The sequence below is a fragment of the Fusarium venenatum genome (genome assembly GCF_020744135.1).
Source record: "Fusarium venenatum strain MPI-CAGE-CH-0201 chromosome Unknown EDB82scaffold_4, whole genome shotgun sequence".
Classification (NCBI taxonomy): Eukaryota; Fungi; Ascomycota; class Sordariomycetes; order Hypocreales; family Nectriaceae; genus Fusarium; species Fusarium venenatum.
The window spans coordinates 3,029,773-3,263,968 of NW_027072132.1; the positions used below are offsets into that span (position 1 = coordinate 3,029,773).

Below are 234,196 nucleotides of genomic sequence, written 5' to 3' on the forward strand. Positions count from 1 at the left end.
CTAGTAGTAGTAAGACAGGGCACGATGCAACGCAACGCAACGCTCCAGGTTAGAGCCTAGACCACCAAGCCACCATCAGTCAAAGACAATGCAGACAAGGACGAGGCAATGAAAAAAAGGAACATTTCTGAAGGGCAAAAATAACGGTTTTTCTGAAAGCCATGTGGTCCTTACTTTCAAATGTCTCTGAAAAACGTGTCTGCATTGGAAACACGAAACGGCAGAGGCAAGGGATGATGCTGCAAGTGCGAGTTGATATGATAGGTCGAATTGGTAAGTTTCTCATCTCGCTTGTCCAGAGAAGCTAGAGACTCGAATCAGCGACGTCAGGTAGCATCAGCATAACATGCGGCTCGCTGCAGGACCAGACATGTCAACCCCAGACTTTAACGTGAGAATTGCACATTGTAACAGGAACAGTCAGATTGAAAGACAGAACGAGCAGCCGAGGTCTGGCTTGGACTTGGCTTCGGGGTCTTTTGCCTGCCGCCGGAGCGAAAAGTATGGGATATTACGCTATGGGCATAACACGGTAAGCCATGTCAGGGGTTGGAACTACAAATCTATCAGCATGCAACCTTGACAGCCGTTATCAGAATGTCACTGATAGAATCAATGAGCGAGTGCCTGCCGTGGGGCCGCCGTTGAGTTGAGATGAGCCTTGTGGATGACATGCAATCAGACAGACGCCTTTGGACTTTTGCTCCGTTCCGTGTCTCTCTTTCACGATCACTAACCCAAACACTTGAAACCTGTTCTGGACGATTCTCATGACTCAGCCCTTGCCCTTGCTTGAGAGTAAAAGAGCCCATGTCATCATCAGCAGACACAGTCAGCCTGAGGAGCCACGCGCAAAAGAAAGGAGCATATCGCTTCCAGAAAACCGGGAATCAATCAATCAAGATGAAAAACTTTTCATTAATACCCAAGTAATGAGGAAATAATCTTGATTTCGGTCAGGTAACCAACAAGAAGCTCTTTTTGGCCCATGCGACCAATCCTCGAATGACACGGCACTTGAGGGCGCGCGTTATGAACCAATTAAAAGAGCATGCACACGCACACCCCCCTATAAATTGTAACTTTCAGCGGGAAGAGCGGGCGGGTTTTTAGTCCGACTCGGACCTGAGCGACTGCTAAATAAATCAAGGTCCAAGGGTGATCAAAAGTCAATCAAGGACAGGGACAAGGCAAGAAGAGGTCACGTTTGAGAAGTAGTCTAGTAGACAGTGAAAAAAGAACAAGAAAAAAGAATAAGATCCACCTCTTACAGTCACAGTCAGAGTCAGAGACTAACAATAAATTAGTCACCTCAAACAAGTGATTGACAGGCACGCGTCAATATGCGAAACGTGCTGATGAATGACTTGATCAGACCCAAAACAAGTCCCTTTGATACAGGTCATGAAGATCCGATCGGTAATAAATACAATTTAATTTTATCCACAATTATGAAGCAGGAGTCGTTGTGTCAACCATTATAACAGTTATGATATAAATCGGGAAAAAATTAAAACAACAAAGGGGCCCTCATTGATGAGACAAGAGTGACGCAATTGTTCCTGGATATACAATCACGATGGTGTAACTGACGATTGGAGAGAGAGAGAGAAAAAAAACTTTCTCAAGTCTCCAGTAAAACTCTCCACTCCAGTGGAATTTCATCTCATTGCACAACCCAATCTCACGATGGCATCAGCTCACGAGGAGGTCCGGGCTGAGCCTCAAGTCCAAGGACAAAGCACGATAGGTCCAAGCAAAAGGGGAACAGAGAAGAAGAAAAAAGTTCAAGTAATGTCGTCATGCAAGCAATCGGTCGATCTGGTCATCCTAATCCCCCAATTCCAGTGGAGATGAAGCTTGGCATTCTCGGGCAAAGACGCCTTCATATTTTGGGACAAGCCTTGTCTAGCGACAGTAGCCAGCAAAAAAAGGGACGGAACTGTGGGAAAAAGCAATCAGTCAACCAACCATGAATGATACCATAACTAATAAGAGGAGACACGAAAGCGGGAATCCAGTAGTCAGTTACAAAGACTATGAAAACACCAATAAAAGCTCCTTCTCGATTTAAGGCCTTGGACTTTGGAGGCTACTGCAGTCTGTCTCTTCGTGGTGTGCCATTAGACAGCAACCTGCCGCTCTAACCTTGGAAAGGCAAGGTAGCGAGCGATAGGGTATTGCAGATCATGCCCAACTTGGCAGAAGTCTCTGTCCAAGATATTCCTGTCATCCCGGTCCCCTATCCTATCTGTCAGGGAACCCTGATGCCTTATTAAGTGCAGGCAACTCTGGGGATATCTCTTGGCATAGCCCGATGGATGCCAACAAAAGGCTAGCAATACCCGTAGAAAGGATCAGATGTCCTGCCAGGCTTCAGAGACACGGGACAGGGGGGAAGAAGTTAGACTCAGGAGACTTGAAAAATTTTGGACAAGATGTTGGAAAAATTAATCAATCTAAGGTTCAATCTCAGTTGCTGTCAGATCATGGTGGTTATTCAACGAATGAGATGGCTCACCTGGCCTTTCTTTATGTTACCCTTGGTGCACGAGGCCACGCCATCAATCGCAGTCATACCACACCACCAACACACCACCACCCTGAAGAATCGGGTCTTATCGCACAATTCCAGGATGCGGCTGGCTGTTTTGAGCCTGCACTGCAAGTCTGTTGGTTGCCTCTTCTAAAGCCCGCAATATTGACATGCATGAGAGATTTCGGAGTAGCACCCGACCAGACCCTTTTCCATGGTTGATGCTGCAAGGCACAGATTGTACGTAGAGTAGTACTTGATTCCTCGGCACAAATACTGTAACAGGAACCGACTCAAGCCGACGCCGTATTATCGGCAGATGAATGATAACAAAAATGCTTCAAGCTGTCGGGATAACCTTATCCAGGCGATGAATGAATAGTAATCTTGTGTATATTGGGTCTTTTAAACAACCGACATTGCCCTAGCCTTCTGTCCAAGCTCTCTCTCTTGGACCCTTACCCTTGACCTTGACGATGCGCTGCCGCCGTCTGCGGCGGTGCGGTGCGGTACGGTTGCTCTCGCGTCATCCTAGGCGAGCGATCTGTAAAGTTAGTCGTTTCTTTTTCGTAGATCGAGAATTGTAGCGCTGTATCAGTCACTTGCCCGACAACCTTAGCGTTGAGACCAGTGGAATTGTTCTTCCACTTGATGAATCCCATTGAGGGGACATTTATCTGCTGCAGTCTTCTTTTTAGTTAGTTAGCCGGGCTGGACCACGATCCTATCTTTACTCGACAAAGTCCATCATCAGGCTAGGCACGGACTTTGTTCTTGTCCGTCTTGCTCTTCAAGATGGGGGCTGGCAGGCTGACAAGCTAAGCTAGAAGCTTCTTGGCCAAGCTGGTCAGCCTGATCAGAGGGTGAGGTGATCAGTGATCCCACCAGTAGTGGCAGATCACGCCCAATCCTGAGATGTTTCCCTCAGGTGAAGCGCATTAATCCTTGTAGTAGTTCGAACACCCTCAGCTGAGATGGTTCGTCTCCTATTCCGGTGATGCGCTGCATTTTTCGACTTGACGATGTGACTCTGCATGTCTTGGTTCGAAATGGTTGGACCGAAGGCGTAGTTGAGGCTGCGCATCCTTTTCATTTTTGGAAAGAGAATAAACGCCACAGAGACTCGACTTGGAAAGACATTGCTGACATGTTCGTGCGGTAATCTCGTTTGGGAATTATTGAGCTATAGACCAGGGTTACCTGTGGACGAATCGATTATCAGTAATACATCCTTTTGGATATTGGCTTACACGAGATGGGCTGGTAGATCCGTGTGACATTGGCAGCAGCAGTCTTAGTACTACAAGTTGTCCTGTACCGAAGATAACTCTGCTGCTGCACAGACTAACCAGCAAAAATTGCCAGGAAAGAATCGGGATCGCCTTGGACTTGTTCATTGTTCATACTCCCGTCCCATACACGATCCAAGATCTGAACCCTTCAGCGCCGAAATCTTTTCGAGTTAGTGGAGAGAGCTCCCCAGCTCCCGCGTGGCCAGTGCATCAAGCCCTGTCCCCTGTAAATATAATCAACAATAACAAGTTAGCGTAAGTTTTTAGGCCTGCTGTCATGTGTGTGTAAGCAGAGACTACGTCAAGGCCGACGACGACGATGATAAAAAAAAAAAAAACTCCCACGATAAACGTATAACGATTCTCGGCGTTGACGATGAACCAGGGGAAAATCCTCATCGGTCTAGACTCCCAGATTTCGACTTACAGCGAAAATAGAGTTCAGGTCCTGGCAGGGGGATTGCGCGAGCGGCTTCAACCGCAGCCGTAGAAAGGACCATGCTTCCTATCTCGTCACTTTGTCCGACGAGCTAAACCAAGGTAACGATGGGAAATCGTGGGGGGAAAACTTTTGGGACCCTCTCTTCTCGGTTGTCTATCTTATCAATAATACAGGCACATTTTAGTTAATATGCGCTATATCTTTTGCTGATGATAGTGTTTGCGGGCGTTGGATCTCCATCTGGAGAAGCCGTCATGACTGATGTAACCCGAGCTATCTTTTAATCAATGAATCAATTAACTACGTGGGGAAGTATCACGACTGACTAATAACCAACTTAGTTCCATCCAACCGTCGCGATACAAGTGGAATTAAAGTGATAAATGACTCCGTCTCTGACCCTGACTCTCAAACTTCACCTTGATTCATTGATTCATTAATTCATGCCTGATCGTCAACGCGCTGGAGACAAGACGCGTTGTAAGATCAGCACTTGACTGTTGTGTGAGGTTGTGATTCGATCATGAATTGCCGTTGGACTCCTCATAGAACGCAATGCATATGGATTAGACTTTCGGGTGCAAAGACCCAAATTGTTAATTGTTATGGGCATCAATAACGCAAACAAAGAAAAGAAAAAACCTCATGGATCAATTGGTAGAAAAACCTTAGTTTGAGGGGAATAACTTTTGAGGCCCTATAACCATGGAAGAGCCGAATGAAACCCCGTCTGAGTGCCGCGATATGCCGAGCAAAAACCTGATGATTGGCAAATCCCAACTAATATGCCCACTGTCTGCCATGAGATTGGTTATCCTGGATAAATTGCGTTTCATTGCGTCTTCAGTCTCAGTTATCAGCATCATCGGACTACCTAGGGTTGATGTTGCTCAGTGGGGATTCTACTGTCTGCCCCGAGACATGACAAGATAAGACGTGATAAACTGACAAGAAGTAGATATTTCTGAGAGTGCGGGAATATCACCGAACTGATTATGCATGCTCGCTAGTATCGTGACAAGGTCCTGAATGGCCCATTCCACAAGAATCCGGGGAAGTACGTGGTATCAGAAACTCGTCAAGCCTAGCATGGGACAGGAATTACTGCAATAAGCGACCATTTTCTTCAACAGCGCCTGCCTATGCACCCCAGAGCGAAACAGAGAGTATTAACCCGCTGCATTATACTAGGAGTATGGTATCAGAGGGCGTGCTAGTTGCACACGATGCGACCTTGTTGTTTTCAAAAAGAGGTTGGAATATGTGGTCAGGCGGCAGTATCAGGACCGGGGACGCAGTTGGATGGAGGTTGCAGATCAAGAACAACAAGTGATTCGCTCTGAAAAGCCCCCCGTCCCTTGTCCGTCTCCGCCCCCAGACGCAGTCCTGATCAAAAAAGGAATGGTTTTGTAGAGCTGCGCAGCGACAGCGTCCAAAGGGGATCAGCACTGCATTTTGCTGTTTTACTGCCTCCGTAGGTAGTTTTAGTTACTAACTATTAGTTGATGATGATCACGATACAGGCGCGACCACTTTTTCATTTCAAATCAATCCTCCGACTGACATGACAGGATAGCGCAATTCCCCGGTGAGAACCTGGGGTAAATAAAGAGATGTTCAATGCGCAACCAGCTAGTTTGACTCGTAAAAGGCCCGTTCATGTCATCGACGCTTCAATTGACACAAGCACTAGTTACTTCAGGAGATGAGACGTGATAGAAAGAGGGGTCATGATGGACGATGTTCCAAAGTAAAGAGTCTAGAGATTAGTAGTACTTGGTTGTAAGCGGGGTTTGCTTCAAGAGAACCGAGTATCTGGCTGGTCTCTCTGTTCAATAGGCACTGCTGCTGTGTGATCTTCCCATATCTCCTACTCTACTCGGCTCTGAGTGACATTCAAATGGAGGCGATTCCTGTACTATGGGTGAGACAATGAGCTGCGCTGCACGATAACCGCTCGGGCAATTTATGTAAAGGAGAAAGGAAGAAGAAAAGAAAGTAAGCCTCGATGAGATCAATATGCGTCAAAATGTGGCTTGTGGCGACGAGATGAAGAATTTGATCTTGTTTCTATTGCAGAATCTATAACAATCCAAATCCAGGGTCCAGGCATGTTCCTGAAGGATGGTTGATCTCCCACTGGTGATCTGTGTTTGGGTTGGGGTTGGTTCCAAACACTAACACCACCATCAAGTGAAAAAGTAAACTAAACTATTGCTTGGTGGCGAACATACCTAAGCATATGCACGGATTGTGATTGTGGTTGAGATGTTTTTGGGTCTGGGTCTACTGTAACCCAACAGTTGGACGGTGTTGGTTTAGTTCAGTATTAGAGACTTTGTGGTTTCATCAACGGTCGCCTCCTCAAGGTAGTGTACCTCTTGAGTTAATTTAGTTTATGTGAAGGCGAAAAGTAAAACAGAACTTTGTGAGAAGTGAGTAAAAAGTGAAGGATTGTGGTGAGGAGCTTGATGGCCATTGGCTTGTTGGCTATCAAGGTGTGATGGGCCTAGCGCATCCTTTTGATAGTGGCAGAGCGGCAGTCGAAACTGGTTATTGCTGCAGATAATACTGTGCAGTAGAGTATCCATAAACCCGGTAGAGGGGCATTGTATGGTTTGATACAGTAGTTGGATGAGCACATTATCTGGGCTGGACAGAACAGACATGTAATCCGGCAACACAGTTGCGAAAGATGGCGTCACTTGCTGTCGCGATGAGCGTTTCGAGCGTCTCACAAACTTCGATTGCGCGTCTGCTTCGGCAAAGTCTAGCCCTATGGCTATAGCTATGGAGTCAATAGACAGCTAGAGTCAGGAGCCAGGTGGTTACTGTTGTGCCATGCTGAAGGAGGTTGTGTTCTTGATGATACTGAGCGGTAAAAGATATCAGATACTTTTGGTTCAATAGACACAGAATTATGATGGTACTGCCCTCAATTTGATACAATGCCCAGGAAGCGAGATTGTCGTCATTATGAAGACAAAGATACAGTATGTACAATGCTGTTATCAACAGCCGAGTCTGTTTCTTAATTTGGTCCCTTGAGATTATCTATGCCATTTGTGCAACTGCGTGTACAATCGGATACAACTGCTTTATGATAACTCAAAAGAATTCTCCTATTTCCGGCAGTATATCGGAGAGCAACTACTCCGTATCTGTTGGAGGGTATGTTGATCCCGAACCCTGAGCCTCCTGAACCTGACCTGACTGACCTGAACGGAGCATTAAACTGAAGCACGTTGTTGAAATCAATGGTTATTTTGCGTGCTCAAAGTGGAGAACAAAAGTGAAGCAGCCAAAGTTGAAATAAAGGTGGAGAGTAATGGAGATGGAGACGGACGGCAGACAAGGATGTGGGGAAGGAGGCATTACTAGGCGCTATGCCTTGGAAAGACTAGAGCTGTGAAGCACTAAGCTCATTGCGTTCCTCTTGCGGGCGCACATTGAATCTATATTTCTGCCTCAGGCTACAACAATACCAGCCCGTCCGTCCCATTCCTGTGGGCTAAGCAGTGGATGGAAACCAAACCAAACCAACCGTCAAGCAAATTGCGCTACGCCGCAGCGTTGAGTTACAGCTGTTACAGCAGTATCCTGCAGCTCAGCGCAAATGCAACTTGCATTACAGAGGGCGAAAGCACAAAGACTCGCCTGTAACCTGTAACACCCCTCCATAGGACTCGATGCAATCTCACAATGGATCAATTGACCATTCAACGAGCGGGGACATCCATCACCGGGTCAAGAAGGAACCTTAATAGAATGTCAGCAATAAATTCCCATAAGACGAGCACAATTTACGATGCCAAATCTTGAATGGCCTCACCTCACACCACGGAGACCCGATGAGATGCACGCATCCTCTGATCTTTGTGGGGAGGGGGCACTTGGGCACTCCGAAATCTCGAGTAAGCGGGCAGAACCGTGCAGAATTGCACGGTAGCTAACGGAAAACCAGAGGCTACCTGAACGAACTGAACGACCAACAGCCCATTGCCCACCTCCGGTGTCGCTACCCTCTGCCCAGCCAGCGAAAAATCTCGGCTGATGCCTTTGCGGTGGGATGCGGGACCCTCTCAAGGTCCCCATCTCATTACCCATCTGAGTCACCTCATCGAGCTTGCGATATAGGTGATTGTTCTCGTGGACTATGGACATGAACCGGCCGTAATGCAATCATTGAAAAATTTTCGGCTATCCGTCGCAATCTCGTACAGTAATAGCGTTGGCCAGGATGGGACAGAGGAAAAGAATAAAACACGGCTTGGCTTGGTCAGGGCTCAGGCGCAGCACAGTCCAGTTCAGTCAGCCAAGTAGTAAAAGAACTGCAGTGCAGTACCAGCCAGCAAAAATCACACGCCTGTGTCTGGTGTTTGAATGTCTTGGTTGGGTCCTTTGTCGTGGAGGCTTGTCTTGTCCTCCTCTGCCCTGCAACAGACTCCCAGTTTAGGTACGTACGGCGGTCCCTGAAGAGCAGTGAAAGCTCACTGAGATGCAAACTCCACTTGCCAATGCTCATCCTGGCCTGGCACTCCCTCCACCTCCTCCAACACTCCCTATGTCTGGGAGGTGTGAGACGCCCTGGCGTGGTGTGCACACCACACACCCAGTTGAAACAAGCACAACCCACGCCCGGCGGGCGTCCCATCACTGAGCGATGTGGACCAATTTTTCTCAGCATGAAGCAGTACGTACCGGCCTAACCTCTGTCTGCAGGGCATTAAGAGCGGCAAGGCGCCCCCACCAAAGTCCAACACTCCACTGATACGTACTCTTTTCTGGTGGAGAAGAGGTGTGCCTTGGTACCCTCCTCCACGAATTCCTAGCAAGAGTACCTCTAGCGCATCCTGGTCGTGCAACTGATCATCGACCAAGGCTGTGCCTGGGCCACTGACCAAGAATATACATAACCCTCCCCCTCGAACCTCTCAACTCAGATCTCCTTCACCATTATCTCGACTCTCTCACTTGCGATCCTTTAATTGCTCTCTCTACTATACCAAACTATTGCAATACTTCACTCGATAATACTTGAACACAAAGGATTACAAGTCAACACCTTCTTGGGTTAACCCCTTCAACACTACCTTCTACTACACTCATACAACCACACATCACCGCAGCCATGGACTTCGATTCTTGGGCTCACTCTTTCTGCCTTGCCTGCGACAAGCAAGTGCAATCGTCTTCTGATGCCTACTGCTCCGAGTCTTGCAGACTGGCCGACTTCGAGAAGACATCAACAACAACTTCTCAAGCCAGCTCACCCGGCCTCACTTCTCCTTCCTGCCAATGGTCATCGAAATCCTCTAGCTCGGGCTTCTACCTCTCCCCCGCCTACGATTTCTCCAACGCAAAGCCATACGGATCAAGGCACATGAGCCAACCCACCTTCAAGCCCTACGGCACTGAGTCGACTGCCAACCACCGATCCCTCACCCCCTCCAGCTCCCACAGCAGCCTGTGCTCCATGCAGAGCACCTCAACAACAGGAGAGCAAAGCCAACTGTCTGACAAGGCGAGGAAGGAACTCCGAGCGTACGCTGTGTCTTTCGACAACGTGAGGACTCAGCGACGACGATCCTACTAAGCACTCCACTACTACTCAACTATAACCACGACATCATACATACGAAATAACACCTAAAACATATTACCACGCAACTCATTCAACACACACAACTTATTCAACAACTCAAACATCATTGCATCAACACAACGCCTCAACTCAACCCACACCTCAACGCCTTCACATTTCCTTATCTTGTCGAAGAATCTATTGTACCAAAGAAGGGCATTATACCGGAGCACTGCATTAAAAAAAAGTTTGTTTTAACATGGATCCATGACGATTTCTTTTCATCATGTCAACCATCCTTTTACGGGTGGGGATCATCTGGGGCGGTTCTTTTGTCCATCGGGGTTCATGGATATGAACCCCAAGCAAGAAGGGATATCTTGTACCAAATACAGGGCGGATTGATATCACATGAAGTTTCGGAGCATGGATTACGGGAGCACGGGAGGTTTTCATGATACCGGGATACGACGGCTGGGGACATTTGGGTCAGGCGTACAGGACCGACCAGGCAAGAAGCCGGTCGATGGATTATTCTATTGGGAGGTATAACTTGAGCTTTTGACTACGGGGCAACTGGGCATCGACAGGAACTGCGGGAAGACTGCACTACACTGCACAGCATAGCACATGATTGGATACCATAGCATACTATAGCCAAAGAGATCTTTTTTCCCACCCTCCAAACAAAGCAAGCCAAGTTTTCTTTCTGAAATGTGAAATCTGCATAAATTCTAGGTGTTTCTATTCAGTCTTTTCATTCTGTCTGAGCTGTCACCGTCCCTTGTCACCTATTGTCTCAAAGGGCATAACCTACTACCATTGGGCATCCTTGAGCCTTCTTACATACCAAGTGGGTTTGTTTGCTTTTTCTCGGGGGATTTCCAACCAAGCGGACAGTCACCGCCAGGCCGCTCGACTGGGATAGGCAGGCCAAAAATGTGCATCGACATTTTTTGTCTCTTCCATTTTTCGGATCCACGTATACATACATATGCATCTCACTCTCTCAACGCTTAACTAGTTAACAGGGAGACCCTAAGCAGACAGCAGGAAAATCACAGCGAGGCTCTTTTTTGCATGATTTCGAGCTAAACTGATGTGCTTCAGGACCGGCAAGGATTAAAAGCTCTACAGTTCACAACTTGAGAGTTCCGGACCGGTCTTTAACAGGGGTGGGACATTTTAATACACAGAACTGGATTGAGAATATGACAGGATAGGATGAATTACGACTTGCCTGTCAAAGGAAAATGCCCTTTCAGCTCCGTTCCCCAGACTTGAAGCTTGGCCAAGAAGGCTAGACTACTTGCTGTGAGCCATACCTGTAGTGATCAGCTCCGATCTCCGGCGCCTACCAGCTCAAGTTCAGACCCAGCAGGATGGATAGGCACGACGCTTCCTGACAAGTAGAATGGAGACATTTATTGACTAACTGACTAATAAAATACATTGACTAATTGACTAATAAAATAAAACTTGAAACAAGTTATAAAAGTGACTTTTTTGGTAATAAAGTATCCTCGTGATTCAATTCAATCTTGTTTCTTGGCTTTACCCCTTGCCGATAACGGGGGAGCTTCTTTTTTTACTTTTGTCTAAACCGAGATTCGCAACTTTGTGCTGTAATCGTATAACTCCTTGTGTGTGTGTGTGTATGTACTTGTGTCTGTGTCTGTGTCATACGGGTCTTAAAAATGCCAGTCAAACAGAGACTATGTTAGACAGACGTCGTTGAAGTTGGTACCCGAAACGTGTGCTGTCTATCTGTCATTCATCCAAGTTTATGTTTTTATGCTTCCACCGCCTTTACACAGCAAGAAAGAAAGAGTCACCTACGTAGTGTGGTATGTTGTACCCGATAGTATCCATCTCTTGCCATGGTATACCGAAGGCATTGACAATGTTGTAAGCCCAGTTAGTCGGCGTCAAACTCTATGTGTATCCGCTTGTTGGCTGGTGGCATGTGCTGTGTTTAGTGGTTTAGGCCTTCGTTAACTTTTGCCCCCTTCGTGTGCACCCCTTGATAGGGATAAGGCAGTAATATTGGATGGTAGTCTACTGAGTGCAAAAGCTTCTTCCCATCAGAGTCAATGGAGCATGCAAAGTAGGGATTGTGGTCCCCTTTCACGCCCCGCTGCCCCCTCTGTGGATGTAAATAATCGAAATTTCCATCAATGCACAGACGACGTGACAAAGATATTCGGGCATCGCCTATACAGAGTGGAGGTGGAAAGCCCCAGTGCCATTTTTGTCAGTGTCATCTGAATGATCGAGTTATTTCTTCCATGTTCCGTAACATAACTGTATCCGTAACCGCAAACAAGATTTTTCTTTAGCCTCACCCGAAAACCTAGTAGTTAAAAAAGGTACAGGGACCCATCTAGCGACGGGGTTGGTCAATGGGATTGGTCTCTTGTGTCTGAACGTCATGCGGGCCGTAACTTTGTAGTCCATGTTGAGGCGATCGTCTGGGTACTAGTACTAACAAAGGTGGATTGTCCGTGTGTGCCAGCGCATCTGCTTGGTTCTTGTTTTCATGTTATCATAGGCGATGCTCAACTGAATTGGTTGATCTGAGCTAACAAAATGGTTTCGCACGTGTCTCATGGAAAAATTTCAAGAGTGGATTTTTGGTGGATGAGAGAGAGAGCTTGGCTTTTGGCGATTATCAGATCAGGGGACCTTGAAATTCTTTCCAGGGGTCTTTTCTTTCTTTCTTTGCATTGACGAGTGGAACTTTTCATCTCTGTTGTTGGGCTATTCCAAGGTTTTGAGATGGTGATGGAGTAGATGGGCGTGTAAAGGACCCAACCAGATACTGGACAAGGGCATCTCTCATCTTTCTCTCTCCTCCAACCAAAGGAGAGATGGCGCATAGCTCAGAGTAAAAGGTTCAATGTCGGGAAAAGTACGTACCTACGGGATTGTCGACCGAGATCGACATCATTCCCATCGGCAGGGCCCGGCCATCGTGAGTTTTAGACGTGGAGTTTTCTAAACGTATGTACATAACTTATGTAGGGAGACCAGCACAGTTTTTTCTCCTTCTTGGAAAAAATAATTAATATTACTACATTATGAAATCATGGCCAGATCTCCATCTATGTTCTCCGGGTGATCGATCGTACGCTAGACCAAAAAAAAAAATCGATGAGATACACATACACGTACATATGATAATCTGCCCATTTCTACCTCTGATATCCGAAACTGAGCGAGTATCCGTACTGTACTGCAATATTACTCCGTTTAAAACATGGGACGATGTTGAGATGGGCTGTTTTCCATCTTCATCGGCAGATGGATCCTCTCCGTTCCGCCTCGCCTCGCTTCCACCGGCAGTGAAACCCCAAGATTCCGGTTCTTCATTTTTGCATTTGCATTTTGCTTTGCATTGTTTTGCATCAGGATCAAGTACATTACAAGAGCAAAAGTGGGTTTGTAGCTTGTTTCGGGACTATGGGGTTATGTTATGCTTCAGCAGCAAATGCGTAGAGGGATGTTCCTGGATAAGGCTGCTTCGTTTGGCTTACGAATTCACTCTTACTTCAATCGATCGATCGTCTTTTTTTTTAGTTGATGTTTCACTAAATGAATCTTCTTTTGTCTTCTTTTCTCTCGTCCTTGTTTTAAGTTGTTATGTATATTGTAGTCTAGTATATCCATTACCAACCTACGTGGCATCCTCTTTATCTCTATCATACCATACCAAACCCTGCAATTGTCTTGTCCCTGGATAAGCAGATGAAAAAGGGGAAAGAAAACTTGTTCTAATTGATCGGCGGGGACGGCCCGGATGTTGCGTTACGTCGTGAATGGAATGATTGTGCTTCCGGAAACTCACCTTGAACTTCGTCGCTTCCATTTAATAGCATGGACCGCTGGGTGACGTCGGCGTTTTCCACGACCCATGTTATTATTACCGCTTACTTATGATTCTTGCCTTGGCCTGGTTCAAGGAACAAGTTTGGAACTTCCCTGATCCTGGACAGAAGGAGAGTCGAATTGAGTTGATTTGAGTTTGAACTCAGTTTCGGCCTGACCCGCTGCGAATATCCATCCTTGTGTAAACCTGGTTAATGAATTGTGCATTGTGAATTGAATACAGGGTTACAATTATCCATGGTGGCTTTTTGTCGTATCAACAAGGCACGGCATTTACACTCACTGTAACATATCATCAATGAACAATGTCTAGTAATTGCTTTTCTTTCCCAACAACTACTTAACCAATTGGATCAAAGAGAAGAAAAGGATCCCCACTGCCGGGTGTCAGTTCGGTAATTGGATTCTGAGGCTCTTACATGTCTTGACTCAAGAGGCTGGCTAAACTTGTCCAATCAATCTTGAATGTGCTGGAAACAAAACAATGACCAGACATTTCATTGCTATTCTCGATGTAATCATTCCAAAGGACCACTTTTTCCTCTATCGGTGTATCACCAGAAAGAAAAAGTTTTCCCTCTCTTATTTTCTGCTAATTAAAATGTCTTCCGGTTCCTGTTGTGTTACTCGAGAGAGGGATGTAGGACAAAGGAAAGGCAGCGCGGTTGTGATACTTGGACATCCATTCATCCATGCGAGTGCTGTGGAACGTAGTACGAGCACATAGGCCTCTGGCCAAAAGAGGATATTACACACATGTAGGTACATACATGCGGACAGATGGTAAGATTCATCAGCCAGCCTCTCTATCTCTTACAATGGGGGGAGTTGTCAACTCGACGACTTGGATCGAGTACACAGGCACCCATGAATTATCCCTTATATGCCGCACATTGCTGCGGCATATACGCAATACTGCAATGCACTGTAAGCATGATATCCATACTCAGCAATTGATGGGTCGGATCCTGTCCCTGTGGTGTGGTTACACCACGTGGAATCCTACCCTCCACAACCAACTGCGGCTCAAAGGCCGAATGGACCTCTCTGATATTGACTGATACAACCGCATTCAACCAGATTGACGCCTTGATATTGTTGTTCTTAATGCTGATTTGATCGTCATCTTTTACTTCGATAGGCTCTCGCTTTGACACATACAAAGGCCGTTTCAGAAGGGCGGATCGCCCGTTTATGCCGAGCAGGCAACAAGTTCCCTCGTATCTATCTACAGTACTATACCTATTTTCTGCCTACATGCATCGCCGGCTATTGATTCTGCCTTTGCACTGCATAGTAACGGAAGATACGGCTATTATGGGTTAATCCGTCTGACACAATTCTCATTCGTATTGACAATAATAGCCGTTTTTTACTTCTTTTACCAAAACTGATTGCCTCACTGATGATGACAATGATGTGTTGTCTTGCCTCTTCACGCCATGCAAATGGCGCTCCAATCAATCCCTAAATTCCAAAAGAATGGAATTTCTGACACCATTACGGTTATCTCGCCTACAGGAGGCAATACAAGACTTTTCCCTATGAGGCACCCTCTTCCAAAGGGGTGTAACCCATTTACAAGAGCGCCCTTTGGGGGTCAAAGTCAGCCATGTCTCTTGGGACAAATGTTCCACTGCGTTCGCGACTTCAAGCCATGAATTCCAATTGATGTTTGCTCTATCCAATTCGCTAGCGTGTGTAGTGTTGAAGTTAGTGTCTTGTCGTCCATAGAGCTGGGACGTGATAACCAGCCCAGCACGTCAGCCCAGAAATACTTGTCTCGCCAGAGTTCTTCTACGTAGAAAGAGCCCCGAAACATGGGCAAGCCTCAAACTAGCCGGTCCATCCGAGGGTGTTGGTTCTTTATTGACTTGGATTGGTGGAAGTATTAGGCATTGCACAAGATTCAATGGCGATACGCCTTGTGTTGGTAGATCACGTTGCACTTGGGGACTCAGGAACCTAACTTGGTGTATCTTGAGACCTGGTATCTCGAGAATGAGCATGAACATGGTTATAGGCAATTTACGATGCGTATCTCTCTGTCTCTCCCTGTAGAAGAAAAAAATATTGAACGTACATGTGGCTGGCTTAAAACACACCTGGAATGAGTTAAAGCCATAGAATGACTTCTTATCTTTGTTCTCATCTCAGTCAATCATCGAGATCCTGGAGCTTCGAGAAACTTTGTGGAACAACGATCGTTTATTAGGCTAGGGAGGCTGGAGGCTGAATGAAGGTATGTTTGTTGCCAACGCAAGGAATTTGTTACCCTGTTATCTCCGCCTCATCGCTGATAATTTATTTTTATTTTCATTTTTATTTTTATTTTGTTTTTGAATGTCTTGTCTCTCGGACCTATACCCGCTTCTTTCTTTGTCTTGGGAGTTTCGAAGTTGTGTAACGCGAGTATCTCAGCACCAGCAACCGGGGGAGGCAGCCGGTAACAACAAGGGAGCTCAAGGCGATCGGGTGTGTTTCTGATTTCCTTTTTGTTTCTCTGCATATGAGTAAAGATCACCAACGAAAGATATCTCATACCGCATGAAGGGCTGACTGGATCTCGGAAGCACCTACTGAGAGAAGAACTGTCGGCTCAACTGAGACAGGTTCATAGTCTCTCCGTCATCGGTCATTGTGGTCAAGAGCCGGGCTGTCACTAAACCAAGACATTAGAGTAGACTTGACTAACTAAAGAGCTTTCCCCAGCTCCTGTTCCCCGCGTCGGACCGGTCGACCCCGATTTTGCGGAGCCATTTACATGATATCCACGGATGAAGACGGCATCATCAAATGACTGTTACTCTTTGTGTCGCAAAGAGGCAAATTGAGGCGTCTATTCGATGGTGTCTCTGTCTAGATCCAGACCCAACGGCCTCATTTTCTATTAGTTTCATTGATTCATTCACATCCCGGGTGGTGGATAGCTTCATACGAAAACTCCCTCCCAGGATTGGGTATAGAGTCTATGTTCCTGGCGAGAGGAGGCTTTGGCTTTTCCCTAAGACTCACTAGTAAGGTCCTTAATTCTTCACAATGTCGACATGGTAGGGTCACATCCGCATCCAGCGCGAGCCAAACAGACTTTGGCCTTTCCCTCTTGGAATAACGATGAGGGACCGGTTATCGCGGGGAGGGCTTCGTAAGCTCAAACCTTGAACCGATCAACCACTCACTGTCCTTGAAGGCTCTCCAGTAGTGGGAGGCAAAAAGGCCAACAAAGGTAGAGCCGAGAAGGAGGTCATTCAAAGAGAGAAACCCAAACCCAAACCAGACGGTTCCTCCGGTTCTCCTCACCAGCACAGTCTTTCTCCCTGGAACCAAAATTTCTCTAGTAAGACGTTGGTAGCGATCTTCATAAAGCTTGGCTCCTTGAGTGAAAAAGAGTGGACGCTTGCAGGATCTGGGGAGGGATGGGGGATCTAGAGTTTGCACTACTGTTCGATATCCCGAGGAGAGATCTTGCCCTTGCCCTTGTTCTCACACTCTCGTTGTTTGCTTTTCTGTGCCCTGCCTAGAATGAAAATTTTCTCTCTCTCCAGGGATGGCCGAAATTACTCCTAGTGTGATGTGACATGAGTGTCTAGACAATGAAACTATCGAGGCTGATGATATCCGTGTGAGGGATCTATTGGTGTAGGTCTGTCTGCATTTGGTACTCAGAGATATCAACCCCTGTACGAAAATTCTTTTCAGCCCGCAAGTTGGGGTTTTGACAGCGACAGTTTTAGCGAGTTTATTATTAATGTCCCGTCAGTTTGGTACGTACCCGTATTTTATCAGCTCAGCTTACATTGCTCTTCTCAGTAAAGATTGACAAAAAGCAAACGTAATTACATGGAATTATGGTAATTATCCCGTCATTGAAATGCATGTCTGAATGCATTTTGTCTGTCGGCATCCAGTGAAATGAACTCTTGTTCTCTTGTGCAGGATCTCTATGACCTTGATATGGCAGGGGGGTTACAGTAAGGCTGTCAGCCTGTTAGTGAGATTCTATTCGGGTATCGGTATTACATTTCAGGGTTCAGTTCAGTTCAGGCACAGCCAAGATGCTTTGTGCGTGTACATACACACCATTCAGGGATATATCTTTGTTTGTTTTCAGGTTAAAACTGCCTAACGTGTACACGAATCAACCCAACAGTGAATGGCAGTCATACCTGACTCTTTTTGATGCATTTATCTTTAGGTAATAGACTGATCATATTGCCACTCTATCTTTTTTGAGCCAATTTGTTGTAGTTTCTGCGCTTGTGCGGCGTAGTCTTTGTGTTTTTTGTGTTATCGTCAAATTCTGCTTTCGCCTATCTTTGTTTCTAAGCTGGCTGATATCTCAGCTTATTCTGTTAGTGAACAGATCAGTTGACCTAACAGAGCATCCACCTACCATCTCTACGGGTTCAAGTTCGTAGGGGACCAAACCAAACCCTTGCTAGAGTAAACAGAGATACCCATCAGACGGCAGTAGCCTGCAAGCTAGATTTTTTGGTCAAACGGTTTGGTTCCCCGACTGGAACCCCATATATAAAAGTCGGTCCGTCAAGTTGTTTTGCTGGGGTTTCAAGGGCCGTTGGATGGCATATGCACTTTAAAAAGAATTGGATACACCGGGCTCGAAATCTCTCTTCCGATTGGGTTACCGGCCTCCGGGAGGGATCTACCCGCTCTCAACGGACCGCCGGACTGGTCGCCGAAGTGCTGTCCTGTCTTTGCTGTCATGGCTCATCCTTGCCCTTGCCCTGTGCTTGTGCTTGTCCATGCCCAGGCGGCAGAGTTTTCTTCTCTTTGCCTGCCCACTGGCGAAACTAACTAATGCCAAATGTGCTGTAAGACCGGTCTGTCGTACAACACACCAAGTTCCCTACCAGAAAGGACCGTGCTTCTTTTTACTCAATTGGGGTTGATACATCCATTTCTTTTCCTCCGGGGGTGCGGGCGAGACCGTGAGATGGAGATGAAATGTTGCTTGAAACTGGCCCGGTCTGATCCGGTTGGAGCAGTTCAGTCTCTTTGAACGTGGATATCTACACACACTAACCAGGACTCTCCGTCTGTATAAGCCGACTTTGCACCTCATACGAAAGAGGACCCCTAACAGTGGACCGCAAGATGGCGCCGGCTTCACTGTCCTTTTCTAAAGATAGCTTCGCAAAGAGCCTCTGTCTAGGTGCCAGTGTTGGATGCTCAAATTTGCGTATCACTCGTAGCGTCCCAGTCAGTGGGGAGTGGGAGAAATAAAGGTAGCATTTCTTTTAGGTTATATGTCACGAGCACTTGAAGTATTAAGAGGTGGAGTGTTAGCGAGTCCAATGTATAGAGTCAGTTGAGTATCTAGAGACATCAGAAAGGATAACCTCAAACCTTGAGGGCATATAGACAGATGACATACACATCTGATTCAATATTGCGTGAGCTTTGACTCCGTTTCTTGTGCTTTCAGCAACAAAGTTGCCCTAGTAACTGCAGAAATATACCAAAAATGTCCCCATGAATCAGAACGATAATCATCCCAAGTCTATCTTGATGTCCACTGACTGAAAGTCGCAGTCCTCTCAAACTAAACTTCTATTATATGATTGTTGGAAAGAACTGACAGCCCTGATTCTTATTATACAAAATATAATCGAGTGTCTTTAACCTTAATATCTGTAGCTGATACCCATACAGTTGTTCCTCAGATACAGATGGCACAGCTCTTTAACTTATTCTTCCCTTTCACAAAGTTGACTTCTGGGGGAGGCGCTCATGGCCTCGCAAGGCACATCAAAGAACAATTATTTCTTGGCAATACACCCTTATATAAACATCATCTTGCTCAGCTTCACTCGGTAATCAGGGGACACTTGTTAATCATGATAAGTCAAACACGTTGTCGGAAGGAGCACGGTATGATCTTCTTCTTGTTACGTTCATAAATCAGCATTACAACAGTGCCTCGATTACCCGTTCAAGACCCAGATCAAGGTATACGTCATTGTGCGAGAACACAATCCTAAACCAGCCCGGCTTCTCTGAACCAAACGCCTTTCCAGATGCCAGGAAGACCTTCTTTTCCATCATCTTGCTCATGATAAGATCCGTAATGTCATCGGTTTCTAACCCAGGATGTCTTTCCATGTAATACTTGCCCAGATCAACCCACAGGAAAAAGGCAGCATTTACACCTGGAGCGTAGTCGATCTGGTTCTTGCGGGCCCACGAGACAACACGGATGTACTGAGCTGATAGCCTCCTTTGGTTCTCAGCAATATATGACTCGACAAAGGTATCATCTTCCAATATATTGACTGTGACATGGTCCGAGATGGATGACACAGAGCTGTAAAGTCCAACTGCTACTATAGAAGCGTGCAGAGACATGTTGGCTTGAGACACAATCGTGCCTACTCGGATACCGTTGGCGCCAAAGTCTTTGGACATGCCCCAGAGAACATGCACACGATCAGCATCGATAATGTCTGCGGTATCAATTGAAAGAGCAGATTCGAAGGGAATAGATGGAGGGTGTTGACCAATGGTGTTGGTCCAGACAGACAGTGCATAGATCTCATCGCTGATAAAGTGCAGTTTGTACTTCTGGCACAACTTCATAAATGCGACAAGAACACTGCGAGAGTAGCAACGTCCCAGGGGGTTATGTGGGTGACTGATGACCAGACCTGCAACTCTGGTCCCCTGAGTTTGAGCTTCAAGTATGACTTTCTCATACTCGGCTATTGCGTCCTCGCTGAGGGGATCAACTTCGCCAAATGCAACTGGGAGAAGTTTTGCTCCGAAACGGGCTGTAAGATCCGGAACAAAGGTGCCATAGTAGGGTCGCCCAAGAAGAATCCCATCTCCAGGGTTCGCAACAGCCCACGATAAATGCTCGATAGCAGCACTGCATCCATTGGTCATGGTGATGTGCGCCGGCTCAATAGTTTTGAACGGCTTGAGATGCCTGTTCAAGAACCGCGAGACAGTCTTTTTGACTTGCTTCGTACCCGTTGTTCCGTCTCCATAAGTGAACGCCGGATTCGACAAGGCCAAGTTGTCGTGGATGTGCTTCCGGAGAACATCGTGCATGAGGGTATTCTCCGCAACGCCCAAACTCACAATACCATCGGGATTGGTCTCTTGGTCGAAGAGGTTGGGTATGACCTCCCAGAGATCCATACCCTTAATGGCCTCCTCTGCTTCATAGGCGCGGTTTGAAAGAGACATTGGTATTAGTTGTTGTTGACGTGAGGATATGTGTGGTATGTAGTGCAAGTGAGTCAAGAGGGAATATACCTGACTTCTGTCAATCGGGTCCCGAGATAGATGGCTACCGGTCGCCGATAGCCGCTTATTCCTTTTATAATGTTGCAACAGTTCTGATTTCTCGTGTTGCATAAAATCGAGATACAAAATTGAGAGCTGAGAATTGTATAATTTCTAATTGATACGTGGATATTGTCTTATTGTTTACGACAATGCTAGCGAAAGTCAGATTTGAATTGTGCTTTGCTTTACTCAGACAGATGACGACAAGAATGGGTTTGTGGGTATGATAGCGACTAATAGTGATGGAATTCAGTTCAACTCAGAAATTTGCAAATGAGAAAATAAAGTGTACGCTTTCTAGTAGCACACTTATCGTGGCCCGGTGCTTGAAGTGTGAAAACTTGAGGGTGGGACATATGATGAGGTCTCGACAGGGGCTCGGTTTCTTCGGAGTTCAAGCTGGGCGAAAGAGATGACATCTATTCATGATGTAGACCTAGAATATCACTCAAGAACTTGATATGTCTGATGTGTTTAATCACCAATTCCTAGAAACCAACCCCTTTCGTGATATCATCACTCTTTGCACAAGAGTCACCTTGCCATACGTACACAACAACATGAGCCATAACAAATAATTCCTTCTATTTCACAGATTCTTGTATTAACGCTTGTAGTCGTAATTGTCTATATCCTCTTTCTCTATTTCAATGTCACAAGCTCCTCGGCGCTAGTGGGATGAATAGCAACGCAGCTATCAAAATCGGCCTTTGTGGCGCCCATCTTGACAGCGACACCAAAGCCCTGTAGCATCTCACCACTGCCAATTCCCATAATGTGTAGGCCAACAACCTTCTCCTCGGGGCCAGTTGTAATAAGCTTGTAGCTGGTAGGGCCCTTCTGCTCGGGATCCATCATGGCGTAGTACATGGCTGTGAAGCTTGTTTTGTAGACCTTGATGTTATCCTTGCCGTACTTCTCGATAGCCTGGGGCTCTGTCAAGCCGATGCTGCCGACCTCGGGATGGGAAAATACAACGGAGGGGATGTTGTTGTAGTCGAGCTTGAGGGTGGAAAACTCAGGGCCACCGAACAGACGGTGCGCGAGACGGCGTCCGGCAGCAATGGCAACGGGTGTCAACTCAACTTCTCCGGTAACGTCACCGAGAGCGTAAATGCTGTCGACATCGGTGTTTTGGTATTCATCGACAATAATGTGTCCTGTCTTGGCAAGCTTAACTCCAGCCTCCTCCAGACCAATACCCTTGGTCTCAGGGGTTCGGCCGATAGCCCAGATCAGGTTGTCAACATCGCTAACAACGCTCTCGTTGCCTTGGTCGTCCTTGTATGTAACGGTAAGCTTGCCGTTGGAGTCCTTCTCAATCTTGCTAGCTTGCGAACGCTTGTGCAGCTTAACGCCGAGTCTCTCATACTCCTTGGTAACTGCCTCCTGAATCATGGGGTCGAAGTTGCGGAGGAAGGTGTCGTGACGGATGAAGAGGTGAGTCTCCGTGCCAAGGGCGTTGAACATGCCAGCGAACTCGACAGCAATGTAACCAGCACCGACAATGGCGACCTTCTTGGGCTGTGTGGAAATGTCGAAGAAACCATCACTGTTGGTACCGTACTCGGAACCGGGAATCTCGGGAGGAATGGTGGGCTTGCCTCCAACAGCGACAAGGATCTTCTTGGCGTTGATCAGAACTTTGGAGTTGTCGTCGAGTGTAACCTCGGCCTGGTTTTTAGAGGTGAGGCGAGCCCAACCGTGTACGTAATCGACCTTGTCGTTGTTGAGGTTTCGTTCGTAGATGCCGTTCAGGCGCTTGATATAAGCGTCACGCTTGGTCTTGAAGGTGGACCAGTCGAAGGGAGCTGTCTCCTCAACAGAGAAGCCATAGGCCTTGGAATCGTGGATGGCCTCGGCAAGGGCGGCAGCGTTGTAAGTAACCTTCTTTGGCACACAACTAAACGAGATGTTAGTTTTATGGTTTAGTATAAGCTTTCATGGGGTACTTACCCAACATTAACACAAGTTCCACCAAGTCGCTTGTTCTCGACAATAGTAGCCTTGACACCAAACTTGTTGCTGGCCATGCGCGCAGAGGCAAGTCCTCCACTACCACCGCCAATGACGAGGTAATCGGTCTCCTTGGTAACGGGAGCCATATTGCGCGCGGATGTAGACAGGTGTCTGGTAATTGAAGCTATTCGCAGCGGGGTTGTTCTCGAAGACGAAGACAGTGTTGATGAGCGTAGAGAGTGGGCGAGAGCTTGCATGGACAAAGGCTGCACCGAGGCTTGACCTTTATGAATTGGTACAAAGGGAGTGAAAGAGAGGGGAATGACGTCTTTTAAATGGACGACGAGAAGATACAATATGCGATGGGACAGCAAAAGCACGAAAGGTAGGTGTGGTTGTGGCGGGGTTATTGTGGTAGAGAGTAGAAGCGGATTGGACAGAATTGATTTGATATGAGAGAATTGGTTATTAAGATGATTATCGGAGAACTGAGTAAGCAAACCGATCTGAAGTTTGGGCTTGGATTGGTCGATTTCAATGACGAACTGTAGAAACAAGGGAACGATTTGAAATCCACTTGCAGTTTGATGATGATTTTTTGATTTGATTTGATCTACGGGGTCTAGAGAGTTCCACTTAGACTTTTACTTCCATCCGTTCCCGTTAGCGGCAAATATAGAGGCAAGCTTGGGGGGGTTACAGCACCGGGGACCTTGTTAAAGAGTCCCTTTGAGGGTGCCAAGTTTCAAATCAGATAAACAAAATGTGGAATCATATTTCTGGAATTATAATTCCTCATCTTTGTTTATATGTGGTGGCGAGTATATATTGTTAAAGTACCTGACACAATAACAAGCCAGTACTGTTGCACTCTGTTCAGCCGAGGTTGATGACAAAGGGAAGAAGTATCTGGAAATTGCAACTCTGTATTGTGTAAGCAGAGATGGTTCCTGGTATTACATGTAGGTACATATGTACAGCCACATATATTTATGTAGAATATTGAAACTCTGTACTATGATTAGAGTATTTTCCATCAAGATGACTGCAGACGATGTATTCCTTGGACACCATGCAGCCCACGCATATGCATGCACACGCAGCTATAGCGACACACTGCAGGTTTCAGTAACCTCGGGCCAACGCAAGTCTGTACATGAGCTAATTTGAAACATAGAATAAATCATGGCCATACAGTGTATGTATGGTATTTATGATGAGGGTACCATTCATGTAGATGTAGTCAACTTGTCCGTTAATCCATTCATCTATGCACACGTCATATAAGATGGTCAATAAATATATTTATATGTAAACCACCAGGTAAAATAGACCACCACCATCTTTATAATAATATATTAAACTTTATTGTTTCTTTTGGAAACATCTTTTCGAGGTATGACGTTCAGTGGGTGGAGCTTCGCTTCTGTAGCTAGATATTGACAGCTTCCACAAGCTCCATGGCTTAAACCCTTACGTAGACTGTGAGACTCGCTTCAGTGCGTCTTTAGCGGATAAAGATAATTGCTTCTGTCAAGGTTCCCCCCTATCCCCTGTAGCTCTCAACGTCTTCTGATTGGTTTCCATGTCCCCTGTCGTCATCTCTCATTTGCTCCAGAGGCCCATGGCAGCACCGACCAACCCCCCCATAATCGCCCAAACGCCAGACCCAGACCCAGACTGGACCCAGGCCAGGCTGACGATCCAATCCAATCCAATCTCATCTCCATCTTGAAAGCACCAGAATTCAACCTCCTCAACAACGGTATCCGTTCTACTACGCCCGTTATATCGAGCTTTATCATCGATCGCATCTATCGACTGTATAATCGATAGCTGTGGTCCATATCTATCGCTAAACCGACAAGCATCAACTCAAACATCTCCTGGCGCTATCGCAACCCGTCGTCCGTCTCTCCCATCCTGAGCTCGTTGTAGCTTGCATACGTGATAATGGCGGCTGATGAAGGTATCTGGCACTCGCATGGCATCTCGACTTGTGACACGCAAGCTAACTCATCATCAGCGCCAAACTTGAACCTTTCTCCTGATGAGAAACGGACCTATGGTCAACTCTTCCGACAAGCCGATTCCGAGAGTGTTGGTGTTGTGGTTGGCGAAATTGCTGTTAGGTTCTTCCACAAAACAGGCCTCGACTCCCGTATTCTTGGCGAAGTACGTCTACCATCACATCTTTCAACCATCAACTTCGGCTTGCTTACACTTCATAGATATGGCAAATTGCCGATAAGGAGAATCGAGGCTTCTTGACACCAGCTGGCTTCGGTATCGCTCTACGACTCATCGGACACGCACAAGCTAGTCGCGAGCCTACACCCGAGATTGCCCTTCAACAAGCTCCTCTTCCTCGATTCGATGGCATCGCACCTCAACCCACTAGCGGCATTCCTCCGCCTCCGCCTGTCCCCGTCAGCTCGCCGCCTCCTCCCGCTGCTCTTCAAGCCCAAAGCACTGGCGGCCCGATCCGTATCCCACCCCTGACTCCCGAAAAGGTCACACAATATACCGGTCTATTCGAACGACAGCCTCTTCAGAACGGCCAGCTCCCCGGTGATCAGGCTCGAGGTATTTTCGAGAAGTCTGGTCTGCCTAACGAAGCACTGGGTAGAATATGGCAACTTGCCGATACTGAGCAGCGAGGAGCTCTTATCTTGACAGAATTTATCATCGCCATGCACCTGCTTACCTCTATGAAGACCGGAGCTCTACGATCTCTCCCTAATGTCCTTCCTCCTGGTCTTTACGAGGCTGCCTCGCGCCGTGGTCCCGTTCCACGCCAATCTTCGACTGGTCCTGGCATATCTGCTATTCCTCGACAACTCAGCGGGACGGCACAAGTTCGCACAAACAGCCCTCTTGGCCGGCCTCCTATGTCCCCTCAACAGAGTGGTGCTAGTGACTGGGCTGTGACCCCTGCTGATAAGGCTCGATTCGATCAGATCTATGCCGACCTCGACAAGGGTAACAAGGGCTACATTACAGGAGAAGAGGCTGTCTCCTTTTTCAGCCAGTCCAACCTACCTGAAGACTCTTTGGCTCAGATCTGGGATCTTGCCGACACCAACTCACAGGGCCAGCTTTCACGCGAGCAGTTTGCAGTTGCTATGTACCTGATCAGGCAGCAGAGGACTGGTCGTTCAGTTCCTCTACCTACTACCCTGCCCGCCAACCTGATCCCTCCCAGCCTTCGTAGCCAGGTTCGCCCGCATACTGCTACATCCGCATTCGATCCTCCTCCCGCGCCTGTGATACAAGCTCCCCCTCAGCCAAAGTCTGCCCTCGATGATTTGTTCGGCCTTGATTCGGGCAGCTCGACCCCTGCCCCTCCACCTCCTGCTCAGGCTCCTATGTCAACAGGAGGTTCTAATGCTAATGATCCCTTTGCTGGCGGATCTTCCTTCACACCCACCTCTCCTGTGAAGCCAGCTTTGACAGGAACTAGTGGCTCAAACTTTAAGCCATTTGTCCCATCATCTTCCTTCGGCAGGGGGTTGACCCAACACCCTACTGGTGGCTCGACCGGCTCGGGCCAGAAGCTTTCCACACCATCTGCGTCCGAAGATTTGTTGTCAGACAACGACGAGGCTAGTAAGAACATCTCAGAAGAGACCACTGAGCTCGCGAACCTTTCAAACCAGATTTCTTCCCTGTCTAAGCAAACCCAGGACGTTCAGGCCAAGAGGACTACAACCCAGAACGAGCTTAACCAGGCCACGTCTCAGAAGCAAAACTTTGAGCAGCGCCTCGCTCAGTTGCGCTCACTCTATGAGAAGGAGGCGCAAGATACCCGTGCCCTCGAGGAGCAGCTCAGCAACGCTCGAAAGGAGACCTCCAAGCTTCAAGCTGAATGCATGACACTTGAAGGCACTTACCGAGATACCCAAGCCCAACATCAGCAAACACTTCAAGCTCTCCAGGCAGACAAGCAGGAGAACACAAATCTCAGGGAGCGAATCCGTGTAGTTAACGGAGAGATTGCACAGCTCAAGCCTCAGATTGAGAAGCTCAAGTCCGAGGCTCGCCAACAAAAGGGACTGGTTGCCATCAACAAGAAGCAGCTGTCTACGACAGAGGGTGAACGTGACAAGCTCAAGACGGAGGCGGAAGACCTCACCAAGAGCATTGATGACCTGCGTCAAGCAAACACCGGCTCGCCAGCTTCGGTATCCGCCCAAATTGCAAGCCCAGCTGCTTCTGTTTCCAGCGCTAACAACCCCTTCTTCCGCCGAACTGCAAGCACCGATATTATGGGTGCATTTGCTTCTCCCCCTCCCACCAAAAATGCCTCTGACAAGTCTTTCGACGACCTCTTCGGACCCGCATTCCCACCTAGTTCTTCGGCCACACCTCCCCCTGCTGCTCAATCCGGGTTCTTCAAGCCCCAGCACACTGGTGCCTCGAACGCTAGTGCAGGCTCATACAACACTCCTCCTGTCCAGGGTTCTCCTGTCATGAGCCGTCAAGCGACCCTTGCTGCCGATCCTCCCGCTCCTCCAGAGTCGAGACAAATCAGCTCTAGTTTCCTGCCCTTCCCTGACCACACTGAGTCTCTCTCGTCCTCTCGCCAAGTGTCTCCTCCCGCTTCGCGTCTTGATGATCCTCTTCACGGTTCTATCACACCTGTTCCTGGTGACTTTAAGTCGTCGGACAGCGTCGGCAGCGTCCCTGGTGCTTTCCCTGGCGAGGACCTAGCTGAAAGCAAGGATACGCTGTCTACCCCAAATGACGCTCCTCGTGAGGCTGCCAAGGACGATGAGTCGAAGCCTGCTGACTCTGCCGATCCTTTCGGCGGTAACGATGAGGCCAAGGCCAAGGCTGACTTTGAGAACGCTTTCGCCGCCTTTACGACTGCTAAGACCCAAAGCAAGCCGTCTCCTGAGGCGAACAAGTCGTCGGCTTTCGATTCTGAGTTCCCTCCCATCTCAGAGCTTGAGCGTGACGAGGAGGAAGACTCGGACTCCAGCAGCGACAACGGAGGCTTCGATGATAACTTCACACCGGCCTCGCCTCCTGCTAAGCCTGCAACTGAAGGCTCGCCTGAATTGACACACGCAGCCCCTGCCAGCACTTCCCCACAGCCCGCTCAGGAGGCAAACTCTCCCGAAGAACCTAAGGCTGCTAGGTAAGTGCCAACCAATCTGCTTTCGGAATCAGAAACAATAGCTAATAGAAACCAGCGCCGAGCAACCCTCATCGCCCGCCACCATCACTGAGACCAACGCACAAAAGTCATCTGTCGACGACATCTTTGGCGCAGCTGCCACTGGAACTGCCCCTGCATCGCAACAAGCAGCCCCATCCAACCCTCCTCAGGCCAAGGGCGGGTTTGAAGATCTGGACAGTGACTTTGAAGGCTTAGAGGATGCTAAGGAGGGCTCCGCCGACGAGGATTTTGCCAACATCTCTCGCTCTGGATTGGATGACTTCAACCCTGTCTTCGACAGCAGCCCACCTGGAAGCCAGGCCAAGACTGAGTCTACCGCTTTCGGCAACGAGAGCTTTGACTTTGTTTCTGCCAGCTCAACTGGGCCTACTCAGCCAGCCGCTGGGGCTCAGCAGCAAAAGGCTCCTGAGGCTCACGACTGGGATGCTATCTTCTCCGGTATGGACTCGCCCAGCGCTGCTGCTGCGCAACCTGCTCCTGCCGAGAAACCAGAGGGTGCCGAGCCTCATCCTGGTCAGCAGGCTTTGAACCGCACTTTTTCAACCGAGTCTGAGCACGATGACCCAATTCTCAAGAGTCTTACTGGAATGGGTTACAAGCGCTCCGAAGCTCTCGAGGCTCTCGAAAAATATGACTATGACCTTGACAAGGTAAGCCTTGGTAGTGGGAATCCCTGTTATAAATATGACTAACACATCTCAGGCTGCGAACTACCTGGCTAGTCGCTCATAATGAATATGCAACTACCATGTTGTATCCTATATCCTCGCATAAAGGGTGGGATTAATGCTATGCCGCATACTTGGTTTCCTTAGTACTTTCTTCTTGTCCCCATCATCATGGTTCTTTTGTTGAATAGCTTCCCCGGCAGCGAATTTTCCTTATACGTTTTATCCCATTGGAGATGGTGTTGTTTCATTATCTGCCCACACATTGTAGTATCATGAAGATTGCTTGTTTGTTTGAGTCATTGATTGGAGCATGTTTTGGGTTCCTCTTGTGCGTCACATGCTTTGAGTCTGCAGCTGTAGAGATATACTGTTTCGTGTTGTGTTGTCGACTTAATGCTCAGGACAGAGTGAGCACAAACGAGTCGCAACAGTGAGGCTATATAAACAAGTTTAAATATCATTGTCGCTAAGTGGGCATGAAATAATGCCTATCATACAGATTTCCCGCAATGCCCTTCCTCTTTTCTTGTGCAAACCTAAATCATGACTCGTCCAATTGTTACTTGACTCTACTCATGATGGTCTCCGGTCCACGTTCGATATCGATATTGGCAGCCTCCTTCTTGACCGCTGCTATCATGGACCTCTCGAAATCATCTCTCGACCTTAATACAACCTCGACCCATTGAACGCTCAGATCCCAGTAAGCCGTCTTGAAGGTTACGTAAGCGTCAACGATGGCATCACGGTCTGCCGATAGTAGGCGCAGGAAGTGCTCTGTGACACGCCAGGTTTCCTTGATGGATGCACCGACATCGGGTGATGGCAGAGTGCTAAAGCACTCAAATGCAGTAGAGATGTCGTTGAACAGCTTGTCCTGGAAGGGGTCGGTGCGACGGAACTTTGCGCCCTTGTTTCGCACGGCGGATAAGTACCGAACAAGCAGCTCCTCAGCAAAGATCTCAATAAAGATGTCCACAAGGGAGTGGTGCAGTACCTGGCGATAGTCGTTGACGTACTCTTCAAATGTCACCACCATCTGTTTCATAGCATTACTTGTGTACCAGCGGGGTGTGAAGAAGTCAGGCATGACTGTGCCGAAGTCGACAGTGAAGACGAGCTGTGCGAAGCGGGTGATACACCACGTACTGAAGTCGACGTAGCCGTCACGCAACATATTGACCTCAGAATCGATACGTTCGAGGTATGCAGGCGAGACATGCTGCTCAACCAGACGACGGAAACTGGAGAGATAAGCCAGGCGACCCTCGTCTTCGTTGTCGTCGATAGATGCAATCTGGTCGTTGGCCGTAGCCACAAGCCAATCTTGAAGAGCCTGGAAACCTTCCAGCTCAGGAATTTTACCCTCTTCATAGGGAATAGCCTCGTCTTCAAGCATAGCCTGCCACGACTGTTGCCGAGTGCGCAAGCGAGCAAACATTGCGTCAATGACGCCTTCAACGACATCGGCACGTTGTGAATTGGCAGCGGCATCTACTTGCTCGCGCAACATACGCCATAGAGCGACAAAGTTCTTGGTTCGGAAATAGCCATACTCATCCTGATCCAAGTTGGAGCCCTCCACGTTGCGTTCTGCCAGATCGCGCTTCTCCTGCGCAAATATTCGATCGATCCATTCGTCGAGGAACTTGATGATAAGTTCACGGAAGTCACGTACGAGCTCTGCTTCACGATTATCGATGACTTGTGGTATGAGCTCTTCTTGCTTGAGCCCAATCTTTGCCATCTTCCGGTAGTACTTCTCTGGGAAGCCCACAATCTCTAGCGTGTGCGCTGATGATGCCTCGTTGCCATCTACCATGCCAACCAGGAAGTCATGCATAAGCTGGTGGTAGACACCTGCGTATGTCTTTACAATATTCCACTTCTTGGGCATAAGATGCGACATTCCGACCTTGACGACATTCAGATCGTTAAAGTACCACTTCATAATCTTGTCAAGCTTGCTCGGGTCGTCGAGAAACTCCTCCTTTGCTCCCTCGAATTGCTGCTCGGCGCTGAGTCGAATGGCTTGTATAAACTTGTCTTTGTAGCCGCGGACCTTCTTCGCACCGTCTGTAATACTCTGGAACCGTGTAGCCATCTCCTTGTGATCCTTCAGAGCTTCCTGCAGTGCCAGCACCCTTTGGTCGCTCGTTTCCTCAGCTTCCATCACCACCGCGAATCGCACCACGAGTCCGTTGTTATCCTGCACAACGAGGTTGATGAGATTCAAAGCAATAATACCGACATGCTCGTCGAACCAGTCGATCGTATCGTCCAATCGCGCAAAGTAGTCGACTAATGTCGGCTCGAGACTGTCGTCGTCTGCCCGTTGTATTTGCTCCATGGCATCGTCGCGAATGTTTCTTAGTTGGGTGAGCTCGTAGTGGCACGGCAGTAGGTTGGGCATGTTGTCGTTATCTTCGTCGTCCTCCCTTAGCATAACCTCGACACGCGATATGCGATCGTTAAACGTCTCCAGGTTGCGACGCATCGTCTCGACGGCGCCGAAGTTGCGGTGTGCTTGTGACACCAGATTGATGCTTGCAAAGTCCTTTATCATGTTCTGTGACTCGGAGCACAGCTTATCGATCTTGATCATTTCCTCCTTGATCATCTGGACTGTCTTTTGGCCGTCGTTGAGACCTGTCATGCCCGATTGGGTTGTCTCGAGCTGCTCTCGCAGACCACTGCGAAGCTGTCCATCTACTGCGCCCTTTTTTCGTGAGAATTCTAGCTTGAGCGCAGGTATCTTGTCCAAATCGTCGGGATGCCGCAGCAGCTCTGAGAGCTTGGGCGCAGGTGTATCGTCCATTGTTGCGGCGTCGGCGTCGAGGGAGGGTACGGCGCCCAATCAAACCATAATGCGTGGAACTGCTGCTGTAGGTTCGTGGCCGAAGTTTGGAATCGTCAGGCGATAGCGAGGTTGGAGTTGAAGCGAGCGTCGATGTGTCTGTACAGTAAGGAGAGTGGGATGTCTAATGTCGTGGGGAGCTATCACTGTCCTTCACCTAGATTAATAGGGTCGACATTCCATCGTGTGGCTGACAGCTAAGCACAGCCACTATCTTAGAGGAAGCCCAGCAAAATGTTGCAGTAGAAACAAACATACACCCATAACTCAACAGAAGAATGTATGTTGGGCATCGCAATGCGAATTTTAATTACAAGTAGAACTTTGAGTTCAACGGTATATCGAAGGCACATTTTACTCTATCAGGGCCCAGCAAGATAGTAGGAATTAGTTTTATTGTAATCTCAGACTTATAACTAAAGTCCGATCGTATGTACCCAAGCAATTATTTATGAGACTCTGGATTTTAGTGCTTTCTAGACACCTTCAAATGCTCCACGTTCTTCTAACATCATTCACTGTCGCTTCCTGAGCTACTCGTATCATCGCTGTCGTCGTCGTTGTCCTCCCCAAGACTCTGCTCAGCAATAACATCACCTGCCTCAAGGCCAACGGCGTTATCATCCGACTGGTCCCCTTCTTCATCGCTGTTAACCTCCCCTTCCTCTATATCCCCGTTTTTGCCCTTATTTTTTCTCTTGTTCGGCTTCATAGGACCTTTCTTGCCGAAAGGGTTTTTTCTCTTGTTGCTGGCTTCTAAAACAGTATCCTTAGGTCCTAGTGTAAAGTTTGAGGGGAGCCTTTGATCACGATCGAGTACCCATATCGTCGGAAATTCGAGGATGCGTGTGTTCTTGAGAATCTCGCGGAGACAATCTTCCGGGTCAAGCTTCGTGACGACGGGTTTGTCTGAAGGTGAGCTGTGGTTGACCAGGAGGTACTGAAATTGCCGTTTTTGAGCCTCGTCCTTTTCCGATGGCCACATGCCTGGCTCTGTGTCGTGATGGTTCATCCAAGTCTGTGAGAATGGGTCCTGAAGTGCAAACGAGCCAGATGACCATGTCGAATTCGTCGAATCCTGCAATTGCCCGTCTAGGCCCGTCCGTGGGATTTTCTTGTATTGTTTTCCTTTCGCCGACTGCTGCTCCTCCAAGAACGTATGGTAGGCTTGATATAGTGGCATGTCATCCATAACCTTAGACAAAGCCCTTATTTTCTCCGCCTCAGTATTTGTCGCATCCTCAAAAGTCATCCACTCCACCTGCCAATTGACCCTCATCGTCCGCCTGTTAAGTGTCGTATGATTCGCTCGTTGTCTGGCCATGCCCGTAGGCGCACACATGATAGTGATGTTGAGCTTCTTCAGTCGCGCAGCCAAGTATCGCTCAAAGGATCGACCTTTGGCCTCATGCAAAACTCTGGTGACTAGAACTTTGCGCTTGCGTCCATCTCGCCCAGGTTTCCATTTGACCTCTTGAATCGTCATGGGGCGCAATTCTTCTTCTTGTACGATCTTGCGCTCTTCTACAAGAACCTTTTCGGCGCGTTCGACGGAAAGCTCGATCCCATGGAGGAAATTGTAGTCGTGGTCGACACCGGCGGGTGTGCGAAGCTTCGAGGGGGCAACATAGGCTGTCGCATCGCGTTCGCCAGAGCATTCAGACCAGGCTTTGTGTTTTTTTATACATCCGAGTGAACAGGTTCGAGCGCCACATCGTGGACACTTGTATTTTGGTACTGATATATGGCAAATGCCACATAGAGATGTGAGGAGGGGGTCAGACATGACGAGGGAGAATGGATATGCGATGAAGGAATTGATTAAAAGAAAGAATGATGCGCCGCGATTGAATGTGATGCAGCTGGAAACTTTTTTATGGGCCTACATGCTTATCTTATCATGGGCAGTCGTACTTGGTAACAAGAGTCTTAAAACTTTGTTTTTGTCCAAATTTGTTTAGAATAACCTTGAGGTTATAGGCAGTTTATGCATTAGAATACCATAAGTTGGATGCGATATCTCTTAAGATAGCCGTCTATAATGGGTTGTTGCAATGATTAAATGAATTTCAATTCTCGTCTAAATGGTGACTTAGTCGCAAACATGAAGCTGTTGTTGCGCAAGTGTTTCACACCAAAAGCTTCCTGCAAGAGGAAATAGGACCATCAGGTAATATCACATTTGTGTTAAAGGTGACGTAGAAGTTAAGTATTATACGTTGTTAAAAGGGATTTCCAAGGCGATGAAGCAAATGCTGGCTTTACGCCGTAGGGTGCTTGTGTTAGGTTGTAGGGTAAGTTGTTTACTAAAGAAATTGGTCCGCTGAGCTGGTTCGATATAGTTAGTGTCTAAAAGAACGGCTGAGATATGTTGGTGGACGGTAAACGCATTGGCTGAAAAGTCAACCAGTTGACACATCACATGCGAAACACATATATAGGGAGAGCTCGTCACATATAAATTACATAGGTCATTCATTTAACGTTAAAATGTGTTTCATTGTTGTGACGACCGTTAGACCAAGTAACGGAGCGTCGCAGTAGATAAACACCGCTTCTCAGAAGAATACTCTAACAAAATGGAATAATGGCCGTCAAGCCCAGGTATATGAGCGAAAGCTGCTCATCAGATGAGACAGTAAATGGTTGTAATAGAAAAGTTGAAAAGGAGACATTAAACGCCGTGGCCCGCAGGTTTTGATCCAAGCATACCGCCAAATACAACGCAATTAAATAGGATATCAGATATTGATAGATAACGCGGAAAGATTGCCCAGTTATCATCTAACACATTCAGCGTGTACCGCCAAGAGCACTGATCCTGGCGCCCGATGGCCTGTGCATCAGGGACTGTTGGTGCTGGAGCTGATGCTTAGATACGACAGATGTCTCGTGTGAGACTGTCCCGTTGTCGGATCGATTCTCCTCGAAGTCCTCTTCGTCATCCTCGACAATCTTTGTGGGGATCTCGTCTCGGAGGCTATACTGCTGCGACGATCGCTCGGGAGTAGTAGCTGTAGAGGCAAAGGACATTGCTGTGCTGCTCCTGTTGGGGATGAGATCCGGGGTGGGAGGGATACTGGACGCCCTCCCGGACCGCGGCGCCAGGAGGGATTCGTCCCCGGTCTCGGAAGTGGCGGCGGAGTGGCCGTCATCGCTCTGGATGGTAGAGTGCCTCGAATTCCTTCTACTAGAACTCCCTAGTTCGGCATCATGTGCCAGCTGCAGGCCCTCGACAGCAGCCTGGCATTGCTCAGCAATGTTGCGCACAATGTGTGCAATGGCATCGGTCTTGTCCTTAAGGTGGCGGTCAGCCACATCGTTGAAGCTCGCTGAAGAATATCGCTTGCTTCGGCTACTAGAGGAAGTAGTAGGGCTGGGGCTGGGTGTGAGACGGCTGGGCTCGCTGGACTGAGTGCCCTCCTCAGTCTCATCGTAACCCTCCTCGATCTCCTGAGCCAGGTCATCAGGCTTGGTGAGAGACTGGATGAGATGCTCCATGTGGTGGCTTTGGCCGCCAATGAGACTGCGAAGGTGAAGAACGACTCTTCGGGCCTCGTCACGCTGGCGCATGATGGTCACGTTGGTGTGCTGAAGCTGAGAGAGCTCCTTCTTGTTTCTCTTACGCTCGCGCTCAAGCTCCTCAGCAATCTCCTGCTGAAGGACAAGGGCCTCGAGAGCGTCGTCACGCTGCTTCTCAGTGCCAGTAAGACGAACAGAGAGGCGGGCGTTGTCATCCTTCTGCTGATCAATGAGACCAGCAAGACGGCGGTTCTCCCTCTTGTGTGTGTCGATCTTGACCTTGAGATCTTGTGTCTCTTTGGTAAGGGTCTCAGCGAAGGCCTGGAACTTGAGGAATTGCTGCTTCCAACTCTCAAGCTCCTCCACAAGGTAGTTGTTGCGCTTGTTAACCTTGCTGAGCTCGGTGTCCATGCGGCCTTTGAGATTGATGAAGTCCTGCCAGGCCTCAAGAGCATCGCGCGAGTACTGGTTCCTCTCACGAACAAGCTCGTTGAGGTGTCGCATAGATACCTTGGTCATGAGGGGCTTCTTGACGGATCCACCAAAGACAGCCTTAATGCCAGTGTTGCGTCCAAGCTTCTCACAAACGTGATCCATGACAGCCATAACGGCGTCCTGGTTCCACCACTCAGGGTCCTGGATAGACTCGACCTCTCCGCGCATCACAATAATTTGGCCAGCAGGGACAAGCTTGCCACCACCGTAGGCAGATCGGAGATGCTGAGGAACTCCAGAGGGGGTTACGTCACCGTTCAAAGCTTGAGTGAGTCGGGTAACGAACTTGTTACGCTGACCGGGACTCAGAGCAGTAGGAGGGCTAGATGTGAGAACAAAGTTGCGATCAAGGTCGACGACCAGAGCATCGGTGGGTGCTGTGAAGAGAGAGCGGCACTCGACGGTGATACCCAGGATGTAAGGACCAGGCTCCTGGACCAACTCCTTGGCATGACGAGCGTGAACAACGGGGACGTAAAGACCACTCCATTCATAAACTCGGACGCAGTATCGAACAGTCTCGGCAGCCATGGTGAGCATAGCAGGGTAGTGGCTGACAAAGATGATTCGACGCGTAGGAGAGATGGCTGCTTCGATGACGCCGACAATGTTGGGAATTGATAAACAGTTGAACAGAGGCCACATGGCGAAGTTTTGGAATCCAGTGGGCGAAGATGGGAACTGGTAGCAGAGAGCATAGTCCTTCATGTCGATGCGGACCAAATCGTTCAGGCGAGGAGCAGGGAAGCTAAGAATGCGGGAAACCTCCTCGGCGTGGAACAGGTTGGTAGCCTTGTTCCAGTGAATCCACATACCTCGAAGATAATCTCCCAAAAGATTATACAGAGGATAGCGGGAGAGGAACGACAAGCAGTAAGGAATCCAGTAGGTCTCATCAGGGTTGTCGTAGTAGTCGCTCTCAGTTCTCTTGCGGAGCTCACGAATTGTCTCGGCCCTCTTCTCATCTGCTCGCGACCAAACTCGCAGACATATACCGTACAGAGTGTGAGAGGAATCCTGCTGGAGAACAAAGGAATGGTGAACACAGTGAGGCTGGCTGCGGCCTGTGCAAATCTCAACATCATGGGGGAAACAAGCCTAATCGCCAGTTAGCTGGACGAATTCAATCAATTGAAGAAGCAAAAGATACGCACCCTCATGGCAGAGTGAAGCGCTCGAGCGATCTCGTTGTCTTGCTCAAGGCGAGGGCTGCTGCCCAAAATCTCGGGCAACCAAAACTGACCAACGGCACCCTTCATGTGGCCAATCTTTCCTTGGGCCGGAGTAGGAGCCTTGACCCATTGCGAAGGTTCGCGGCCAACACCGCAGACCATATACGCATGGGTCAAAGTTTTTGGTGTTCGCTGCTGGGGCTTCATGTTGAGGGTTGAAGGAATAGGTTGCGTAATGCGCGAATGCAGCGAAGAAGTTCGACTAGGGATCAGCAGGTTTTGGTCTGGGCCCTGATCGCGGGTGCTGGGCCTGCCATCGCGGTCGCTAGTCCGGGGACGGGTAAAGGAGGAATGGGTATTGAGCGAAGGAGGCATAATGGCGGTGGTAAAGCGAATCGGTCCCTCGTATCTTTCGTCAAATTGGGTATCAGAATAATAGTCGTCGTCGAATTGATTAGAGATATAATAGAGCTGTTGCTGTATCCGCAACTGCTGTCCGTCTTGTTTATTGTCGAGTTGGCGTTAACTGACTAGCAGGCTATTGATCAGTCCTCGATGTTCGCGTCGATGCCCGTTTAACTTGAGGGGCTCCGCTCCGCGCTCAAGTCTTCATTCAAAGGCTCGAGTCAACCGGGCTTTGATAGGAAAAGCAAGGAAGAAGGAGAGAGGAAAAGAATAAAACTCTAGAAACGAGAGGGAGATGGGTCAAATGTATAAAGTAAAGGGAGAAGAGGCAAGAGAAACAACTGAACGGGGGTGTACTGTTAGGAGGCAGGTAGGGGTGGGCGTGTGGAGAGCTCCATCCATTCATGGATCCATGGATGCAGCAGGAGCAACACCTAACAAGCGAAACAAGATACGACACCAGTTGAGGAAAGAATGGTCATAAAGGTACCTGTACTTTTTGGTGGTCTACGCTTCTCAATTCAGTGGGAGCTCCCGTTGTCCGTTGGAGACTAACGGTACCGGTACCTATTAACTTGATACTAAAGCAGGGACGGACGGCATGAATGGCCCTGAAAAAAGGTCGACGCAAGGCCTCTAAGCGGGCGAAAATATGAGACAGAGAGCGGCTGGTAGGCTAGGACGTGGGCTTTGACCCTTGTCGGAGGCGACCAGACTCTCAACTGATCACTGACATTGGCTGTTTATGATCGTTATGCGGTGCAAGCAGTGTGTGATGTGATTCATTAATGTGTAACTTGTATGTATGTTTCTGTGAGTGACTGCAAGCATCAAACCGCCAAGGCGTTTACTAACAACGGACAATGACAATCTTGATTGCGAACAAAAACTCTTTGGCTGTGACCAAGAGAAGAGAAGCAGACAAGTCCCGTCAGCTTTCGGCTTGGGTCAAGGATGTAGGTACTGTACCTACATTAGGGGCAAGATGAGGAGCAACATAAGCCAATCCCCATTCACCCATTGAGGGGCCGAGATGCTGGGGCTGTCAGGGGGAGAACCACAAGATGCAAGGTGCTAGCTGGACCTGCACGCCTTCTGCAGGGGCCCTTGAACCTACTCCTAGGCCTGGTTTGGGGGCTTCCAAATGGTTCCGGGTACATGGGGGAAGGGGATGGTTTTTCTTTGCATTCTCAGCGCTTGAAGCGATGGACCATGACAGGAAGAACAAAACGGCCTAGACCACATTACAACACGGCAACCACAAAGAAGCCTGAAGGCATGATAGTTGGTCTTGGCTGGTCAATATCTTTGTACCTGTACCTGTGGCTGTACCTGTAATATTAGTCCGGCTCTTTTCTATCCCGAAGCTATAGAGTACCGACCTCCATGACAATAGACTAATAGACCTGCAGTATTAGAGCGTTGAGAGTATGCAGTCTGACGACAACTCTTGCTGATTTATTTGCTTTGTTCTCGTTCAGGCTTCTTGACGTGTCACAACTAACGTCTTGAGAGGTCTCATATTCTCAACTAAAACTGACTCACGACAGAAGGAGAAACAGCATTCAACAAAGCCCAGCCGCCCCCTTTCCCCATTATTCTCTTTATTTCTTTCTTTTGTGAGAGTGAGAAAAAAGGATTGAAATATTTAGGGAAACATAATACATGCATAACCTCGCCAAGTAGTGGGTACTCGATATAATACTATCCGGGCATATAACTACCAGTCTCCGATACAAGGGAACGTTCTTGTAATTGTGCACGTACGTACATGTGGTCCCACTATCTCTTCTCTTGTTGCGGTGTCCCATGGTTCTGGGCAGGAGTCTGATGTTCCTCTGGCAATTTAGACGATGTCACCAGATGATGACAATGTTTAAGCTGTCAGTTTCCATAGTAAAGTCTTGATGATAAGTGGGGAGAAGTCCAATTGAAAATCTGTTACCTATGGATACATCTCCTGTCAGGAACATGCAACCCGTTGTCTGTTTCTTTAGATACTGATCTCATTCCTCCAAGGTAAAGTCTGTGCATCACCATCACTGCAAGATGACAAACCTCAATTCCTGCTGCGGCTTTAAAGCTCCGTCTAGGTCTCAACTCTCTGTCATTTTGTGTCTAGATATTTCCATAGCGCGTGTCCCACTGCTGCCACCAAAGATGATCAACCCCCCACTCAGTAAAGTGAATCCCAGCCTAAAAAAGACAACAGAACCAATAATAAGCAAGGGATGTGAGTTCTTGACCCCCTACCTGGGAAATTGTCTTTGTTCATTGTTCATGTTGAATGGATTTTGGGTTTTAAGTGGCTCTTTTCTTGCTGCAGTGTCTAAAGCTACTGTCTACATGTCTCTCACGGATCAAGATAAAGGGAGAGAAAGCAAAGCAAAACGTCTTCTAGATGAGCAAGAGAACCGCCACAATGAATGGATCTACCGTGTAAGGAGAAGAAGATGCGCGCACAATGTGTTCACATAAAGTCCTCGGGTTACCTTGTGGCTGGCTTTGTTGTATACACCGAGCGGACGAATTATGGAAATCATGGACAAGACACCAACATCTCAGCCTCGTACAGGTACCTCTAAACAATCTGTCGTAATTGCTTATTATGCCAACTCTATCTCACTAGTCTAACTAGTCTGACCAGTCTAATCAGCCATAGTTTTCCTGCCCATTCACTATAATGTCAATCTTACAGTTGTTCCGAAGCTTGACCTCCTCTGTCCAACATATGGGAGGCTTCAACAGGCGATGTGACCAGGCGCGGAAACGATCGACAGGGATAAACCCAGGCCTAGAAACGAAACAGGAAATCTATGCGGCCGCCGTTGGCATCATTTGGTGAGCCATTGTAGGTGAGCCACGGTAGTGTAAACGAGGTCAACCCAAGGCAATAAGTGAAGTTGTTAAGAACAGAGTCCCCGATAATCGGTAGGGATAACTTTTGATAGTAATTTTTCAGCATCACGCCAAGTGAGTATGCGATGCCAGTCACTTTTTAGTCTATCCCCTGCTCGTGCTTCTCGCTTCTGTACGGCTTACCTGAGGATGCATGCATATTCATCGAAGCACGGATAATTATGTATGTAAGTTAGTAGGTTAGTAACAAAGTTCCACCTGTAGAGGTGCATTTGTCCGCGCACGGGCACGCAAAGACAAACGCTCAACGAATGAAGCGATATAGACAGGTGGCGAGCAATTGATGATCTGCTTTCTAAAATATAGTTTCTCCAATAAATAAAAAGATCATCGAATGCTGCAGATTTGTTTCAGATAGAGAAGTGGCAAGTGGTGGTTCCTTTGAACTGAGTCTTATGCAATGCAATGACAGGAGTCAGAAGATAGACAAGGGTCGGATACGAAGCGAGCCGTCAGTTTTGGAGACAACTGTTGGATGTATATTGATATGCACCTACAATAATAACAGACTTGTTAATGCTATCGCCACTGGTTCATGAAGATAAACGTTGAACATTAACTAACACCCCTGTTGATTTGAGCTGAAAGCTGCATATAGACTATGTATGTAATAACACCAGAATTATACCCTTGGCAACGGTCTATCGCATGCATTGCTTTCACCTGTTTGTTTTGTGGTATTGGTGATGGATATCACGTTCCTCATCTTCTAATCATAGTATGTATCGGTACTGACACTATTATCTCGCTAAAGAGCAGTACGTAATTACCGTTCCTCGTCAGCAACTACCAAACTACCGGGCGACCATGGACTATTGCTAGACTAGGACTAGGACCCACACTCTACTCTTTTTAATACGCTATCGAGTCCGCCGAGCGTTTCAAGTGTCCCCCAGATGGCCTCATTCACGAACCAACAACAAGCAATGTCTTTACATACCTAAAAGCTCTAAAACCCAATTCTTCATCCAACTAATTATGGATAATTCGCTCAAAATCTCTTTCTCCAGTCTAATACTGTCGATCTCTATGACTACCGGCTGAATATATCCTTTATACGCCTCTGGGCTCAAGTAAAAGGGCGCTCAGGCAATATTGCACTTTGTTATGGGCTTAATATTACCTATCATCTCGTATTGTAGTCACCTGTGTATTCTCATTCTTACTGATCATTTGAAGGCAACAACCCTTGGCTAACCAACGAGCTTTGCTTCTTTTCTTCTTTTCAAGGTGGGATTAACCAACGGTCTACGCCAAGTCTGGTCCTTTGCCCCGGACCCTGTTCTCCTATCCCGTCCTCCTGATCCCCGTTTAATTAAAGCACCATGTTCATATTCTTATCAACCATTACCCATTTCTCTCCCTCTCTCCAAATCCCTCACTCGTTATGACGATTATATCCATTCATTCCCTTTGATGCACTTACCCACGTGGACTCTAAACCTCTAATAGTATCTTGATCCCGGCCTGCCAAAGCTACACGTACGCCATGATGCTGGTTGATAGTTTCTCCGTGGCTTGACCCCTAGTCGAGACGAGAGAGATTGTTAATGGGGCGCGCCGCTCGGTCTCGTCTTGTCATCAGCTAAATAGCACTTACTTGCCGATCCTCCTCTCGCTACCGACTCGAGGAAAATTCAACATCTCACGTTTTAGGGCGCTGAATGTCTTGGCCTTTGTGGACATTCGGACTTGAGCGTGAGACCTAATTATAAGTCTCAGATATCCATTCCGCAATATTTTTCCCCTGTCGGTTACACTGCAAGAAGCCTTGTTTGCTTTCCGTATTAGAGAATACAATGCATATAGAATGCCTGTGTAAACATTTTTGTCTTGGCTTGACTTTATGTACATGTACAAAACACAAGCCATGTTTTATCGCCTGTGCCTCTCATGTGCTTTGCAAACAAATTACAGTGCTCACACAATACGCCGCATGTGTTTGACTCGCCGCATCGAGCTGCAGTCAAGTTCCGTTGTTTCCGAGCATGAGACAAAACAAGGATATTAAATGTGATATTGTTCCATCCAGGAATGTCACTCCAGGGAAACTGCCTAAATGGTATTGCAAACATGCAGTGCAACCAACTAAGTTCGTGACTCGTGACTCTTTCCTATCAACATGCCAAACCATCAGACTACCCGCAATATAAACAAAATGGTATCATTCTTCGCCAAAACTCGCATACATTGACTCGCCAAGCACGAGAACGACGCCATGTAGACTTCGCCAGCTGTTTCACAGGTCACCTGGTCAAGCCCATGAGGTCCAAGAGTTCCTGTACAGATTCCTGCGTGCTGTGTGCTGCAGTGAGCGTTCGAGTGGCCAATTCAATGCCCTCCAAGTCATTTCTTGTTCTTGACGGAAGTATGGTTCTCCTCATATCCGGGCTTACCCGTGTATCCCGATGACCTGCTGCAGGGCTGCAGCCGTATGCCGAGTCTCCGAGTTCAAAGTCGCCATCAACCCAAGTCAGTGAGACCTGCTTGCCGCGGAAGGTTGACAAGATATTATCAAGATCTCGCCGCCCCTCAGAGTTGTTCAACAGGCAAGCTATCAGCAGTATCGTCTGGCCTTGATCTGCCGACTTTAACACCTGCTCTATATAAACTGGCCGCAGTTCCCGTTCGATCACACCGGAGCTGGCTGGATTGGTCATGATGTAACTGTCGACTATCTGGGTTTTGCTGTCGACAAGTTGTGGCTCAAGGGCCCCAAGAACGGCGGCCTTTGTTGAAGCCGAGGCTCCATTGAGGATCACCACCTTGCCCTTGGGCGTGGGAAATAGGCTCCTAGATAGCCGGATGTCGTTACAGGTTTCGGCGATCATGATGTATCGTTGTCGGGTTTATAGTCTTAGTAATAGGGTAGTTGGAGAAGAGCGCTGGTAGAGGATGTGTAACTCTAGAGTTTAAAGATATTATGAGTAGTTGATCAAGTCGAAAACTTAGGCACCGCAGAATAGCAGGCTTCTTCTTATTTATATATTCTCGAGAGAAAGCTTCGTCTACGAGGCGGTAAATAACCTTTTGGTTGATGTCCGTAATCTCTATGTCCGACTGTGATTTCGAAAACTTATACGATAAACTCGTATGGACTTGAAACTCTTTAGGGAAATACAGAGCGGGTTAAATACATCGTCAAAACTAATTTATGCACTGAACGTGCTTCGTACTTTGTTATCATACCAGATTTTTGGTGACCCCTGGATGAATATCCGCAGCTCTGTACCGGTATCGTCACATTGGAACTCGGAGAGAAATACAGTTTAAAACGATAGAATGACATCTATTTATAAATATATAGGAATGACCTCGGTAAAGGAAATAATCATGGAGTGAAGCCATTGAGACTCTTCTTCTTCCCATTTCATTAAGTCATTTTGTTGTACATGCATGAAATAACAACATTGGCGCGCGAGTGAATACAAGACTGTTTCAGAAAAGGACACCAGTCTGACAATTTATAACAGAGGATCAATTTATAACGGGTAATTTGGTCTGTCAAAGTTGAAATTTTAACTTCAGAGGTCGGGTGATTTGCTGAGATTTGTCGACACGAGGTGTATTTCAGAACTTCATCTTTCACCCATTCAACACATCTCATCTACTTTGAGGCCTCCTAGTATTTCAAAAAAGGGCTTTTGATCCCATGATCTATCCAAAGTTTATTCAATGTCCTGTATGCGCGTGTTATCGTCGAGTTCCCACTATCAGCCCAACATGTATACTATCACTATAGCCTACCCTGTCGCAAGTCAGGTACTCCTAAGATTGACTCAACAGCTCTTGATCATATGCCTCGCATTGCTCTCATGAGATCCAGAGCATAGTAACTTTTCGGAAAAGGTTTTGCGATGTCTAGAGGAGATATCACATTGTAGAGCTTCCTATCAGCACAAGGCTGCGTTCAGTAAAGCCATGATGGGAAGGTCCCGGTCATATAGAACACGACATGTGCATACTCCTGGGGACTTTCATCATTATTAATAAGTATAATACAATCCAGGCCATTAGATCATCCTGGATACTGCTGTGCCTAGGATACTATCGTTGAGGTTACCTCCCTTTAATAAGATTTCAAGTGAATCGCCAGACATGTATCATCTTCGGAAAGGGGTTTCGACATACGAGGAACTTCATTACTCAAGTACACAAGCTTACACGAGCTAAGAAGATGCCTGCCTATATTTCACACTTGGCATTTGGCCTTTCACTTTAAAACCTCTCAATTACGGTTTGTTGATACCAATCAAATACCGAGTTGCATAAAAGAAAAATCTATTAGCTCATTTTAAGTCTTCCAAAGTCAACGTTCCTCCAACAATACTACTCCTTTCCACTACAGGCATATCCTTCACATGTAGATTTTGAGGGCACACCTGCCCCAACCATGACATGCTTTGGTCGGCCACCCGTATCACCCATCCACCTCTTACAATAGAGGACAACATGATGCCCTCCTAGCGCGCTGATGAAGTGTTCGAAAAGAACAAGGCGTAAAGCTGGGTTCCGCACTGATGCATCTTGCAAGCAAGGCTATATCTGGGATACAGGCCAGGAGAGGCGCACGATGTGACGGCGAGAGTGACAGGTCTATACACGCTATTCGGACTCTCCTGGCATCTAGAACTCCGGAAAGCAATAAGGAAAGAGAAATACGACGAGAAACACCGTGTTTTTAAAACAATCCCATAATTAAAAAGAAACAAGGAGGGTATAAATGTGCTTGCTGACTACAGCCATCAAACTAATGACGCCATAGTCGTGTGAGCGAGATGTTTACTGGTTAATCTTCTCGTTGATGGCATTGGTGGTGTCGGCCTTCTTCTGGTGCAAGAAAGAGCTCAACCAAGAGAGAGTTTCGTTGCTAACGACGAGAACGGTGGTGACGGCGGCCTTTCCATGGGCGACGAGACCTCCCTGCTCAACCTTCTTGATCTCGGAGTTGTAGACCTGGAAGACGTGGTCCTTGCCCTCAAGACCCTTCTGGAGAGGAAACATGATGAGAGCGCGGGTATCTTGGTAGAGCTCGTCGGTGGGCTTTTTGACAGCAGGAAACTTCTCGTCGATGCGATCGAGGGTCTTGTCGCCTAGGCTGTCGACCTTCTGGACATAAGGTGAGACATATTGGTAGCCTTTGGAGAAGTAGGGAACGACGGGAGCAGCAAAGGTTTGGTAGGCGGCGTCACTAAGTCTGATGGAGCGCTGGCCGAGTTCGTTGGACTTGAAGGTGTGGACGCCGTCGCTGATAAAAGGATAGTTGAGGAGATGCTACAATAGTGTTAGTTTGAATTGCAGAAAGGTGCCACTGGCTTTACGTACCTGGATGAAAGCAGAGTACTGAGCGGGGCTCACGTCGCCGTTGACTTGGTGAGACATGGTGATGTTTGCAGCCGGTATAAGTCGAAGGGGTGACAAGAGGTTGTTATAAGGTTCGAGATGAGGTCAAATTGGAGGGACAATCGAACAGCGCAAGGCAGGTAAGCTTGAAATCGAGTTAGAAGCCGGATTATATAAGAGAGTAGAGCTTTGGGTAGGTAGATAAGGTGGTTTAAGGTGGAAGAAGTTTGGCCAGGAGGGGAAGCAGGATGGTAGCAATTGAAGGGGACCTGCAGAGACTAAAAAGCAGCCGTCTGGAAAGAGATGAAGAGGAGGAGATAGCTGAGAGAAGGATTTAGGAAGCTTATGAAGAAGGGTGTACGTCTTGTGGATGCATCTGAGGTCAGAGGAGAGGAGGGGAGGAGTATGGAATTGAGTGTTGGTTGGTGGGACGCCACAGCAAGAATGTTAGTTTGGCACTTACCTAGAGGTTTGGTGATGGTCTAGAGTCAGGCACTCGGAAGAAGAAGAAGAGGAACAAGATGGAAAGGGTTCCGTCTAGTACTTAATAAATGCGCTGATGGGTAGATACTACCTACCCAGGCAAGTAGGGGGTTAACAAGGCCGGAAAGTAACCCACCCTCACGAAAACGTCAAGGTCCAATTGTTGTAGCTTTTTTTTCGCCATCGCAAGCAGTTGGAGATGATGTCCAGGTTTGCATGTGCTAAAGCAAACATGTGCTTGTACTAGACCAGGTATCTCTTAGAGCTATTTTGGGTGAGTGGAGTACTTGACGTAGCTTTGATGGTTTGTACTTTAGCAATCTGTGGCTGATTCCATGCCTTGAATCATTTGTTTCTCACGAGTCTCCCTTTTTGATCGGAAGAGACAAGAGATAGCCAGATAGAGGGAAGGAGGCTATCATCTTAGACATTTACAGTAAATGACATCTCAGCCTCGAGTTCAACTGATATTCTCGTTATCTCTCGTGATAATTGCTCATCAGCTCCAATGTCAGTCACTCTGTCTGTACCTGGTAGTGGGGTCTTCTGTGACACCACCAGAGCTCAACATAATGGGTCGACTCAGCCGCATGCCCTGGATCTCAAGTGCTCATTCCTCGTTTCACTTTTCTCTGTGATTAATTGAGAAGGTACGCATTTGGTTGTTACTCGCGTAGGTTGTCCCCGCCATGCAACATAATAAATGCAGGTGCAGGTCGAAGTAGAAGTGGTTTACATGTGAAAGTGGCTCCCACCTTCCCCTTCACCTGCCCTCCCCCCACATTCACTTTCTTACCCACACTAGCAATAACGCTTCCCTTTTTTCAAACATCAAATCAAGATCCTCAATTCGAATTCAAGCTCCTCAACAAATTATCTCGCCAAGTTACTTTGTTGCTGACATCTATGACAATCATCACACCAGCATCGACGCCATGCATTCTTGGCGTTGATCATGAATGAGACGAAAAGCAACTTCAATTGGCAAAAGGAAAGCTGTGTCGCTTTGGGTATCCCGAGAACATGAGATCCATCTGATCCACAATCACATACATACAAGCTTATCAGTATCGCTAACAAGCTCCATTGGCACATGAAGATGAAGAATTCGACGGAGTTAAGAAGTCGGAAATTCCATAGAGTACTGTGCGTTACGGATACCACACAATGCAATGCAATGTACAAGCAGATAATATAATTCCCTCGTCATGATGCGTTTATATACGAAGCCTATCCAAATCCGCGTCCTCTCGCATGCGTATACAAGCGCCCGGTCGCCGGCTGTAATCCCCGACTGAGGCTTATCTCGAAGTCTATTAAGCTACAACACAGCAGTCTGGGTAGTAATAGCAACCAGCTCGGAACTGAAATCCCTGATCCGCATCATCAGTTTCAACCAAACACTATCAGCTCATTGCCACTAAACCTTGGTTGTCGCAGAGTAACAATCCGCACACACGAGGGGCACATATGTTACACAGTTGGTGCGGCCGCTCTGCGAAGCGTTTGTGTTTAAGCAAACCCAAAGGCATTGATAAGAGAACAACCGTCCTGTTATCCAACACGGCTGATGCTGTTCAACCTGCCGCGGCTCAGTCCGATATCAGACACGAGCTTAACGGATGGCCTCGGAAGCCAAGCTAAAATAATCGAGGTTGTTTCCAGAAAAGCGGCTCTGTCCCAGCACGGTCGAGTCCCATGGCCACGAACTTGATTCCTCTTTCGACCATGCTTCACTCGCCGCATCACGTTAATAGAATCGCTTTTATTACCTTATCGACCGATCAGCTGGCTCAGAGCCCCAAGGATCCCCTGCTCGATGCCCGAACCGAACCCCCCTGCTACGTGGCATGCACTTCTTATTCCCTGTCACTGAAGTCCTCCCACGGCCCACTCGCAGCCACTTTCACATGTCAGAGGTTCAGCATTGGGTTTATCCGTATGTACGGTCTGTGAAATCGTCAATGATTAGACACGAGAACCCCCTTCAAAGTCTCAAGTCAACCAAACGAGCCGCCCATGTAACCCTGATCGACCTTGTCTCCAGCGTCTTATTGCGCATACTGGACAATGTAAAAAAACACAGGATATTGCCATCTTCTAGTTGCACCGATCTACTGCGCCAGCATTCCTCTCTCGACCACGGAGACTTTTGGCAGCTGTTGTTCAACGGCACGTGGTAGCTGTTGGAGAATTGCGCCATATCGAAATTCTGCAACGCCTTTTGTTGGCTTATCTGCAGTGAGAACCCTCCAGCTACTTCACGTCTTTTCGGCATATCGCGATAACTTGCAGTATACGCCCTCTGTTAGGTCTATTATTTCGCAACTTGGTGGACGACACATATCCAAAACCTCGATATGTGAGGGTATTGAACCCCTAAAATCACATGTTTGAGGTTGATTGATCTTCCTGTCGCTATTCCCGTCGTGATAATGGCAGCTGAACCTGGCAGGACATCTTTTGACTTGTCGGGAGATGTGGGTCTCGTCTGCACATCTCAAGCTAACGTTAGCTGACAGCCCTACATAACTATATGCTGTTCCCTTCCTTGTTGATATCTTTTAGAACCAGTCACCTTGGTTGCTCTGGGATCCAAAGCCTGGTGGCTGTGGATATACTCGAGGCCCTCCCCCCACTTCTGCCGTCTTTACCGCAATGCCGGTTCATGGCCCTCACTGAGTGTGCCGGGCATCTTCGCGACAAAGCTTTGCGAGCGTCTGGAAACACTTCAGCCTTCGCCCAAGAACGTGCAGATCCTCAAAGTTCCTGCGCTCCTTGTCAGCTTGCCAACTCATTCGTCCCATCTAGAGTTGATGGCAATCTATCAAATCAAAACGATTCTTCTTAGTTGAGAGTATTGTAAAGGAAGATCTTGTTTATTATCGAGGTGACTTGGCGGCTGACAACAACCTCGTCAACCGATAAGTTCGTATAGTACAGCGCTGACATGACGTATCAGACCGCACAATACGCACAGATGGAGTTGACCGCCGCGTTCTTATATGAAGATCTTCTAGTGTCTCAGTTGAACGCACACAGTCGTCATATCTATATCGACATTCAGTTGAAGAAGGACGTGCCCTACACATCAAATATGTCGGCTTCTCGATCAAAGCCCAATTGGGCGCGCATCGCTTTAGCCGGCAACCTGTGGCTGGCTGTACTCCTGTCAGGTGCGAAAATTATGGATTATTGAGCTGCACGCTGTGATAGATCACTATAATACTTCCATATCAGTGGTTACCGCATATTCAGTGCATCACATGTACCACCATTAAATATTGAATGTACGTCACCAAATGTTCTTGGAATGAACAGATATATTCGTTGCTGTGTCTCACTCCAACCACATATCTCAACTCTTTTTCTGTATATTTCTCTCCATTTGTGCGCTGTGAAGGGCCAGTTCGTGTTGCCTTTGGATACTGTATCATTGTCATATCGATACCATGAAGTCCTGCAGCCTTGCCGCATTGGCGTTCGTTATCAGTCCTTCTTTCTGTTTCAATAAGGACAAAAATATCCATCTTCAATGGTCACTATGTGACCGGGACGCAGAAGCCGTCCTAGAAAAGCTAGGCGAGGAAGTTCGTGAGCCTTACAAACAAAATCCGATCACCTACTTCGATACGATGCCGCCAACACACGCGCAGCAAGGCGTGATGTTTCGCACAAAAGTCAACAAAGGTGACCCTTTTTCTGTCATTAAGGTTCGCTTTGATGAGAAGCCCGCACGCCCGCCTCCTAACGCAGATTGTGTTTGGGATCGATATGGAGACTATATCCCTTATACGTGTGGGGCGCGGTATCTGTTGAGTGACAAAACGAAGGAAGTATGGAGTGAAGACCAAGTTCGCTTTGCAGAGAAGTACGACGACATTGACTGGGATGGTCTTGTTCCTTATGGGCCTTTCCCCGATGGTAAATGGAAGTTGAAGATCTTAGGACACAAAGCCAAGCTTGATGATGTGGTGGCTGGAAAATTGCACCTCATGGAGATTGAGCTGTCCACCCCCAAGATTGGATCTGAGGAAGTTTACGACAAGGTTACCGCGTACCTTGAAGATCACGGAGTTCTGCTCTGTGATCCCCAGCAATCGAAGACGGTGCGGCTGTTCCGTGACCGGGGACTTATTGATGACGGGGTGAGCGAAGAACTGTAAGGGCCTATGCCTGCGCTTCGCTCTTGAGATGGGACATGGTATACACGATACCCGGATTTTGTTGAGCGGCTGGAATGCATTAATGTTTCCCAATCATGTTTTCTGTGCTCGATTATCTCTGCATCGCGCGGGGTGCATCGACAACCTCGATTTACGTATACAGGAGTCTTCTTATGATTGCGCATAACAATGGCCTTTGCATCATTTAGGACATGTGGTCGAGTATGGCGGTTAACTAGTCTACTATTTTCAATTCATTGTGTATCCGGGGACTCTGTCGAGTTCCTGTGAAGCTCATTTTCACACTTGATCACTATACAACCAGCCGAACTCGTAATCATCACTGTTAAAACATGATTCTCTCTTAAGTCTAAGTTTATCACAAGTTATGTAACCATCCTGGATTTCTGAAAATGTCTATGAAATTTTCCACAAGACTTCCAAAATGGTGTAGGTTGAGGGTATTGTATAGCCATGGCTCCCAATAAATAAACCATTTAAGAAGGACTAGTAAACTCGCAAAAGTGGCTCTTATCTCGATTCCCCACGGTGAAATACGGCCAGAACTACGGAGATGATCTACAACTGTTCGTACTGCTGGTGTAATACTGCCGAGGTCACTGATCTTTTTCATTTTTATTAGGATTGATGGTGTAGAGCCAGACGCAGAACTGTTTCCACAGCTAGTAACGAGTATTGGAAGTTTCAGAACAATCGTTTAAGACAACATCAGTATACCAATTCGTCGACGCACGCGTGGTGTTTTCGGTGTCTGATCGAGTCGTCACTTGAGAGTACGTGTAGAATTGCTTAGACTGTGTGAAGTGATCGTGATACAAGAGTAGCAAATGGCGATCACTCACTGCTATACATGATTTTATCCCCATCTACGGCAGCGCTATTTAATTGAGTTAAAACGAGGTTTGAACGACTGTTCTCACTGAGAAGCAAATGTCTTTCGTGTTTGGATAGCCACTGACTTTCTCTGCGAGGTGATTGCTGATGGAAACCTTATGACAAAACAGTAGCAACTGCCAGGTACTGCTCAACCCAACCATCTAATGTTAACGAGAGAGGCGAGAAGCAACATATTGTAGGGAGGTACACATTTACTACTTGGGCGCATTTGCCAACAGCAATTAGAATTCAGGAACTGGCCACTCATTATTCAATGTAATGTTGAGGGCAACGAGGAACCGCAAAGTCCATTAGGGACAACGTAAAGTTCACCTCCCAAACGTTAGTCTTGTATCCAGAACCTCCGGTCTAGAGTTGTAGCCCTGACTCCCACTCCGTTCAAGTACTCCCAGGTTTGTTGAGCCTGACCTGAAATGCATGAACAGACTCTCTAATATTGCTACTTGCGTTCTAAGTAATCACCTCCCCCAAGTATGTAAAAAAGCAAATTCATGATGAAATATCGTCAGTTTCGGAACTGTATCATGATTGTGAAACCAAACCGCCACTGTGGTTGAACCAGTTCATAACCACTGGAGAGAATAGAGTTCCAAAGAACTCAACGAGAAAGCCCAAAGTCTCAATAAATACATACTTTTGCCCCTGATCTTACATTGACCACCATCTCAAAGTTACATAAACCTACGTTTGAGCATACGCGATTACAGAGAGGCCTTACCTGTGGGAATCCAAAGAACATCAACTAAAACACTAGAACCCGGATGGGTATCATAACAACATATACGAAAACAGTTTTGCTTTACGTCTCTTTCAGCCACCTTCATCTCTGTTGAGCATACAGTCTCAACATAAGAGTCTTTATTGCTATGAATCGACTATAGTACTACCCAGATCAAGGTGCCGGATGCGGTTGCTGGAAAGTGGTCTTCAAAACTGAAGTTACACATATGCAAACCAGCGATCGCCTCAACCAACTTAGTCGGTATACACTTGTGAAGAAAGAACAAGTAATCAGTTTGTTTGAAGAAACGACGCCTCCACGTTTCACACTTGAGTCAAGAAAATTGAAAAGGCACATTGTTGTGAAGAAGATTATCTATTACTAATTCTCAATGAATGTGAGAAGTAAAGTCCACCCCCGAAGTCAGGCCGTAGGCCGGGTATCACCACCATCCCAGAACCCATGTAACCATCAAAGACGACACAGGCCTTGTGTGACAGCAGCACGAGCATGCCGTCTCCCGTCGTTGTCTCCCATGTCATACCACCGCCTCGCCTCACAAACAACATCAAAGATCCCATCCGTTCTCTAACATTTCTTGTCGTGTCCATTAAAGGAGAGATAAGCCGTATCCGTCATTAAAGCCTCGAAAAAACCTGACCTGTCATGTCCATTCACCTCGTTTCCATTTCTCCATAATGTGAAGATTCTTCCGCAAACCGACTCCTTGCACCGAGGAAATATGCTAAGGGTCCCAAAAGATCGAGGTACAGGCGTGAATTATGTAACAAACATGTGCAACGTAAAAGCATTAAACATCAAAATCCGGTCCATCCTTCATTTAAAGGAGGAGCATAGCGATACCAGCAGCTGCGATGACGCCAATAGGGGCACCGGTCATCTGAGCGACGGCCTATAAACAGTTAGTAAATATTCAGAGGGTACGTATTTCTATGTCAACTTACAGCGTTGTCAGCTTCAGTAGAGGTGGCGCTGGCCGCGGCATCAGTGCCGGTAGCAGTGTCAGAGCCCTCGGTGACGGTGGAGGCGTCAGTAACAGTCTCCGACACGGATCCGGACTCGGACTCGGACTCAGTACCGGTGGTAACGGTAGTGAGAGTTCGGACGACCTCGGTGCCATCGGTGGTGAAAGTGGTGACCTCAGCAGAGTCGGCAGAGTCAGTAGAAGCAGTCTCGGTGACGAGAGTTCGGACGACCTCGGTGCCGTCGGTGGTGAAGGTAGTGACCTCAGCGGACTCAGTCCCGTCAGAGGCAGAGGCAGAGGCAGAGGCAGAGTCAGAGGCAGAGGCAGTCTCGACAGGCTCGATGATGGTGGATCCACCAGAGGTGTAGGTAGTCAGGGCAACACCACCGAGGATCTCCTTGATGGTGCTGGTAACCTCATCACCCGCAGAGTTGGTGAAAACACTAGTGTAGGTGCTGACGGAGAGGTCGTCCTCGTTGCCGCCAGTGGCAGTACCGCTGATGGTGGAGACGGCGGAAGTGATGGTTGTGTCACTCTCAACGAGGGTGCTGAGGACAGTTCGAACGGCACCGGTGCCAGTAGCAGAGGCCGAAACGGAGCCAGCACTACCAGTAGTAATCTGGACACCAGCTTGGCGGCAGAGGGCAAGACCGTAGGCGATAACAGCAGCGGCCTGCTCGTCGTTGCAGATAGCAGCGGAGCAGTCACGGAGACCGTAGATGAAGTCCTGGTTGGTGCAAAGGCAGCTAACGTCACCAGCATCACATCCAAGCTCCTGGGACTTGGCAGCGCTGATCATGTTGCTGGCACAAGTTTGCTGTGGCGAGTTAGCGATGGTTTATTAGGCATTTGAGATCTTTACTTACACCACACTGAGGGAGGTCGCCGGAGCTCTGGGCAGCGGCGGCAGCAACCAGGCCGAAAACGGTGAGGAGAGAAGACTTCATCTTGACGATTTTGATTGATTGGATCGGAGTCTGAGCAGTGAGTTAGTCAAGAACTGAGGCGGTCTTTGTAGCGACAGAAAGAAGGCGAAGGTAACGAAGGTGGGTTTGCAAGCGAAGCAGGCGAGTAGGGGAGCGAGAGGAAGATGGGTAACGAATCACTGCCAGCAAGGGCGGCGACCCTGTGAATAAATGAAGTGCGAGCCCAGGAGGCCTGCGCCTAAGGCACGCGAGTGATGTTTGCGTGAGACACAAGGAGACGTGTATCACTCGAGGTATGGAAGAGCCGAGAGCAACGTGTGTAGCCCTGGGCGGCTCGCAATATGGTTTCCAGTGCTTACGTTCCGGTGCCGAATTACACAAACGCAGAGTTGGAATGAAGGAATCTTGCAGGCAACCAAAGAAGGTGCCAGCAAAACGGGAAGAAGAGGATATCTGGAACAGAAATCAAGTGATAGTGACTTACAGTAATATGTGACAACGAAGGCGATCGATCTCGTGTGAGAGTGAGACGAAGTGAGACTGGCCTAGAGTTTCTGGGGAGAGGATGTGTGAGGTGTTGGAATGAAGAATCTTGACTGATATTGACCTGGAACGAGAGGGAGAAGTTGTTGCTTTAATAAGGGCAGGCAAGAGTGGAAAGTGGGAGGTGGGAGGTGGAAACCAGAATCTTGATCTTGGCGTGACGGTTGTTTACGTTAAGCTGGCAGGTGCGAGCTGTGCTGCGTTGGGGGTATCCGTAAGGCAAGAGCGATTACAAGGCAGGCAAGCTTAGCTCCCCTGCCTAAAAAATACGGTTCCCAACTTGGCATTGGCGGTCTGGCAGGGAAAGCACGGCACGATTTGGCCTGGCCAACCTCCCTGGGGTTCTGTCTACGTCTACGTCCATCTTGCATTGAGAGGAAACTTCCATCACAAATTGAAGCGTAAATCTGCAAAGTACGTACCTAACCTAGCTGGTTGGCTTGGAGCGACCCAACGCGCGGGAGGGGCCCACGCTAACAGGACCCTAGTAACCGGAGCTGGAGGTCCACTTCACTGGGTACCTACAGCACCGCTAAACTAGACTGCCCGGACCGCCAAAGACACGGACGGAGGCCCCCTGGTAGGTTATGATGCTATCTGAAGGGTGCTCATGACAGAAGGACATTGTGATGAGCCAAGTCAATTACAATTGTTTTTCTTTTTTGATCCAGGCCTCCGCTATGGAAATTGAGTCAATGCGAGCAACTCATGTTCAGATTCAGACGTCAATGCAGTCTTGAGGTACACGATGAGGTCAGACCATTGGATGCAATGGGCTGCACAGCACAGTACAGAGTGTGTACATACTTGGTTTACCCTTGTCAACGATACTTGACCACGTCAGTGAAGTTGGTGTAAGTCCTTGCGGCGGTCTCCTAGTTAAGGTGCTTACAGACTCTGGAACTTTGCGTGGGTCCTTTGCTCCGCCAACAAAGTATCGATATCCTAAGCGAATGCAATATGCTTGATGCGATTGAAAAAGCTTTCAGTATTAGATTACACACATTATCAAGGAGCAGCCGAAGAAGCAACAAGGAAAAGAAGAAGAAGAAAAGCCCCAATAGGTGGGTGATTGCTGCGACCTACTGACTTGGGTACCTGCTGGGGAGCAGACGGGCTGCCACGCTAGATCGCCAACCACCCGCATCGGCACCCACTTCATGGCGCACAGAGCTTTGGGATACCTCGCAAAACACGATTGACAAAGTAGGTAATATTCGCATGTAGTCTACCTGTTCAACCCGAAACTCGATGTCCTCGTTTGGTCTAACCTATTTGCTAATGTGCTAGTGCACCTGAATAACCCAAACTTAAGTGTTCTTTGCACGCTGTACAGGCTACCTAGCCAAAGCTTCGTGTCGCGCACAGTTGAGTCGGTCCTACCACTAGCAAGAGGCAAAGACAGAGCTGGAGCTGACGAGCCACGAAAAAACTGGATATTATCTCTGGTCTATGACGGAAGTCTCTGTGTACACCTTCCCAGAGAGACGGTAGAGAACGATCTAATACATCAAAGCAGGCAAGAAAGACCTCGTATGCCGAGCCGGAATCACGGCCTCAAACAGACCAGAATTGTGAGCAGGCATGAAGGAAAGAAGCGGGCATGACGATTGCCAATCTGGGGTGCTTGCCTGACTTCTGTGCTGCGCCTATCAAAAGTCATGTTGTGTTGTGTTCCTGTCACGGAAATTGTGATCTCTACCAAGCAATCACAGTTTCGTTGCCCTGGACTTTGATCCCCAGCATCACAAGTACTTGGCGGCTAGCCCATAATACGTGTGATATCGTGTATTCTGTACGAAGTACCCAATCCTCAAAATCTTAGTGAGGTCAATCGTCGTTAGGCCAGTGGTGCTACGGCTGACTCCGATTCGTCAATTACCCCTGCGCCAGTCTATCCTTGGCAATCACCCAAAAACAAGTTCAAATCAACTTGCTGCACTAGCCCTCTCGATCCCCTGGCAACCGGGAGGCGGAATCATGTTCTTCTTTTTTCCTGGGGAACTTTTTCTCGATTGAGATGGGATGGGTTAGAGATATGGTGATGCTAGTGATGAAAGGGTGCGTACATGTCTCAGGAACAGATAACACAGACATGTTCAATTTGTGCCCAATATTATTATGTCCGATTGTCATTTGTCAGTATCCGTACAATCATGCCGAATATCCCAGTTTTCATTTCGCATTATTATCTTGTATCAGGTTTTCGCTCAACTTCCACAGAATCCATCCATCGCATTTGCCAGAGGAAAATGCTCTCATTCTTGATCTTTTGGAGGCCAACCCCACTCGAGCCGAGTCACTCACTCTATCGTTCCACTTACACTGTACCCATAAACATCCATCCAATATCCATTTCAACGTTCAATCGAGCTCTGTTATGCTCTGTTCCCTGTTCAGCTGGCTCTGATGAACTGTGCCCAGACTGGCCACGCAGCGGGCCAAGCCACTCAAGCCACAAATCGAGAGCCAAACAGACCAGGGGACCTGCCAAAATATGGGCCTTTGATGTCATGGACCGCATCATCATCGGTTTTTTCCCTCTCTCGCGTGTGGTCCAAGCTCAACCTCTCTAGCTTCTATCACGGTGAGGGACCTTGTCGAGCTGGACCGGCCTGGCCTGGACCTTGTAGTGTCAAGCCTGGACCATAGTTCAGGATCCATCCATCCTAACGTCACTCACCACCCTCAGGCCTCCCCAGTTTCATTTTCATCTCTATGCAATGCAAAGTAATACAACGTTTCCGTCCCGTCATCATGACAATCCTGCCAACTGGCAGTTTTGTCGTTTCATGTTTCTTTTCCGATCGTGTGATAAACATGATCTATCCACGATCTCCATCATGGTTGATTGTTGATCTTACATGGAGATGTTTGTGTCGAAAAAGACAGCAAACACTATCTGTAATGGAGCCCGGAACGTCGCTCCGATCATAGCATTTCGTAGCTGAGACATCTTGCTCGTTCCAGCCACCATCTGACTTGCAGGTCGCACATCGTGGCTGATTCTCCCTTTTTTTTTTTTTTTTTTTTTGTCGCAATGTCCAGTTCGCCAACCCTCCCTTTCAATACCAAGTAATTTGTAGTCTAATTGCGAGGCTGGTGCATACTCTGAAACCGAATAGTTCATCAGGTGTTGGTTTCATTCGTGTACTACCAAATGAGTAACAAAGCAAACAGTAGTTTGCACCCTTGCACTCTAGGGTGGCCATGTTTTTGCCCTTACTTCGATCGTCCTCTTGACTTTCTCTCTTTTTTGTTCAAATTCAAATACAATAAAATAGGGTTCCGTAAGATGTGAGATTTTCTGGATTGGTATATGATCGTTAGCATTGACTTTGGTGGCTGACCATTGATCACCACGTTGAACCGGGCGGGCCGGTGAAAGTGCTATCACTGAGGAGTAAAAAACTCAACCGTGAAGCAAGGAAGGCAGAATTAGTAGATCAGTTTAGGCCACTTTGGGCAAGCTCTTGGACGGCCTGTTTTCCTGCTCTGCAGAATCCAGAGCTTAACTTGTCTGCTACATGCGATGGTACTTCGGTCAAATATTTCTCAGGCTGTACCAAATACTGCATTTGATAACAATACCTCAGTTCTACATCGTGTGCACATCGATACCTTTGCAAGAAAAAGGGCATGGCAAAATAACAATTATTCAAAGCAATGCACAAGCATCAGCGTAAACTATCTATAGCAATTGCCACGACTAGAGTGAGCCGCCAGGGTCTCAAGTATCAAAAACCTAATAACGTACTCCATAACAAGCATGTCCAACAGGATCATTGCCACCCAACATAACTATACATGACCAAACATCAAATTCTAAGCCACATTACCTTTCCTCGCTGTATCGTATCATGTCCCCCAAAACATTCAACTCATCCATTGTCGTAAATACACATGCAAAGTACATTATGTGCCTAACCACTGCACATGATGCAGGACTCGGGATCTTCAATGCTACATTGCAAGACAGCCTCTGAGTAGATATCGCGTTCGCGATCCTCGTTGTCCTCACCCTGGTCTTCAGACTGAGTGTTCTTCTTCATTCCAAGCTCTTCCTCCTGGACCTTTTCAGCAGGCTCAGTGGGAAGGGCTTTGGGGCTGTCACCCTCGGCGACGTCAGCCTTGATGACGGGGGCACGACCAGGAATAGATGTGCTGCCATTCACGCCGTTGGCGGAATTACCGTTTAACCCACCGTCCTGGGAGCCGGTCCTGTTGCCATTGATGCCACTCTGACCCATAGCAGCAGGTGAGGACATCGAATAGCTTGACCCAGCAGGAGGAGCGCGCTTCCCTAGGGGCTTAATCGAAGCAGCGCTGGTGTCGGCAATCTTGAGAGCTTCCTGATCGACAGTGAACTGGATAGGAGCCGCAGCAGCCTGTGTACGGAGGTAGTACATGCCGGTCTTGAGTCCGAGCTTCCAGCCAGCGAAGTGCATGCTGGTGATCTTACCCATGGTAGGGTCCTTCATGTGAATGTTGAGAGACTGAGACTGATCAATGAAGGCACCACGGTCCGCAGCCATTTGCACAACCTGTCGCTGAGAAATCTCCCACACAGTCTTGTACAGAGCCTTGACATCGGCAGGGATGTTGGGGATGTTCTGGACAGAACCGTTATCAGCAATGATACGGTTCTTCATAGCATCGGACCAGAGACCCAAGTCGACAAGATCCTTCAGAAGCCAGGGATTGACAACCTGGAATTCGCCAGCAAGGACTCGGCGTTGGTAGATGTTGGAGGTGTAGGGTTCGAAGCACTCGTTGTTGCCAAGAATCTGCGACGTGCTGGCAGTAGGCATAGGAGCAACGAGTAGACTGTTGCGGATACCGTGCGTCTTTACATCCTCCCGTAGGGATTCCCAGTCCCAAAGGTCAGAGGGCTTGACATTCCACATGTCAAACTGGAGAATACCCTCAGAGGCAGGAGAGCCCTTGAAGGTGGAGTAGGGGCCCTCCTCCTTGGCGAGCTGCACAGAGGTGGTAAGGGCAGCGTGGTAGATTGTCTCAAAGATTTGCTTGTTCAGCTCACGAGCCTCAGGAGACTCAAAGGGCATGCGAAGTGCAAGGAAAGCATCAGCAAGACCTTGAACACCAAGGCCAATGGGTCGGTGACGCATGTTGCTGTTGCGAGCCTCTTGCACAGGGTAGTGGTTTACGTCGATGATCTTGTTCAAGTTGCGGACAACGACTTGAGTAACATCGTGGAGCTTCTTGAAGTCGTAGCAAGCATCTTCATAGTTAATGAAAGAAGGCAGAGACAAGGACGCAAGATTGCAAACAGCGACTTCATCAGGGGCGCAGTACTCAATGATCTCAGTGCACAGGTTGGAGCTTCGGATGGTACCAAGGTTCTTTTGGTTGCTCTTGCGGTTGCAGTGATCCTTGTAGAGCATGAAGGGGTTTCCGGTTTCTGTCTGGGCCTCGAGAATGGCGTACCAAAGCTTCTGAGCCTTGATAGACTTGCGACCCTTACCCTCTCTCTCGTACTTCTCGTACAGAGCCTCAAACTCGTCACCGTAACAGTCAGCAAGACCAGGGCACTCGTTGGGGCACATAAGAGTCCATTCGCCGTTCTTCTCGACACGCTTCATAAAAAGATCAGGAATCCAGAGAGCCAGGAACAGGTCACGAGCTCGGACCTCCTCCTTACCGTGGTTCTTTCGGAGATCAAGGAACTCAAAGACGTCGGCGTGCCAGGGCTCAAGGTAGATAGCGAATGCACCAGGTCGTTTGTTGCCACCCTGGTCGACATAACGAGCAGTGTTGTTGAATACACGCAGCATGGGAACAACGCCGTTGGAAGTACCGTTGGTACCGGCAATGTAAGAGCCAGTGGCACGGATTCGGTGAACGTTCAAGCCGATACCACCAGCCATCTTGGAAATCATGGCACAAGTCTTGAGGGTGTCGTAGATACCGTCAATGCTATCCTCCTTCATATCAACAAGGAAGCATGAGGACAGCTGAGGCTGAGGGGTACCAGCGTTGAAAAGTGTGGGGGAAGCATGAGTGAAGAACTTGCTGGACATGAAGTTGTATGTCTCCAAGACACGCTCGATATCATCACCCCAGATGCCAACAGCAACACGCATGATCATGTGCTGAGGACGCTCAGCAATTTTGCCATCAATATTCAATAGATAGGACCTAAAGCAGTCAGTATTAGACACTGAAAACCGTGAAAAAACGCCATTGTACTAACCTTTGCAATGTTTTGAAACCGAAGAAGTTATATTGGCTTGAATCGGGTTAGCTGATGTTGTAACGGTCATGATGCATATGCCAACAACTTACAAGTCTCGGTCGTAAACAATAGCGCTATCTAGCTCTTCCTTGTGTCTCATAACACACTCATAAGTCTCCTTAGAGATCATGGGCGATGCACGGCCGTTCTTGGGGTTGACCCAGTGGTAGAGGTCGCTCACAACAGCGGACCATTGCTTCTTGGTTTGCTTGTGAAGGTTGGAGACGGCAATACGGGCAGCGAGGATGGCGTAGTCAGGGTGTGTAACAGTCATGTACGCAGCAGTTTCTGCAGCCTGTGGAAACCTGGTTAGTTGAGGTTGTAACGGTTATGATGCATAAGCCACTTACAAGATCGTCCAATTGAATAGTTGTGACACCGCCGTAAACACCGGAAATGACCTTCTGGGTGATAGCAACGGGGTCAACGTGGTTCATGTCGAGACCGTAACACAGTCTTGAGACACGAGCAGTGATCTTATCAAACTGAACACGCTCTTGGCGGCCATCTAAGATGAATGTTAGCTATTGAGAGTCTTCGTATGGTCACCATGAGCCCTTGCGTGGCCAGATCATACATACCTCTCTTTCTGACAAACATGATAGCGGTGGGAGAAAAAGGCGGGGAGGTCGGTGTGAGATTGGTGTAGGTTCTGTTCCTGCAGATTGAAGCAGTTAAAGAACTGAAGAGCGTCCGGAAGGGTTGACGCTTTGTTGAAAGGAAACGTGAGAATTATTACAAGAGTTTCGGGTGTGTTTGATTTGTGGTTGTTGAGGAGATGAGAAATTCGAATTTGGGTGGATGATGGAGGTGGTTTTAAGGAGAGCGCGTAAAACAGACGCGACGCCAAGTTCTTAGCGCGTAAAACAGCGACAGGGACGTAACAACCCATTAACAAAGACCCCGCCTGAAACCTAAGGCAACGCCCCATTTGAGGTAGACAAAGACTTTTCAAAACTGTAATTTACGTGAAAACAATGGGTTGATTAGTCTCAATGGACATCCTGAGCACTTCTTAACTGTGATATAATATAATTCTATGCATTTTTAACCTCTAAAGTGCCATTGTTCTTCCTTCCCTTTCCGATATCGCTTTTCATGTCTTCCGTGTGATTTTGCGTTGCCAGAGCATTGGTGGGGTTTCAGAGGGGTCAATCGACGGCGCGAAGTCACGTGAAGCCACTCCAAATTATTAATTGCATGTTGGCTCTGTAAGCAAGCGGTGAAATTACCTACAACTAACTGAGCTTGGACACCAGGTTGACTGGAGGATGTGACCTTGCGTAGACTCTACAACCAATCAACGACGCAAAGCGAAATTACCTGCCTTGTTGGCTACGCTCTGGTCTAAAAAAAGGCATCTAGAAATTACAGTTGCAAGGCAACAAGATACTCAGTGACTCACTATTGAGTCGACAAAAGATACTCAAAGTCAATGACATCGAGGCGTCTTTTGAATTGTTTTCAGTCTTCAGTCACCAGTGGTTTCAGGACTTCAAGTCCCAGAACCCAAGCCTTCGACTTTCGCAGAATGGCTTCATCTACAGCAACTCAACCTGTTAATGGCTCTAGCTACGAACCCAGATACATTGATGTATGTTAAATTCCAATTGTCTCTACTATATCCGGCCCCACTGGTTTCATACTTTTGATATCAGATCCCGTTAACACATGTTTGACTAGTAGATTGGCATCAATCTTACCGACCCCATCTTTCGAGGAAAATACCATGGCAAAGAGAGACATCCCGATGATCTCGATGCCATTATTGGAAGAGCCCGTGAAGTTGGCTGTACAAAACTCATAGTGACTGGCTCGGATCTGGCCAACTCCCGAGATGCCCTTACCCTTGCCAAAGATTATCGTAAGTTTTTGTCCCCTGTTTATCAATCAGATCAGATAATCAGACTAAATCTCGTCAACAGCCGGGACCATCTTTGGGACTGCAGGCATCCATCCCTGCAGCAGTGCCGTCTTCAGCGAAGCGGGCCCTTCTCACGAGTCTGAGCACACAACGCCATGCGACCCTGATCCTTCAGCTCCGGTCTCGGAAGAGCACCCTCCTTGTTCAACAAAGACCGAGAAGCTCATTGCAGATCTCACGTCTCTTATTACAGAGGCCCAGGCCTCAGGCCAGAAGAGCCTTGTTGCTATGGGCGAGTTCGGTCTGGACTATGACCGTCTGCACTATTGTTCCAAGACTATCCAGCTTCACTCATTTGCTGCTCAACTCAAGGTCGCTGCTTCGATATCTCCCCAGCTCCCGCTATTCTTGCATTCTCGAGCCGCTCATGAGGACTTTGTCCGGCTCTTGAAGGAGGCATTTGGCGAAAAGCTGGAGAAGTTGGAGAAGGGCGGCGTGGTGCATAGTTTCACTGGTACAGCCGAGGAGATGCGCGAGCTGATGGAATTGGGATTGCACATTGGTATCAACGGGTGTAGCTTCAAGACTGCCGAGAACTGCGCTGTCGTTAAGGAGGTTCACCTCGACCGTCTCATGATCGAGACTGATGGACCCTGGTGCGAAGTTCGACCAAGTCACGAGGGTTACAAATACCTGATCGAGAAGAAGAAAGACACCCTCGTACCTGAGAACGAGCAGAACGGAACTGCTGCTGCTGAACCTGCGCAGAAACCTCAAAAGCAGTCCAAGAAGAACCAGAAGAAAGAGCCCGAGGTGCCAGAAAGATACAAGATCGTGAAGAAGGAGAAGTGGGAAGAGGGGGCCATGGTCAAGGGACGCAACGAGCCTTGTAACATTGAACGAGTCGCCAAGATTATTGCAGGAATTAAGGAGGTCAGTATTGAGGAGGTTTGCGAAGCTGCGTGGAAAAACACAGTAAAGGTCTTTGGACTCGAGGAGAACTAGAAACGTTTTGACATGTTGATTCGTCATGGGGGTATCAAATAGAGAAGAAAGACATAGACTATGCACCATATAGATCCAACACCTTTTCATATGCCAGAGCCTTTGTACCCGCGTATTCTTCCATGCCTCACAAGTCCTGTTGTCACACCCTCCTCACCCGTCATCCACCCGGGCATCTGTTCTCCATCGATTATCCCAGCCTCGACAAGTTGCCGTACGCCAGCCCAAACGTGAGTTCCTGAGAACGTAATTTTGACAGTGGGCGTCCATTGTTGAGATGGGGTTGCATCGTTTCTGTTGTCCTCTTCTGTTGTAGCATTTGCCTCCTGAATGACTGCGGTAATCTTGCTCTTCCGTCGATTTTTGCTGCCATGTTCTGTGTTGCCCTGCTCGTTCTCTTCGCCTCCTGGTTCGCTTAAGTCCACACTTGTAGAAGGAAATGGATCTTGTATGACTATGTCAACCTTTTCCACTCCCTTTCCATCCGTGACAATAGCCGAATCACCGAATCGAGCTTTTGCAGTAAGCCTTGCCTTTTTTGATGCCTGTTGTGATTGGGTCAATGGCGCTCCACGTTTGAGGTTGTTGAACGACGATTCTCGAGATAATGGCGGACTTGGGAGAACGGTGTCTAATGGCGACACTTTTGTTGATTCGCTAGAATAGATGCTCCAGCCACCTCCCGCAGCGTTTGTGCGACCAGGTCCATTCTTTTCTAATAAGACCTCCAGGTTCTTGCTGGAAAGATTGCCTGCTTTGAGGGTGTATCGTTCACGAGGACGTGAGAGGGCCTTGGGGACTCCATCGACGATCAAGCTTTGCAGACTCTTCAGATCGCCTGAAGCAACAGAACCAGTGGCTTGGGATTTGGTAATATAAAGTGAAGGCGATCCGTCTGGAAAAGCGATGTACACAGTTCTCGACGAGTCGAAGTTAGTCGCAGTGCCAGCAGCGTCTCGGCCTGACAGGGCAAAGTCGGTATTATAGGGCGAGTCAACGACAAATATCCGCAAGAGCAAGACAGGTATATCTTTTGGTCTGTGAAAGTGATAATGCGCCTTGACGTCCGGTAACACATGAGTTTGAAGGTTTTGTAGGAATGTTGAGGGGTGAAATCGTGGAATTCTCAGATTCTCTTGATCAACCTTGAGCATTTGGTCTTCGCCAGCGGCTTGAGATAGCTGTTTCAAGGGCAGAATCGAATATGCTGTCCATCTTTGAGATATTGGGTTCTGTTCGAAATAGGCCATATCTGCCATGGCCAATTGATATAGCGTCAGACCAATCCTCCAGTCACCTTCGACAATTCTGCTAACGACATCTCTTTTTGACCCTTTTTGGTGTTGCATGTCAATGTAAAGTTGCTGCAAATCGTCAACTGATTGACAGGGAGGATAAATGTCATCGCTTTCTTCCTCATCTTCCTCATTCTTCCTTTCGATATAGGGTACGGCATTGGGTAGACTCTCATCGTCGAGCCAGTCTAATGCCAAGGAGATAAGTGACTCTCGTGATAGTCGGTTGAGGCTCTTGATAACAGCAGGATTGGAAGCATGGACTCGTAATGAGGATGGTAACCTGGCTGTTGTTGGGATTGAGAAGCGGGCCATTGTTTTGTTGTTTGTTTTGTTTTATAGCAACTTAGTCACAAAGACTGGAGTTGGAAATCCAAAATGGGGCATACACAAGGCTAAACCACAAATCTTTTTTCCTGGTTGGTGTTGAGTTGGACCAGGGTAGTTTACTGATCTCTTAGAATAGAAAACCCGATAACATATGCTTATAGATTCACTCATGAGACGCGATACATTCACTTTAGAGTCGCGTTTCTTACCAGACCAACAAGGAATAGCAGCCAACATGCACGGGCCATGACCAAGTCTTGTCGAACGGATTGTCTCTCTGTTACCGCTCACGTGACTGAGAGCACATGATAGGTCATGTGATTGAGCTTTTTGGAGCAGGTCCAAATCAGGTCGCGATTATGGCAAAGGACATCGTCCCTCAAAACCATATTGTTTCATCTTCCGTTTTTCTTCGGGATAACAATCTCACCAAGAAAAAAGGAGTTGAAGCTGAAGCTCGGTTTTTAATGTGTGGACTCGGAGGTGAGTATGGACGGATTCGGAGATGCGATTGCACTCAACTGATTGGTTGGGAGTTTTCAATGCCTCATTGCTCTTGTCAAAGACCAGATAAGACGGTTCCACCACTCAAGGGACAGCATCTCCACTGTTAGTCTGATGAACGTTACCGTTAGATTCGAACGTGACTTCGACCTGACGGAGGCAAATTATTGACGACACCGCGGTCCGCCCTAGGAATTGATTTTCTGCAACGGTTCAGGGCTCTCTTTGCATTGGTTTTGTAGGACCTTAGAAGCCCCCGCGTCAGCCATGAGCAGGGGCTATGACGTTCTGCCTTGGCTTGCACTGCAGATCTAGTCCGGCAGATTTCAAGGGCTCGGTAGCCACCAAAATGGACTGTGAGAGCGAAGCAATTTCGTGAGGTATCGTCGATGATATCAATAGATCCGAAGTAAGGCAGATTATCACTCAGATCCTCGAAAATATGTGTCATGAATTCCCTTTAGTGATCTGGGGCCGTAGGCGAGCGGGTTGTTTTTCAAACCGGGGACACTTTCTTTGTCGGAGTTTGTGCGGTGGCTCCACCTGTGACGGGGAGTTCACGGAAGATATACGGGTGAAAGCTCAAGGGTTCCGGATGGAGACAATTTTGGAGTTCGGTTTAATAGCTTCAGAGACTATTAACCAACAAATGGCCAATGGTTTTTCCTTGGATCATCTTAATCAGGCGCGTAAGAGAAACAAGTCCGTTTGGCCACTTGAGAATCCATAAATATTCAGCTGTGCCGCACGGTAGCCAGTGCCAGCCGTGGGTGAGTCCCATGAAGCTGGGCCTATTTTATGCACGACGACGGAAAGAACATGTCTTAGTTGATCCTGGACATGGTCGAGACGAAAATGTGATTAATTGTCGACCATGTACATATATGAGTGGGGGTCAAGTCCAATAGTCCAAGGTCTACTCTGTACGATGGCCACAGATCGGCTTTTCAGAGCTGCTGATCTTATGAGTGACTCTTGAATTTCAACGAGAGAGAGAGAGATCTCGAAGTCCAACCTGGTGAGAAACAAAACCTTTTATCTATAGAGTGTTATTGGCGAAACCCATTTGTGCGCGGATTTCTTACACCGATTTTTCGGCCCAGCGCAAGAAGCTAGACTTAGCGAAAATCAAAGACACAGTCTTATAACGATGGGGTTAGTTCTGAGTCCCATGGCATGGCTCAGGATGCGGAATTGAACGAACTCCCCGACGCTGTCCGAATACGCCTTTACAGGGAAGGGTTCAGGTGGTTGTGTGACCATTGCCCACGTTCCGTGGCGTCCTACCAAGTTTCAATTTCCCTTCCTGAACGAATGAAGCACGCTGTCTGATGTGCAACTCCAAATTAAGAGGCATGTGCAAGTGGGGGGTTTTGAGGCTCTTTATCCGCCATGCCTTGCCGCATGAGAAATCATCACCGATTGAAACGGATTGACCCACGTTGGCTGGCAATCCTAGACTCCGGCAGAATAATCACTCATAGGAATGGTAAAGGACACTTGGTGAGTAATGGAGACGAAGAAGCTACCCATGAAATAAGAGATATCCACATCCGCCCGATATGCAGGGGGCGGGGAGTTGGAATTTTAACCACACAACTCAACACACAGAGAGTGAGTGGTCTTGGTGATGTATAAATCGCTGTCAAACTGGAAGACTTGGTTGCATGATATCTTTAGTCTGCAAAGCAAATCACATCCCTCTTAGCATAGCACATAAAATCAGCGGCCTTTTGCTCCCCCGGCCAGCTGCTTACGGCGCCTGTTTGAATGGCTGATTGTGGTAAAAACAGCACAACGCAGGGTCTTGCTGTAACTCTAGTGGTCATTAACGTGGGGCGGGTGGGTGTCATGGTTTGACGCGAGGGACTTGGAAGTCAATGACGGTTCAAGTTCCGGCTGATATTTTGAATTATTCAGCAAAATGCCAGCCCATATGCAGGTCATCCTGCTCCGAGTCGGGAGCTTGGTAAGCAGAATTTTATGGTCTTGTTGTACATCACAAACCTCTATTAAGTTACGAAAGAGGGAATACAGCGAGACATGCGAGCAGACCAGTAAATTAAAATGAATACGAACAAAGAACATCAACAAACATAACCACAGGATCATGTTGATATTACCATTGCGACATTCACGGCTATTTGCTCTCCTCCCCATTCGCGGAGATGCCCCCATGTTCTAGGCCACCATCGTCGAAAAGGTTGGGTCTCGTTACAACTAAGCCTTCCCAGGGAGGGTCCTTCTTATCCAGTGACTGTGCTCAGTTCACTACCCACTAACCCACCGCCCACGGACTCCCCAAACATCAACCCACTCCACTAAACCATCTGCGTAGTGGCTTCGGCGTCAATCGGCCTTGCAAAGTTGCACCCACTTTCAGAAAACCAACTTGACTTGCCTTGACCCCAGCGCACTTCTTTCTTTCCTCCACTTCCTTCCCCAAACCTCCAGAATCGACCTCGGAATAGACTCATTGTCCATATCTACTCTGGGATACGACCACGAACGCTCGAATTTTCTACCGAATACGCGGCTATCGACCTGTGACTGATTGTTAGTATTGAGTCATCTTCAGCCGTTGGCAAATTTGTCTACACAGACCCCGCCCATAGCTGAGCCGTTTCCGGACTCGACGTTGAAACATCAACCGACCATCGATTGACTAAAGACACGGAAAAGGAGCAGTTACTGCTTTGGAAATCAATTGAAGGAGGAGTCATTTGTTTCGTTTTAATACGTCAAAATGTCAAACTTCAACGGCCGCCGCGGCCCCAACGTGTCGCAGTATCTCCGTGACCTCAACGCCGTCAACCGTCAGGAGAATGCTCACGATGAGCCTTTCCATATGGAGGAGGACCTCGCCCTCTTTACCAACACTCAATTCTTTGATTTTGAGACTGGTCAGAACACCGACTACCAGGCCCATCCTGTCAAGGTCGACATGGAGGCTTCCCAAAGCACTTCTCCTTCGGATGGAATGACCCCGGCTCCCTCTGTCGTGGGTGATATCGCTACTGGCAACTTTGATTTCATGCAGGGTGAGTTCTCGACTTTTCTGTGTTACGACACTTTCCACCTCAAAATGATGCCGAACTTTGGATCGAGAAGACGTCGCATTTGAGTGAGAGGGATCTGCATCAAAACAGAGAATCAGTGCCATTGCGTTTTACCGCAGAAGACAGAGGTTTTCCCGAACCTTCCTTCTTCTGGGCTATTACGAGTGGCCGAAACTTGACATTGAAGCAGCACTACTATCGCTTATACTGCTCTCTTCACTCCACCATACCATACGCATGGCCACAGTCCAAGCGGATAGCCAGGACCCTTGCGTGAAGGCAACGAAGAGCGTCTTACCGCTATACCAGCATTCAACTCTACTTACCCCACCCTTCTTTGGGACCTTTGTCCTAAGCTGTGTGCCTGCATAGCGCCCTTGGATCATTGGGACAAGTTGTCCCTCTATGCAGGTCTGCGTGAGTGTGGCAGAGGCCTAGGGTCTTAAGCTGGACACTAGTGGCCATATGGACGATGGTGACTATGGCGCAATATCTCGTGATTTGCCGATACTAATCACGACATCGCCATCCCTGCACCTCACTACCACTTCCCAAGTTGGGATAGCCTCTTCCCCAGACCTCAAGTGTCTCTGCAAGACAATGACTACTCGTCAACTCCACAAGCCTATTATCTCTTCCTTTACTTCAGTCATGATACTTGACTCTTCTCGACATCAACTGACCATACCATGGCAGGCGACTTCAGCTTCCCCGACTTCACAGGTCCTTATCCATCAACCCCCATGACCGCCTTTGCCGATGGCGCTCAGAACTTTGCTCCTCTGCAGCCTAGTGCCCCTACCAACTACCAGTCTGTGACACAGCAGCAGCAAGCTCCCCAATTTACTCAGCCAACTGCTCCTCAGCCTTCGCTCGAGAAGCGCAACTCTGAGAGTTCCGGCAGTTCCGGACGCGGATCCCTCAACTTCGAAGAAGCCTCTCGCCATGCTGCTGAAGAGGACAAGCGAAGACGCAACACTGCCGCCAGCGCTCGCTTCCGCATCAAGAAGAAGCAGCGTGAGCAAGCCCTCGAGAAGTCTGCCAAGGAGATGTCCGAAAAGGTGTCTGTCTTGGAGAGCAAGGTGTCACAGCTTGAGACCGAGAACAAGTGGCTTAAGAACCTCTTGGTTGATAAGAACGAGGGCAACGATGAGATCATTGCTCTATGGAAGGAGTTCGCCGCATCCAAGAACACCAACAAGCCCGAGTCAAAAGCCAAGTCCTCCGTTAAGGATGAGACAAGGTGATCCAACGAAACTAAGAAAGTGAAGCAAAATCTTGGGACGACCTTTAATGAAGAAGGCCGGACGGCGTTTCTTCTGGCTCGGTTTGCATCTAGTGGGGGCTACGTGGCGTTATTTCTGATCTTTTCAACAATATCTGGGGGTATAAGGAGCATGATGATGATACATTGGGTATGGCTATCAAGGCTGCCCGGCACGGCACATACACAACATTAAAAATTCACGGGGTATAGCGAGGGAGTGAGAGATGGGTATAAATATACGATTGCCTAAAGCAATTGATAGAGACCAGTCCCTGGGTTCGGACGACACGACAGACTGGGTGGAGGTTTTTGTTTTACTTGTCATGATATCAACGGGCATACGATAAATCGTTTCCGTAACTAGTTTCTTATTCCATGTTCAACACTCTTTGGTCCGAAGAAACCACGCTTTTTTGAAAAGCTAGTGTTTATTGAGTTAATAATAGAACTCTTCTCACATCCAAACCTGCTACTCGCTTTCACTCATGTCGTGACCATATGTACGTCTTTCGCTTTCTCGTCTCATTTGCCAAAATTGCCATTGTGAACATTTATCTCACTCTCATTTCTGCCCCTCCTCTGCTGCCTTTTTTGCTTTAAGAACATCCATCCGCTCCTTGTTCCTCTTTCCCAACAACCTCAAGGTCTGCGCCTTTTCATGCTCCGTCATGCCCGCCCAGTTTCCAATCCTACCCATGGTCCCATCTCTGTTGACCACGAGGGGCCCCATGGAGTCGAGTGCGACAGACTCTCCAACACGTAGCTCCGTCACGCCATCCCCCCTGCTGTTAGAGGCGGCGGTGTCTGAGCCTGGGGCTGGTAGTGGGAGGGGGTTCTTGTTGCCATTGGTCTCTGCCTGCGCAGGCTGCTGCTGATCGTCCTTGGACATTGTGCTAGAAAAGCGAAAGGCTGATGGTGTGTGGCGGTGGTAGTTGTTTAGACGTGTGATGATAAAGCGCGGGAACCGCTTAAGCATAATGTGGTTTGGCTTGTGTTGTATATGCCTTCACTCAGTGAATTGAGTGAATGTGTGTTTTGCAGATACCAGCTGAGATATAAAGGCTCTCACTGGGAATTGTCTCGAGTTTGTTGGATTGTTTATGAGGTTCAATTATATCAAGAAAGTGAGAGGTTGTAAGTGTTTATACAGTGGAGCGCTGGATGGGATTTGTTAAGAGCATGATAGAAAAAAATGGAAGCTGATGGTGCAGTTGTGAGGCTAGCCACTAAGAATGGATCCCTGCGTGTGTTCTAGAACTAGCCGCGATACTCACTAACCGCATGAACATGGAAACTGCTGCATCAACTGATGATTCTGATATGTTCCAAGTCATGACGGTACTTACTGATGTACTAATTGTGAAAACCGTCTCAGTACGTTGTCAACTTGTGCGAAACCGGTGAGAGAATAACTAGCTCTCATTCCTAATTCCAGCCTTCAAAATATTTAAAGCATGGCCCAGCTACACAGGTCTTGGGGTTAGAAACATAATACCACTCGCCTAAGAGATAAAATATTATTTTAGGCAGTGCTTTTATGGCATGTTATTTTCGCTCTTAGGTTATTTATTTGCTGTATACTAAGCCTAGACCTTAAGTTTTCTGCCATCCCACAGGTGCCTGCCTAGCCAGACTCAAAATTCCACGATGCATCTACTATTGTGCTCTATGCCGCTGAGCTCCTCTCTTTCACTTACCATCACCCCCATCACAGGTCATACGAGGTGTTGAACCAAATATACGGATCGTGCATACACGTTCAGTTTGGTATGTCAACTTCAATTTAATGATCGACCGCCACTAACTTTGTCTCTTACCTTAGACTGGCGAAACCCATACTCCCAAGGAACTTGCAGAGAATGCCGCGTTTGTCACACCCGCTTGCGATCGAGATCCCCGCAATGGCTGTGACTCTCGCCTCCTATCTTTGATGTCTTGATGTTGCTGCTTCCACTCCTCTCCTGGCCGAGTCTTCGCGGGGTAGGCATGCTGACTGGCTCGAGAATCTCGACCCTACTCATATCATGCTTGTTGCTCGTCATATCGCCGAGCAAGAGCCTGTTTCCCTTGTTTCGGTCCACTACGTCGGTCAAAGACCAGTTGGCCGGGATGAAGAGGAAGACTTGAATGATGAAGACGAATGGGATGATATCTCCCAGTGGAACTCGATGACAATGACGAAGGCATTGAAGAATACTCAGGAAAGGACGATGATGCCGACTTGATTTGGTTCCGGACCAACATGTCCAGTTGTGCAGGAGGCTCTGTGCCTGGAGTTGACAATATTCAACAGCTTGGTTCCATCTTCCCAGGGAGAAAAGGGAGATGACTCGGCAGTTCCGATCGCTCCTTTCCAAGATACTGATGATCTATTAGATCACATTTTCTCGCACACAAAAAGTATTAGAGAAGGAAGACCTCCAGCCCAAGGACCTTTTAGACCTCCCTGAGGTCCCGTTTAACTTACAACACCGATTGGTATACCTCGACGTAGCGACTCGATTGCCGCAGGGCCAGATTAAGTTTGGGTCATCAAAGTTAACCCTTCGGGCAAAGCGCGTTAAGGTGCTTGCAAAGAATGCAGATCCATCATTATCTGGCGACATTCGAGAGTACATTGGCTCGTCTATATCAAAGGAAGGGGTCGGAACTGCCTTGCCCAACATGAGGCAGCAGCAATGAGCCCCGAGTCTGAGGGTTCCCACTATAACTTCATTAAGCAAGCCAATGTGATTCCAAATTTCCGGGTGATAGGAATTTGGGACAACCCTTGGCTGGCTGGCGGCAACCCACAAGACACACTGTGATCAAGTCCTCTATTATGTGAGAGCCTAATTATCACATATCGAGATATGCACAGCGGGAACACAGAGTCAAGAGACGTACCGCACCGCTATCGGTCAAGTGCGCCTTTTGAAATTGACCACATGTTAAGAGAAGGTTTCCAACTGCCACAGCTGGGACAATCTGGGTTCAACTGAGCCTGGCCACTGGTCCAGGGCTGTCCTGGATCAACGATCCACGCAACCTGGTGTGCAAATGAAGATTGTGGAAAGTCGACAAAAGGTGCTGTACCTGGAGCAGTTAAGTCTCGATTTCTTGTACCCCTGCATCGCGACGATCCTCTGGGTCTTCGGTTTTGTATGCCTTGTGTTGGACACTACGAGAAAGAAGGGGATCTTCCTACGTGACAAGGAACTCCTAACGGGCGACTGCATGAAACCCGGCACTCATCAGTAAACAAAAAGTGGTTTGCTGATGGAAACCCACGCAAGTGCTATAATTGCGAGGTACCTATTCCTAAGAATGCATTCCTATATGGCTTTGCCAGTGGGTAGTAGAGAAACTGGCCTCCTAAGTCTTAAAGTATAAAAATAAGTGGTCTAAAAACTATTGTCTAAGGAGCATAAACTGACCTACTGTTTTCGTCTCTTATGCTTTAAGCGGTCAATTTTTCTGATACTAAGGCTTTGCTGAGGGGATCTACTGTTTCCGCTGTGATTAGTACTGATGTTCTAACTTTAAGGAGTGAAACGGGGCTACTGCACAATGATGAAGAGGAATGGACCGAATGCTCTGTATGTCAGTTGCAGTGCGGGTCTCATCACGACAAATGGGACTTCAAAATCCTTTGCTATGATTACAATCAAGCCCGCTGATGTCACAATCCTCGAGGGACGATGGGCACTGTGGAATCAGATACACTGGGCTCGCTGCAGTAACCCAAGCTGCCAGAGCAAGCTTCCTGCAAACACAGGATTTTGAAGGTTTGTTGAAGATACGAAGCAGAATGTCTGGCATTGTCTCGTCTGTGACTGGGCGTGGGCACTATTCGGACCAGTTGGAACTAGCATGGTGAATTCTTGACCATTAGCAGTGGAAAGGATGCAGTTGTTGCGATCGAGATCCTATACGTTGCAGGGCCTGCTACAATTTCTATAGCAGGCACAATGATCCCGCCGGAACTTGAGAGATGCGGGAATCCAAATTGCAATATGGACAGCACCAACTACATGGGCCAGTGAAACTTCTTCGCAGACTTCCGTACCTGCAGAAACCCGAATTGCAACAATGACCACAGTAACTACACAGGCTGTTGGTTGTATGACCCGGAACACAAGGGCGACGAGGACTATGTCCGTTGTCAACCTTGCTATGATTATCTAAGAAACCACGACAATGAAGAAGGAATTCCTGGTCCTCCTAAACCAACAACTAGAAGCTGCAAGAACTCTCATTACGGGGCAGACAACACTAACTACGAACGCTGCTGGAGCTTCCTCCCAGGCTATCGAGGTGACGAAGATTACTTGCATTATGATTCTTGTATAAGGTACTGGAAGGCTCGCGCAGGTGGGTCGCATCATAAGTGCTGATTTAGTGGTTTATGAAAGTATTAGATCAGCTTTAGTGAGTTTAGAGTATATAGTCTAAGAGCGTGCTAATATTTTCGTCTGGTTTGAAGTGTCTATTCTCTTTGTGACACGCCAGATAGGTATCCTTGAAAAGTTATTGTGGTTGTTAACGGTAGATACACGATCGCGCGAGAAGTGCTAAACAAGAATAATATAGATCCCTTGATCTATAAAGAGGTATTTACTTTAATTTTAGGTTGTGATCCTCTCACTCGACTTATTGGTCTAAACCATACATCTTCAACGCATGACGGTCGTGATTCTACATAAGAGACCCCACACACCTCCAACTGTTCTGTGCTTACAACCTTCGCCAGCTTTCAGTTATCGTTTAGTTAAGCTTACGGTGCCTATGTTGTGTTAGCCCTGTATCCTAGAGAAATCCGCAGAACTCGCCAACACTTACTTCTGAACAACGCGCTCAATGGCGTCCATTCCCATCTTGAGGACATCCATGCGAGGACCGTATGAAAGTCTCACAAAGTGATGGCAAGGGGAGTCGAAAAGATCACGGCGACGCGAAGGGTTGAGATCAAAGAAGATACCAGGCACCACAATGACCTTCTCCTCCAGACAGGCCTGGAAGAAGTTGAGACCGTCGGCGATGGTTTCGGGGAGACCCTCGAGGTTGAGCCAACTGCATGCTGATTAGCGGAGGTCTATCGAGTCCTTGACATGGGGTATTGCTTACAGATAGAAGGTCGAGTCGGGCACATACTTGATGATGAAACCCATCTCGCGAAGACGTCGGACGACGTAATCACGCTTGTCCTGTGAAATTGTTAGCAATGTCAATCCTCATAGGTCACGACTTTCCAAGACGTACCCGGAAGTGAGATTGGAGGTGAATCATTTCATTCTGAACGAGGCTTGGCTCGAGCATAGGAATAGCGGCTTCCTGGAAAGGATGAGAAGCTCCACCGTCGAGGTAAGAACCACATGAGCCAATGCTATTACCGTGTTAGTTGTGCTTGTCCGCAAAAGTCAAAACACCAAAACCCGGTTTAGGGCGAAATTTCAAAGAATCGGGTCACAACTCACGCATTAATGTACTCTAAATGAATATTGTTAGCTTCTTTTCCATTGTCTTGCTTGTTTTGTGGTGGATTTGTGCTTACCCTTGGGTCCCAAGATCCAGGCGATTCTCCATCCTGGCAAACGGAAGCGCTTAGTGAGACCATCGATAATCAGAACGTCATCTTCGTCCACGTCATCAACGTTCTCGGCTGCTGAGATAGTGGTGCCATCGCAGTTAGAAGTGTAGTTATACCCAGAGTAGAACTCGTCTGAGATGAAGGTTGCCCTCTCTCGGCAGAGGTCCTGGATTTCGGCCAACTCGGGATTTTGGATAACCCGACCAGTGGGATTACGAGGGTTTGAGGTGAGGATAACGGAAGTGCCGCGAGCAATTTCCTCGGCAATCTTGTCAGGATGAATGTGGTAGCCGTCCTCCTCAGATAGGGGCACGGGAATAGCGGCGAACTGGGAAATTTATCAGCACCCAACCATTAACAGATATAGCGGTTTTCACTCGTTTAAAAACTCACGTTCTTGAAGAGACTCAGCATTTCATTGTAGGCCGTGTAGTCTGGCAAGAAGAAAGACAGGTATGAGTTACCCAGGACGGCAGCGATACGGATCAGACCGGCACGACCACCAGGGACAATAGCAACGTTCTCCCAAGTATACTGGCTGTCCTTTCCCTGTCGGTGGGCCTCGTTGTAGAGCTTGGCAACAGCCTCTCTCAGGGGCTTGATACCAGCTGTAGGGCCGTACTCACGGCCAGCCATGGAGATGTTGATGGTCTCGGGTCGGGGGAAGCAACCCTCGATATCGTCCTCTACCTCGGGGGCACCCTGGCCAAGGTTGGCCCATGAATCGGGGTTCTCAAGGTAGCCATACTCGGAGGCTCGCTCTGTACACCAGATAACACCAGTGGATGATCGGCTGGCATCGAGGCCAGCATGGGGCATGTGGCCTTCATGAGCGCTTCGGAACTGACGATGAACCTTGGATTGGAATTCTGTATTGGTCTGATTAGCATTCTGCTATTGCAATTACGATTATGAAGCTGTGTTGCGATCTTGGTTTTGACAATGACGTTGTGGGGAACTGCAGCCAAGCTCCATGGACAGCTCCAGGTAAGGCGGGTTTGGAGGGGTAACTAAGGTCAGGGGACTGTACATAGGTGGACATGGAGGGGCAACCATGAACGACAGGGATCGAAGAGGGGAAAAGCCAGCCCAGAAAAGCAATGCACAGCAATGCAACGCCCCATTGGTGCCGGTAGTCAAAAGGCGGGACGGTGAGGGGAGGTGAGAAAACGGTGAGGAGAGTAGGAAGGTAGATGAGGGTTTTGGCTGGTGTGGGAGTGACAGAACGCGAAGTTCATGAAGCTGGTGCACAGTCTTTGCAGAGAGCTGAGATGCAGCTCAAAGCGAGGTCTCAGAGTTCCAAGACACACCAAAGCCGTCATGAGACAGCGTCAGGCAAAGGAAAGACATAAACACATACCGTTGGTCGAAGGCTCGGTGGTACTGAAACGGCGGGCAAGCATCTTGGGCTTGGGTTCGCCAGTATGGCGGTTGATAGAGAACTTGCGTCCACTAAACGACATGGTGGGCGGTAGTAGGATGGCGCTTCGATATAGGATAGAAGTATCTGCGCAGAGGTTTAAGGAGTATTTGGTTTTATGGCCTCAAACCAAATGATGATGATGATGAGTAGGAGTAGAGTAGGAGTTCTTCGTTGGTTGCAAGGTCCCCGCTAGATTTTGGGGGTACGTTCTTAGTCAATGGAGCTCTAGCTTAGTGAGGTCCAGTCATGCAAGTCAAATCGCAGTAGTAGTCGCGACAGTGGGAGATGGAACGAGAAAAAGAATCGGTGAGGTAAAGAAGAAAGAAGGGACGGGAGAAAAAATCAAGGTGGATGAATTTACGGGGTGATTGCATATATTTTAAGTGCAAAGCTACCTACGACATGATGGATCAAATCGGTCACCAAAAGAATTAGGGTGGGACCAGGTTTGCTCAGGCTGGAATTTCCAGGGACTGTACTCCCTACCAGAATGCCTTGTATGTCTGTGTATCACCAACAAGGAGAAGAAACGGTAGAAACGAAAGCCATTCAGCATCGAGCATGGTCTGTGAGTTAGCATTGACCTGACCTGAGAGGTAAAGGAGGAATGCGATTGGATTGAGCTGACTATCTCCTGGAAGGATGTGTGCATCATGCATTGGACATTGACGGAAAACGGCATCTTTTTTGGAGCAACCATTTGACAGGAATAATGATCGTCTTGCGTAATGAGGCGAGTGGCTCTGAATCGCTTCAAAAGCCTCGATCAACAGCTCCAGCTCACACCGAATGTTACAGACACCAACGTTCCCGCTATGACAATGCAATGCTAATCCTGGGGTAAAAAAGAAATGGCCCCCCTTTCCCCTTGGGCAAATGCTGATACGACTTGTCAGATTTGTTTTGGAGTCGAGACGCTTCTCTTACAAATACCAGATACAGTTACAGTATATCTTCAGGCGTACCAGCTTCGTCCAATCATTCATCTGCCCTAAATGTTTTGTTTTTTTTGCTTTCTGTATCAGAGTTTCTGAATCTGACGAGGCACCCTGAATTCATCTTTGACTTTATAGTGACAACTTTATAATCTGCTGTATTCTTTGAATCAAATATTTGAATATTTCAACTTCAAACTCGCTCATTGTACCCAATATCGACCCGATCAGACTGACTTGTCCCGAACAGGACCCGCATTGTAGAATCGCATAATGACGATCCTTAAGATATCGTTACCTAAAACCTCCAACACTGCCAAGTTCGTTTCTCCCCTTACCCACAGCGCCTCCATCCACCCAACCCATCCGGACCGATCTTTACCTAGACTCGCCGTCAAATATCAAGTATCACACCCGTGGCCGTCAAACTATTGATACCCTTCACCGAGTGAAATGTCGCGCATCTCTAGAAAAGGAAGCTCGGTATGAACCCGAAACTGAAATACCTTAGAATCTCGCTAGAACACCCTGAAAAGAACTGTCTTGACATGATATCGGTCAGGGAACACGTCCGGTTGGCCCCGATCTCAAGGGTCTTTGGTTAAAGAGGCTGGCGAATCATGAGACATACACGTTACTTGGACTCTGTGTGGGACGTTTTGTATACGGCGAGGCTTGAGAATGGACTCCTATGCTCACCGTGCTTAACTCAACTACGCCGCGGAACGGGACGGCATCGCCATTGCATAGACAGGTGCACGGAAGCTGTTTGCGTTATTCGCGCAATATCCTAGTACAGTATCTATACAAGCAATTCAAAGCATTGCAGCATTAACTTGAGAGACGACTTACACGCCAGGGATAGTTGCTCTTGGTCTCAGAGCGACGCAGTAGAAATACAGGGTAGCATCAACTCAAATAGTTTCACGTTGTCTCATTCGCAACCCAAAAACGCGTAATAGTTAGTATGAAGAAAGATTCCCGAGATAACATGAATTTTCATTTTAGACACGATTCTTATATGCTAGCTAATCATTTCGTAAAAGAGACCAGCCCAAACGCTCCCAATTTTGATTTTTCAAACAGAAACAAGCAAATTTCCCACTTTAACGCCACAATGACAAAAACATATATCCAAATTTTCGTTTAGCCCCTCATGGACTTTCCAATCTCACTCTGCCAGTCCTCAGCTCGTTCAAAACCGTTGGAGTGTGTCTGGTAGTCAAACAGAGCCTTTGCAACGTCCTCCTTGGAAGTAAGGACAAAGGGACCGTACTGGATAACAGGTTGATCCAAGGGAGTACCAGCAATGATAGCTACTCGAGCGGATTTGGTAGCACCGGCGTCAACCTCAAAGTGAACAACATCACCTTGAGGCTCAAAAACAATGTTGTGGTACTGCTCAACAACGCGCTTCTGGTCATCGTTGCCAACAATAACCTGTCCCTCAAGAGTATAGGCAAAGGCGTTCCAGTTAGGGGGTAGAGGCTGGGTGACCTTGCCACCGGGCTGGATCTCAATGTCGAGGAACCAGACGGGTGTATAGGCGAGATCCTTAACTGAATCGATACCGTGGCTCTGACCAGAAATGACCTTTATGGTGACCTTGTCGTCGTCAACCTTGGCAATGGGGATCTCTGAGCTCTTGAGATCGCGGTAACGAGGCTCACAGGCCTTGAGCTCCTTGGGGAGATCGACCCAGAGTTGAAGACCGATATTGGCGCTGCCGTCGGCATTTTGCTGGGGCATCTCTGCATGCACGATACCTGGAGAAAATGTTAGTAAATCTGAAATTTGATACGAGAATGAGAAGAGTGAAAGTACATACCTTTTCCGGCAGTCATGAACTGAAGATCTCCAGCGGAGAGGGTGCCTCGGTTACCAGCAAAATCCTCATGGTCCATACCACCCTCGAGAAGGTAAGTAATGGTCTCTTGACCACGATGAGGGTGATCAGGGAATCCAGCGCCGGGCTTGACAGAGAAGTGATCAAGCATCAGGAAAGGAGAAAAGTTGCGCAGCTGAGGAGTACCAATTGATCGACGAACGCGAGCACCAGCACCCTCGGATTGCTCAACAGCAAGGAAGACCTTGCGAATAGCTCGATGAGCAGACATTTCGGTAGCGTAAAGGTGATGGGTGTCCTTTTGTTGGTCGGTAATCTTGTCGCTGTAGATATAAGATAGAGGCGTAAGAGTCTTTAACACTTCGAAAGTAGATGTAGCTGTGTCTTTGAAACGAGTTTGAAATAAGGCAATGGCAGCTAAAGCGATGAATGCTGAGATGAAGATGCTTCGGAAAAGTGTCATGACAAGAGAGGATGGATGGGGAGGGGGATTTATATACTAGGATGATCAAGAGTAGGATGAGAAAATGATTTTACAAGCAACGACAAATCAGTAGAAATAGATGGAATATTAAGTTGAGCCATTGGGTCAGATCTGGAGGATTGTGGAGGTATTGGCGATGTTTAGTAAATGTTACATCAGCAGCTAGATTGAGGTTTTACCGCTTATAGCCACTATAAGTTGAGGGATTGCGATGGTTTGCTAACGCTGACCAAGGTGATGGTGTGTCCAATAAGTGGGGGTAATTACTAAAGGCTTATCATGATACGCCATCTGCTGAGTGAGTATCCGTATTTCCGATTAGCCTCCATAACCTCCTTCTAGACGACCCAGCAGATGATAATATATTTGGTCTTGAACTTTTGAGATATGAATGAACAGCCAGACTAATTGGAATCCGACTTGGCAATGTCATCTCTCACCTTGTTGCGGCTAACTATCCTGATACCTTGAGGAAGAATATTCCCGCTTTCATAGAAGAGGGGAAAGATTACAACTAACGCAGTTCATGCAGGTCAAACTATAAGAGGTCGAGACACCTTAAAACTCTTGGTGTATAAGAAACCCCGGAAGATGAGGCTCTGTTCCTCTCGCTGCCAGGCACATTGTAAGGCTGGGAGGGGCTCCATAGATTATCGTCCTACCTGCGGTTGCCTTTTTGATGGGTTTAAATACTTGCACTTTATGTTAGCTTGTGACTTGTGTCTCGTAGTTGCGCAAGTTATTGAAATAGATGCACTATTTCTTTAAACAGTTACAATTATCAATGGAAGCTCAATCTGTAAACACAAAAAGGATGCGGCTGTCCCTACTATACTCAATACACTTGACAGCAATGCCGAGATTGAAGGACACAAGGCCATCACAAGGTTGATTGATAAGGATACTGTGCCATTTACACGAGGTAGTGGGTGCACGCATATATGCAAGCTGCGGCGATGGCTGACAGAAAAACACTCAATGACAAGATGCTGCTGCTTGGCCTTGTGATTTCTGTCTAGGCGTCATGTCAGGAGCCGTCCGCACAGGGGGTATTTATGATTTGAGGGTGTACCACTATTGGTATCGATCGTCTGTCTGAAACCAACAGACTGAGAAAAAAAAGCAAAGAAACCAAAGGATCAAACAAGACAATGCATGGGGAACCAGCAAGAGAGGTCCCAAGGGAATGGTAGCGACTACAAAGCGGTAACGTATAGTGTTTGCCATTGGTCATGTCACATGAATTCTCATTTCAAGGCTGTGCTGGCGGCGATGACAGGGGCTGAGTCGTGGCACTAATGCACGCCATTTAACTGCTGTCAAACAAGACCTAACTAAGAAAGCCTTGTAGGACGCCTAAAAATTACTGTCAGGCGAACCACGCCGCCTGCGGAGTAACTAGTAACTGCGCCTTTCGTACAACAACACCATTAGAGAGAAACGCAAACATCCAACATGGAATCTTCGCCAACGTTATTTGGCCACAAGACGCGAATAGCGAAACTTCTGCGATATGCCTTGTATGCCTAGCGATTTTAGATAGATAGGTATATAGAGACCATCAACAATGTTAAACATCACTAGAAATCATCATCCAATCTATCAGTAAACAAGTTTACTTCACAAAGTAATAACAAACACCAGTAACAAAGAGCTTATACACAATCAACCGGCCCGACTTTACTAAAATTTGTCACTGCCACAAGCCAAACAAAGAGAGTTAATCAGCCACACTTACTCTCCTTCCAAACTCAACTTTCCAACAAAACTCACATAAAATAAAAGAGACCACTCCTCTCCCAATGCCGCACGCAACTTCCTCCTCGCCCAGAATGTTCAACCGCATCAAAGATAAATTCTCCATAAAGAAGCCATCAACAGACATGAAGAGCGAAATCGATATGGGTAACTCAAACACAACCCCCAGGCACGGTTACACCAATCCCTTCCTCGATACCCGTAAGTCACACCCCTAAGCTTCTTCTTTGACCTTACGACTAACACCTCTTACAGCTGACGAGGCACCTCCTGCCTATGAGCCAACTATCAAGTCTTCCAACCTCGATATTCCTCGTCGAGTTGCTTCTCCGGCACCCAGCCTCTCCAGCGTAACAAGTGCAGAGGATAAATATGCTTTCCTTTCAACCTTTGATACCATATTTATCATTGATGACTCCGGTTCCATGGCTGGCCGATCATGGAGAGAAGTCCGCGAAGCACTCAGCTCAATCGCACCAATCTGCACATCGCACGACCCTGACGGTATCGACGTTTACTTCCTGAACCACCGGTCATCCGCCGTTGGATCTGGCACGCAAGCCCCTGGAGGATACTACAACATCCGTGACGCCAGGCAAGTCGAGCACCTCTTCAAATCTGTCCGGCCATGCGGTTCTACACCCACTGGAGCTCGTCTGCACGGTATTCTCAAGCCTTATGTCTCGCACATCGCTCGTCGCGCTGAGAACATCGACTCGACCAAGCCGGTCAACATCATCATGATCACCGACGGCTGTCCTACTGATGACCCAGAAAGCATCATCGTGCACCACGCCAGGAAGCTCGACCAGATCGAGGCACCTCCTCACCAGGTTGGAATCCAGTTCTTCCAGGTCGGAAACGAGCTTGGCGCTACAAAGGCTCTCCGCGAGCTGGACGACGACCTTGCTGGGCAGGGTATTCGTGATATGGTTGATACAGCCACATGGAACTCTACTAATTTGAACCACAACCAGTCGTTATCTGCAGAGGGTATTCTCAAGGTTGTTCTTGGTGCGGTTGTGCGACGTCTTGATCGCCGGGCTACTCGTGGCTCTCCTCAAGGCCGCGGTTACTAAGGCTTCTATTTGTAGCGACACGGCTCTTTAGCATATGAACCGTGGCTTCTTTCTTTTGTATGTATTACTACGGGGTGGTATGTTGTCTTTACTTGATACCAGGGGAGTTTCTGGAACTTATAAGTTTAGACTAGATGGTGATCCAGGTCAACAGTACTGGAAACATACTCTCACGAGATTTAAATCACAGGCTTCACTGCCATTTTAGTGTACCAAAAAAAAAAATCAATTATTATTACATGTAATGACTCATCTTGACGTCTCTCTTGGATATCTTCGCCTCTCTCTCCTGCTGAAGGCAGTCCGTATCCCAGGACGTTTCCCACGACTTGTCGTAAACCCCCATAGTAGTAGTGTTCCATGAAGACTGACTTCTTCCTCAAGTGCCAAGAACACCCTTGTACTGTTTTTCCTAGTTTCCCCAGAACGGAAAAGAAAACGAAAACGCAAAGAAACAAACCCATATGCGGGGGATAGATCATCGTTCAATCTCCAGAAGGGAAATGTGATTGCATATGGTGTATCCTTTTCCATGAATGAAAACCCAATCGCCGTTGTGCATGCAGAAAATTCGGCATGTATAAAGAAAACAAATACCCGTAGTATCAAGTAACAAAACGCCTAACCGCCTGATTGATCTGGGCGGCTATATCTGAGATGTGTTGACTGGAGGAGATGGTCCTTCTCTGGGTGTCAATGCGTTGTCGCAACGTGAATTCGTGGTCAAAATTAGAATGACATAATGGCACATGTTGATTTGGTACCATACTCGTCATAGTCTCGCTGCCTTTTAGAAGAACTAGATTTTGTCTCTCTTCATACGTTATCCCAATGAATTAACGGCAGCGAGGACAACTGTTGCGATGTATTTATCGCATGCAGACGACATCAGCTACACAGACTGAGTGTGCAGAGATGTTTGAGCCAGTGTCGTTGCGGCAAGTTACAACAGGGGTGGTGACAAGAGCGACACGCCAATGCTCAGCCTGTAGATCCTGGGGATCAAAGTCGGGCCAGATTGGCAGCATGCACTGGGAAGAGTAGCGGCTTCCAATCTCGGGAAAGCGGAAGTCAAAGGTCAGTCGGCTGCTGAGGATGCGGCTTGACAAAGCCCAAGCGGCTGAAGCGACACTCTCCAGTTCCTTGTAGATAGTCTCGGGGTCGGCCTCAGGGTTTAGGAGAGGCTCGATCATGTTGAGAATTACATCCGAGATCTCCTGGCAGCGGACCTTGCTGAACTCCTGGTACGAATCCAGCTTGAGGATGGAATCAATGATGCTTGCCTGGCGGTCGAGGAATTGCTGGCGGCGAACGGCCGGCTGACCTACAAGTCTGTTAGCTTCCAGGCCGTTGTTATAAACAATACCAGTAAACATACCTTGAGTTCGTTCAAGATCCTTCTCAACTTCAATAAGGCCGTGGGTAGCATCAGACTCTGCACCCATCCAGGCACGAGGGACCCAAACGCGGTTGACAACATAGTCGATAGCGACACGAGTGACCAAGCAGGATTTAGCACTCGTTTCCTTGAGGTGGTAGTCAAGGTAGGAAACAGCCTCATGCTCAGAAAGAGGATGGTAGGTTGCCAAGAGGACAGGCCACAGACGAGTGGCGGAAAGATCCATAGGGTTGACAAAGGTAGCCAGGTTAGCATGACGGGCAACAAAAGAGCGAATGGATGTATAGAGCTCAGTGAATTGGTCGTGCCAAGCGTTGATAGTCATATCAGTGATATGGATAGGAGGCCCAGGGAAAGGAGGCCGAGTAGTCAGCGCACCAGGCGGGCCGTCGTAGTCAGGGACAGGGACAGGGTCACGGAATCGACTGTACTTGTTACGCCCGCCCGAGGGAGTAGGGGGATAGTATTGTCGCGGCTGACTATATCCTCCATTGCCGGGAGATGTGACATTCTTGTCAGGATGTCCGTAGGATCGAGGAAAAAACTCGGGAGCATTCGGACGATAAGTGCTGTTGACAAAGTTGCGACGGGGAGCGTTGCGTCTATATATGGACTGAGGGCCAGTGCCGCTTGAGGAAGGGGTTCCAAACCGAGACTGAGGCTGCGAAGGGGTAGGAGGTCTCCACTGGCTGAGTCGACGCTCGTTTGGCGCAGTTGATGTCGGACGAGAAGGGCCAGGCACAATGTGCGATCCAAAGCGTGCAGCAGACGGAGGACGCTGGGAATGGACAGCGACTTCGTTGGGACCAGAGGGCTTACTATCGCGCGAGTTGATCTCCTCGTCACTGCCAAAGCGGCGCGACGTGAGGCTCTTCTGGTCTTTGTCAGAGCAAGACTCGGTGATGGTATCATCAGCACGAGCCACCGAGCCAGGGCTCGGGTTCTTCATGAGCCAAAGGGATCGACGAGAATTGACCTGTTCCTCGAGGTGCTGGATTGTTTCCCCGAGTTGCTGGAAAAGTTAGTCATTTGATCCCAGAGCAATTTGAAACCAGTTGCTTACATTGATCAAGATGTCGCGACCGGGAGACGACTTGGCATCATCAGAACTGGCGTCGTTGCCCTTCCCTTTGAGCGACTTGATTTCGCGGGAGAGTTTTTGGAGTTCTTCCATGACCTTGACGACTTCGGCTTCGGCCTCTTGTCGCTTGCTCTTCTCATTTGCGAGCTCGGCACGAATGGTGCTCAGGGTATGAGCCCGATCATCGGTCTCTGCCTTGGCAAGGTTGGCTTCGATACTCATGCGCGCGATTGCCTTGTCAGTGTCCTCCTGATCAAGAGTCAAATTCATGAGCGCGTCGACGAGCTGGCTCGTCTCGGTGCTGACAATCTGCCCGACTTCCTGGAGTTGAGCGATGATCTCACTGGACTCCTTGGAAGAGACGCCAGGCATGCGGCGCAGAGAGGTTTGAATTTTGACAAGAATCTCCTGAGATTGGCGAGACTTTTCAAAAGCAGGCTACGGGAAAAGGAATAAGTCAGTATTTTGGTCGGGAACAGGCGCAGTACCTTAACTGAAGACAAGAAGGAGGCGCGCGGAGTAGAAAACGCCCACAAAATTGATGACTTACGTGGTTGTTGGTCATCTGCTTGATTCTCTCAGATCGAGCAGCTCCCGCGAGGGGAGTTGAGAAGTTGATGCTCAACATGGTGTTGGATGGCTTGGTATCGCGACTTTCACTGCCGGAAGACCACCTCGATGGGAATTGACTTTGCGAGAAATAGCTACCGGTGGAAGATGCGATACTCTCGTGTGTCATCATACACAGAGCAAAGCCTCGTGATGATAATGGAAAATCGCAGTTTGGAGAGAGGCGAGAGTAGTAGGAAGAATTAGGGCAGACCGGGAGAGGTGTAGGTAGGTGTTGCGAGAAGAGCAAAACAAACAATAAAAACAACACCGAGACAAAACTTTTGGTATAATTCTTGCTCTGCGTTTGTGTCGACTCGGGTCGAATACTTATTTGCTGCCCAAACGCACGAAAAATGGTAAAAAAGAGAAGAAGAGATGCTCCTAAACGCTCCAGGTGAAAGATATCGAAATGCGTTTACGTGGCAACCACAAATGAGTGAAAAATGACTTGAGAAGTAGTTGGGAAGATCAGGAGACAAGGCACAAAAGTAAAACATATTCTCCTACTCGATTTGCGAGGTAGAAACTGCTGACGGGAACCATTCGGCCAGCTACCTGGCACTGGCAAGCAGCCGACAAACCGATGTGACTGGCACTTGCACACCCTCACACCAACCAAGCCCCAATTGATGAATGGTGAATGGGCAATTCACCTAGATAGGTAAACAGTAGTCAATATGAAGTTCTGCTAGAGTTGGAATCGAGGAAAAAAGGTACCTGAATGGTGGGTGCACTCTCGAAATGTGACAAGAAGTTCAGGAGTTGATATATTTCCAACCAGCAACAGCGATGAAGAAGCTAGATGAGCTGAACCAAGAATTGAGAAGACATAGAACAGCAAGGGTCTTCGTAAACATATTCTAGACTTGATGATAACAAGAAATGTAAACGAATCTAACAATACATAGTCGAGATGCATGATGCACTTCACTCTCATCTTTTGACTAACATGGCATAAGTATATAGTATTCTATTCAAAGATCTAAGAAAGTGATTCAATAAACAACATCGACATTTGAGACCGATGTCCTGTAAAGGGCATACGGCCGATCACAGGCTCGAAACCAACGAGGATATAAGCACACTTGTGCTTGATAGACCTGAGCGTAATCAGCAACGTAAAGAAAGTTTCATGACGTTCCCTACCTCAATCGTTAAACAAAGTCACAAAAAGGCGATTAATACTTTCAATAAATTCTATATTTTGGAACAAACTATTCATATAACAAACAAAGGCGCAGGTCTGGGGTGCTGCCCCTTGGTTCAAGGGGAAGGGCCATCCTAGGGTACAAGACATCAGTATTGGTCCTTGCGACTGAACGAGTGCTGAACCTGGAGATCGATAATTGATCCTAATAGGGGCGCGTGCGCGTCGAGTCTTCCAGACAAGGTAGGTCGGGACTAAGGGATGAGTAACCTGCGACACCGTAATATGGTTAAAAAGATATGCGATGCTGAATTTTTGGGAACCTTGATGCATGCAATGCGAGTCGTGAAAAATTTGGCGGTGATGGCGAATGTATCGCGCCGAAACGTGTATGAGAGCGACGGCAACGGAGAATTTTTGGAAGAAGCGGAGACTTCAAGTCTGTTGATGACCAAACTCTTAGTGATGCTCTTCAGCCAGTTCATGTGGACTCTGCTAACCTGCAAGAGTCCTAGAGAGCGTTGTTGACAAGCCAAACATTAGCTTTAAATTGCCCGGGTACGAGAGAACAAACTGCTGTAGACGGCATCTACAACAGGTGACGCGTCGATCATTCGTCCGCCGAAGTATCGGCCGTTGAGGCCCTTGATGGCATTTTCGCCGCCCTGGACTTTGTCAAATTTGAGATAGATGTCACCCTTAGAGTTCGGATCAACCGAAATGTGGACGACGTGTCCATATTTACTCTCGGCTTCTTGACGAACATCGTCCTCAAGCTCCTTGACCCAGTCGGTGCCTTCTTCTCTGTGAATTGTTATGTTAGCAACTGTCAAGCACAATCATACAGGCTACAACGTACTCTTCGGGGTCAAACATGTTATGCAAAACCACACAGCGACTGGCCATGTTGACATTAACAGGCAATGGCTTCGTCTCAGTCTTGGGTTTGAGGACTTGTCGTTCTTCGTGGCCATTGGTGGTGGCGGAATCATCTGTTCTGGCAAGCTTCCTCATCAATGCATCGCGACTATAGTTGTTAAAGTTGACACCAGCAACATCGGTATCATCGAGAGCACTAGCGCCTCCTGTCTTCTCGTTATCTCGACCACCGGCTCGGTCGAAAGTAGAGTTTTGAGGGCCACGTCCGCCAGAACCAGAAAACGCAGAACCCTGGAAGTTAGGGTTTTGCTGGTTCTGTCCGGAAAATCTCTGCAGCATGTTGGCAGTACTCTCAGGGGTAAACTTATCGTTTCCGAGTCCGACACGGATGGGACGCCCGGCCAAATCAAAGCCATTCATCTTCTCCAGTGCCTCTCGTGCCTGGCCAGCATCACGGAACCTTGTCAAGTTAGCGATTGATGTGTGATTCAAGGGAGGTATACTCACTGGACAAAGCCATAACCACGGCTGCGGCCATTCTCATCTTTTTGGAGCTGCACGAACTCAAGCTCACCGAAGGGTTCAAAGACAGCTTGTAAGTCTTGTTCGGTAACGTTGAAATGGATGTTGCCGACGTAAAGACGGTGGAATGGAATAGAATTAGGATGAGGACCTGAAGCTTCAGGGTTTCGTGCCTGTCGGTTCTTCTCGGCTTCTGTCACTTGAACGATGACGGGGATACCTAGGAGTTTTTGCCCAGTAAGTTGAAGTGCCTGAGTAACAGATTCCTCGTTTTTGAATTCGACATAACCAACTCTGTCGTTTGTTAGCAACTATTCTCATCGATGGATATGAGTTGTCTTACCCCTTGGATCTTTGGCTGATACGGTCTTTGACAATTTGAGCCTCATTGACGGGTCCGACTTTTTCGAAGAATTCCTTCAGCTCACGGGTGCGGAGACGAGCGGCAAGCTGCTGAACAAACACAGTACGGCGATCTCGTTCATCCTCGGTAAGCTGCGGGTTGCCTTCTTCGCGCTTTGTTTCCCGACGGTCGTCATCCCGACCACGTCCAAAGTCCCGGTTTCGTCGGTCGCCACGATCTCTTCGTTCACGAGGCTCTCGGTCATCACGAGGTCGGTAATGGCGGTGAGGGGAACGAGATCGTGAACGTGAGCGTCGTCCACCACGGTAGTAATCGCCGTCCCTGTTTCGGCGCGTATGACGGCGGTCACTGTCGCGGCTGCGGCTTCTTCTCCTACTTTTGTGGCTCCCAGCATCGCTTCGAGGTGTTCCTACGTCGGGGGTGCCTTTGCGGCTTCGGTTTTGGCTGTCTCTACGGTCTCGGCGTCGACCATGGTCACGGTCGCGATGTCGACTTCCATCTCGATCACGGCCACCACGGTCGCGTTCTCTTCGTTCAGGTTCATCCCTTGCTTTATCCTCTACAGGGCTCTTAATCTTCTGCTCGGCGGTGTCCTTCGCGGTGGCGTCAAGGAGTGCTTCCACGTCCAAGGTAGTCATGATGCCTGCGTGTTAGATTTATCGATGGGCGTCTGAATTTGTGACTCGTAACGTGATCCAATACCAGCAGATATCTTAATACAACTTCCTGGTGTGTAAATCGATATTTGCTTTCGTTAGATGAGAGGTTTGTTGAAAGAAAGTTGCCTTGAAAAGTCCTGATGGGTCAAGCTTTTGGCTAGACGTGCTACGTCCAAAGCGCCTCATGTGCACGTGATATGACACGTGGCGAGCGTAGTTACCGCGCTGGGCACATGCAGTAATAAAAGAACGGACAATGAGAGCACAGGACATTGGTTTTTATACGAGGTATATTATTAAAAAGTGACTCTGTCCAAAGAAGAATGTCGGGCGTACCAGTCCCAACCATTAAAACTATTTATGCTGTTCGATCCATTAATGCCAGGGCCCACCATGTTCATTACCATCCATTAATCATGACTGCTCCGTACAACCCAGTGTGCGCCAAGCACTTGATAGCAAGACATATATACAGTGTGCCAGCTTGAATTTATAAGATACACGCCAGGCAGAAATTGCGCGCATTATAGTGAGCTTATTTTGTCTTCTTGGTGTCGTAAATAAGCTCAGTGCCGAAAATGGTGTCCCAGAATCTACTGGTGACTCCGAAACCAAGCTCGTAATCGAGAAAGTGATGAGCAAGATGGTACTTCTTGAGGTCTTTGTACCACAGAGGCAAGTCTTGGTGGTGAAGGAAGTAGTGCGTAAGATCATAGCAGACATATCCAAAGACACCTCCACAGTAGGCTGCTACAGCAGCATACCAGTTGTGGCAAAGGATGCTGTGAGCCACCCACCAAAAAGGAGAAGCCAGAGCAGCGAAGAGAGTGGGTGGCATAACAAGGCGGTACCTATCCATTGGTAGATAATGGTGGATACCATGGAGGACAAAGTGAAGACATATTCCTACGCGGTTATCAGGCAGGTAACTGGTAGATTTAGCATGCGAAGTTCGGTCAAAAATGACAGGAGAAACTTACTAGTCAAGATGGAACAAGAAGCGGTGCAGAGCGTATTCAATAATAGTCCAGAGGATGACACCAAGCACCCAGTAACCAAGAGTGTACAGTTGGTTATCGAAGCCTTGAGCAGCGACGTTGGTGCCGTATGCAATGCATGGCAGCCAGATAAGAGGAACCACATACCAAGCGGTCTTGGAAAGAGGTTCAAGAAAGTTTCCAAACAGCGGTGCGGATTGGCCGCCCTTGTAATGGCGAGGACGATGGACCTGATCCAGGTAGAATTCTTTAGTGAATCCACCGAACCAAAGCTGAGGAAAAAGAGGGCGGTTCAAGTCCAGAAACTTGTTCTTCTTGTAGTCCATATTGTAGTCTGTTTCCTTGCTCAAATCCTCCTCGCAGGACATTCCAGTCCGAGGATGGACTATGTCATTGGCGTCTCCGTTGGGCAGCTTCGCATTGCCATTGCCATTGGCAGTTCCATTGGCATGTCCGTTGACGGACTTTTCGGATACTAGAAATCCGACTAGGCTCTCATCGAGGATTTCGTAGGCAGAGTCAGAATGTGTGTGCGAATCAGAATCTTTGAGGATCTTTTCAATATCGCGGCCGGCATACTCGAGAACGTATTCGGGACCGCCGGGATGGTCCTCAATAAAGTCGGTGATGTCGTAGACCTTGTTGCCAATGGTGACATAACAGGAGTCCCCCGAATTGTGCCCTTCGACCTCAGCACGGGTGAAGGTTGGAAGTGTACGTCCGGGCATCTTATTGAAGCAGCGGTCGGAAGATTGGAGTCGAGTCGAGTCGAGAAGGTGACTGGAAGACCACAGGTGAGGAGGGTGCACGAGCAGGAGTGCTCCTTGTGGACGACCGGGAGAAGAGGAAAAGGATGGAAACCGAAAGAGAATGTAGGATAAAAGACGGAAAAAGTTGAAACCTAGAGAAAAGGGTTGAAGGTTTAATATCCAAACCAGACAGTCAAAGGGACGGACCTAACAAAAGGGCGGCGCGTGCGGCGAGTTAGAGTCGCCGCACAGGGGTCCATCCAGGGGATATTTTTTTTAATGAGGATCCCCGTTCCGCGTCAACAACAGAGTGGCGTTACAATGACCACAAAACATGCCACAAGTTCGGGATACAGAACCTGATCTCTAAAGTTGAACAGTTGTAATTTATTTACTAAATTGGCGGTGGACAATTCATTCTCACGACCGAGGTAGAAAAACGGAATTTACATTGATACCGTTGGGAACAGTGACTAACATGGAGTTTAATCTTATGAGGGACAGCTAGCTGTTAATGCCATATGGCAATCGAGATTTACACTTCAAAGTTGCACATAAACACCTGACACCTAAAACTAATGGTGTTCTTGACTTGAATAGCTGTACATAATATTCGTATCAGCCAATACGGTTGTTGATGTCAGCAGTATTCAAGCATTGCGTCAGCCGTTGATATTGTGTTTGTCTTTTCATATAACCTGGGGCCAACCAATTTATCGATCAGCCGATCAATGGGCTTATCCATGGATACCGGTAAATCCAGACTTTTGGATACACACATAACATCGGAATTTCAGTGCTCCGTATGCTCCGATCGAGCTTTGTAATGGCAGGGGTTATTCTCCGAGGAAGCCGGATCTCCTTTACTAACAGCTGAGCTCCACCAGCATCAGATTTTATAGTTCCTGTAATCTGTTTCCTCTGCAGCAATTTAAAGCATAGAATGTCCATTCACCAGAGTCTCAATGAGGTTCGAGATGCAATGTCTGTAGTTACAGCAGAGCTTGTAGTAGGTAATTCGCATTTGCCGATTTACACAAGCTACCAGACATGGTATCCATGAAACAACGTAAAGCCTCTCCTTTTCAGTCCGCCTAAGCAAAGAAGTCTTCTATCTTTGACATGCATGTACACGCATGTATCTGTTCATGCTGATACGTAGTAAGATGGTAAGTACTAACGAGAGCATGCTCACTGTCGTTCCCTCTCACTTCTAGGTTCACATGTCTTCGTCTAAACCTATAGAGCGCCAAGGCTTGTTCACATACCGCCTCAGTTTCAATTGCCAAGCCACGAGTTGTGGGTACAGCTTCGCAATCATCTCCAAGAAAGCCATGACTTTGAGAGGCCTCTCAAACCGAGATCTGGCAGTTGCTGTGCCCAACACTAAGGACTTTTGTACCCAATCTAAGCACGAGACTGGATTTAGTAAATGGTCTTACTTAGTACAAGTCCCTGAAAGCAATCTGACCAGTCCGATGAGCGCCACATGCACATCAAACCTGAGAGCTGACGGATACTGGAACCGCCCAGCCACATTAAATCCCGTCATCAGTGTGACCTCGTCCAGATAGGTACACTATCAACTCATCCTTCCCTTGGCAGATCAAGTTTTTCTTAAACCTCCTCTTGACCTTTTCTAATATCATTCCTCCAACCTTTTTTCTTCCACCTCGTCCAGGTACTATACTTTGGATAAACTCTCTCAACTACTACCTTATACTACCTCTTATCGTGTACTCCCTGCTGTAACCCCGCCATAGGGCTGCGTCGCTAATTCGCCATGCCGTCATTTTCTATGCCGCGGGGCTCATGGTTGCTGCTGATCGCAGTTTGCCTGATTCTCCTTCCTGGCAAAGCTGAGGCTTTTGGTGCTGGAAATATCCCTTCAATTGCTCAGGTTAGTTACGATATTCATATAGAGCTTACCTGAGACCTTCTATTAACATGCGCATAGGTCGAAGGTCACAACTGGCGTCATGGAGGTAAGCTGTCCCTCTGCCAATTTCGTCGCATTCTGTTGCTCACCTAATATCTAGACATTGAGGACATGCTCGAAACCATCGCGTTTCTTCACGGAAAGAAATGGACCTCAATGCTGATCAAACGTGTCTACTTTGGAAACTGGTTGCGGGACTACTCCCAAGCCGTTGATATTGGCAGTTTAAAGGGCGTCAATGCTGAGACAATCCGCATCCTGGTACGAATTTACTGCTTTATTACCCGGTACGATTCATAGTGCTTACTGACATCGACAGGTTTGGGTTCTTTCGTTTATGGCTCACGGTTATGCCACTGGCGAATTCGAGGTCACCGCAGACAGGCTCGGTGTTTACCGTCCAGAGGAACATATCGATAACCCCCTCGGCTACGGAGATGGACTCGATGCGCGTACTTTCGATAAGCGATTACGAGGCCCAGTCGAGCCGGTAGAAACCGAGATAGATCCTCGTACGGGCATGAAAAACTATATCGCCAACGAACATGGTGGCTGGGCGACCAGTGCAGCCTACCTGCGATATAGTTTGGCCCGAAGCGTCCACTATGGCCGTCTTTACACTAGTGGCTCAAGCAAAGGAAACGAGGACGACCTTTGCGAGGCCTTGAGATGCTTAGGACAAGCACTGCACACTTTGGAAGATTTCAGTGCTCACAGCAACTACTGCGAGCTTGCCCTTCGCGAGCTTGGATATCACTCTGTGTTCCCTCACTGCGGTGCGCATACCGAGATTAAGCTTCACGGCAAGCGAGTATACCCCCTTGTGACTGGTACTTTTGGAGCCGTCGATTTCCTACACTCCGTTATTGGAGAAGCTTCGGACCACTTCACTCAGTCTGAAGTCGACGAAGTTGACGTTGCCCTCAAAAATGCTGAGGGAGGATCTGCCAACCGATCCAGTGGTGGTGGCGAACGCTCACTCCTTGGAGGTTTCCTCGGAATCAAGTCTACCCCTGGTGACTTTATCGGTCTGGTGTCGAAACTCCCTGGTGTTGGCGATGGATTCGCCTCCCAGGCTAGGGACCTCAAGGCCAGCTCCGAGGCTCAGGAGCAGCGTAACCGAGGCTATGAGCAGAGCCGCGGTGATTTGACTCGTGATAACGCCAACCAAGTCCCCGGTATGAGCCCTGACTTCGACCCCGTTGAAACCGCACGCAAGATCTACCCTATCCTCGAGTTCCGCGACAAGATCGTCAAGGCCATCAGCCGCGGTATTTCCAAGGTTCCTGGACTGGAGAAGCTTCTTGAGAAGATCAGTGAGACACTTACTGCTTTCATCTTGGGCCTTCTCGCCCCCTTCATCCGACCCATCATCCAACAGGTGTCAAAGGTCCTCAAGGATGGTTCGTCTAGTGTCATCACTGCTAGCGCCAAGTCTCAGTATGAGCCTTGGGACAACCCTTCATGCTCCGATCCTACTCACTCCATGTTGTCCAAGGATCATTTCACAAACATCCTCAACTCATGTGCGGGTCGTATCGCCGCCACCATTCTACAATACACAGTTCCGTAAGTTGACACCTGAAAGTAATTATTCAATTATTAACTAAAAGATACAGACGAGTTTTGTATGCCTGGGAGAACACCGGCGTATCCGTGGACGAGGTTGTTGACGATGTCCTTCGAGCATTCCATCATCCTGCTGCTCGCGACGACCATATTGAGATCCAGCGAGATATGTTCAAGACCATGAAAAACTGGGCTGATGAGCACCCTCGTCGCCACGAGCTTGCCCACCTTCTCTCTTCCGAGTCTGTCAGGAACCATAAGAACCACATCCTTAACCAGGTCTCAGGCTCAAGCCGCAGTATCGGCGGTGGTGGCTGTAACCATGGCACATTTGGTGACATGGCCAATGCAGGACATGGCAAGGTCGCAGGTTCCTTGTGGTCGCAAGTCAAGACTCGCGACCTTGACTCTATGGAGGGTAAAGATGGAAACCCAGCAACAGGATACATGTCCAACTCGCCTGCCCCGCCTAGCCAGACCTCGTTCGAATATGGACAGAACCCTAACTATGCAGGATCAAACTCTGGATACTCCCAGCAAGGCAGCTACAACGCTCCCCCGCCGCAACAATCATACGGCGGTGGCTATGGCGGACCTCCTCAGCCTCAGTACGGAGCTCCTCCCCCAGGACATTATGGCGGTCCCCAATATGGAGGGCCTCCTCCTCAGCAATATGGAGGTCCGGGGTATGGAGCACCCCCTCCTCAGTATCCTCCATACGGCCAGCCAGGCTATGGCGGACCTCCTCCTGGCAACCAGCCTCCTCCTGGCTGGGGACAGTATCCCGGCTCACACCACGGATACTAAAGGAGACATGATGGTAAATAGGAGCGTGCTATGATATATGAGATCACGGAACTACTGGGATTGGATAAAAGACCCTGAGGATTGGCCAAGGACAATGGCTGGAATTTTGATACTGGATACCCAGGAGGGGAAGGGAAAGGTAACAAACAGACTTAGACTAGTCAAGACGTATTTTTTTCTTCAATGATAAAGAACTATCGCACATACTTGCCAATGCAGCGCTACATATGTCCCAGCCTCGACTGTGATCTTAGTGCGGATGGCCCCCTTAGCGCATGCTATGTCGCTGTCTGTTACTCCAGAGAACTCCTGATTCCATGCAATACAAATACCACCAAAAGCAATAGTAGAGTGCCCCTAGTATAAAAACATGAACAATTGTGCTCCCTCAAGATCGTTCCATTTTCAAGGCTTCAGCACCCTCTATCCAAGCAACATCAGTCTTCTAGTCTGATCATTCAAGTCAATCACCTCTTCCCTCGTCGTGGATCTTGAGCTTCTGCGATGCGTGCATCACGGATCTCCTTAGTTCCAAGACTTCCCAGTCCACCTTCAGATCGACGCTCCCAGCCACCCAGGCGTACCACTTGGCATGTCGCATTGTCACCGTCAGAAGAAACTTCGGTAGCATACTTGACGATATTACGAGCTCCGTCTTCAGGCGTACGAGCCTCTTTAACAACATCGACGATCTCCTGATCGCTTAGAGTTCCTGAAATACCATCCGTCATCAGGACAAGGAAAGAGTATTGTGCAGGACCCATCTCGACCCGTGTAAGCTCTGGTTCAGCCGAGACACCAATGCGCTTGCTTTTCATATCTCCGAAAGCGCGACTATTGGCCAAGCCAGCAATGCGTTCCTCGCCGAAACTATCGCCAGAAACCATTGATCCAGCAGGTGCATATCGTCGCAACCGTCGACTCTCGGTCGGGCTACTGGGGTGGTGATCGGATGTCAAAGGCTGAGCCAAGCCGGTAGCGGTATCGCAAAGAAGTATACGGCTATCTCCAACATGAGCGCACAGTAACGTGCTCTGGGCTGCTGGATGCCAAAAGGGGGCGGGTGTCGGTGTAGAAATGAGGGCTATCGAGGCCGTGGAACCTCCTTTGAATCTTGCCGGACCTCCTATGCCATGGCCAGAGGGCGTAGACGGGTGGCCAAAGACCTCGTCGTTGTTGACAGGGGCATCATCAGATCCTTTCGCGTCTTCGGGATCGACCTTTCGTGCTTGGGCTGATACAAAATCCAGATCCGCACGTAGGAAGGCATATGCAAGCACCGATTCAATCGTAATCTTGCGTCCTTCTACAGCGAATTCATCTCGTGAGAGAACAAAGTGTTCGGGGTGAAAGCGCCTGAAGTAACCGCCGACAGTGTCTCTGTATTCCTTGACCAAGTTCTTCTCCATACGAATTGCCTTTGCAAGGTCTGAGACTTCGGCGGGCGGCGATGTTGCGCTGTGTATTCGCTCTCCATGCACTGGCTTTTCAGAGATAGCGCCACTGTTTGTATCAGGTACATTCATTTCGTGCCTGACCTCTTCTGGCCCTTTCATGTGGACTGCATCAAGAGCCTCACGTTTCGTCGAGGGAGTACTCGCAGGTTGCGCTGACTGAGATGTGCGAGCCTGTTTATGTTTGTGATCGTGGTGGTGATTGTGTATGCCTTCACGACTTGGTTTCTTCTTGCGCAAACTGCTTTGAAGCCCGAATTCTTCCGATGCTTTCTCAATGTACCCCGGCAGCTCATCGCGGATGAAATCAGCACATTCGCTACCACCATGTCCGTCAAAAACACCAAAGTAAAAGATCTGAGGGTCCCCCCAAGCGCTATCCGCAGCTGTAGCCTCTCCTGGGTTGTGCTTTACGCTCCTGGGTGCTCTCTTGGCAAAGGCCGGAAGACTGATTGTGCCAGCCTGTTCTCGATCTTCGTTGTAGGGACGGCTTCCTCGATCTGTCGCAACTCCCAGATGATGCTTTGCCCTCCGCATTGGAATTCGTACTACAGTTAAGTCTCGGGTTGACGGGATGTAAGGCGGGGCGACAGCGGGGACAGGCCCAGCACTTGGAGTGTGAGGGGTTGCAGCATCGCGAGGGAGCTTGTGACCAGGCCCTATCGAACGAGAATCGGGATGAACAGAAGACGAAGGTAGATGTGTCACAAAGTAGGTATGAAACTCTCTTCGATTATGTATTTCGAGTGTCGACAGGGATAGTTGGCTGGGCTGCGACTTCGGACGTGTAAGCCGAGACTGTCGCGATTTGTCGGACCAGTTCGCGCATGTTGAGTATTTTGTCGAACAAACGGATCGGTGCAGACAGCCAAACGTATTTAATGTCCCATTTTGCGCGTCGTTTCGCAGGTAAAAACCGAGACGGTTCGGCGTCACTGAAGGTCGAGCCGTGATCCTAAGGAGCTGAACTGCAGGGGCAAGTGTTGAATCGACAGCGGCGCGAGTAAATGGTGCCATTGTCAAGTAGTGAATGTGTATATGGTTTTGTTCGCCAGTCCTCACTCATCAGTGTCCCTCGAAGAACTGGAGCGCTGTGCAGGCTAAAGTCTGCAATGCCATCGGGCGAGTTTGTCGAAGGTTGTGTGGGTTGTCAGAGTATAGTTGTTGCCAGTCGCTCGTCGAGACAAAACGTACGAAGCTTTGAAGTTTATTTTCGAATGGAGGGCAGACCAGGTGATAGAGAGTTTGTTTGTCTGAATAACGTGTTCTCGTGAGTGAAGGACAGAAGATCCAGGTCTGCCCTGTTGGTGGTCGGAAAGTGACGATAGATGTTGGATGGACATGATTTCCCAGGTGGATCTGCCAAAGCCGGGTTCTCTTAGACAAACTCTGGCCAATCAAGCGATGAGAAGACCAGGCTTTAGGCTGCACCACGAGAATTTGGCGGGGACCCCATCGGGAGTCAGGGGCGGGAAGCCTCGTGTAACCGCTAAAATTAACGACTTACGCCCCTGGACCGCCCCGGGAACGTAGGTCGCAACCAAGTGGCGGGGTCTGTCAGGGATATCAATTCGGAAAGAGGAGGTACGTACTCTGCAGTTGAACGTCATCCCACCTGCAACCTATGAGATGGGAGCTTGAGATCTTATCATTTTCCCTATGAAAAGACTTTTACTCAACTGAGATCCTATCTTTCTACTCTCGGCATCCAGCCTGTTCACAATTAGGCCTCAACAAAGGCTGACATCTCCATGTCGAATAACACCCAATACCTAGCAAATGGGCGAGTCTGGGACTGCAGCATCCGCCGAGGCGGACGGGTCAGAGGCTTCTAAGAATGATCTGCCTCCCGTGGTAGAAATAGATGCTGCTGGTGATATCGTCTTGGACGTAACCTTTGAGACTTCTGCCAGCACTCTCAACAAAACTCACAAAGCTGAGCTTGCTGCCAGCAGGAAAGCTGGTACTCAGCCCCCTGACCGCTCAACTCTGAAGTCAAAGGTCCGGGTGGGATATCGAGTCAATCTGGCGACTCTAAAGAAGCACTCAAAGTACTTCTCAAATCTTCTATCCAATTCTCAATTTAGAGAAGCCAAGCTGATCTCAGATGTACACGAAAAGCTCGCCCAACTGAAGATCAACGCAAACGAAGCCGATGTTCAAGACCTACCCTGGATTCCAATCACCGATGATGATGAAGCAACTAAAGCCGCTGGACGTGAGAACACCATGGAAGATATACTCAATATTATACACCAGAGACCTACAAAAACGTCTCGTGGAACCATGCCATACATCACTACGCTGGCAATCGTTGCCGATCGCTTCGATTGTGTAGCGGCGGTAGCTCGGGTTTTGAACACAGACCTCAAGTTTAGGTGGCCATTGACGTCGAACAAACCCCTAAGAAGTGAGGATGGACGACCTACAGAGACAGAGCAAGTGTTGCGCCAAAAGATCATGGTCGCGTGGCTACTAGGACAACCCATGCGTCTGCAACAATCAACTCGAGAAATCATCATGAGAGGATCGAGTCTTTGGAGCGAGTTTCACGATCAAGATACCACTATGACTGCTGCATGGTGGAACCTACCGGATGGCTTAGAGGGTAAGTGAAAGTTCCAGCGTCGGATTGTGATATTAGTAGGGACTTACTATTTGTAGAGGAGCTACGGCATCGGCGCGAGTGTATTCTCAACACCGTCTCTTCTGTCCAGCGCCACTTCCTCGCCCTGTTCTCTTCTCGCGAAAGGCAATGTAAACTTGGGTATGACTCGAGTGCGGCATGTGACTCTTACCAGCTTGGCCAAATGCTGAAGTTTTTTGTGAACAAAAATCTGTTGTTTCTCGTGGATTTTAGTCCGGCGTCTTTGAATATGGTGCCAGACACTGCCATGATCGAGATCGAGGAACTATTATCTACACTTCAGCAATGTCCGAGTTACCAAGTTGATAAACACCATACAAACTGTGGTTTACGAACACGTCTTGAACCAATCTTGATTTACATGCGGTCGATGCTTTCAGCAAATGTCATCGCGATCCCTTATGCCGACTGGAAGAGGCGACCGACTGAGATTTCGTGGCTCGCCGAGAAGGAGCATGGAGCCGACGACAGAGACAGCGCACCCAAGAAGTTTCAGTTTACACGAGCAATTGCAAACGATCAGAGGTTACGTTACGAAGGAGCTCTTTATGTTGATAAGATGGCAAAGGCTATGTTTTTGGCAGATGAATGGGACTGGACCCCTGAGAGCTGAGCAGATATAACGAGACTTGCTTATTAGACTTTGTTAAAATGGATGTAGACTAGGATAAACTTATAACGCCGTTGTCAGGTGGACGAAATTGTACAGAGTTTCCCATCAGGACAAGCCCGGTCGTTGCCCATACTTCTTCTCATGCCGATTATGCTGTTGTGGTCTTTTCTGGGACGTTCCTTGGAGAAGAGGTCGTGTGACTCTCGGTATCATCAACAGCGTTGGCATGAGCCTTTGCCTTTCCGAATGGATACCTACCATGTGTCTCTTTGAAGCGCATGATAATGAAGCCAGCCATGACGCAAATCCAGTATAAGTTGTAAGAAATGACAGAGCCATATGTAGCCGAATTTGTCCAGCCCAAAATAGCGTTAAAGATGCCCCAGCCATTCTGAATCTTGTCGGTAGAGGTACAACACTGAAAACTATCAGGCCATTGAAAAGGTGGACTCGGTAAACAAATGACGACTTACATTAACATGCCAAACACTCTGGTCAATATCGTAAGAGCCAGGCCCGTTACCGAACTCGTCTGCCTCACCACCGACATACTCGTTCCATTTGGCCATCTCGAAGCTCCATACAGCCCTAGAAAAGAGACCTGCACCAACAAGGTACAAGAGGCAGGTGGATAGAACAAGGAAGAACTGGAGTTTGGTACTCGCACCACCCCTAGAATTATAGTCAGCATTGGAAGAGCTATGTGCCTGTAAGGGGAAATATTACTTGTACAAGAGGTAGCCAACACAGCAACCGGCGAAGAGACCGACAACAGTAGGCAGAGGAATAGACTTGGCCGAAGCTGAGAAAGATACTCCAGCAACAAAGACAACGGCCTCAATTCCCTCTCGGAGGACTGTAACAAAGGGTAGGACAAACATGGCGTATCTCTCAACAAACTGCTTGAACCAGCCCTTACTCCCAGCTTTGATTGGGGACTCGATAGCTTTTGCTAACTTGACGCGCCACTTAGACTGCATCTTGCCGATACGGAGAAGAGCAGCACCCATGACAGAGATGATGAGGGAAGCAAATAGGCTGAATGCCCCCTCATAGTAGTACTCGTGCTTATCCCAAGAGTTGCTTCCAACAGTATAGAAGACGCCGATGAGAGCGGCAGCAACGACCATGCAGATGGAGAAGCCAATGCCCGTTCCGAGCAAAACCTAGAAAGACAGGTCAGTATTCTGAAGTGAGTAGCGGTGGTTCTGTATATTTACCTGACGTTTTAGTTGCTTGTATACTTTAATATCACCATTGGGCCCGTCGAGCATTTGCTTGAGGAAAGCAAGTAGGACCGAGACGATTATGACTGTCTCGAGAGTCTCTCGAAAGACAACGAGGAAAACGGGAACCGCAAAGACATCGACCGCCATAGTGGGTTTTGGTCAAAGGGAAGCTACTCGGTCGTTATAGAGAGGTGTGTTGAACTCCAGATGGGAATTGTGTTGACCAACCTCCAGTAGTTGGCAGAACAAAAGAAGGAACAGAGAGATAAGAGTAAATATGGAAGTAAAAAACAGGAAGCGGCAACAGACAGTATTGGGTTCTGAGTTACACTTGCTACGTTTTGGAATCGGAGTAGCTTGTGAATCCTCCGAGACCTCACATGCGGCGGATCAGATAACCGTTCAACTCTTCACAAGAACAGGGGTTGGGAGGCAGCATGATTTGATATAGCATTATTACACAACCTTGTAAGCTACCTGGGTTAGCTCGTATCTTGAACGAACTTCACTTTTGGGATAGCACATGGATCAGCAGAGCAAGACCATGAAATGAGAAAAATTCAGAGCAGCTAGTAGGCTCAAGTGCCGCACGATGCTGGGAAAACAGCCCATGATCGGGCTTGTTTGGACTGCTGAATGGTTGGTGGCTTGTTGCTAAGTCACATTAGTCTGTTGACGCTCGGCATGGAATTGCCGTACCGTGGGACGTTGGTTTCTAACCTTGATCAAGGAGGGGTGAGCTTAATCAATCAATCAATCTGATAACCTTGTGTGACTACAATCTCCTCTTTTTCGATGCGGGCTGCGAAATTGCAAGGTAGTTAGTTGCTCATGTTCAGATACGAGATCCATCTGGAGAGCGACATTATCTAGTGTTGGTCAAGGCAAGTTTACATATATGTGAAACATCAAAAAGAAGGCCTTTGAGAGACTATAGTTTCTCCTTCGAATTTCGGAGTGAAATTACCGTAGTTCAAGCTTAGATTTCATCGTGCTTGTCACAGCGACCCCACACGCCGATCTAGGTAGTCAAAAGACCAATGCCGAGTCAGAATTGCTTGAGCTTGTATGGAGTGTGCTTAATGGCGATCCTGGCTGGCCCTAGGGAAAGTAGTAGACATGTCTTACAAGGAGATACCAGCATCATGCCACAATACTTTGCATCTTGGGCGGGGCAAATTTGGAATTATCAGATGGATGGATGGACTTCAAAGCGGTGATGCTCGGCTTTGATGATTGGTAGCGACAGTTCAGCCGCACCAGAGATCGGCTGGACGAGAAGAAGCGGCCGACTGTAAGGGTTGGCTGTGACCTGCCGATTCAAGATCAAAGTTATCGTATCAAAAAGATCAGAAGATTGTCATTATCTGATCCGAGGCAACCTAGCAACTTACATGAGACGGACAGGGATAGTTAATATGCCGCAGCTGAAAATTCCAAGTGGTATGTTCGTCAATTCTCGTTTTCGCTTGTGGTGTTGTCTCTCTTTCGGAAAGGCGTTGTTTTCGTTTAACTGTCAGGCCACTCTCTCTGGTTACTGCATCCATAGAATGGCTTCTCGACCGTTGAAGGGTCCACTGGAAGATGTCTCTCCTGTGAATTTGTGGCGGTCGAACCGGCTTTGACGTGCCGTGGGATCCTCTTTTTCCCAATAATCAGGGTGTCTTAGCCTCAAGACCAGGTATAGTAAGATTTACAGGGATCACTTGTGGTTTAGGATAGGGAATGTTCTGTCGGTATTTCGAGGAAGAGGCCGATCGCCAAGACGCTCCAGCGGGTTTGATAGCTGTGGGTGACCCGCCTTGGCAGGTCAGAGCAGTTGGAGTCTTGGACCCTTGAATGGACCATGGCTAGTACAGAGCAATCGGGAGTGACTGTGCCGAAAAGGGTGGCATCGCCTGTTCAAAGTGAAAATTCAATTGCTGCTGGTCAATTTATTTACCAGGTATTCAAAGCAAATCATACCTTGTAAGAGATTAGCGGCAGAGAAAGAGAGAAAAGAACACGAGCAAGAGGTTGCGATTGATAAGATGGAGCTTAGGTGGGGTAAGAAGAGCCCACCAAACCAGAAGAGGAAAGATGCATCTTGAGCACTTCCTTCCACTTACATGGATGGCAACTGCAACAGCGACCCAGAATCAGAATGAGAATCAGAAGACTCGATAGCTTCAAGCCTCTTCAAGCCACAATGGATCAACTTCTACTCATCTTATCCATCTACAGCTTAACACTGGCTCATTCAAACCACCCTTACGCTTTAATTCCGCAGACATGGTTCACTTTTTGCCGATGGGCTGATCAAAAGCATTAACCTCGATTAGCGCCATTAGATTGCCTCTGTCATTCTTCCGAACAGACTCTTGTGTTTATGCAGAGATCAACATGTATCACAGACTAGTGACATTTAGTACAGGCACTGGGATCTTGTCTTGACTTCGGCTCTCGGTTGCTAAATCTCCCTCTACTCATCAGTGCAACACAAACTCTGGCCGGCTTGTGATGCTACCGTACCTACATACATCCCTCTCCCCCATGCAAACTCGTATCATTGCTTGATCATTCCACCAGGGTCCGTATTGGTCTCAACTCGGTTCCAATTCCATCCATCTAATCTGATCAAATTGATCTCGGCTGTTTCCACATTCACCTCTCACTTTTTGCAAAGCATCATACTCCTTTTTCTCCAAGTGTCTCACAAGCTCTTATTACCCCATACTGGGAGCCTGTCTCCCCTTCTTCTGGCCTCGACTCACTTCTTCTCCTTTAATATCCTCATTCTTCTCAAATTTGCTTGTCCAGAGTGACGGCTCTTTCACATTCAAGATGCGCTCCAAGCTCTTGTCAGTCGAGGCAGTGCTACTTCTTGCTCTCCCCGAACTGGTTCAGGCTGCTACCAAAAAGTTCGATTTCGAAATTGGCTGGGTCAGAGCTAATCCTGACAATGCTTTCGAACGCCCAGTTATTGGAATCAATGGCCAATGGCCCATTCCTACAATCGAGGTTGATATTGGCGACCGGGTTATCATCGATGTGCATAACAATCTAGGAAATCAATCTACTTCCTTACACTTTCATGGCCTCTACATGAATGGCAGCACGCACATGGATGGTCCTGCTGGTGTTAGTCAATGCCCGATTGTTCCTGGAACTAGTTTTACATACAACTTCACTGTAAGAAAACACAAGATAGTACTTCGATCCTCAAGCTAACATGTTTTCTACAGGTTGATCAGCCCGGCACATACTGGTATCACAGTCACACTGCAGCACAATATCCAGACGGTCTACGCGGGCCCTTTATCGTTCACGATAAAGACTTCCCGTATCAAAAGAAATACGATGAAGAGGTTATCCTCACACTTTCTGATTGGTATCATGATGAAATGCGGTCGCTCATACCACAATTCATGGCCAAGTCAAATCCTTCAGGCGCCGAGCCTGTGCCTAAGAACGCCCTCATGAATGAAACCACAAACTTCACAATGCCTGTTCAACCCGAAAAGACATACCTGTTCCGGGTGATCAATGTCGGTGCTTTTGCAGGTCAATATCTCTGGTTTGAAGGGCACAAAATGCGAATCGTCGAGGTTGATGGCATTTACACCGAGGAAGCTGAGGCAGAAATGATCTACATCTCGGCTGCACAACGAGTCAGTTTTCTTTTAACTACCAAGAACGACACTTCTAAAAACTTCCCTATTGTTGCTAGCATGGACACTGTGAGTAAACTCCCTCAAAATGATCACAGGGAAGTACTCACAACATCTTAGACTCTTTTTGACGTCCTGCCCTCAGACCTAAACTACAACTCTACCGGCTGGTTAGTCTACGATGAAGAGGCCGAGAAACCAGATCCAGCCACTGTCGAAACACTAGATCCTTTCGATGACATGACCCTTGTTCCATATGACAAGATGGAAATTCTGGGAAAGCCTGACAAGGAGGTGATCCTGGATGTTAAGATGGATAACTTGAAGGACGGTAAGAATTACGCCTTCTTCAACGACATCACATATACCGAGGCCAAAGTCCCCACGCTCTACACGGCACTCAGTGCAGGGAAGGACGCCGAAGACCCTACTGTATACGGAACTTATACACACTCTATGGTCCTCAAGAAGAACGAGATTGTTCAGCTTGTGGTAAATAACCTTGACTCGGGTCGTCATCCTTTCCATCTTCACGGTCATGCATTCCAGTCTGTCTATCGATCCGAGGAAGAGGCTGGTATTTGGGCCGATACCAATGTCACAGACAAGGATCTGCCAAAAACCCCCATGCGACGTGATACTCTAGTTATATACCCCAACGGTAACATTGTCATGCGTTTCAAGGCAGATAACCCAGGTATGTTTGAACCTTAACCTGAAGATGACACCAAGAACTAACATTTATTAGGTGTCTGGCTGTTCCACTGTCACATTGAGTGGCACGTTATCTCTGGTCTTATCGCTACTTTCGTAGAAGACCCCCTTACCCTCCAAGAAACCATTGAGATCCCAAAGAACCACCTTGATGCATGCGCTGCCGCCGATATGCCTACCAAGGGAAACGCTGCTGCCAACACAGAGGACTTTCTCGATCTTACTGGCGAGAACAAACCTGCCAAGTCTCTGCCTCCTGGGTGAGCTGCCCCCTTTTTTTATATTCTAATACCATTGTTTCTGACTCTAGAGTACAGCTTCACACCTCGCGGTATCGTCGCACTCGTTTTCAGCTGCATCTGCGGAATTCTCGGCGTGGCTGTTGTCGCATGGTACGGTTTTTCTGCGCCAGTTGACTCGACCAGTGCCGGTGCCCTTAGTACCGGTCTCGTCGAAAACGACTCGGGAGATGTGCACTCTGCTCAGAAAGGCCCTCAGGAGACAGTCGTTGCACCAACAGGCGATGCGAGAAGTCACTAATAAAAGGGGCTGTGCATTGGCGTATGTTGTGCTCACAAGCTTGTCGTCTAGATGGTTATGCATGCTTCGTCTCAGTAATCATCACATATTTCTTCACGCGATCCTCCCTTTCCTTATGATATCTCTTGTGCAAGATCGGCCATGTCAAAATTGGCATACCATACCCTGCCGACTAGCTACAGAGCAAGGAGTCAATATTAGACTTTGAAAATTGTGAACAACCACCAAATACCCTGCCAGGACAAATATCAGATATACTAAATATTTCATTGAACTGCAGCCCCGAACTACCAATAACCTAAACATAGCTGACCAGCTATAGCAAGTTCTTGCTCCAGGTTTGAGGAGAGAACCTATATGCACGCCACCTCAGTGAGCGCGAGCAGCATTGTTTCGAAGCAAGATGAAGCTTTCAATTTATCGTCTTTGACACATCCCGTTCCAAAAACAGTCCCAAAGCCCTGTATTCTCTTAACTCCTATCCCTAATCCTTTCTAGTTATATTGCGAGTTGTTCGAGACGACAGCCAGTGGAGGTTCGGATCCTCTAGTTAACATCGATGTTCTTGTTGATAAATTTGGTGTTTGGCGGATGTGCATCTCTCGAGAATCTGCAATACTGTCGTGTACACATGCCATTAACGACATTGGGGCACTGCGGTAGTCAGTAACGTAATGTGATGGAGGCCAGTAAAAGGACTTACATGATGGCCATAAATACAATCATCTACATCGCATTCTTGACCAGCTGTGCAAGGATTCTGACGTGACAGCATTGCAAGCGCGAGTAAGTCGTCTTGGGTGGCCTTGTAATTATGGACAAAGGGGCAAATGTCCATTCTACCGCACGGTCCACGAAGATAATGATTGTTGCAAAGCTTCTCGTTTCCGGCTCGTCGTTTAATGTTTTCCATGGCCGCTGCAGCAACCGAAACGGTAGGGTCAATACCACGAGGTCCGGGGCTCCAAGCTGGCTGGGCTGGGGTCTTGTTGGTAGGCTTGCTTTTGGCTTGCTTAGGCGGCAGAGGCATAGTAAGTTGAGGTGGTGGAGTAGCGCTCTTTGTAATCTTGGCCCAAGAACTATTCGGAGGCGACAACGATGCAGTACTAGTTGCAGGTGTCAAGACAGCTGCCTGTGTTGGTGGCATGCTGGTAGTCGCCGAGGTATGGGTTTTGATTGGCAGTGTTCGCTGGGTGCCTATTGCCAGAGTTGGGTTTTTTTCGCTAATCAGCTTAGTTGGACGGAAGATGTCTTCAAACTCAATAACGTTCAGTTGGAGTCTTTCCAATTCGCGCACGAGGGGCGGCCCCTTGATTAAAGACACGCAATGGCGCGACTCATCATCGTGAACTATTTCTTCAAGGAAAGGGGCATATCCAGCATCATGTCCAATACCTAAGAGGATATGTTTGCAATTCTGGTTGCCCAGATGCCAACGTGCCGTTTCTAACAGTGTTAGCCAGGGGTGGCCTCCCGCATGGATGCAAAGACCATACCTCGGATTTTGGCATCAGCCCGCTCCTTACCAAAGCCAACATCGAGAAAGTCGAAGGATGCCCTGGCCTGTGTAAAGCCAAGAGTGAAATCTCTAAACTGGTTAGGATTCTCAATGCATCCTTCACTGCATAGCGCCTTGCTGAGACCCCCAACGTTGGCCGCAACGCGACAGATAATTTCTAATGAACCAGTACGCTCATGACTGCAAAGCTGCGCTACCGCGGTTCGCAGTGCGCGGGCTGCGTTTCTTCCACCCTCGAGGCCTTGTGCCATGAAATTGTCATCGAACTTTACTTGATCAGCTCCAAGACAACAACCAAGCCATATTTGAATAAACGTACCAAGAGACCGTCGCCATCGATCAGTATTAAAACGTAAGAGTTGGTATTCTGAAGCTTTTAGCGGTTGCGCTCGTGCAACATCACGTCAAATCATCAATATACCTTGATCTCATCATTTTGTCGCATCACCCATTTGACTTGTAACTCTGCTTCCTCTAGGCTCTTCTGTAAATCTCTTCTGGTTTTAGTCGCAGCTTTGAGGTCGAGCTCTACTTCGTTCAATCGAGCCTTAAGCTTCTGGTTCTCTTTATCCGAGTCGGATTCTATGGCCTTGCAATAAATGAGAACATCCTGTTGAATGGTTAGCAGTGTTTGCGACTCGTGGATTCCATCGAGGCAGCAGAAGACTTGGGCTTTTGACAGCAAAAGGGACGAATTGGCAGCACATATTTACAGATGCGCAAGCCAGTAGTCTTCTTTTTGTGTTTTTCCTGTCGTTTCGCATCTCATGATGTTGAGTGCCAAGTGTTCTGCTACTCGAGGCGGCGGACGAAAGGAATCATGATGTCGGCCGTGCGCGCATACCTGTAACAGTTTGTCTTTTGAAGCTTCGTAAGCTTGGATATTGTTATATCGTTGGACAAAGTCGTTGAATGAAGTTGTTTCCATCTTGAAAGGTTTGTTTGCTTCTACCGAGAAGCGAATGGGTACGTGGGTTGGTGGGTGGTGGATTCGCGATCGTGAAAAAGATGAGAGAGGTCGAGATTAGCGCTGCAGGTGCGCAGTGTGGATATTATAGGTAGGTAGGTAGCTGCAGATCGATGAATGCTTTGCTTAGGTTCTCTACCCAGTGGCTTGCTGTGGATTGGCTAATGTGCTGTTTGTGTGCAAAGCGTTTTCCCTGTTAGCAGGAAACCGAAAAAAGAAGAAAAAGCAAGAGGGAAAAGCAAAAGCTAGACCAGTTGGTGGTCTTTGTTCCTTCCACTTGCAGGCTGCACACCCTCCTCTCTTTGGTGGGTGAAAGTGCACGTTTGGGGGAGATGAGACGACAAAAAGTGCCCTGGGCGCGTCGCGTTTGCAGGGTATGGATCGAATCGACGTCTGCGCCCCTTGCGGAATTAGAGAGTATTTAGTGTTTGAGCAAGGGAATAAGAAGGATAAAAAAGGCAACAACGAAAAAGAGATGACGTTGATGCTTTTTATATTGCCTAATGTTAAGATATGAAGAGGTTAAAGTTAGAATTTGGTGGGCGGCCCTTGATAAAAACTTTTTTTTTTCCTGAGGTAGAGAGAGGTAAGTTGTTTTCCCCCCTGCGCCTGCCTTGCCTTGCCTTGTCTCTTAACTCTTACAAAAGCCGAAGCTGGCTCCTCCATCCTTCCCGTCAGTGATGAAAGGTGCTAACAGCCCCCGGTTTTAGGGGGGAACAGAAAAGTTAACTTTCAAGGTTAGGGTGTAATAATTATTCAGTGAGTAATACGGCATGAGATACCACAGAAATGGCTGAATTATTTCGCCTCTCTTTCTCTATCAGTCAACCTTTCTAATGCTCATAGACCTGGGGACAGGGATTTCGAGCATCAGCCCATGCACAGCTGCAGATCCACAAGTGGAGTCGCGCGCCAAAGTGTGAAAGAACATCATCTCGAACCGACAGGGAATCAATCTTAAAATAAAGATGCTAATACTAATACTGGCTGATATTTAATACGGGATGCATATAAATGATTTGCGATAACAGGGTTTCTTATTCGAAAGAATTAAATCTAGTTTTTAGTTTTTAGAAATTCTCTTTGGACAGCCCAAAAGCTACAATATTCAACTGATTCCTTAGTCTAGTATTCAGTCGGTTGCTGTCAGATCTCCGAGATCTTCTATTCTTCTTAGGATTTTATCATAACCCACCTGACCCCATGCCAATTCAGGCACGATCCACTCCACTCTTTCTTCTAGCGGCAACGGAAAGAAAGACCTCTAAGCTATTGAGTCCAAAACAAACACTTCAGGATTGTATGCATAAACAGTACGATCTGGCTCAACAATTTCGCTTGCTGTATTTCCAGTCCTCGCTTTTATATCCCTATGAAGTCGTTTCAAACACGCCTTGTCATGGAGTCGAATGGGCAGGGAATAAATGAGGTACTGCGTAAATGGCTCCGAGACAAACTAAAACCTAAATGAATACACGGCGTTCGGTCAAAGAAAACACTTTGTGCATGATATCTTCCAAGACATTCTATAGGCTGTTTTCGTTTGTATCAACAAATTAAATAAGAGAGCCTTTAATTAAGACGGCCGATCTGACATATATCTGACGCCTCTAATCAAACTCAGCTCTCTATCACAAACACTCTCGTCGCGCACAGTATCCGATCCAAAGAGACACTCTGGCCATTTCATTTCTATTCTCGACATTCCTATTCGTCACTACAAGCATACTCTTTCCGGTTGTCGAGTCGACTTGAGGAGAGCTGCATAGTATTGTATTGTATTGTATTGTTGCACAAGAACCCAACGTTTTAACACACCATCGGCTCTTGAGGCCACCTATACACCAACAAAACCAGTTAGTCATTGTCTTTGTACGATCCTACCTTCGGCCTCAGGCCCTTCAGCCTGATAGGATCATGCTACAGACCCGCCGCGAGATGCATATTCCGCGTGTCAAAGATATTGTTCGAAACAGTCACGTCCAATCAATCAATGTTTATATCGCCCGTACGCGTGCGAGTGCATCACCCAGAACGCCTTGCCAATATGCCGTGCCCAGACGAGGCGTGAGCCAAGTTGCTTACCTGCCTAGTATCCAGTGTCGCCCGTTGGTTTGTAGCACAGTGGCTGATATTCCGAACCAACAACTATCTGTGGACATGAACATGGTTAGCTCTAGGTTGGTTGGGAACTGTCAGAAAGCCCAATCCCCAAGTCTTGATATGTAAAAAGCAAATCACTTGGCGATAAATCCAGTTGATAGGTTTATGATATCTCAGATCAAATCCTTATACTCTCGCTAGTCAACCCAATTTCTGATAGTAACCCGGTATTGGTTGCTGTGATCTATCACTACCTAGTCACACTGTTGGGCAGTATATCAGGCTCTGCGCTATATAGTACTCCAGACCCGATCAGATTGCACAGCCAATGGGTTTATGCAGTATACTAAATCTGGCATGTTGGCAAGCGATGAAACTCACTGTGTTTCCCCGTCACTGGTCGGAAGAGAAATGTGTGTTCAGGTATAGAGTTTCTGGAAACAAATTTGTTGTTTGCAAAGCCGGGTACGAACAGGAGTTTGTTTTCGCGTATCTTAATTTGTCCTCGAAACCCTACTCGAGACTGTCCTCATGATTGACCCGTAAAGACCACACTATCCTACCGATTATCTTTATTCCGGACAAACTCAACCACCGTACCCAAAACAAGCATAGAGGAAGACATTCAGCATTTACCGCGATGTGTGGTAAAAGCGTCAGACGAAATTAGGAGCACCCGCCTCTGGCGCAGCTGGAAACTGATTCAACACTTGCCAAACAGTATCATCTCCCCATCCTCCCCCAAACTGCCACATTGAATCATATGTCTGATCATCTGTCAACGGTAAAGGAAGCATCTCCAGACCAGGCCCCGCCGTAAGGTCATTGTATACCAGATCACCAGTTGGAAAGAAAGGTGCCATCGTGTTCATGTCATCCGCCGATGGGAGCATCCACGTCGAATCCGTAGTCATCAGTCCCGAAAAGTCGCCACTTCCCAGCGTTGAGTTGCCTGGCGTAGAACCCGCAGCTGTCTTGCCTGACCCTGCCGTAGAGCCTTCGGTCAGAGACGGCACTGAACCATCTCTGGCCTTCGATATGGCTCTTTTGAACCGGGCAACGATGGCTCTCAATACACCCTGAGCAGACTTGGCCAGCGGGTTACGCTCCTGGATCGCGGAGAAGCGTTCAATGGTCCACTTGAAGTGCTCTATCGTCTTGTCTGTGTACTCTGCATGCTCTCGAGGAAACAGGATATATACGGATGCAAGCAATACGATAGCATCAAAACTTGCAAAGAAGAGCATAAAGTTTCTCCACGAGTCTGGCGCAAGTCCTTCAAACGTCATTTTCTGGATCTCGAGCGTTTTGAGACTTGCATGAATGGCCTCCGCCCTACTCTCCGCGCGATTGAAGATGAATGGTCGATGAAGAGCCATCTTGCTGAACCCGTGTAAGCTTGCAAAGTAGTATCTGTTTGCCGTATACCAGTGTGCCTCAGGGAGGTGATCCCATCGTGTGTCTGGATTATCCATACGGAAGGAAGACGGGATCGTCTTGTCTAGATCCTGTATACTCTGATGAATTTGATCGATCTCTTCTGAATCCAAAGGATATGAGCCCCGGACCTCGAGGTTCTGGATAGCTCGCAAGGGCTTGCAGAGCTGGTAATTCCACAGGAGTCGTGTTATGGGTGTAGGGTGATCATCCTCCCCTCGAGGAACGACTGGTGTTTTATTACGGTTCTGGGGTATGGGCGCATCGACTGGAGGTGTGGGAAGAGTCTGGTTCCAGTCAACCGTTCCCGGGCGCCCGAGGATCATGGCGCAGTTCAAGTCCCAGATAGCAAGTAGTAGGTAGATCCTTCGTCTCCTCTGGATCAGCCATTGGTTTTCCAAGATACTTTCCACACTTGAATCCGCGGCTTTAGGATCCAGGCTGTCGCGATGCATCCCCAGGTCCTGGGCGTCGCGGATTGCTACAGATATTGTATGCCACTGTTCAAAACTTTAGTCGTCGTTCTTGACAAACCCCCAAGTGATACTTACTGCATCAGTCACCTTGGCTGTAAACTTGTGAAACGATGCCCGGAGAAATTGTGCTTGAACTGTTGCCAACGAAAGGTGCTTCTTCCCCAAAAGATCAACAACTTCTTGTCCCGACTCGCTGTATTCAATAGCCAGATCCTCAAAGCTCATACCGCCTGCAAACTTGAGCGAGTCGAATGTTGGATCAGATCGCTCTGGTAGTAGGAGAAGCGCGGTTGCAATGATCTGAAAAACAACAGCTGGAAATGCTTGCAGCTCAGGGTTCAATCCGCGAGGACCAATGTCTGAGAGTACTGAGAATGGTAGCGAATTCCATTCCTGTAGCTGAGTATAGAATATGTCAGGATCAATAACATAGTACTGCCAGTTAAAGCTGTGTAGATACATTTCTACCAGTTTGTCAATGTAATCCCTGGCTGGCAATTGGCGAATGATGGCTTTGTACTTCTCTCTCAAAGCAAGCTCTTTGCCATGCGATCCAGCGTTTGAATCCTGAGACTTGGCATATAAATCTGCAGCGCTCTCTTCGCCGTCGGTGAGCGTTTCGATACGCTTAAGGATGCCCATAGTAGATGCCCCGTTATGGGCGTACCCCCAATCAGCAGCCTTGGACGACAAAGGCTCGTTTGGCCCATTATCAAGCGAGTCGCTAGATCCAGACGGTGAATGCTCAGTCTTCTTTACTGGGGCTGTTGATAGAGCAGGCGAAGTTTCTGTGGTTTGATGGCCATGTTGGCTCTGCTTAGCTGTTGGTGCGCCTGTCTCGTAAACACACCCCGACTCTTTATTCCGAGACTTGCAATTCCCACATGGTAATTCACGATCACACTGTATAATTTGTCAGTTTCGAAATCTTATCTCTGAATCGAATAACTTGGTTTCAAGATTTCAAGAGCTACGAACCCGCTGCTTTCGTCGATGACATTCAGTGCACGATATGATAATTCGTCTTCTCTTCTTCAGACGAGGACCATCGTCAGTTGCGGACGCTGTCATGATGATCCCGGAAATAGTATGGAAATAATCAAGAGTCCGCGCAGGATATCAGTAGCGTATAGATCAAGTACCAGACTATAAAGAGATTGAAATTCGATGTTGAGTATGAGACGTATTGATGTGGGTGTTCCTCAAAGTCTAACAGCTCTGATTCACGCAGCCTCGTCACTAGAGCAACCTTATTCTCACACAATAGGGTTGTGTAAGGTTTTGGTTACTCTATCTGAGCAAACATCAAGTAATCGTATGAGTATGAGAGGTATGATATCGATCAATGTCTTGGAAGTCGAAGGTCAGCTTTCGATTCCCTTAAGTCCGAGCTTCCAAGGAATAGAATCACTTCCTATGGTGGGGTTGCATGTACCCAATCTGGATTTCAGCCCTGCCACACCTCCATGCCTGTGCCTCTTGAAAAGATCGGCACCATTGAAGAAAGGGGCCATGCATATAAGCTGGATTAGCCAAGCACGTTGAAGCGTCATTGATACAGGTGGCGTTGTTGAAAGGCTCCAGGGCTCAAATGCTAATGCTGTGGCTTATCTAATACTGAATCTCATTGAATCATGATGCTCGGGTATCATTAACGTAGGCGACGATGTGGAAACCAGGCTTATGCAGTTGGACAGAAGCATAGTGCTTATGATGTCCCAAATTCAGGGATCAGATTCTTATTGTTCTTGTGGGTGAGTTACTTCCATGGCTGCTCCCACGCAGTCATGATGAAGGTACTGCATTCATGTCAGACCCCCGCTAGATGTCTCAATAACTCCAGTCCAGCATGTCTACCGCGCCAAAAAAGAAGAAAAAAACGACAAGGCCAACCCGACTTTTACACAGAACCCTCCCTCAACGAACGCGTTCTGTGTAAGCCTTCCACGCTGCGGATCGGTATCGATCAGCCTCCTCCTCGGGGTCACTCGCCTTGATAATTCCACGTCCGACAATGGCAATATCAGCACCTGCAATACCAACAATCTTCTGCGGTGTGTTGTATTGCTGACCCTTGCCATCTCCCTTGATAGCCTCGTTCTCATCCGCACCCTCAGGAGGCAATTGGCAGCCAGGGGTCATGTGGATGAAATCATCGTCAGGTTGTGTGTTGAGACACTCCTGTGAAATGAAACCCATAACAAAGCTCTTGTGTTCCCGCGCGGCCTCTACACAAGCTTGTGTGTATTCCTTGTTCATGAAGTTGCCTTCACTTGACATTTGTGCTAGGATAAGCAGACCTCTCTCGATAGGTGCCTCGTCGATACCGGCGAATACTGTTTCGTCGCCCTCGGGGATCGTCTTGACGAGGCGTGGTGAATCGGCCGACTCGTACTGCTGAGTGACGGTAGTGGTAGAGACGATGCTGCCTTTGCGTCCGTTGTCGCGGCCAAGTTCAGGTGCGCTCTTTTGGTTCTCGCCATCTGAGCGCTCGCTGTCCTCGTCTAGTTGACTGGCCGTAGGGGTTCCAATGCTGATAGATGTCTTGACCTCATAGTGGTATCGCTCCAGCCATCGGTTGGCGGCGTGAGCCAAAGACGTAACAGAAGCCTTTCCAGGGACCATGTTCACATTGACAATGTGTGCCCACTCGATAATGCGGGCAGCACCACTGGTGTACTGCAGCTCGACCGTGTTGCCAATGTCACCAAACTTGCGATCCTCAAAGATGAGGAAACCGTGCTTGCGGGCTAGCGATGCGAGCTTGGCACCGGTTCCTGTTCGGGGGTCGAAATCCCAGCCAGCCACCATGTCATAATGAGTCTTGAGGACGACGATAGAGGGGCCGATCTTGTCGGCGAAGTAGAGGAGCTCGCGGGCGGTTGCGACATCGGCGCTGAGACAAAGGTTCGAGGCCTTGAGGTCCATAAGTTTGTAGAGATGTCGGCTAAGAGGATGAGAGGCTGTCTCAGCTCGACTGGCGAAAGTCGCCTTGAGGGACGGATGCGACGACATGGTGTTGAAGTTTGAAGATCAAATCAGACGAATATGGCCAATACCAAAGATGGCTGCACGATGGTGATAATATGTAAACCTCAGAGTCGCAAGAAGTCCGCTATCTCGATACTCGTTCTCGATCAATCCGCACAGAGTTTCTCAACAGATGAACTGGCGCAAGTGGCGGTTTGATGGAGGGGAAGCTGGGGAAAATTGAAAAAACGGAGCCAAGAGCCTCGAGTAGGAACGAGGGGTGAAGATCCTATTAGCTTAGCCCGAATGGGTCTTGACGGGTTTTATCTTCCGGTGTAAAGGAGGAGGATGGAGGAGTATATGACTGATGGTGTAGAGAACGAACAATACTCTGGGAGAGAAGAAGAGTATAAGAGATGTGAACAAATAAATAAAAGAGGCGGGAGAGGAGGTGAACAAGGTCAAGTACCGGTAAGCGTTTGGCGAGGCGAAAGGATACAGTTACTTGGGTCAGGGAAGGTCCAGGTCCAGGTCCAGCCAGGTCCAGGTAAAAAAGTGAAAAGTGACAATCCACAGCCCGACCGACTTGTCTCTGTGAGGCGGCAACCGACAAAACAAGGCTACTGCAGGCAGGGGCCCTGAGATTGATTGGGACAGGGCAAGATGTTAGTATTCGACGACAGGGACCTTTAGTGGCTGCCGAGGTGTGTATACCAAATAGTTTAGCTTCCTTTGCAAGCGAAAAGGCTACTGCTGTACTAGGTGGAAAGAAGCTAAGGTATTTAAGGCTTAAATTCAGGGCAAGAGAAGAGGAAAAAAGACAAGGCCTAGTTGGAGTATTGTTTGTTCTTTTAACCGTGGTAGGTGGTAGGTACTAACAGCACGATATAAAAGACAAACACACCGCATATATGAGGAACTGACATGGATAATTTATGACAGAATACTGAGGAGGAAAGAGACAAAAACTTGATGCTGGCTTATTCTACTTTGGCCGGTGATCGGAGGATGAATGAAATAGGCGAAGATCTTAAAGAGCGGATGACCTGAGCCACTATGGCTACTGTAGGTGCTATTAGATGCAGTACAGGGCGTTGATAACAAACCGTCCACTAACCCGGTCAATCGATTCGACGAGTAAGTATGTGTTTTATTAAGAAACTCGGAATTGATCCGATATGTTTACTTGACACCACCACCTTGTGTATCGATCCACGTTGTAAGCATGTTCACCTCCTGATACTCGTCTCAGTCAAGCCAGCATCAAAAGACCGGCACACGAACAACACAGACTACCTTTCTCTATGAAGCATTGATTGGCCCAAAGGCAACAGGAATTCAATTGTTTCCCCTAGCCCTAAGGCCTCCAGTCTATTTTCGCAATGTCTAAGCCCCATAGATCCATTTTACCACCAGTAGTGACAGTGACGTGGGCGTCGTGGGGGGCACTAAGAAGACAGAGCTGAGGAGCCGATTCGAGACAAGACGAGAAGTGACAGTGACAAGCTGCTTAGACTGAAAGCTTGGGTCAACAAAATCGGACGATTTTTAAATGTTACTTATCCCAATACATCGACTTCTATCGAGACTTAGACAGTGTCGAGGTCTTAGCTTTTAGCTGCACCTAAACCCGACGATCAGGGATCAGACCAAAAATCGAGGATCATTGCTAACATGGGCTTAAATGATCTGTTCAACTTCAGCCCAGAGGCAGGGCGCTTTTAATGCCAAAACGGATATGGCACGGCACTATGCGGACTATAGTACTTCACTAGCCCTCTTATTAACCTCTTCCACCATCAATAAGCGCAGATGAATGTCAACGTTCTGCTTACAACGGGCCCATTCCCACTCCCATATCCACAAAGGCAGGCTTAACCAGCTGCCGAGTTCAAGGAACTTTAGGTCTACTACAACGCTGTGTTGGTGAGAGATTCCAAGTAATCATCTAGCTTTGTTACACGGCATTCAAACTATTGCCGCAAACAACCGTGTCCGCGGACAACGAGCGGATGCAACATGTACAGCCCGGAGGAAAGGCGAGCTGAGCTAACGAGGCAAGGAATCAAGTACGACAACTGACCTGGAATTGCAGCATACAGATCCGCTGAGCCTTCACGCATGAATCTACAACAGGCTGGCCGTCTCGAAATGTGTTGCCTAAAGTCGGCTCGTAATCAAGACGTCGCAACGGCAAGACGGTGGAGTGAAAGAGCATATTTTTGGGTTTGGTACCTGTCGTGTACATGTATCTCAACTTCTCAACTGACTGTCTGATAAGCATCCGAAAGGCAGACAGTCAGGTAGCACATCGACTGACCCGTGACAATAGCACTTATTTCTCGGGCCAGTGGGTATAATTTTCAAAACGTGTACTCTGTATAGCATGCATTATATGTTGGAAACTTCTATCCTACAACGGATCAATCGGCAATGAGATGACAGTGCCGTGACAATACTTGACTACCCATGCAAGGCACCACCGTTTCCTCCGACTACCACCACCTACTAAGATATCGGTGAACAATATGTAGTTATATAGAACTATGGCGCCATTTATGGCTTTTGTTAAGATATCCTAGTGATACCAAACAGGTAACTACCACCTCTACCTTCCTCAGATTCACTAGCAACTGCATGAAGCTCAAGATCAAGCTCGGGCTTTTACTTTTGACCGTCCCGGATCGTCGCCAGGGTCTTGGGTTCTGTAAGCAGCCATTCCCTTGCTTGTAACCTTAGTCCGCTCTACCAGGGACCCTGTTAGACCAAGCCTGTATTCCAGACATTCTCTCAAGTATTGAGAATACTCTGACAGATTTATGCACAAGCTTGTGATGCTAAGAATGCCTACTAGTTACTGTCTATTGCTTGTCCCAAATTACAGGCCTTCATTAATCGGATTCTCGGACTTCCGTCATGCCTAAGGCAACCACAAACGAAACATGTGTAAGTGAACCCTTGCTGTTACTACATCACACTTGAACGCAGGCACTCAAAGCCCTTTGACCTAAAGCAGAAACCCAAAAAGCAAAAGCAAGGGTCTCATCTAGCTACTAACTCGTTTGGCGTCTCGGCTATGCCGCAGGACCCTCTCCACTCTCCGGCACTCCCGTACAGCATACTCGGACAACTTTATTGACTACATCGGACAGCTTTCCGAATTCTACGGAGTAGATACGGATTACTGTATATCTGTGGTTATCCGTTTGTGCCATGATACCACTATTAACTTCAACTGAAGCTTTGAGACTTTGATGATACTCGTCACAAGTCATGTATCTGATATCATAAACACTCTCGTCCCACCACCTACCTTCGGCCGGCACTCTAGTGACATATCGGATTCACATCAAATGCCGGTGACTATCTTGGCTATTTTGAAACTTAAACTCTCGCAGGCTAAATCTAGGCCACCGCCACAATCAGGCAATATGCATTGTACATTGAGTTTGCTTAGCTTAATAGATTGGCCATGTTGCTTGGCAGGTCATTGTCAACAGCCAGCCGTGGACAACGGAGGCTAGATCTGGAATATGGTATCTTCAATGAACCGCAGGACATTAAGAGTGGCTTCTTATAGGGTTCACCTGGGTCTCTCATGACGTGTTATAGTGAAAAACCGCATACACGAGAAAAGAAGCCAAGTCACAATGGCTGAATAGGCACATATCTAGCGGCGGCAAGGATAATAAAATAAACGAGGTCAGAGTCCAGCCAGAATTGCATTGAACCGTTGTGTGTTTGAAGTCGACTTTTGTTTCAAGGTCAGCTTCCGACTGTTCATGGTGCACACGTCGGAGAATTGTCAAAACATAGATGCATATTAAAACTAGGACGATGATAGTCCTCAGCATACTGTGATTTCGCTTTAAATGGGCCAAGTCGTCTTAGATAAAATACTTTTCTGAGACTATCCCTGCTGCCACATCATAGCCTATCCATATGCAAAGATACGTATCCGTATTCTTTGATGAAACCCTTCCCCAAACTTGCCTCAGCTTGATACAGGGTTTCACAATTCTCGTACGGGATTAAGCAACTCCAATATTCTACTATAGTAAGCGTTATGCTACTCTGTAGGAAGTCCGTGCTGTGTGATGTGCTATACCATGACCCTGAGCTGTCATGATAACCTTGACCTTTCCGTGGTGCCCATCATAGTTATTACTTAGCCGCTTACACATCCTTTACCAGATGATTTGCCCTGCAATGTCTGTTCTGGGGCATTACCTCCCAAGGTGTAGGGGCTAGCTCCGTACACTGGAGATCTTGTTCATTGGTAATAGAAGTCATGATACGCGTCACCAGAGCATGTGCTGCCAATTTACCAAGCCGAGGCTAACTTCCTTCTCTGGCACATACCCGACATTGCAATAGTCTTGATTCTTGGAATTGCCAGAGGTAAATCATACGTCTTGGGAGTTGTTCTCTGGTAGATTTGCAAGGAAACCGGTCTTGAAAGTGGGGGCCATCCCTCTTTCCATTTCCCAGGATATGGATGCTGACAATTTACCATGAGCGGATATCATTTCAGGGGATAGGTGTCAATTTGAGGAGCTCTTGGCCTTGTCAAAGCGGGCAAATGGCACATCTTGTCCATCAATTAACACGTAGCCAAGCTCTCAACGGGCCGTGTAGCGTGTCCGAACCTACCGAGAAACCCCCTGTAATTCACTTGGCGGGACCATCTCATCCAAAGAAATGGGAAAGGGAGCCTCTAAACCTGACTTGCGCCTACCTAAGCTTACTGCCTTCTGCCGTCATCACACTCAATGTAATTAACTTAACACTTTGCTTTATCCACAACGTGAAGCTCCCTATTTACGGGTTTCTCTTTTTTTTACCCTCCTCCTCCTTCACATCCACTCCTTTTCGACATCAACGGTTCTTTATTCGAGAATCCCTCTTCTTTGTCATCCCTTTCTCCGACCCCGACTACCTGACTTGACTGCAGCTTCAACAGCGCCAGTGATCCCTGCCCCTTTCGCAGAATCTGTCGTTATCTCGATCCAGATCCATACCAGACGATACATGATAAGCCACACCACTTTGGTATCGCGACAACTTGATTGAATCAGAAACTTAATTCATACAAACAACCCTCACCTTCACAATGAGCCCAAGAACTCGTCGACAGGCTGCAAAGGCCTCGAATACCTCTTCTTCTGATTCCGAGCCAGAAGTTAGATCCAACGGCAACGGTGTTGCCCATCGCGCTGCGGATGTTTCGGACGATGCCCCTCGCGAGAACATCTTCCTCTTCTACCCCAACATTATTGGTATGATAAGCTGAACCACTCCAAGGAATCCTATCAGAATTGCTAACAAGCGTTGTCTAGGATATGCGCGCATCGTTCTCGCCATCGCGTCCCTATACTACATGCCCCTCCACCCTCGCACTTGTTCTTTCCTTTACAGTGTGTCATGCCTTCTCGATGCACTTGATGGTTACGCCGCGCGTATCTACGAGCAGTCAACCCGCTTCGGCGCTGTCCTCGACATGGTTACCGATCGCTGTACCACAGCTTGTCTCATCGTCTTCCTTTCCTCGGCTTTCCCTCGATGGGCTATTGTTTTCCAGGGTTTGATTGCACTCGACCTTGCCAGCCACTACATGCACATGTATGCTACTCTTGTAGTTTCGGGTAGTAATGCCAGTCACAAGAGCATTGATGAGAGCAAGAACTGGCTGCTTCGCCTTTACTACACCAACAAGGTATGTACCACTAATACAGTTGCACCCAATTGTCATATACTAAGCATCACCAGGGTGTTCTCTTCGCCCTTTGCGCCCTCAACGAGCTCTTCTTCATTGCGCTCTACCTCCTCTGCTTCTCGTCTCCTCTTGTCTCGCCATACCTCATTAAGCCTATCGAGATTGTCGGTGCCGAGCTTCAAGCTGGTGCTCAAGTCAACACCTCGATCCTCGCTCAGATCTTCCCTGATCCCTTCAGCCCCGCTGCTCTCGAGCTTGCTCGTGCCAACAAGATGGACTCTACAGTGCCCTGGATTATTGCTGGTATCAGCTTCCCTTTTATGTTCATGAAGCAATTCATCAACTGCGTTCAGCTTTACAACGCCAGCCAAGGTCTGGCCGAGATTGATTTGAAGACTCGTCGGGAACAGGGCCTTCCTCGCCCCAAGCCTAAGAAGGCTTAAGTTGGGCAAGCTCATACTTTCATTAAATTCTATCTGACATCGGGAAACGGTTCGAGTGGCATGACCTCGATTTTTGTCTGCGGGTTCTACTCCAGACCTCACCAACTGTCGATGTATCTGACTCGGAGACATCTTATTTATAGTTGTCTGTGCGGTCTTCAGCTTGCCCTTAACAGAGGGGCATTCACTAGGGTATACTTAGGGTGGGCATTATATGGATTCCTCCTATACTGCATGGCTCGGCGTAAGAGGTGCGGTTTTCAAAGACTCTGACTCCGGAGGGAAGGAGACTTACTGGGTAAAAGTATTGGGAGAAGCAGCATCCTCACAACGATATGGAGGAGCTGCTAGGGGCGATAATCACGGGAATCTTGCTTCACTGGGATTTAGCGGGTGGAACGTATAGACTTCGTTGTTTTTTCTCTTTTTTTTGTTCTTTTTTTTTTTTTTTTTTTGTTCTCTGGCCGTCCTTTTTCTTCCCCTTTCGTTGGCCTATATTTTGTTAATAGTAGACGAATGTCGAATACACTCGCTGGAAACGAATATGATTCACTTAATCTGGCTTTACCCTTGTACAATGCTGAATGAACTCTCTTAATTCATAGATGTAAAATCTACTAATATACCTAAATAAGCGAGATAGTGAGGTATCTACTCAAATGGTTGCTGAGCTTATGTGATTATGAGAAGTATGATGTTTCTGAACGGATTGAATAACCTTGTCTTAACGATGTAATACGGTATCCATCGTCAATTTTTTATAATATCAAGGCTACGGCATTTACAAAATATTCAATAAGATTTTACCACATTTAATCATTTCCTTTTCTATATGAATATATGTCAAATCATCGATATGTCTAACTGCAGGCCACTTTATTTGCCTGCAAGTTACCCCACATTGAGGCTCATCCTACATCCATTCTCGACTTCATCAAAGTGCCACCTTCCACGTCCCACTTGTACCCCATATCTCTCTCTACCTACCTCGACCTTCACCAACCCGAGCCCATTGACCTCAATTATTGTTTCATTAGGGGGACTTGGTTTTCCATCGCATACAAAGCCACCACCGTGTGTACCACAGGGCCTCGATCGAATCTTCCTCCCATTTCTTACCCCTCCTCCTTTGATCCATCAAAACCGCAAAAATGTCCCACCCAAGAATAGAAGAGGTCTCGGACAGCGACTTCGACTCTGACCCAGCCGAGGCCGACATCGATGACTTTGCCGACTCTGATATCATGCGCCGTGTCGAACCCTCATCCGCCCCCAGAACAGCTCCTCCTCACCAGGAACCCGCCATCGTCCCCGCCGATGCTCCCGTCGGAAGCACCATGCCTGCTTCGGCCGATCGCTCTGCCTACGCCGATTTCCAATGCCTTTATCCCGTCTACTTTGACGCCTCGCGGTCTCGCGCCGAGGGTCGTCGTGTGGGCGCTGAATTGGCCGTCAAGGACCCTCTTGCGCGGGAGATCGCAAATGCCTGCTCGCGACTACGACTACCAACGTTGTTTGAGCCCGAAAAGGTGCATCCCAAGGACTGGGCCAACCCCGGCCGTGTCAAGGTTGGTCTGAAGAAGTCGTCCGGCCACCCCGTCAAGAACAAGCACCACCTGTACCGCCTCGTCGCCGAGCATCTGCGCGACAACCCTACGACTGAAGACAGCCCCGGTCTGCGTGTCCGCATGGGTGGTCAACTACAGCCCGAGCCCGGAAAGCCTTACCCCAAGCCTGCTGTGCCACGAGGATGGAAGATGGGTGAGCTGGTGCCGTACCTGAGCGCTGCCATGACAGGCGGTGGTGTTTCGGAGAACCTGTTCAAGGATATGATGAAAGAGATGCAAGGTGGTGGAGATCCCATGTCAGCTCTTATGGGTGCACAAGCAGGTGGCGGTGGTGGTGAAGAAAGCAGTGGTGGCGGCAAGAAGAAGAAGGATAAGAAGGGAAAGGGAAAGGCATGAGAGAGCGATATTCACGGCATGTAGAAGGGGGAATACGCTATGGTCTGGGACGTTAGAGATACCCAGGGATCCAGCATGATCACATATGAACAAAAAGATGAAATGATTCAAGAATTCAATTGAAAAAATTCCCCTTTTCTGGGAAATGATTTGATAAAACTTGCTACTATGTGGATTTGCTATTCGTTCGCTCTGATACGTACAACATCCATCAAAACTATTGAAACCAATAAATTCACCAACAAAATGGGTATGTAGTAATTCTATGACCAATCATACAGCCAAACGGCCCTGCAGAGCCTCCCACTCAGAAGAACCCACGATCTGAACCTCGCGTCCCGATCCAGGGACAATCTTTCCATTAGCAACAGGCAGCTTGATACGCAGACGAGCTGCTGCGGGTGCCCTCTTTCTCTTCTCGGTGTTGGCCGTCTGGCCCTGGAGGGCATGGGCCTTCTTGAGTACCGACTCTTGCCAGGCTCCCCAAGCGGCATAGTCTTCCATCTGCTTGGCAGCATGGTACTGTGGTGTTGATCGAGCAGGCTTCCAAGAAAGCTTGTCTTTAGGCAAGGTGGAGAAGTCGTACATCGATGCTGAGGATACCATCTTGACAAGCTCACCGAGTACATCCTTGCCTTCAGTGGCGATCATGTTTCGGCGCTGCTCAGTGACAGAAGTAGGCTTCTTGAGCGGCTCAGCCAGCCACTCATAATTGTGCTGCTCTGATGTGCGGGCACGGCGGTTGTCTTCACGCAAATATCGGACTGCTGATTGGAGACTCTCGACGTCCTTCTTGAGGGCGTCCATTTCGCGTGCTGTGGCAACGGCGCGTTCTTGACCAGCCTTGGCACCAGCAGCATCGGCACCATCAGCGTAAGCACGGCTATCGCTGGCGATCTTCTTCCACTTGTCGCGCTCTGATTCAAGGTTCTTGAGTTCACGGTCTTGCTTCTCGATGTCCTCCTTGAGACCTCCAATTTCTTGACCGGAAGCCTCAAGCTCTTCCTGTAGCTTAGCAATGCGGTCAATGTTGGCCTGAGCGTCACGCATTCTAGACTCGAGGGTCTCGATCTTGAGAACAGCAGTGCTGAGGTGCTCGTCACGCTGGGCGATTGTGCGACGAGCCTCGCTGTGTTCCTCCTTAAGACGGCGGAGCTCCTCTTCGGCGTCAACGGGAATGGTCTTGAGAGCCTTGAGTTCTTGAGACCGCAGTCGCCAGGGAGCAGTAGCAACATCAAATTCTTGGACCTGGTCAAGGTCGGTGGCGAGTGATGCCAGATCCGAGATTTGGGTAGTGGCATCCCGCAGCTTGGATAGGTATGTGGAGAAGATATCCGACTCGCTTGAGGTGCACACCGAGAGGACAGTCTTGTGAACAGTAGACTGGACCTCTGTGTATGTGAATGGCTCGGTTCGGCCTTCGTCAGCATGGAACAGGTTGTGGAGGCCAAGGCCAATTTGTCGTGCCAGATTAGCAAGCTCCTTGGTCGCCTCACAGCATTCGTCAAAGGCCTCATTAGTATCAGGCAACAAGGACAGAGATCGTGTCCTCAAGTCCTGGAGAGCTCGTACAGCCTTGGCAGCGATGACCTTGGCACCTCGAGTATTTGTGATAACGGCCTCGGACTTCTTGGAGAAGTGCTGAGCAAGCTCCTCGTCGTCGCCCTCTGCAGGAATCACGCGTTGCACAAGACCTCGAAGGGTGTTGAAGGCAACGGCCGCAGAGTCCAGATGGCTCTGCATGACGTTGGCCTTCATGTGGACATCATCCGCATAGTTGGCCAAGCTGTTTGAGATGTGTACCTCTCCAAGATGAGAAAGAAGGGCGATAGTGCGGTGAAGTTCATCAGCGCATGTCTTCTCCTTCAGGTCATCCCGACGCAAACCATCGATCCAGACGTTGAGAGCGCGCTCAACAGGCTCAAGTTCGTGCAAAGCGTTCTGATACTTGGAGAATTGCTCGATGGTGCAATGTGTCATGTCGTTGACAAAGCGGTCACACATGTTGGACACCCAGACGAGCTTGTCTGAAGCATCGCAACCAGCAAACACATCGTCCTCGTGTCCAGGATGGGGCTGTCCGTTGAGTCGCTCTCGGATGAAGCTGTTGAGGAGGTTCGCCTTGAAGGCCACACGACGGAACCGAAGCAGAGAAAGGACGGAATCCTGATCCTCCTTGTAGGTGTCGGGAAGGAAGAGCTTAAGAATCTCCAAGTGCTGCTCGGCTTCCTGGGCTTCCAATCGTCGAAGCTCAAGATCAATTGTCTTGACTTGAGCCTTGGATGCTGAGATCTGCAGCTTCATGTTGAGGTCCATCATGGCGCGAGATCGGTCGTTGAGCTTCTCTGACTCGCCCTCAGTGACAGCCTGTGAGGCTCTCATATCATCCAAGTCGCTCTGTAAACTCGTGACCAACTCCCGGAATCGTGAAAGAGTGTACTCCATATCCTCCAGTGCTTCTTCTTGCTGGCCCGCTCGTCGAGCCTGCTCAGCAATGACACTGTCCTTGAAATCCATTTCTTCCTGCATCTCCTTCTCATTCTGCACATGGTTAATCTCCAGTTCATCATTGATTTCCTTCAGGCTCTCAAGATCGTCAATGACAGCCTTTAGCTCTTCGATCTGCTCTGACATGCTCATGTTTCGCTCTGTCAGATCTTCAATCATGTCTTCAGCACCAAGTGCGTTGTCGAGTTGTTGGCGCAGGTCTTCAACAGCAGTCTCCGACTGTTCAAGCTTTTCTCGGCAGACAGAAAATTCCTCCTTCATGGTGCTGAACTCCTTCAGATCATCCTCCAATCCTGAGATTTGGTCTCTTAGTTCCTCTTCGGATGCCTGAGTAAGGTCGCGCAGTCGTAACAGTGCTTCTCGTAATCGTTCATTTGTTCGTTCCATTTGCAGCCAGCCAGTGCTCGCGCGGTCCTCGGGAGTCATTCCTTTGCTGTATTCTTCGTTCTCTTCCTTCAACACTTCGACTTCTAGTTCCATCTCTTCCGCCTTCTCCTTGAGAGCGTCTAATTCAGCTCTCAAAACCTCTGCCGTTTCCTCTGCCATCTCACGATCGAGAGTGGCCAGTTCTAATATGCTCTCATGCTCTTGCTGAAACTCTTCGATAGACTCTAGTCGCATTTCCGCTTCTCTCAACAATTTCTTCAACTCAGCATTCTCTTGCTGCTGGGGTTGATATTTTTGTTGCAGTTTTTGTATGACGTTCTCGAATTTGTCCCTCTCATTTTGCACTGTTTCGAGTTGCTTCAACTTGTCCCGATCCTCAGCCCGCTTACGTTCCAAAACCTTTAATTTGGCCTTGAGGTCCTCAATTTCTCGGCTTGCCGCCGTGCTTGCGGCAGGACGTGGCGCGCCAGTCGTGCTAGTCGCCGAGGGCTTCCGTGATGTGGGCGGTGTAGATTGTCGCGATGCCGGTCCTGCTGTAAGTTTCTCGAGGGCCTTTGTTCTTGCTTGAACTGGGCTTCTGGGTTGTGGTGAAAGAATGTCTCCATTATCTTTGGGGGGAGGCGAAATAACATCTTCTCTATCTGACGAGCCCCTTCGTGCTTGAGAATCGACAGATGTTCGTCTGGCAGCAGACCCTGGACGTGACGGTGCCGTCAACGACATGCGACTGCTAGTGGTCCTTGGCGGCGCTGCTCCAGGTCTCGATATTGTTGAAGATATAGATGGTTGTCTCGTTGTTCGAGCGATAGGTGGTGGAGGGCCCATAGATGTGCGACCTCCTCCAACTGAAGCGCGCGGCTTCGCTCCTACAGATGGGGCACGCGCGCCCGAGGGTGTTCCTGTCCGAGAGATGGAAGTACTCGAGGTACCACTCAGTTGCTTCGTAGGAGACTTTGTGGGGGACTTGGTAAATGTTAGCATTCGACTGAACAAGTATACAGCGGAACCTACCCTTGTGAGACTCGTCGGCCGGGCCGCCCTAGGGACCGGACTCGGACTGGGAGCATTCAGGCTCTTTCTCCTACCCAAGCCTGCATCTCCCGCCGCGCTTGACGCCCTTCCCGAAGCTGGGTTATAGCTACTCGGCCTCGAGGGCTTTCGAGCTGGTGGTTTCGGTGTTGGGGCTTGCGCTATAATAGTGGCCATCACAGGTTTGACAAACATGCCATAGCCCATAGGGCAATCAAAGTAACGCTCTCCCTGAACGCTGCCATCGTTTTTGCCCGTCTTCTCCTCCAATTCGACGCCTATCCACTCGCCGACCTGAAAGTGTGTAGCTCCAGCGAAGCGGACAATGGCTTTGCGGCCATCGTTGAGCTGGACAGTCTGCCCAGGCTTGAAATCTGGCATTATGATATATTGTCGAAATCGTGGGGCATCGTGCCGGCGCCGCTATTATAAAGTTCTTATCACGATGTCGTTGAGCTTGCCGTTGTTGTTGCGGGCCTGTTGTATGCACGGTATGGAAGTCTCCTGAGTCGCGTATTGATTAGAGGGGACCTCTAGCTGTTAACGTAGCGTCAGGTCCCCCAAGCCGGGGGCGCGTTTACCTTCGGATAAATTGCTGTGGCGGCAATCATTCCCGGCGGTTAGCGGTCCTCTCAGGTACGTACCGCGTATGCAGGGGTAGCAAAACTCTCAATCCACTGGCTTACAGGGGGAGCCAATAACTTCACATCGTCACTTGTAAGACGTCAGATGTAGGACAAAGCTTCAGACATTTCTTTATTCTCAAGCTCTGTTGGTTGCGGCGCTTTTCTGTTAGCTCGAATAACCCAAACTTTGTTTCCAATAAGCAATCATCGCTGGGAACCGTTTGATCAAACACTATGAGTTTATTGACACCGTTAACTCCAGTCCCCTCCCTGAATACTTGAACTCTGCTCCGATGTTGAGGAATGTGGTACTAAATAAAGCAAATTGTTGGTTCCCCCTTGTGCCTTGACAACCTAAGAAGATGTTTTGTAATGTTACTAATGCGACTTTAACAATAAGTGACCCCTCCAATCCATGCCAACTCCAAAACACCATGACTAACGCGCTACAATCATTGTGACTTGTCACGACTCTGTCGGAAGCTGCCGCCTCTTACCCACTCGACCACTTCAAAGGCTAGACGTCGCTCAGTGGCCTCATCCATGTCCTTGCCCACAGCGATTCTGACAGTCATAAGCCCATCTTTTATTTCGACTGATCCAAATTGAGCAATCTCCTCCTCCAGACTAGGCTTCACGTACACCACAAGGTCAGGATCTACAGTGCCACGCCAGAGAGTGGCCATCCATTGCCAGTGATCGACAGGTGCGTACGAATCAGATATGGGCACTGTACAAGCAAATTCGTCCGAAAGAGTGAGACTGAACCCTTCCTTGATCAGTGCCACAGGTGTCTTTGTCTTTGCGCCATCTCGGCTCCCCTTGGAAGCATTGTCCTCGTCCACAGAGCCGCGTCGAGAAACTGGGGACTCGGACTCCCTCTCCTTCTCACTCTTGGAGCTGGTCGGCGACCCGGTGTGACCGGTAATGTGCTTTACCATCTCTCGTGACTTTCTGTGCCAATGGATCATGGTTTCGAAACATGATGCCAATTGGGTTTCGGGATCCAGTGATTCTTCCTCGCTCCGAGAACCCCGTCGCTCAGTTCTTGACTCGTCATCTAGCTCCTTGCCCCATGTCTTGAGTACCACCTCGTTAGATAGCAAGAGGGTTCTCTCAACTAGGGAAGCAACCTGCTTCAACAGTCGCGGCTTTGGTCCCTCAATCGCAATTACAGCACCTCGCTTCTCGGCTCCCTTGCTACCAGGTTCAATAGTGCCAATCGCGGTACGGTTGATCTTGGAAAGGACCCCCAGCTTGCGAACGAACGGGATAGACATAACCATGGCCTCGACGCTTCTAGCTTGGGGATCCCGAGGGTGAGAGATCCCAAGCCCAGTAACTGGGGTTTGCAATTGTCGAATGTCGACTTCTGTTGCTGTTGTGGGCGACATTGGTCCAGCAGTCTGCAGAGGAGGGAGCCGAAGAGACTCATCGTAGGGGTTTCGGCTGCGGTATTCTTGGTCAGGCCATGGTCCTCCAGCTGCAGGTCGCGGAGGGGGAGGCATTGGACCAGACTTTGATCGAGGAAAGTGCGGCTCAGGGAGAGGAGTGACGGGATATGGCCGTGGGTGAGGCGCACCCATCGACATTGTTCGTGCTCCAGGTGAGGATACAGCGTGGTAGCCACCAGTTGAGTTGAAACGGCGCCTCTTCATCTCTGGAGTCTCGGGCCCATAGTCATCTATATCTCGGTACGCAGGTCGCTGCAATGGAAAACGCTGTCTCATAACAGGCAAGTTACCATAACTTCCACGGCGAGCTGCCTCTGCTTCCTCACCTCGCAAGCCTTGTGTGTATGGATACGGGATAGCTTTATCTTCTGGTGTTGATAGTGTAGGAAACGGGGTAGAAGGTGTTTGGGGAGTCACAATGCAGCGCAGGTTACACCTGGGACATCGGCCAGATTCGTCTCCTGACAAAGAGCCAGATCTGAGCCCCTGAGACTTGTTTCCACGTCTAGGTTGGTAACGATAGTCAGGGTACTGTCTTTGATGGCGTTGCTTTTCTTCGTCTGCCAGGCCCTTCCAGTTGTCTTTGACTTCTTGGGGTTCGTCTTTCCACTGCTCTCCAATGATCTTTGAGATGTCAGGGTTAGATAGATTAGGATTCCGAGCAACAACCTGAGCTTGATGATGCTGACGATATAGTATGAATGCTACATCGCGTTATTAAACAGAAAACATGAACAGACAGCACAAAGTTTGTATGGAAGGGGTACTGCCACTATCCACAAACTTCATACAATCGATATCGCGATGATGATATGAACTCAACAAAGAAAGATGCAACTCACCATTTCGAGGTCTGGGAATCTTTGGTACCGGAGCACAGAGACAAATATCTCTTGTCCCCTCATTACTGGCCATGCTGGTAGGCGTGCTCAACTGGAGCCTCTCAAGTCGACCGTAACTTGCATCAACAGTGTTGATGGAAGCAGCACGTTTTCTACTCAGACCAGAAGTGCGAGGACTGGGTGAGTCCGGAGTATCAGGCAAGGCACGAAACCGGGGTCTGCCGTAGTCATCAGAACCCATGGGGGAGGAGTGGGCCGGGGTCATAGCCTGGGACGGCGTAACCAAAGAGATGACCTGTGTCATTTTTGCCTTCATTGGGGGCTGTCTGTATATGACAAACTAACGGGAAGAAAGCAATTCAAGGTACTTGTCGATTGGGGATATGCTGACCTTGTATCCCTGGTGGCGTATAGTGATGTCGAACCAGCAGAAAGCCGATGTATAAAATGAGATGAGATGAAACGAGAGTTGATATAACGAACGGATAGCCCCAAGCAGAGGGCAGATTATATGAAGTAATGAGGCAAAAGCCCCGGTTGACACGATGATGCTCCTTGTTCAAGAAGATAATTTCGTCTTCTTTTTTCCCTCTTTTAGCTCAAAGAATATGGGTAAACAGATAGTTCTCGTCGTGTTGGGAGCGCAGTCTGTGCAGTGTGCCAAGCTCTTTGTGTGTTGACGGCAGCCCATTCAGTAGCCTCCAGAGAACAATGAAACTGCACCAGTGTCTTCTCTGAGTTCCTTTCACGGCCTAAACTTGGAAATTAGGCGCGCTTTCATTATCGTTTGCTCTCTTTGATCTGTCTCTTCTCCTCTCCCCTTCTTTTCTTTTCTTATCACTCCACTGCCCTGCTCTTGCGTTCACTGTTGTTTTTTCTTTTTCTCTCTTCGTTTGATCCAAGCTCTTCCCCACGGTGTTCCCTCTGCCGAAATCGGAATAAATTAAATGTTCTGATGAGCGAGTGGATAGCGTAAAACACCCATGCATGTTACGGTATTCTGCTGTTTGGACTTAAGCTTGGTCCTGCGTTTGATCTGTCGGCAACTATCTCTGCAGCCACTCATCCACTAGGAATCATACAGCGGCAGCAGGGAACAAGGTATATTCCACAGTCAGTTGCAGTACCTGGTAGAGTAGGACGAAAAAAGAGACAGGGTCTATTAGTGAGTGAAAGAAAGTGAATGTGCGAGTGCCAATGTGATAGGGCCCAACGAAACGGAACGGGAGACAAGAAACGCACAAAGGGAATCACTACTCACGGACTTTGCCATGATATATCACCTTTCCTCCCTTTTCTCCCTGGTTGATCTTTTTGTCTTCATTTGTGAAGCACGTCCTCTCATTATGATGTGAGTTAATACCGTCCACGCAAATAGCCCGGGCACTCACTCTCTCTCTCATCCTTACCCCTTGTCTAAGCCCAGCCTCTTTTTAACCTTGACAATGCTATGATGTGCCTGCTACCCTGTCCTGCGATGAGCTATGTTATGCAATACCGGAATGTGGACTATGTCTGGTCTTGGTCTGGGTCTGGAATGCTTAGGAGACTGAAACAAAGACAATGCCGTCGCCGAAATGATATGTGGTGCACGTGATGGGCAAACTGATATGTACCCCTTGTAGCTAACCCAATACAGAATATGGACCAACAATCCAAGGCTTAGAGACGGCAGCTGAAATGAGATGGGATTGGTGACGCAGGATTGCTGTAGGTGTGTCCTCCAATCCCATCCGACATCTTCCTTGGCCTGTGGTGAAAGATCAAAGGGCTTGTGGGAGGGGTCACTTTGTTGTTTGATCTGAGTCTGAGTCTCGGATTAGTTAGCATAGCATAGCATAGCATAATGGGCGGGCAATACAAGGGAGACTTGCTCAAAGGGAGCTAAACCGAGGCAGGAGTTTGCAAATGCCATTCTCGTAAACGATGTGGTCAATGTGAGCCAGCCCGACGCCAAACCTCTGTAGTAGTATTCCATGGTTCCCTATCAAGTACACAATAGCTAGAGGTCAGGTTTTTTCCCATCTACCAGTAGCCCCCTTTAAAAATAGTAATTATGACACGTCTTCCCACGCACCCAGCGCCTTTCAGACCGAAAATTCAGCTTCATCCGACTTTGCAGCCGTCTCCGTTTTACGCGAGGTATCCTCGTCCAGCCTCGCTGCTAAGAAGGGCGGCACTTCGGTTCGAATCAAGGAACAGGTCCTCGCACTCAGCAACATCCTGCACATCGATTTGCGAGCGGCCGTTGGCCTTAGCAAGAATGCTGTTTCTTCAGTCAGCCATCATGTCTCAGATCAACGCAACTCAGGGTCTCCCCTTTCGCCATAATGACTTAAACTTACCTCGAAGGGGTTAGGAGCTGCAGGCAATACCGCAGGCTGATGCGGACACCGTGTTCAGAGATCTTGTCAATGGCAGCATCCGACACTGAGACGCCCTCAGTTGTCGATCGTATCCGTACAATACGCTTAATTTCGTCTGCTTCATAGGGCGTTGTGGGGATGATGAGCATTCGTGCGAGAAAGTCAGATGGGATTCCGTGGGCTGCGACAATGTCATCAGTGCCTCTGATGGTGCACATTCCCCGGTTAGAAGCCAAGACCACAATGGGGGCAATGGGCGATTCGAGGGCTCTGTTCAGATAAGTGAAGCACTCCACGTCGAGCATGTGCGCCTATTAAGCATATTGTTAGCTATACAGTTCCAGGTAAGACAAGAGGGGTGGAAGTGTTACCTCATCGATGAACAAAACACCAGGCACAAGCTCAGCAACACCCTGGTCGATGTACTTGCTAACCACTTTGTTGATCTCGCTACGCAGCTTGTCCGTAATCTCCGTCATCTTGGGCTTCATCAGCTGGCCCATCATGCTCATAATATCTTGGCCGCCTTGGGGACGAGAGTTTGCCACATCCAAGTCATGCAGAGTAACATCCTGCACGATTTCCTTCTTCTTGTGCACCTCACCCTTGGGAATGGGCACATACTCTTCCGCCTCGAGGTCGAATTCCGTAGCATAGGCGTCAGATCGTCCAACTCGTTTGCAAGCGCCGGTGTTCGCTTCGATATAGATGACATCGCCAACCGTAACTCTCTCCTTCTGGATCGCCTCGTAGATACTAGGGTCGAGGCGAAGCTTCTTTTGTCCCTTTGCGCTCTTGAGTCCGATCAGCAGCGTGCTGATGGTCTTGCCGTAACCGCCTAGAGGGTTTTCAGCCTCCTCGGGTGTGAGTTCTGTGACCTCGCCTTCATACACCTCCTTCGTCTCTCGGACCTTGAGGCCAATGGCTCGTCGGAAGTTCTCCATCAACATCTCAGTCTTTTTTACTTCGGTCGAGTAGATTTCGCTGCCGACGATAGGGCAGAATGGGATCTTGGTGCCCAGCTCTTGGCTGATGGCGAGTGCCAAAGCTGTCTTTCCGGTTCCAGGACCTCCTGCGAGCAGAACACCTCGGCCAGCCATCTTCTGAGCTCGAATCAAGTCCACCACAACGCCACATGACTAAATACAGATAAGTAAGCATTGATTAGTGAAGCTCGCATGTTGCGATCCTTACCTCGCGCGCGGCTGCTTGGCCAACAAAACCGGCCGCCTGCTTCTCTGCATATCCATCGGCTTTCAAGCCCAAGCCCTTGATGTGAGTATGGGCAGCCGTACGGTTGTCTCGCTTGTTGCCCTTGACCTCGCTGATTTGGACCATGGTGCCGACAGGTGTCGAATCGATCGACTGATGTGTATATTTATATCGGTTTTATCGGCGCGGTTATTCGGCTTGTAGAAAGATGGTTTTTCTTGCGGGGTCGTTGAGTATAATGGTGATGGTTGGTGTCGCGAAAGCTTCTAAATATTTGCGACTGAAGCTGAGCCAACGAGCAGCTCTCAATACCAGGCGCGTTCGCGCTATGACGATCACGTGCAAAATCTTGGCCGTGGCTACCCTGTAGTGACTTCCATCCTTCTGTATGTCGAACCGTTTACTTTATTGGAAATAAATACCATTTATCAGATGGTATATGTGTTTTTTTACGTATTGGGTACTTGCGGTGGTTCTTTGTGATTAAACTACGACAGAATGATGAGGTATGATAGTCTAAAAATCCTGACATATAGATAACACATACAATTCATGATGGATGTATTTTATCATTAGACGTCACCATATGCTGCAAGAATAAGAAGGGTTACTATTTATTTCTGATATTAGGTAAAAAGACAGTAAAAAATCAACGTTGGGTTCTTGGAATGGATATTCCAGCTTAACAAATTGTCGGCTTAATCCAACTTGCCGTATTACTATTATATTTTACGACTTTTAGATGTTGTCTAGGCTGCCAGGATAGAGGTAGTTAGTTAGCGGCAGCTTCCACGTAATCTGTCAGGAACGGGCATCTATGTTAGCTACTATCACGCCCCACTAAGCTACTTAGAGGTACTTCGATCAAGGGGCATGTGCCGCATGTTGAGATGTACCTGCCCGAACCTCTAACTGGTAGTGGGACACTTTGGGAGGTTGCGCCTCCCAAATGACGCTTAACTATAGCGCACTCAGGCTGCGACAATGGTAATGCGCTGCCCGGTCTTGAAATGATCTGTCCCCTTATGAGCCAAGCAACGAGTCACCTTTTCTCAACGAACAAACACCTACTGTACAAAAAGAAACAAACATCTGGATTCTGTTCCACTAATTACGACACCCGTAAACCGTACGAATTCGCCGACGAGACGACCGACCCGTGGATTCCTTTGCGACTTTGACCCTGAAATAAATGCGACACGGATAAGAGACTCCATACCAAAGATTGACGGCAGCCAACGACACATAGGCGAATAATAGAGAGACATAATCACATTCTCATACTCAACAACAAGAGCAAAGGCCTAGGGTCTTAAAGGACGGCAAATACGAATCAAAGGAAAATTATAGCTCTGTCACATCACTGCCACAGCATGTCTGAGGAGCACTGCTAGCTTTCCATCTCCCATAACTTCACCACTTCCACACAACATCTATTCTGTACCTCCCTATCAGCAGGAGCGTAGCCAGGGATGCCGCCCTTACAACAATATCGACCTTCCGACCCACCCGATTCGCCTGCGAATGACTCCGATTCCGATCTCGATCTCGATATCCAGGAGCTCGACCCAATATCAACCACACCAGCCCCAAGGGCTAATAAAGAGCATCCTTCCACTGAGCCCGAGACTTCGCGGATAGCCCTGAGAAACCTGCGTATGGGTGGACTGCGGCGTGCTGGAAAGCGGAATCGGGGGTATGGTGATCTCGGTCGGGATAGAGATGGGAACGACGAGCACTCACAGGCCTTACTGGGCGACCATAACAGCAGCACGCCCCAATGGTCAGAAGGAAGTGGCTACAATGAAGATGACCAGCCATTACTGGGAGGCCAGCCTTCACAGGGTCGGAGGTCCATCAACTCGGATAGAGTCTCCTCACGGATACGACTTCCCAGTTTCATGTCAAATTCCAAGAAACCAGACCCGAACGACACGGAGGACCGAGAAGATGATGATCCCTCCTCATCCCGCCATGTTGCCGTAGGCTCAACCCAGCCCGTACGCTTTCCGAACAACATTATCTCAAACGCCAAGTACACCGCCTTGACATTCCTCCCAATCACTCTCTACAACGAATTCTCCTTCTTCTTTAATATGTACTTCCTACTCGTGGCACTATCGCAGGCGATACCTGCCCTGAGAATCGGTTATCTGCTCACATACATCGCTCCGCTGGCATTTGTGCTTTGTATCACCATGGGAAAGGAGGCGTTTGATGATATTGCTCGGCGGCGAAGAGATACTGAAGCCAACTCGGAGGAATATAAAGTCATTGTCTTCCAGGATGCCGATTTAACGCAGACCCCAGTTCGCCAGAGAAAACTGCTAAAGTCGGAGGTGTTACAGAAACATTCAAGAAAGAAGTCGAAAGGAGCACGAGAGAACCTCTCTGATATCCTAGAAGAGGAGCACGTCGAGGCGCCACCCCCATCTTCACGAGCGGTTGAGGTCAGCCGCAAGTCTAAGGACTTGAAGGTTGGCGACGTCCTCAAACTTACAAAGGGCCAACGTGTACCCGCTGATGTTGTCATATTGAAATGTTTATCTTCAGAAGCGCCCGCGCCTGCACCAATTCCCGAGGAGCCCGCGGAAGAAGAGACTTTGTTAGCTTTCGATGGCGAAGAACCACAAGGAAAAGGGAAACAGCCTGCAGAAGCAGCTCCAGAGCAAGAGGCAGAAAGTGGACCAGGAGGTGAGACCTTTATCAGAACCGACCAGCTGGATGGTGAGACGGATTGGAAGCTCCGACTTGCTTCACCACTCACGCAAAACTTACCGACTGAAGAGTTCGTCCGTCTTCGTATTACTGGCGGAAAGCCAGACAGAAAGGTCAACGAGTTTCTGGGTACGATTGAGCTGGTCGAGTCACGGAAGGATGCTTTGGCACATCATGCAACAATAGGGGAGTCTGATGCATCTCATACGGCTGCCCTGTCGATCGACAACACGGCTTGGGCTAACACTGTCATCGCCTCCCAAGCCACGACCCTGGCTGTCATCATGTACACTGGTCCTCAGACACGTTCCGCCCTTTCTACAGCTCCTTCTCGTTCCAAGACTGGCTTGCTGGAATATGAGATCAACTCCTTGACCAAGATACTGTGTGCACTGACATTGGCTCTCTCAATTATTCTTGTCGCGCTCGAGGGTTTCGGTAATACCAAGGATAATGTTTGGTACGTCAAGATCATGAGATTCTTGGTTCTATTCTCTACTATTGTTCCCATCAGTCTTCGTGTCAACCTTGACATGGGCAAAAGCGCTTATTCTTGGTTCATACAACGTGACCCCGGTATGCCTGGAGCAGTCGTTCGAACAAGTACCATTCCTGAAGATCTTGGCCGCATTGAATATCTACTCAGTGATAAGACTGGCACATTGACTCAAAACGAAATGGAGATGAAGAAAATACATGTTGGAACGGTGTCTTACGCAAACGAAGCAATGGATGAAGTATCAGCCTATGTCAAGCAAGGCTTTTATGTCCCGCCATCGACAGATCATGCCTCCCAGAACATGCTCATCACTCCTTCATCTACGTATTCCAGTTCTGCAAATACTGGCACGACACGCACAAGACGCGAGATCGGTACTCGTGTTCGTGATGTCGTGCTCGCTCTTGCTCTTTGCCACAACGTTACGCCTACTGTTGATATCGAGGATGGTAAAGAGGTTACTGGATATCAAGCATCTTCGCCTGATGAGATCGCTATCGTCAAATGGACAGAGTCTGTTGGTTTGAGACTGGTGTATCGTGATCGTAAGAGCATGATACTGGAATACGCCAACAACAAAAGGCCGGTGGTTCGCGTGCGGATTCTTGATGTCTTCCCTTTTACTTCTGAAGGTAAACGTATGGGTATCATCGTTCACTTCCACGAGGATGTCAGTGTTAAGAACCCTAGCCTGTCAAGCGGCGAGATCTGGTTCTTCCAGAAGGGTGCTGACACAGTCATGAGCTCTATTGTTGCATCAAACGATTGGCTTGATGAAGAGACTGCCAACATGGCACGTGAAGGATTGCGCACTCTTGTTGTTGGCCGTAAGAAACTCTCCTACGGCCAGTATCAGGAATTCTCTTCTCGATACCAGACAGCATCGCTGAATATCAGCGGACGTGATGCTGGCATGCAGCGTGTGGTATCTCATTACCTTGAAAACGAGCTTGAACTCATCGGTGTCACCGGTGTCGAGGACAAGCTCCAGAAAGACGTCAAACCCTCCTTGGAGCTTCTTCGCAATGCTGGGATCAAGATCTGGATGTTGACTGGTGACAAGGTCGAGACTGCCAGGTGTGTGGCGGTTAGCTCCAAGCTTGTGGCGCGTGGTCAATACATCTACACGGTTTCGAAACTCACGAAGAAAGATAATGCTCAGGAACATCTTGACTTTCTCCGAAGCAAGACAGATGCTTGTCTGCTCGTGGATGGCGAAAGCTTAGCCCTCTTCCTCACGCACTTTCGCCTCGAATTCATCTCTATCGCCGTTCAACTACCTACCGTTGTTGCCTGTCGTTGCTCGCCAAACCAAAAGGCCGAGGTTGCTAAGCTCATCCGCGAGTACACAAAGAAGCGTGTGTGCTGTATCGGTGATGGCGGCAACGATGTTTCCATGATTCAAGCTGCTGATGTTGGTGTTGGTATTGTTGGTAAGGAAGGTCGACAGGCCAGTTTGGCAGCCGACTTTTCGATCGAGCAGTTTTGCCACCTAGTCAAGCTCTTGGTCTGGCATGGTCGTAACAGTTACAAGCGAAGCGCTAAACTTGCGCAATTTGTTATCCACCGTGGTCTGATCATTGCAGTATGCCAAACTATGTATAGTATCGCTATCAAGTTTGAACCTGAGGGTTTGTACAAGGTAAGTTCTATTTCGTCGTGTCGTTCTATTCGCGTGGCTAACACCTATAGGACTGGCTCCTTGTCGGCTATGCTACTGTTTATACTGCAGCCCCTGTCCTATCACTTGTGCTCGACAAAGATGTTGACGAAAACCTCGCCAACCTTTACCCGGAGCTTTACAAGGAGCTCACGACTGGACGCTCCCTCTCATACAGAACTTTCTTTGTCTGGGTTTTGGTGTCTATCTACCAAGGAGGCATGATTCAGGGCTTGTCACAGATTCTCACAGAAGTTGATGGCCCCAAGATGGTTGCTGTTAGTTATACCGTCCTTGTCCTCAACGAACTTCTCATGGTAGCCATCGAAATCACCACCTGGCATCCCATCATGATCATCAGCATCATTGGCACTTTCCTTTTGTATATTGGCTCCATACCGTTCTTGGGCGGGTACTTTGACCTCGAGTTCTTGATAACTTGGTGAGTTACCTCTTTTCCGTCTGAAGCTAAGCTTACTTACACCATTGTAGGGGATTCGTTTGGCGTGTACTGGCCATCGGTGCTATTTCCCTGATACCGCCGTACGCTGGCAAGTTGATTAGGAGGACAATGAAGCCTCCGTCGTACAGGAAGGTTCAGAATCATTGAGTCGTCGTCATGTCATGGGCTTGGAGTTTTGTGTTGGTGTTGGATGATCACGTAGACGGCACCACTGTTACCACTAGTATTACGGGTTTTATTTGTACCATCCATACATAGATGATGTCTATGTCTCTTTATGAGCGCCTCCAATTTTACAAGAAATTCTACATGGGTTTTCTACAGTGGCTCACATCTTGAGAACTAACCAGTCCCTTGCCAAAGCAGGGTTTTGCCTTTGCAAGTGTCCAGCTACTCCCGCGATTGGCCCTTGTGTTTGTTGTCCCCCTAGCCAAATCTTGGGTCCAGCATAATGCTCGATAAAACCATCTGGGCCAGAAACGATAAATAAATTCTTTCCGGTTGTGGTTCCTTGACGCAGTTCGCAGACACAGCCAGATCCCCCAGGCAGCGCGAATTCAGACGCGTGGACGTGCATCGCCTGGTCGTGGAATCGGCAGCCCGCGTTAAAGGAAGCTACAGTTCCAGGCGAGGTCGTAATAGTGCCATTGATGTCCTTGTCCTGGAAACGAGTTCCCTCCTCGTCAACAACGACTTGGATTCTCAGACGATCACCATAAGTCTTCTTGAGATCCTGTAAGCGTTGAGTCACAGGGCTAGGACTCTCAACCTCGAGACCTAATGTTGTCGGCTTCTTTTCCTGCCAGAACTTCCATGACGATGATTGCGGGGGAGTACTGTTTTGTACCTCCTCTCGCTTCCTCACAGCCCAGAGCAAATCAACACTTGACCTCTCATTCGCTTCCAGCACGGCCTTGGCTGCTTGAATACCAGGGACAACACCCGTTCCACCGGCAAGAAAGACAAGGCGAGAGTGCTCTCCCAACCGCTCAGCAAGCTCAAAGCCCACATGAGGACCACGCAGGAAAACATCATCGCCAATTCGTCTTCGGCCTAGATAATTCGACATTTCTCCGTCGCCGACAGTGCGGATGTAAAAGCGCAGCGCACCATCTGTTGGATCCTCGCTAGATAGTGGTGGGAGAGGCGTGTAGTGTCGCGAGATTTGCACCTCGGGCTGCTTGAACTCAACGGACCATAGAGGGTTCTTCCATTGACTATTTGAAGAGTTGAGATAAGGTAAGGAAGGATTCGGTGTGCGAGGAACGGCGGTTATAACGAATGAGGCTGGTGAGATGGCCTCGCGGGCCGTGATGGCGTAGGGAACGAATGTTATGTCATTGAGAGTATTCGGTCGAGAAGGTGGTGTGAGAAGATAATAGCCGCCGCTCGCGAGAATTACTCCAACGAATATCAATGAAGGGAATATTCGTGCTTGAAGAGGAGTGGAAAAGTTTGGTTTGTGAGAGGTGTATCGTCGGGTTGATGCGATGTATAAATTTGATGATGTTTGGAGAGTTCTACTTTGTGAAGCAGATAGTTGACTATGTAGTCGGCCACATCGAGTAAGAGTTCGGCCGGCATATGTTCCAGTTCGTGATAAACCTGGGAGCATCCTTGCTGTAGTTATCATCATGTTGAGTCTTGAATGAAAGCCCAGTTTGCTCAGAGATTTTTCGCGTAATAAAGAAAGTCTGATATTCGGATTCAAAAAACAGGACGCCGAAAGGTAATGCGATAAATCTATGCCTTTGGAAAGATTATTTATTCCTTATGGCCGAACCGTCATCAAATATCAAGAGGCTTCTCGAGATTCTTGTTACAAAAAGTCAGGATGAATTTCCGATCTGGGTCACGTGGGACCTTGAATCGCCTCAACTGAAAGACATCGTCATTGACGAGCATAACTCCCGAATGAATGGTGAGAGTATTCTGTAACCGATGACTCCATAGATGCAATTAAATATGAGACTCAATGTTGCCAGAATCTACTATATGTCTACAATACCTGGGTATCCAGCGCCCATCATCTATCCATCTATGCATAACGCTATCTTACACTTATATCCTCAACATCTTTCGCTGAGCATCGATTCCCCCTCTAAACATATCCGCAACCACATTTCCCTTCAAGATAGTCTCTTTCACGATGCCTTCGACATTCTTGGGATCTACCCTTCCATACCATATCCCGTGTCCAGCCAATGGATGTGGCTCACTGCCCATCTTTAGGTCAGGAGGTAGATAGATGATGACATTGCCTGCAAACTTGTGCCCACCGATATGGCTGATCATCCCGATCCTAGCTGAAGTCTTTTCCTTACCAGCTTCGCCTTGTATCCTCTGCGTGTCATTGAGGTTGACCTGCACAGGTCCATGTAGAACATCAAATCCCTCTTTCTCTAACTTATCCTCAAATTCGGTTGCTAGGACAGGGGCCATGATGCCACATCGCGCATCACGCCCCGTGTGCCCGCATATCAGCACCAAAACATCGCGAACATCTTGGACTCCGGGGAGAAGTCCCTGGTAACCCTCTTTGCGTGTCAGGCGGTCTCGATGTATAGGCGAGAGGCCGTCGTGCATGGAGTGAAGCTTCTCAGGGAGTAAAAACCCTTTGGCTAGAGCTTCTACACTGTCAAATGACACCCGAGGGAGGAATGGGATGTATTTGAAGCTTGGTAGTAGATAGGCAGACGTTGTCTGGAGCTGAGGACGTGGTGATGTAGAGCTAGGAAACGAAGAGTTGAGAACAGAAATATTGTGAAACGGCTAAAAGGAATTAGTAAGATAGTTCACATGTAGCGCAAAGAGATACCAACATCGCTATAAGTTCCACCCCGACCAAACAACTCTTTAAGGTCCGCGGCAAGACAATCACCGTCGTTATCGTCCTCTATCCTCGACGGCCAGTCTGCATTTCCAGTGCACACAAGCACATGTTCGGCATACCCAGCAATTGCACCTTTGAGAGGCCCCTCACGATCTAGAGGTAGATCATCAGGCATCTTTGGGGGCTCAGCACAACCGCATGTTGGCTCTGGACATGTTGGAACAGTGTTGAATGGTGGTGGAGGCGGAGGTCGTGTTTGCCTAGTACTTTGGGCGTATGCTCTCCGAGGTATGAGAGATAACCTGGAGATGTATCTCTGTGTGAGGTTTATTGACGGCCGCCAAGACATGGTAAAAATATGGCAAAATGAGATTGTGGTTGTGTATCTCGTGAGTGAAACTTCATTACTAAATCCGCCAGTGACTAAATAAGAAAACGAATAGACCGAATATCGCGGCCGGGGTATTGCGATATATCATCATCGTTTTTTAAGATCCCTAAGACATTAATCCCCCACTTTCCGGAAGACTCGGCCCCCCACGCCCAACTATTAATAACATGCAAAGTTGCGTCAACCAAGGCTTGAACAATAAAGTTGAGAGGATGATTTGTCGCTGAAAAAGGCATGTGTTGTATAGTGAAACTCGAAACTAAACTGGCTAATACCCTCCAATCCAACTCCCATCACTAACCCGTTCCAAATGCTACGTACAATCTATTCAATAACACCGCAATGCAAGCTCTTAAATATGCAATGAAACCCTATTCAAAACACTGTTATACCAAGCCTTGCGGCTCTCTCACCTCTCAACACATACTCCACACCATATACTGACAATGAACTAGTCGAACTCTTAAAATCCCGGTGCACCCTTCTGGTCGCAGTATCCCGGATGTTTAGGATCAGCGGTGGCCCAGCTCATCGCAGTAAGAGTTGTCGCATAGGCCATCGCAACAAATCCAAAGATACAAAGCGCAATATCGGCCACTCTCCAAAACTTCGTACGGGCAATGGCCTTGTAGTGAAGCATAGGCTGAGAAAATTAGCAAAGTACGCACAAACGGCAATTGTTATTACTTACAGGATAGATAAAGACGAGAGGGATGCAAGCAAAGTTACCAACAAGCGCAACAAACTTGTCCAGGTGGTCGGCTCCAAGCCAAGCAATGGATGCGCACAGCATCACAACAAAGAAACGGAAAACGTTCTTCTGCCACTTGACCCAAGGGTTGTACTTGCCACTGCGAGTGAAAAGCTCTGTCTCGGCAATACGGATAGCAGGGAAGATCTGCAGCGGTGTAGACAGCAAGATAGCGACAGAGTACAGGAACTGAACACCGTTAACCATCTTGTTATCCTGAGGCAAGTTGAGCAGTACGACAGTCTCAGTGTGAGATCCATATGCGGCATATGAGATGGCACCCATGCCGATGAAGAGGACTGTAATGATGATCATGACAATGAGAAGAACGCGAGGGAACTTTTCCGGATGCCTCATTGACTCCTGGACAGGGATGATGAGACCGATTCCTTCAAAAGTGAAGATGGCGGTTCCGATAAACAAAGTCCAGTCCTTCTTGTTGAACATAATGATGTCGGCAATACCATTTTGGTTGAGGGTCAAGATATCGTAGTAAAGAAGATAAGCCAAACCAATCAGAATGAAGGCGTCTGCGACCAGAGCAGTAAACGCCAGCTTTCCAATGTCTCGCAAAAGAGCAAAAGGTAGGAAGATGATCATCTGGATAAGGATGAGCCACTGAATGCTGATGGAAGATTTGCAATCGGAGACAGCCCGCACGAAAGCCTGCAAGTTGGCAGCCGTAAAGACAGTATAAGCCGCTACGAAACCGATTTGGCTGATGACAATGGAGCTGAGGATGAGAGTACGCATTTTCTTGCCATACAAGGCACCACCTAGGTCACCAAAAGAACCGCCGATCTTGAGCTGTGTCTTGACGAGAAGCACAAAACAGTAGTAACTCAGGGCAGCGACTCCGAAAAGGATCAGGTTACTAAAGAGCATACCTCCGTTGAGATACGCACGGGGCAGGAAGAGGACACCAGTACCAACAAACGACTTGAGAAGCAGCAAAGCGGCGTTCATGGGACTGTTGTTACCACTACCACCACGAACCTTGCGCTTACGTCGGCGTCTTGACGGTGTCAACAAGGCACTATCTTCCATGGGCTCTCGCTCGTCGTCGGAATTGTATTCGTCGGTATCTTCTCCAGATGAGAAGTACTCGTTCGGTCCGAGGTTTTCATCATCCTCTTCGAGCTCTTCACCGGCGAAGTGCCCATAGATGGACAGAAACTCGAGGAAACTCGACGTGAACAATCTTTGCTGACCGGGTGCTGGAGAGTTGTGGCCATCCTCTAGATGGCCATGGGGACCAGGGCTTTGAACAGACCGGCGAAGATGGTTTCTTCGGAAACCACCAGGGACCTTTATCGAGTTGATGTCGAGCACTTCGGTTTCTGGCTCGGGTCGTCCGAGGTCGAAACTCTTGCTGCGGTTGTATTTCGCTCGTGCCTCTGCCTGCTCAGTCCACTTGTAGATGCCTCGGGTGACATCACCTCCTTGTAGGCGCAAACTGGAGAATTCATCATCATTCAAGCCAGCGCCGCCAATATCGGCTGGCTGTTTGCCCTTTGTGTTGCCTTGGATCGAGGACTCTTCTGAAGTCGGGTTCTCGTCAGTAGGCTGAACCAGATGGCGCTTGATGATCTCAGGGTCCTCGTAAGGCGCACTAGTACCCAGCGCATTCTGAGAGCGTGAATTGAACGAGCCATAGTTTGTCGGTGTCCCCGAGTTTCGAGCGCCCAGAAGAGGAGATTGTGAGCGAATCGGAGGAGTACTGACACGAGCAGCAGGAGTACCATGTCGTGGAGGAGACTGGCCTAGAGAGTTGGAAAGAGCGGCAGCAAGAGCAGAAACACCAGGACCTTGCATACTGGTGCCAGTGCCAGGAAGTTGGCTCAGATCCTCAAGGTTCTCGGTACGCGAGGCAGCATCGGGTCGAGGAGTGCCTCCCACAGGAGGTGTAGTTCCAAACTGGTTGGGAATGGGAGATGCCAGACGCGCCGTCAAATCTGCTCGAGGAACCGAGGCGGAAATCGATCGGGGTCGGAAGCTCGAAGGCGACGAGGACCTGGGAGGTTGATCCGATGGGATTCTTGATGGGGATGCCATCATGTACTCGATTGAGAGTGGGACAAGCCTTATCGCATAGTATGTACAGCGTCGACAATGATAGTTCCGTGTCGCGCAGAACGGTGTTGACGCAAGATGCAAGCCGCTATATAGATGCCTAGCAACAAAACAAGACGTCTGTCTGTGATAAGATAGCTGAAGAAGTAATCAGAGAGCAAAAAAAAGAATGACGACAAAGAATAGGAGAAACAGTCTCGGGGACGGAGATTATATTAAGAAGTCACGAGTGGTCGGATGACAGATTCGATTCAATTGAGTCAGTTGTACTGGAATTTCTGTTTGGAGAGAGGATTGGGTTGGATTGGAAAGATAAGGGCTTGTGCATGCTCTGGGCCTGCAGCCTGCAGCCTGTCGCCTGTCGCTTGTCGCCAGCTGCCCTGAACGGTGAAGCTTAGACGCAGGGAAAGCCCAGGCTCTGGGGTCTGGGTCTGGTGACTAAGGTTAAGGGCAGTTGCCGAGGCGGAGCTAGGCTATTAGTGGAGGACTTGAGTGAAGGCACTAAACAAACGAAGGAACTATGAATATATGTAGGCACGTTGAAATGGAAATATATATGATATAGTCTCTGCCTGCAACCTTATCCTTATCTCTCTGTTTGAGGGTTTTGGTATTACTACCTACCATCTCGGGCTTACAACCACTCTATAGGTATGTAACGTGTCAGAATGCTGGTATCTTGATGTATAATGATCGACATCTTGTTTGCCTTGCCTGCATATGTTTTACTGAGGCACAAAATTAATACCATGGTATTGGAAGATAACGATAGAGCTGCAGACAAGACATGCTTATGCTTACGTGCTGCATAATACATCACTACTCCTCCTATCCTAGGAGTATTACTCAGCTTGACTTAGATCCCGCACCTCCAAACGATCATCGTTTTTGGCTTTGCCCGTTAGTTGGTGCGGCGGAGCGGGCACGTTTCTCCAGTCACGCTCTGTGGGGGCGTCACGACCCTTTTGAATCGAGGGTCAGATGAATGAGGCGCATGTCTAACATGTGAAGTGATACCGGTATTCGAATATATCTTGACTAGAGAATCTCGATCTGTATCTCGTTATGGTGCTGCACTAAAATCACCAGATCTGGTCTATCCCGTACTTGTTTACAGTATGTATCTGCTATTATGGATATCCAGTATCATACCGTCTGGTGAACATAGCGTCCACTCCGCCTACTCCGCTCCGAAGCGACAGAGGAGAGGAGACCTTGAAGCTTGATATTCCAAGGGTGGATTCCGAATAGCCATGGCCTACGTCATTTTGTAGCACCCGCAGCGCCTATCGCGATACGATACTGCACTTGTGCTTCACTAACAAGCCATCAAAACACGCCAACTGCATCAAATCTGCACATGATCCCGACTTCCCCACAGAGAGAGTCATGAAAGGGACTATCGTGTTATTGTGAGTTGCGATAGATACCTACATAGTATATCTATCACCCAGACCCACTGGAATGGATGGACTTTTAGCGCAGAATGTACCCGTGCTGATGGACCCTTGAAACATAGGTGCCCAAACATCAGCACCTTTCATCAGTGACACCTTCGCCTCCGGGTGACCCCTTCTGTAAGCTCATCCTACAGAAGCCCCAGATCTGTTCAACAATGTCTCCCTTGGGAATATTGTGGCGTCCCTGATTGGTCTTTCATGGTAGACCAACATGGACATTCTCCCCCGTATTATCCACACTCATCACCACACTAACCACACCCAATATGCAGCACGCGGGAGCCTTCAGCTTGGAATCCTCTTGGCAAGCAGAGGATTAACGACACATTATCCAATCGCTAAACGGTCCTTGGGCAATACAATAAAAAAATATCATCCATTGACGTCGACTATTTTGTTCTGTGCTTCTCCTCAAAAACCTCACTTTGTCTCTTCCTCACCGTCTCGTCTCGTCTAGTCCCTTCACCGTCTCTCATGTGGGCCATTGCTCGCTACTTCTAACCCCTCGTCCTGTCTCGTCTGATTGACTGACTGACTGATTGATTGACTTCTTCTCACGACTGCATCATGACAACACCTCACCAGTCGGATGTCAAGGGGGTTGACAATGGGGGAGACCGTCACCGAAATAGCACATCAGAGACTCCTGGTAGACGAGTCTCGGTCACGATGGACTCACGCCACAGCAACAGCCACAGCAACAAGCTGGGCAGCATATCGGGTGTTTACATCCCTGTTTTTCTTAATATCATGAGCATTCTCATGTTCTTGCGCTTTGGCCTCATCATTGGGAAAATCGGTTTTGTGGGCATCCTCGGTAAGCTACAGACAGAGTCGCTTCTGTAAGCTGAAGCACAAAGAACTAATTGTGCCCCAGGATTGCTTGTCACTGCCTACTCTATTGACCTGTTGACGACACTCTCGCTGTCTGCCATTGCTTCCAATGGCGAAGTCAAAGGTGGTGGTGCCTATTACCTCATCTCGAGGTCCCTGGGTCCTGAGTTTGGTGGTTCTATCGGTATTCTTTTCTATCTTGCTCAAGTCCTCAATGCAAGCATGAACGTTGTCGGTCTCATTGACTGCATCCGACTGAATCTGGGCCCAGCTTTCCCAGAAGGATATTGGACTGGTTACTTCCTCCAGACGGCTGCTTTACTCCTTTGTACTGGCCTCTGCTTCCTAGGATCTGCTACTTTTTCGAGGGCGTCCAACGCTTTGCTTGCAATCCTAAGCTTGGCCATCGTCAGCATTCCCGTCTCGGCTATCTTCAAGACCCCCTTCCGTGATGAGGATCTTGGTATTCACTTCACTGGGCCCAGCCTTGATACCCTGACTGATAACTTTCTCCCTCATTTGAGTAGCCCTCACTTCAAAGGCCTCGAGACATTCCGTGATCTATTTGGCATTCTCTTCCCGTGAGATCCTGACTTGCAATACAGTATTCAAATCCATACTAATGGTGGATTAGGGCTACTTCGGGTATCTTTGCAGGTGCATCCATGTCTGGTGATCTCAAAGACCCCAGCAGATCGATCCCTCACGGAACGTTGTGGGCGATGTTGACAACCTTTATCATCTATTTCATCGTGATCCTTTCTCTGGCTGCGAGCACCACCCATGACTCTTTCTTGGCCAACGACAATGCCATCTCACTCATCAATCTATCTCAGCCTGTAATCCTCGCAGGTGAATGTGCAGTCACCTTCTTCTCGGCTTTGATGGGTCTCATTGGTGCTTCTAAGCTGTTTCAGGCTTTCTCAAGGGATAAACTTCTTCCTGGTCTTGGCTTCTTTAGCAAAGGCACTAAGCACGGCGATGAACCGATATATGCTCTGCTCTTGACTTATGTCATTGCACAACTGGCACTCTTTGCTGATCTCAACCAGATCGCTACCTTCATCTCGATGGGCTACCAGATGACTTTTTTCGTCATGAACCTCGCATGCTTCCTCCTCAAAATTGGATCCGCGCCCAACTTTCGCCCGAGCTTCAAGTTCTTCACCTGGCAGACCGCATTTGTTGCCGGTATCTTGTCCGGATTCGCCATGTTCTTCATCGATGTAACCTATGCCGCGGTGGCTATTACAGTGCTCGTCATGCTCTTCCTGCTCATTCACTACCTGAGTCCCCCTAAGCACTGGGGTGATGTGAGCCAGAATCTAATTTATCACCAAGTGAGGAAGTATCTTCTTCGTCTTAGACCAGAACACATCAAGTTCTGGAGACCACATATTATACTGCTCATCAATAATCCGCGTCGGCAAACCAGGTTGATTCAATTTTGCAACTCGCTCAAGAAAGGCTCACTTTATATACTTGGTCATGTCATTGTGACTGATGATTTCAACTCTGGTGTCCACGAGGCTAGACTCCAGCAACACGCCTGGACGAAATACATCAACGAGTTCTCCAAGATCAAGGCTTTTGTGCAACTCACAATGTCTCCCACAATCACTTGGGGCATTCGAAACCTGATACTATCGGCTGGACTTGGAGGTATGCGTCCAAATATTGCTGTTCTTGGCTCCTACAACATGGAAGAATTGCGAAAGTCCAACCCGAGACTACGCGTGCCTGATGTTCCCGTCTCTTTCTCTAGACAAATGCAGCGTCCACCAAAGTCCAACGGCAAGGCTCCCGAAAGGCCTCGAAGGCGGCGAGGAGACACATCAGCCAGACTTATGGAGGGTATACTCCCCACCGATGTCATTCGTACGGAGAATATGATGTCACCAAAAGAGTATTTGACCATTCTGGAAGATCTTGCCCTTCGGTATCGACTCAATATCGCAGTGGGTTGTGGTTTCGATGCTCTAGAAACACCAAGAAAGGATGGCAACAATACCAAAAAGTACCTTGACCTGTGGCCTATTCAGATGTCTGCTGAAGTGACATCTGATGGCAAGAGCTTGCTGACTACAAATTTTGACACATGTGAGTAGAATGCCTAGAAAGGTCAGTCCCAAGCTTATAGTCATAGACACTCTTATTCTTCAACTCGGACATATTTTACATAGCGTCCAGCTCTGGAAGCAAGTTTATACGCTACGAGTTATGGTGTTTGTGGAATACGAAAGCGAAGTACACGAAGAGCATGCTCGGGTACTGGCACTTCTTGAGAAACTACGAATTGATGCACAAGTCAATGTTTTCTGCTTATCTTCGGGCGAGTTGAATACTTACGAAATCATTGTCAACGGTGTTAGCCATGACATAGACTGGGAAATCGTCGTAAACGATACACTTCGAAATGAAGAATGGTGGGACGATGTTCAGATGTACCGAGGGCGCGCGGACAACATGTCTTCAACTCAGGAGCTCGACCAGCTCGAACAGATTTATGATTCGACATCTGGGAGACCCGGCTTGTACAACCCCCATGAGGAGATATATGAGCGTCGACGCGCAAGCACAACGGATGTTCCCGAACTGCCACGACGGCCAGCTATTCGGATGCTGTCCAAGATGGGTGTCAGCATGGGGATCCATACACATCATCTCCCAGACGACGCATTGGACGAAACAAGTAGCGAGGACGACGAAACAGAAGATTCCCCGACAGATCTTATTGAAGATGAGGAGATGGGGTATAGCTCTGTGTTAGAGCAGGACGCCAACGACGAGGCCAGCATCGGCCCAAGTGATTCGGTGCATCAACCATTGCTGGCGGGTGGGGACTCTCATGATGAGGACGGCAGAGTTCGCGGTGACTTTTGGGAAAGGTTTGGCCGGCGTCCCAAGTCTGACACCATTGGAGATACCGTCGGTACATCGTACGGTACAATGTCATCGTCTGCAACGGTCAAGGGTGTTGGGGGGGCCCAAATATCGCAGACGACATCTGCTTCTCAGCAAACAGATGAGCGGCCACATCAAGGCAGCACAGACTCTGCCCCTGCAGATATTCCCTCTCTCGTCTCACGGGATTCACTAGGACCTTCTGCCACATATTCTCGTACACGTCCGGCAAGCCCTTCGCGTGAAGACACTGTACGCCCATACCGCGGTGGCACGACAACACCAGGAAGGCCGACTCTCTCAAGGCAATCCTCGGCCGTGAAGTTCTCTAGTCGTCCGGTCCCCGAGACAAAGATTGTCGCATCGGAGGCGGAAGGATCCACGATTAGCTTTGCGCCGCCCTCTAGTACAGATTCAGAAACACCAAAAGCCGGGCCGTATCGACCGAGCTATTCAAGGCAGTCTTCTCTAGGCAACTATCCGAGCAAATCGCGGTCCAGCACACAAATAACGTCTGGTGAGAACGATAGCAAGAAAATCTCTTTTGCGGAGCAACCAGATTACGAGCCATATTCGGCCCATCATTCTCGGTTCCATTCGCGACGTAGTTCTCGGGGATCTGCACAGTACGGAGGCGATTATTGTGATCAAATACCCGAAATGCTCGAAAGGTATCGATTAAGCTCTCACCTAGAGGAGGAAGCGCAGGAACCAGGTCACACGCCCCAGGGCTTGGAGCTGTCATTCAACGAACTGCCAAGCAGAGCTCAGCACCTCATTGTCAACGAATTGATGCGTCAACATTCCAAGGATACTGCTGTGTTGCTCAGCACTCTGCCTATTCCTACGGAGGGCACTTGCTTGGATGATGCGGCAACAATACAGTATTTGTCTGATGTTGAGCTGCTTTGCAATGAGTTACCACCAACACTGCTGGTGCTCAGCAACAATATGACAGTGACTGTCAATCTTTAGATACATTCCATCGATCAATCAATTGAAGCAAGCAAGCAATGAATTAACAAAGCCGCAATATTCCCATGATTGACAGCTAGTTTAGCACGGATCGGGTCAGACTACTCTGGCCATGTGCAGTCTAAGTGAGCGAAATAGCACAGAAACACACGCACCAAGGACAATGTCTCCAACAAAGATGGCGCAAGCCGAGTCATGGCCAACAAAGGATGACAAAGATTGCTAGCCAGGAACAGCCTTGAGAAAGCTTTTCAGGCACAGGAACCGAGGGTTAACCAACAAATTAGACTGGACCTTTGGCCCAAGACCTCGATATAGTTTTATGTGAATTCTTGCAGAGTCTCTTAGAATTGCAGGGGCCATCTTACTGGAATGGTCTCGATGTTCTGGTATACTTGATTGTGGATAAGCATTAATTTTTGGTGGCTTGCTGCCATGAATCATGGGCCACATGGCTGTCCACGCCGTTCTCCTCTCTTCGGCCATTCTCTCGTCAACTGGAATTGATTAACGAGACTGATTTATTTTGAGAGATTTTGGACCGGCTTGTGCTCCTGCTTGGGTTCCCTGTCTCTTTGGAGGAGATGGCTGGGCTGAGCTAGGTTGGTGCCTCTCAGGTCCAAGCACAACCTCGTGTCACCCAAACCGCATTCTTGGGATGCAAACTCTTTGTGGTGAGCTGTGCCGTGTTCCCACCATCTTTGACGTCTTGTCGAACACACTACGTACGTGCTACGCAAGCCCAAAAAAAACTCCAAAGGTTGAGTTGCCCCCGCACAATGACAATTCAGTTACTGCTTAGCGTTGTCATCGGGACCTCCGAGCCGCCATAGGTAAGACGCGGCGTATACTATTTCGATTTACTCTAACAAGGTTTGCAGTTCTTCAACCACGAGAAACTTTATCCTGTCTTTTCCCCAGAAGCTCGACCGCTGACGCCCTTTCAAGATCCAGGACCCCTCTCGTCTATCAGTCACTTACATTCCAGTCGCCCAACCTGCCACCACTTAGTCTGAAAAAGGGGACTGATAGCCAAGGTTTTCTTATAAACGAATGTTGAAGGGCCGCTCAAAATCAGGTTTTGGGGGATTTCTTGCTCTCTTATCTATGAACCTCTGAGACATTAGTCTTGGGAGCCTTCAGACAAGCCCTCATTTTCCCGCCCCAACCTCTTCGCTCGTTACGATGCCTTCTTGGACCATCACCAACGACGACAAGATGAGCAGTTGGCGGGACCAGCTCTCGCCTCGGAACTTGAGTTTCCGGGGCTTCAGAAGAGCTTCAGAGTCAGTAGCAAAGACAAGCTCAACGGCGAAAACAGACTTTACCATGATGCATTATCCTGACCGGCCTACGAGGAGGATCACTGAGGCCGATATTCCCAATGACGAAGAGTGTAAAAAGTCATTGGTGAGAATGAGAAAGGCTTCTTTTGCAGAGCAAATTCAGCATCGAAGAAATGACTACCACCATCAACATCAAAACCAGTTATCTGCAGTACCAGAACCAGCACCTACACCTGAAGAACCATTTACATTAAAATTGCCTACATCAAAAGTGTCCCGGATCGAGGCGCCTCGGGTAGAACTACCACCACCACCGTCACCACGAGCTCAGCCAGAACAGCCTCAAGTAGAGAAATCGCGAGCACAGCAACCGTCGAGATTAACATTTGGCCCTTTCAATGGTCCATTCCGACCAGCTTACGGGTCACTTTCACCAGCTCAAGAAGAGCCAGAAAACGCCGACAATGATGAGCCTGCAGCAACAGCGCAGGGTGGACTACAAGTACCAGAGCCAGCGATTGATATTCGAAAAAGTATCTTGGCTGTCGACGACCTCAACTTGGCAACGGGGCCAGCTGCTTCGCCGGTTGTGATCAGCGAGGCCAAAACTATCAGACTCGAACGAGTCGAACGAATCGATAGCACCCCCGCCGCTTCACCATTCTCATCACCACGGCCCAGCGATGCTTCATCAATAGGATGGCCCAAGCGAAAACCATCAGTACAAATGGTTGCTATCCGTCCATCATCACAGGACTCTCAGAGGCGAAAGCCTTCTGTTCACACAGTTGTTGTGCGACGCCCTTCAACAAAACCTCATATAGATGCCCTCAGCTCTCATCCAACTCACTCATCTACTACCGCGCAAGTCCACGTTCGACAGGATAGTGTGTCAGACCTAATGTGTCGCATATGCCATAACGGAATTGCCGAGAGATCTGGTACCTGTTCAATCTGCGACAATGACTCAATGACAGCCACTCCCGTCGAGATTAGCCCCAACTTTTCAAGACTTCACAATAAGCCAACTATCAAAAAGTACAACCGCCCTCCACCACTGGTCTCTCAATCTCTCAACGGCATCGCAAAACTTCACCGTCCTTCGGCATCTCTCACATCAGACCCCGAAGCCAATCAGATCTCACCACCGGCTTCACTGCCAGGGTCACGCAGTAGCAGCACAGCGGAGACTGTCAAGAGTCTTGCAACCGGACCGTCTGTACCTCCAACGCCCATGTCAGCGCTCTCGACGCCTGAAGTATTCAAGCGGTTCAAGGAAGAGGTTGAAAGCCGAGCCCAGGCAGTCGATGGTCCTGCATTCGACGATCCTTGGATGGCCAAGTCTAGGACTCCAGAAGATGATGTTTATGAGGATGACTGGGCAGACTACTACTTTGACGAACAAAACTTCAATGCCAGGCCTAGTAAGCAAACTGAAAGCCAGGCGCCTGATTTGCACTTCGTTACAAGCCCAGTTTGCCCAGGCCCAGGCTGGATATGAAATTTACATAAAAGGGATTCCATGTAAAAAGACTGTACAATGTTTGTATTTCAAAATTTAGGTAGCGGGTTGATTTTTCTATATCCCTGGTCAGATAGCGACAAGCATATCTTTCAATCATGAGTCTATGTTTCTTCATCAACATTCATTTTCGTCTCTTCGTGACGTCTTTTTCCTCATCTTTCTCTATATCTAAGTTCCTTCTGTTTCTCTATACATTTTACTCTATAGAATTTTAGTAACGGCCAATCCACTTGAATCGCCGCCGTCTAGTTCTATCAAGCCACCAGCTTCAAGCCTCTTCTTCCACTTGTTGCTCTCATATCGCGCAAAAATCATGGTCATGCGCAGTGTAACATCACTACTTGAGTCGTGCTCTTGTAGCGCTTCCACAACGGGCGTGAACGTCCAGCGACCGAACGCCCAGTTGAGGATGTACCGACCTGATGCGCCGGGCTCTGGCTTGGGAATATCAGGGTCTGAGTTTGTTGGTGTGGTGGACAGTGAGACGAGAGCCTTGATGCGGTAAGCCTCGTCTTTGGGCGCAGAGGAGAGGAATGCAATGAGCTTCTCGGTATTTATGCGGGCTGTTGGATCAGCCTTGAGGACAACTGAGAGAACCTCAACTTCACTCTGGTGATTATGCGAGTGGCCGTTTGTTGTACCGTTGGAGTGCTCATGGCTGTGACCGTTGGTCTTCTCGACATCCGATTCTGTCAACTCTTGCGCTAAGCCACCATCCACACCAAAAATTATGTCCATAGGGACTCTGCCCTTGTCGCTCTTGACCTTGGCCACATCTACCTCCAAATCACCAACTCGATCGAGACACTCGTCATATCGCAACATGCTGACATTCTCCCACTTGTTGAAGACGATGAGATCGGTGTAGCGCGCCTGGATACGGGCTGTGTAACTGGTATCCTCGTAGCCCTTCCAATTCTCAACATCGATGACACTGATGACACCGTCAAGGATGTACTTTCCAGACTCGCGCGCAAGGCGGTTCACCTCAAGAGCGAGAGTCGCAGGGAAAGCAGACCCGCTAGTCTCGATAACGATTCGGTCGGGGGTGACGGTGTCTTCGAGTTCCTTGAGCGCAGGGCCGAGCTGGCCAACGAGGTTACAGCAGATACATCCGTTCAGCAGCTCCTGAACACCTGAGATGGAAGAGTTTGCGGCGAGTTGGGAGTCGACTGCGAGATCGCCGAATTCGTTCTTTAAAAGGGCGAGTTTGTAGTCAGGGTTCTTGGCGCGAAGTTGCGGGATGAGGTTGAGAATGAGTGTCGTCTTGCCCGAGCCCAAGAAGCCCGTGACAATTGTGATCGGAATTTGTGGCATCTCTCTGTTCTTGCGACGCTATCGAAGGTGAATACAGTATGTCAAAGTTTTGTTCCTGATAAAATACCTCTTCAAAGTGTTAGACAAACAATCAGTAATTGTTGGGTGATGGTCAGCCCATCAGAGCGGCCCGATAAGATAGACATTTGACCGTTATCGGGCCTTATCGGGCACGACCCCACCATCTGCTAATTGACGTCACCCGCGAGGTTGGACAAAGCTGAAGTTTAGAGGGACAGTACAAGACGCATCGATCTACGCCAATTGCGTATGCCAATGCCCAGATACAAGCCAAGGAAACACGGTAGTTGAGGTTACTTCATCAATAAATACGATTATTCACCTGCCTCTTTCTCTTCCCGTTCCATAATCTTATTCAGAGCATCATCCTTTTTCAGGAAACACGACCGTATAACACAGCAAAGATGACTTCAGAGAACAATAACATCAAGAAGGAAACCTTCAAGACGCAGCTCGATAAGGCTGCGGACAACACTCGCGAGATGGAGAACCAGAAGCCTAACCCCATTGTCGAGAAGAGTAGGTTCTTCAGAAAACATTGTATCAACAAATAAATACTAACATTTCCTCAGTCACAGAATATATCCCTGCGGCCGCCAAGGTCTTGCCCACTGGCCAAAGCCCTCCAAAGGAAGAAGACAAACCCCCAGGACCTCCCGAACGACCGCATCACGATCACAAGATTGAGGATTTTGTGAGGGACCAGCACAGAAGTCAAGGCATTGAAAGTGTTTTGGGGCATGCTTCCAATGACGAGTAATGATGTTGTACTGATCAAGGGAAGGGTTACTGCACATGTATTTAGGCTTTCCGCGAACACGAATGAATGATCTTATGATTCACATGCTTGATGTTTAATTTGACGTGAAGCTGCATCCAGAAGTGCCGTGATGATCAACGCTAACAAACGCATCAAGGATCAATTATCCTGGTCACTGACAACGATATTTGAGCCTCATGAGCTTTGACATGAGCTTGCCGATGATGTAAAGTCTTGGTTCGCATGGATCTTGTTCCTGTGAAGCTCGAAATAGCTGTGCCTTGGAAGCAGCCCTTGGAAGGTGCATACAACAACGCAAAACACGAGTGCGAGATTCACAATCAAGACAGCAGGAAGCGTATTTACGGCAACGAACACGCTGGGTTTATCCAGTCGCGCACAGCACACAAAGCTACTAGTCAAATTATCAAAATCCTTTTCAGGATGATGAGATGTCCCCCCTTCTTGGCATTACACCGCCTACAGAGACCGATGCGAAACATCGACGCTGGCGGAGAATTTCCTATATCCAAGGGTTATAATCTACTGAGCGATTCCCTATGTGGGAAAGGCAACGCGACACCGTGGGAGGTTAACCTGAAAGGTCGGGTGAAGGTCGTGGCGGCTCAGAAAACAATTAAAAATTGCTTTTTGATCTAAGGAGCAAAAACAAAAGAGATCGGGAGAAAGTCGAGCTTATATAGGCCTCGAAAAATCTGCAAGCGGGGCATCCTGTGTGATTATTCAGCAACAAATTTACCTATGGGACTGCTCCACCAAATTTTCTGTTAGAGGTGGTTGGGAAGTGGACACGGCGGGACTTCAATGTCTTGAGTGCTCAACTTACCCTACAAGTTGACATGATTTTTTATATTCAACCTCAGGTACTGGAGTAAATGAGTATACACAAAATCATTCTTGATCTGTTTTCTAAATATTTCTGAAGAAATATATATACTGTAAATGGTTTGAAATACATGATTTACCGTGACAATTCTATGCTCTTCAGCCTAACTATAGAGATATGTGTCCCATCATCTTACGTACGAATCCACTTCAGCAAACCATGATTAAAAAAATCAAATTTAGGTCTCGGTGTGTTATCCCAGGGATATGACAAATTGACACGAGATACATTGATGGAAGTACTATTATTGTTTGAGCACAATGTTATCCGAAACCTCGAGGGAACTCTCGTCGTAAATATGGCATGAGATTATAGTGCCTAGCTTATCACACCCAGTGAGATCCATTTGAGATAATGCGGTATCGGTACGTTCGAATAGTCCAGATATTCTCGATAATTGGTCAATATTAGGTACTTCATATGCATAAATACAAGAAGTCCAAGTTACCAGCTTAGTTCTACATGCTGGCGATCCGTAATAACTTATTAAACAGGCAGGTCTATCAACAACAATGCAATCATTGAACCATTATCCAGCTAGGGTTTCCTAAGCCCTTTACCCAACAGTTCAGTGCCAACTTCTGTGATCAGTTTCTCGTCAGGAAAATTTGACTTTTTAGCCAAGATGCTATCCTGTGCACCAACTGCCTGGAGAAGGTCTGGCAGCTCCCCATCGAGTGGCGTGCCATAAAGCAAGTGGCCTAAAGCCAACAACATCCCATGTAATGCCTCTGAAGACTTTTCCTCCAGTGATATGGCCTCCACCACTGACGCGGCAAGTTCCAGTTCATCATCTCCTGACAAAGTTGGCTTTGAACCATTTCTGGCTTTTCGGGTTGCCAGTGATAAATTGAAAAGAAGCGATGAAGCTGCAACCCTCACATTGCTGTGGCTCTCATCTAGGAAACTAGACGAGATGAGAAGAATGATTGCCGCGCGCAACGAGCTGTCCCGCATGATTTCCTCAGGGAACAGGGGCGTCGAGAAGAAGTTGCAGGCCATCTGCAGCGTGACAAGGCGCAGAGCATAAGGGCAGTCTGTCTTTTGAGCGACTGATTCTAGTACGGCTATAACCGTTTCATGGCTCTTCTCTTCTGCAAAGAAGCCACTGATTCTAGGGTCTGAGAGCGCACATCTGAACAGGTCGACAATAGTGAAGAGGATGTCGATGGGTAATGATGTGACTGAATCTTTGATGAGACTCGACAAACGGCCCATATCAGGGATAACTGCACTCGAAGGGCCGTCCTTTGTTCGGTCTTCCAGATACTGCTTGAGAGCCTTGACTTCAGGCTTACTAGAAACCTCAGAACCCATCTTCGCCATGAGCTTGTCCAACGGTGGAACTTTGGTGTAAAGTACCGGCTTTACATTCGGGCTGGAAAAAGTAGGAAGACGTAATCGCTCATGAGGATGAACAGGGTGGGCCATCTGAACGAGAAGCTGTACGTTGCCTCGGAGAGCAGCCGGGTCAGCCCCTGACCACCTATTCTCCTCCTCGCCACGGAGGAATGTCACGATAGTGGGTGTTGCTCTGATCAAATATCGACTTCCGATTTCATGCTGCTGAGGCTGTGAAATGTCGACTTTCATGAGAATCGCCTTATCACCAACTTCGTCCGCGAGCTCGTCATAAATCGGGTAGAGCGTTTTGCAAGGCGGGCATGTTGCCGACGTGAAGAAAACGACCGCACATGAGTTCTTTGCTGCACTCATCAAACGATCAAATTCAGATGCTTTGGTAATGTTCTTGACACCATGCTTTGGAGTTGCAGCTGGTGCCTGAGAGCTCTCCTGCAGTCCAAGTATAGAGCCACCCTGTCTTCCTGCGTTGATCCCCTGAGTGAGCTGAGGAAGCAACATTCGACCCATGGGCGAGTCGAGGACAGCTTGTGGCATCTTGACGATGTGCTCGGGAATACCCTTTCCGAGTAGAAAGTTTGCGAACGAATCTGAGAAATTATTGCAGTTGTGGTGAAACAAGTCGTACGCCTATGCATTGTCAGAGATGAGCGCAAGTGAGTTATAGATTGGTAGTACCTCTAATGTAAAGATTGGTCTTAGAGAATCGAGAAACTCTTCAATGACATCCATAGGCAGATTCGTCGTGCCAAGAGGGATCTTTTCCAGTGGCTGACCGAGATGTGAGGAGCCTGGCCTAATCGCGATGATGCCTCCATCATAGACGTACTCTTTGCCGTTAAGCTCTATCGAGGTGTGGTATATGGCATCGAGTTGAAAGCCCAGAATGCCCACGGACATTTGACGAGCTAAACCTCGTGAGAGGTCATAAACAAAGAGTTGCACATCCATTTCTTGTCGCTAACTTTAGGAGATGAATGAATCTGATGCGCGTAGGTGTTTTAGTTATGAAATGACGTCTAATAAATGGTGTTGTGCTTAGGAAAGGATTTCGGAGAGAATAAAAGTGGTTATTTATTATCATGGTATCGAAAAGGTTGGTAGAATATGAGCTACTAATCTATCTAGCATTCGTAAATGAAGCAGGCAACATTGCGTACGACTGGAACATTCTGGAGGCGCAGACTTAAAAAGGTCTACGCAAGAGGCAAATTCAGGCATTGTGGTGATGACAACAATAAACGTGATAATACAGAGGTTTATTACTAGACAGGGACACTTGTGAGATTTCAAAGATGCACCCAAAATATACGACTTTAATCATTTGTCGCTGTAGTGAACACTTTCTCAAACTTCATGACATCAAACAATGTCTTGTCCTGACGATTTAGCGGTGGGGCATCTAAAATTAGGCGACTCTTCACTTTCAGGGGCGTGGAGATCGTTTTGCTTAGGGAAGACTAGCCCCTGATAGATGCAGATGCGGCGTACAACCATCGCCATGACCGTGGAGGTGCGGGTGCTTCTTGATGCAGATTGGCTGCAAGATACAAACCAAACCTTTTCCGTCTGATAAAAAAAAGTATACGACCCCCCTTTCCCTTCCATTACCAGCCTGCGGCATTGATTGCCAGCTTGTCAAAAGTAACCTATTTCCTCATCTCTTTTTGATGGAAATTAATTCCTCTTTGCCACGCTCCAATCTCCTTCTACTCCAAGTCACCCTCGTTTTGACATTCCTACCCCCTACCTAAAAAAAGGGACCCTCCAATGCTCGACCGAGTCCAGGCCCTTTAAAGACAATCTTATCTCCCTTCTCGCGAGACCCGCGCTCATGAGAACACCCACATCGCCCTCTCCATCAAAGTTGCCAGGCTTCGATCCTCACGAGAAACCAGACCGATACAAGTTCAAGCCCAAAAGGCAAGGAATTATTGGCAGGATGAAGGAATCTTGGATGACGCAGTCCCAGCGAACGAGGTGGATTAAGACTGCCGCCATCGTCTTTGCGATCGTTACCCTCTTTTACTTCATTTCCCCTAAGGGTGTTGAAGTGTATCACGAAGGTACGACGAGTGGAGGTAGTAGCAGCAGTCGATCGAGTCTCAACAACCTCATGCTAATGAACCGATAGTTACCCAGCCCGCTCACAGTAGCAACAATGGACAGTCACCCTCCGATTCTTCTTATGGTACCGAGCGATGCACCAAGTCCTTCTCCAAGGATAAGCCTATTGTCCAGTATGTTCTCATGATTGATGCCGGCAGCACTGGTTCGCGAATCCACGTCTACAAGTTCAACAACTGCGGTCCCACACCCGAGCTCGAGCATGAGGAGTTCAAGATGACCGAAAAGGAAGTTGGCGGTCTGAGCAACTACAAGGGCGACCCTGTGGCCGCTGCCAAGAGTCTCGATCCTCTTCTGAAGGTCGCCATGGACACTGTTCCCAACGCTCTTAAGGGCTGCACTCCCGTTGCCGTCAAGGCCACCGCTGGTCTTCGAATGATTGGAAAGGAACCCGCCGACGCTATCCTCGACGAAGTCCGACGACATCTCGAGCAAGATTACCCCTTCCCTGTTGTTGACAAGGAGAACGAGGGCGTCGTTATCATGGACGGCTCTCTGGAGGGTGTTTATGCTTGGATCACTACCAACTACCTGCTAGGCAAGATTGGCGGCCCCGATAAGAGCGAGACTGCCGCCACCTTTGACCTTGGTGGTGGCTCTACCCAGATTGTTTTCGAGCCTACTTTCAAGGGCGTCGCTGATGGCGGTATGCCCGAGAAGCTTGCCGAGGGCGACCACAAGTACGACCTTGACTTTGGTGGCCGTCACTTCGAGCTTTACCAGCACTCTCACTTGGGTTATGGTCTGATGGCTGCCCGCAAGGCCATTCACGGAGCTTTGATCAAGGACCTCACTGCTTCCAAGGGTGATGACAAGAGCTGGTTGAAGGAGCCCATTGTCAACCCTTGCATCGCCCCCGGAATGACCAAGGCTGTCAACGTCACCCTAGATGGCAGCGAGGATCTGACTTTGGTCACCTTTACCGGACCCTCTCAGCCTGCTCCCGCTCAGTGCCGCAACCTGGCCGAGAAGATTCTCAAGAAGGACGAGAAGTGTGATCTTGCTCCCTGCTCTTTCAACGGTATTCACCAGCCTCTGCTGTCCAAGACCTTTAGCAAGGAGGATGTCTACATCTTCTCCTACTTCTTTGATCGCACTAAGCCTCTGGGCATGCCTGACTCCTTCACACTCCGTGAGATGCACGACCTCACCCAGACTGTTTGTATGGGTAAGACTGCTTGGGACGTTTTCACCACCGTCCCCGAGGCCATGGCGGAGCTTAACGACCGACCTGAGTGGTGCTTGGACCTCAACTTCATGATGGCCCTTCTCCACACTGGTTACGACATGCCTATTGATCGTGAAGTCAAGATCGCCAAGAAGATCAAGGGCAACGAGCTCGGCTGGTGCCTTGGTGCTAGGTACGTTTTGCAATTAATGACATTTGTTCTTTACTAATATTATTTGTAGTTTGCCTCTTCTTGCAGGCGGTTCTGGCTGGTCTTGCAAGGTCAACCAAATTGCTTAAAGATATACCACAGGATACAAGGCGTTGAATAGAGATGCATAACGTTTTTCTTTTTACTATTAGACCAGTCCTTTACGAACGGCAACGACTTTTGGGATATGGCAAAATCATTACAATGAACTATCAGCATCATGAAGCTACAATGGACTAGAATGCAAGTACGGATTGGCTTTTGCGGGAACTGGAGTCCTCGACTTGCCATGACGTGTAGATTATTAAAGAACTATTTAATACAAGGTGCCCGCCTTATACCGGCGCGGTCACCATGCCCAGGACATCTTCTATAATGTCTTCAGGACCAATGTCTTCTAGTAGTGCTTCTACTGCTTCTATTCTACTGCCCCATTGCATACTCCTCTCCTTTTCTGGAGGCGTCAACTGGATTCGATGCAAGTAAACCTTGGAAGTAGCAAGGCCAACAAGAGCTGGCGTTACAAAGTCTAGACCATGCAAAGCAGCAAGGCAGCGTATGAGTTGGCCGAAGTGCTTAGTAGCCGTAGGGCTGATACCTCCAGCGACAGCTCGGTGCATACGAAGGAATGAAACGATGTTCATCTGGTAGCGGGTAACTTCAATATCCACTTGGGCCTCTTTGCTCAGAGTGCCAAGATAGCTAATGTCCTGTCAATGGTTAGTTGTGTATCCCATAAACATGAAAAGAAGCAACGTACAGTCTCGACGATCAAAGGCGGAGTCGAGGTGGTTCCCTCACCAGGGCCCCTTTTCACAACACTGCCTGTCGATGCGGTGTCTGCATCGTTACCAGCATCTGCTTCATCCAGATTAACGAAGCCATCCTCGGGATTATGCCAATAAGTCATATATAAAAAGTCATTCAAGTGCGCCGTTACACGAGCCTCGCCTCCACTGGCTGCCTGTAATACCGGAGCAAAGACAAATTGCTTCGGGGCAGTTTGTACAGAGGTTCGTGTAAATATACGACGGGTTCGGAGGAGTTCCAAGGCCTGGATTTGAACGGCTTGTGGTGCTCGATCGAGGTTTTTTGCAAGGACGACGTTGGCTATCTGAGACGCGAAAGCACCGCCGGGAGTAAGAGGACTCAGCGGTGTGCGCGGATGCGACGTGGATGGCCTCGATGTAAAGTACGAATCAGGGTTACGCAATGCTGTAGGCGAGTGGCTTGAGGGAGAAGCTTGATTGCCTAGGAGAAGAGCAGAGGCAAAGTCTTCAAGGGTCGTGGAAGGAGTACAGTCAATGACAACCCAGCTGAGCCCAAAGGTCTTTGTAGCCACCAGTTGTAGTTCCTGTATTAAGTCGTCGATAGCTTCAGAGGGTGTGCTAACAAGGCAATGTTCGCGACTAATTAAACAGAGAAGTAAGGCCAGCTCGAGATCGCTCAGAGCGTGGACCTTGTTAAGGAGGCCGTCATCCGCCATGGTTCAGCCGTATTGATTTTGGTGATACATCCATGAGGCCTGGAGTGCTGATCGGTGAAGCTCACCAAAATGGCAACTGGCACTAAGTAAAGTATCCCTTAATCATGGCTGGTCAGTGTCGCATGATAGAGCTACATATGATGTCACGTGGAGATATAAAACGACCAACCACCTTTGAACCCACTTCTTGACTTATGCATACCGCTAAACTAAAAAGCGTCTAGCGCTACAGACATCACCTCGAGCGACCGACGAGGCTGCGACATTGGTACCTCCGCCCACCGTCATCTGCCGCCGCCATCTCCAAACAACACCAACCTTTTGTGAATCCGACATTTCACGACTGGACTTCTGTGCCAGATCAGATACAATAGCAGAGGGTCTGTCATTCCACGAACAGACAAAGCGACTTGAACGATAGAGAACTACGACTTCGGAAGAAGCTAGAAACCCGACGGCGCCTCGACAATTGCGTTTCGAAGGCTTGAGATAACGTCATTGAACACCGATCCCTTTTCATAAACGATCATTCACCATGTCTTCTCGAAAGAAGGTTCTTCTCAAGGTGCGATATGATAGAAAAACTGTCCAGAATCTTTCGGGACCTTGAGTATTGATACAATAGTGGAATAGGTTATCATCCTGGGCGATAGCGGTGTTGGGAAGACCAGCTTGATGAACCAATATGTACGCAGCCCCAGCTGAAATTGTTTGGAATTTCCCGTGACTGATGTCGATTCTGCAATGATAGGTCAACAAGAAGTTCAGTGCGAGCTACAAGGCTACTATCGGCGCCGATTTCCTGACTCGAGAGGTCCTGGTCGACGACCGACAAGTTACTATGCAGGTAGGATAAAGAGGCACATGTTCTACCTTTTAAGACAAAAAACTAATTGTTCTGGATAGCTTTGGGATACTGCCGGTCAAGAACGATTCCAGTCCCTCGGTGTTGCATTCTACCGAGGCGCCGACTGTTGCGTTCTAGTCTACGATGTCAACAATGCCAAGAGTTTCGAGGCGCTGGACAGCTGGAGAGACGAGTTCCTCATCCAGGCTTCTCCCCGTGACCCTCCCAACTTTCCATTTGTGAGTGGTCTATTAGATTGGATGAAGGAGACGTGCTAACAGGGTTTAGGTCGTGCTTGGCAACAAGATTGATGTCGAGGAGAGCAAGCGAGTGGTAAGTCGACCCGAGTCTGTATACTGATAGTGGTCTAACGTCTCCAAGATTTCCAACAAGCGAGCCATGACTTTCTGCCAGTCCAAAGGCGACATTCCTTACTTTGAGACAAGTGCCAAGGAGGCCGTTAACATTGACCAGGCTTTTGAGGGTGAGTACTTTTCCGTGATCGTTGTTGTTCAGACTAACAGTTTGTAGTCATTGCCCGTAACGCTTTGGCCCAAGAAGAGTCTGAAGAGTTCAGCGGCGACTTTGATGACCCGATTAACATCCACATCGAGAACGACCGCGATGGCTGTGCTTGTTAAAGGAGTGGAATGGACTAAGAGCGGTGGTTGAAGAGGAGGGTACTTCGCTGATGGATTATTGATATTGCCTGGAAGTATACTGCATACTGAGGCAGCCTGGGTTTAGTCTTTTTGTTTCTCATTGGTGTTCATACATGGATGCGAGTTCTCTTTCTTTTAAATCATGTTTAGCTCTTGGTGACAGTGATGTCAATCTTGGGCAGTATCTAAAGATGCCTTGTGTAGCTAATGTCCCACTACTGATAATTCGGGTATGTCTGGAGACAGCCGAGAGATATCAGCTATCGGGCCACTAGCTGATTAAAGTCGATCCATCATCAATCCTAAGTCAAGCTTTAATCCATAACTGGAAGCCTGAAGCTTTGAGTTGTCAAGGTCCGAGGCATTAGACCCACTCAGCTCCGAGGCCTGCGGAGAGCTCCCAATGATAGCGACAAGTACCCCGGATTTCAATGTCTCCACTTGTTATTCCTTGAGCCGTGAGAGGTGCAAATCGTCTAGTCAGCAGCCGCGAACCTCGGCTCCATCAAACCTGGACATTCGATAATGTGCGGAGAAGTTGGAGCTGGACAAACCTGGGGTAGAATTAATTTACTACAGCTTGTACTCTGTTTCTTCATATCTTTAGACAATCCCTTTTCTCTTTCTCATTTTCTCATTTCCCAAGACATTGCTGTTGAGATACTCTGCCTCATCACTTGTGACGACTATTACCCCTTACTACATCATACTATAATCACCATCCACAAGTCCACATCAAAACTCTACAATGTCTGCGCGAATCCCAGCCATTGTATGTGACGCTGTCCTTCGATAATCAAGACGAACATAAACTAACATCGTCGACTTAGGCTGCCAACCGCGTTAGCGATGCTGCCAAGAAGCAGCTTGACCTCGTCGCCAAGTTCGTTGAGGAAGAATGCATTCCGTCAGTTCTCATCCTACATTCGCGCAAACCCAATTCTGACCTTGAATAGTGCCGACCCTGTAGTAGAAGCCCTTGCTGGCGAGGGTGATGCCCGCTGGGAAGGCCACCCATCTATCATTGAGGACTTGAAGGAAAAGGCCCGCAAGCTTGGTCTCTGGAACATGTTCCTCCCCAAGGGTCACTACAAGGAGTCGCCTGGCTGGACTAACCTTGAATACGGCCTCATGGCCGAGTGGCTTGGTCGCTCACACGTCGCATCTGAGGCTTGTAACTGTGCCGCCCCTGACACGGGTAACATGGAGGTATTGGCCAAGTACGGCAATGACGCCCAGAAGGCGCAGTGGTTGAAACCTCTTATGGACGGCAAAATCCGCTCAGCTTTCCTCATGACAGAGCCCCAGGTCGCTTCCTCAGATGCCACCAATATTGAGCTAAGCATTCGTCGCGAGGGCAACGAGTATGTTCTCAATGGCCAGAAGTGGTGGTCCAGCGGCGCTGGTGACCCACGATGCAAGATCTACATCGTTATGGGCAAGACAGATCCCGACAACAAGGATCCTTACAGTCAACAGTCCGTTGTCTTGGTGCCTGCTGAGACACCCGGTATTACTATCAACCGTATGCTCAAGGTCTACGGTTTCGATGATGCGCCTCACGGTCACGGACATCTGACATTCAACAACGTGAGAGTGCCTGCCTCTAACATTGTGCTCGGAGAGGGACGTGGATTTGAGATTATTCAGGGTCGTCTAGGACCTGGCCGTATTCACCATGCTATGCGCAGCATTGGTGCCGTAAGTTTACCCGCAGCTTCATACTAAAGAAAGCTGTGCTAACAACACTACAGGCTGAGCGCGCTCTTGACTGGATGCTCCTCCGAGTCAACGATGAATCCAAGAAGCCATTCGGCAAACTCCTCCGCGAGCACGGTGTTATTATTGAATGGATCGCCAAGTCCCGCATCGAAATCGACGCTGCTCGTCTCATTGTCCTCAACGCAGCCATCAAGATGGACGAGCTAGGTCCCAAGAAGGCCCTCAAGGAGATCGCAGAAGCAAAGGTCCTCATTCCTCAGACAGCACTCACCGTTATCGACCGTGCTATTCAGGCCTACGGTGGTGCAGGTGTCTCTCAGGATACCCCGTTGGCGTATATGTGGGCCGGTATCAGAACATTGCGACTGGCCGATGGACCTGATGAGGTGCATCTGCAACAGATGGGACGTAACGAGAACAAGCGTAGCGCGGAGGCGACTGCTACGATCAAGAGGCAGAGGGCCAAGACTGAGGAGTTGTTGAAGGCTTATGGTGTTGAGAGACTTCAGCCTGGTGCTAGGATACAGCACAAGGCTAAGTTGTAAGGTCGCGGATGACTAGTCGAGTTAGTAGCCACATATTTGTTTGTTTGCTTGAACATGGACAATTAGAATATCTAAGTTGTTGGTTTATTGAAAATTCATGATATTTCATAGGTTGCGCTCTGACCATAGCCAATTCAAAAACCCCATTAACCTAGTAACTCCTATTTCATCCCAAGGGTACACTGATCTTGACTATAGTAACAAAGGCAGGTAAACAAGAAATTCTTCCAATAACAAAAGAAGAACGGAGCAGCAATTAGGCTATTTTAGTCTGAATAGACATGTCACTGTGGCATTTGGCAGAGGTACTTAGGACAAAAAGGATAGCTGTTGTCATATGGATGTTGTTTCACACATTCAACCTTCTCAGTCGCAATTGGACATTGGTGTATATCAACGCATCGTATACCCCTATTATGAGTCAATACCCAACCCCTTTCCCTTCAAAATCACACCTTCAGGGTCCAAGCTATTAAACACAAGTCATGCCATGGACTCCTATTACCCCAGTGATGGTGCGCTGTTCACGGCTTGCCCGCGTTAAACATAGGCCTCAGCGTGCCATTTCTCACAGTGGAGTCTATTACAGGCCTTGCCCTGTACGTATCCGTCGGGTCCATTCCAGTAATTAGTACGGTAGAACACGGCAACAACCAACGTCATCCGATCGCTGCTACCCCCGTATCCTTGCAATTTTCACTAATTGCCCGTTGCCCCATCAACGTCAGGCACCGTTTACTTTGCCTGCTAATTTTCTGCTAGTTGTGCATGGCACGCCTATTTCATAGACGGCACTACCCTTAACATAAAGAACTCGCAACTCATCACAACTGATTCTTTCATTCACCTACACATACACATACACATAGAAAGAATCAAAGAACCGCCAATCTTTCTCTCTCCAATCGACCTTGTTTCCTCTTCATCATACACACTTTGACTTCCTTACTACTTTCAACGCTTCATCATGTCTGCCAAGATTCTCGCCGATAAGGACGTCAACGCTCCCATGACTGAGCAGCCAGCCGTCAAGGACGTTAAGAGCATGGAATACCACCGTCAAGCCTTCCATTCCAAGATGGCCGACGAGGAGACGTAAGTGACTTTGCCTCAAGAGATGAGTATTAGTTCCTAACATCGAAACAGTGACAAATACGTCTCGCCATCCGACGGCATCATGAGCCCTTGCTCTCAAAAGATCAGCGCTCTGCGAAACAAGCACGCCAGCAAGTTCGTCTTCCTCATCACCCTATTCTCTGTATCAACCAACTAACAATCCCCTTTCAGAGCCAAGCCCAAATCTCTCTTCGCCCAAGCGAGCGCTAAGAAACTCCAAGGCGATAACCCCTTTGGCGCAAGGCCAGCACCAACCAAGGGTGCCTTCCAGCTGTAAAGCATCGTTTTGTTTCATTTCAATTCGAGTATATTCCACTTATTCGGGATGCTCCTTTTGCTTTTTTGTGGGCTAGTGGCTTTTAGCCCACGGTGTTTATTTGAACCGCTGGAGGTCTGGTTTAGGGCGTTGGGGGTTCACTTGACGTACACATATACACGCACATCAATGGTGGTGTAGGATTGCACACTTTGGCTTGTAATGACATGATGCAATGACAGGGCTTGACTTGGCTTCTTTTCTGGTGGCCGGTTTATGTACGATCTTTATCAATACAACATGGTTTTGACATACGAAACATTGAACGCGTGCGATATTGGATATGATGACGTTTTTGTTGAATTTCTAAGTAAAAGGCGTATACATCTATGCTTTCCAGGCGGTGCAGATATACACAACATCCTCATCCGCCACGGGGTGACTCAGACCAACTCGTTGCGGAATATGTCTTGCACTGGCACCCCACACCATAGCATATTTGAACGTATCCTTGAGGGTCCTGTGGATACGATCACACACATCCTCGATAGTGCTGTTGCTGCGAACAATTAGAGCCTCGCTGAAATCGGGTTCTGCGCCCTTGCGCTTGGTGTAGATGCGGATCAGCTTGAGTTCCTTCCAGCATCTGTCGATGACATCCTGAATGCCCAGATCATCCTCACAACTCATGACGACCGTGTGGTCCTCACGTGCCAGCTGGTCGAGGAAGTCGAGTGAGACACTATCAATCTTGTTGTAGACATACAAGCACTTAATGTACTTTCTGTGGTCCTTCATGATAACATCGATGAAATCATCAACTGTGGCGTTTTCATCACGTACGAGAACCTCGCAGTTGAGGATCTTGTAATCGCGCAGAATGTTGTAAAGCATCTTCTCGTCCAATTTCTTGGGAGGGGACGAGAATGTGATTTTCATGCCACCCGCTGTCTTGACCTTGAGGTAGATGTTGCTACAAGTTTCACATTAGTAGCGATTCGAGATTGTCTCGGTTCAAGTACTTACGGTGCCTCTCGGTTGAGACGGATGCCGACTGCCTCCAATTCAGCCTCCAGCAATGCCCTTTGCTCAGCCTTCTTGGTAGCATCAAGGACCATGAGAATAAGGTCACTGGTCTTGGCAGCCGAAATGACCTGTCGTCCTCGACCCTTTCCTTCGGAAGCGCCCTCAATAATACCGGGAAGATCGAGAAGCTGAATCTCAGCACCACCATACTCGAGCACACCAGGAATGGCTGTCAAGGTTGTGAAAGCATAAGAAGCAACTTCTGACCTTGTCTTTGTGACTTTGGATAAGAAGGTTGACTTTCCTACTGAGGGGAAACCGACAAGGGCAATTCGCGCATCACCACTTTTGCTCACATCGAAACCTGAACCGCCACCACCTCCAGCTCCAGGACCAGGTTCCAGCAGCTGCGCTCTTAGTCGAGCAAGTTTTCTGAAATTGTCAGTAACGCGGCTTGGTAAATCATCCAACAGAAAAGAATAAAGGCTAAATCTGAGGCCAGCAGTACTGTTGGGTTGATCAATCTGGACTTACCCTTTTAATAGACCCAAGTGATATTCTGAACTGTGTTAACACTACTGCATAATGGAACGAGATATCCATAGAAACATACCAGTTGCCTTGTTTTCTAAAAGTATGTTAGCAATTATTCGTAATTAGGAGGGTAGATATTTGTCGAATAAAGAAAGGTGTGCAAGGTCAAGTCCAAGTTTGGTGTAGATCTCATGATGGTCTGGGATGGCTATCATGAGTCTCTACCTCGGTCGTTTCCAACAAGGACTCCCACATAGTTTGATTTCAAGACTCATAGAGATTGTGCTTCTCACTCACTTTGCGTCTTCTTCATCTCCTCCTCAATCCTATCGCCATGTCAGTGATGCCCCGCCATTATCCTCAGGAATCAACTTACTCCTTGATCTTTTCCGTGATGTTCACCATCTTGCCGTTTGTTTGAGACGCAGGTGCGCCTATAGAAGCACCTAGAAAAAGAAAGACTAATAAAACAGAGTATAAGTCTCGATTCCTCAGCGCCTGTCTACGATCTAAATCATGAGTGGGGGGTTGAGAGGCCTGATGAAGTGGTGGCAGAATTCGAATAGCAAGCTCCGCAAGCGCTGAGAGTCTGCCTCACCGCTTTCCCTTTCTGACATTTACCTCTCCCCAGAATCTTTTACAGCCAGCCTTGCATCATCAGCACAGGCTTGTCGCGTTGCCACCACAACGACTTTTCGACGATTCATCTCACAAATTCGAAATCATGGCCGACACAGCAGAAGCAGAACAAGTTGAGATGGCGCCGGTCGCTGAGCAAGAGAACCAGGAGATGACAGTAGCGACAACAAATAACGAAGTCGTGGCGCCTACTGGAAAGAAGGTCGTCAAGAAGATTATCCGCAAGAAGAAGCGGCCTGCGCGAGCCCAAGTCGACCCCGATTTCTTCACAACAGAACCCCCTCCCCAAACCGGTACGATCTTCAACATCTGGTACAACAAGTGGTCTGGCGGCGATAGAGAAGACAAGTATCTATCCAAGACCAAGGCCAAGAGTCGCTGCAATGTCTCGAAAGACAGTGGATATACCAAAGCCGACGCGATACCGGGGAGCTTTTTCTGCTTGCGTTTTGCGCGTGGAATTTGCCCCAAGGGTCAAGACTGCGACTATCTTCATCGACTTCCCGGAACATACGACCATTTCAACCCTAACGTCGATTGCTTCGGACGCGACAAGTTCTCCGACTACCGAGATGATATGGGTGGCGTGGGAAGTTTCATGAGGCAGAACCGAACAGTTTACGTGGGGAGAATTCACGTCACTGATGATATTGAAGAGATCGTGGCGCGACATTTCGCAGAATGGGGTCCTGTTGAGCGCGGTAAGTGTTTCAGCCGTTGAAGATGGCAGACATGGTGCTAACTAAAATAGTTCGTGTCCTCAACACCAGAGGTGTCGCTTTCATCACATACGTCAACCAAGCCAACGCAGAATTTGCCAAAGAGGCCATGGCGCATCAGTCTCTCGACCACGAAGAGGTTCTCAACGTTCGCTGGGCAACTGCCGACCCCAATCCCATGGCGCAAGCGCGAGAGGCGCGTAAGATTGAGGAGCAAGCCGCTGATGCGATTCGCAGAGCTCTCCCTGCAGAGTTCGTTGCCGAGATTGAAGGTCGAGATCCAGAGGCCAGGAAGAGACGGAAAATTGAAAGCAGTTACGGTCTTGAGGGATACGAGGCCCCTGACGAAATCCACTTTGCTCGAGGAGCTCAGGCGGTTAATCCTTTGGGACGAGAAGGTTTCGACGTGGAATACCAGGAGCGGCCAATGATTGAAAACGGAGAGACCAGATCAGCCCAGGTGGAAGAGCAACAACCGCAGCAAGAGACTGGCGGCATCTTCTCAGGCAGTACTCTTGCAGCTCTTACTAAGGCAAAGGTGGCGGTAGCATCGAAACCAAAGGCCGCAGCCTCAACAGGGCCCTTGGTGGCATATGGCAGCGACAGCGATAGCGATGATGAATAGGTACAAGGCGCTTTGATTAATTCTTTAAAAATGCATAGATAGATATTTCATGTAACAATAATGATACCACCCAAACAGCTAATATTAATTAGCTGTTGAATATCCTCGAATATAGTATCTCGTGTCGTCCAATCCACAGATCCATAGCAGGCACTGTTTGGCCAGCTTCTTCCACAGGGGTCATCCACTCTCGGTCAATCATGTCGTCAATCATCCTCTGTACCTGTTGCCCAGCTAATACCTTTTGCGCGTGATAAGGACCAAATACATTTGCTCTCACCGCAGCAGAAATCAATGCCTTGACGTGACTCAACATAAAGACGTATGCCGTTTGTCGCAATCCCAATCCGACAAGGGCGCATACCGCTCCGAACAAGGGCGCAAGATGAGCAGAAACTAATGGCACTTCATTCTGGCTCTCCTGTCTTAACAAGGCCGCAAAGTCTTTCAATGCGCGCCCGTCAACATTCGGACAACTTGAGCGGAATGAGCGATCCCATATTCCCAACAACGCACGACCTTGCGCAACACTAGCACGCCGGCCTACAGTACATATAATGGCAGCATCAAGCTGGTCATCTAACTGAGGAAGTCTTTCTGGGTTGCGATGCGCTGCCAGAACAAAAGGGAGCGTCGTCGCAGCGAACGAGGACAACGAAGCTGGAAGAAAAGAGACAAAGGATGCCGAGGCGCGAGGTTCATGGGCTAGATAAGACTCAAGACCGCTGCTAAAGGCGAATGAGCCCAAAGGAAGTGCCGAGTCTGATAAGAGAAGCAGAAAATGAGTTGTTTCGGCAAGATGAGCTATGGTATATGAGGTTATACTCCTTATCTATATGGAATGCTGTGACTTACGTGAGGGAGACAGGGGTGGTGAAGGCTGGACTTTGTTTAAACGCGTCTTTGCATCGTGAAGACGCTTTTCTAATTCCGAAATCTCATCTTGAATAAGATTCGCATCAGTCGATATCAATATTTCGGCAGGCATAATGAGTTTTCAAGTTATTTTACGAGGTTAAGTTGAGTATCAAAATAGCTCGTTGAGAGATAAGACGGTCGAGATAGTTTAAAAAGGCCTAGACTCTTTATCAAAACAAAACCATGACAACCATCATCATGTAAATCCAACAGCCGGGATTTTATCAAATACAACCCCAAACTCCATGCCAATGCCCAATCCAACAGAGTCTTTCCCATACTGATCGACGTACAATTATTAGCAACCACGTTAAAACATCTCAATCCGTTAACCTTCCCCTGCTCAGCACAGTCTTGGTATCTCATATGTACAGTAGACTGACTATCTTGCTCAAGGTCGAACATTCTCCTTGTCAAATCCCCTTCTTCCGCGCATACGCTTCTTTTCTGCCATTCTCTGCTCAATTCGAGCAATTGCTGCAGCTCTGCGCTCGGGTGGTAGTTTCGATGCATTGGCAGTAAACACGCTGTTGTTTGGATCGGGACCTCCGAGTCGTGCATAGTGATCCTGAAGCAAGTCGATCTTTTCATCCATCTTTTCCGTAGAAGTGGTTCGCTTTGACCGAGCAACTGACTTGGCAAGTGCGGGTAGATCAGGAACGGTAATCTCTTCAAAGTTTGGTCGACCGGGAGTTTCACCTCTGTTTTCGATGCGCTTGGTAATTTCCTCGCCAAGGTACGCTCGATTTCTTGGCGATCGCGGAACAAACGGTTGCCATCTAGGCCGCCCAATGTCCGGCTTGCTACCGAGGCTTGCCGAGACCATGTTGGATGTACCGACATCGGATTTACTGACTCTTGGGACAGCGTCGTCCGAGAACTTCTGACGCAGCGAAGGAACATTGGGGTCTGTAGTCTTGAACTCCATTGTGTCTCCTTCCAAGTCACTCAGGTCGAAGCTTCGTCGGGCCATAGTACGCCTCTGGTCTCTGCTGCTTTCATTTGATGGAACGTTTCTCGACTTTGGACCGTCTTCTGCCAGACGGCCAGCGTCTGATTGAATATGCCAGCTCTTCGGTCGGGCAGCATGATCGTCTTGCTCAGGAGCAGCATGATCTGCCACTTTAAGCGTCTTGACCTCCTTCTTGAGTTCTGCAATCTTGGCGTGTGCCCGTTCCAATACTGCGTTTGTATCCGCATTATGGGCTTGAGTTTCGTTGCGATAGGCCTCGAATTCTTGCTTGAGTATGCGCAATTCTTCGTCCTTTTTCTTATTTTCTTCTCGGGCTTCGCGAAGCTGGGTACGTAACTCTTGTGCTCTCGATCCTTCGCGCAGAGGTTCGTCACCAGTCATTTCTTTCGGGCTGGTTTTCGTCTCGCTGTTTACCTCAGCCTTGGTAGCTCGCTTTTCGGCCGCTTTGAGCTGAGTTTTCAGACAGGATATTTGTTCGCGAAGATCATCAACTTCTTTGACTTGCATACGGGCTCGTCTCAATTGACTCTGTGTTTCCAGAAGGGTCTTTTGAGTCCTTGGTGATGTCGTAACCTGCCCTTTACGATCCTTCCAATTTGGATCATCCCCTCGTTCGCAAAGGAATTTTTCAAGCTGGTCCTCCAGCTCCTGCACCCGCGTTCGATATTGCACGGCCAGGGCTGTTTGCTTGGTGAGTGTTGACAGAAGATCAGCGCTGCTTTCATCTGACCTGTCTCCACGCTTTGATGCGATTTTAGAGGCACCTTCGGCAATCTGCTTCTCCATCTCAATCACCTTCTGCTGTTCTTCTTTGAGCTTTACTGCAAGCTCATTCGCCTCCGCGTCCTTCTGTTTCGCGTAGGACTTTGCCAATTGCTTGTACTTGAGCAACTTTTCCATCTCGGCTTTCGCATCCTCGTGGTATTTTTCAAACTCTTCCTTCCAGTATCTGCCCGACTGTGAATGAGGCTCGTTAAGATCGATCGTGATGTCGTGTGTGCAGTAATCCTCGTCATCGGCTTCTTCCCACTCGTCTGAGGAATTGTCTTGTTCTTGTTGCGCTTCGTTCTTTTGATTGACGGACTTTGATGCTTTCTCAAGAGCTTCATTCAAGCGTGTGCGCTGGCGCAATTCTGGCTCCTTGTTTGCATTGGCGTTTTTCTTGACGTCTTGACCGAATGATACGCGTTTCCGTCTTGTTGTGCCCGTTCCTGGAGTAAGAAGTATTCCCTGCGGTCGCTGTGGTGTCCGGGAGGATTCCTGATCCATCCTGGCATTCTTGCCTTTCCCTAATGCTCTCGTGGATTGATTACTGGGCCGCGCTGGTGTTCCAAATAATGCGCTTTTGAATGCTCTGGCAGCAAATACGGGCGCAGGAGTGTCAGGCACGTCAATTTGAGCTGTATCTGGTTGCGAAAGTTAGTTGACTTGTCATTACAGTTTCCTGGGCTAACGGTGCGCACCTCCTTCATTGACTGGCTCTGGCGCGTTCTCTCCGCGTCTCAACATCCAGCCCAACATCTTGTGATAGAGCTGCACGTGAACGAGGGGCAAACGGTTAGATATTTAGTGAAAGAAAAGAGTTCGCATTAGCGATTTTGAAAGTCAGAACAACTGCATTTATATTGAGGCGATCCTGTTATGTTGTTGATTGTTTTGTTGTGGCAGGATAAGATTGGACGGGATGCAGTTGCAGTTGGATGTTAATGTTGACTTTCATTTTCCTTGTGTTTACTTTCAGCTCTGTAGATCATGGCCAAGCAAAAGCGGACAAAGACCCTGGCGCGTCCCCCACCTCCCGGTCCTTCCAAGGAACCTCCACAGCATGGGGACCTGCGCTAATGCAAAATCAGGCATTCCTGCAGCGCGTGCCAGGCGGTACAGGTGACTTTAAACACTAATTGGCTGCCATAAGAACTGCTACGAACCCCTCATCAGCCCTGTGGCCGCCTGTAATTCGATGAAGCGACACCGCCTTTATAAGAGCGTCGCAAACTTGAGTTGGCAGTTGTTAAGTGGAAATAAATGGACGGAGGCAATGGGTAAAGTATTAAAACTACCCCGCCACTGCGACTCGACGTCAGAAGGAGGCTTCTCTTATCTCTCATCCATTTACTGGATGACCTTATCACAACCATTCATCTCAATTTATTATTACTACCATTCGCCGTCATGGCTTCTTCCCTGTAGAGCGTCACGGCTTTTGCTGTGACTCGACTCTCCTCTGGAACCTGCGCAAACATGGCGGGGAAACAACCTGGGGTATGGAAGACGCCCTTGACTCTCAATAACGACACCAATGACTCAAGCTTCCCCGGTCTCCAACCTACTGCGAGTCCGGAGGTCAATAACAAAATCGAATATGAAGAATTACAACAGAACGAGATCCTTGCCCTCGAGGCTATCTATGGCGATGACTTTGTTATGCATTCGGGAACCCAAAGTGCCTGGAAGGTAGAGTCCTACGACGTCCCCCACCCCCGAGCTCCGACTGAGCAACCAAAGCTCACGCCCTATAGAAAACCGAACCACACTTTGACATACGGATAAAGGCATCTAAGGATGAAGACTTTGCTTGTACGTTGAGCTTTGTCATGACTGCCACCTATCCGAAATCCCCACCTCTTATCACCTTGAAGAAGTATGATCTTAAGGAAGTCACCCAGTTTAAGATCCAGAAGTTCTTGGAGACGAAACCGAAGCTCTTCGCGCATGACGAACAAGAGATGATCGATCAGATCGTTGAAGGGGTACGGGATATTCTCGAGGACGCCGCGCAAGCAAAGGCAGATGGCAAACACTTACCATCCCTCGAAGAGGAACGAGAACGCCACGAAACCTACTTGGCCAAGTTAGCGCAGGAGAAGAAGGAAGCAGAAGAACGCAAGAAGATGGAAGAGACTCAGGAAGAGGAGCGTGTCATGGCTGAGATGCTCCAGCAACAAATCGACCGACAGAAACAAAAGGCCAAGGAGTCGAAGCGCCGTCCGAATGGCAACTCTCACCAGGAGCTGACCGCCAGTACAGAGACAGATGAGATGATCGAGTTTGATCAATTTTGCAACATCACGGATAAGTCGGGAAATACCGTAGTCTTCAAATCTGTTGCCGGCAGATGCGATCCTCGACAAGGGCCTGTGTCTGTCGTTTATACAGTCAGGCCTGTCTTGTCTAATGGACAAGGCAGCTTGACCATGGCACTAAAAGAGACCATACTGCGCAACACAAGCAAAGACTCGAAGGAATTCAAAATTCAACTTCAGAGTCTCGAATCTCGACTCCAAGATCTCAAGACTGTGAAGCGAATTCATCACCGTCATCTAGTTGAAGTTTTGGATTTCAGGGTCCAGGCTGGACTCGCCTCGGATCCCACTGTTGCAAATGCATGGACTATAAGTGTCCTGTCACCTTTGGCAGAGAAGGGTCCTTTGGAAGAGCTATTGGAGCTTGCAGGACAAATTGAAATTGGCAAGGTGCGCTCTTGGACGCGGGACTTGCTAGATGCACTCAACTTTCTCCACAACAAGAACATTGCTCATCAAGATATCCATCCAGGGAACATTCTTCTGTTCCGAGAAGCCACAGGTGAAATCATTCCTAAAATCTCCGATGCCTGGTATCAGAGAGAAATCCACTCTATCAACTCTCACAGGCCAGGGCTTCCTGGATTGCACACTGCCAAGTCTGCCTACTGGTTGCCTCCAGAGATTGCCGGCACTTCAAAACCCCAGTACACCTTCAAGACCGATATTTGGGACTTTGGTGTCGTGTTCGTCCAGATGATATTTGGCCTTGACGTGCTACGAACGTACTCGTCGCCTAAGAACCTGATGGAGTCTGTCACCCTCTCTCATTCTTTACATGAACTAGTGAGCAGATTCTTTAAGGAAGACAAACAAAAGAGGCCTAGAGCCTTTGAGCTTGGATCCAGCGAGTTCCTGGCCACGGACGCACCAGTTCTCTTCGATGACACATCCGCTATCCTGTCAAGTAGCCCTGCGACTTCCTTTCAGCCCATTCCAAAATTTAGGCGCGATTCAACCACCCACCGAGGACCTTCTCTGTCAAGATACACTGAAGACTTTGTCGAAGAAGGCAGACTAGGAAAGGGGGGTTTCGGAGAGGTTGTCAAAGCAAGGAAGAAGCTTGATGGCCAGATCTATGCCATTAAGAAGATCACGCAGCGGTCGCAGGCCAGTCTTACAGAAATTTTAAAGGAGGTTCGATTGCTGTCCCAACTTAGCCATCCTGCGGTTGTTCGATACTACAACACGTGGGTCGAGGAGATTTCTGACCAGGGTGATACTGAGGACGATACTTCAACCGACTGCTTTACAGAGGAGAACACCCAAGGCACTGAGTCTGCCGGAATTGATATCCAGTTCGCCACTAGTACAGGAGGTCTCGATTTCATATCATCCAACGCAGGTGTGGATTATGGGTTCGAAGAATCAGATGAAGATGAAGACGAAGACGATTCCGAAGAAGAGGACACATCAGACTCCGACGATGAGTCACTGGATGAGATGTCTATCCATCGAGTTGTATCTCCAGACAAGGAAAGAAATGTCATGTTTCAGCGACGTGCTCGTTATCAACGTTCTTACAGAACAATACTCTATATTTCCATGGAGTATTGTGAAAAGCGAGTAAGTAACTAGGCTACAATGTTGCCTTGTAGATGGCAGTTTGCTTACTGAAATCCATAGACTCTTAGGGATCTTATCGCCAGGAACCTTTACAAGAATACGGCCGAGATCTGGAGACTTTTCCGTCAGGTCCTCGAGGGCTTAGCTCATATTCATGGATTGAGCATCGTTCACCGAGACCTCAAGCCGGAAAATGTCTTCATCAGCAGCAGCTCGGATGGAATTGACAACGTCAAGATTGGCGATTTTGGACTTGCCACCAGCGGACAGTTCTCGGTAGAGAAGGCCACCACAGGAAACACCTTGGAGACAGACGATATGACGAGAAGTATCGGCACAGCCTATTACTCGGCGCCTGAGGTGAGGTCGACAGTGAACGGTATATACAGTACAAAAGTCGATGTAAGTGAATCAAGCCTATCACGGCTCCTTCTTAAACTAACGAAATTAGATGTATTCTCTGGGGATTATTTTTTTTGAAATGTGCTATCTACCTATAATGGGCATGCAAAAAGCCGACGTTCTAGGTCAGCTTAGGCGGCCGCAACCAGTATTACCATCAGACTTTAAGCCCGCGGAGAAAGCTCAGACTGACATTGTGTTGTCTCTTGTCAACCACAATCCGAAAGAAAGGCCATCGAGTACAGATCTCCTGAAGAGCGGGAAGCTGCCGGTTCAGATGGAGAGTGAGACTATCAGACGCACTCTTGCAGGACTCGCAGACCCCAGCTCGCCCTACTATCGCAAGATGCTTTCGACCCTCTTTGCAAAACGAATGGAACCTGCCAAGAACTATGCCTGGGACATGTCTTCCGCAAATATGAGTCCTCAGGAGTTACTCAACCAGGGTTTAGTGAAACAAGAACTGGTGTCAATCTTCCGCCGCCATGGCGCTTTGGAAACCCCTCGTGGCATCATTTATCCAAAATCCACCCATTATGGCGATAATGCTGTTCAACTTTTGGATCCCAATGGCAACGTGCTCCAACTTCCCTACGATCTGACTCTTGGAAATGCAAGAATAATGGCCAAGCAAACCAACGGACCGGTCGTTCAACGAACATTCACATTTGGCAACGTATTCCGTGACAAGCAGGACATGGGACAGCCGCTTATGTTTGGAGAAGTCGATTTTGATATTGTCACTAAAGACACGCTGGATCTCGCCCTGAAGGAAGCAGAAGTTCTCAAGGTGATTGATGAGATCATTCACACATTCCCTTCGTTGTCTACAACAGCTATGTGTTTTCATCTTGGACACTCGGATCTTTTGCATCTTATTTTTGAGCATTGCGGAATTGAGCCTGCCAGTCGGAGTGGAGCGGCAGATGTCTTAAGCAAGCTGAACATTCACAATTACACATGGCAGAAAATTAGAATTGAGCTGCGGTCGCCAACTGTGGGTGTTTCAGCTACAAGCGTGGACGAACTTCAAAAGTTTGATTTTAGAGGTACGAAAGAGTGACTGCAATTGAAAAATGAATAGGACTAACATAAAACAGACACACCGAACAAAACCTTTGCCAAGCTCAAGACCCTCTTTGAGGGAAGTGATATGTATCAGCGAGCTTCGCCAACTATCGCTCATCTCAAAGAAGTTGTAGAGTATTGTAAGCACTTGAGTGTAGGGACAAAGGTCTACATCAATCCTCTCAACAGTCTGAAGGAGGCCTTTTACACAGGGGGCGTTCTTTTCTCCTGCCTCTATGACAAGAAGGTCAAGGATGTTTTTGCTGCCGGTGGCAGATACGATCAATTGATCAAGGAACATCGACCTAAAGTTGGCAGCCAGTTTGGAGAGCGTCACGCTGTTGGATTCAGTTTGGCGTGGGAGCGGTTAGCAAAAACCCCAAAAGCTGGTGGACGTTCGTTCTTGAAGAAGGCTGAAGATGAATCAAATGGTCTATTCAACGCTCGACGAGTAAGTTTATCCCTGTAAGTGAAGTTGAAGGCTTGTACTAATTGCATGATGCAGTGTGACTGTCTTGTTGCCAGTTTCGATGCTGCTGTGCTGAGATCGTCAGGTGTTGAGATACTCCAGACTCTTTGGGCGCACGACATTAGCGCTGAGATGGCGAAAGACGCCAGGTCACCCGAGGATTTAATGTCGAAGCACCGCGATGAAACGTATTCTTGGATCATCATCATCAAACAGGACTCTATCTTGAAGATCAAGAGCATGGGGCGAAAGGATGTACCGGATGCGGATATACCGACGACACAATTGCTTGCCTGGCTTCGTAACGAGATTCGAGAACGCGATTCAAGGTCGGTAGTGAAGCTCCGCGGCAACAGTACCGCGGACTCCAGCTCGGGTGATAAAGAATCCGAGCAGGAAGTCCGTGTATTGGTGGCACAAACGCGGAGCAAAAAGTTCAACCGCAGAACGGTTGTGGAACAAGCGCAAGTCAGTGCGAGCAGCCTGGTGCGATCTTTCCTCGAAGGGCCGGTCTTGGCTATTGAGACAACAGATCAGGTTATGGACCTGATGCGCGAGACATGTCTCTCGGAACCCGATGGCTGGCGACAGGTTGAACACTCAGTTACGACTACGGAGAAGAAGTACATACGGGAGATTCATGACCAGTTGGACACCTGGCGATACACGTATGAAAAGAAGAACGGGTCACGGCACGCGTTCCTCTATAACTTTCGCTCAGGCAACTGTGTATACTACGACCTAGGTGCGTGATACATGTTGGAGTGTTGCAATGGAATACTATATAGAAGGGTACATATTGCTTATGTGCTTATGAATATTTGACGCATTGCATGAAGATGGGTTGCGGTAGAGTTTATTCGTATTGGAACTCAGATAGAAAACATTTGAGTGAAACAACTCAACTCGCATTTGGTCCTAACCTTGCTTGGTATTATAAGCGCTTTGATAAAAATCCAACGTGAAACGTTGATGATACCTGGATAAATGTTATATTTACTTTATTGTGCATATCTTCATACTAACCCTGGAGTTGAAACAAATAATGATAGTTTGTTCCAGGTTCACATGTCAAGGCTCTTTGAAGCAAAAAAGAACGTAGAGTAATTAAAAAAAATAAAAAAAAATCAACCGATGCTCGCAGATCTTAAGAGGGTTAATTATCCAAATTGAAGTGTTTAATTTTCATGAACCATTAATGTAAATAAATGCAGGCACCCGAAAGACCGGGAGTAGACGGGTACGTACCTAAGCGTCGTGGGGTAGGGTGGGGCCGAAGTGGAGTTCAAAGTTAAGGGACCAACAATACGTCGACGTCAGCTTTTTTCACCAAAGCAGGCACGAGGAGGGGCAAAGAAGGCGCAAACAGGGCATGTGTCAGCGTCAGACATGGCATGATGGCAGGTGTGACTGCGGTCACTGGCCGCTGCGGGTTTGGAGCATCTATTGTAAACGCCCCCGGCCCCGGGACGGCGGCGGCCTGGCCGAAGGATGAATGACTCTCTATTTTATTGCTAGTTAATAACTGGAGGCAGATCAATAGACATTCTTTTCTCTTCTCTTCTCTTTCTCCATTTATTATTCATTTGTCGTCCTGCAGCTATGTCATTGTTCTGTGTGTGCGTGAATAAGCAGTAACAAGAGACGAACCTTTTCCCCTTCTTCTCCCTGTTTGAACCTCTTTCTCCAAGCATTCGCCTGAACGGTCTCGGTCACAACCTTCCCTGAAAGCATTCGCTCATCAAGGTTAGGTATGCTTCAACAATAAGCAGAGCATAACAAAAAAACAACGCCCTTCACTAAAACAATAACTTTTCCTCCCTATTATAAAGAAAGGGCAAGCGGGACCCAAACAGGATTTGCCAACAAAGCGAAACAACCGCCACTTCACACTTCACTTCGATTTTACCCCAAAACACCAAGACCAACACCAACACCACTGTCGCTGCCGCTAGCTACCACTTTGCGCCAATCGCCGAAGCCGCAAACGCCGGCCTCCTCATCCTACTCCCGCCCCTCCTCGACCGCCCTTTCCACGCCCTTGGTTCGCTTCTGCTTCTGGCCTGATTTATTAAATTAAGCCTGACTCTCAGCTACCAACCTGCAACCAACATCTTTCCTTGGAATCACAAGTGTTTTATTCTTTTCAACCGCTCGCTCATTTGGAAGATTCCTGTCATAGGACCAGCATCACAATACCGATACAGAGACCTGGATCAGTAACCAAGTCATCATGGCGCACAAGCGACTTATGCAAGAGCTCATGCCCCTTCAGAAGGAGAAGTGGGTTGACATCGAGGTGTGTTTTACAAGACTTCATAGTCAAACGTAAGAGCTAACATGTAGTTTCATTCAAGACCGACGATTCAAACCTCCTTCGCTGGAAACTCGGCCTCTGGGTCGTCAACCCCGACAGCGTATGGCACGGTGCCTATCTCAAGGCCGAGATGAAGTTCCCGAACGATTACCCATACCAGCCTCCCACTTTCAAGTTCCTGACAAAGAATATCTGCCACCCCAACGTTTACACCGATGGCAACCTCTGCATTTCCATCCTCCACAAACCGGGTGAAGATGAGCAGTCAGGCGAGCTGGCTAGTGAGCGCTGGAATGTTCTTCACGGCGTCGAGTCTGTTCTCCGATCCGTTCTGCTCCTCCTCGACGATCCCGAGATCAACTCCCCTGCGAACGTCGACGCGAGCGTCCTCTACCGTGACAACAAAGCCGATTATAATAGGCGGGCAAAGGAAATCGTTGATAAGTCTCAGAAGGACATACCAGCAGGCTCCCGAATGCCCACCACCTCCGAACTCACCACCGCACCACAAAAGCCAATCGACGATGACGCCGATTTTTGGAACATGACCGACGAGGAATTGGACTTTGGCGGCAGCGATAGTGAGGAGGATATGGAGGATTTCGACGACGACGATGAAGACGACGACGATGTTAGAGACCGGAATTAGACGTCCTGGCGCAATAGTGCATTTCTTGGGAAGGTCCAATATGGCGGGTTAGCTGTATTCATCCTCGGCATTTTAACGGTTTCGTCTTTTCATCTGCAGTATAGCCGGTATAGCGGGTTGTCTTTTATCATGGGCGTTAAAGATGCGCGGCCTGTTCTGACTAGAATAGTCAGGACGAAGCATGGAATTTGGCATGGCGGGAAGCGGGGACGGATCCGCGGTCTCTGTTTTATACATGCTGTTATGAGGAGCAAAGGAGTGTGTTTCATTCGTAATTTCTTTATAGACAGAATGCGAAATTCCAGACAATGTTCAGGTGCTAATATCTATAGATGGACTGTGAGGCCAATGTCTACCAAATGCTTTTCCGGCCGGGTCACGAAAGGGGACCAGGTGGTATTATCAATTGGGAAAAAGTATGGCGGAATCGGCCTGTTTGGGCAACATGAACGAATATCACAAGATGTAAAAGGCTGACCATTGATGTACTTTATCGTGATGAATAGTGTTTTGTATTCCTTTATCGGAATCACAATGTGAAGCGCTACTTTCTGAAACCCAATATCGCTGTCGAAAACCAATAATTCAACGTGATGCTTCCATCCTCACCTGCCTTGAATGCAAAGGCCGAGGAAACGCCTTACGCTCAAATGTTAAAGCAAGAATCATGTCGTGTCGAGAGACAGCGGCGATACCTATCGTCAGCCCATGCTGCATTTCAACAAACCAAACCACAAAATGCAACCATTTGCGCCCCTTTTGCTACGTCTCAAAGCACCACCTCAGGATGTCTCGTGCTTCTCATCTGACATATCCATGTCAATGTCTATCAGATTGGCCGACTCCTTTCTTTCAGATGGGGGTCTCGACATCGACATGAAAGAGGGCAGCTTGGACTTCTCTTGCATTTCTGGACTTCGAGGCTCCTCTGACACAGACAGAGCACTGTCCGTGTAGTCGGCGCCAACTGTGTTAGGCGTCAGGGTAGCCGACGTTGGCTCTGTCGTGGACGCGATCGAAGCCTCAGGTCGGGCTGGGAGCGTGGGAGGGTCGTCATCAAGAAGATCGGAACTATGGATGTAGTCTGACGAATCCCCATAGTCCTTCATCTCAGTAACTATGCCATCATCCTGATCATCGAACGGGTTGTCCCATCCGTTTCTACCATCGCTTCCAATCGATGCACGGTTGCTGTCCATTGATCCAACACTGTCGGCTCGGTGTTTTCTCTTAGAAGGTGAGATGGGATCAAATGTTGGTGTTGTCTTGACCTCAACTGTTGACTCTTCCTCGTCCAATTCTTGTCGAAAAGCTTTGTTGTCCACCTTGACAAATCGCTCAAGCTGAGGTGGAAGGGGTTGCTTGGGAGCTTTGAGGGCCTCTTCAGTGGCATATACGAGCAATGGCTTGTTGGTATCGTCCCACATCTGCTTGAGCACTTGCTCGATATCCAGCTTCTGTAATGGTGTTAGTCGTCAACACTTCTATGGCTTCAAGCCCGTTCCGTTTTCTTACCTCTGCCCTGGTGGCTGATTGATCCCCATAAGGAGTATAAGCTAGTCTCCACCATTGGTCAGCTGGCTTGCTCTCGTCTCCGTCCATTTCTATTAGGTCCTCTTCTTCACGTCGACAAACATATATTATGTGAGGAGATGTGGCCACTCCACGCAACAGGTACTTTTTGCAGGTCATGGGCTCCGGACGACCTGGCTTGTCTGGCACAGTCAGAAGCCGCCCCAGTGCTCTCTGTTTTCCCGCGACCTGTTCCATTTCGGTATCAATATCTGCAATCACATCAGTAAATCATCTTCCAGTTTTCCCCGAGCCGCAAGATCTACCTTTCATCCTCTTGTCAAGACTTTCGAGCAGCTTCTTCGAGTGCTGGATCACCTCCTCAACCGTCTGGTACTGTTCCTTCGCAACATCATCGCGATCGGGAACAGCCTGGTGATAGTCGGGGTACTTGTTTGTATCAAATCCAGATTTCTCCAACGCTCGGAACTTTCCAAGCCCATCGAGATAGCTCTTGTACCCTTCCCACTGCTCTGCTGACCTTTTCAAGAGGTCGGATTTTGTCTTGGCTTCGTCGGTGACCCAAGTCTCGGCTAGGCGATCAAGTTGTTCCTTTTTCTTTTCAAGGCGTGCCATTTCTTTTTTGGTCTGGCGCCAACCGTACTGGATGCGGCGAGCCTCGTCTTTCCGCGACATCATGTATTTTTCTGGATAGAATTCCTGTGGTATTTCTATTGGGTCCTTCGGTCCGTCGCCAGCGATGTCGAGTACCAAAACTTCACCCATCTCCTTGAAAAAAGCCACCTTGGAGTCTTGGTTAATCGTTTCGGACCCCAGTGTATCGCTCCACATCACATGGTCAAGTGCCTCATATAAAGTCTTGATACACTTGTACTCGTCATGTGTGTGCTCTATCTCGAGCAGACCAAAAGTGGCGTCCTCTTCCAACGTGTCGCCATGGAACAATGCAAGAGAAGCCACCTGCATGATCGGTCGGATCGTTTCTATGTGTCTTTGGCCAAGCATCTCGTAAAACTGTTTCTCCATGCCACTGCTTTCGGGGTGCATGTAATCCGCCAGCACAACTATTGAGCCATGCCCACGCTCGGTGGAGTCCAGAAATGCCATTAGACGGTGAATTTCCTCCTGAAACCCAATGTCACTCTTAGAGCCATTCAAGTTCCCGTCTTGCTGCATCCGTGTTAAAAGGTCTGGCGACAAGACCTCTTCACCTTTCCACCAGCCTTTGTTGTAGTTATATGTTGCAGCCAGGTCGCCGATATTGAGAAGGATGTTTCGAGCTATGGAGATTTCATGCATGATCGTGAGAAGTCCACCAAGTCGGTGATCATGATCCGGTGCACCGGCCACCACCAACATTGCGGGAGCGCCCGGCGCCCGCTTTCTTTTTGATGCCAGAGGCACATCCACAGATGTCTTTTTGCTGGCTGGCCCAGTGGGGACCATTGCCCAGTCTGCTGTATTGTAGGATTCGCGGTTGGCTGGACCAAACTGGATTGGCGCAGGTTCAGAGGTTCCTGTAAGGCCGGTTTCTTGTTGTGGTACTGGTACGCCAGCTTCTTGCGCTGACTCGAAAAGGGCTCGTTGCATGTCGTCATCTTCCTGGGCCTGACTGTTTGGGACACCTTCGTGCCAGTTAGCATGTGTTGGTTGGAGGGGGTAAGAGGAATACCGGGCACGTGTGCCGCAGTCCAGTCCACCATCGTACCCAAGGGAGATCGGTTGTTTGATCGGGAAGGAGGTCTCGAGGGAGCGCCATATATGTGAGACTCGGGCGGAGGAGTTACGCCTTGAATAACGGAATGATCAGTGGATTCAACATGAAAAGCTGTAGAATTTAGTCAAGGCCAAGGAGATGATCAAGGAAGAAACTGACAAATCCCAGCATTGTTGGTGCTGCCATCTCTATCTGCACTGAATACCGAGTCGTCCCAGAGCTTTTGATACCTTGAACGAAACTGTACCGTTTTAGCATGCTGTCAGGCCTGACCTTGGTGTAGGAGATACTCATACGTTTTCTTCCCCTTCATAAAACTGGCCAATAACCTTGTTCGTATCACGGTTGTTGAGCTATGAAAGAAATATATGTCAGCCACAACGGGCGCTTCGCAAACGATTTCCTGAGCTGACCTTCAGGGCTTGTATAGCCAAGTGGCGATCGTTTTCTGCTTGCAGACCGCAAAAGTCAATAACCATATCAACCTCCGCCTCGGAAGGATCCATGGACGCCATGATGCTGCGGTTGGTGAAGCTGTGAGGTTTATGAGTAGCAAATATGAAGCTCCTCTCGGTTGTCAAAGCTCAATCTGTCGATGCGGTGCTCCTCCCACTACGAGGGGACGATGAACCAGAGAGCTTGCCTTGAAGGACGGGTTACAAGGAGAATCGAGCGAAGGGAACAATGGAAAATAAAAACGTGAAAGACAAATAATGAGAGCTTAGAGGTCGCTTCTGACGAAACGCACTCGTTGTAAGTTGTATGAAGGAATGAAGATGGACCACCAATTGATGAGCAGCTTCTCCTGCACTTGCAGTGGTCGCGGAGGGGTACGTACTAGACTAACAGTGATAAGATAAGAGAGTGCTTGGCGTCGCTGATTCACACGTGCTAAACTGGGACGTTATTCCTTGATGACGATCTAACAAAGCAAAACTCCATATCCATAACTTCCATTGTATAGGTTGACTTTTGAGTACCCGGTGACGGACTGTGGATTCATGTATCTTGTGAGAGTATAAAGGCAGGTAGTCAACAGACTCAGGGATAGTTGCATATGCGTATATGTTTTCTGTAATGGCACGGGATATTTCGTGAAGTGTTTTCTGTACAATGATTCTGGGACAAAAGACGTGTACTAAGACCATGATCTTGTGTATGACTTTGGACATAGCCATTGGTGATATAGGTACTGCGTATGCACAAGCAGTGTATTCGGATTCATTGTAACAATGATATATCACTGAATGTCAATAGTACAAGTTCTAGTTTATCAAGGACTACGGTTCTACGCTACCTGCCTAGGTAGGTACGAAGGCATTCGAGGCTTGATACATACCAGGGATGTAGCTTGCCGACGCACTTATTCCGTGCAGAGCCCAACTGTAGCTTAACGATAGCTTAGAAGGTTCTAGAAGCTTCGACAATGAGCAAGCTGGGGTTGGCAGGAATAGCTGCAGCTCCAGTGGGGGCAAGCGGGCCGTCAAGTTACAGCTTCTATGTACAGACTTGGGGTCACAACAGATATGTGCAAGGCATCACAGAGCACATAAACGATAAGTAAAGTATCGCAAAAATGGAAAGGATCGTAGCAGTAGGCCAAGATTCGAGTGTCTCCAAGACCCGCTCAAGCTTCCAGGAACCATCTTGAGCTTCGGAGATGAATGTCTTGGTCTGGATTTCGGGCGTCTGGGGCGCTATCTCCACCACGGCTAGGTATCGTCATAGGCCACTTTACCCTGCGAGTATGTTCAGGTATCATCGATAGGTTGGGTTGAGCCCGACGTGAGACCACCGCAGAGCATGACCGACAGAGTTTTAGATGTGCATATTGTAGGAATTGAGTTTTGACAGGTCTGAATAATCCAACAGTTGATCTTGGAAGGGAACGTTTACTTGCAGTTCTGGACAAAACAAAAAAATCACTGATGTAATTAAATGTACATCTTTCTTTATTCTGAATGGAAACCGATCGACTCGACGTCACCCCACCCCCAGCCAGCCATCGTCCATTCCACATCAAGGTCTCCAGGTATCCATGGCCTGCTGCCGCTTTCCCTTGGAAGCTTCCACAAGGTCCCATGGCCCCAGTATTTCCCAGCAGTGGCTTCTCTAAATTCCATCACCTAACCATCTTACGGTCGCATGGCGTAGCTTTGAAGCATCAGTGTCAATACCTTATCTAGTAGGTAGACTTAATCCTCCTCACCTTTTGTAAACTCACTCTTGTAACCAACACACCCCCCTCTCTTTAACCACCTTACTTTAATTCACAAACCAACCCTTTCACTCTTCGTTTTCCTTTGAAAAAAGAAGCAATAAACCGCCTACTACCTACCTACTTCTCATTCTAGTTTCCACTCCTCTCCCACCGCTCACACTTCAACTCAACACATTTGAACCATATCATACACACTCTCAAGAGCACAACATTGACCACAAACCACAATGGTCAAGGAGACAAAGCTCTACGATACCCTAAATGTCAAGCCTGAGTCTTCTCAGGACGAGATCAAAAAGGGATATAAGTAAGTAAACACAACTTCTTATCATGTCACCGCCTCGGAATACATGGGTGGCTCGACAAGCATTAAGCACCTTGTCGTCGCAAAAGTCGCCCTTTGCGCAGTTCGAATTCACGCCATCTCTACACGACAGTAACTAACCACCATATTCTATAGGAAAGCAGCCTTGAAATGGCATCCAGACAAGAACAAAAACAGCCCCGATGCGGCTGAAAAGTTCAAAGAATGCTCGCAAGCATACGAGATTCTTTCCGACCCCGAAAAGCGTAAGATTTATGATCAATATGGTCTCGAATTCCTCCTACGTGGTGGTACCGCTCAACCCGAAAGCGGTGCTGGTGCCGGCGGCAACCCCTTTGCAGCTGGAGGTATGCCTGGCGGATTCAACTTCGAAGGCGGTATGCCTGGTGGAGGCACCCGGACTTTCCACTTTAACACCGGTGGCGGTGGTGCTGGCTTTGGTTTCAGCAACCCCGAAGAAATCTTTGCCGAGTTCATGCGCAACGGAGCCGGTGGTATGCATGGCGGCGTTGATGATGATGACATGGCAGGCGTGTTTGGTGGGTTCGGCGGAGGTCCTCGCAGCCGTGCTTCACGCACGCGATCAGGCTTTGAGGGACGAGCCAGGGAAACGACACCCGAGGTTACAACCGTCGAGCGACCTCTACCTCTGACTCTCGAGGAGTTGTTCAATGGTGTTACCAAGAAGATGAAGATTAAGCGTAAGACGTTTGATGATTCTACCCAGAAGCGGGTGCAGACCGATCAAATTCTCGAAGTCCCCATCAAGCCTGGTCTGAAGAAGGGCTCCAAGATCAAGTTCAACGGAGTCGGTGATCAAGTAGAGGGAGGTCGCCAAGATCTTCACTTCATTGTCGAAGAGGTAAGCACAAATTCATGTCAATCCTAGGTATAATTCGATGACTAACAATTTTATAGAAGGAACACCCTCTCTACAAGCGCGAGGACAACGACCTCGTACACACCGTCACCCTCGACCTCAAGGAGGCCCTAACTGGATGGCGAAGAACGGTGACCACAATCGATGGTCGACAGCTGAACCTAGAGAAGGGAGGCCCTACCCAGCCCAACGGCGAGGAGCGTTATCCCGGCCTGGGCATGCCGATTTCGAAGAAACCAGGCCAGCGAGGCGACTTTGTTGTCAAGTACAACATCAACTTCCCATCAAGTTTGACTGCAGACCAGAAGCAGAAGCTGAGGGAGATCCTATAGAGGCTCACTGCGGACGAACCCATTTGCAATTCTGTCCGGATACTAAGACGTGTGCTGGAAATCGATTGAAGCCAGCAACATCAGGATTCGGTTACAAAGGCTTGCATTGCACATGATTGGTGTTTTGGCGTTGGGGACTTTACGAATAATGAAAAGAGAGGATGTCTGATGGATGGACCTGGTCCAAGAATACAAAGTTATAGGCGGATGAAAGGGAGTTGATTAGCATGTGGAATTTGATATCCATTTGATGGTTGTTTAATTAGTAGCAATTATGTCTTATATGGCTGTCTAATACTGAGGCAGGTTTAAAGATTTGATGAATTGGTTCTTATGTTCGTTTTAGTTGGTGTTCATGTGATCGCGATACCATGACCTAGTTCAATATGGACTGATACAAATCCCTCACGCCAAATATGACGAGTGATGTTTTGGGGTCCACCGTTGCCGAGTTACTGTTTGCATGCAGACTTGTGATGACTACAGCATATGCACATTAAACGGGTGGTCGGTTCGAATTCTCCGTCACTGCAGCAAGGTATGCTGTGTGGATGGGATGTCCTGTGCTCATGTATGGTACTCAGAGGCTTTGATGAGAGGTTTTCTTGTCTAAGCCAGCCAAGCCATTGCTTTGAAACAACCCTGTCCCATGCTACTCAAGCTTGTTAGACCAGAGGCTCAAAGAATAACATCGCTGATGCGGGCTGGTAGGAACGAAGAGTAAGGGAAGAAAACGGGTCCCCCTCTCTTAGCGTCTTGTTTAACAGGGATTCAAAGTGCAGCGATGACGACACTTGGCGGTTCTTAGCTTGGATGGAGGGGGAGGGGCATTTTATTCGTTCATTTGTTTATTCATTCGATTCGATTCGGGATCGCGAGGGGTTTTGTCTGACTTGCACGTGTTGGTGAAGATTCCAATCGTTGCAGTCGATCGAATAGTATCAGCATTATATCGGTAGTATATGTATTTATGAATTTTGCTGTGTCCTTTTCATATACAAGCACGCTATTATACTTGTCTGACTATCATTCATACTTGACCCATCATCATGATGATACTTCTGTTGTTCCCCATGCCCGCGGGGTTTCTCAACCACCCTGTCTAGTACTCAGTCTTACACGCTGGATGGCTGATGCACGTTCAAAGGCAACATCCCATCAATGGAACCCAACCCGGGCAACCCCCGTAGTCTTGACTTAGTAGAAGCCCCAGTTACACTTGCATGTTCCAATTACAGCTTGCTGCAGTACCATGAGCTCTTTCCGTCACCTTCTGGGTTCCCTCCGTATCTTCAATCAAGGAAAGACAGCTCCTCCATAAAACCTCCGTTCCCCCACACTTGCTCCATCACTCTCGTCTTCTTCCCTCACCACCTCTCGCTCCACCGTCTTTCCACGACATTCTATCTTGTTTCCCTATTTAAGAAGCCTAATTCCTTCTAGAGCTTACGTCTACTCATTCCCTAAAAGTATCATAACTACTATCCGCCAAAATGCCTGAGGTGTGTTCTGTATAACCGGCACATCTCGAGCACTTAGCTGACATGTGACTCTAGATCAACACCCTTCTGTTCGACTGCGACAATACCCTCGTCCTCTCTGAGGAGCTCGCCTTCGAGGCTTGCGCTGGTCTCATTAACGAGATCTGCGAGTCTCGCCAGGTTGACATGCGATTCACTGGCGAGACTCTCATCAAGGAGTTCGTCGGCCAAAACTTCCGTGGCATGCTCACCACCCTCCAAAAGAGTTACAACATCGACATCTCCCCCGAGGACCTCGAGACCTACGTCCGAAAGGAGGAAGACGCCGTCATCGCCAAGCTCAAGGAGGCCCTCAAGCCTTGCGTTGGTGTTGATGAGCAGCTCGAGAAGCTTGCTGCTTCCGGAAAGTACACAATGTCCGTTGTGTCTTCCTCAGCTCTTCGACGAGTTCGTGCTTCCATCGAAAAGGTTGGCCAGGACAAGTACTTCCCTGGCGACGTTGTCTTCTCTGCTGCCACAAGTCTCGAGAAGCCTACCAGCAAGCCTGACCCCGCCATTTACCTCCACGCTCTAGACAAGCTCGGCAAGAAGGCCGAGGAGTCAGTTGCCATTGAGGACAGCAAGAGCGGTACTCTCAGTGGTACTCGTGCTGGAATCAAGGTCATCGGTTACGTCGGTCCTTATGCTGAGGACAAGCAGGCCGAGATGGAACAGACTTTGAGAGACGCCGGTGCTGTTGTAATCATGCGTGACTGGTCCGAATTTCCCACTGCTCTGCAAAAGATTGAGGCTGGTGAGGTTTAGATAAGGGAAGAGTTTGTTGTTATGACAATCTGCTTTGAGGAATACCCAAATATTATGTATGTCGATCATATAGCGAAAGGGACGCACAGGATAACATAGACCTGTCTAACTAATACAATTTTGATGAATATACTTGGCGTTTATATATCATGAGACATGGGTGGCCAATCTAAGACATGCTTTCATTTCAGTCCCATACAACATAGTACTTGTCATGATCGAGTTCTGTTGTAACGTGTTGTTATTTTTTTTTTATCGAATTGATCGGCACTTCATGCATAATGCGCCTACTACTTCCGCCAATCCATTAAAAAGCTATTGACACTCTGCAATGTAGCACGACTAGGATTTGCGCCAGGGTAAGCCGTCATGATGAGGCCCAACCTCGACTTAATCAATGTCTTTGTAAAAGAGACATTTTTTGTTGAATCCCTCAACTTCCCTTTGTCATCGAATAGATAACATGATATCGCAAGAGCCACGCCAACTGATAAGTCCTTTCCAGACTCGCATGCCACAACAATTCGTTGTTCATCGGGTTTCTCAACCCCGGCAAGATATTTGGCGGCAAAATCACAGATATCAGGCAGTGCAGTGCGAAGATTTCGACTTGCCAACTTGCTTTTCCCAAGGCCAGTTTGCAGGTATGTTTTGGACTTCAACCATGAATCCTTTGGTGTTGTATCTTGGGTTATGGCTATGCGACATTCGCTGGGCATGGCGTAGAGGGGCAAAGCGCATACAGATATATGAGGCGCAATCTGTATTTGAGATCCTTCATCTTTCTTGCTAGTCGCCTGCTCATCGACTAGCTTAGAGATGAGATCCGGCAGTTCTGCTTCTGGTGTTTCAAGAAGCTTATCAATGTTGTCCCAGAACAAAGGCGCTTCGAGACCATGCGCCCACATTTCAGTATCGTCAGCTGCACCCTGGATGTAACCGCCCTCGTCCATCTCACTGCCTACCACACGACGACTAGCCGTACAGCATATCACAGGCCGGAAATCCTCGAATATAGACTCTGTGTCTTCTGGCGAGGGAAGACTAGAGTCAGGCGTTACCCAGAATGGACGCAGTGGCTTGGTGAGGCATGTTGGAAGGTTGAGATTGAGAGCTTTCAATGATGCGACGAATTCGGGGATGAGTGCGGATATTTGTGAGTGAGTTGTTGCGGGAAGATGAGCTGGGAGGTACAGTTTGGATGAGGAAGGGTGTGTGGGGAGAATGGCGAGGTTGAGAACAGTGCACCAGATGGGGATTGTGGAAGATAGGGCATCGGGCATTCCTGTATAAGTCAGTATTCATGTGAATATGGGTTGACAAAGGACCTACGCTTGCCACGACGAGTAGAATCGACGATTATGATACTATCAACAATTAACTTCTCACTCTAGATAAGAATACCTACATTATCTTGATACATACCCATCGTTCTTCTCAATGATTTCAACCAAATGCAAATTCAATCTTCTCGTGCTAAACTTCCACGCTCTCTCGTGACCATCGGTACTCTTGAAATACGCACTCGCGCCTTTCCGCCCAGGAGGAATATACCAGCTACCGCAACGCTCATTGGCGACAAGTGGCCGTGGTGCATACGAATAAGATACGCGGTCTACGAATTCTGCGTCGGTTTGAATGCTGGTTAGACGGTTGTGGATTGTGAGTGTTGTGCGTTTGAGAGAGGCCATAAGCTGAGACATGGAGGGTTGTTCATTTTGGGGGAGGATGAGGTCTGAGAAATGAGGGTCGGGCATAGTGGCTTTTTGTGGTCATAGGATTAATCAAGTGTATAAGTGATTTGGTGATGGGAAAATGAATGAGTTTAGATCTTGGAAAGGTCGATACAAGAGTTGTGGTGTTTAGTTTTTGGTGGAGCGACAAAGTTAACAGCCCGCATGGCTTATCCACCCCGCATTAAACGCAGAGTATATTCACTTTCACTTCCCAAGAGAATATTTGATAAATGTAAACAAAAAAGGCTTCATCATTACTTTTGGTCGTAACCCGTCAGACATATTTACATGCAGCATATGGTATTCACCCCTCCCGTCGCGCAGCTTCAGTCGATTACTCCAATCTCCACTTGCCATCCTCAATGACAATCTTGATCTCCCTGTTCTCATCGATACTCCTTCGACCGGCCTCGAGAATCGCCGTTGTAGCAATGGTGTTCTTGAGTGTGGGGAGAGGCTTGGCGTCAAGGTCCTCGGGCTTGAGCTTGCCTGAGTTCACAGAGCGGCAGCCATCAACAAACTTCTCAATGGAAATGTAACCGTAACCGGTCTGGCCGGCAAAGTTTCCATCCTCATCTGGGGCGTACTTCATGTAGAAGGGGTTGTACCACATCATCTGGCCGACGGAGTCATCAGCGACATCATAACCTCGCTTGGCCTGGTCGACGCGGATCTCACCGTTGGCGGCGAGGTAGTGGAAGTATTGGTTGGAGTGGACACCAGCCTTTTGAGGTGCGGTCCATGAAGCAGTGTAGACACCAACGGCGCGCTTGCTGGGCTCGCCCTGCTTGTTCCAAGTGACGAGCAGAGAGATTGTGTCCTCGGTGCAAGGATCGCAGCCGAGTTCAACGGCAACACCCTTGGAGGAAGAGGCATTGACGCTCACGGGGACATATCCGCGCTCTTGAACCATAGAGTCGTTGATATCGATGTGGTGACTGTTAAGGTAGTATGAGATATCAGACTCCTTACCAGCCCAAGCCTTGAAGGTCTCAAGCTGTGATTTGGGCTGAGACATGTAGCTGTAGAAGTAGTTGAAGTCGCCAAGCTTCTGAGCCTTTGCGCGAGCATCAGCGTATGCAGGATCGTAGCGCTTGTGATGCTCGACGTAAACGTAGACGCCCTTCTTCTGAGCGAGGTCGACGAGCTGTTGGTGTTCTTCGAGGACTTTGACGGCGGGCTTTGTGATCATGACATGAATGCCTCGCTCAATGGCGTACTTTGCGATGGGAAAGTGAGTAGGGTCAGGGGTGAAGATTGTAATGGCATCGCCTGGGCTGAGGGCGTCAATGGCGGACTTGTAGGCATCAGGATCGACCTTGTCGTTGGCTGGGAAGGAGTCGAAGGAGGTGTCGAGGTCGTTGTAGACTTGTTGAATGTTTTTGTTGAGATGTTCACCTGGAAGTGTTAGTGAGTGAAGAAGTGTTTCTTTTGATAGAGTACGTACGGATAGCAGGGAACTTCTTGCCATTGACACCGACCATGCCCAACTTGTTGACCTTTTCGCGACGGCGCAAATCAAAGAGACTCAGACCAACAACGCCGACCTTCTTGTCTGAACCAGAGGCACCACCACCGACGAAACCGGTGGTGTACTCTCCAGTACCAATCTGAGAGTAAGGTGTTAGCTAATTGGAAATCTGGTTGGTGTCTTTAGGCTGAACTTACCATCAAGACGTTCAAAGGCTCCATTGTGAATGCGATGAGGGGCAACGCGGGGAAGAAAGAAGCTATGATGAGGCGAAAGAAAGAGTATGAGGGTATAAAAAGACTTCCAGACTAGTTTATGGAAGAATGCGCAAGTCGAGTCAAGGTCTGAACTGGTCAAAAGAAGATGTCTAGAGTGCAATCATGAGCTCTCTTATGAATTGCTCGCTCATGTCTCCGCAAGCTAGATTGAGCTTGGTTATTGAAGCTGGATGACAGTTCGGGGTTCTCTCCGTCTACGATTGGAGGAAAAAAGAGTGCCCGCCTTGAAACCCCCCCAATCTCGAGCTTGGGATGGAAAACGTTCTTATGGAGTCATGATAAGTACTGAAGAGCTCATGTGACTGTGGGGAAACGAAACATGGTAAAATGAATATGGGGGAGATGATCTAGATTCATTAATCTAACTGCTTAGAAAGGCGAGATCGCAAGAAATAGTAATGGATTAGTGATTTCTTGTTGTGGACTGCACTATGGTCTATGGAGTTTACGGTACAAGGGCGGGGGACTTTGGAGAAATAATCCCCATAAGAGCTCTTTGTTACTGATCATAACAGCTGCCGGATATCCGAGGCTAACCTCAGTAGGCACATATTGAAACACAGTATAAAGGCCACGGGAAGACGATTCTCCCCGCGGGTAATGAATAGCAGCGACCTTTTGCATTAAACACAAGATTCGAGAGCAGACAAGAACCACCCCCAAAGCATGGATCACCACTATAAACTCGGAGCAATCAGTGGATTACTTTAGTTGAGAGAATCAAATGAGGGGTAAAATGGCGGGGTCGGATCCGGTTCCCCCACCCCCACGCCGCTATAACAACCGGCTCATGACCGCTTGTAAGTCAATGGGTGGCTTGAGTTACAAGGGCATTGGCTGTGCTGTGCAGACATACCTGGTTGATCTATAGTTTAATTGAGTATCAGTATATTGGGAGGTAAAACTAGAATCCTGTCTCTCGCGGAGAAATCAATTTCGAGTGTCGTGACTGCCACTTCTGTGCAACCCAACATCTCATTGCAGTGATCCCACCTGCCACTTTGGGGGTACCAGTACCAATAATTCTCCGCTCACTCATCCTAGAAAGAGCCCCTACAATACAGAATAGTGCATAATGAAAATTACCCCCCATCAACAACAGCATCACCATTACACGCACTCAAACAACTCACACACCCGGCTCAGGCGCAGGCCAGACTTCCAGGTACCTAGGCTTATTCGTTTCGGACTCGCCTGTTTTTCAGCCATGCACTTTGCCTCACATACTGCACCATGTACGGTCAGCTCAAAGCTCAAAGGGGTGACTCTCGACCGGCTAATAACCATCAGGGCGGGATGTCCAACATGGAACCTAAGCGATCCAATATTTTGTTGTTGATGAGCCTCTCTTTCCACCGCCCTTCCCGTCCAGCCGGCTCCTTACACCAAACCTAGCTAGATCAATGGTTAAGGGTTTATGCTGGGTGCTTAATCCTAGAAAAGGATGCACCCAGGAGCCTGGAGGTCCCGTTAAGCGTTTCTACCGAGTGGTAACTATTCGTCAAGGAACCGACCTGAACTGCCGTTCTCGCTCCAGGTAGCAGACAAACCACCCAGCAGCCAAGATGTCAATCGATCATAGTAGGAATCCGCCGATTCCGACATGATTCTCCTTGCGGACTCTTGTTCTTGACTACGACGTTGAGGCTTGATACCATCACGATTGATGTCTTATCTTTCAACCTGATACTTCACTTCAGACAATGTCCACCTTACATACGGAGTAGCGTACCGCCATTAAAGAATTTTGTGGTCCTCTTGACCCCAGACATGGACCGCATTCTTCCAATTGGGGGACGCCGATCCAATACCCACGTTGGTCTTGGAGCACTTGACTTCCCGAAGCGAATCCACCCCCAAACTGGGATTGGGACTGGCTGCCGAAACTGCACTTGTCGGTTCGACATGATGCCTTAAGCTTCCTACGCTAGGTACCATAAGTTATAAAGTCCCTCTTTTGTTTCTTTCAAGCTCCGGATTTTTCGTTTTGCTGTCGTCTGTATCTTGTTTCTTTCACGTCCCCTCTGTCGCCTCTCATCCCCTCGTGAGTCGTCTTACCAGTTTCCATCCTCAATCATCCCATACTTCTCATCATGACTACTTCCAACGGTGCCACCAATGGCCAGAATGGTCACGCGGCCACACCCAGCTCGCTTCCTACCGGAATCTACGCCCCCGTTATGACCTTTTTCGACCCCGAGACTGAGGAGCTCGACATTCCTGTCATCAAGAAGCATGCCGTGCGACTAGGTGAGGCTGGTCTAGCTGGCCTTGTTGCTATGGGCTCTAATGGCGAGGCCGTTCACTGCACCCGCGAGGAGAAGATTGCCGTTACCAAGGCTACACGAGAGGCGTTGGACGAGGCCGGCTTCCAATCAATTCCTGTTGTCCTTGGAGCCACAGAGGGTAGCGTCAAGGGTACCGTTGAGCTGTGCAAGATGGCCGCCGACGTTGGCGCTGCTGCCACTCTCGTTCTCCCTCCTTCTTACTACAAGGCTCAGATGAGCGAGGACGCCGTCTACAACTACTTCATCGACCTTGCCAACGCGAGCCCCATCCCCATTATCCTCTACAACTACCCCGGTGCTGTCGCTGGTCTTGACATGGACAGCGATCTCCTCATCAAGCTCGGCCAGCACCCCAACATTATTGGCACAAAGTTCACCTGCGGAAGCACTGGTAAGCTCACTCGAGTCGCTCTCGCTTCCGATGCCAAGACACCCTTCCAAGAAGGCTCCGGTTACCTTGCTTTCGGCGGTATCGCCGATTTCACCGTTCAGACCCTTGTTAGCGGTGGCAGCGGTATTATTGCTGGTGGTGCCAACGTCATGCCCAAGACCTGCGTCAAGGTCTGGGACCTTTACGTTAAGGGCAAGAAGGACGAGGCTCAAGCTCTCCAGAAGAAGCTCTCCAAGGGTGATTGGGTGCTGACCAAGGCTGCCATCGCTGGCACCAAGTCCGCTATCCAAAGTTATTACGGTTATGGTGGACACCCTCGACGACCCCTTCCCCGTCTCACACCCGAGCAGGCCAAGGGCATTGAGGAGGGTATCAAGGAGATCATGGAGATTGAGATGTCACTATGATGCATGATGGAAGGTTGAACCCGTTAATCTCTGTTCCAATTGGCGAAGAGCCACTTATATGGAAAGGTATGAGTTTGCATAGCGTTGCATTTAATGGCAAAAGGAGCCCTATTGGCTCGACAGATGGATTCACGCAGCGAATCTACTGTCTGGACTTGGTCATGACTATAAAAATTATGAGCATATAAATGAATGAAAAAAAAAAAATTGAATGAAGAAGGATCATGAAAGGCTTGCTACTCTGGGAAATGACTTAGACCCAAATCGGAACAATCATGAGGAGCGGCGAGCAAGGCCATCAGGCAGCATGTTACCTTTCCATGAACACATGTGTAATAAATCATGTTACCTAACCATGATGGTGTTGCCTCATTATTTTATGAAGAGGACAAGATATGATGGATCCTTTGTAAGCTCCGTTGTCGGTTCAAGGTGGTACCAGACTAACGACCCCAGATGGTGGATGCCATTGGTTCATTCCCGTCTATCCCTTGCGTACTATGTCTTATCCCCCTTCTTAAACCGTGACGGAAGGTGGTTGGGGACAGAAGCCAATGGCATTTATCATCGAATCTCGATATTATTGACCAGACCTCACTTTGCGCTACATCAATCTCACATAATTCTTACCCATAATATAGTCTTACCTCGCAGTCAAATATCTTTTTCTCAGATTCCTCGCCATTTTATTTCACTCCATTTATAAGAGTCGATATGCGAGAAACTGCGAGCGGCAGTGCGGCTTCTGCCGTGGCCGAAAACGGTGTCGCTCCACTGAGTGATGAACGAACTCCCTTGCTCAAGGCAAATGACCAAGGTCAAAACTCAGATGCTGAGCCAGCAAGTGAGGCTCAGGGGGATGACCCAAATCAGGGTCTTCCAGCAGGTCAAGAAGAGGAGACGACTGTTGTTGCTGATGAGGTGCCAACTGCAAAGCTCATCCTCATTTTCGGCACTGCTTGGATAGGCGTCTTCCTGGGTGCTGTCGATTCTACCATTATCGCAACTCTTTCAGGACCTATCTCGAGCGAGTTTCAATCTCTGAGTCTTTTGTCGTGGCTTGCGACAGCTTATCTCATCTCCAATGCCGCGTGCCAGCCTATTTCAGGCCGGTTAACGGATATCTTCGGCCGAGGACCGGGTCTCGTTTTCAGCAACATCTTTTTCGCAGCTGGTAACCTCATTTGTGGTCTCGCGCATAGCCAGACCACTATGATTATTGGGCGTGTCGTTGCAGGTATCGGTGGTGGTGGTTTAATGAGCATCTCTACGTTCTTGGGCTCGGATTTGGTTCCTCTACGCAAGAGAGGAATTGTTCAAGGTCTCGGTAATATCTGCTATGGCTCCGGAGCAATGCTTGGCGGTGTCTTTGGTGGTTTAATCAATGATCACACCTCCCAAGGTTGGAGACTTGCATTCTTGATCCAGGTACCGCCTGTTCTCGTCTCTGCCGTGGCCGTTCATTTCTTGGTCAAGATCCCTCCCAAGCAGTCGGACAAGTCATTCCTCGCCCGTATAGACTTTATCGGGGCGTTCCTGACATGCTCGTTTCTGGTGTTGCTACTTTTGGGTCTGAACTCGGGCGGTAACATTGTCCCGTGGACGCACCCTCTTCCCTTGACCACAATTCCTCTGGCTGTCATCACATTTGGTTTATTCTTATTCTGGGAGAGCAAGGCCCGCCAGCCAATCATTCCTGTAAAGCTTCTTCTCGACCGAACTGTCCTGAATGCCTGTCTTTGCAATTTGGCTTGCACCATGGCAGTCATGGGGGCCCTCTTCTACGTTCCGCTTTACCTTCAAGTTCTTGGTAGCAGCGCCACACAGTCTGGTGTTCAGATCTTACCATCCCCAATCGGTATCTCGATCGGTTCCCTCTTCTCTGGCTTCATCATGAAGAAGACTGGAAAGTACACCAGGCTTGGAGTAGCAGGTTTACTCGTACTCATCGCAGGAGTGGTGGTTCTTACCGTCCAGAATCAGTATAGCCCCAAGTGGCTGATGGGTGTTTCTTTCTTTTTGATCGGTTCCGGGTACGGTGCTACACTCACGACGACGTTACTGGCATGTATCGCAGCGGTGGATCACTCTCAACAAGCTGTTATCACATCTGCAACCTGTAAGTTGTTCATGCACACGGTGGTGTTTAACATTGCTAACAAACCCTTAGATCTAGCACGCAGTCTCGGTAGTACTGTTGGAATCACCATCGGGTCGGCTGTTTATCAAAATATTCTCAAGGCACGACTTTGGGAGAGGTTCGGTGACCAGCCTGGCGCTGCAGATGAGATTCGCCGTATCAGAGATGATCTCGATGAGATTAAGCATCTCCCCGAGGGATGGTATGATGGAGTTGTTAGCTCCTTTGTGGATGCTTTCAGGGGTGTTTGGTTGACACTGTTGGCGTTTTCAATCTTGGGTCTGATTTGTGTATCACTCATGAAGCAGCATACGTTGCACTCGACTATTGCGAGACGGTGATTTGCTCGGCAAATATGAGAAGTTATTGCAAGGATGGCATGGAAACTGAATAATTTTATCCAAAGTCTTTTCCAAGGTAGGCACATAATCTGGGCAAAAGGGCGGATGAAAAGTTGAGCCAGGCTGTGAATCTGAGTTATGGAAGACGTATGGACTTGAAAGCAATTTTGCCTCATTTTAGCAACACACATTGAAAGCATACAGCATACAGCATACATTCTGTACGATGATCTCGGGCACCTCTAGATTGTAGTTTAGGAGGGCATGAATAGATAATCTGAAAACTTGACCTCAACTGGCATCATGCACAAAATTGGCCTTTCCTTTCTTTTGGCTTCAGAGTCGAGTTTTCCCCTACACTGAGGAAAGGCCCCCATCCGACTTCTTTCTTAGTTATTCCACTGGAATGCAAGTGTCTTATATTCGGTGTTGAAGAATTACAATGAAACGTGGGCTGTCAGTCAAAATCTTACTTGTCGTCAGAGATCTTCCCCTTTCACCTTTTGAGATATATCACAAGGCAAATGGCTGGAAGGAATGATCGCCGAAAGTGACAAAGTTAATGTCTCAAAACGGTTGGTTCTTCTTGGGTTGGGAAAGGTCATCTACCTATGTTACACAGGCTTCCAGTAGAGCAAGAGATCGACATTTATATCATAATAGATGAAATGTGAGCCGGTTTACATCAATCTCTCCAGCCATATGATCATCATTGCATGTTAGGCTTGGATCTCAACTGTTGATCTGCTCCAGACACCGTACATTACGGTATCTAGATGTACCATTACACTACAAACGGCTGTCCAAGTTCCCTCGATAGCTTGCGGACATTTTCGACCGGAGGTAATTCATCGTTCAGTCACATCGCAGGGAACCTCGACACAGGCGGCCGACAGAGTCGTTAAAGAGCTGCAGCGGTTGTCCAGCTAACAGATTTAGTTGAGGTATGCTATCGACTTTAGGGAACGAAAGGAGGCATATTGAAAGAGGGCTGAGGGTCTGAAAGATGGTAATATTTATGCACTCCTAAGAGTGAGTGCGTGAATGTTGAATTATTGTGTCAACTCCCATGGTATGGCTTACTAGTCCCAAGGCCTAGATCGTGTCCAAGGTTTAAGACATTTGTATCATGGCTTTTTTCTTCAACGCCACCCGGACGCTTTCACCGAGAAGGAGGCTCTGTTCTCGCTTGTTGTAAAGTCTATTGTGCCTCTTTCCGTCACAAAGGCTCAAGAGTCCAGACTGTCCAGAGACAGAATTACTAGGACAATCTATGCCATTTGTGAATAGAATCTTTGATTAGCTATTATTTACACCCTCTTATTCAGAGATTAGCTTTCTTACTGCACGCCAGTAGATAACAGTGAGGCAGAAAAGCGACCAGGCCGGAATAGTCAAGTGATTCGTGGCGTGGTGCGAAGCACAGACGACGGTCTTGTAACGTCTGCTATTTCCTTTAGAGTACTCGTTAGCTGTAGGGCAGAGTGGCAAGATTACAGCATCCGTTGAGTCTAGACGCTGACTTGAAGATGAGTGTTGGTCCCTGATATGCTGATCTTGTAAATCAGATCGTCCAGGTCGTGTTCGTTGGAGATCCCCACATCATATTTGTCTTGGCCTATGTAGAGACACAGTGAAATGATAATTAGCGTTTTGGACTAATCCGTATGAACGCTCACTCATTTCTGCATCGGGAGCATCAAGCCCCCCTGCTACAGGACATGGAAAAGTGATATGGACATCTTGTCTGATGAAGGACCGTTTGAACCTATTAAAATTGTTGCTTAATCAATGCTTTTAGTTTAGTTCAGCCTGTCGCAGATTGGGACAGACAATAGAAGCTATGGCCAGGAAACGGGTGCCCTGTTTTTGTCCAGCACTTGTTTAGCTTCCGCTTTGGCATCTTGACAGGCGCCACACGCACTTTCACTTACGGATATAGACAGGCAAGATGTCCCTTCACTCGTACATTTTGAGTTTCCTTGGGGGGATATGGCTTCACTAAAGAATGCCTCTATCCAACAATAGAGCTGATCTGCAACCCGTTACAGTACGAAAGCCCAAGAGAGTCTAGGCGAGTTACCTAATAGTGATCATCCGGAGAGACATCCGAGAGCTTTCAGTTACAGCATGAACATCAAAAGCGGTCATACTCTAGACTCCGGCATGCGATTGGTGATATCTGATACGTAAAGATGGCTTCATAAGGTTCTGCTTTGTAACACAGTCACCAGAAGACCCGCCTGGAACGGAGGTTTGAGGCCTGCCTATTAGCTGAGATAGGCACCAGATCCGTCGATCGTGGCGAACCTGCAGTCAGAACATGCGTAGTGGTTGTCAAGCAGTCGGGTAGTGAGGCGGCCGACCCTGATCTTGATCCTAGGTAGATGGTCACGATGAAATATGATGAGCCAAGCAAGATGAAAACTTAGAACCCGGATATGGCTGCGAGATCCAAGATAGAGTTGTATGCAAGGCACCATCTGCAAGGACCCTCGAAACGTTGATTCGTTATGTCGCCTCCAGGACCCTGAATAGATCTGCATATAGATATCCATCGTAGATCCTGTCTCAGATGAATCTCGTTTGTCTTACTGACTTTCCTTTGTCCAAATCCTCGTCACTCTCTTATAATGAAACACATCACCATCATACTGCTGTTCAGCACTTTGTGCTTTGCTCAGCGATATACTTATACCACCCGCACAATGACAGAATGCTTTAGTACTACACAGTCAAGCTTCGGTCCTGCGGTACCTACTCAAGGCCAAGACAACTATTACACTGTCGAGATGCCTGAGTGTCAAGACTGTGACTGCGCAGATTGTGCATACACCAACACATATACAACAACACTGGGTGTCTTTGCTCCAACAGGCATCGCGCAACTTCCTTACTCGGTCAAGGAAGTATATCGGGGCATGTCGGCTATGCCAGCAGATGTTACGCCGACTGCTGTCCCATACGGCTTCACTTCTGGCGTCGAGACGTGCAACAACTGTGGAGATGAACCCATCACTGCAACTATGACTTATCCTCGCGGCGGTTCACCTTATCAAGAAAGCGTGCCAACAGCAACACCAGCAGCTGATAGCTCGTTCGAGCCTCCTTCGACGCTGCGCACTGAAGTCGCTGACGGCCCCAAGACTGCACGTCTGGAGAACACTATTCTCGAGCACAAGGCCATCGAGTACCAGGGTCAAGCAGACAGTTCCTCCAACTTTGCCGGGTTTAGCCTTGAGGGCGACTCAGACTCCGACTCTGAATCAAAGAGCTCTGGTGGTTTATCCAAGGACATCAAAAACTATGCCAAGATGAGAGATACAGCACCTTCACGGGACGCTGATGGAGCTGCTATGGGTAGAAAGCCACCAGCTAGAATTGCCATGGCTCTGCTTGTGCCTATAGCGCTGCTAATGTAAGAATATCAAAGAAGAAAAAGGAGTGGAATGGATGGTACTTTACAGGAATGCATTCAGCGCTGGCGTTGCATGATTTGTGCACTTTGGGGAGCGTTTTCTTTGTCAGTTACGATTATCACGGCCGAGTATCACTGAGACAGAACATGATTCTTGGGGTCAGAATGGGAAATACCACATGGATAGCCGGATGAGGTTCTAGGAGGGTATCATAATGATAAGACTGTGTAGATAGTAAGATATAAATAACATGATCAAAAGTTTCTGTAGAAGAATTCTTGCCATTTCGGAGTATAGTAATGTTTGTCAGGTACGGTGAATCCTAAAGAATGTAATGAGTTGAGTTGAGTTGCTGTAGAACTCTTCAGGGAAGAACTATTCCCAGGCTGAGTTTACGTCGAGCGCTTAGTAACCCGACATACATAACAAAGTCATTCGTCCCTTGAAGCTATTCACAGTAAATGATGACAGGAACAGACCCTTGCTTGAATGACAGTTTCAGAGGGGATTAGTTCGGGACCCCAGTATCCGCTATAGCCCCTGGCGTTTAATTGGCGTTTAAGCATGAATTTGTTAATGACAGTTACAATTATTTAATTATCTTCATTTGATCCTCTACCATGAGATATCCTCAACAGGGAACTAATGCGCTGCAAGTCTCAGTGCAACGTCATCCGTGGCACAGCAACCCGTACCATCCGAGAAAAACAATAAAGATGCGTAATCATCGTGGCTGTTCAGATGATGATTATACAAAATGCAGAAAATGCGAATAGTATCGGAATAATTTCAAGGAAGTTGTCAAGTTTTGGAGAAATGAGAAATGAAAAGTGAGAGACGATCTTCTTACCTCAACGGGAATGACATAAAACGTTCCGCGACAAGTCTCTCAGCTAAAGCGAAGAAGCATAAATTTAGATATAATTCGCATCTTGTGTCTTGTCATTGGTCAACAGTCTCGGATTGGTCCCCTAAACTCTTCGCTCATGGCGCAGCTGTGGCATGGCAAGCCCCAGACAAGCCAGGGCAGACAGACTCATTGCAAGGCACTCCCTCTTCAACATGACCAGATAGAGGTGATTTAGGGGGCATGAAAACCCTGAACTAGCGCTGACAGTTCCAACTAGACAGTAATTATGGCGTTTAGATACAACTAGAGAAGGGGGACTTTAGAGTATTTAGGTAGTGATCTTGAATCATGGACATGGACATGGACAAGCCACAGCCACACAGAGAAAGCCCAGCCCTGCTGTTGCAACTAGCAACGCGTAGACAAGCGCTAACCAATCCAACCTAGTGAGATTCACTGTGGGCCCCGCCTATGCTTGGCTTTTCTCCAGCTTGTTCCAGCGAGCGTCATGGTCACCGACAGTGGGATAGATGGTGGCTCTCGCTGGCCAGGGAACCTGTTTCGTCAGGGTTTCCAAGGACCATTGAACTTAATCGAGACCCAGACCCAACCCAACCTAACGTCTAACGCCAACGTCTTTTTCTCAATCAACAACAACAAAACAACATTTCTATTGTCGATAACTCTCTTTGTTCTGTTGCATTTTCCATTATTACCCTCATCTGGTCCAATCTAGCGAGTCCCATCTCCTCCCTCCAAAAAAGCATAGACGACACGGCGGAACCCTTTAACCGATATACCTGTGACGAAACAAGCCCTTGCGATTTCAGCTGAAAAGCCAACAAGACACATCCTATACAACTCGCAGCCTACTCGCTACTTGACTCGTCCAACAGTTACCAGTTCTCCTCTGCTTTGCATTTGCATTCGCATTCGCATCTTCACCTACACGGCACTCATATCAGCCTTCAGTCATGCGGTTCAACATTGATCCCGATATCGTTCCCAACTTGAAACTGGGTCTTCATTCTTTTCAGATCATTCTCTCCCTCGTCGCATGGTGTTTGCAAATCGGCGTCTTCAATGCAAAGGATGCTGAGGTCACGGGCAAGAATGGTTGGGCGTTCGGAGTGGTTAGTCAACATACACCGACCGATTCACCTTGTATCGTGGCCAACTAACGATGAAATCCAGTGTTTCCTTTCAGTGCCAGCTTGGATCTTCCTGATCATGACCCCCCGATGGGGCCGCACTCGACGCTTCGCCCAACCGCATGCCATGCTTGCTGTTGATGCTGCTTTCACCATCATGTGGTTGTCTGCCTTTGCCACTCAGGCTTCTTACAACGCCGCCGGCCAGTGCGGCACTGCCTGCAGCATCAGCAAGGGTGTTGTCGGCTGTGGTGTTCTCGTAACGTATGTTGATCAACTCTGTGTTGATTGAGGCTATTGCTAACTCACTCGGCAGTATCCTCTTTGGTGGCTCGACCTTTGTCTCGCTCTACACTCTCAACTACTACAATAACAACAACGTCCTACCCGGTTACGACAACCGCCAGATGGGCGGCGACAACATTGACCCCGACAAGGCTGCTTTCTCCATGGCTCCTCACGGCGACGAGGCTTACGAGCGAGTTGACATGGACGACCAGGAGCCCGCAGGCAGCTCTTACGGAGGTGGCTACAACAACAGCAGCTACAACAGCAACTCTCGCTACGGCGATGCCAACCCCTACAGCGCCGATGACGATGATCCCGATCGCTTTGGTGCCCTCCCCCTACGAAACAACACCCTCTTCGACAACGACACCCAGTACCACGGCGGTGCCCCTCCCTCTATGCCAGCCAGCTACGCCAACCCTACAGGCGGCCACCCATACGAGGATATGCCCGCCCAGTTCCCCGCCGCCAACTACGATAGGGGACAGTAAATTTTTGAAAGGCATGTAAATGAAATAAAGGATATAGATTGGCTTCTTTGTTTTTATACAATGGTGTTTATTTTGCTTGGTGTGGAAATAGCCTGGGAGACGTCTGCGTCTGGAATGCGGCTCGACATTTTTCTATGGTGGATAACGAACGCTGCTATATGGAGGAGAGGCGTTTAACGGCGTCATGTCATGAATTGCGCAGAAAGAAACAGGGGGACATGTGAGAAATTGCCTCTGTTTGCATATATGAAGTTTGGCACTAGCACGTACACAATACATTCAAGGCACATACGTGTGCTTGTTGTTATCCTGTATATTTTGACAGTATAGAAAGTTCAGTCGTGTAAATGAGGATCCTATATACGACGTCTTGCATTTTTGCCCCCAAGATGTTCAAAACCAACTCCCAACGCCTTCTGTTCTAAGCCAGTTTTGATGCTCCGTACTTAGTGATAAAGCGATTCAGCCTTTTAAGCTCTCCCCGAAAACCCCCTTCTTTTAAAAAGTGCCGTATAATCTCCTTCTTTACTCTTGGTTCTCCTTCTCCATCTTGCGAAGTCGCTTGGCGATGTTCGCCGATGTCTGCTGCATGGGGTTCAACTTGCGATCCCTAGACATGGCACCAGTATCATCGCCGTACTTGGCGACCAGCTTCTCCAACCACTCAATCTCGCGAGCACTCTGGTGTCTCTTCTTGGGCAGATCAGGCTGCTTGGCCTGCTCGAGGAGCTGCTTGACAACGTCTGTCATCTCCTCTTCGTCGGCATTGTCCGCGATACCGCCCCACTCCTCAGCAGGCTTGTCCTCGGCGTCGCTACCCTCGTCAAGGTCGTTGAGAGGATCGTTGAGAGGGTTGGGCCTGGCGGATCCGATGATGCGAATGATCTTGCCGTCGGCGTCACGCTCCACGCGCGCTTCGGAAACGACGGCGTTTTCGATCGTGGCGATGGCGAAGGGGTCGTTGGCGTAGGCGCTGGTTGTGGTTGCGCTGAGCTTCTTCTCTGTTCCGCCAGCGGGGGCCTTGAGACGAGCTACAAGACCGAGCCGACGGTAGTTCTGTGAGAGAGTCTCCTTCTTGTTCCTAGAAGTTTCTGCGTTAGTTTCGGTCTTGCTCTGATGATGCAAAGATTGATGGAACGGACCAGCTCTTAGCAATAGCATCGTTGCCTCGGGGGTTAAGAATCTTCTTGGATCTGTTGAGCTGTCTAACGGGCTGGCGGCCTGATCTGGCCTTCTTCTTTTGGAGTTCGCGACCCATGATTGAGAAAGTTGGGTATTTGTTTAAGAGGGATGTGGTAGATGGATATGGATTGTATCGAGGCTTGCGAGAGACGTACAAAAAATGCCCGCCAAAATTTGATCGCAAATTCTTATCGATAAAAGAAGTGGATATCTCGCTAGTGTCATTTGCCAACCTCTTGGAGACATTAAAAATAAGACAAGGTAGAAATAAAGAGATGTTAATAAGAACTGTTAAAAGAAAACTATATACATATATTTAACTTTATAACGATGTCTTTTTATTTTCCCTTCAGAACTGGTAATCTTCTCTTTGATAGTGTTGCTGAAACTTGATGGCACTGTCTATCTGTCAGGTACTTATATTCTTGTAGGCCCAGCTGTTGTGACCAATGTCTTCTACTTTATGAAGGAGATGAAGGAAAACACGCATTGATGCTACTCCAACTACACATATAGTATTGTTCAATTCATGTTGGACTTTGTCTATAGGGGAATATATATGAGATTAAAGAAGTCAGCCATCTTGGCTCTGCTATGCTGTAATCTCAAGCTGGGAGAGTAAAGACGGGCTTGTCTTTCATATAGTTAAAGAAGCAACAAGAAACTCTTCAGTGCTTTCTTGTTCCATGATTCCATTAGTATTAATTACCTTGGTTAATGATCTAAATTACTAAGGTATAATACAAGTAACAAACATGCGTAACTTCAAACGCAAGCATCCATGTCATAGCATCCCCGCAGCGAATCACCCACTAAGGTAAGGTAGCTAGCTCCCCACGTTCAGCTTTCATATCGCTGCAAGCTGCAAGCTACCATGAATGCTGGACACCAACACTAATATCCACCAAGACCTTCCTAACATTTATTCTACCTCCCAAAACCAGAACAATAAAGCTCTGGCATTCCCAACTCAGGGTCTTGACCTTCTAGCAACTGCATCTCCCAAACTCCAACAGCACCTCAACCGGCCAAGGGCAAACCCTCCCAATGAACTCGCAACTCAACGATCCCGCCGTCCCACCATCAGGCGAGATGGCTAACGAACAATCTGGACTTTCAACCGCTAGTCCACAACCTATTTCTGTATCGCCTCGTACGAGCGATCCTCGTCACCACAGAACCCCTAGTCTGGGCGAGATACATCAAGTTATAGAGGCTGAACAGGAAGGTCAAGTGGTACGACACCATGCTCTTCATGATCATGACAGGCGACTAACCACTTATCTGTAGAATCGCCTCTTGCACATGATCCGACAGCAACAACTAGAGCTCCAGCGCCTCCAAGCTGCCAACCCAAACAACCAGAACCAAGGCTCAGCCGTAGACGACAGTAGCGCCATCGCCGAGCGACCAGGCCATGGAACTCCCCACGCCTCGAGCTCTCATGTGTCTATCCCTCATGTTCCCACCGGTGACTCGGGCTCTCGCTCCAACAGCCATCGTCACCCTCGCAGCTCGTTCGACCTAGCCCGACGCTCGAGAACTCCCAGTCGTAGCGGCGCTTCTCCGAGACTTCGCTCAACGTCCATAGGTGGAAACAGTGAGGACTGGGTCCTGGGCGGCCGGGACGAGAGTGCGTTTTACCAGGCCGAGACTCAGATGCTCAACCGTGAAAACCAGATGCTTCGTAATCGCATCCGAGAGCTAGGTAAGCGTAACATAAAATCTTGGCATTTACCTTTATCTAACATGCACAAGAGAAACAACTGACAGATACCGGAACCGGCTCACCTGTCGCTCACGAGGTACTCCATCACTCACAATCGAGGAGATCTTCTGCAGTGGTGGACAAAGAGGCCGATAAGCCCTCTACTGAAGAGAGTAAGAATACTTAAGATAATTGTACCTCCATACCCTTACTCAGAAAACACACCGAGAGTATTGAGGTTTATCATGGCGTTTAGCGATAAAAGCCCAATCTGGAAGTCGGGCTTGACTCAGGATGGGAACTGATAGGAATGCATATGGCGTTAGTAATTCACATACTAAGTATGTCTATGATGAGCTCGGATAGTGCTTTGAGGGAATAGGATATTCTTGCCAGTATGAATGTGACAAGATGTTACTGTATGGCATTGGACGACTTGAGCGACTTTAGGGTATGAATCCCATGATGAGCGGTTATTCTCTACACGTCCCAAACAAAGTCAAAATATACATAAAAACACCCCAGCCTCGGAATAATACATCTCTTGATAGAAATATATAAGCGTATGTCGGTTTATGGTGAATGTTACCCGTTAATGTTGCGTCATCGGTAATTCGGTGTATATGTTCACTTCGCCAAATGCCTTTGCAAATTCACAACTCAACCTCAACAATACCAACGATGCTTCGTTCTGCAGCACGGAAAATTTCCTCCAACTTCTTACCTTCCCAGAGGCACAACTTCAGCTCAACAACAGCAATCAATGCTGATTTCACTCATGCTGTCAGTCAATCTCATAACATGTTCATTCCCTAATAGACCCCATTTGGCTCATGAGGTTTCAACAGAGAACAAACTTCATTGGGCTTGCCACAATATATTACAGAAGGGATCAAGTAATAAGAGTTAACCGTGTAGTAGGTAATAGGAGGCGGTGTCGTTGGACTTGCTGTTGCCCGCCAACTGGCGCAAAGAGACGGCACCTCGACCGTACTCATCGAGCGCCATGATGCCATCGGCACAGAGACAAGCTCTCGCAACAGCGAAGTCATCCACGCGGGTATATACTACGGACCATCGAGTTTAAAGACAAAGCTTTGCATTCGTGGCAAGAATCTGCTCTATGAGCTTTGTGACAAGCACGACATCGGCCACCGCCGCACAGGCAAATGGATCGTCGCCCAGAACGAGGTCCAGCAAGAAACTCTTGACAAGCTTCACACCCTATGCAAGAACGAGCTTGGTGTTCCGACGCGGTGGGTCAGCGGCGAAGAGGTGAAACGGGATGGTGAGGGTGTCCAGGCTGCGTGCGCGCTCGAGAGTCCAACGACAGGCATCGTGGACTCACACGGCTTAATGTTGTGTCTCCAGGGCCTCTTTGAAGACGCTGGTGGTGTTGTGGCGCTCAATTCACCTGTTCCTAACATCACTCCTTTCGGATCCAAGCCCGGTAGCGAGGGTTGGGAAATTGAGGTCAAAGATACTTCCACCGGTGAGACGTCGAGTATCACGACCGAGACGCTCATAAATGCTGCGGGGCTTGGAGCGGCAGTCATTCACAACATGATAGTACTTCCAGATAAGCACCTGAAGTTGTACTATGCCAAGGGTAATTACTTCTCATATTCGGCATCTCAACCCAAGATCTCACGGCTTATCTACCCAGTGCCTGAGCCTGGCATCGCAGGTTTGGGCACCCATCTTACACTTGATCTTGCGGGTCGCCTACGCTTCGGTCCTGATGTTGAGTGGATTGATGACCCAAATGATCTGGCCGTCAACGCGGAGCGACTGCCGCAAGCCATTAACGAGATCCAGCGTTATCTACCAGGTATTGATGCCTCGGCCTTGGTAGCAGACTATGCTGGCATCCGACCTAAACTAGCTGGTCAAGATGCTGTTCGCCAGGGCAAAGGATTCCAAGACTTTATTATTAGGAAAGAAGAAGGGTATGAGGGCTGGGTAAATCTTCTAGGCATTGAAAGCCCTGGATTAACAAGTTCCTTAGCCATTGCTGAAATGGTGCAGAATTTACTGTATGGGTCTATAAAGTCATTGTAAGGATATGTCAAATTTATTTCACTAATTAGTTGTTTCCAATTGACTGCCTCCGGGATTTTATTCGAAATAAAGAGTAGACAGCAGGGAAGTTGACTTGGATAAGAATCGAAAACGCCATAAAGTTCCCATACTCCGGTGAAATGTGCCAATGCGTATAAACAACCATCATTACTGGTCATCATTTTGGTATCAAAACAAGATAGCAATCCCATCACAAGGGCTCTCAAAACCTTCCGTCGTCAAGAGACAAGTTCAGCCAAGCGCCAATTCCAACTTCTCCTTCTCAACTTCACCTCAAAGAAATACTGGGGCAAAACCTTCTGCTTTGCACGTCGACGTGAAGCTCATATATGCCGTTCTGTGCGCCGACAAAACTACAAATCGTTAGCAAAACTTCACAAGACCTTGAGAAGGAAGCACTTACAGAACACGACCATCTTCACTCCAAGCCAGCCCAGCGGTGTTGTCTGGCGAAGGCGGCACCTCGAAAACACCATGGTCCTCCTCCCATCTGTTCACAACTTGATTTACGAGCGGTACTATGATAGTCGTGTCATCTAGGTCACGATCGGCGTCTCGCTCTCGCGCCTGGAGGATATCGAGCACTTGGAGATAGGAGGGGTCTTGTCTCTGACGTTCCCTACTAAGCATCGCCACGGTTTCGCCAAGACTTTCCTGTCGGCGCTCCTCTTCACGTCTTCTTCTTGTGAAGCCTTCGAGGGATTCGCCCTCGGCCATGCCTGTGGGCCGTGTAGCTCGTGAGATCATACCACCAGGACGGAACCGATACCCATTACCCAAAATACCCCCCATCGCGCGGCCAACGCTGCTGCTTCCACGGTCATTAGACTGCTCGGCATTGTCAACGGCAGAAGCATTATGAGCAGGGCCCCGGCGACGGGCCCAAAATGTGGTTGGCCCCCCAATCGGCCTATCCTCTGCCGCCGCCGAAGCTCGCTGGATCAATCTCTCACGATTGGTTCGACCCATCTGCATGGCTTCAAGTACCAACGTCTCACTAGCGGTAAGAGGGGTGTTGAGATGTTCGAGCACGTCGCGGCGTGTGTGATTCTCTGCGGCGCTCGTACCCGCCACCTGATCTCTTCTATCGCGACGACTCTCCAAGCCGCGCGGGTCAAACGCGTTTCGGTCGATGATGTTGATACGCTCGAACACTGGGTCTTCAATATCGACAATCTGGCGAATGACAAAGTTACTTCGCATATCAACAATCCCAACATGTCCTCTATCCTCTGTCCAGGCTAACAAGTCGTACGGGCCAGGACAAAAGGCCATATCTCGGATAGCACCGGGGCCACTGCGTGGGCGGGAGGACTCAAAGGTTGTGATAAGGGGGTCGGCATCGGGATCTGCAAGAAGAGCGGCGTTGAAGATAGAAATTGTACCATGTTGAGTTCCGATAGCGAGGTATGCTCCTGATTCTGAGAAACAGGCCGCGAAACTTCCCCTACTGTCAGTCCTGTCATCTTTTCTTTGACTTTTGAGTAGGATTCGTTGAGTCTGCTCCCATTGGTATGCGACATCATCAGGTGACTTGGTTGCTGGCGATTCAGCAGTCTTCCTTACTCGCTCGTGGATGTACATGTATGGATCGTCAAGAATAGAAATCAGGAACCTTCCATCGGGGGATAGAAGAGATCGATTCACAAAGTCGGGATATGTGATGATATCCAACGCCTCTGTCTTGTCTTTTTCGTCAAAATCACGTAGGCTGACTAGAGTAACGGTCCGGTCGTTATTAGCCAACACTGCTACTGGTTCCCTGTAGGCTTTTGCATTCGCTGGCATTGTCGTGGGTGGAAACCAGAGCGTGATACAGTTCACCCTGTCTTTGGCCAACTTCATACTTTTGGCGATCATGTTCTTTTGGGATCGCCTGGCGCGCGAGATGAGAGAGAATACAGGATCGTTAGGGTGGGCATCGAGGCCGAGATAGAGTCGAGTTTCTGGATCGATTCCAGACAGAGGATCTTCGTTGTCTTCATTTCCTTCATCAAGCCGCATCGCCACGAAGTCGCCACTTTCACTCCCACAACACAGCCATCCTTTTTCAGCAACGAGACATCGCGGCGCAAAAGTCAGGAGTTTGATTGTTTCGCATTCTCGAGTTGATACATTCAGTCGCTGGATGTGATTGCTACCGGTGCCTCCGGGGAAATATACGATGCTTTGTTTCTCGGCGCTAATCAGAGAGCGTAGCTGCCAGTGCCTGTGGACATTAGCTATTTGAAGATGACGGCGCCGGAACAGAATGCATGATTGACGTACTGTGATCGCACGGGTATACGATAATGTCTCCGCGACTGTTTTAGAATGAGAGCCTCGGTTGGGTAAATACTGGGCGATGTCAGTGGTGATGCAAATAATTGAGTCATGATTGATAAGCTCTATGTTCGCTTTCAGGGTCCATGGGATACATACTCGCCCTCTTCTACCGCCATGATGATCCCCGCCGCTCCTCAGAGGGAGCGACAATACACAAGGGCTTTGAGCCGTCCTTTGGGTACCCAGAGAAACGATGTGCTTGTTGTGTTTTGATGTTGGTGATAATATCGTTTAGTTTTGAAGCTTGTTAATTAAGGTAGATGACTGTTCGCGGGGACTGACGGCAATGCGAGCGGTTCAGTGCAAAGCAGCGCGATATGCAGAAACGTATATATTATTCAGGTAATCGGTTTGTTCGATGGTATTCGCTATGGTTTTCGATATTATTGGGGTGTGGTGGAAGAAACGAGGTTGGCAACAATGAGTTGGTTGATTGATTGATTGATTACTGAGATGGATTATGTAGGAAGATGTCTAAATGACGTTGCCGGGGACAATCAAAGTCAAAGTCAACTGGCTAAATGGCGGCCGAGAGCATCCATGGACTTGTCACTTATCCACCTTTATCTACCTACCTAAACAATAGGTACATATCCACTGTACGAGTCTGTTAAAAGGCCTACAACAACTTGGGCCAAACATAATAATTGAAATCATAGTCAAAAATGCAATTTGTGCATATTTCTTCTTCTTATGGGTGGATGATTGAACAGCCGAAAGTTAGAGGTCTAAATGAGGATATTTTTAGAGGATCCCAACTGGCGAGGTAATCTTGATATGAACAAGGGCTCGGTAATATCATGGTTCTTTCGTTCATTTCTGATCAGGTGCAGCTGTTGCCAAAGAAATCAAATCACACCTACTTTATTGGGGGAATTATTAGCGATCATTTGTCAATGTCATTAATCGCACTTGTAAGACGTGATTATGTACAATACATGCGAATTTATCAGAGGGCAGTAATAAAGACATTCACAGGTAAACAAACAGATACAACATCAACACCCTTTTTCAGCTATGTACTATTCCAATTCATGATATAGACTCGTCTCTTTAAATCGACTTTGTACCTCACCATGGTATAAAACTGGTAACAAACCAATCATGATTTCCCTGCTCTTATATCTTCCCAGCTTGTAAGTATCAGCATCTACTTTTCGGAGCTTCGGCCATCAATAAAAAAGGCACATCTCTCACCTTTTGATGCATCAAGTCATAATAAATGACATCAAAAATACCACCCCTCATTGCACTGAGCAGACTCGCATCTGTTCTAGACATCACGCCGGCAATAAAAACAGAAACAACCCCAACATTTATCAAATCTACCATCTTACATGTTCATGCCACCGTCTTGGTTACCTCCTCCTTGTGGGCCGCCAAAGAAAAATGTGTCAAAGGGGTTCAGTTGAGGTGCCTCACCAAAGTCATGATGAAGCCCTTCCCAATTCATGCTGAGTCCCATGTCGAGCTGTGACTGGTCCATGGGGTTGAAATCACCGTTTGAAGACGCTCCCAGATTCTGGAGGAATTCCATGGTCTGTGCATCTGGATAATCCTGCCCATTGAATTGCTGTTGTCCCCCAAATGATCCCCCATTGGAAGGCTGGGAAGTCATCCTTCGAGGAACAGGTGAAGGAATCATGCCTGACTCTGCAGGAGAACCTTCTTGTTTGAGACCAGAGTCTGATGGACTTGGCCCGCCTCTGTTCCGTGATTGCATCAAGTAACCTTCAGATGACCGTGCCATCGGCGGTGATGGCTGCGCATTTCCGTCGCCGGTGGCTGACATGCTGGGAGAAGAAAGGGAGTCGGAGAGAGACAGGTCAATTGGATAAGACGCCTGGTCTGAGCCCTGAGGACGGTGACGTGCTTGGGCAGAGGTCTTTGACGTGTCGGGTGGCGTGTTCCATGCAGAACGCTGTCTTCGGGCCGCTGGTGCACCAAACCCGCCTGTTGAAGAGGTCATCTTAATGGTGGCCTTGGCCGTTCGATCGAATGCATCTCGGCATGTCTCGGCGGGGGGACACTTGTCGATCATGTCTGTGAGAACCGATTTGGCAGCGAGAATAGTAAAGTCCACTTCATCCATGCTCTGGGTCCACTATTAGTATATTTCCCCGAGGACTTTGATTTCGTCTAAACTTACCAGGCGACTTCGTACGATGGGCGAATGCCATATAGCATAAAGGTACGAGATTCCTGCCATGAACAGGTGATGCGTGGAAAGATATGTATAGCTCACGAGCCCGCTAAGGTGAAGTTGTCGATACAAACGAAGAATCTTTTGCCCTGCCTCAGCGACCTTGAGATAAATACGGTCCTCATCTTCACGAAGCTCTGCTTGAAAGGCCGTTGGGCTGTTAACCTCGTTTGATGAGTTGTACTCGCCCTCAAACATAGCTGGAACGCTGAGACTCTGACGATAGAGCATGATGATGGCCTGCCAGTAGTTGAGCTCTAGGAACTCTGTCGAAAACATGACACCAGTCTCCTGCTTCGATGGTGCTGACGTCTTCCATTGATACAGCCTTCGATCGATGTCTATGCGCCACGACCGGAACGAATCGAACTGCACCAGGAATGGCGACGGCAAATGAATGTGCATATCGGGATACTTGCCCTGCACGCCAGCTTTGGCAATCTGGGCCTGGTTATACTGCAACACTTGGAGAATCTCGGACTGCAGCAGTCGCAGGCGGAAGTAATGATGCGCTACATGTTTGTAACTGGGTTGGATCTGGTCGGGCGGTGAATCCCGAAACCCAGTCGGCGTAATATAGTCATCGTCCAACAGTGAGGGGAACTCAGTTGTGATGACCTGATCACTCACGCCGAATGGTCTTCCGACGCATGTGCTGACCAGACGATCTAGAGAGTACGTGCACCACCAGAGACGTCGTCGCATATCTCGAATCCACAACTTCTTTCCACGGCCCTGAGCACCATTCTCTCGAGCACCGTCAGTCTGCTCGGTTTCGTTGGGCCCAGCATCGATTTCTCGGTCATCCTCATAGTGTAGACCGAGATCGACTGCAAGTCGCACAGCAACTCCAATAATGTACCTGGTCCGTGTTAGTCAGGCGAGCTCCAAACACCACATACGATCAATCAGCACATACCAAAGACCAGGGGGGACGGGACGAAGGAGAGCAAAATTGGCGAGAAGAAGTACGGCTTGCAACACCTCCAAACCTCCCCCACTATTGCTCAAGCACGATTCCAGGTGTACAATGGCGCTCGCATGATATTCTTCAGGCTCACAACGGCTCTTGTTGTCCAAACCAGAATCACCGGATGATTCTGTTTTTACTGGCTCGCCCACAATGACACCACAGCCAATAGCGAAAACCATATTCAACAGGTACAATTCTCGCGAACCTCGAGCCGGGTCCTTTGTCGCGTAAATGCGCTCAAATGTCTGCATGAACTCTCCCCTGTGCAAGATAGGGATCTGAGGGTTGGAATGTTCAAAATATAGTCTCACAAGTCGCAAGCCAACCTCCTTGCTGGGGAAAGCAGCGGGCTTGATTGAAGGCCTGGTATGCAGACCAAAGAAGGAATCGCGCAGAGAAGCTCCATTTCCGCTCGGTTGCCTAGGAGCTCTCGAATCATTCGAGTTCGGTTGTCCAGCAGCCGAATATTGAACTGCAGCGTACACGACCCGCGCAAAAGAGACACCGGATGCAGACGCGAGAGAACGAGGTTTCGAAGGGCTCACAATGTTGTTGAGGAAGCCCGCTTGACCTGATTTCTTCTTCAGCGATTCAACTGCTTGAGTCTGGGGTCTACCCATGCCGCGATCGCCAGCTTCTGATGCTGCAGAATATCCTGTTTCGGTATTTGAGTTGATACTGGCGGTGTCGGTGCCTATTCTGGAACACAATTCGAGATTTTCGGCTGGGGGGAAGGCGATGTTGTTGGCATTGAGCAGATTCTCCAGCTGCTCTACTCGAGTCTCGAGGTAAAAAACATAACTGCGCGGTAGGTCAGTCAGTATTCATTCACTTGTTCTTGCAGCAATTCCGTAGTACACGACACCAAATGACTGATAGCTGAAGCTTAGCGCAGCACGTCGGAATTGTCGCGCGCCATCACAAGATCCGTATCGTACCTTCGTGGTATTTCCTTCTTTGTAATGGGATCATAGCCGACACAAGCAACTCCCGCCTTGGCGCAACTTGCGCAGCTCGGAAGCTTCTGATCGCAACGATTCTTACGTAGGCGACAACGGTTACAGGCACTGACGTTGCGAAAGTTACTGCTCTGACCTGCCTTGGCCGTTACTGTTGGAGAGGCGGTGGTGGAAGATGCCGAGGCGGGGGCAGATGCGCCGTCGGCCTGGAGACGTTCACGTTCACGGTTATGAGGGCTCGACTGGCCGTTGCGCGGTGATTCATCGTCAAAAGAGTTTTGTCGCTGTCGCTTTGCAGGTTGCGAGCTCGGAGACGGAGGGCCACGCGCAGGCATTGTGACGGGCCTGGCGGGCAACCGGTGGTGGCGCCGCTTAGGTTTTTTTTTATGTGACGGAGATGGGAAGCGAAAGGCGGAGGTGAGACGTCACAGTGTCAATCGGAGAGGCAGCGTCGGTCGAGGGTTGGTTTCCTTGGAGGGAATTGATTGATGATGGGAAGCTTGAACTGGAGCTTGAAACGGAACGGAGACGGGGGGGTCGGAAAGCGGAGCGGTAGATTGAGTAATCCGGGCCGGGACTAACAATTAACGGAGAATACGGTAAGCACAAAACATGAGCGCCAACTGGAGGAGGAGGCGGCTGAGGCTGAAAGAGGGACGTGGGATGGTTTGAGGATGTGGATGGAAATGAGACAAGATGACAACCGAAAGATAAATGCGGGAAAGGATCGACGGAGCCGAGGCAGCCGCTAACGTATAATAGGTAGACAAGAGCTGTCAGCGCGTGGGTTGTAGTGTAGGTTGATAAGAAAAAAGATATGGACAAATCTTTGTAAGATTGGTCTTTTTCTGCAGGTCTACTGTTCGGTAGTGTATTCAATGGTTGGTTTGCAGGGATTAATCAAGTATTACAGTATAGAAACTACATTGAGTAAGTATAATCAGGAATAACTGTCATGGGAGCGGTACAAGGGAGCTAAAAAGGCCTTAGAAGCATCCGAATCAAGAGCTTACAAGTTAACTGCACTTGTACAGTCCAACAGTTGGACGAATAAATTATTGGTGGAGGTGACGGTGGTTGATGGCCGTTCTTTGTCTTTAACCTTGTCAGATGGACTTGTTTCACACGATGTAGCAAACAAGGGTCCTCTGAGTACAGTGTCCAAGATAGATGGATACTCTATTACCTTAGCAGTGGTCTTCAACACTTGGTAGCTAGACTGGATCATATCATCACTAATTCTCACCACTTACTTCCAAACTACTAAGCTAATCTTTTCTTTCTTCTTCCTCTCTTCTCTCCCCCACTTCTCAAGGAATCAAACATTGCCCGGCTATACAGTCGGTTCAGTTCCCTGTCCTACGCACAGTACCTCTCAGCTCTCGCCGTCAGATACTACATTGGGGAATGGATGAGTGGGCTTTGACATGACAGTACGGCACAGCACAGCACGAACATCCATATTACTTTATAGGAAAAGGTGTACAGACCTATTCTTCACATAACAAGGGTCCCGTTCTCTCTCTCCACACCATCCATCAAGTCAATTCGATACATCAACATCTAAGAGCGCACGAATCGTACAACCTTTAATTACAGACTTACTCATACAACTGCAAACCAGATTGTCATTCTGCTGTGATCTCTGTGTCGTTCCAAAGACATATGCACTATCAAGTCCTTGCAGAGTATATACCATATCCCTGGACATCAGATCATGGGGTTGGCTTGTAGCAGCCAAGGTCTTGTTCTTGTTCACTCGTTTCTTGACTGCGACTCTCTTCTATTGTAAATGCCTTTTTAGGTTACCGAATGGACGGGTCATACTCAGTCAAAGGATTTACGTACATCCATCCTGGCCGCCAACCTATCTTGTACAGTCCAAACCATACCTGTGGCACAGGATTCAACACGAGGTCTAGAACCAACAATATATGTACCTAGTTGACATGCATATTCAATGCTTCAAGAACTTTTACAAATCTCACTATGTTTCCGATTAAGATAATTTCACACCTCCCTACCTCTCTGACCGCCGGGAATATGCGTGTTTTGACCGCTTACAGAGCCATGACCCTGCATCCACATAACGCTTACCTAGCTAGCAACATGTCACTTGAAGAAACAAAGTAAGATAAAAGTTCTGTGCATAAATCTTGTTCAATGAGACTGCAGTCTTGAAATTACTGCAAATGAGACTATCCTAACATATCCTTTCCTATCCTTTCCCTTTCGTTCCTTTCTTACACCGCCAGTTTGGCCCCGCGAGGTAGCCAGAACTGAGTAAATCGCATACTCTTAAAAGCCTGGGGACAAAAAATGAAGGAAAAAAAAACTATCGAGACATTCAGGGCCACCAACATAAAAAGAAAAGAAAAAGCCCATACCGACAAACGCCTTCTAAACCTCCAGGGTCGTGATGTAGACGATGTTGCATGGGCAATGGTGCCATCAGCCGTATGTGTAGCAATCCCATTACAAAGAAATGTCCCAAAAATCGAAAATCAAAATGTCCTTCTACCTGTCGTTGAATCCGTCCTGTACTGAATCCATAGTCTATGTGTCGTGGGAGAGAAAAAAAAAGAAGATATCCCAATTCATCCGTCTTCTTTTTCGTCTTGTTGTATAAAAACGCCTGTTCCATGCCTCGTCGCTGTGTTGGAAAAAAAAATTGGGGGGGTATTATTCGACCGGGGCCTTGCGTGCCCTTTATACAATCCGTCCCTGAAAGCAATGACGCCAGATTTTTTGTTCCGATTCTTCGCTTTGCTCGAAACATTCAAACTCCATGTGAAAAATTCGAGTCGCGTGTTGCTGCCGCTGTTCCCTTAAACGCTGTTCTCCTCGTCGTAGTCGGTGAAAAGACTTTCGTCCAAGAGGGGATCCTCCTCAGCCAACGCTGTCTCCTCCTGGGGACCGCCCTCGGTGATTTGAGAGCTAAGGTAAGCTCCAACAATAGTGATAAGTCCGCTAAACCACCAAGCCAATCCAGAGTATCCAGTCTGGAGACCCCAAGAGTACAGCAGTCCAGACAGAGTGGGGCCAAGAGCTCGGCACAAGCTGGCAGTTGAGGCCGCAATACCGTTGATTGTGCCAAGAACCTGCTTAGAGGGTGCTGAGTTGGCAAGCAGGATAGCGTTGCTGGGGTAAGCCATAGTGGAGAAGGTGCACTTCCAGATGACCAGGAGATAGATAGCTGGCATTCTCATGGAGTCAGGGAGGAGCACCAGGTAGGGTGTGACCAAGTAAAGCGCAAAGTACGAGAAAGCGAGCATTCGGAAAAGTCGCAGAGAACCAAGTCGTCGAGTAACAGGAGGGACGATAAGGTAGTTGGAGAAAAGCGAGTACAATCCTTGAACGGACATGATAACACCAATCATCTTGGTCTCGAGTCCGAATCCATCGGTGAACTTGAAAGGAAGGTCGTGAACAGGGTGTTCTGGTCGCTTGGTGCTGAGGAATACGGGAAAAAGCTGGTCAAAAGTCATGGTGTGGCTGCAAGGTGTGTTAGACTAAATATCGTTTTCTGTGCGAGGAGAACTTACAATGCAAGAATACCGTAAGAGATGATGTTCATGATGACAGGCTTAGTGAAAGTTTTGGTCTTGCGCTCAAGAACAGGCTCCAATGGGGCATCAACCAGAGACTGGGTGTCGGCCTGGGGAGAAAGTCGGGGAGAGTTCTCTTGGCTTCGATAAGCAGGAAGAGCCTCATCTTCGGAATGCGCAGAGCCAGGTCGGGGAGCGGCAGAAAGATACTGAACGTGGTGCTTTCCATCGAGAAGAGCCTGCTTCTCAGGAGAGCGGTCTCGTCCGTTGCACTTGGTGACACCACCGAACCAGCTGGAGATGTAGTCTCCGATTTCTCGTCCGCGATCTCTCTGGTTCTTCTTCTCAGAGTGGGTCTCATCGAGGAAGAGAAGTCCGATGATGACACCAAAAAAAACAGTGGCGGCGCTGAAAAGGTTAGGGAGGAGGTAAGGGTATCGGTCCCAGATGGTTCCACGGGCAAAGATCTCGGGGTAGCTGATGCATGGTCGAGCGAGAGCTCCTCCAATCATAGGTCCAACGATAGATCTAAAGAGGCAATATAGTCAGCAATTGCTATTAATGATTACATGCATTATATTCGCTTACCCAATGCACCACACCATCGGCATGATAGTATAAGCACGTGCTGTCGAAGTGTTAGAGCAAATCGTTTTCAATAGTTTGGTTCAACTTACGCTGATGTTCCTTGACAGTCACAAGCTCGGCAACGGTGGTCTGTAGGACTCCAATGTTACCATTGAGGAGACCACCCAGAGCGCGGGCAAAAAGAGCAACTGGCAGACTGGGAGCAAAGCCGAAAACCAACACGCTCAGAGCAGTTCCAAGCAAACCAAACAGAAGGACAGGCTTTCGGCCAATCTTGTCACTGAGTCGTCCCCAAAGAACACCAGTGGAGAACTCGGCCAATGTAAAGGCAGAAGTCACCATGCCAGCGTATACTGAAATCTTGTTGGTGTCATCGGTGATGTTGAAGTCCTGGATCATGTAGTAGATGTAAGGGAAGATTGACATAAATGCGATTGGTTCGCATATTCTACAGCAGGCTACCAATTGTTAGATTCAACGGGCAAAAATCATACAAGCTGAGCTCATACCTAGAACAAACATCTGCTTTGTGGGAAATGGAGGAAGCTGTCTCTCCATGCGGCTGGCATCGCGGTTGGCCGCGGACATTTGACGACTCCTCGCCATATTTGCTGATTGTGATCCTCCTGGAAGCTTTCTTTTTCGGTACAATGGGTGTCTCTTGGTGAATTGATGTCGTCTTCTGTTGGATATCTCAAACTTATTCGCCAATTGAGTTGCTTCGTTTCGTTGTGTCTAACAGCATGAGACAAGCGACTGCGCTAGAGGTTGTCGTCGAGTAAGAGGTGAAGGATGGTTGTATGTGAATGCAAGATACAAGCTGAAGCTGGTTGCTTGAATCGATAAAAGGATGAGTTGATAAACAAGTAGAGAAAGAACACAGAGTAAGAACCGAGGTGGTGGAGGGAGGAGGGAGACTAATTAAAGGGTTATAGAAGGTTCGCAGAAGGAAAGAAGAAGGACCCAAGATGGGGCGTATTAACTTATAAGAAGCAGCTATGGAGTGGGTGTAGTTGCACCCCTCACAGACCAGGACTGGGGTACATGTACATGTCACAGTGATCATCTTTGGAGTAAATAGGATAGGATTAATTAGTTACCAGGCCTTCCCTTACCTGGGGGGGTTTCTCCCCTACCTAGACCACAAGCTTGGAACGAGCGGTGACATGAGCGCCAAAGGGCAAATCTCCTGTCGTGTCCGACACTAGGTACACTCACTAACTGCGCTGCGATGCGGCGAACGGCCAGTTCTTGGGCATGACATGGGCAGTGGGGCTCCAGCCTAGGGCGACACACACCTCAGTCATCCTAGTTTGACAGTAGACAGGGCGGACTGGACATTGGGCTTGGGCCTGCAGGGGCTGGGTCCCAGGGAGACGGAGACGGGGTGAGCCCTGAGCGACCAGGCGAAAGTACTCAACAAGTATCTCTGCAGGGGTATCTGAGTCTCTCTTCAGGTTCGCAAGGGCGCATTTTGCAGCCCACGGGGATGTGTCTTGAGTAATCTCTTATGGACTGACGGTTGGGTTCGAGCTTAATTGTTGGGTGCGAACGGAGCTGGAACCATAAAGCCAAAACAGAAAACATAACCAAACGCTGCGGCTTACTACTGCCTGCACTCCGGTATATCCGCCGTGGCTAGGTGCATGCTCTGAGTAGTGCACCCGTAGTCAAAAAGTCCTGACTACCATGCCATGCCACGACGACATCAGATTGATTCTTGTTTCAAAGCTGCCTTATGCATCCAAAACATCAGCAACCTGAAATACGGTCAGTTGACTTCCATGTTATCGTATTGGCTGCAATAGACGAGTTCAACCCACACAATGTTGCCCAAAAAGACAGGATATCAGATAGGAGGCGGTGAACCGCGAGCAACGGCTCCGGGGCTCGTCACACGGGAATCCTCCCCGGGGTCGCCTCAGCCTGGCTGTGGAGCGATAATGTTACTAGGGAAGACCTCCCGGAACTGCACCACACCTCTTCGGTGCACAATAACTAGCGTACAGCACAGCATTGAGATTCCAGCGGAGCCGAATGTCTGTCAGTCAGCACCATCACCAATTGACCTGGCACATGGCATGGCCCGTTATCCCAGTCTTGGCAGCGCGTAGTGACGTCGATTTTGGGGTAGAGCACAAAAAGATATCGGTTCGGTGTATACTGTGATAGGAGTTGCGGTGTTGTAAATGTCTATTCCAAGAAGTCCATGTTGTTTCCCCCCACATTCTTAGCCAGCTCAGCCAGCTCATATTGCCAATATCAGGCAGAGGTAGACAGACATGGCTGTTTCATGGTAATTTTCCTTGTATTTGATGCTTGCTTCATATGTAATGCGTTTCTCGCTTGATAATTCTTTCTTGTTTGCTCACACCCACCGACCGGCGGTTTATTCCGCATGCCTGAACCAAACATCTCATACCGTTGTTGGGGTTTTTAGACCGATGGATCACATAGTCAGCAGGTGACTTCCATGCATGAAGGAGTCATTCGGGATCGACCTGCATTGCCAGCACCATCAGAACACCACAGCCTTGTCATACATCAACCATGTTTCACTGCCTACTGCATACGAGCTCGAGACGGTCACTCACCTAGAAGAAGACGAGGAATCGCCAAGGTTCCTCTCCTATTCGGTGTGCAGGGCAGTATTGCTAGGATGTTGTCCAAGGACTTGATTGTGACATGTTTTGGCATAATGAATCAAGTTGGGACTATCTCGTGCTTATTACAAAGCAATGCTAATCCACGAGATATCGACTTTGGGGCGCGGAATATGTGTTCCTTCTTGTCATATATCAGTCGGCCGAGAAGTGCACGACTAGGCCGAGACGCCCATGTGTAAGTGCTGCCAAGCTCAAGGAAATCTCTACGTAGTAGGCAGATGAGACCACTTGCTCCAGTGATCGATACAGACATCGTCCCCCAGCCAGGCGGGGCTATCACTGAAAGATCCCAGGTTTCTCGCCAACGGTCCTGGTCAAGAATAAACCGACAGGCAACAACGTAATTTGATTTGTCGCATGCGAACCAAAGCATGACAGGCCGGTCTGACAACAGACACGTGGCTGACTTTGACCGAGGAAATGTGTGCGCATTCCGAGAGTCACAGTCATATGTTGGGCCGCTACTTGACATCAATGAGAAATTTTCACGACTTCCACAGTCATCGAGATGAAGCGCCAACAAATACGTAAAACGTGTGTGTTTGAAGTAGAAGCGGAAATATCACCATCCCCGGAGAGCCCCATAAAGTAGGGTTAAAAGAAGAGGAGCTACTCATAGATGAGCGAGCAAGGGGTCGGACGTTGAGGTGTGAGATTCTGATCAGGAACCCGAGACATTGTCACCGCCATGCCGCACCGGACCCTTCGCCTACCGCATGCACGTGGAATCGGCGGTGCGGCGCGAAAGCCACACATGTGTATGGTTGGCATCAAGACGAAACTGGCAGTGATTAAGGCTTGACGATGCTGCAATTAATGTGATGGTTTCAAGTTAGGGTGGAAGCTGTAGGGTATTCCCACCCTAGGACGGGTCTGCGCCAGTGATTTGTTCTATAGCATCCATCTCTGACTCGACTTTGAGCTTGCCAGTCAGTCAAGCGGTCCACCCGCATCCAAGCCGCTGGGCCGTAATAAGCCCCGAACGACAAAGACTGCCGGAAGTGTAGCCGACTCCACAGATACAATTTGTTAGATCGTCTTTAATTAGTCTGCAAGCAGGTTGAGATGCTGGATGCGGTTTCTGTACCGTACACCCGCGCCTTGTCACCACTCGGGAGCCGCCCTTTTGCTGTAGTCGGTATGAAATTGCGTCTTCCATATCCAAGTCCGAATCCACATCGGTACACCGAATGTCGGCATTGTGACCAGGTTCAAGTTGGACACTGCCGGGCTGGGGAAGGACAAAGGCAAAAAAAGAACAGAGCTTCGCCAGCGTGCGTTTGTTCAAGCCCCGAATACTACGTCTCTTGTCGCACAAGAAGTGGCTAAAATCTAGGCCTGGCCCCCCACTTGGACGCTCGAGGCTGGCTTTCACAGAAACGGCATAGTGCAGTATCACTCGCCTGTTTCACACGCGCCCGCGGCTCCTTTTGATCTGTATGCATGATGTGCAGTAGGAGATTGAAATAGACTCGAAATGGGTACCGACGACGTGGACGCTTTCAGGCGCCTGCCGGGTAGGTGTCAGATCCGCGTTGCATCATCTGCAAGTCAAAGTGCAGATAGAGTCATATCGTCGGTGAAGCCTGAAACTTTGTTGACTCTGCATTGCGCACAAAGAGCCTCGTCTTCCAACTGTAGCCAGTATTGAGCAACCTCGGCTTCGCTATCGCCCACAGACGATAAGGTGTCGCGTCAGTCGTGGATGAGTTGCACATTTACTGTCGTCATCGTCGAGTCCGGGCGCTTCTTGCTGTCCAATAACATTGTCTACCTCTTCCCTTTTGAAATCCTTGTGAGGTCCGGAAAGGAGATCCTGTCTTCCGGACTGGTAGAAAGTGGATCATGGCAGTGTTTGCCGGTACAGCTCGAGACGGCGCGGGAGGTCTCGTGCTACCAAGAGACTACTTTTATTGTAGCCTGTCGCATGGCGCCCCGCTCAAGGGGAGAAGCCGAGTGGCCACAAAAAAAGAGCCGGACTCGTTGGCCTCAGGGGAAAAAGGGGGCGACGGACAAGCGACCCGGTGGGCTGGGTTGATCTGATGCATCTTGTCGATTGTACCGTATGTACAAATGAGGTAGTCTCGGTAGGGGAAGACTATCCCATCCCATCCCATCCCATCCCATGTCGCAGACTACTGCAACTGCATCTGTGTGTATTATGAACTGCACCTACGCAATATAACAGATGAAGCCCCGCCCGCACAAGGAAAAAAGTGAGGCAGACAGCGGGCACACGCCTGCCTGACAGGCATATGTGTAAAAGAGGACGAGCGAGGGTAAGAAAATCTCGTAAGGTGTTTCAGAAGAGCTTGCAGAAAAATGTCAAACCCAGCAGGCCGGGTGGCCCGATCCAAACGGATCGCTGGAGACAGGGAGGGCAACACGGGTGTTTGATTTCTTGGAGTTGATCCATACGGGATAATGACAACCATGACCAGTACTTTCAGTTCATACGTAGTATGCAGGCGTCTGCACGACGGTTGAAAAAGGGTTGTCGACCTGTCGCGCCGCTTTCGGACCACCACCAGGACTACTCAACTCTGTACAACACCACGCGTTTGTGGTGTCGATGGTTCGCTCATCATGGCAGAAATGAGAGGATCCATCCGTCATCTCGTGTTGATTGCCATGAACCCCGCAAGCCTTCGGCGTCGACCGTAGGTTACTTGAGTTTCTGTAGCGTCAACTTGAGCACGTACACGCACGTACTGCCTCTGTACTTTGGTGGTCCGGGGCATTGTACAGCCCTTGTCCTTGACTGGCGCTGAAGGGAGAGACAAGAAAAAGAAAAAAAGAAAAATAGGCCTGCAGGGGTAGAATTGACCGCTCTGTTCGCCCCAGTTCTTGTTGGAATTCTCGAAGGTTTCGAAAAGGGGGCCAGGGTCAGGATTAGCGTGGGTTTGCGAACTCGAACGTGCGGGTGGTGGAAAGTGGAGTGGGGACCCAAGAAAAGAAGCAAAGAAAGAGAAGAGGAGGGATGGTTTGAGGGAGAGGCCCTTCCATGAATGGCAAGAGGTAGGGGTGGGGTGAGTTTAGTGAAAGGAAAGCCACAGACCAGTAATTTCGTTTTTTTCTTTTCTTTTTGCTTGCTTAAGCTCGGGCTCTTTTTTTTTTTTTTCTTTTTCTTCTCTTCTGTTCGTCCACTGAAGCTGCTGCCTCTAACCAGCTGCAGGTAGGTAGCAGTACTTTGCTTTTTTGGCCTGGGAAGCGGCTCTGGATCCCGTCCATGACTTAACCACGGCAATCTCCATCTTGTATTTCCATTTTCATCTCTAATTATTAACTTTACCGTCCGTTCTGCTAGCCATCCTTGGATTGCTCTGGACGGGGAAGAGAGCTTGGGTGATCCGGACGAATTGGATGTGCACCGTCAACTCCTTCTGTACTTTCAAGCTCTATGTTACTCTATTTTACTTTCACAATAGTGTGTGGGTGGTTGTTCATATCGTGTAATGCAATTTGATATGATACAGAAAGTTGGTGATGATGATGATGCTAACCTAACCAACTCCCTGCATTTGCTGCTCTCCACCAATGTTCTGGATTACCAATAGCCCGCAAACAAGTCACAGCTTGAGTTAGTGACGACTCCCCCTCCTCGTTGATTGAGGAGTAAGGAGTTTTGCTCTCCTCTTTCAAGGGAGGGTCACAAAGAGATAGATTGCTCAAGTGGAACCCTTTGAATGCGGGTAAATGATCATCTTGACCGGTTTTGTTTCATGATTTGATGTTGGGAAATGCAACTAAATTGCTAGACAAAGCTTGGAGTAAGGGTCTCTGCATGTTTATTGCCCAGTAAAGTTTCGTCTCGACTCCCCTACTGTTTTCGGTACAGCACATCACATCACCAGCTCAGCATGCATTTTGCACCTTTGTTACAGCCTGATGCTCAAATAACAGAGCCTGACTTACTCCTCTCCAGCCCCGCTTCTTCATGGCCGTTTTGTTTTGCTTAATGACGTCCGATGCATTGACTTTTTTTTCTCACACAGCCGCAAGCGATGTGCTCGTGCTTCTGCTCGTGCTTAACTTAACGATACTCGACTTACACCGTACCAACAAGACCTTGTAAACTTAGTAAGGATGGAGGATATCAAAATGTTATACATTATTTTAGTTCTGCAACACTGTTACCTCTTACATCATTTTTATTTTATTTCGTTCCCACATGACAATCTTGCTGACGCTGATGATCTGGCACTCGCAGGCAAGGCGGTTCCAGATCATCGGGTCATCAGAATAAGAATATACATTGATTGACTGTAGATTTCATGTATGTACTTTTTTCTTTCTTTTTTTGGTAATCTCCCATCTGCAGCCTTAATCATCAACTTTGGCACCGAACATCTCTCGACTACCAATGAGCGATGTTACATACAAAATACATAAACAACCACACAAGTAAGTAAACACCAATTTCATCTTGAGGAGACAACAATACAGTCATCGGACCAGACCAGGTCTAGCCAGATCATTCATTCATTCTCGATTAACCATGCTGCCATGCCCATGCCCATGCTTATGCCTATGCTCTACCATGTCGTCCATCTTAAACTCGGTGAGGTTAATCTACCTCACCGACTCAACTTACATCGACCAGCCCAGACCAAGACATGGCAGATTTCTCCATAAAACGGCTTTGACTTTTTTGACGCAGGTATCATTATTCACTCAAACGAGGCCCTTCCTTACCCTGTCGTGTCTCACTTGGTCATGTCCCAGGTCCCTTGCTGTCGATCCATTCCTGAGCGACCCTTGCAAACTGCGTTTGGAGTCTTTTTTTTGCCTTGGCTTTTTGACTTTGACTCAGATGCCTTGCCCTGCGACTTTTTTTTTCTTCGTCTCATTTACTCCTCACTAACAGCACATCAAAATTGTGCAGGGCCCCCGCATAAAAACAAACAACGTCTTTGATCGAGAATCAACGTTGCACAGCATGGGGGCGTCGTCTATGTCCCTGTCATCATCACCCTCACCCTCACCTCACCCTCGCCTTCACGATGAGCGTGCGTGATGGAGACCGAGAGACCAAGAATATAAGCCGGGTTTGGGTACAAAAAAAAGAGGTGAGGGAAACCAGGCTCTTTCTCAACAAGGCTCGCTCAATATTGCGTCTATGTTACTGTTGTACCAGCGGTGACAGCAGTTGCAGTTGAGACAGACTCGAGAACGACATGATTTTTACCGAACCTTGCCTTGTGTTGGCATGACTTTTCCATACCTGGCATTATACATTGATTGCTCCGTACATTACATTATATTACGATACAGCATAACATGGCTCGAGTGATTCGTCACTTCTCGCTTCCAACATGCAGTCTCGCGTGCAAAGAGAAAACAGTCGTCAGGATACGGACATCCTGGCCGTGAAGCCAATAATCCTAGGGCTCAGACACGGCACAGTCTCACAGCCGAACGCACCCTTGACAGGACGCTACAATATGGGTATAGCAATGGATTACCCGAGTTTGCGGGCGGCATGCATGTATGTAATCTGCATGTATCGATCTGTCTGTCTGTATTTTCAACCACGAGTACAGAGTACTACTGCGCATTCTGGTACTATTCGTGGCTCTTTCAGGACTCAGTACTCAGTTAAGCGCCCTCACCTCGCCTACCACGTCCTGTCAGCCTTTAACATGGTTCCTTGTGAATCCTTGAGCTCAATAACATTAGACTATTATGCCCTTCACCACCTAGGGAGTGCGGACTATCTTGTTGCGAGCTCCAAGACATAGTTATAATAGTAATTAGTCCTCTCATAGGTTTTTTCCCCCCTCACTAACACCAAACTGTCAGTCAGTCCCTCTTATCAAGTCGAATCGCGCGGGAATAAAATGTTTCAAACCCCCATCTTATACTGAAACATGGCATCTCGCACTTGCGGTACCTGGCTCATGTCACCCACCCTGCCTGTAGTACTTGTAAGGTACTGAATCCCACACGAATCGACCAGCTGATATGAATTCGCGACCTACCCTTCCAGGCGAGGACTACCCTTGGCTACGACGCTACTCTGTATCTTGTCTCACAGGATTCAAACGAAGACGGGAATAAAGCCACATTTTTGATGTCGCACAAGGAATCGGATGTGACTTCCCTTGTCAATACGCTGAATACAAGGATCATGTACTATTTTCAGCTCTGGTAGGATCTTCCCAAACGGATACGGCTTGTTCGGTAGCCATGCATCCCACCGAATCGAGAAAGACGGGCCAAGGGATGTTGAAACCTCGTTCTTGTTGAATCTGACGTATCTTAAGAACTTGCTAGTCGGTGAGCACAAAGGAGAGTACAGTACGTGTTCAGTCTTGACGAGGTTGCAAATTGGCAGGGTTTCAACGGGAAATTTCAAGGGAGTAAGTAATCTTTGACATTCCCGGTCTTCATGCTGCGGGTACATCATCCGAGCCGTCTGCTTGCAAAGGGGCAAGTAAGGAAGACAGCACATACTATCCCCGAGGCGTGTTCCTCTACGAGACAAAAGTTCAAGGGTCCGCACGGCAAGCTGCCTTGGTTGCCTATATCACGAGCGGCTGAAGCATGGTAGATGCTTACCCCAGCCGATATGGACAAAGTCGCCATCATATCATGCCATCAAGCAGGCTGCTGTAATCGATCATGCCCGATACAGACTTGACCACCATGCGCAGTCAGCACAAGCATGTGTGTTCTTGTCAGCCTTTAACTTATGGGACGCATTCGAAGGGCAAGGCTAAACCCGAGTGGCTTTAGACGAAATTCGCAAGACGGGCCATACAGGGGATTGTCCCCGGCTCGAGAGACACCGTACCAACGCCTATCTTGTCTCGTTGTCTCGCAGGAGACTAAACAACCTGGTCAGCCCTGTGTGATTGAGCCTTGGGCCTTGGGCCTTGAGCATTGAGCTGTAGGTAGTCGCGGCTTGCGGGAGAGCACCCGAGCTGGTTGCCCATCAGAGAATAGATAACGTTAGTTCCC

The 234,196-nt window shown here is 48.4% G+C and overlaps 72 protein-coding genes across 72 annotated transcripts; 32 read left to right on the plus strand and 40 right to left on the minus strand.

Annotated features, from left to right (window-relative positions):
* Positions 1 to 9,401: 9,401 nt before the first annotated feature.
* EDB82DRAFT_529516 (uncharacterized protein) lies at positions 9,402 to 9,866 on the plus strand (the record flags this gene model as incomplete). The annotated part of the gene is made up of 1 exon (XM_025737918.1): positions 9,402 to 9,866. One exon carries the CDS (start codon positions 9,402 to 9,404, stop codon positions 9,864 to 9,866), a length of 465 nt encoding a protein of 154 aa, XP_025592731.1.
* Positions 9,867 to 19,670: 9,804 nt separating this feature from the next.
* EDB82DRAFT_548210 (pyridoxal phosphate-dependent transferase) lies at positions 19,671 to 20,951 on the minus strand (the record flags this gene model as incomplete). The annotated part of the gene is made up of 1 exon (XM_025737922.1): positions 19,671 to 20,951. The coding sequence occupies one exon, from the start codon at positions 20,949 to 20,951 to the stop codon at positions 19,671 to 19,673; it is 1,281 nt and encodes a 426-aa protein (XP_025592734.1).
* A 744-nt stretch (positions 20,952 to 21,695) lies between these two features.
* On the minus strand, positions 21,696 to 23,158 carry EDB82DRAFT_435348 (uncharacterized protein; the record flags this gene model as incomplete). The annotated part of the gene is made up of 2 exons (XM_025737923.2): positions 21,696 to 22,956; positions 23,010 to 23,158. 2 exons carry the CDS (start codon positions 23,156 to 23,158, stop codon positions 21,696 to 21,698), a joined length of 1,410 nt encoding a protein of 469 aa, XP_025592735.2.
* Positions 23,159 to 24,714: 1,556 nt separating this feature from the next.
* Positions 24,715 to 29,015, plus strand: EDB82DRAFT_312651 (uncharacterized protein). Its single transcript, XM_025737924.2, has 5 exons — positions 24,715 to 24,981; positions 25,039 to 25,187; positions 25,244 to 28,155; positions 28,211 to 28,847; positions 28,900 to 29,015. Exons 1-5 carry the CDS (start codon positions 24,966 to 24,968, stop codon positions 28,927 to 28,929), a joined length of 3,744 nt encoding a protein of 1,247 aa, XP_025592736.2. The 5' UTR covers positions 24,715 to 24,965; the 3' UTR covers positions 28,930 to 29,015.
* Positions 29,016 to 29,201: 186 nt separating this feature from the next.
* Positions 29,202 to 31,686, minus strand: EDB82DRAFT_548213 (exocyst complex component Sec6-domain-containing protein; the record flags this gene model as incomplete). Its single annotated transcript, XM_025737925.2, has 3 exons — positions 29,202 to 29,257; positions 29,288 to 29,304; positions 29,432 to 31,686. 3 exons carry the CDS (start codon positions 31,684 to 31,686, stop codon positions 29,202 to 29,204), a joined length of 2,328 nt encoding a protein of 775 aa, XP_025592737.2.
* A 286-nt stretch (positions 31,687 to 31,972) lies between these two features.
* EDB82DRAFT_312649 (uncharacterized protein) lies at positions 31,973 to 33,592 on the minus strand. Its single transcript, XM_025737926.2, has one exon. The coding sequence runs from the start codon at positions 33,509 to 33,511 to the stop codon at positions 32,237 to 32,239; it is 1,275 nt and encodes a 424-aa protein (XP_025592738.1). The 5' UTR covers positions 33,512 to 33,592; the 3' UTR covers positions 31,973 to 32,236.
* A 529-nt stretch (positions 33,593 to 34,121) lies between these two features.
* Positions 34,122 to 37,619, minus strand: EDB82DRAFT_540957 (AEX-3 domain-containing protein). The gene is made up of 2 exons (XM_025737927.2): positions 36,897 to 37,619; positions 34,122 to 36,840 (listed from the first exon to the last, which is right to left on the minus strand). Exons 1-2 carry the CDS (start codon positions 37,287 to 37,289, stop codon positions 34,519 to 34,521), a joined length of 2,715 nt encoding a protein of 904 aa, XP_025592739.1. The 5' UTR covers positions 37,290 to 37,619; the 3' UTR covers positions 34,122 to 34,518.
* A 4,659-nt stretch (positions 37,620 to 42,278) lies between these two features.
* EDB82DRAFT_513962 (uncharacterized protein) lies at positions 42,279 to 43,289 on the minus strand. Its single transcript, XM_025737929.2, has one exon. The coding sequence runs from the start codon at positions 43,067 to 43,069 to the stop codon at positions 42,485 to 42,487; it is 585 nt and encodes a 194-aa protein (XP_025592741.1). The 5' UTR covers positions 43,070 to 43,289; the 3' UTR covers positions 42,279 to 42,484.
* Positions 43,290 to 45,020: 1,731 nt separating this feature from the next.
* On the minus strand, positions 45,021 to 45,620 carry EDB82DRAFT_529524 (uncharacterized protein; the record flags this gene model as incomplete). The annotated part of the gene is made up of 2 exons (XM_025737930.1): positions 45,021 to 45,512; positions 45,564 to 45,620. 2 exons carry the CDS (start codon positions 45,618 to 45,620, stop codon positions 45,021 to 45,023), a joined length of 549 nt encoding a protein of 182 aa, XP_025592742.1.
* Positions 45,621 to 46,679: 1,059 nt separating this feature from the next.
* On the minus strand, positions 46,680 to 47,319 carry EDB82DRAFT_513966 (uncharacterized protein). The gene has a single exon (XM_065608947.1). The coding sequence runs from the start codon at positions 47,157 to 47,159 to the stop codon at positions 46,938 to 46,940; it is 222 nt and encodes a 73-aa protein (XP_065463328.1). The 5' UTR covers positions 47,160 to 47,319; the 3' UTR covers positions 46,680 to 46,937.
* Positions 47,320 to 49,249: 1,930 nt separating this feature from the next.
* On the plus strand, positions 49,250 to 50,552 carry EDB82DRAFT_312849 (uncharacterized protein). The gene has a single exon (XM_025737934.2). It carries the CDS (start codon positions 49,517 to 49,519, stop codon positions 50,228 to 50,230), a length of 714 nt encoding a protein of 237 aa, XP_025592744.1. The 5' UTR covers positions 49,250 to 49,516; the 3' UTR covers positions 50,231 to 50,552.
* Positions 50,553 to 52,710: 2,158 nt separating this feature from the next.
* Positions 52,711 to 53,801, minus strand: EDB82DRAFT_529526 (uncharacterized protein; the record flags this gene model as incomplete). Its single annotated transcript, XM_025737935.2, has 3 exons — positions 52,711 to 52,782; positions 52,835 to 53,671; positions 53,721 to 53,801. The coding sequence occupies 3 exons, from the start codon at positions 53,799 to 53,801 to the stop codon at positions 52,711 to 52,713; spliced, it is 990 nt and encodes a 329-aa protein (XP_025592745.2).
* Positions 53,802 to 56,137: 2,336 nt separating this feature from the next.
* EDB82DRAFT_312954 (uncharacterized protein) lies at positions 56,138 to 57,056 on the plus strand. Its single transcript, XM_065607457.1, has 2 exons — positions 56,138 to 56,343; positions 56,393 to 57,056. Exon 2 carries the CDS (start codon positions 56,393 to 56,395, stop codon positions 56,897 to 56,899), a length of 507 nt encoding a protein of 168 aa, XP_065463329.1. The 5' UTR covers positions 56,138 to 56,343; the 3' UTR covers positions 56,900 to 57,056.
* A 905-nt stretch (positions 57,057 to 57,961) lies between these two features.
* On the minus strand, positions 57,962 to 61,415 carry EDB82DRAFT_579468 (ribonucleotide reductase). Its single transcript, XM_025737936.2, has 5 exons — positions 61,161 to 61,415; positions 60,930 to 61,087; positions 60,630 to 60,874; positions 60,538 to 60,573; positions 57,962 to 60,482 (listed from the first exon to the last, which is right to left on the minus strand). The coding sequence occupies exons 1-5, from the start codon at positions 61,177 to 61,179 to the stop codon at positions 58,247 to 58,249; spliced, it is 2,694 nt and encodes an 897-aa protein (XP_025592746.2). The 5' UTR covers positions 61,180 to 61,415; the 3' UTR covers positions 57,962 to 58,246.
* A 404-nt stretch (positions 61,416 to 61,819) lies between these two features.
* On the plus strand, positions 61,820 to 63,545 carry EDB82DRAFT_513983 (uncharacterized protein). The gene is made up of 3 exons (XM_025737937.2): positions 61,820 to 62,173; positions 62,266 to 62,443; positions 62,505 to 63,545. Exons 1-3 carry the CDS (start codon positions 62,015 to 62,017, stop codon positions 63,446 to 63,448), a joined length of 1,281 nt encoding a protein of 426 aa, XP_025592747.1. The 5' UTR covers positions 61,820 to 62,014; the 3' UTR covers positions 63,449 to 63,545.
* Positions 63,436 to 65,291, minus strand: EDB82DRAFT_313043 (centromere protein Chl4/mis15/CENP-N). Its single transcript, XM_025737938.2, has one exon. It carries the CDS (start codon positions 65,056 to 65,058, stop codon positions 63,535 to 63,537), a length of 1,524 nt encoding a protein of 507 aa, XP_025592748.2. The 5' UTR covers positions 65,059 to 65,291; the 3' UTR covers positions 63,436 to 63,534.
* A 3,032-nt stretch (positions 65,292 to 68,323) lies between these two features.
* EDB82DRAFT_480161 (uncharacterized protein) lies at positions 68,324 to 69,883 on the plus strand (the record flags this gene model as incomplete). Its single annotated transcript, XM_065608136.1, has 3 exons — positions 68,324 to 68,618; positions 69,009 to 69,053; positions 69,333 to 69,883. 3 exons carry the CDS (start codon positions 68,324 to 68,326, stop codon positions 69,881 to 69,883), a joined length of 891 nt encoding a protein of 296 aa, XP_065463330.1.
* Positions 69,884 to 70,311: 428 nt separating this feature from the next.
* EDB82DRAFT_513991 (uncharacterized protein) lies at positions 70,312 to 71,233 on the minus strand. Its single transcript, XM_025737941.2, has one exon. It carries the CDS (start codon positions 70,877 to 70,879, stop codon positions 70,466 to 70,468), a length of 414 nt encoding a protein of 137 aa, XP_025592751.1. The 5' UTR covers positions 70,880 to 71,233; the 3' UTR covers positions 70,312 to 70,465.
* A 3,487-nt stretch (positions 71,234 to 74,720) lies between these two features.
* On the minus strand, positions 74,721 to 76,291 carry EDB82DRAFT_436380 (pyridoxal phosphate-dependent transferase; the record flags this gene model as incomplete). The annotated part of the gene is made up of 6 exons (XM_025737946.2): positions 74,721 to 74,955; positions 75,010 to 75,089; positions 75,145 to 75,268; positions 75,360 to 75,372; positions 75,437 to 75,800; positions 75,866 to 76,291. 6 exons carry the CDS (start codon positions 76,289 to 76,291, stop codon positions 74,721 to 74,723), a joined length of 1,242 nt encoding a protein of 413 aa, XP_025592755.2.
* Positions 76,292 to 78,757: 2,466 nt separating this feature from the next.
* EDB82DRAFT_467805 (RmlC-like cupin domain-containing protein) lies at positions 78,758 to 80,341 on the minus strand. The gene is made up of 2 exons (XM_025737947.2): positions 79,659 to 80,341; positions 78,758 to 79,596 (listed from the first exon to the last, which is right to left on the minus strand). The coding sequence occupies exons 1-2, from the start codon at positions 80,137 to 80,139 to the stop codon at positions 78,977 to 78,979; spliced, it is 1,101 nt and encodes a 366-aa protein (XP_025592756.1). The 5' UTR covers positions 80,140 to 80,341; the 3' UTR covers positions 78,758 to 78,976.
* A 1,411-nt stretch (positions 80,342 to 81,752) lies between these two features.
* Positions 81,753 to 83,236, plus strand: EDB82DRAFT_540969 (uncharacterized protein). The gene is made up of 2 exons (XM_025737948.2): positions 81,753 to 82,119; positions 82,174 to 83,236. Exons 1-2 carry the CDS (start codon positions 81,963 to 81,965, stop codon positions 82,995 to 82,997), a joined length of 981 nt encoding a protein of 326 aa, XP_025592757.1. The 5' UTR covers positions 81,753 to 81,962; the 3' UTR covers positions 82,998 to 83,236.
* On the minus strand, positions 83,087 to 83,672 carry EDB82DRAFT_313218 (uncharacterized protein). Its single transcript, XM_065607458.1, has one exon. It carries the CDS (start codon positions 83,477 to 83,479, stop codon positions 83,177 to 83,179), a length of 303 nt encoding a protein of 100 aa, XP_065463331.1. The 5' UTR covers positions 83,480 to 83,672; the 3' UTR covers positions 83,087 to 83,176.
* Positions 83,673 to 83,866: 194 nt separating this feature from the next.
* EDB82DRAFT_529535 (uncharacterized protein) lies at positions 83,867 to 86,105 on the minus strand (the record flags this gene model as incomplete). The annotated part of the gene is made up of 4 exons (XM_025737949.1): positions 83,867 to 84,321; positions 84,376 to 85,408; positions 85,460 to 85,915; positions 86,028 to 86,105. 4 exons carry the CDS (start codon positions 86,103 to 86,105, stop codon positions 83,867 to 83,869), a joined length of 2,022 nt encoding a protein of 673 aa, XP_025592758.1.
* A 1,676-nt stretch (positions 86,106 to 87,781) lies between these two features.
* EDB82DRAFT_437001 (uncharacterized protein) lies at positions 87,782 to 89,639 on the minus strand (the record flags this gene model as incomplete). The annotated part of the gene is made up of 4 exons (XM_025737950.1): positions 87,782 to 88,040; positions 88,096 to 88,575; positions 88,623 to 88,931; positions 88,981 to 89,639. The coding sequence occupies 4 exons, from the start codon at positions 89,637 to 89,639 to the stop codon at positions 87,782 to 87,784; spliced, it is 1,707 nt and encodes a 568-aa protein (XP_025592759.1).
* A 532-nt stretch (positions 89,640 to 90,171) lies between these two features.
* EDB82DRAFT_313261 (uncharacterized protein) lies at positions 90,172 to 91,756 on the minus strand. Its single transcript, XM_025737951.2, has 2 exons — positions 90,641 to 91,756; positions 90,172 to 90,589 (listed from the first exon to the last, which is right to left on the minus strand). The coding sequence occupies exons 1-2, from the start codon at positions 91,384 to 91,386 to the stop codon at positions 90,196 to 90,198; spliced, it is 1,140 nt and encodes a 379-aa protein (XP_025592760.1). The 5' UTR covers positions 91,387 to 91,756; the 3' UTR covers positions 90,172 to 90,195.
* A 1,330-nt stretch (positions 91,757 to 93,086) lies between these two features.
* Positions 93,087 to 95,814, plus strand: EDB82DRAFT_313283 (heterokaryon incompatibility Het-C). Its single transcript, XM_025737952.2, has 5 exons — positions 93,087 to 93,307; positions 93,365 to 93,392; positions 93,447 to 93,607; positions 93,666 to 94,915; positions 94,966 to 95,814. Exons 1-5 carry the CDS (start codon positions 93,191 to 93,193, stop codon positions 95,720 to 95,722), a joined length of 2,313 nt encoding a protein of 770 aa, XP_025592761.1. The 5' UTR covers positions 93,087 to 93,190; the 3' UTR covers positions 95,723 to 95,814.
* Positions 95,815 to 95,918: 104 nt separating this feature from the next.
* On the minus strand, positions 95,919 to 98,511 carry EDB82DRAFT_514010 (phosphatase 2C-like domain-containing protein). The gene has a single exon (XM_025737953.2). The coding sequence runs from the start codon at positions 98,191 to 98,193 to the stop codon at positions 96,190 to 96,192; it is 2,004 nt and encodes a 667-aa protein (XP_025592762.1). The 5' UTR covers positions 98,194 to 98,511; the 3' UTR covers positions 95,919 to 96,189.
* Positions 98,512 to 98,764: 253 nt separating this feature from the next.
* Positions 98,765 to 100,609, plus strand: EDB82DRAFT_514011 (uncharacterized protein). The gene is made up of 2 exons (XM_025737955.2): positions 98,765 to 99,784; positions 99,841 to 100,609. The coding sequence occupies exons 1-2, from the start codon at positions 98,956 to 98,958 to the stop codon at positions 100,434 to 100,436; spliced, it is 1,425 nt and encodes a 474-aa protein (XP_025592763.1). The 5' UTR covers positions 98,765 to 98,955; the 3' UTR covers positions 100,437 to 100,609.
* On the minus strand, positions 100,489 to 101,812 carry EDB82DRAFT_561622 (iron permease FTR1/Fip1/EfeU; the record flags this gene model as incomplete). Its single annotated transcript, XM_025737956.2, has 4 exons — positions 100,489 to 100,854; positions 100,910 to 101,108; positions 101,163 to 101,602; positions 101,657 to 101,812. The coding sequence occupies 4 exons, from the start codon at positions 101,810 to 101,812 to the stop codon at positions 100,585 to 100,587; spliced, it is 1,065 nt and encodes a 354-aa protein (XP_025592764.1). The 3' UTR covers positions 100,489 to 100,584.
* A 2,420-nt stretch (positions 101,813 to 104,232) lies between these two features.
* On the plus strand, positions 104,233 to 106,641 carry EDB82DRAFT_313409 (Cupredoxin). The gene is made up of 5 exons (XM_025737958.2): positions 104,233 to 104,836; positions 104,890 to 105,384; positions 105,436 to 106,012; positions 106,064 to 106,289; positions 106,347 to 106,641. The coding sequence occupies exons 1-5, from the start codon at positions 104,489 to 104,491 to the stop codon at positions 106,567 to 106,569; spliced, it is 1,869 nt and encodes a 622-aa protein (XP_025592766.1). The 5' UTR covers positions 104,233 to 104,488; the 3' UTR covers positions 106,570 to 106,641.
* A 232-nt stretch (positions 106,642 to 106,873) lies between these two features.
* Positions 106,874 to 109,016, minus strand: EDB82DRAFT_561626 (uncharacterized protein; the record flags this gene model as incomplete). Its single annotated transcript, XM_065609755.1, has 6 exons — positions 106,874 to 107,223; positions 107,273 to 108,015; positions 108,066 to 108,354; positions 108,408 to 108,455; positions 108,510 to 108,698; positions 108,933 to 109,016. 6 exons carry the CDS (start codon positions 109,014 to 109,016, stop codon positions 107,116 to 107,118), a joined length of 1,461 nt encoding a protein of 486 aa, XP_065463332.1. The 3' UTR covers positions 106,874 to 107,115.
* Positions 109,017 to 111,753: 2,737 nt separating this feature from the next.
* On the minus strand, positions 111,754 to 114,288 carry EDB82DRAFT_313461 (uncharacterized protein). Its single transcript, XM_025737961.2, has 3 exons — positions 114,050 to 114,288; positions 113,147 to 113,974; positions 111,754 to 113,095 (listed from the first exon to the last, which is right to left on the minus strand). The coding sequence occupies exons 1-3, from the start codon at positions 114,140 to 114,142 to the stop codon at positions 111,815 to 111,817; spliced, it is 2,202 nt and encodes a 733-aa protein (XP_025592769.2). The 5' UTR covers positions 114,143 to 114,288; the 3' UTR covers positions 111,754 to 111,814.
* Positions 114,289 to 114,802: 514 nt separating this feature from the next.
* On the minus strand, positions 114,803 to 116,237 carry EDB82DRAFT_313436 (Orotidine 5'-phosphate decarboxylase domain-containing protein). The gene has a single exon (XM_025737962.2). The coding sequence runs from the start codon at positions 116,084 to 116,086 to the stop codon at positions 114,989 to 114,991; it is 1,098 nt and encodes a 365-aa protein (XP_025592770.1). The 5' UTR covers positions 116,087 to 116,237; the 3' UTR covers positions 114,803 to 114,988.
* Positions 116,238 to 120,773: 4,536 nt separating this feature from the next.
* EDB82DRAFT_514026 (CDP-alcohol phosphatidyltransferase-domain-containing protein) lies at positions 120,774 to 122,655 on the plus strand. The gene is made up of 3 exons (XM_025737964.2): positions 120,774 to 121,320; positions 121,381 to 121,757; positions 121,811 to 122,655. The coding sequence occupies exons 1-3, from the start codon at positions 121,155 to 121,157 to the stop codon at positions 122,198 to 122,200; spliced, it is 933 nt and encodes a 310-aa protein (XP_025592772.1). The 5' UTR covers positions 120,774 to 121,154; the 3' UTR covers positions 122,201 to 122,655.
* Positions 122,520 to 122,744, plus strand: EDB82DRAFT_514031 (uncharacterized protein). The gene has a single exon (XM_065608948.1). It carries the CDS (start codon positions 122,536 to 122,538, stop codon positions 122,704 to 122,706), a length of 171 nt encoding a protein of 56 aa, XP_065463333.1. The 5' UTR covers positions 122,520 to 122,535; the 3' UTR covers positions 122,707 to 122,744.
* A 208-nt stretch (positions 122,745 to 122,952) lies between these two features.
* Positions 122,953 to 124,301, plus strand: EDB82DRAFT_514032 (signal recognition particle, SRP19 subunit). The gene has a single exon (XM_025737966.2). It carries the CDS (start codon positions 123,352 to 123,354, stop codon positions 124,162 to 124,164), a length of 813 nt encoding a protein of 270 aa, XP_025592773.1. The 5' UTR covers positions 122,953 to 123,351; the 3' UTR covers positions 124,165 to 124,301.
* On the minus strand, positions 124,302 to 128,597 carry EDB82DRAFT_514033 (dynein associated protein-domain-containing protein). The gene is made up of 2 exons (XM_065608949.1): positions 128,071 to 128,597; positions 124,302 to 128,022 (listed from the first exon to the last, which is right to left on the minus strand). Exons 1-2 carry the CDS (start codon positions 128,467 to 128,469, stop codon positions 124,438 to 124,440), a joined length of 3,984 nt encoding a protein of 1,327 aa, XP_065463334.1. The 5' UTR covers positions 128,470 to 128,597; the 3' UTR covers positions 124,302 to 124,437.
* Positions 128,598 to 129,052: 455 nt separating this feature from the next.
* EDB82DRAFT_313633 (uncharacterized protein) lies at positions 129,053 to 131,544 on the minus strand. The gene is made up of 2 exons (XM_025737968.2): positions 131,011 to 131,544; positions 129,053 to 130,872 (listed from the first exon to the last, which is right to left on the minus strand). The coding sequence occupies exons 1-2, from the start codon at positions 131,324 to 131,326 to the stop codon at positions 129,167 to 129,169; spliced, it is 2,022 nt and encodes a 673-aa protein (XP_025592775.2). The 5' UTR covers positions 131,327 to 131,544; the 3' UTR covers positions 129,053 to 129,166.
* A 1,416-nt stretch (positions 131,545 to 132,960) lies between these two features.
* On the minus strand, positions 132,961 to 134,714 carry EDB82DRAFT_561636 (RuvB-like helicase 1; the record flags this gene model as incomplete). Its single annotated transcript, XM_025737969.2, has 4 exons — positions 132,961 to 133,276; positions 133,356 to 133,687; positions 133,748 to 134,515; positions 134,571 to 134,714. 4 exons carry the CDS (start codon positions 134,712 to 134,714, stop codon positions 133,144 to 133,146), a joined length of 1,377 nt encoding a protein of 458 aa, XP_025592776.1. The 3' UTR covers positions 132,961 to 133,143.
* An 880-nt stretch (positions 134,715 to 135,594) lies between these two features.
* On the plus strand, positions 135,595 to 140,238 carry EDB82DRAFT_514050 (uncharacterized protein). The gene is made up of 3 exons (XM_025737970.2): positions 135,595 to 139,447; positions 139,498 to 139,907; positions 139,958 to 140,238. Exons 1-3 carry the CDS (start codon positions 136,061 to 136,063, stop codon positions 140,073 to 140,075), a joined length of 3,915 nt encoding a protein of 1,304 aa, XP_025592777.1. The 5' UTR covers positions 135,595 to 136,060; the 3' UTR covers positions 140,076 to 140,238.
* EDB82DRAFT_467835 (transmembrane amino acid transporter protein-domain-containing protein) lies at positions 140,239 to 145,958 on the minus strand (the record flags this gene model as incomplete). The annotated part of the gene is made up of 7 exons (XM_065607920.1): positions 140,239 to 141,472; positions 142,114 to 142,700; positions 142,862 to 143,021; positions 143,535 to 143,592; positions 143,633 to 143,795; positions 143,844 to 145,666; positions 145,706 to 145,958. 7 exons carry the CDS (start codon positions 145,956 to 145,958, stop codon positions 140,257 to 140,259), a joined length of 4,260 nt encoding a protein of 1,419 aa, XP_065463335.1. The 3' UTR covers positions 140,239 to 140,256.
* A 1,578-nt stretch (positions 145,959 to 147,536) lies between these two features.
* On the plus strand, positions 147,537 to 152,260 carry EDB82DRAFT_313706 (amino acid permease-domain-containing protein). The gene is made up of 4 exons (XM_025737974.2): positions 147,537 to 148,253; positions 148,314 to 148,851; positions 148,905 to 150,370; positions 150,417 to 152,260. Exons 1-4 carry the CDS (start codon positions 148,004 to 148,006, stop codon positions 152,147 to 152,149), a joined length of 3,987 nt encoding a protein of 1,328 aa, XP_025592781.1. The 5' UTR covers positions 147,537 to 148,003; the 3' UTR covers positions 152,150 to 152,260.
* Positions 152,261 to 152,961: 701 nt separating this feature from the next.
* On the plus strand, positions 152,962 to 155,105 carry EDB82DRAFT_313720 (uncharacterized protein). Its single transcript, XM_025737975.2, has 2 exons — positions 152,962 to 152,982; positions 153,031 to 155,105. Exon 2 carries the CDS (start codon positions 153,335 to 153,337, stop codon positions 154,934 to 154,936), a length of 1,602 nt encoding a protein of 533 aa, XP_025592782.1. The 5' UTR covers positions 152,962 to 152,982; positions 153,031 to 153,334; the 3' UTR covers positions 154,937 to 155,105.
* On the minus strand, positions 155,049 to 156,491 carry EDB82DRAFT_313819 (CobW/HypB/UreG, nucleotide-binding domain-containing protein). Its single transcript, XM_025737977.2, has one exon. It carries the CDS (start codon positions 156,275 to 156,277, stop codon positions 155,162 to 155,164), a length of 1,116 nt encoding a protein of 371 aa, XP_025592783.1. The 5' UTR covers positions 156,278 to 156,491; the 3' UTR covers positions 155,049 to 155,161.
* A 211-nt stretch (positions 156,492 to 156,702) lies between these two features.
* Positions 156,703 to 157,058, plus strand: EDB82DRAFT_480189 (uncharacterized protein; the record flags this gene model as incomplete). Its single annotated transcript, XM_025737978.1, has 2 exons — positions 156,703 to 156,817; positions 156,871 to 157,058. The coding sequence occupies 2 exons, from the start codon at positions 156,703 to 156,705 to the stop codon at positions 157,056 to 157,058; spliced, it is 303 nt and encodes a 100-aa protein (XP_025592784.1).
* Positions 157,059 to 158,110: 1,052 nt separating this feature from the next.
* Positions 158,111 to 160,651, minus strand: EDB82DRAFT_313770 (PUL domain-containing protein). The gene is made up of 2 exons (XM_025737979.2): positions 160,006 to 160,651; positions 158,111 to 159,957 (listed from the first exon to the last, which is right to left on the minus strand). Exons 1-2 carry the CDS (start codon positions 160,276 to 160,278, stop codon positions 158,503 to 158,505), a joined length of 1,728 nt encoding a protein of 575 aa, XP_025592785.1. The 5' UTR covers positions 160,279 to 160,651; the 3' UTR covers positions 158,111 to 158,502.
* Positions 160,652 to 160,918: 267 nt separating this feature from the next.
* EDB82DRAFT_313856 (nucleoside phosphatase family-domain-containing protein) lies at positions 160,919 to 163,045 on the plus strand. The gene is made up of 3 exons (XM_025737980.2): positions 160,919 to 161,393; positions 161,462 to 162,815; positions 162,865 to 163,045. Exons 1-3 carry the CDS (start codon positions 161,162 to 161,164, stop codon positions 162,920 to 162,922), a joined length of 1,644 nt encoding a protein of 547 aa, XP_025592786.1. The 5' UTR covers positions 160,919 to 161,161; the 3' UTR covers positions 162,923 to 163,045.
* A 123-nt stretch (positions 163,046 to 163,168) lies between these two features.
* On the minus strand, positions 163,169 to 164,319 carry EDB82DRAFT_529560 (uncharacterized protein; the record flags this gene model as incomplete). Its single annotated transcript, XM_025737981.1, has 2 exons — positions 163,169 to 163,543; positions 163,594 to 164,319. The coding sequence occupies 2 exons, from the start codon at positions 164,317 to 164,319 to the stop codon at positions 163,169 to 163,171; spliced, it is 1,101 nt and encodes a 366-aa protein (XP_025592787.1).
* A 137-nt stretch (positions 164,320 to 164,456) lies between these two features.
* EDB82DRAFT_514063 (small GTPase superfamily) lies at positions 164,457 to 166,252 on the plus strand. The gene is made up of 7 exons (XM_025737982.2): positions 164,457 to 164,884; positions 164,953 to 165,006; positions 165,071 to 165,166; positions 165,226 to 165,405; positions 165,455 to 165,499; positions 165,548 to 165,650; positions 165,698 to 166,252. The coding sequence occupies exons 1-7, from the start codon at positions 164,855 to 164,857 to the stop codon at positions 165,805 to 165,807; spliced, it is 618 nt and encodes a 205-aa protein (XP_025592788.1). The 5' UTR covers positions 164,457 to 164,854; the 3' UTR covers positions 165,808 to 166,252.
* Positions 166,253 to 166,322: 70 nt separating this feature from the next.
* EDB82DRAFT_514068 (acyl-CoA dehydrogenase/oxidase) lies at positions 166,323 to 168,276 on the plus strand. The gene is made up of 4 exons (XM_025737983.2): positions 166,323 to 166,600; positions 166,659 to 166,735; positions 166,785 to 167,529; positions 167,583 to 168,276. The coding sequence occupies exons 1-4, from the start codon at positions 166,577 to 166,579 to the stop codon at positions 168,093 to 168,095; spliced, it is 1,359 nt and encodes a 452-aa protein (XP_025592789.1). The 5' UTR covers positions 166,323 to 166,576; the 3' UTR covers positions 168,096 to 168,276.
* Positions 168,277 to 168,871: 595 nt separating this feature from the next.
* Positions 168,872 to 169,812, plus strand: EDB82DRAFT_514071 (uncharacterized protein). The gene is made up of 3 exons (XM_025737984.2): positions 168,872 to 169,190; positions 169,242 to 169,325; positions 169,383 to 169,812. The coding sequence occupies exons 1-3, from the start codon at positions 169,063 to 169,065 to the stop codon at positions 169,486 to 169,488; spliced, it is 318 nt and encodes a 105-aa protein (XP_025592790.1). The 5' UTR covers positions 168,872 to 169,062; the 3' UTR covers positions 169,489 to 169,812.
* Positions 169,813 to 171,566, minus strand: EDB82DRAFT_514076 (P-loop containing nucleoside triphosphate hydrolase protein). Its single transcript, XM_025737985.2, has 6 exons — positions 171,404 to 171,566; positions 171,325 to 171,353; positions 171,107 to 171,121; positions 171,028 to 171,052; positions 170,494 to 170,925; positions 169,813 to 170,440 (listed from the first exon to the last, which is right to left on the minus strand). The coding sequence occupies exons 1-6, from the start codon at positions 171,430 to 171,432 to the stop codon at positions 169,855 to 169,857; spliced, it is 1,116 nt and encodes a 371-aa protein (XP_025592791.1). The 5' UTR covers positions 171,433 to 171,566; the 3' UTR covers positions 169,813 to 169,854.
* Positions 171,567 to 171,625: 59 nt separating this feature from the next.
* EDB82DRAFT_314042 (uncharacterized protein) lies at positions 171,626 to 173,054 on the plus strand. Its single transcript, XM_025737986.2, has 2 exons — positions 171,626 to 172,367; positions 172,418 to 173,054. Exons 1-2 carry the CDS (start codon positions 171,752 to 171,754, stop codon positions 173,008 to 173,010), a joined length of 1,209 nt encoding a protein of 402 aa, XP_025592792.1. The 5' UTR covers positions 171,626 to 171,751; the 3' UTR covers positions 173,011 to 173,054.
* EDB82DRAFT_314111 (uncharacterized protein) lies at positions 172,743 to 174,231 on the minus strand. The gene is made up of 2 exons (XM_025737988.2): positions 173,866 to 174,231; positions 172,743 to 173,814 (listed from the first exon to the last, which is right to left on the minus strand). The coding sequence occupies exons 1-2, from the start codon at positions 173,996 to 173,998 to the stop codon at positions 173,099 to 173,101; spliced, it is 849 nt and encodes a 282-aa protein (XP_025592793.1). The 5' UTR covers positions 173,999 to 174,231; the 3' UTR covers positions 172,743 to 173,098.
* On the minus strand, positions 174,050 to 176,627 carry EDB82DRAFT_514083 (spindle pole body formation-associated protein-domain-containing protein). The gene is made up of 2 exons (XM_025737989.2): positions 176,365 to 176,627; positions 174,050 to 176,307 (listed from the first exon to the last, which is right to left on the minus strand). The coding sequence occupies exons 1-2, from the start codon at positions 176,420 to 176,422 to the stop codon at positions 174,320 to 174,322; spliced, it is 2,046 nt and encodes a 681-aa protein (XP_025592794.1). The 5' UTR covers positions 176,423 to 176,627; the 3' UTR covers positions 174,050 to 174,319.
* A 238-nt stretch (positions 176,628 to 176,865) lies between these two features.
* EDB82DRAFT_514086 (anticodon binding domain of tRNAs-domain-containing protein) lies at positions 176,866 to 182,667 on the plus strand. Its single transcript, XM_025737990.2, has 6 exons — positions 176,866 to 177,355; positions 177,421 to 179,550; positions 179,611 to 179,952; positions 180,002 to 181,001; positions 181,053 to 181,471; positions 181,526 to 182,667. Exons 1-6 carry the CDS (start codon positions 177,143 to 177,145, stop codon positions 182,240 to 182,242), a joined length of 4,821 nt encoding a protein of 1,606 aa, XP_025592795.1. The 5' UTR covers positions 176,866 to 177,142; the 3' UTR covers positions 182,243 to 182,667.
* Positions 182,668 to 183,453: 786 nt separating this feature from the next.
* EDB82DRAFT_314217 (ubiquitin-conjugating enzyme/RWD-like protein) lies at positions 183,454 to 184,491 on the plus strand. The gene is made up of 2 exons (XM_025737991.2): positions 183,454 to 183,788; positions 183,847 to 184,491. The coding sequence occupies exons 1-2, from the start codon at positions 183,723 to 183,725 to the stop codon at positions 184,453 to 184,455; spliced, it is 675 nt and encodes a 224-aa protein (XP_025592796.1). The 5' UTR covers positions 183,454 to 183,722; the 3' UTR covers positions 184,456 to 184,491.
* A 746-nt stretch (positions 184,492 to 185,237) lies between these two features.
* Positions 185,238 to 188,220, minus strand: EDB82DRAFT_529570 (uncharacterized protein; the record flags this gene model as incomplete). Its single annotated transcript, XM_025737992.1, has 7 exons — positions 185,238 to 185,912; positions 185,971 to 186,239; positions 186,294 to 187,613; positions 187,661 to 187,816; positions 187,865 to 187,946; positions 188,002 to 188,058; positions 188,119 to 188,220. 7 exons carry the CDS (start codon positions 188,218 to 188,220, stop codon positions 185,238 to 185,240), a joined length of 2,661 nt encoding a protein of 886 aa, XP_025592797.1.
* Positions 188,221 to 189,656: 1,436 nt separating this feature from the next.
* Positions 189,657 to 191,797, plus strand: EDB82DRAFT_514098 (uncharacterized protein). Its single transcript, XM_025737993.2, has 3 exons — positions 189,657 to 190,233; positions 190,387 to 191,113; positions 191,170 to 191,797. The coding sequence occupies exons 1-3, from the start codon at positions 190,154 to 190,156 to the stop codon at positions 191,461 to 191,463; spliced, it is 1,101 nt and encodes a 366-aa protein (XP_025592798.1). The 5' UTR covers positions 189,657 to 190,153; the 3' UTR covers positions 191,464 to 191,797.
* Positions 191,798 to 192,810: 1,013 nt separating this feature from the next.
* EDB82DRAFT_314317 (HAD-like domain-containing protein) lies at positions 192,811 to 193,893 on the plus strand. Its single transcript, XM_025737994.2, has 2 exons — positions 192,811 to 192,965; positions 193,020 to 193,893. The coding sequence occupies exons 1-2, from the start codon at positions 192,957 to 192,959 to the stop codon at positions 193,746 to 193,748; spliced, it is 738 nt and encodes a 245-aa protein (XP_025592799.1). The 5' UTR covers positions 192,811 to 192,956; the 3' UTR covers positions 193,749 to 193,893.
* A 145-nt stretch (positions 193,894 to 194,038) lies between these two features.
* Positions 194,039 to 195,505, minus strand: EDB82DRAFT_529573 (tRNA A64-2'-O-ribosylphosphate transferase; the record flags this gene model as incomplete). The annotated part of the gene is made up of 3 exons (XM_025737995.1): positions 194,039 to 195,033; positions 195,081 to 195,115; positions 195,174 to 195,505. 3 exons carry the CDS (start codon positions 195,503 to 195,505, stop codon positions 194,039 to 194,041), a joined length of 1,362 nt encoding a protein of 453 aa, XP_025592800.1.
* Positions 195,425 to 197,419, minus strand: EDB82DRAFT_314311 (uncharacterized protein). The gene is made up of 3 exons (XM_025737996.2): positions 197,153 to 197,419; positions 196,932 to 197,094; positions 195,425 to 196,882 (listed from the first exon to the last, which is right to left on the minus strand). Exons 1-3 carry the CDS (start codon positions 197,174 to 197,176, stop codon positions 195,819 to 195,821), a joined length of 1,251 nt encoding a protein of 416 aa, XP_025592801.1. The 5' UTR covers positions 197,177 to 197,419; the 3' UTR covers positions 195,425 to 195,818.
* Positions 197,420 to 199,233: 1,814 nt separating this feature from the next.
* On the plus strand, positions 199,234 to 200,542 carry EDB82DRAFT_314404 (uncharacterized protein). Its single transcript, XM_025737997.2, has one exon. The coding sequence runs from the start codon at positions 199,327 to 199,329 to the stop codon at positions 200,317 to 200,319; it is 993 nt and encodes a 330-aa protein (XP_025592802.1). The 5' UTR covers positions 199,234 to 199,326; the 3' UTR covers positions 200,320 to 200,542.
* A 491-nt stretch (positions 200,543 to 201,033) lies between these two features.
* On the plus strand, positions 201,034 to 202,800 carry EDB82DRAFT_548239 (major facilitator superfamily domain-containing protein; the record flags this gene model as incomplete). The annotated part of the gene is made up of 2 exons (XM_025737999.1): positions 201,034 to 202,438; positions 202,490 to 202,800. The coding sequence occupies 2 exons, from the start codon at positions 201,034 to 201,036 to the stop codon at positions 202,798 to 202,800; spliced, it is 1,716 nt and encodes a 571-aa protein (XP_025592803.1).
* A 2,708-nt stretch (positions 202,801 to 205,508) lies between these two features.
* EDB82DRAFT_529577 (uncharacterized protein) lies at positions 205,509 to 206,222 on the plus strand (the record flags this gene model as incomplete). The annotated part of the gene is made up of 1 exon (XM_025738000.1): positions 205,509 to 206,222. One exon carries the CDS (start codon positions 205,509 to 205,511, stop codon positions 206,220 to 206,222), a length of 714 nt encoding a protein of 237 aa, XP_025592804.1.
* Positions 206,223 to 207,870: 1,648 nt separating this feature from the next.
* EDB82DRAFT_314426 (uncharacterized protein) lies at positions 207,871 to 209,262 on the plus strand. The gene is made up of 3 exons (XM_025738001.2): positions 207,871 to 208,202; positions 208,264 to 208,484; positions 208,537 to 209,262. Exons 1-3 carry the CDS (start codon positions 208,044 to 208,046, stop codon positions 208,997 to 208,999), a joined length of 843 nt encoding a protein of 280 aa, XP_025592805.2. The 5' UTR covers positions 207,871 to 208,043; the 3' UTR covers positions 209,000 to 209,262.
* Positions 209,263 to 209,285: 23 nt separating this feature from the next.
* On the minus strand, positions 209,286 to 210,442 carry EDB82DRAFT_514124 (ribosome biogenesis protein Nop16). Its single transcript, XM_025738002.2, has 2 exons — positions 210,142 to 210,442; positions 209,286 to 210,080 (listed from the first exon to the last, which is right to left on the minus strand). Exons 1-2 carry the CDS (start codon positions 210,255 to 210,257, stop codon positions 209,525 to 209,527), a joined length of 672 nt encoding a protein of 223 aa, XP_025592806.2. The 5' UTR covers positions 210,258 to 210,442; the 3' UTR covers positions 209,286 to 209,524.
* Positions 210,443 to 210,980: 538 nt separating this feature from the next.
* Positions 210,981 to 212,274, plus strand: EDB82DRAFT_314451 (uncharacterized protein). Its single transcript, XM_065607459.1, has 3 exons — positions 210,981 to 211,417; positions 211,472 to 211,889; positions 211,940 to 212,274. Exons 1-3 carry the CDS (start codon positions 211,229 to 211,231, stop codon positions 212,074 to 212,076), a joined length of 744 nt encoding a protein of 247 aa, XP_065463336.1. The 5' UTR covers positions 210,981 to 211,228; the 3' UTR covers positions 212,077 to 212,274.
* A 254-nt stretch (positions 212,275 to 212,528) lies between these two features.
* Positions 212,529 to 213,950, plus strand: EDB82DRAFT_548240 (FAD dependent oxidoreductase; the record flags this gene model as incomplete). Its single annotated transcript, XM_025738004.2, has 2 exons — positions 212,529 to 212,672; positions 212,811 to 213,950. The coding sequence occupies 2 exons, from the start codon at positions 212,529 to 212,531 to the stop codon at positions 213,948 to 213,950; spliced, it is 1,284 nt and encodes a 427-aa protein (XP_025592808.1).
* A 5-nt stretch (positions 213,951 to 213,955) lies between these two features.
* Positions 213,956 to 216,778, minus strand: EDB82DRAFT_514131 (uncharacterized protein). Its single transcript, XM_065608950.1, has 3 exons — positions 216,393 to 216,778; positions 216,240 to 216,308; positions 213,956 to 216,180 (listed from the first exon to the last, which is right to left on the minus strand). Exons 1-3 carry the CDS (start codon positions 216,410 to 216,412, stop codon positions 214,371 to 214,373), a joined length of 1,899 nt encoding a protein of 632 aa, XP_065463337.1. The 5' UTR covers positions 216,413 to 216,778; the 3' UTR covers positions 213,956 to 214,370.
* A 706-nt stretch (positions 216,779 to 217,484) lies between these two features.
* Positions 217,485 to 221,103, minus strand: EDB82DRAFT_314616 (fungal-specific transcription factor domain-containing protein). Its single transcript, XM_065607460.1, has 4 exons — positions 220,411 to 221,103; positions 219,419 to 220,273; positions 218,446 to 219,361; positions 217,485 to 218,391 (listed from the first exon to the last, which is right to left on the minus strand). The coding sequence occupies exons 1-4, from the start codon at positions 220,764 to 220,766 to the stop codon at positions 217,630 to 217,632; spliced, it is 2,889 nt and encodes a 962-aa protein (XP_065463338.1). The 5' UTR covers positions 220,767 to 221,103; the 3' UTR covers positions 217,485 to 217,629.
* A 2,015-nt stretch (positions 221,104 to 223,118) lies between these two features.
* EDB82DRAFT_314647 (major facilitator superfamily domain-containing protein) lies at positions 223,119 to 225,498 on the minus strand. The gene is made up of 5 exons (XM_025738007.2): positions 225,077 to 225,498; positions 224,657 to 225,025; positions 224,568 to 224,607; positions 223,977 to 224,507; positions 223,119 to 223,926 (listed from the first exon to the last, which is right to left on the minus strand). The coding sequence occupies exons 1-5, from the start codon at positions 225,171 to 225,173 to the stop codon at positions 223,260 to 223,262; spliced, it is 1,704 nt and encodes a 567-aa protein (XP_025592811.1). The 5' UTR covers positions 225,174 to 225,498; the 3' UTR covers positions 223,119 to 223,259.
* Between the last annotated feature and the right edge of the window lie 8,698 nt (positions 225,499 to 234,196).

Bases quoted from the DNA above. Each gene is read 5' to 3' on its own strand.
- EDB82DRAFT_312651 (XM_025737924.2), top strand. The intron at 25,188-25,243 runs GTACGTCTACCA...TACACTTCATAG, and splicing joins ACTCCCGTATTCTTGGCGAA to ATATGGCAAATTGCCGATAA. The intron at 28,156-28,210 runs GTAAGTGCCAAC...AATAGAAACCAG, and splicing joins GAAGAACCTAAGGCTGCTAG to CGCCGAGCAACCCTCATCGC.
- EDB82DRAFT_312649 (XM_025737926.2), bottom strand. From the start codon at position 33,511: ATGTCTGACCCCCTCCTCACATCTCTATGTGGCATTTGCCATATATCA.
- EDB82DRAFT_540957 (XM_025737927.2), bottom strand. From the start codon at position 37,289: ATGCCTCCTTCGCTCAATACCCATTCCTCCTTTACCCGTCCCCGGACT. The intron at 36,841-36,896 runs GTGCGTATCTTT...ACTGGCGATTAG, and splicing joins CGCTTCACTCTGCCATGAGG to GCTTGTTTCCCCCATGATGT.
- EDB82DRAFT_513962 (XM_025737929.2), bottom strand. From the start codon at position 43,069: ATGATCGCCGAAACCTGTAACGACATCCGGCTATCTAGGAGCCTATTT.
- EDB82DRAFT_513966 (XM_065608947.1), bottom strand. From the start codon at position 47,159: ATGTGCCAATGGAGCTTGTTAGCGATACTGATAAGCTTGTATGTATGT.
- EDB82DRAFT_312849 (XM_025737934.2), top strand. From the start codon at position 49,517: ATGAAGTCCTGCAGCCTTGCCGCATTGGCGTTCGTTATCAGTCCTTCT.
- EDB82DRAFT_312954 (XM_065607457.1), top strand. From the start codon at position 56,393: ATGTCTCAGGAACAGATAACACAGACATGTTCAATTTGTGCCCAATAT.
- EDB82DRAFT_579468 (XM_025737936.2), bottom strand. The intron at 60,875-60,929 runs GTAAGTGGCTTA...AGGTTTCCACAG, and splicing joins CTATTCAATTGGACGATCTT to GCTGCAGAAACTGCTGCGTA. The intron at 60,574-60,629 runs GTAAGTTGTTGG...ACCCGATTCAAG, and splicing joins ATTGTTTACGACCGAGACTT to CCAATATAACTTCTTCGGTT.
- EDB82DRAFT_513983 (XM_025737937.2), top strand. From the start codon at position 62,015: ATGACATCGAGGCGTCTTTTGAATTGTTTTCAGTCTTCAGTCACCAGT. The intron at 62,174-62,265 runs GTATGTTAAATT...TTTGACTAGTAG, and splicing joins ACGAACCCAGATACATTGAT to ATTGGCATCAATCTTACCGA. The intron at 62,444-62,504 runs GTAAGTTTTTGT...TCTCGTCAACAG, and splicing joins TACCCTTGCCAAAGATTATC to CCGGGACCATCTTTGGGACT.
- EDB82DRAFT_313043 (XM_025737938.2), bottom strand. From the start codon at position 65,058: ATGGCCCGCTTCTCAATCCCAACAACAGCCAGGTTACCATCCTCATTA.
- EDB82DRAFT_513991 (XM_025737941.2), bottom strand. From the start codon at position 70,879: ATGCTTAAGCGGTTCCCGCGCTTTATCATCACACGTCTAAACAACTAC.
- EDB82DRAFT_467805 (XM_025737947.2), bottom strand. From the start codon at position 80,139: ATGACACTTTTCCGAAGCATCTTCATCTCAGCATTCATCGCTTTAGCT. The intron at 79,597-79,658 runs GTATGTACTTTC...CATTTTCTCCAG, and splicing joins GTTCATGACTGCCGGAAAAG to GTATCGTGCATGCAGAGATG.
- EDB82DRAFT_540969 (XM_025737948.2), top strand. From the start codon at position 81,963: ATGCCGCACGCAACTTCCTCCTCGCCCAGAATGTTCAACCGCATCAAA. The intron at 82,120-82,173 runs GTAAGTCACACC...CACCTCTTACAG, and splicing joins CAATCCCTTCCTCGATACCC to CTGACGAGGCACCTCCTGCC.
- EDB82DRAFT_313218 (XM_065607458.1), bottom strand. From the start codon at position 83,479: ATGATCTATCCCCCGCATATGGGTTTGTTTCTTTGCGTTTTCGTTTTC.
- EDB82DRAFT_313261 (XM_025737951.2), bottom strand. From the start codon at position 91,386: ATGCCCGGACGTACACTTCCAACCTTCACCCGTGCTGAGGTCGAAGGG. The intron at 90,590-90,640 runs GTAAGTTTCTCC...TAAATCTACCAG, and splicing joins TTCTTGTTCCATCTTGACTA to TTACCTGCCTGATAACCGCG.
- EDB82DRAFT_313283 (XM_025737952.2), top strand. From the start codon at position 93,191: ATGCCGTCATTTTCTATGCCGCGGGGCTCATGGTTGCTGCTGATCGCA. The intron at 93,308-93,364 runs GTTAGTTACGAT...ACATGCGCATAG, and splicing joins ATATCCCTTCAATTGCTCAG to GTCGAAGGTCACAACTGGCG. The intron at 93,393-93,446 runs GTAAGCTGTCCC...CCTAATATCTAG, and splicing joins TCACAACTGGCGTCATGGAG to ACATTGAGGACATGCTCGAA.
- EDB82DRAFT_514010 (XM_025737953.2), bottom strand. From the start codon at position 98,193: ATGGCACCATTTACTCGCGCCGCTGTCGATTCAACACTTGCCCCTGCA.
- EDB82DRAFT_514011 (XM_025737955.2), top strand. From the start codon at position 98,956: ATGGGCGAGTCTGGGACTGCAGCATCCGCCGAGGCGGACGGGTCAGAG. The intron at 99,785-99,840 runs GTAAGTGAAAGT...TACTATTTGTAG, and splicing joins CCTACCGGATGGCTTAGAGG to AGGAGCTACGGCATCGGCGC.
- EDB82DRAFT_313409 (XM_025737958.2), top strand. From the start codon at position 104,489: ATGCGCTCCAAGCTCTTGTCAGTCGAGGCAGTGCTACTTCTTGCTCTC. The intron at 106,013-106,063 runs GTATGTTTGAAC...AACATTTATTAG, and splicing joins TTTCAAGGCAGATAACCCAG to GTGTCTGGCTGTTCCACTGT. The intron at 106,290-106,346 runs GTGAGCTGCCCC...TCTAGAGTACAG, and splicing joins GCCAAGTCTCTGCCTCCTGG to CTTCACACCTCGCGGTATCG.
- EDB82DRAFT_313461 (XM_025737961.2), bottom strand. From the start codon at position 114,142: ATGACAGCGTCCGCAACTGACGATGGTCCTCGTCTGAAGAAGAGAAGA. The intron at 113,975-114,049 runs GTTCGTAGCTCT...CAAATTATACAG, and splicing joins GTCATCGACGAAAGCAGCGG to TGTGATCGTGAATTACCATG. The intron at 113,096-113,146 runs GTAAGTATCACT...AGTTTTGAACAG, and splicing joins CAGCCAAGGTGACTGATGCA to TGGCATACAATATCTGTAGC.
- EDB82DRAFT_313436 (XM_025737962.2), bottom strand. From the start codon at position 116,086: ATGTCGTCGCATCCGTCCCTCAAGGCGACTTTCGCCAGTCGAGCTGAG.
- EDB82DRAFT_514026 (XM_025737964.2), top strand. From the start codon at position 121,155: ATGAGCCCAAGAACTCGTCGACAGGCTGCAAAGGCCTCGAATACCTCT. The intron at 121,321-121,380 runs GTATGATAAGCT...AGCGTTGTCTAG, and splicing joins CTTCTACCCCAACATTATTG to GATATGCGCGCATCGTTCTC. The intron at 121,758-121,810 runs GTATGTACCACT...AAGCATCACCAG, and splicing joins GCCTTTACTACACCAACAAG to GGTGTTCTCTTCGCCCTTTG.
- EDB82DRAFT_514031 (XM_065608948.1), top strand. From the start codon at position 122,536: ATGGAGGAGCTGCTAGGGGCGATAATCACGGGAATCTTGCTTCACTGG.
- EDB82DRAFT_514032 (XM_025737966.2), top strand. From the start codon at position 123,352: ATGTCCCACCCAAGAATAGAAGAGGTCTCGGACAGCGACTTCGACTCT.
- EDB82DRAFT_514033 (XM_065608949.1), bottom strand. From the start codon at position 128,469: ATGCCAGATTTCAAGCCTGGGCAGACTGTCCAGCTCAACGATGGCCGC. The intron at 128,023-128,070 runs GTAGGTTCCGCT...ACATTTACCAAG, and splicing joins GGCCGACGAGTCTCACAAGG to TCCCCCACAAAGTCTCCTAC.
- EDB82DRAFT_313633 (XM_025737968.2), bottom strand. From the start codon at position 131,326: ATGAAGGCAAAAATGACACAGGTCATCTCTTTGGTTACGCCGTCCCAG. The intron at 130,873-131,010 runs GTGAGTTGCATC...AACGCGATGTAG, and splicing joins GATTCCCAGACCTCGAAATG to CATTCATACTATATCGTCAG.
- EDB82DRAFT_514050 (XM_025737970.2), top strand. From the start codon at position 136,061: ATGCCGCCCTTACAACAATATCGACCTTCCGACCCACCCGATTCGCCT. The intron at 139,448-139,497 runs GTAAGTTCTATT...TAACACCTATAG, and splicing joins AACCTGAGGGTTTGTACAAG to GACTGGCTCCTTGTCGGCTA. The intron at 139,908-139,957 runs GTGAGTTACCTC...ACACCATTGTAG, and splicing joins CTCGAGTTCTTGATAACTTG to GGGATTCGTTTGGCGTGTAC.
- EDB82DRAFT_313706 (XM_025737974.2), top strand. From the start codon at position 148,004: ATGACAACACCTCACCAGTCGGATGTCAAGGGGGTTGACAATGGGGGA. The intron at 148,254-148,313 runs GTAAGCTACAGA...ATTGTGCCCCAG, and splicing joins CGGTTTTGTGGGCATCCTCG to GATTGCTTGTCACTGCCTAC. The intron at 148,852-148,904 runs GTGAGATCCTGA...ATGGTGGATTAG, and splicing joins CTATTTGGCATTCTCTTCCC to GGCTACTTCGGGTATCTTTG.
- EDB82DRAFT_313720 (XM_025737975.2), top strand. From the start codon at position 153,335: ATGCCTTCTTGGACCATCACCAACGACGACAAGATGAGCAGTTGGCGG.
- EDB82DRAFT_313819 (XM_025737977.2), bottom strand. From the start codon at position 156,277: ATGCCACAAATTCCGATCACAATTGTCACGGGCTTCTTGGGCTCGGGC.
- EDB82DRAFT_313770 (XM_025737979.2), bottom strand. From the start codon at position 160,278: ATGGATGTGCAACTCTTTGTTTATGACCTCTCACGAGGTTTAGCTCGT. The intron at 159,958-160,005 runs GTACTACCAATC...GACAATGCATAG, and splicing joins GACCAATCTTTACATTAGAG to GCGTACGACTTGTTTCACCA.
- EDB82DRAFT_313856 (XM_025737980.2), top strand. From the start codon at position 161,162: ATGAGAACACCCACATCGCCCTCTCCATCAAAGTTGCCAGGCTTCGAT. The intron at 161,394-161,461 runs GTACGACGAGTG...ATGAACCGATAG, and splicing joins TGTTGAAGTGTATCACGAAG to TTACCCAGCCCGCTCACAGT. The intron at 162,816-162,864 runs GTACGTTTTGCA...TATTATTTGTAG, and splicing joins GGCTGGTGCCTTGGTGCTAG to TTTGCCTCTTCTTGCAGGCG.
- EDB82DRAFT_514063 (XM_025737982.2), top strand. From the start codon at position 164,855: ATGTCTTCTCGAAAGAAGGTTCTTCTCAAG. The intron at 164,885-164,952 runs GTGCGATATGAT...ATAGTGGAATAG, and splicing joins GAAAGAAGGTTCTTCTCAAG to GTTATCATCCTGGGCGATAG. The intron at 165,167-165,225 runs GTAGGATAAAGA...TGTTCTGGATAG, and splicing joins ACCGACAAGTTACTATGCAG to CTTTGGGATACTGCCGGTCA.
- EDB82DRAFT_514068 (XM_025737983.2), top strand. From the start codon at position 166,577: ATGTCTGCGCGAATCCCAGCCATT. The intron at 166,601-166,658 runs GTATGTGACGCT...TCGTCGACTTAG, and splicing joins CTGCGCGAATCCCAGCCATT to GCTGCCAACCGCGTTAGCGA. The intron at 167,530-167,582 runs GTAAGTTTACCC...ACAACACTACAG, and splicing joins CTATGCGCAGCATTGGTGCC to GCTGAGCGCGCTCTTGACTG.
- EDB82DRAFT_514071 (XM_025737984.2), top strand. From the start codon at position 169,063: ATGTCTGCCAAGATTCTCGCCGATAAGGACGTCAACGCTCCCATGACT. The intron at 169,191-169,241 runs GTAAGTGACTTT...ACATCGAAACAG, and splicing joins AAGATGGCCGACGAGGAGAC to TGACAAATACGTCTCGCCAT. The intron at 169,326-169,382 runs GTTCGTCTTCCT...ATCCCCTTTCAG, and splicing joins CGAAACAAGCACGCCAGCAA to AGCCAAGCCCAAATCTCTCT.
- EDB82DRAFT_514076 (XM_025737985.2), bottom strand. From the start codon at position 171,432: ATGGTGAACATCACGGAAAAGATCAAGGA. The intron at 170,926-171,027 runs GTAAGTCCAGAT...TGACAATTTCAG, and splicing joins CACTTGGGTCTATTAAAAGG to AAAACTTGCTCGACTAAGAG. The intron at 170,441-170,493 runs GTAAGTACTTGA...TGAAACTTGTAG, and splicing joins CGTCTCAACCGAGAGGCACC to CAACATCTACCTCAAGGTCA.
- EDB82DRAFT_314042 (XM_025737986.2), top strand. From the start codon at position 171,752: ATGGCCGACACAGCAGAAGCAGAACAAGTTGAGATGGCGCCGGTCGCT. The intron at 172,368-172,417 runs GTAAGTGTTTCA...TAACTAAAATAG, and splicing joins ATGGGGTCCTGTTGAGCGCG to TTCGTGTCCTCAACACCAGA.
- EDB82DRAFT_314111 (XM_025737988.2), bottom strand. From the start codon at position 173,998: ATGCCTGCCGAAATATTGATATCGACTGATGCGAATCTTATTCAAGAT. The intron at 173,815-173,865 runs GTAAGTCACAGC...CATATACCATAG, and splicing joins ACCACCCCTGTCTCCCTCAC to CTCATCTTGCCGAAACAACT.
- EDB82DRAFT_514083 (XM_025737989.2), bottom strand. From the start codon at position 176,422: ATGTTGGGCTGGATGTTGAGACGCGGAGAGAACGCGCCAGAGCCAGTC. The intron at 176,308-176,364 runs GTGCGCACCGTT...TTTCGCAACCAG, and splicing joins AGAGCCAGTCAATGAAGGAG to ATACAGCTCAAATTGACGTG.
- EDB82DRAFT_514086 (XM_025737990.2), top strand. From the start codon at position 177,143: ATGGCGGGGAAACAACCTGGGGTATGGAAGACGCCCTTGACTCTCAAT. The intron at 181,002-181,052 runs GTACGAAAGAGT...AACATAAAACAG, and splicing joins TCAAAAGTTTGATTTTAGAG to ACACACCGAACAAAACCTTT. The intron at 181,472-181,525 runs GTAAGTTTATCC...TGCATGATGCAG, and splicing joins GTCTATTCAACGCTCGACGA to TGTGACTGTCTTGTTGCCAG.
- EDB82DRAFT_314217 (XM_025737991.2), top strand. From the start codon at position 183,723: ATGGCGCACAAGCGACTTATGCAAGAGCTCATGCCCCTTCAGAAGGAG. The intron at 183,789-183,846 runs GTGTGTTTTACA...GTTTCATTCAAG, and splicing joins AGAAGTGGGTTGACATCGAG to ACCGACGATTCAAACCTCCT.
- EDB82DRAFT_514098 (XM_025737993.2), top strand. From the start codon at position 190,154: ATGGTCAAGGAGACAAAGCTCTACGATACCCTAAATGTCAAGCCTGAG. The intron at 190,234-190,386 runs GTAAGTAAACAC...CATATTCTATAG, and splicing joins GAGATCAAAAAGGGATATAA to GAAAGCAGCCTTGAAATGGC. The intron at 191,114-191,169 runs GTAAGCACAAAT...ACAATTTTATAG, and splicing joins TTCACTTCATTGTCGAAGAG to AAGGAACACCCTCTCTACAA.
- EDB82DRAFT_314311 (XM_025737996.2), bottom strand. From the start codon at position 197,176: ATGGAGCCTTTGAACGTCTTGATG. The intron at 197,095-197,152 runs GTAAGTTCAGCC...CCTTACTCTCAG, and splicing joins AGCCTTTGAACGTCTTGATG to ATTGGTACTGGAGAGTACAC. The intron at 196,883-196,931 runs GTACGTACTCTA...TAACACTTCCAG, and splicing joins CAAGAAGTTCCCTGCTATCC to GTGAACATCTCAACAAAAAC.
- EDB82DRAFT_314404 (XM_025737997.2), top strand. From the start codon at position 199,327: ATGACTACTTCCAACGGTGCCACCAATGGCCAGAATGGTCACGCGGCC.
- EDB82DRAFT_314426 (XM_025738001.2), top strand. From the start codon at position 208,044: ATGCGGTTCAACATTGATCCCGATATCGTTCCCAACTTGAAACTGGGT. The intron at 208,203-208,263 runs GTTAGTCAACAT...GATGAAATCCAG, and splicing joins ATGGTTGGGCGTTCGGAGTG to TGTTTCCTTTCAGTGCCAGC. The intron at 208,485-208,536 runs GTATGTTGATCA...CTCACTCGGCAG, and splicing joins GGCTGTGGTGTTCTCGTAAC to TATCCTCTTTGGTGGCTCGA.
- EDB82DRAFT_514124 (XM_025738002.2), bottom strand. From the start codon at position 210,257: ATGGGTCGCGAACTCCAAAAGAAGAAGGCCAGATCAGGCCGCCAGCCC. The intron at 210,081-210,141 runs GTCCGTTCCATC...AGAAACTTCTAG, and splicing joins GATGCTATTGCTAAGAGCTG to GAACAAGAAGGAGACTCTCT.
- EDB82DRAFT_314451 (XM_065607459.1), top strand. From the start codon at position 211,229: ATGAACTCGCAACTCAACGATCCCGCCGTCCCACCATCAGGCGAGATG. The intron at 211,418-211,471 runs GTACGACACCAT...ACTTATCTGTAG, and splicing joins CTGAACAGGAAGGTCAAGTG to AATCGCCTCTTGCACATGAT. The intron at 211,890-211,939 runs GTAAGCGTAACA...AACATGCACAAG, and splicing joins TAATCGCATCCGAGAGCTAG to AGAAACAACTGACAGATACC.
- EDB82DRAFT_514131 (XM_065608950.1), bottom strand. From the start codon at position 216,412: ATGGCGGTAGAAGAGGGCGA. The intron at 216,309-216,392 runs GTATGTATCCCA...GACATCGCCCAG, and splicing joins ATGGCGGTAGAAGAGGGCGA to TATTTACCCAACCGAGGCTC. The intron at 216,181-216,239 runs GTACGTCAATCA...TAATGTCCACAG, and splicing joins CGTATACCCGTGCGATCACA to GCACTGGCAGCTACGCTCTC.
- EDB82DRAFT_314616 (XM_065607460.1), bottom strand. From the start codon at position 220,766: ATGCCTGCGCGTGGCCCTCCGTCTCCGAGCTCGCAACCTGCAAAGCGA. The intron at 219,362-219,418 runs GTATGTGCTGAT...AACACGGACCAG, and splicing joins CCCGTCCCCCCTGGTCTTTG to GTACATTATTGGAGTTGCTG. The intron at 218,392-218,445 runs GTAAGTTTAGAC...TAGTGGACCCAG, and splicing joins CCATCGTACGAAGTCGCCTG to AGCATGGATGAAGTGGACTT.
- EDB82DRAFT_314647 (XM_025738007.2), bottom strand. From the start codon at position 225,173: ATGGCGAGGAGTCGTCAAATGTCCGCGGCCAACCGCGATGCCAGCCGC. The intron at 224,608-224,656 runs GTAAGTTGAACC...ACACTTCGACAG, and splicing joins GACTGTCAAGGAACATCAGC to CACGTGCTTATACTATCATG. The intron at 223,927-223,976 runs GTAAGTTCTCCT...CACACCTTGCAG, and splicing joins TCTTACGGTATTCTTGCATT to CCACACCATGACTTTTGACC.